The sequence below is a fragment of the Nipponia nippon genome, unplaced genomic scaffold (assembly GCF_047370975.1).
Source record: "Nipponia nippon isolate SJK-2023a ecotype South Korea unplaced genomic scaffold, ASM4737097v1 scaffold_8, whole genome shotgun sequence".
NCBI classification, from domain to species: domain Eukaryota; kingdom Metazoa; phylum Chordata; class Aves; order Pelecaniformes; family Threskiornithidae; genus Nipponia; species Nipponia nippon.
Genome location: NW_028262402.1, coordinates 26,946,706 through 27,235,063, shown reverse-complemented (window position 1 = coordinate 27,235,063; position 288,358 = coordinate 26,946,706). Strand labels below are relative to the sequence as shown.

Here is a 288,358-nt window from a genome sequence, read left to right as displayed (position 1 = left end):
ACAACACATTCACTTTTCATCAAAAAGAGAAAACCACTGAGAACATTTAGAGGTACTTCTAAGCAGATCTTAGTTCCTTCTGTACCTGAGAGGTAAAAAGTCTTGGTCTGATTCTTTGGATCATGTCTATATTTATGTAGAAAGAAGAGGAAACCCTTAGGTAGATTCTGTGGCCTTTTTCCATCAGTAGTTCCTTGGATTTCTATATTCATTTTTGTGGTGCTGCAACATTACCTGTCTTTCCTTCTGCTCCAAGAACAGCTGGTGAAACGAGCATCATGCATTGTTAAATTGCCCAACAGTCTTATCGTGAAACGGGTGGCTTGTACAACAGAAGTTTTTACAGTCAATTCATATTTCAAGGCTTTTTGTGTATGGATCTCATCAGGAAGTGAGCGAGACAATAAGAATTTGGAGTAGTGGTACCAGCATTCCCAGACGCATTTCTTTATTCCATATGGAGAAACAAATGTGTAAAAACTATTTCCAAAATTACAGTACATTTTCCAAGTGATTTTTCTGTTAAATATTTTAACCAAAATTGGACATGTGTGGCTAGCTACAGAAACAAGGCCTTTTTTTCCCCCTTAACCACACTTCTGTTGCTTCATAGAGAAACTTGTGCAAAACTTCTGTACCAGATTGTTGTCCCTAAGACTGCAAAAGTACATTGCAGGGTTTAAAAGAACATCATTACCAGCTAGATCCTGAGACCCTGCCACCAAAGCAATTCTTGGTGAGTGGTGTAAATTTCTATAACTCCACTGAAGTAGCTCTGACAGCTAACAGTGGCTGTCTGCTGTAACTGATTCAAGAGGATTACTCCTGCTGCCACTGACTTAGAAGAGCTGTAGTCTTCTAGTATTCAAATCTGTGAACTTATGCTTACTTAAAGTAGTGCATACTCAGAAATGAATTCTGCTACACAGAAATGCAAGGTCAAGTACAAGACATCAAATCCAAAATTTTCCAATTATTTTACTTGCTTTCTGATTTAGATCTCTCACCTGCCAAAACCAGAATCTGAGAATGGATATTTAGGTGCCCAATTACAAAAAACAAGTTCTGTGTTAGAGAGGAGATGTATTTAAATCCCACCCAAGAAATCCCAATGGAGTGTCTTTTATAGATTGACTCATGATTTTTGTGGTAAATTGGCCAAGTTAGCTAAGAGTAATCATCCTAATTTTCTCTGTTTGAAAGCATAAAGTAAAAACTGAATTGATATTCACAGGATTTTGGTATTTTCTCTTGATCCTTCAGTCTTGCATTTATGAAAACATAGAAGCAACATATTTTGCATATTCCCAGACCTTTGTGGAAATAAGTGAAGTAAAAAAATTATGCTGTTCAGCAGATGAAAACTGCTCATGTAATTTTGCAACTGCTAGCCTTTTCTTACAAATGCAAAGTGATGGGCACAAGGGGACATCTGCTGCCAGCAAGACGCAATGCACTGAAGCCACTCGATGCTACAGTTCATGCAATAGTATTGTAGGAAAGTGAAAGTAACAGAGGTCATTATGTTTACATTACACATTTATGCCAGACTCCAGGAAAGATCTGAGGATTTTTGTGTGTGTGTGCTTGTTTGTGTGTGTGTGTTAGGAAAAGGCAGCAAGAAGGCAAGATGGAGTAGCTGGAAAACCAGATCTTGATTCATTAACCTCAGAGCTGGAAGAAGGGCTTGCTTACCCAGATACTTCAGCAACTGTTTGAAGAGATGGTTATGTTCTTTGACATAGCTGTTGCAGTCCCTAAAAATGCTTTCATTCAGCCAAGCAAGGTGCTCGCCTAACCCTGGAAGGCTTCTACATGGAACAGTTGTGCACTGCAAGTGAATGGTGGGACCAGGAACTTACCAGTTTGGGTCTGACCTGGTGGTGGTCCCATCACAACTAAATTATTTTTAAAGTATATGTGACTTGCATAGGGTTCGTTAGCAGTCTTGAGCCAGTCCCTAGCAAATATATCAATGGGTAAAAGGCAACAGTAATACTGAGAAACTTTTCTTAAATCTATTCAGTGTGGAAAGGGCGTTGTCAGAGTGATTGCAAGAGGGATTTTAGATCGGGGCACACTGATATTTCACTGGAAAAAAGATGTACTATTTATTCCTGGCACCTCATCTATTAGTAGTTCTGTAACTTTCAGATGACACAGTTATGCTAGTTTTCCATTTGGAAAATCTGTACCACGGTATCTATGATGAGACAGCTGCTGAAACTTCTTCCACACATATATTTCTCTTTTTTTATGGTGTTTACTCTTCCGGGGGCTTAAGAAAGTGCATTTCCTATCAGTAAGAGTATTCTTATTAATAAAGGCATTTAACTTACAAGTCAAGAGACAAACAAGTTGTTACTGTAAAGACAAAACTAAGATGTTAAAAAGAATTGTGTTGCTTACATCTGCCATAGGATTTTTTCAAGTATTTTTTGACTTCTCAGTGTACCACATTGTCGGTGTATTCACTATGACAATTGTAACAGCATTTCACGTGCTTTACTGGTGAAAATATCGTGGCAGTCAGGAACTGTTTAAGCTTAGCTAGCTAAAGCAATTTCAGAGAAGGTGAAACAAAATAATCACAGGGATCAAAAAAAATGTGAAAATTATACCAGTGCTCTGAACTAGATGGACTGGCTCTGTTTTTAAAAAACAAACAAACAAACAAACAAACAAAAAGCACAAAACAGTGTAAGAGAAGGTTCAGGACACCACACACCCCCTCTTGGCTAGATATTGATCTTGTTATATGGCAGCTGTGATTAAGTGTATTTATTTCCTGTGTAAGTAAGATGATTCATTACTGACAGAAAGAATCATAGAATCGTTTAGGTTGGAAGACCTTTAAGATCATCAAGTCCAACTGTTAAGAATAACCATTAAGAAGCTGCGTACACCACAAAATCAGGCTACCATAAACACTATACATAGATCTTAACCTGAATACTGCTCAGAAATTGAACATGTCACTGCTTGGTGCCTTGCACCAAATACCTGTAATACTGAGGTAATTGTGTGTCTCTGGATTTCCACGTGAAACTCACGGAATTGAGGTTTGATTTCTGACACTCCTATGGGTGGGGATAAGACCATCTCCCACTCACAAGGTAATACTGAAGTTGCGCTTAGGAGGCTCTTGAGGTGTGCTCTGCCACCCACAAAGGGAACATTGCTGACGCGGCGGTGTTTGTCAGGCTAAGTCTGAATGAATTTCCCTTTTTTTGGGCCAAAGCTCTGATAAGTTCATTTTCCACATGTGCTACAAAAAACTCCCAACAACAAAAGCAAATCCTCTTGAAAACAGAACTCTTTACGGCACGTTTCCTCCCTGGGGGAAAGATGAGAGTACAAACAACATATGGCAGATGTTAGCCATGCTGTTTTAAGCCCTATCAGGAGCTCCGACACCATGGGGATAGGTGCTGAGTGAGAATACACAAGCAATAGAAAGGTGGTCTTCTCCACGTGATTTCTGAGCAGGGTTGCAAGGTGCCGAAATGGGAAGACACACCAACGTTGCAGAAAGCTTTTATGCGGGGATTGTAGGGAAATAGGCTGTTGAAGGGGGAGCTTAACATATGAAGAATAATTCATTCATTACCTGTTTTTTATTATTCAAGTCATAGCAGTTGGCCCACAAACACTTATTGGCTGTTCAATACATTTAAATTTAATATAAACTAAAGGTTTTTCTTGGTTTTCATTGCTGGGTTGTTTGGGGTTTTTTTGGGGGTGGGTTGTTGGGAGGTTTTTTTCAGGGGCAGAAGAGTTGGGATATTTTTCCTTTTAGCACTATTGATCCACATTCTAGTCAAGGAAATAGTAAAAATTTTATTTGCATGAGGAAAAGTGGGGGAAAAAATCGCAGTTGCCAAATTTCAGTTTTGGTAATGAATGGGGACCAGAATGAAAACCAAACTATTATCTAATTCCAGGCCCAGTTTTCAGGGTTAGAAAGTCAAGACAGTTTTCCATTCTTATGAAACATGCTTTATATTTTCTTATAAGACAGTAAACATGAATGTCCTAAAGCAATGAATGCCCCAAAACCATAATCTTTTATCCTTGATCAAATTGCCAATTATATTATACTGTCAAGAGCATTTTTTTCAATAATAGTTCAAAAATTAAAAAGAACTAATTGAGGGAGGAAGATCAAGCCAGAAGGGATTAAATGCTGACACCATTTCACTGGAAAAATATCATTCCTGTATCTGACATATTGCCCTACATTCTTCCTGTGCTAGTAATTAATTCCTGACTGTCCTGCTGTGAGGCATGTTATCTTAAGCACAAAGCGCCTTCCCTCCCTTCTTCAGTATTCGGTGTTTCTGCTTTTTGATGACCACCCCTCACCCTCCCAGGTTTAATACAAATGTCTTGTGACAGCTTGCTCCCCAGATAAAAGCTTAGTTCGCATATATATCTCTCTCTGTCTTCCAGAACACTAATTACGTTTCTCTTTGACTTCCCACAAAACATTAGCCAAGGATGTTTTGAGCAATTTCTGCAGTTAGTCATGCTGTGAGCAACACCACTTTGCTTCCATTTTCTCAAGTCTTTTAGAAGTGGCGCAAGTATGTCTGACCCAATGCTTCCTAAAAGCTTCAGGTTATATCAGTACTAATCTCATAATTATTGGAAACTACAGCTGTGAAGCAGTGACTTAAAAATGTGTTAACTTTGGACAGGTTTAACTAGAGACAGTTTTTTATGGTTATACAAATCTTTTATGGTTATGCATGTGCTTTTAAACAACATCGTGCAAAAGGAACAATGTAAAGTAGTAATATCCCATTATCAGCGGGTGTGAGTAGAAGTGGCAATCCTTGCTTGAAAAAAACATGATGTTGTATAATTTGGAACTGAGCTAGATCGTCACCTTATGAGGGCAAAGTATGAGATTTCCTTGTACACTTACTATGTGTATGTACACAGATCAGCCAGGGAACAGGGGGTTCATCAGCTTCCTTACCATCTTAACCGTTCTGGGTAGTCCAATTGGAAAATTCAGGTAAGTTATCGGAACTGTTTGTTTTGTAGTACTGACTCCATAGGAAATAATCTTGAGTTTTTCTTAAAAACTTGTGTCTCAGATTTTCTTAAAAACTTGTGTCTTGGAATTTAACATCAGTCTTGATGTAAATATTTCTGGATTTAAGTTGAATTAAGTTGAATTGGTGTCATTTGACATTGTAGCAAAATCTTAAGCCAAGCTAGGTTTGAATTTAGTACTGCAGATACTTTTTCATGCTGTAGAATAATAATGTGGGTAGAAACATCAACAGAAGCTTGTAGAATGCCCATCTAAGGTGTGTCTGGGACAGAACAACCAGGTGTCCTGTTCTTACAGAATTGAACAACTTGCTTTCCCAGGCACTTCCCAGGCGCTTTTCCAGGCACTTTTTTCCCGTAACTACTTTTTCTGTACATAAAACAAAATACGTGTGTCTACTTCACACAGAACTTTCATTGACTTTGTACAGCAACCTGGTCATAACAGGAATCTGCAAGTACTGCAAAACGCAAGGAGCAAGGAGATCCGTAGAAACAAAAAACAACCTTGTTGGCCCCTCTGAATTCCGCAGCAGGTCATCCTCTGCACCATGCCAGCAAAGAGCATTTTTGCTAGTTAGGCAGCTGCTGCGCTGTGACAGCTTCTGTTATGCAGAGCAGTCTGTCTGTCTCCCACACTGCTAATTATATTCAGCTGTTGTCACACTGGTCCCATAGATTGCTAGGTGTCTGAGGCAAGGATCAGCTGGTTTTTAGATAGGGCTGTTGCCTAGTTGCAGTATAAGAAGAACCAATGCACAATGAGGAACTATTGTGTGTTACTGCAGTGCAAAAACATAGCAGGGGAAAGTGCTAAAGGATTAGCTATTTACAGGTGTTCTTGACCGGCAGGTGCACAGGTTATGCAGCTGTGCGCATTTGCTTTGAATGAGTTTCTGTCTTGAAAATCCAGAGTTGGGACTTCAACAGATATAAACTTTTCACTGCAGTGCCTAAAAAGAGAGTTTCTGAAAGCTGTTGGTCTGCCTTATCTTCCCAGGTTTCAGGGCTGGCAATTAAGAAAGTCAGTGTACTCTAAGAAGGCTCTGTTTGTCATGAAGTGCAACCTCATTTTGTGTGTTAACCCACTCTTTTTCCACTCTTCTTAACCTGCCTTTTACTGAACATCTGAGAAATCCACCAAATATCATACAAATGTATTGACATAAGAGGAGAACTCCAAATATTTCTTAAGTCACTTCAATCCTCTTAAGTCCTCATAAAACTCAATTTTATCCTGACAATATGTTCTCAAGTATCAGGTATGTTGGAGGCTATAGCAGAACTGGTCATCAGCCTCCTCTCTGTGACCTCAGTTGAAAATGCACACCTAGCTGCTGCTGAACTTCTGCGTATTAAAATGGCTGGGTTTGGGTAGCCTTTACTTCCTGGCCTGGAAACTGGCAGTTCATTCCTCAACCCATGTATGTATTTCAGCCAAGTACTGACACATGGGAGTCATGGCTGATTTGGCTATTCTACTGTAGTGTAATCTACCGGTGTTTATAAGCGAACACCCATTTATATGTGAATTACTAAAATGAAGAATGAAGTAGCTGAAAAGCTAGGAAGGGTTGTGCTACTCGGCCTAATCTAAACACAATAATGATTTCAGGAGCTAATAATAAGTTTTACAAGTCTCCAAAGTGAAATGAGTAGACTCTGTAAATTCAGTTGTGCAATATTTCTTCCCAGTCTTTCTTGAAGTCTCTCTTGAAAACTTGTGCAAGGAAAGATGTAACTGGAAGATGATTAAAATGATCTAATGACATTGCTATCTCCTATTTCTATGGTTACTTCCTAGCTTAAAGGGAAAGAAATGTTACTGACAAGTAATAACGTGCATGTGCATTGAGAGTTGACATTCCAGTCTTACAAGCTTTCAAGCGTGCTGACTTGAACCTGATAAAACCCTGCAGAGTTCACACCAGCAGTAAATTAGCTCTTTTTTGTTAAATTTCTTCTTATGATTACCCAGCCTACCTCAAATATATTTTAAGTCTATATTACAAAAGATTGATCTGGTACTGCCAGTGAATTGAACTAGAATTATCAGATCTACACAGAGTTACATACTTTTATTTTCAGTCACTCAAATTTTTATTTCTTTTTTTTTTTTTTTTCATATTACCCACTCTTGCAAAACAACAATGATTTGACTTCATTACATCAGGATTAACTAAGGATTTTTCTGTAAAATTGGTGTGGTAATTTTTTGCCGCTAGAGAGCAGATTTGCACTATGAAGTGTAGTGTATCCTCACCAGAGATGTCAAAGGGCTGGGAATAGCGTCCTGTAAATAAAACTTTCAAATACAGTCAGCTGGTAATATGCATGTATGACTGTCTTCTTCTCAAGTGGACTTTAGATTCTTCCCTGATCATTAGAAATGGCTTCTCTCAGAAACTGTAATGGTTAAAAATTACCTGTGTTTGAGGACTTAAGTGGAACTCTACAATTCTCTTCATGTTAACCTGAAATTCAGGGAAGAATAGAACATTCATTCATACTGTTTTAAGTGTACTGCTCTGGTAAATGTTGTATGAACTGACGGAAACTGATCAGCTCAAATTAGTTTATGTCTAATTCTTAAATGTTTCACTCCCTTAAATCAACCTTCCGTTACTTGGACATTCCATTAAGCTGTATTTAGAAGCAACCTGTGAACACCTCTTGGCTATTGAGGTATTGCAACTAGAAGGAACAGAGACTTTGCAAAGCCAGAAAAGGGAAGCTCAGAAACCCTGTTAGTTGTCCAAATCACCACAAAACTGTAATATTTGGGTTATAATCCTGACCCCTTTAAAATTAGTAGTTGTGCTAATTCTTTGATAAAATAAGTGTAAGCCCAGATTTTACTGTGGGGCAAATATCCTTACACCTGTTGCATCCCTTAATTGAGGACAGTTCATAGACATCAAAAGTGGTATTAGCTTCAAAGTATTTTTCTTGCTTCAATAGCACAGCATGGGGAAAAAGGTCATAAACTGACATGGTCAATGTAACAACCACGTTTCGTGGGCCAACAGTGATGTATCCCTTTCATTATTCTGTATATGCAGTGCATATTCTTCCCGTGCAGTTTGTTAACTGGGTTAGGAGCACAACTTGTAATATCCTGTGAGCACGCACTGCAGGATTCTTGAAGAACTTCAACAGTGGAGTTTTCTTCTATTCAAGTTTCTTCATTGTGTTTTGTCAACACACACATCCTTCTGATAAAAGGCAGTATTATAGCTCTGGAGATTTGGAAAAAAAATCTGTATCACAGGCAGAGGATGTTTTAAATCTCCCATGATCTCAGTTAGCATTACCTTATAGATGCTACGAAGTACACAGAGGGTCTAGCCCATATTTCAGTTGTGTAGCTGTTTGTGAGGTGTGGCTTGAATAGTGAGAGCCACAAAAATTTCAAGTTAAATTTTAGCAATCTCTGAGTTATGTGACAGATCTCGTCTGTGAGGGGATTGAGAGAAACATTCATTTCACTTAGTCTTGTTAAACTCAGAAAATGGATGAACATATTCTTGTACATTCTCACCCCTTACGCTTTTTCTGTGTTTTGGCTGAAGCTACCATGGGAAACCAAATTAAATTGAGATGCGTAAAACATGACTAGGAAAAAGAATTAAAATGCATCTCCTCGGAAAACTTCAAGCATAAAAGCTTATGTAACTCAGATATTCTAACACGCTGCTGCACTGCATCCATGTTCCCAACCATACTCTCACTATTCTTGCCTTTGGGATATCCACTTGCTACTGGAGAACAAGATGACTGGGAACAAAAGGCGTATCTCTCTGCTGCTCAGCAAGATACAGATTGTTGGCTGCTGTATAATAAATAGCAATTATATCAATGCTGTTTAAATATAATGGTTTACATGATATCCTAATAGCATTTTAAGCAGGGTTGAAGGTTACCATGAGTAATAGAGCAGACTGGTGAGACCCAGTTCTCTTCAGCAGTTCAGAAAGGAGGCAAGAATCATCGGATGTGGCTTAGTCTTGTCATATGAGGTGCAATGAAATGATGTCTCATTTGCTTTCTTCCTAAACCATCAAACAATATGTCCACTTCGTCATTCCATGTGGTTTGTTTCCCTAGCTGTCCTTTGTAAAACACCTTAGAGGTTTAAATAGACTAGCTGATGTCACTGTCCTTATCTAGTGATTTCTCCACCTATGACTGGGATCTGATTATTCTATAACTAGCACTGGCCTCTCACAACAGTAACCCTTGCTGATGTCAGCTAGGGTTCACTGAGGGGAGAACTGGCCTCCTCAACAGCTGCTGGCAGAATTCGTGGAGCAGCTAAGGTGGTAGCTGCTCTTATTCCTGTAAGGCAACTGAATCATTATAAACATTAAGGAAGGAGAGAAGCTTCAGGAAAGTTTATGCCCATTATGTCTAACTTAACCATATTAGGACTCTCAGCTGGATGTGGATGGCATAGTTTAAGTATTATCACTTTGGTTACTTGCCATGCATACAGCCCTTACTACAAGGATGGCAGAAGGGACCAGTAGTTTGCATTAATCTTCTACCAAAGCTGATCAGGCTGGTCCTAAGTGTAGCCAACTCATCAGAAACCAACTGTTGCCCTAAAATACTTACAACAGTAGAAAGTGTGTTTGGTGTAAGTCAAAATGGTTCTTCAACAAATTAACATTTGTTTGTGCACCAATAAAATCAGATCTATGGTGCTGAGTAGGTAACATATTACTGGGCTTAATTATCTTTACAGTATGTGCAACTACCATTTCTTCCCCACTTTAACATTAATCACAAGAAAGTGGGACCAAGAGGGACAGTGTTCTCTGATCAGAGGCTTTATAATTTTAATTCTGTTTATGGCCATCAACACAGTGGGAAATTCTGATTTCTCATACTACAACAGAAAAAAGGAAGCACAACACAACTTCCTCCTGTCTAACACTATCCAGCTGAGTTTTCCAATGTTTGCTACTTTGCAGAAGCTAATATGCGAAGCCTTATGATTTATTTACTTCTGGTGACATAATACAGCAATTTTTTAAGGCTTCTAAAAGTCAGAATACATCTTCTACTGTTTGATAGAGCAATGTCAGCCTAGATTAATTGACTATTTAGATATTCATGTTTACAGCTTAGACAACGGTAGGTTGTTACGCAGAGTGATGCCGAGTACTGAAATGCAGTGGTTCGTGGGAAGTGAACCAGCATGGGCAGTAAGTTTTGAAGCAAGCTGGAGTTCTTGCTGCTCTTCCTTCTACTCCGTTTGCCACTTCTGTCTGTCATCCTTAGTGCAGTTTTTGTCCTGAGATGAGCTGAGAATGGAAATGCTGAGCACAGACACCCACAGATTTTGAAAAAATAGACCTGTAACTAGTCAGAAGCTTCTGCTCATTTCAGGAAAGTGTGATTTCTTCCTGTAGTGTCAACTGTTGCTATTCCAGAGTGATCTTTGGGATTCAGGAAAAAAATAGTAGAGGCTATTTTAAACTTTTGAATGTTAATCAAGAGCTATCATCCAGTGACATAGTTCCAGCTGAGAACAGTCTTGAAAGATTTCTGATTCTTTCTAATATCCCTGCTTTTGCTATGTGCAAGAAATTTCTAGGAATAAGTCATCGCATTGACTTTGTGCTTCTGCCTTAGGATGTATGGTTACACAATGTGAAACAGTATGTTATGAACCTCCTGATAACAGCAATTAAAAATTATAACCCTGGCTTTCTTCATGGAGTAGTCGTCTTCAAGAGTATCTTCAAACAGTAACTAATATTAATATAATCAAACAAGACATCTTGAGGTATTCCTACTGCTAAAATGCCAAACTGCAAAGATACACTAGCATGCAATATATTAATTTATAATCTATTGGAATATGTTAACTAGGGAAAATGTGTTGGAGGTGTTAAAATTTAATCAGTTGATATGATTTATGCAGATTCTTTGGGTTGGTGGTCATCTGTGTTTATTTCTTAAACCAGGAAGGACTCCAGTAGCAACTTAAGTAAGGATCCTACCCTTTTTTGCTGGCCTTCCTCTGAAGGCCTTCAGTCCTCAAGCATAGTGAATATTCGTATGCATATAGATATACTGCAATACTTTGTTATAGTACTGATGACTTTTTTTTTTTTAACCTTATGTGGATGTTAGCTAGAAGAAGGTCTGTCGTGCATGTAATACTGCTTTTAATTGCTGTGCAGCAATTAATGCATTAGCCTGGAACTCAGGAGACTGAGGTTTGGTTCTCAGCACAGCTGCATACTTGTAAGTGTCTCCATCTCATTTCCGTCTCAGAGAAGTGCAGATAATTTTAATTCTCTGGGGAAATACATCATATGACTTTGAGGAACTCACATGCTAAAGAAGCAGCAAAGATATTTAACATTGACTACACAATTTAAATATCTGCACAGAAGAGCTAGCAGAGGAAAGATCATTATTGTCTCTTTACCTCATAGATGGTTAAGCACATTGAAATAAGCCTTCTATATTAAGTTTGAGAAGAAAGATCCCCACAGATGATATATTTTCTGCAAACTTTCTTAGTATTCATAGCATACAAGAAGAAAATTGTAGTTTTGTGTATCTGACATGCCAGTATATTTTTACAGTGTTTTTCAAAGATTTACAGCAGGCTTTCTAGGCAATATTTCTAAAATATTTCCATCCCAGGACAATTTCAAATAAACTTAAAAGAGTAGTGTTATCTGCCATTACCAGGAGTCGTTTTCCTAGCATACTTTCATTCACTTCACCATTTACTTGTTTATGTGAGCATAAAATGATATACACTTTTTGCTGAGAGTAGAATCTAAGGTTTTATTTTGTTCTGTACCTTATTCTTAAACAATTGCATAGTATCAAAGTTATTTGGTACTTTGTTTAGAGCATTCTCAGATGTCATGGTCTTTTTCCTTTGAAGCTAATGGAAGAGTTATTTTTAAACCAGTAAGATATTTAAAAAGCACTGTGAACTTCCTTTCAAACAATTCCAGTTTGTCTATGTAACCTCTCTGTTCTTTTTATCACTTGTTAAACACACATGATTTACAGTATTTAGCATTGTGTAATGGTGCTTTTGAAGAAATGCATTAGATTTTTAGAAGTGTAGTAAAAGAGTGATTGCATGAAATAAAAAGCCTTCTGCCTACTGGGGTTCACTCATAACTTCAGAAGTTGAAAGATTTTTTTTTCTTCTTCTTCTAGACACCTCTTTTATCTCCACATGTTGCAGGGCCAATTCTGCTTTGTCTTGCCTGGGTCACTTGTTCCAGAAGAAACCTTGGAGGAAAGGCAAGTCCCTACACAGATAGTTCTGGAAAAGTCACTATAAACTTGTGCTTAGGCCCCTAAATAAAGGTTAAAAAAAAAAAAAGAAAAGCCCTTATGGGTGTTAATGTCCTTTACTAATGAAATGGTTTACACTTAAGCAGTGTTAATGATCCACAATCATAATTAATTTACATAAACCTGGGAAAAAGGAGGGAAATCCTTATTCTCTTAGCATTGAGATCACTTGAATCAGAGATCTGAAAAGTTTTCGGTTTTTGGCGAATCCATGGTTATATGCTTTAGCCCCTTATTGCATTTAAAATAAGACTTAAACATAATTAGCACTAAAATTCAGAGCTACATCCATCTGAATGCTGTGTAAGTGAAAATGTGACCTCACTTGGATGCTTTCACGATTAAGCACTTTAAGACTAGAGTGAGCATGCATTCAAGAAACACACCAGTCCCAATGGTTCAGGTGGTGTGTTGAACTGAACTGGGAAGCCTGGCGTGGTATACCTGCTCTGACTTTATTTAATATGTGTAGCATTGGGGGATTATGGCAAACTGCAGGGTCAGCACAGCTAAAAGCAGGGGTGGCTTCTACCTCGGTGATAGTGGGGTCCACCCCCCCCCCAGAACTTTGTAACTGTAAAAAAAAAAAATCTTCCTAGTCTTATTTACTTCCTGTGCTAAGCACAGAGAGCAAATGCCTGAAGCCCAGCACAGCAACACACCCCGAAGTATACACTAAACCAGGATGTACACTGCCGCCATCAGTGGGGAGGAGGATTCTGCCAACTCAAAAGCAGTGAAGCTGCTATAGCTTGCTGGTGCTGCTTGCCCCAACTAGAATGGGGTGTTGGTGAAAGCTGTCATCAAGAAGTAAGACATTTAGGACCAGATCCATCTCTGTAGTTACTGAAAGATCAAAATAACCAGTACAAGCTGAATGCAGAGCATTCTTCTTCTACCTTCTCTGGTGTTGCCACTAAACAAGGGGAAAAATTGTTTTCTTGCCAAAAGAAAACATAAGAAGTATCATGAATGTTATCTAATACTTGTTGTGAGAAGTCCTGAATTATGGTTCCTGTTTCCAAGTTCTGGTTTTGGTTTCTTGTTGTTTTTTCTTTTGTTTTTAGAAATGTCTGGTCCAAAATCAGGTTTTAGTGCTGAATTGGGCTATGAAGGACAGAGTGAGCTTTAAGACATGCTATGCCATGATGTGTGTAAGAGAAACTAAGAACTGATTAGAGTTTTGGTTGTCATCCTGCTTTTTAGTAGCTTGTCAGCTATTACAGAAAAAAAACAATAGGATCATCCTTGTGTCCTCTAGCCTATTCCTTTGAGAAACTATCAAAAGTATGGTTTTACTGCATTGTTACCCTGGAGGTCCCCCTCCTTTCTTGGGTGCCAAATACACGTGTTTTGTTTGGCAGCCTTCCATCCTATGCTTTTGAAAGGATACTTGGCTGAAATTGAATCTTGAAATATCTCAGCAGTATTTAATTAGCTGTTGTCCCTCTGAGATTAAGATTAAAAACCGTGTAACTGTCTGTTATCTATCTCAGTTTTCACAAGCAATTGCTGCACAGAGCTGACAAAATACTCCATCAGAATACTGCGAATTTTGGTAGAAATCTGCGAGAAGCTCATCATTGCTAGTTTGTCTGCAGAGGCAGTAACTAGTAAAACAAACATAACCATCTCACTCTTGAACATCCTGTGTTCAGCTTGTACTGATGAGTCAAGCTCTTTTCCTACACAGAATGAGGTCAGGATTATTAGCTAAACCACACATGTCCTTTCCCACCAGGCAATGCATAGTATTGTAAGTACTGTTAAACACACAATCCACAGCCTAAAATACTGCAAAGAACAAAGCTGTCTGTCTGTCCTTTAGCCAAACCATATGAAATGCTGGGTTAAATGCTACATCAAGTTATTCCCAAATTGTGTCACTATTATGTTATAGCCTTGTCTCAGTAAAGATGACTCAGCATTTTAAATGGTGTAATAATTCCCTAAATTGCAGCTTAGCTATAGAAAGTGACATAGATTGCCCAGAAATTACAGTGGGAGGCAGGAGGAAAGAGGAGCGATACAAGTACTCATCTTCCTCAGGTTTCTCCCTGTTTTTTTGTTTGGTTGGCTTTGCCAGTCTCCCAAGATGTTTCTGTCAAGAAAAACACTAGGAATTTTAGTTACCGGTGTGCAAACCTGACTCCGGTGACTTCAGGCTTCATCTTCTCAAAAACTCTGAGGCCAACAGCCAGCTGCTGATCTTGGTAACAAGTCTGCAAACCCAGAAGGTTTCTGTCAGCCTCAAGGGAGCCATTCCAGATAAACCATGTTTTAATAGGTGGGAATCTGGCCGGCTTACTGTTTCTTTTTACTGTAGTATTTGTGGGAAGTGGAAACAGAAAGTGAGAGAATTCTTGTCCAAGCAGAATAGTTCCCTCGGTCACCTGGTACAAATATATAAAGGAAGTAAGTAGCAGGACCCATTTTTTGCCTCAGTTACAGCACCTCAATGATGCTGACTGATGCAGGAGAAGGACAGAATTCATCACAGAATATATTAATGACTGTCTTCTAAATAGGCATTTTACTTAAGGACTTTATTGGGTCAGATGAAAATGCTTGATCCTTAAATTTATGTATTGCTTCCTTTCCCGGCAAAAAAATCTCAACACACATGTTCACATAGGCTTTCTAGGCATTTGGCTGTCTCAAGAACTTGTAGCAATGTTAACAATAAGATTGTGTGTCTTCTTTTTTAAAAACAGTATGTTAAACTGTCTAGTAAATTCAGTGCAGAAGCTGATGCATAGAAGATTTATGGTTTGTGTTTATGCAGGCTATCAGATTACATATCTACAGAGGTCTTTTCTGAATCTGAATCAGTCATCGTTACAAAGTTAGCTAATTCTCTGTTCAAGAGCAATGGAGAACTTCTCACTAAATATACTGATCTGGCAGCATGTTAGTTACGTACATTAGGCAGGCAGTGGTTTAAAAGTGCTTTTTGTCCAGGTCCATTGATGTAACTTGCATAGAACTGCAGCTGTTGCTGGAATACGGTATAAGAAACTGCAGGTGCTCAACTTCAGTGAGTCACAGTATAATTTTGCATACAAATGACAAATACGATGTTTTCAATGTGATTCCAGTATTGAGGTACAAACTTACAATTATGCAGGTGTTTTATAAAACAAAATAAAACAAAACAAGAAAAACAAAACAAAACAAAACAAAACAAAACAAAACAACAATACCTCCTCCTTCCCTTCCCCCCCCCCCCCCCCCCCCCAATTACTTTGCAATACTACATAGCAACTAAAAACCTTTACTGGAAGTTGAAGGACATTATCCTATCCTTTCTTCCATTCATACATCATTTACTTGCTAGGTTTTGATGATTTTTTCCCACCCCTCTGTTATACATGGAATTGTTGTATTTATAATTAATTTTGATCTTTCAGATTGGTTTGCTCCTTTTTAAAATCTTGATATTCACAGGATTTTAAGAATTTCATGTTCTCATTGTTAGTTTTTCAACTTTCACCAAGAAATAGCACTTAAAGCAACATTCCGTTTTCACACTGCTCTTTCATTTCTTTTGTCTGATTTTCATGTAATAGTATAGAAAGCCTAGCTGACCATCGTCTGACAGCTGCAAATTGTAAAATAAAATCTGTAGAACTTCGATTCAAAACTACTTCTAGTTTATAAGAACCATGTGTGTCCTGTGGTTCCCCAAAATCCTAGATGCTAAACTCTTTCCACTGGTGAAGATGTAGTCCAGTGATATAAAAGGCTTTTGTTTTCCTCTTTAATAATATGCTAAGAAATAGCTTAAGAAAGCAATTTCTGTAGTGATGTCTCATATTCAGTCTTTAACACCAACAAAGAAAGTGTGTGTTGTGTGCCTCTACTCCCCTGTATTTATGGTTCTTCACATTTTTAAGTATACATTTCAGGACAGAACTATAGTAGGCAAGAAACAATGCATAAACATTGTAGAAAGTCAAGTCTTTGAACCTATCTCTATAATATGGTGTGAAAGTGTTCCAGTCATTTTGCAAGATTCATATGGAATATTTTCTTCTCTATGTTAATAGCTTGAATAGTGAAAGGGGAGAGTCTGTCTTCTAACCATATTTTAAGTTGGTTTTTTTTTTTCCCCCCAGTAAAATTGTTAATCAGCTATTTACTTTCAATAGAACATAATATTTTCATACTGGGTCACTACTTTCACAGTAGAGTAGTATCAGTTTGGGTTGTCCTACCTGAAATTTTGGAATGGTTATTTCAGAAACTAGTTGCATTTCCTGCAAATCATCTCAAGTAATCTCTAAAATCACCAGTTAATTTAAATAATCTTAGACAACAGGCTACATGGATTCCCAATGCCCTTCATTAGTCTTCTCAGGATGACTCTACAAAAGATGTGACTAGAGTTACCCTGCAGTTTCTCTTACACAAAACTTTTAATTAACCAAGGAGCTTTGCATATGCTAGAACTATGAGAATGGAATTAATTTCTTTGTTATATAGCTATGCTAATTGAAAGCTCTGTTTAAATGAATTTTAGCACTTATTTTGATTGTCACACAAAAATATGTGCAGTCTTGAAAGTTGCAATCATGAACCTGACTAGAAGTAAACTTTTCTTCATGTACAATTTAGTGCTCCTGACTTGGAATCATGCATCATGCCTACTTACTGTTTCTAGAAAAAGATTTTTTTTTCAAGTAAATAATTAATTAATGTCAAATAAATAAATAAATAAACAAGCAAACCTACATTTAAAAAATGTAAATAGTAAAAATAATGATTAATATTAAGGTGGGAAGAGAAATAATGAAAACCCCCCAAAACTAGTGTCCCAGAAGGTCCTAGTACAGGTAGGAATTATAAAGGTAAGATCTTACAGCAACTTGTGGTAACCGTTTAGCTATTTAGATGCTCATCTAAACTCAGTTCTACTAGACTTGCTCATCTCCAACCAATATTAAATTCCATCTCTGCAATGCATCTCTTAGAAGTTCAGACTGGACATTAGGAAAAGGTTCTTCACTGAGAGGGTGAAGTGGTCATGTCACTAAGCCTGTCAGAGTTCAAGGAGCATCTGGACAACGTTCTTAGTCATATGGTTGAGTTTCAGGTAGTCCTGTGAGGAGCAGGGAGTTGGACTCTTATGTGTCCCTTCCAACTTGAGATAGTCTATGATTCTATAAGTAACATTGGTCCAAGGTAAAGATGCTGTGTTTATCAAGTAACTTGAATAAAAAATAGTCTTTAACCTACTTATAAACTATGAGGTCTTTTAGATGGGATATGAACTCACTGTTCAGCTATGAACTTTTTTTTTTTTTTTTCTTTCTGCAATTTAGGGCAGGAAAATACTTAACTGCACACCGAATTCTAAGCATACACCCATTTCTGCATCTCTCAATACCTTGCAAAATCAGTCCCTGGTGAAATGAATCTTATGCCACCTTATGGCATAAAATCTGTCAATCTCCCAAGAAATAGTTGCTTCTGACCTGACCCTGTCTAGAGGTAAGCTTTATAGGGCAAAGCAAAATCCACTCTTCAACTGAGTACTGCTAGCTGAGGGGAAAACATACAAACTCTTACTTAGCATATTAATTTTTTCCATATTAAATATTCTTCCTTAAGTATGTAAATTGTAGTTGATGGTGATAAAATTTCAAATGTTTTATAAAGGCCAACTGGCATTTTTTACTTGAAATGACAAGGATTACCAGAGAGACTTTTAAAAGCAAACATTGCAAAAAATCCTTGAATTAGAAAAGCTTTCCAACTTTTGTGATTACTAATCTTTGCTGTGATTATGTATTTAGCTTTCTACCAAAAGAAAACACCATTCTTTTAAACAGTTATTGGTTAAGAGAATACTTTGTATGCTCAGTGTTCTGTAGAGACAGAAACTGTGGCTCGGATATAAATCTCCTGTTACTTTAGAGAAGTTGAGAGTTTATTTTGCTTTGTATATGTGCCAGTGAGATGGAAGTTTTACCGCAGTTTCATCATTAATTTTTTAAGCTATGTACACCCAAATGTGGTTACCTATTTTTCAACAGCTACTACTGAGATGCTCTGCTTCCTATTAATGTTAACTCCCAGGTGTTCTGAAGGGTAGGACTGACTCGTAACCCCCCAGGATCACAGTGGCTTTGTCTTGAAGCTGCATTTTACACTAAATTTGCTGTACTTGGAGCATTGAGGCAATCCCGATCAGCATACCATTCCCTTCAAAGGGCACTATGCCACACATGAGCTTGGGAGTCCTGCAAGTTTTCGCCCTCAGCACTTCAGTCTTCACTATTTTGGAGCAGGTTTAAGTGGGTTGATTTTACTTAGACTTACTTAGAGTTTCTTTTTACCTCACTTTATTTTTTCTATAAGTGTCTATTGGCTTCCCAAGAATAAATCAGGGCAATTGCTACTGTCTTGTCTAGCTCTGTAGCACAGAACATGGAGAAAAAGGGCAATTTTAATTGCTGCTTTCATACCCTGCTTCCTTGTTCATAGCATGCAGTGTTTCTCCCTACTAGTCACATAGTCCAGGAACAGGTCTGTTAAAATCTGCAAATGTCCTTTCTCAATGAAAACTAAGGGAATAGCACCTGTTGAGATACAATTGTGCATTCCTTATCTTCAGATACTTCTTAATACAAGCTATATATTTTTATGCAGTTGTGTACTTGTCTCCTTCACCTTTCCTTTTCTTGACACTAAGCCTCTGCAAACGGGTATTGCCTGGTTTGGAAACCACTTTAATACTTTTGATTCAAAAGGCAGATGATTTCTTTAGTGGTTTCACACTGAGCTTAGCACAGGAGGAAGCTTAAGGAATAGAAAATGAAAAGAGTAAATAGGAAGCCCTTGGACCAAAACCACTTTAAAGTTACTAAATAGAGAAACTAGTAGGTAAGAAATGCCTCTTTTCCTGAATCCATTTGTGGCAAGAGAATCCCTGGCTGGAATGTGGGTCTCTTCTGCCTGTGCCCTAAGCCATTCTCATTGCTGCTTAGAAAATGACTTTGTTTCTCTTAAGAAGTATCAGCCTAAGGGCCTCAAAGAGTGTTTGTGCAGCACTACTGATTTTCTACATACTGCTGCATGTGATGGGGAGTATCAACCTTATGCTGAACCTGATGCATGCCCTACAGGCAGGAACATTCTGTATTTCAGGTGCACACAAAAAAAACCCCCACAAAACTCAAACCCTAGCCCCCTCACTTCTCTCTCAAGAAATTCAGTTTCCATCAAATACCAGGCAATCCTGATGTGTTAGCATCTGTTTATACACACTGTTCTGTCTGTAAAGCACTTCTACTGGCACGTACGATCTGGTGATTTACATTGATGTGTCTCACTTTTTAATAAATATAATAAAGTTCCTGTCTGATGCCAGAAAATTGGACTGCCATCTATTTTTCAGTCAATGAATCAGAAAAAGAAAATATTAAAACATAATGCTGAATTTGTGTAGTCCTGGCCAAGTGTTCTTATTTTAGATGTAGTTCTCAGGATCACAGAAGGTGGTGTTCTATTACAGGAGAAAATCAGTTAACATTGTATGGGAAAAAAATCTCTTTGCAACTTCTTCAGTCTGATCAGGAGAAAAAAGATTCTTTACAAGGAGTGATTTGTTACTACAAACTCTCATAAGCAATAGTTTAGAAATTAGGCAGTCTCACATGAATGATGAAACAGTAGAGGTGGTTGCTTTGTATGTACATTTTGAAGGGGGAAAAAATAGGTTTTCCGTAAATAAAAAACTGTGCACCTTGTACCTATATTGACATTTAAGCAACATGGGTGGGAATCAGACCAGGGATTTTGTTTCTCACACTGTATATGGTATCCAATGACAAAAATGTATACCATTTCCATCCTTGGCAAAGCACATCCACTTAGTGTGACAGAGCACAGAGCTTCGGATTCCTCTTGAATGAGCTTAGGTCTTACAACCAGAAATTAATTGCCTACTGCTGGAATATGGATTACTTTCAATAAACACTTCACCACAATTTGAAAGAAATTCTGCTGAACTATAGTAAGCCTTTGTCTGCAGAAAGTGAGTTTTTGGGAAATGGAATATATTTTTCAGACTGTCTAAGTGCAGAATTGTGAATCAGGAAAGAAATCCCCAGCTGTCAAAAGGCTGGGCTCTTGAGTCTGATATATGAATACTCTGTTCAAGTGGCTACTGTAACAGACAAATTGGTAGAAGTCAGACCAAGCAAGTGGTCTGTGAACTATCTGTCCCAAAAGATGTAATAAAGGAAAGAGAAGAAACACTGGAAAAGAGATGCAAAAGAGAAGACCTGTAGCATCTTGCCTGCAGTGGTGAGAATACTAGTACTGACTTGAAAATATTCCTGAACAACTTGGTTTAAATTTGAGACTGCTTGCTAGGAAAGACCATACCACCCAAGAAAATAGACTTCCAGCATGTACAAATACATTTTCTTATGGTTCACCCACTCCTATTTAAGTGAAGTATACTTAATTAATTTAACTCAAGCAAATGTACACATACTCAATTAGTCTGCTCAAACATCAGTTGCAGCTATAGCATAGTTAAACCTCCTAGTCAACTGTCTTTGACATCTACCCTCTGTTCCAGAGTAGGGTGTTAGTCCAACTTGTGAATCAGTAGGGGTACTGATGGCTGAATGGGATTTAATTTTAAAATAGGTGTTGGATATTTTTAAACACCAAAAACCATTGCAAAATATCTAAACAGTGCTGGCGCTGCATTCTTAACCCAAAGGAAGCCAAAGTTACCTTCTTTGGAACTGCTTCCGAAACACGAAGAGCAGATGAATTTAACTTTGTTTTGGGGGTGAGGGGAAGGCAAAGGAGGAGACCTTTTATAGGCATACATCCTTCACACAGGCCCAATTCTACAGCCTTGCTCTTCCCACATAGACTCCTTGTGGGGAGAAAAGCAGCATGTGACCAGCCAAAGTCCTGGACAGATGAAGAGTGGTCTGGTTTAGTCTCCTTTTGGGCTGCCACAGGGCAACAGATAGAGGGAACCGCTCTAGCCATTAGCATCGTGAGAGAAAAAACACATAGCTTTCAGTTTCCTCATAATGAAAAATCTCAGATGTGCTTTCCTTGTCTTGTTGATTTGGTCTCAAGAGTAATATATCTCTGCTTACTTAGGCTCTGAGTTGTGTTACACAGTAAACTATGGACTGTGCCAAGTGAATTCTATCATAAAGGAAAGTAAACACTTGTCATTAAAAAAGCAGAGCATTATTTTAACATACACTTACCTTCTCAGAAGATTCTCAAGTCTTAAATTGCAGTTATTTAGAAATATGCTGCTGTCTAACATGACTGTCAGAAAAGTTGGAAAGCCAGTTCTAGAGCTAGGTTTTGTCTCAGTCATTAGCTAAGCAATAAAAAAGCCAAGAGTACTTCATGGTAGTTATTTCAAGAAATTCATTTCTGAAACGAGAGGCGTAAGATTAATACCATGAACCACCTGAGAAGAGCAAGATGCTGTGAGAGATTAGCTGCCTGGAGTGTTTTGCTGCTCCGTTTGGACAAATGAGGTTTTACTAGAAAGTTAACTTCTACTCTTACTGACTGCAATAGATGTGAAGTTTACTTGGACCTTGCTCTGCATTACTGATACTTGTCTTTGAAGCCCAGAAGGCAGGAGAAGGATTAATTAAGCTGTTTCTGCTTCCATTCCTCATACAGAAGATTTTCATCCAAGTCTCTGTTTTTTTGTGTGTGAGAGATATGGTTGAATTTGTTTTCAAGTCTTTTCCATCCTAAATGGTCATACCAGCTTTCTTTTCGCAGGTGCATCTTACCCTGTAGTAACATGCAGCATCCTCAGTTTTCCGGCAGTTAACTGTTCTTGTTGTCTTTGCTTATCCACAATGACAGTTTTACTGCCACTTACTATTATCTGTTGCTGCCTGAATTCTTGCTGTGTGGTACACTACTTCTATGCATTTGTGACTTCCTAATGGAAGTGCTGTAAAAGTCACCAGCAGCTGGACTGAAGCAGTAACAATAGACTGCCAGGAGAGAAACTGGCAGGTGACTGTACATATGGAAAGCAACTCCAGAATACCTAATGGGCATAAAGTTCCTATTTGAAGGGGTTTGTTGGTTGGTTTGTTTGCAGTTTTTTTCTTAACTTCTGTCATGAATAGTTAATGTTGGAGAAAATACATTTGTTTCATCGAGATCATTCACTGTTAATGGTTACATTTTCTCTAGTCTGTTGGCTTTCAACAGAGCCCTGTCTTACCCTTTCTGTCTAATCTCTGGCAACAGAGGTCCTGAATGAGGCAGAATGTGAGTACAAGCAGCACAATGAGGCTGTAATGTTTCCTAAAGATTTGGCTAAGCCTTTATGGCACCTAAAGAGCCGTAGTTGTCTCTTTGGTTCAGCCAAGTCACCTAGCCAGACATCCCATGAGAGTGTTAACTTCTTTCCAGTAGGTTGCCTGTGCTAAACTTTGCTTATGGATACCAGTTGACTGGGTAGTCAATTGACTACATCACTTGCACAGCCATTTCTATTTGTATCCAGATTTCTGAAACCATTTAACAACTACATATCAAATGCACCTGAATTTTTCATGTTTAGTAATACGCACATGCATCAACATGACTCATGTTGTTCATTGCCTTTAGAAAAAGTGGCAGTTGTCAGCCAAATGGAAAAAGTCAACTAGTCAAACTTTTAGAGGTAGCTTTATTCTACTAAAATGCCAGCTTATATCTAAGTTTTAAAAAAGTGTTTCTATTTAGGAGCTACTTTCTCCAAGCACATAGTTTGTGTTAGGTTAGGGAGTTCACCCTGGCTGCCAAGTTTAATAAAAGTCAGTGTAATATTTTTTAACCAGTGGAGCTGAAAACCCCAAATTATAATGTCAGTTGGAAACCCTTATTGCAAAAAAGCCTTACTTGCCATGGGGTTTAGATAAGCATGAGGGAGCTGAAAATCAACAGTATCCTTGAATTTATATCAGAGTTGTAAAGTAGTTCTGGTTTTTTTTTTTTCAAATTACTACTGAAAATGCCTAAACTTTAAAAGCTTCAGCTGGCTTAGATTTTGAGCCTCAGCCAATTGTACTTTTTAAGTCTTGCTTTATTACTAGTGAACTTTCATTGAAGCTAGTAGTTGGCTGTTTACCAGTGGGCTCAGTAATGAAAGTTGGCTTGCATTTCCCTATAGAGCTCAGACTTCCTTTCTCAGCTGAGTCTTTTCTAAGCTCTGCGTGAGGAAATTCTGTCAATCTCTCATTGACAATGATGTCCAGCATTTGAATTTTTCAGTCCAAACCTGTAGAAGTTTCAATATACCTTATTTTCTAAAGAAAAAAAAGTAGAAAGTAACTTCTCTGCGTTACTTAATAGAACTTTTTAAATTCAAAGGTTATTTTAACACTGAAATGCACCTTTCCCTAGCATCCTGTTCAATTCATTCAGCTTGAGAAATTCAATGTTTCCCCAGAGAAACATTTTTTTCTAGATTATTTTTGTTAGGTAAACTACCATTATTAGAATATAACTAATGCATTTAACTCCATCATCATTTGGCAGAGGTGAGAAAATAAGTACAAATTTGCCTTGATTTCCCACCCGCCCTACACACCACCACCACAGGCATTTTGTGGTATCCTGTAATTTAAAAAAAAAAAGTCCCAATTTTTGTGCTCAATTACTGGCCTTTATGCCTGCTTGTTCTTACAAATTGAAGACTTGAGTCTGTATACTTAATGGTATTTCAGAAGCCAAAGAACTGGCACAGTTTTGGTAGCTTGGTTTGGTTAGAAAGCTAGAGTGCAGCCAATTTAAAATTAATCTAAGTTTTCATCCTTAGATGAGGCTAAACATCTCTCCAAATAGAAAGCAAAGCTTCCTTTCCACTGTCTGAGGAGAGAATAGAGTGGGACTACTGCTTGTCTTACAAATTTTAAAAATCTAGCTTTAGAAGGTCTAAAAACCACACCATGTAGTGTTTCTCTAAATGAAGAGATCTGCCCAAAACAGTAAAATGGGGTTGTTACTAAGTGTCACGCTAAACTGGGATTCTAATATATAAATCCTAGTCTATAACATTTCTTCATGTGTAATGTCTTCAGCTTTGCCTTTTCTGTATTGGTTTAATTAAAAGTACTTTGAAATAGTTTCAGAAGGATAAATCCTGCATAGAAAACAACTTTTTAAAAATAATATTGAAAAGTATAGAATAACGTTAGTTTGCCAGATTGCTTGGCTTGGTATTTTTTTCAGAAAGTTGTCCTGTGTATTTCCAATTGTATATACAACTTATCTATTTATATTATATCATTATTATTGTTAGTCATATTAGTATTATTTACTATTGGTTTAAATCTAAAAAAATATATACAAAATTTGGGGGAGACAAAAATCTAAGTTGAAGGTGCTTTCATGGAGATAAGTTTGACCTGAGGTATTTTTGTTTGGAGGAAACTACTCTTCTTTTATATGTCTGAAAAAATTTGGTGTGCTAGTTCAAGCCCATGCATTTTTAGGAATGAAACAGAATGATGTTTTAAGTAAGTGCACTCAAATTTGTCCTTCTTTCTGAATAATTTATATTCAGAAAATATAAATATATTTATATATTTATATATTATATTTGAGTAACTAAAGAAAATCCAAGCCATTTATCTTCCCACCTATTTGTACCCGAAGAGAATTTTGAGTGTGATCTTTTCTTGGCAGTGTATTTGGAGGAGACCAGAGAGGGAAAGGAAGGGTACTGAGGGGTGTCTGTAGATATCGATAGTAAGATGTCTCCCAGTACCTTTGCCCTTAAATGCAAACACAATGCCGGAGTCTGTGTGGAAGCAAAACCAGAGGGGTAACCCTTATAACCCTTTTCTTCCACTCCTCCCAGCATTGTACCATTCAATTCAGTATTGCTTGCGCCAGCCAGAATGCCTCTCTCTCCCCCCTCTCTCTCCCTCTCCCTCCTTCCGTCTCTCACACACACACACAGATGGACTTTACAGCCTGCCCAGGACACTTTGGACTCAAATTGCTTTGTCTGGGGCTGTGCCTGCCAAAGTAAATAAAAAAGGGAGGCAGTGGGAGGGGTGCCCTTCAGGTATTCTCTTTTTATAATCAGCTGGGGTATGGCTTGACCTTAGCTCAGCTGTGTAGCAGCATAGTAAGGAGTGGTGGTCTGTAAGGAAAGATGATGCCTAACTGTTTAGACTTGATTTTAATGACAGTTAAGGGGCTGTGAATTTTTTGAGGCTATAGATTCTGGAGCTTTGTAGAGCAAAATTCTAGCTGCCTGTAGTGCTATACTGCTTAGTAGGCAGCCATACCTTGGGGATGGTAGGCAGTGTTAGTTCGGGGATAAGTGCCACATATTGCTTAAAAGTTAATGGAGTTCTGTTACAATTCATCTAACGTGGCTGTAGACTTGCTGAGGAAAGAAAGGCCAGTAGTGTCTATTTCTGTCTCCCATGACAGTGGGTACTCTACATCACTACAAATGGTTTCTATGAATGTCATAGGTGCAACATTGTTCACTGCTCTTCAGTTAACTCATAAGTCATGTTGCTGTTTCTCATCCCTGGATGGAGAAAACGCTTATAGCAAGACCATTTAATAGCATGAAATCAATATTATAAAGTTATATTATTTGAAATTGTCTCCCAGATTTTGTCCTCTAAACTTGATAATTTGTACCTTCGGTGTCACCCAGCAATGCAGAAAATGTGGATGTGGCTGAGACAAAACTTAATTAAGCATCTCAGATAGGCTCAGGTTTATTCTGCCTTATAGATCCACGTGTAGGAAGAACGATTTTCTCCTTTCCGAGTGGCAGAGTGCCTTCTAGAACATGAGGCAACAATAAAATGGCACTGTAGCCAAAACACTGGTGTGTTATCAACACCTTTCTAGCTACAAATACAAAGCACAACATTATCAGGGCTGCTATGGGGAAAGTTAACTCCATCCCTGCCAGACCCAACACACCGGCTGTGCATGATACAGTAGTGAGTCAGTGGTGGGAGTTTTGTTTGAACTAGTTTTGTTTCAGTTTTCTGCCTCCTAGTTTTGTGAAAGATGAATTCTCCCAGTCAGTTCAGACAGATTAGATTAGTCCCAGACAATCCAAGATTAACCAAAGCCGATAAAAATTCATACACCATTAAAGGAGGGATAGGGGAGGTGGTATGGGAGCTAATGGGACGTATTAGCTGAAAATAATGTTTTCTACATGCATTACTTGGAGTAGTATAATTCTGCACAAGCTGCAATATAGGGAAGAATGAGTAGATCCACATCCTGGAGTCAAACGTACCACACTGTAACTGAGTGAGCTCTGTTAGTTGTCTGAGAGTAACTGCAAAAGCATATGAAAAATATAGCAGTAAATAACTAAAGAAATGTTATGTAATGTGATGATTTCTGAACCAAACTGGTATCTAGTTGTACGAACATAATACTGTCCATGTGCATGAATACTGAAATAATCTCCAAGCAGTGCAAATGCAGTCTGCATTCAGCAGAGCAGGACCACAGTGTGCACTGCTATCTAGAGCTGTGGAGGAACCTTCCAGCTGGTGGGAGTGCAGAGTCAAGCTAAAAACGCTGACCTCTTTGGAATAAGAGTAATGTCGGTGATCTGCCTGTTTTTCTATAGAAAATGCAAGAGTGGGGGGAAAAAGAGAGTATCTGAAAGAGACAGCAAAGTACGGGGAAGCAAAATATTATCTAACATGAAAAACATTTGTAGTGCACCTAATTTAATATTTAACAAACCAGCTTCCCTACTTGTGTCCAGAGCATAGCTATTTTGGTCTCTCATGGAGACACAAAGGGTTTTTGCAGTTTTTCTCACTGGAACTGTCAAACTGGGCTTAATAAACTCTGTTAGCTACTGCTTCCCTCACATAGAGTTACATGTTCTAACATGTGACCCTCTACGATCATGTTAAGCCAAAAAAGTTTGGAAAACTACTGGGCTGAATTCACTAACTACCCTGTTCTCCAACAGAGCAAGAAAATGCATATCACAAAGATGAACACTATGCCTTTTTACTCTGCTCTCTTTAGCTTCAGTGAGCAGAACAGGACCTAGCCTGTTAATTTTTTTTTTTAAGATCAATCAGTCTTTTGGTGTGTAATGTTACCTTCTTGTACCAGTAGTGAATTGCTTTAATGGGAATGAAAGCCCGAGCTGCTGATGCCAGTTCTGCTGGCATGAATGTGAATGAATAAAGGTCCTTCAGAGCAAGTGCTTACCCATGGGAGATCGGGAAATAGGGAGGACTGGATGCTATGGTCATGACAGCAAGGGTTTAGTGTTGTGCTGGGCAGCAGCTAATGCTACACCAGTATGAAAACATAAAGCTAAAATTTCCAAAGAGATAGCAGCATTGAGATGTATCTTTCAGCACCTCCTCTGCTACGTCTGCTCTCAAGCCCTTAAACAGCCAGGTACATCTTGGAAGACTAAAGTGACCAACGCCATCTAAACTGTCATCAGAGACAAGACTGTAATACCCGATCAGTCTGATTATTTGCAGTTCTCTGCACATCCATAAGGGAAGTTGTACCATCTTCCTACAATTATAAACTTAAAAACAGTGTTCCCTACAAAACTATCGCAGATTGCGGTGGTTTATTTCTGGTGAGCAATGTTGCCATTATCCCAGCAGAGGGAAATCTGGAGACATTGTCAAAGCAGATTTAGTTTTACAGAAGTAAAACCAGCTTCTTGTCATAAATATACTGGAATTAGTTAATGAAGGCCTTTCTTTTTAATTGTATGACTGCAGACAATGATTAACCGATGTTAGTGCTTAGTATGCATTGGGAGATGTTTGGTTTTAAGCTGTACTCCCAAGAATAAGATCTGGGGCATTAAATACATTAGTGGTATCACTTTTTTTCCTATAAAAATTAAGTTAGTTTTTGTAAGTTATTTAAACTTTTAAGTTCTGGATAGAAGCAAGATATATTATTTGGGATTTTTTTCTTCTTTAGATATTTTATGTGTGCCAGAAGTAGTTAACAGATCTTCACAAAAACGCAAAGAAGGTATGCTTTAATATATTAAAAGCTAAAAAGGCATACATGCTACATAATGAAAATTCTTCTGGTGCCTAGCAGAAAGTTCTCTCCTTTACAGTAACAAGTGGAACAGTGCCAGGAAAACGACGATAGCATAGACATAGCTATACTGACAAAACTATACATGGTAATGGTAATGTAAAAGCTCTTTTTTTTTTCATTGCTTATCTCCTGCAGAAAAAAGAGAGACCAATGTAATAGTATGTCCACAAGGGGATTCTGCTGACCTACCTATGTTGGCCAGTGACAAAAACTTCAGATGCCTGACCAGTGTTTAAGTGACAGAAGTCTGTAATGTAAAACTAATTGGAGATTCCTGTTTAGCCATGAGAGTGAGGAAGAATAATTATTTTATTATTATTATTGAATGTATAGGAACTGGAACAGAAATCACCACTACTGCATGACTTAAGATTAATTTGGTTTCATGTTCTAAAGGGATGAAAAAGTCTGGTAAAAGCTACCCAGCACCAAGCTGGAATTATTCTAAAGTGATAGGAAGTAAAACATTTGCAGAAACAAACAACCACAGACTCCTACCCAATTTACTGAGCACGTCTCCTTGGCTTTCTGCACAAGCCCTTGCCACAGAATTGAACTCCAGAATTTGAAATTTCATTTTAATACTGCTGTTTCTGAAAAGGAAAAATAAATATGTGAGAAATTGAACCAGATGTATACTGCTACTTGAAGCCCAAGAGTGCTGACTCATCATCACAAGGAACTTCAGCTCCAGTGGTTGATTTCTTTTCCTCCCTCCAGCCTTTGCCATAGGCTATTGTCCCCAACACTGCAGGAGCAGCCAGCAAGAACATGTATCTGCTCCTTATACTCCTCAGTTCATAATGTAAGCTCAAGTCATCAGCAATTTATACATGTCAGGCTAGAAGCAATGGTAGGACTGTAAAGAATGTGCCATCCTCACTATACAACCTGTGGGTCCATGTTTATCTGACCCCAGAGCAAAGCTGCTGCTTTTTATTTGCTTATTTAATACTTATTTTTAACCTTAGTCAGTTCCTTGTTTGGTTAACTTGTGGCTTTAGAAGCAGTCTCACAAACTTCACAACTACCAAAACTAGGGGAGAACATGGCAGGGAGAAGAGGACAGAGGACAGGGAGGCAGGAACTGCTTGCCTGGGGTTTGCCAGGAAACCTATCGCCATAGCCAGCAGCAGGGCAGGGGACAGTGTTGATTGTGGGGGACAGGAGCCGCTCCTGCGACTGCAGCTGAGCCTACTGCAAGTATAGTTAAACGATGTCTGTCTAGTCAGCGTGTGAGCTCCATCATTTGTCTCAAGGATGAACTAACTCAGCCGTCCATAGCAATTTATGTCTCTAGTCAGCTGTTCTGCAGAATACCCTGTTAATCTTCCTAGCCCCATTCACAAGTGCTTTCTTAGGTGTTAAACTGCTTCCATTTATATTGAACTCAGAAGCTGGGTGTTTTTGAGCACCATCATCTGTGTTAAAGTCCCTGTCATCAGTACATAAACCTGCACTGACCTAAAAATATAAATGAAGAAAGACCACTGAAACAAAAGCCATCACTGTATGCTTCATTTTAAAAAATAAGCAACTCCATTTTTAAAAGTGTCTGAATTTTTATCCCATAACGCTGGGGTGATTTTTAATCTTCTTAAGCAATTTGGCTTTATTCCTGAGACCTTGAGCCCTGGTTAATGCAGCAAAATTTTGTTACAGAGTTCCCTGCCAACCCAGATTCCTCTATCCTGTGTAGCTGGGAAATTTGTCTGTCATGTAAATGCTGAGGTGCTCTTACATAGAGATGCCCTTTTCCTCGGGCCTGTTATCTGGCCTCCATAGCAGGGCATACTACATTGTGCTTATATAAACACAAACAGCTCCTGGCTTTGCATATATGTCAGGTAGATGTATTGCCCTTTTTAATTGCTGCTCCAGACTGTATAGGTGATGAAGATGCCAAGTTCTATGCAGCTACTCATGAGAAAACATCCTGTTTCTGCATCACCTGGGAAGATCTAACTATTAAATTATCCAAAAATGGGCTACAGGTGAATCAGGGGATGAGGAGGACTTTAGACCTGCCAAGAAAACCATTACCAGGCTAAGTGAGTATAGTGTCAATTCCTTTTGCTGGTGTCTGAATCTTTTGGGTAGAATAGTGCTTACTCCACAATTGTTGGCAGGAAACAAGCTATCTTGCTGTGTGGCAGTACCACAGAAATTGTCCAGAATGTGCACTTTAAGATAAAGAAACTAGATAACAAGCTTTCCTAACTCACAGTGCTGCCCAGAGGTTTGATTTATCTGCACAAGGAATGAGTGCAGTGTTAGCACTAACACTTGTATGTGGTTCCACAAGACAACTCTTTGCTGTCCTGGACAAAGCCTTTATCTGATCAGCAATTCAATCCTATCTGTAAGTACTAGGTCAGCAGGTTAATTGGAAATTTGTGACTGGTTTGACGATGGAGGAAAGCTAGAGTGATGTCTCACAGGTTTGTATTTGTAAGACAGAAGTATGTTGAGGTCAGTAAGTCAAAGGGCTCAGAGAAGCATCCCCAAATTGTTTCAATTCCTGTGTCAGCAGAGCACTGTTGCTATTTAGTATTTTGAGATTTACTGCCAACAGGAAACTTCTAAAGCAAAGACCCCTGGGGCTTGTGATTTTGTAATTCTGAACAGCATAACAATACTTTTTGTAGTTTTTATCACTCTTCTGCCTGCAGCCAGAAAACTGCAGTTCTGGGACGTTTGCTTCCTCAGAATGATTTAGGACAGGGCATTTGAGTTACAGAGATGCTCAGAAGGCATGAAGAGAGTGATCTATATCAAAAGAGAGAACCAAAAGGAAAGGGGTTTGCTCAGGCAGACATCTCATTCTGTTGCTTTCCTCCTGCTGTTGCTACTGTTATCCCATGCAAACCAACAGGTTCCTTCTGCACAGGGATTTGCTGATCCCGTAGCTGCCGCAGCACATAATTCTTTGTTTCTGGCACATCTTCTCCAGCTGTTCCTTGGCAAGAGCCTTCCTCTGGCACTGCTGGTGGTTCAGTCTTTAGTGGAATGATTGAAACATGTATGCTCTTGGAAAGGCATACGTAACGATGGTCCAGGCAGTCCTTCAGTGGTAGGTTTAGGCAAAAAAAGGACAGTGTGTGACTAATACCTGGACCACATCTTGTGCTTTTGCTATACCACAGCACACAGTAATGCTTCCAAATTTTTGTCTCTCTTCCATTAAAGAAAAATACCTTAATTGCTTTTACATGATTCTAGGATGTTCTTTTTCAAAACTTTAAAATATACTTTAAGCCTTTTTCTTTAAATTTATCTTTCTCATTCTGTATGGGTTATTAACTTTGGTTGTCTTTAACACCATGAGGCAGATACCATAAATTGTTTGGGGACTAAAATAATTCATGTTGAGATGCAAAGTTCTCCTCTCTGCTGCCAAGCTTCCTGCCTCATGCTACGCCAAGTTTTTTAATCAAGAAGTGCGAAGAAGGAAAAAACTCATGTGGTGCATGCAAAGACAATCTGATGCTTTAATTCAGATGCTTTTTAAATCTGCATTTACACTTGCTTTAAAGCCTTACCCAGTTTTCTGTCTGTAGCACTTCTGTGCTTCAGAGCAGTAACCACATGGGCAAATGTTGCCAGTGCATGTTCCATGCTGTGACATACCTTACTTTTCAACCACTGAACGTGGAAGAAGATGTAATTCTTGCTACCTGCTGAGCTTGCTCTGTAGCTTTCAGCTGGTTTGGAGTAAATCTGTTTCCCGTCCCCTCCTTGGTGTTTCATTAAATCAGCAGTTTCTTCTAATTCTTAGATGTTGTGTCATATTTGGTTAGTAAAAGGGAAAACAGATTTAATTCTGTTGAATGAGATTTTCTCTGATAAGTTCTGTATACAGAAAAAAAAAGAATCTGCTGCCTTCACTGTCAGAAACCTCTGTTGAGGGCTACTCAAAAAATTTACTGTCAAAAATCATCTCTCAGTTCTTGGAAGACAGTATATGCTGGGTGACAAGAGTGAATTGCTGTTGAGGTAAAACATATTTAATATCCCCATTTTTATCTTTCATGCTGAAAATAAATGCTCAATTTTTAACAGTGCTGCTGGGAATTCACAATAAGAAAAGACATTTTGGGGGGAAAACATCACCATTTCTTCACCTGTTGTACATGATTTGAACCCAGAATGTTGATATCTTCATCCATCAAGATAAATAACTCCATTCTTGCTTGGATTCTGTGACCCACATCCTTTTTATTATTCTGCTGCCACATAGGAACCAGACTCCCAGACAGCTGATTCCTCAGGAATTCTGTCTTCACCAAATGCCACAGGGTCGTTTCTTGCCAATAATGCAGTAAATCTAGTAACTTAATGTATCTCAAGACTTACAGCAGATTTCTTGATGTTGGTAAAATGCAAATTTTTCAATAGTTTCTGATAAAATAGTTTCTCTAATAAAATTAGAGAAAGAGTTTTTTTTTTTTAAAGCTTGTTTTTCTCTTTAGAGATTTGAAAGAAAACTGGCATAGTGAATATGCAACACTTTGTGAAATACAATGCTTTGGAATTGTATGTGATGGCCCTCATGACCTCTTCTTCCCTGCTAGTTGCTAAAAATTTCCCTGACAAATTTGAAATGTGTACACTTCCATGTGCATTTGTGTATAGTCAGGCATATATTTGAACATACGAAGAAGCTTGTGTTTCAGCAACCTACTCCATGTACTTTCATCAAGCATTTTTTACATGCATGGAAACTATCTCTTTGCATGCATGTCAGTAATTAAATTTATTGTTTACAGTAGCTTGTTTTGCTGACTGAGAAATTCAGCATTAGACAGGCTTGCTCCAGCCAGTGACAAACTTGCCAGTCAACAGGACAGCTGACTTAAGGGGCAAAATAAATAAATCCTTTATTAAGTGAATGTTTTTCTGCCTTTCTGTACATATTCTCCATTATTTGAGTAAAATCTACATATGACTGTTTGTTGAGCCTTTCTTCAGCCTTAGGAGTTGACTCAAGAAATGCCACAGTTTTACCCTCATCTAGTCTTCTTATAGCAGAAACTCCTTACTAGTACCATTTCTGCATGGATGGCCCTATCTGAGCTAGGCAAAAATCACTTGTCCTTTTAGCAAAGGGGTGTCGGAAGGACAGAATTGCTTTTGGTGCCTCTGACCAAGAGGAAGGTGATGCACTGGAACTCTTGATGTACTAAGGGGACAGGGAAGAGGAAGATAAAGTAGATTTGGTTTGTTTGTTATGAAGGTATCCTTAACACCCTTGTGTAGCAACATAAGGAAAGAAAACATAAGGAAATTGTGTGTGAAATGAATGCATGAAGCATCTTTTCTACTCCAGGTCTACCAGATATGAGCAGATGTACACTTCTGAAGAAGGAAGGCTGTTTTAATATAAGAAAGCACCTTGGAATGGGGATTCTTTCATCTATTTCCTACTTTTTTAGTAGCTTTCTTCTAAGAAATATTTTTTCATTGGAAAAGTTCCCCAAGAGCTATTTCTAGGAGGAATGACAGAGAAACCATTGTGGTTTTCCTTTAAACTAGCTTTTTAATTACATCAGATGCCACCTACAGTGTACTAAGTCCTCTGGCTTGTATTTATTTCATTACAGTGAGTTCGTTTATGCAAAAAAAAAAAGAACTAGATTAATGCCAATTTAAAGCTTGGACTGGCAGACCTCTCACCTAGAGAAAAACCCATGGTGATGTAAAACTTATTTATCCAGCAGTTGTTGTTCAGTGAGGGCGTTACTTATATTCTGTGGTAGAACAGAAAGGGAGGATAAAGCCTGTACATGTGACATGTTTTAAGGACTGATGAAATGAAATAAAAAACTATTTCTGCAGAAATACTTCTCAGTTTGGCCTGTTGCCTCCTTCACAGAAGATTCTGCCGCAACCTGAAGGCACTCAAGTTTTTTTGGGGAAAAAGGGGAGTTTTTTGTATTTTTGGTCTGACACCTGAAACTAATATTTTACCTCTTGCTTTGTTGGTTCAGGTTTCCCTGGAGATCTTACAGTGACTACTCTGACTATGCAGAGCCTATTGTCTGAATGGGGTCCTCAGTCTCAGCTGGAGCCTTTAGGTGTAATTGTAATTAAAAAAAATAGTCCAGGGTACTACATGAATGATTTTGTAGATGTCCTAAAGCCCTTGTTCTCCCTTGAGAGTAATTTTTAAGTATATTAATTATTTAACAGGCATGACATTGCAGATGGAGTCTGAAGATTGCTGCTAATATCTTCTCTGTCACATGCATCGTCTGTCCTTGAGGGAGTGCATGCACTACACATGCTTGTAAGTCAGGATTGCAGCCTACTCTTCTGGCAGCATTTGAAAGTTTAGTTGGCTTGAGCAGTTAAGGAAGATTTATACACGAGCAGAGACTTCAGCAGCATACCAACTCCATTATTAGCTTATGATATTAAGCTCCTGTATTTTGGGCTTGCTTTTAAATGGAAAGGAAGAGTGGAAAACCACAGAAAAGGTTAGAATGACCTGACCTGGCTTGGAGTTGTGCTCAGCTGGCCAGATACAACCTCTGTTCCTCTCTTAGTCTTTGCCCATCCCTTCTTCCTCCACAGTCCCCAAAACTGTCAACAAGAAACAGCCTCCAAGTTTCACTTCAAAATAACTGTCCGTTCTCAATCTGCTCTCATTTTAGAGCCAACATCATAGTGTTCATGCTTGCACGTGGCAGTGATTTTCTTAATTCAGCAAGACTGATAATGAGCTTTATAGACATTTGTTAGCACAAGTATTGGAAAGTGTAAGTAAAAAAAAAAAAAACAAAAAACCAACCAGGGAAAGCAAAAAGGAAACCAAACCAGAACTACACTTCTCTCATTCTTCAGAGGCACGTGTTAAAGACTATTAAAGACTTTTCTGTCAGCCTATTCTTGCCACTCTGTCTAAAAACATCACAAAAGGTGTGCAACACTTTCGGAAACATCTATAATTAGGATCCACTGCTATACGGTAGCACGGGCAGCTAACCACTTCAGAACGTATGCGGATCACACACATCTGTTTCTTACTGCATTTACTGCTGTGAGTCATGGAAAAGAAAGACATCAGTGCTCCAGCACGTTGTCCAAAACTTCAGCAACCAAATTCCTCTTGGTAGTAATTGTTTGCTTGCATATGCATATTGAATATAGGCAGATTCATTTTAGTCTGATAGAGTGGTTTAATATCTCATGAAAGACAGAAAGCCCAAATAGAGGAATACCGAATACAGGCATGTGGAACCTGAAATGTCTCATCAGCTACTGGCTGATGAGTGTACTGTTTTCACCAGACTGCTCAATCCTGGCTCACATTGGCAAAACTATTTGTATATGAACAGTTCATCCATATATGAACTACAGAAAAGGAATATGAGAAGCCTGACTATCCCTGATGGCAAGAGGAACAAAGAAATGTTGGAATATTGCCCTTGGTTATTACCTTTTGACTGAGTCCACATATACATGTTTGTGTTGTGAACACTGGGAGTTTTTGGTGTTAGCTGCAGGCCACATTCAGTCCCTTTTTTCTCTTAGCTGTCATCAGGCTCCACACAGCCCTCAGCCTCACAGCTGAGTTCACAGCTGCCCTCTGAGCTCGCTGCATTGTGCCTCATTTATTTGTTCTTATGAGATATGCTGATAGAGTGCTGTTTCCTCATCCCTAGTAAAACTCTTACCTAAAGAATCAAAACCACAAAAAGAAAATAAAGGAAAAGAATTGACTGTATACTTAGCACTTTGTTTTGCAACAGGCACATTCCCATAACTACTGCCTGCAGAAGAGGTCTGCAGTGTTTGAGGAAAACACTGTGTTCTGCACAAATGCTTGAAGTTCAAGTACAAAAGTAGTATCTACAATGCTATTGTCAGTCTCTGTTCTCTGCCATGGACTTGGGAGCTCTTAACACTAAAACTTCATCTTCCTTGCATCTTTCCTCAAGTGTCTAACCACTTCTCAAGCACTGAAGAAAAACTCATAGATTTAGTATGCTTGATCAAGGCACCTATAAATTTCCACCCCTGATATACACCATTTCCTGAGACCTCCCAGCCTGAAGAAGCTCCCCTGCAGCAGATGGGAGCCAAGAGAAGCTTACCCAAATGAGGTAATGAGCTGCGGAAATAACTCTAACATCAGAGGTCAGGGCATATTTCACCAGAGATCAAAGTGTACCAGTAGCTAAAATATTTCTCTTCCATACCTCTGCAGAGCAGCTTTTGCCAAGTACTTCATTGCTATAATGAAAAACCTGCATTATACAAGCAAAAGTCATGGGACATCTCTTCTAGAGAATCTAATTATCGAACCCTAGAGGATATAGTTGCTGGTAGCTATGGTGTGAATCTGTGTATATAGGGGTAATCACACTTGCGGGACAGCTTACCAGTAATTGTAGTTCCAGATGTGTTGTCCATATGCTCATTCATTATTCCTCCCCCTGCTTTTTTTTTGCTGTGTCAAAGGTTGAGAAAATAGAGTATGTGCTTTGCGCTACCCTTTTGTGACCATGCACAGAGGAACAGGAAAGAGGGACACACACCACAGGGTGCTGCAACAACACAAGGCTAAAATAGCACCAAGGAGAGGGAAAGGAAAATCATTGTGAGCAGCACATGGAGAAAAAATAAGGGGTCTATCAGAGCAGGGAGGCAAAGCATAAAGAAGGCAAGGCAGCAGCAGCAGCAGACTAGCCAGAGCTTTGGCCACGGGGTCAGACATGCGGGGCAGCAGCATCACACAGGGACTTGAAGGGGAATGAGGGGGGACTGGGAGAGAGGCTCCTTCGGACACCCCTGACCCAAGCTGAGAGCTGCCATTCAGACCTCAGCAGAGCTTTAAAAATGCTCCTGTTCTAGTGCCTTCATTCAAGCCTCTTCAGTCACCTTTTGTGCAATGCAGCTCAAGAGGAAGATTGGACTGGTTTTACCAGTGTAGGAGGAGTGTGGGAGCAAGTAGGAGGTTGAGGGAGAAATCAGTTGCCACACAGATACCTTGAAGTTTGCCTTGCTACAGACTGGCATAAGAAAACAAGTTTTATAGGTAGATTAAGTGCATGTGTGACATTTTTCACGCCCTATATCTGCAGCGTACATTGCTGTGCTGCTTATTTTACAGTGTGGTATCTTTATTTTCTCTTTACTGCAGGGAGCAGAGGGCTCATTTGTGTGATAAATGTGCCTGGCACCTTCTAATGGTCTAAGGTGTGCAGGTGCATGTTTAACAGGGAGTGGAAGATTGGGTGGTGCATAGATGGATGGAGCAATTGCACCCAGCGATGGCGCTGCCACCATTTTCAGTGTGCAGGCAACGGCAAAGGCAGCAGAGCTGCACGAGGCACAGGGCAGCTATTCCCTTTGTAGCTGACCAGAGTATCCTAAATGTAAATGGCTTCATCAAGAATCGCAACACTGATTGCCCTGTAAATTGGGCAGGCAGCTTTCACATCTGCTCTCAAAATAATTGATGTGTCCGCAGAGCTGCTTTCTCATCCTAGGTGACAATTTGGAAAATTTTTGCTGTTGTGCAAAGTGTACTTTGCCAGGGCTGTGGGGTGGGGAAGTTTCTTTTCACAGTGTTGGTAGGGAACTATTACATGTGGTGCTAGAAACCAGCTTGTCCTCCTGGAGGAGCACTGCAAGGCAAAGGAAGTGCAGGGGCCCAGAGTGGGAAAGGCTCATTCGCTCTGCCATCCCCAAGCGGAAAGGGACTGGAGCCTTCCCAAGGGAAACGGCAGTGTTGGAGCAGCACAAGGCCCTTGGGGCTACTATGGATGTGATGTGCCCCGCATGGTGCCCACTCCTCAAGCTTTGGGCTGTTCATGCCATTCTGGTCCTACACTGCAGCTTCGGGGCAAGAAAGTTGGAGAGGGATGTGAGAACAAAGCACTGCAGGAAGACCTGAGCTAAGGCTGGAAGCTAGGCGTGCTGTCTGACTACTTAGTATCATCTCATGATAACCTCTCTCACAAGCAGCTTAGAGACAATGAAAGTTTTGAAAACCAATACCAGGCTGGAGCATGACCTAAGAACCAGGCATGCTTATGCATGTACTCTTTTGTCCTGCGTACGCTCTTCTTGAACAACATATTTCAAAAACAGTGTATTTCCTGTCTAGGTCAGAAGTGCCTTTTCTTCCACCTAGCCAGAATAAAGGTGGTTGCATACAACAGTTCTTTGAATTTATTTATAGGGAAGTGGCAGAGATGGAAGGTGTCCAAAACAAACAATGGTTTTCAACAGTGCTTGCCAGGTCAGCTGCTTGCCAGGTCTAAGAGGAGGCAAGAGAAGGAGATCCAGAAGTTAGCCAGACTTGTTGATAAAAGGATAGCATCATCGTCCAAGTTATGCGTTTTCTTCTCCTTCCCCCATATTTTTGTGCTAACTAGTGCTTATTTCTGAGTCCCAAACACAGCAGAAAACATGCAGCTTTTTTCCTGGTTATGTATTTGTTAGAACTTGTTACTGTCTTGCTCTGGGGGAGGGATAAAAAAAGCACAGTCTCTAGTTACTTCTTTGGTTTAGTCTTCAGAGATTTGGGACAGTCTTAAGGGACATGCAGAAAAGCCTTTGTGTTTCTGAGGTGGTAATTAACTTAGGGCAGTAAAGTGCTTCTTCTCAGTGTGTCTGGTGGGAAATGGGTAGGTCATGGGCTCTGGCTGGAACTGATGCTAAAATGCCCAGGAGCAAGGCTCACAGCTAGAAGTGAGGAGACAGTGCAACAGGAGGTGGGATTGCCAGCACAAAACCATGGGCACCACCAGTTTTTCAGTTTCAGCTGAAGCAAAAGAGTACAGCAGACAGTCATATGGCACATATGGCATTGTGTCAAACAGCAGTTCTGTTTTAACCTTTAGAGGGGATGTTGTTTTCTGCTGCCTTTTTTGCCTCTCCTGTGAGCTGAGGGCTCCAAGAGTGCCATCACAGAGCTAGTCATAGTGGGTTGCTAAAATCTGACTGCTGTGCTGAAAGGCGCAACACAGGGGAAGAGGGGCTCACAGCACAGATGGGAGCACAGGAGGAGCCCTGGGTTCACTCAGCTCAACCGAGCCAACCATTTTAAGCTGATGTGTAGCAGAGAGAAGTTTAATGAGTCTTTGGGATCTAGTGGATAAGAAATGTTATGCTGGGTTTTTTTCTTCCTGATATTTCAGGACTTTAGGCCTTTTACAGACTGACAGCCAAATGCTCAGTGAGAAATGGGGTTGCCCTAAGTTTGACATCTGAAATAACCCTCACTGAAGCTCCAGAGTGTTCTGCAATGGCAAGACAGCAAAGTCAAGGGGGAAAAAATCATACAGAATTTTATTATTTTTGTCTAGATTCATGCGTTTCTATTTTTCTCTTATGTGGAACAAGAAACCTATACACCACATCAGAGTGCTTCTCACTAGTTCGTGTTGCCTTAATCCAGAGACACATGTAGAGGACCAAGGGCAGTGGCACACCGCAGAGACTTACATGGCGACTCCCACCGCTGCTTGGAGTATGTGGGGAGACCTCCGAACCCTGGTACGCTGCTTTGCTAGGTGAAGTCACCAGTATACGCTCAGAGGGAGGTGAACTGTTAGCCAGTAGGAATGGGGGTAGCAGCCATCTCACAGCACCTGCTCTGCACAGTGCCTCGAACAAAATAAGGCTTAGCATTCACTAGTCCACCTTGTGTGAAAGAGGATGTCTGCCCAACACATTTTTCAAAAAAAATGAGGCATAAGGGAGAGATTAATTCTAGGGATGTACTGGTCTATTGGGTTTACGTGGCAAGGTTTTAGTAGCGAGGGGACTGCACGGGTGGCTTCTGTGAGAAGATGCCAGAAGCTACCCCCATGTCAGACAGAGCCAGCCCCAGCTGGCTCTGAGATGGACCCACATCTGGCCAAAGCTGAGCCCATCAGCAACAGTGGTAGCACCTCTGTGAAAACATATTTAAGAAAGGGTAAAAAAAACCCACTGTGCAACAGCAGCTGGAAAGAGAAGAATATATGAGAGGAAATACTCTGCAGACACCAAGGTCAGTGAGGAAGGAGGGGGTGGAGGTGCTCCAGGCACCGGAGCAGAGATTCCCCTGCAGCCCATGGTGAAGACCATGCTGAGGCAGGCTGTCCCCCTGCAGCCCATGGTGGACCTCACGCCAGGGCAGGTAGATGCGCCCGAAGGAGGCTGTGATCCCGTGGGGAGCCCGTGCTGGAGCAGGTTTGCTGGCAGGACCTGTGGCCCCATGGGGGACCCACGCTGGAGCAGTCTGTTCCTGAAGGACTGCACCCCATGGAAGGGACCCACACTGGAGCAGTTCATGAAGAACTGCAGCCCGTGGGAAGGACTCACGATGGAGAAGTTGGTGGAGGACTATCTCCCGTGGGAGGGACCCCACGCTGGAGCAGGAGAAGAGCATGAGGAGGAAGGATAGGCAGAGACAACATGTGATGAACTGACCGCAACCCCAATTCCCCATCCGCCTGGGGGACGAGGCAGAGAAATTGGGAGTGAAGCTGAGCCTGGAAAAAAGGGAGGGGTGGGGGAAAGGTGTTTTTATATTTGTTCTTATTTCTTATTATCCTACTCTGTTTAATTGGCAATAAATTAAATTAATTTCCCCAAGTCGAGTCTGTTTTGCCCATGACAGTAATTGCTGAGTAATCTCCCTGTCCTTATTTCAACCCATGAGCTTTTTATAGTATTTTCTCCCCCTGTCCTGTTGGGAGGGTGAGCAATAGGGCAGCTTGGTGGGCACCTGGCAGCCAGCCAAGGTTAACCCACTGTGACTGGCAAACTGACACAAAAGTCAAGTGCAGCGGGAACGGAGCCGGACTAGAAAGCTGGTTTTCAGCGTAATGAATTCTCAGACTACATGGCAAGACACGAAGCAAGATGATGAGGAAATCTGAGTTGCACAAAGGCTCCTGCAATGAACTGAATCTTTCAGTTCATCAGCAGGCATTGCTGTGTCATTCAAGTTAGTCATTTCTGCATCAAACCCAGCCCTTTGCCCCTTCTGAAGGAGGCTGCTGCAGAGTTCAGAGCCAGTTACCAGTTTTCCATGAGCTACAACAAGCTCACATCACTTAGCCGACCATCTTCCTTGAGGTCTGGTGCTGATGGTAATCTGCCAGCTGAGGCTTTCCACACTGCCATGTTTTCATCAGCCCAGAAGGACTAGGTGTCTGCCCCAAAAGTGTTCCTTCCTTCAGGGACCAGCCATGGGACCACTCCAAAGACTTTTCCCGTTTTCCTCTATCTAGGCAGGTTTACCTGACAAAAGAAAGTTAGTGAAGCCTGGAAGAGCAGAAGCTCTGGATTTTCCTTTTCTCACTCCCAAGAACTGCTGCCAAAGCCTGCTTGTATTTTTGGGCTTTTATACTGAGCCCTGTGCTCAGCCTTGGAGTAGCTGGGCAGCCACATGGTGGGTCTGGCTTTTAAGAGAGCCACTGATCCTGCAGCACACACCATTTTATGCACTTTCACCTCCAGGCAGGCTGGGATTTTTCTATTGCTTCCCATAATCCATGAATGCAAACATCAAACCCACTTGCTGATTAAAGAACCGCAAACAATCAAAATCAATATTCACTTTGCATTTAATCACAAGAGCAAAATGGCAAGACCTGAAGCATTTAGCTCTAATGAAGACATGGTGCTATATCCACAACAGCATTCCTCCATTAATCACCCTGTCTGAAAGGAAAAGAGGTGGTATGTTTTTGACACCTCTGTTCTCAGAGATAAGGGCTCAAGATGGTATTACATCAGAGTAACAGTGTTGTATCAGTGGGGCTGACTAAGGGGGCATCTTAGTGTTGTAAACAACCTCTCTGATGATCACATGAAGGCACGCTCACAGGCAAAGAGATATTTGTTGAAACCATGCAAGGTTGCACAGAGACCTCTGCCTCTTGCAAAGAGCTGGTATACCAGCTCAGTGTGTGTGAGCAAAATGCCAGATGAGCAGTCTCGTGGACAGCGCTCTCAGTTACAGCAGGCATATGACTGCAGCAGCTCCCCTTCTGCTCTCCTCCCCACTTTCCTTGGAGGTGCTGCTTATAGGAACCAGAGGAAAAAGAACTGCCCCATCTATCTGTGCAAGTCCCTTAGTCTTTCCTCTTGTGGTTTGGTGTTTCTTCCATCATGCCGAGTTGTTGGTAACAAGACCGCCTCTCTCCAGCAGCTTGGCAGAGGACAGATCTTGTTCTTATGTCCCATCAAATGAACATTTGTGATAGAAGTAACTAAAAGCTGTATCGGAAGCTGCATTAGAAGTGAAAGGTTCTGTTTCTGTTCACCCAGGTGACCCTAAGTGCTCTTACTGACATAAATTAGCAAAGTAAAAGTAATCTGCAGTGCCCTCTGATGAGACAAAGTCGTCCTATCCTGGCTTAGTTTCTGCAGTTCTTGTTCAAATAAATTAATTCATTAAAAAACCCAAAGCTTTTTGACAAGAGTGCTATGACCCTTTTTACTTTTCTCAGAAGATCTATTTTTTCTCACCTTGTGGTAATCGGTTGAAGCAGTAGAGAACTCTCTTGTTAGCCTGCTGCTTCTGAAGCGGTCTTATCTTTCTGTGTACAGAACACAGGCAAGGGACAGGGCAATTAGTTTATGAAAAAAACTATTAGCTGATTTATATAATTATTAATTAAAAATAAGTTAGTTTTTCAAAGTGTCTATTATACCCCGTGTGCTTGTGCACCTCACTAGAAAGCTCTGAAGTGACCTTTCAATAAGTATTACTGACTGAAGTGAGGATGAGGCCTGGGATGCCAGTCATTTGGTGCAATGCTACAAAAGCAAAATGTGGCACTGCTCTTATCCTTTAGAGGATGTTAGCCCGAAACCAAATATCAGAACACTGCTAATGCTACTTCAGGAGCATTCTAGGAGATGTTGGGGGGGGGGGAGGGGGCAATTTTCCTATGTTTTTTATTTCAAGCCTCACTTAAATTCATTAGCTCCTGCTGCATATTCCTGATAATCCATGTAAATGTGACTATGATGCCATTTGTGATGAGAGGATTAAGACTGGCCTCAGATGGGAAGCAAGCAACATCAGTAGCACATAGAGTCTTAAGAAATAGTTCTTAGAACCTCAAAACCTTAAGCAGTACACAGTGATGGAATAAAATTGCAGATGATGTGGTGCACCAGAAATTTGCACAAAAGGTTGTGCAGAGGAAAAAGCAAAGCAATGAAATCCTGAACCATGCAAGTGTATTCTTAGTTTTGTGAAATCCTGTAAACTCTTTGCGACCCTCTGATTCTGGATCTTCTTGGCCTGATTAGAAAAGGCCATTCTCGTTCACATTTGTGGTCAGAGGATTGGACTGTAGGGTTCTCTATTGGGAAATAGTCCAGTGTGCTGTGAACTTGGCTTTACCTTGGGAGAATGAGCTATCTAAAGCAGTTGCCCATCCAGCGAGGCCAGTGCCCACTTTCCAATTATCCAGATATTTTTTGCAACTTCTTAAACATCTTGCAATGTGAACATCAAGATTGCTAATATTGGTGGGGGGTTTATGGGCCCTATGGCATGGTTTGTTGGACAGACTGTGGAAATTTCTTACTTATAGAGAAGCTGAAATTTAGAAGGTATGTCAGTCCCATGGAAGATTTTCCTTCATGGGTGTGAAAACTATCATGGGTGGGAAAGCTATCCAAATGAGCAGCTGCACATATTTGATCACAGTTTTCCAAGCAGTGACAGCGCTCATTATTGTATTGATAATAACCAGTTCCAGTCGCCCTTCCATTCGCTGACTGGGCTGGCATAACCCTGCTAAACGGGAGCAGGAGGAGAAAGACCTCACTTCTCTTTGCACAGAGTTAGCTACGTGCCTTTACTTAGAAAATCTGATTCGAGAAGGGTTTTCTTAACTCAGCGCAATACTATGCAGATTTGCACGTAGGAAGGTAGCAGTGCTGCCCAGGAATGTGACGCAAACGACTCGTTTAGTTTGGGGTGAGGCCGCGGCTCTCCCATCTGCCCCTGGAGCAGGGCAGCTGCTGCGGTTGCGTGTGTTTGAGCGAGTCTCGCTGTGGCAGACCCCGCTGGCCCACACAGAAGCTGAGCTGGGGGCACCGTGCTTGCGACAGGCTTTACCCGCCAGTGGCTGCAACGCCTGCAAGCACTGACAAAAATAGTTGCAAGTCCTTCGCGCCAAATGGCTTTGGCACTTCAGGTTGGGACAAAATGTCTGTCCTATCAGCACTGCGCTGGCCTCCGCGTTGCTGCCGCGAGGATATCTGAAGTGCTGCTGTGCAGGAAGCAGGTGGATGTCTCGCACAGCGGCTGCGAGGTGCCTCGTGCCCCAGAAAACATTAGGCACTCATTTTGAGAGAAGAAATCATTACATCTCATTATAGCATGTACATTGGGGACAATATGGGCCACTGCATCTATGTAGGTCAGAACAGTTTAATTTTGCTCTAAGTGTTTGGGTATGCAAGTGTGTTTTAAGAGCTGAAAATCCTATTTAAAATCATTTTAGTAAGCAGTCATCTTGATGTAACTTTGCCGTTATAAATTTATAAAGCTATTGCATTAGCCACAGTGTTTCCTTCTGTCATATATTTCCAGTGCTCTGGTTGTGATTCAGAGAATGAGTGAGGAAGCTCTTAACCAAAGCACGGCATGGCAATTTAATTCCCATCCAAGGACTGGGCTGGGTGCATTTTGGCAGTCTCTGAGGAAAACAGCATCTGTGTAATTGTGGATAGATGTAAACAGATAGCAGTGGGTGGTTCTAGTCAATAAAAAGAAATACTGGGACTTGGACCTGTAGCAGCAATATCATCCTGATGTTGTCCAGCTCCAGCAAATGGGTTTGGAAACAGACTTCTGAATTTTTTTTAAGAGATGTGGAGCTGCATGGGCATCCATCGCACCATCGTATGTATGTTCACATTAAGAAAAATAGTTTGCATTTAATACAGACTTTGAAAATTGTCAAAGGAGTCTCATTTCCCAGCTCTGTTCACCATGCAGCCCTGTTCCCCTGGGCTGCTCCTACCCTGCCTGTTATGACGGGGGATCCTGCTTATGCCAGTTGGAAACCAAATGTCTGCTGCAACTTACAGAAAGAGTAATTGGCTTGGAACATACTACCTAAAACAGTGAAAAAAGAACAAGCCTTGCTGCACTGGGCTCTGGTTTTGTGGCTGTTCCCAATAGCTCCTTCTTGAAAAGAGCACCATGGGGAATTGGCCTGTGTACAGTGCTTGGACATCTATCAAAGTTTACCTTCCTCCCCCACTTACCCTCCTTTCTTTTCACTCACCCACTGTTAATATCTTCCCTCCCAACAGTCCTCCATCCTTCCAAACCCAGAGTGTTGCTCACTGAAATGTGATTGTTGATTCCTTATTTCCACCTTCTGAAATGTTTTTCTCCTTTATGGATGTGAATTGAAACGCTGCACAACGTCCCCACATCCATGCACTATCTCTGCTGCTTAATGCATAGACCATGCACATGAGATGATTGTTACTGCTCCAGTAGGTGAAATCATGACAAGTGGAAAAAGCTGTGGAGTGCCAAAATGTACATTAGCATTTACCACCTGAAAAGTGTAACTCTTCTCCAAGGATTATGATCCTTTGCATGCTTTATTGCTACTGTAAAGATCATTTTCTAAGGAAAACTGTTTCAGAATAGCCATTCCCCTAGTGTTGCCACATTTCAGGAAATCTGAGGGCTTCAAAATCAATTCCAAGTAATATTCATCTTCGTCCTAGAAGCGATGTTTTAAGAAGTGGCCTAGCATAACAGCTTACCACACACATTTGGTGAGGGATTGTCATGAGTGACAGCAGGTGGAAAAGATAAACGCCAGCTCCTGTGTGGTGCATGAGGGCTCCTCACACCGTTGCTATATCAACAGGAGTCATTCATTGGAGCTTCCCACCAGGAAATGCACAAATGCAAAATATGTTTATATTACCTAGCAGATCTTTTAAATCAATTATAACCTACAAAGGCTGATGTAATGGCGAAAGATTTAAAAAACAAGCCAACAGCCCCTTTGTGGCCCTGAAGGAATAGAATGGGTGAAACAAAGCACGTTCCTGGGAAACAAATGCCTGTGAGCCTGACATGCAGAGCACTGGTAGAAGACCAGCACTCCCTGAACGCTGACACCAATGTATGACGCTTTCTTACTGCTTACCATTTTGAGGAAAAATGACATGTATCCATAGTGGGTGGCTCACTGTTTCATGCTGAAACATCTCCTACCCTCAGTCACTGTTGGAGTGATAAAGCTTATCATTACCCTTGCATATACCAACCCCTCTTAAACTGTTGGAAAATCAGAGTAAGCCAATTTCAGTGTTACCTCGCAGGTCTGCAGCCGCGCTCTGGGTGCATGTCATGGCATACCAGGAGTGTCTTCTACTACAAGCCAAGTCCAAAAGTGAAGCATCCACTTCACTTTAAAGAACTGATAAACCAAATGTAACACTCCACTTTTATTTTCTGCTAAAAGGCTCTGTTAGTATCTTACCTCTAAAAACAGATCATCAAATTTTAGGAAAAAAGAATAAATTTGGCTGTAGACAATCCATGCCATGAAAAATTTCCACAAATGCTTAAATAGCTGTCTTATAACAAATGAATGCGCCTTTTGCATGATAGCTCAATCATTCATAAATGTGGTTATACCATTCTGCATCATATTTAAGTAAACAAGCTTGGTATTCAGCAAATTATTGCCAACTGCACCAGCACTCTGTGTTTTCTGGGCTTAGTAGGAAACCTGCTTGAAGTCTGAACTCATCGTTTCTATTAGCTTGTGTAAAGACAGAAAGTCACGTCCTGTGTAGTGGTGATAGATGGAATTAGCACTGATGGCAGAAATGAATCATATTGCCTGAGGCTGGCTGACTCTTGGTGATGATGTAGTTGACCATTTGGCAATGTGTTCAACATGCTCTGCACCCCCAAACCAAACAGAATAACCTTGGCAAAGCTGGTCAGCCCAACACATGGAAACAGAGCTCCCAAAAAAGTGGAAGTAGCTTTTCAGTAGACGTATTCACAGCCCCAGCTGTGGCTAAGCTTTGTCACTAGGCTGAATGTTGTGTGGTTTGTTTTTTTTTTTAATTCAGAAGGCTTCATGCTTTTCTAGAGACAGGTTAAGCTATCAGTGCTCGCCATAACAGATTATTTCTGATCCCATGCCACTCACTCCCATGCTTACCCTGATAAGCATTAAGAAACTGATCCAGCACGGATTGTGAGAGTAAGTAGATGGGACCAGTCCCAATCAGTTCTACTGGTATGCCTTTCAAGCACTTCTATTAATCATTGGCAGAGCCAGGACATAATTTTCAATAAGCTTTAATGTCACAGTCACTGTATATAGATCTACAGTTAGGACTACATCATTATTATTTGGGATGCTAAATACAATTAAATATGTCAGTTTATTTATTGAGTAGTGCATGTTTTTAAATGATTTATAGCTAATTTAATAATTTTAAGTTATGAGGTGCACATGTATGAACACTTTGCTTCATACCATGAATATAATGAAAGTAAAAGGGTTTTCTTCTGAAATACTAAAGAGCACATGCAACTCTTCTCCACTACATAAACTTTTAAAATATGCTCACCCAAATACCGTTTTTAGTATCTGCCAATATTGCATAAGGTAGGACATCTATCAAGAGTGAGAAGGATGTTTTACTGTGTTTTGTCTGGTCACATGTTTTGTTGACTTTCAAGGAATCTAGCCAGAGCTACACATTCACAGTAACGATTCAATAAATATGGCTTGCACTTAGAGGGCGTTATTTGCTCAAGTTTACAATAACTTCCACTTATGGTGGCTTATGTCTATGCTCAGAGATCACTCCTAATCACCTAACAGAAAACATCGAAACAACCATCTAAAATTTACTTATTGCTACTTTGATGCACAGAGTTTTGCCAGAAGGAAATGGTTAAATTTCCATTATGTCTCATTCTGGGGAATCTTGCTCAGTGCTTGGTAATTCCCTCACTCAGTATCTTTTAGCTTTCCAGTGGCACATGTCGCATGTGCCATCAGTCTCGGGCAGGTGAGCTTTTTCAGAAATAAGGTAGTGCTATGCTGACTATCATTTTTACATCTTGTTACCGTTAGTAGAATAGTTTTATAGGAAAGTTGTAGCCTGTGGCTGCAATCAGAAGTTTTTATAAACTTGATACAAAAGGAGCCTCAAACTCTCACCCCAAATAATGAGCCTATAACGTCTTTTACTCTGAAAGTGTTTTGTGTCCTGATGTAGCTCTTTGTGCTCATGGAATTGCATTATACCACTAAATCTTCAATTTAGTCCAGATTTCATCATTCTATCATGTTAACTGTTTTTAAGGAATAAGAAAATGTTGAAGAGTAAATAGTGCATAATATAATAATATCCATAATTGTGCATAGTCTTCTGTGATGAGCTGTCATCATAAAAAAAGGGATATGGAATAAGGAATGGGAATTTTACTGTTGAAATTCAAATAAATGCAATCTTCCCAAGCTGCAAAATCCAGGATCACAATCAGTGTGAAATCCTCACCAAAAGCATTTGATCTGTGGGAACGTGTACTACCCAGGCCTCATCCATTAAACTGTTTTCACAAATATAAAAACCTAATAAACTTTCTTCGGTAAACCCTACACTGCTTCCTACTAGTTTCAGAAGGAGACATAGTACTTTTTTATTTTTTTAAGCCATATGAAGAGAGAAAGTATAGTCAATTCATGAAATCTTTTGAGTGGCATGCATAGAGATCTTCATAGAAGATGGAGATCAGGAAATACAATAAAAGTGCTGAAGAGCTATAGAATCCTTCTGAAGCTCAAAAATCACTTTCCATTCTCTAGAAAGGGGCCCTATTCATATGCATACACACAAAATAGGAATAGCTTTAAAAATTAGACTTTGAAAATCAATATTGTATTTAACTGACTCTTCCCACCCCACCCCCCCAAAAAAAGGAGACAAGGAATACTGAAATTAGAATAATTATGTTGTGATGAAACATGTATTGAACTTGGTAAGAATCTACCATTATGTAGACAGGGCAAGATTTCCTAACAACTTCCTTTTCTGGATCTAAAGGGCGGGGTTTTTTGGTATATCAAGTCATGGCAAAGTACAGAGTGCTACTTGGGACCAAGACTATGCGCACTTCTCACTTAAAAATTTAAAAAGGCACAAAAGGGATGAATTGACTCAAACAACTGCTTTAGACAGCTAAACAGAGTAAAGACTAAGTGTAAACAGGCTGGCTCCTTCTTTAAGTGGTCAAAACCCTTTATTTTTATAGATGGTTATATTAAAAGATCTGCTCAAGACACACCTTTGTAGACAGTACTAAGCTTCTAGAACCTCAACAATTAAATAAAAGAACCCTCTAGTTGACTGATGTCTCATGGCTTTATCTTGATCTTTCTCTCCCTTTACAACTATTTTTATGCCTCAACTGGCAATTTCAAGAACTCGCCATGAGCTAAAGAATTCATTATCAGTCTTTAAAACAATTTAGCATGAAGTTTAAAGTAGTAAATTTGTGCCTAAGGAATTAATTTTGAGAGTGTCAAATATAAAAATTAATTGAGCCAAATACAGAGTAGACAATATTGTGCCTTGCAGTTACATTTAATGCAGATGTGTATATTACGATGAATAGTGGTACAAGTAAGTCTTCTACTGATCACCACAGTAATCTGCATCACAATCAAGAAAGTAACACACATACCAGGTGCAGTCAAAAGGAAAGAAATCCTGTATATGAAGGCTTCCAATGTATTTTTTAAAAAACCTTCCACTGAAGATCCGTTGCAGAAGCCCCTGGTAGACATGCTAGATCAATGCAACAACAAAACTGCCAATAAAATTATGGTTTAATCCACTTGGCAACAAAAGGGTCAAGTGGCATGAAAAAAACTTCAATCCTGCAAATTACTTATTGACACTAATGGGTTACTCCTCAGAGAATTTTCACCACAAATTTGTGCATAGGCTGCAAGTGTTTTTCTAATGCAAATGTAACTTATGAAAAAGAAAAAGGGTAGGCCACCAACTCAAAGAAAACATTTATTGAATCAAAGTCAATACTTTCCTTTTAATATCTACAAGCCAACACTGAACTGACTTTATTCAAGAATGAACACAATGTACAAAAAAAGTATGTCTGTTATAAAAATATGTCAAATTTTTTTTCCTGGCTATTGAGCTGAAAACATTTTGACAAGTGCAAGATAGGTTTGGCAAGCAAATTTAAACCACTATTACCAATGACAAAGTTCAAATAATTTCGTAATCATAGTATATTTAAGACTCATTGATAAAGTGGCACTGGAAATGGTGACTCCTAAAATAAAATATATCACTGCACTGCCATGTGCTTATGCACCCAGACAGTTGAATATCTTGATCTTCTGTCATCACGAATCAGTACCTTTATCAGTGAAGACTACCCAACCTAATTTGAACTATTCAACCAGGTAACTGACACCTACCACTGGAATACAACTTAGGGAAGGCAAACTACCTCCATGGCCCTGTATTTTGTGTGTTGTTTGCAAACTGAGAGAGAAGAATAGGTAGGTTCATACATGTTTCAATCAACCTGACAGCTGTTGCAATGTGAAATCAGGGAAAGGATGGAAAAAGAATGAAGAATCATTTATGACGGCAATCTATATTTATGAACATATGCATGTTTATGTATAAAAATGGATCTGACTAGGCTCAGTTATGTCTTATTTGTCTGGATGTTTTTTTTTTTTTTTTCACATGAGAATTTAACTCAACCAGGACTCAGATCATTCACTTCTCTCAAACCACCACCAAGGAGGAAAAAAAGGGACCATTTACAGAGATAATCTGAAAACAGTGCAATATTAAAATACAATTTCACAACGTGTGAAAGAAACATGCTTTGGAACCTGAGCAAAAGGCGTTTTACTGACTTAGTAAAAAGTCACCCTGTATGTTGTTTTCATTGGCATCTGTTCTGCCAGATTAGTATGTTGCTCTTAGCAACTTCCATGGCCCCTAAATATTTAGTACACAGAAACTGCCAGCTACTTAGAGAGGTCTACTAAACTTTTCAGCTAATCTTGCAGGCAGTCTGACATGCTGCTACTGGAATTGACCATACAGCCTAAAATTAAGAAAAACTGTAAAGAAGCAGCCAAACATGATGCTTTTCTTTTTTAAATAGACTAAAGCGCTTCCACAACACTTAGATACGGTACTACACTGGTTTACAGTCTCAAGGTCAGCTCTTTCAAAATAAATATACCCAACATTTACAACAAATGCCTCATGAATGCAAGCTCTCTCTTTATTATTTCAAGACCAGCTGGATAAAAACTAAAATAAAGACATAACTCTGAAGCAGCTAAGTTACAAATCCTTTTTCAGAAACAGGCATGACTTAGTGCCACAGCAAAATCTTTCACCGGTCTGCAGTAAGCATTTTTTTTTTTTTCTTCTAGCACCAAGCAGGCCACCATACAAAGCAACCTCACAAAGCATGCGGTCATCTACTCTGCTGATTCTGTAGGAAATAATCATTTGTGCTTGCAGGTCCTAGACCTTTCAAAAATGGATATGAACAATAGATGATTGAAGACATTAATGGAAACTCACTCATTTCTAAATTACTTGAGCGGAGAAAAAATTTAAAGACTGAAAAGCAACAGAATGTTGCACATTAGTATTTGTGAGGGATGAGGGAAGCTAAGGTTGGTGCTTTAATTTGCCTTAAAACAAACAAAAAGCTAAACCCAATCCTAAACAGCTCTATGTCCATGATGCTGGTAGAGGCCAATGTGTGCATGCCACTGAAAGGCACAGTTGGACCAATCTGATAAATGGCATCATCAGAGCAGAACAGCAACTTTTCACTGAAGTAATCACAAAGGGTGAACAATGAGCCATCACTTCTCTCGTCATGAGCACAGCAAGCAGTCACCAAGGCAAAAGAGGGGACACAGGAAAGAAGATACAGGAACTCACATAAATCTGGAAGACAGAAAACACATATTAAACTGAGTTTTGAACATTCTGAATGCCCATTTTCCTATTGTAACATTGCTATTCATTGATTTAACACCATACACATTATGCTTAAATGGATGGAACTGTTGCAAAAATGGTACCCTAATCATATCACAAAATTCTTCTGAAATTTGGTATACAACTAATTTCACTTGCAAAGATTTGCCTTCAATATCATCTTAGGTATAAAACAGGCTTATGAACAGACTGATGCAGTCAGGACAATCTCCTGTTCATTGTGTAAAAAAAATGAACGTGCTTACAGAATATTTAATTTTTTACTCACAAATGCGTTTTAAAATTGGGCATCATAAAGACATAGCTATTTGTAGGGAGCTACTTATGAATTAGTATGGTTGTTCTTCCTACTACTGTAATAGTGCCTGAAAAGAAGAGTGCAATACTTACTGGAAAAGTATCCCCAAGGTTATCCTGCCTTTGTATCTACAAGCTGCATCTGAACATTTGCAGACATGCCACCTCCATAGCCTCCCTTGGACTGCATTTGGTTCTGAATTGAGCTGACCTGGAGCCAGAAGGGAAAGGTGGGGTAGAGAAAACAAGAAAGGCAGTTAGTGAGCTATAGCGTCTTCTTGCTTCCAATTTTATTTCTAGGTTAGGTTTGGTTTTCAAGTGCTCCTTTACCATTAAAGCTACATCGCTTTTGCATGAGGACATGTGCAGCGTAGGCTTGTTGGAATTTTCACTTCTGCAGGCAGCTCAGCAGGAGAGATCTATGAATTGGTGCTGAGGCAGAAGTTTTTCCTCTCTCCCAAAGAAAACTGGCTGATTCAGGCTTTCACTGACCCGCTTGATTACTCAAAAAAAAAATCAAATCTCTTACTGGTATCCAAGTCCACTCCATCTGACAAGCTATAATTTAACTTGTTATATGGAAAATATTCTTTGCCAAGTATGATAAACCAGAGAAGCTGACACCATTATGTTAAAAATATAATAGACAACTTACAAAATATCTGGATAGTATCTGCACTGTATGGCTAACTTCAGATAATTAAAAAAGGACTTTCTAAACCAAAAAGGAGCTTTTGGTTTGTGGAAGGTTTTTTATTTATCTATTTACGTAACAGCATACACTGCTTTCCTTAATTGCTACTATTCCTTTAAATGGCAGGGTATTTATTGTTTAAATCATACTCAATCTATCAACTTCCCTGGAAATAGCTTATTTGAAGGTATTTTTAGCCCGATGTAAATAAATACAAAAAGAACCCCCCCCACACACAAAGACATGCACATCCCTCTATGGCTTTGATTGCCTTTATCAACAAAAAGGAAGGGAATCCATAGTTCTTTCCTGCATGTGTTACATAAGTCAAAACAATAATCTCCAAGTGCCTGTGGGAAGACAACTCCAACCTTAAAGGTTTGGCCTTTTTCTCTCCGCACCCCAGAGTGTGCATAACAAGTACACAATGAGCACAAAATAACATACTCATTCAGGCTACAGCTTCTGAAATTGAACTTGCAGCAAAGCCTATGCCTGCAGGGCACCACTTGCAATTATTACATGTATGCTCCTTCATAGAGACCCCCAAGCATCACTAGAAAGCTGTATCAGAACAGCACTGGAGAAAGATTTCCAAGTAGTTTGCACGATATTCTCCCTGTCTGCAAACACAAAAGAATTATATTCTTTTCCACAGCAAAGCAAAACACGTGCGCACACACACAAAATGAACCATCACAACTCCTTCTTATACACAGTTTCTCAAACCAATGTGGAAAAAAAGAGCCTGTTTTAGGATCTCTGTCTTCAACAGCATAGCATTTTGCAGTGCTGTGCAAAAGATCCGAATTTTATGTCTTTAAGCAGCGCAATGTAAAACCATTTTCTACCTTGGCACTTCGCTCAAGTAAGTGATACAGCTGCAGCAAAGCAATGTTATATTCACATTTTTCTTCAGGGAGAAGTGTTCAGAGCCAATACCCTAGTGGGTCTGACATCAGAGACTACAAACTCTGTAAGGAAGTGTGGAGAAGTGCAACCACATTCATGGGGTGGTGTTTAAGAACTTTCACATTTCACCAAGCTGGTTATCATCTTCACCAAGCATCTTCTGTTGCTCATTGGAACAAAAAGAGTTTGGATTTAATTTTTTTTTCCTCATAAAATACTTAATCTCCATGTAAATGTATTCACAAGAATGACTTGAGGATGGCATTAATTTTATTTGAATGAACCCTGCCTCTAGTGAAAAAGAGCTAAAAAAACATCTCCAGGCCATGCCGCCTTCCAGCCTGACAACTTGCCTACGTGACTTTAAAATTTTGGAGAACAGCAAATCAACACAAATTGCAAGGCTAAAGTATAAATTTTTACGAGTACTTCTTCTCAAGGTTAGAATAATTTCTCTGGTACTTGAGTCACACATACAGATGTTTGTGTTAGTGGGTAATGAAGTATCAGTCTAAAATGCAGAGGCTGTTACACCTAAAGCAAAGAGAATGCAGCAAATTAAACTTGACTGCATTAACAGTTCAGTGGCTATTTTGTATGTGAAAACTTATATAGGACACATACAATGTTATAAATACTGAGCAAAAAGCAGGTCTAACAATTGTATGCTTGTAAGGTGGTATTCCTTCTGAAGCATCCTCCTCTTGAGGCAGCCTGAGCTACAAGAACAAGCACCATGAAATGTAATTTTTTTTTTTTTTTCTTTCCCAAATATGCCATTGCCTTCCTTTGACGATACATAACAGCAAGGTTTTTCTCTCTTATGTTTAACTTAGCTAGAATAAGTATTTAAAGATTTTGGAAGGGGAAGAGAATTGCACCAATTAAAGATCATACAATCTGTTGTGCTGCTTATCTACCTCTTTAATTTCCTTCTTTCCTTTTCTTTCTCTCCCTTTTAGAATCAGGAAATAGCACAGATGGTCCTTGAGAAAGAAAACAAGGGAAAAATAAGAAAAGGATGGAATACATGAAGTCAAAGACTGAGGAATATGAAGCAGAATAAGAAAGTGAGAGGTTTCACCATGGAACATGAAGGTAAAATAAGAAAGAAAGTGATGGGAATGTGAAAGAAACAGTGCACAGAGGGGTCCTACTGTTTAAGCGTACCTTTGACAAAGGAGCAAGGCGCTCTACAGAGAAGGCAAACAAAAAAGCAGTCTTTCAGTAGTCAGAAAACTACTGTACTCAGAGTCATAAGGATATGTAATGAAGAACAATGCTGATGAAAAAAGGCACAGAGCAGATAGCGGATGAAGAACCAAATTTGTATGGGAAAAGCTAATGAAATTGCAGGAGGTATTCCTAAGGTATTCAGAAGAGAGAAAGCAAAAGGAGGTTCATGAAGGAGTATAATGTCCATACTATAAAGGAAATTAAGCAGCAGAAAAACATATGAAGGGTAACACCGTAATCTTGGAATTTACACTGCGAAGAATGAACAAGGAGACTGGATGCAATATTACCACAGTAAGTCACCACAGAAGAGGCACGAAAATAAGCAGTGTGAAAAAGCAGAAATTTGTGTTTCTGGACAGAGGGGGGGAGAAGGGGGGAAGGATCCCCCCCGCCCCAATCCTTTCTACCTGGGATCAGAAAAATCAGTCTGGGCACTGATGCAGCACATGATCCAAATGAAAAAAAGTGAGAGAAAGAGATAGCCAGTTATGAGCATTCAAAATGAAACAGTCGATGTAGAGAAACAATAATGATTACCCACTATCTTGAGATTAATTGGATATTATGCAAGGCAAAGGCGAGGGCAAGCAGGGAGAAAGTCTGAGGTGAAAGAGCAAAGCTTCAGGCAATCACCAGAAACCTCACATGAGGCTGCTCAGCTGTGAGAAAAAGGAAGGTTCTCACAGGAGGGACAACAAACATTTAAAAAGCAAAAAGCCATCCTTTAAGAAAAAAAAAAAGAAAACTGCTCACTTTATCACTTTATTATTTCAATTTATAATGGCTTTAAAATATTAATGCAATATATTGCATTAAATAAGTAATTAGCTTTAACTGAATTTTATCAAGTTGAAGCTGTGTTTGTCCATTTAACTTGCTTACAGATGTTTTAGTACAAGTCTATTCCAATCCACTATGTTGTTTCTGGGAAAATGTAGTATATTTGTCATGTCAGATTTTCTAGTTTTGCCCTTCCCCAATACGTACTGAGTTACAAAAGTTTTCATCTGATCTCACTAAGCTGTAAACTAGTTGAAGCTATAAATGACCTCACTTGCCTACTTTAAAACCATCTCTCTCCTTTACAGCTCCGCTCTCTATTCTGATACCTCTGACAGAACTTTCTTCTCCTATGTCAAGAAGTATTTTTCACCATTTTCATCTCAAAACATCTTTTTTTTTTTTTCCTTTAAAGAGGATTATTAAGGTCAAGAAGTATTTTTCATCATTGTCTACATATAACCCTTTTCTAGATTGCATATTACTGACCTTAAAAACAGACTGACATTTCACATAAATATGAAGCTGTACAAAAGAAATTTATCCTCATAAGCTGACTTTCAGTACCTATCTTAGCCTCTGCTTTTCACTTTCAGAGAGATAAAAATATTTATTGCTCCTATAATTTACAGGGAGCCACAAATCCTTGCCTGTGACACTGCTGCTTTCTCTGAAAATAATTCACACTGCAAACAGGGCTACAGAGTATAGAAAAACCTCAACAAGGACACCCAAAAATATTTGTCTGCACCATAAACCAAGGTAAATTAGGGTTTTACATGAACTATATTTCAAATAGTTTAAAGCATTTAAAGTGAAAAATCTAGTCAATTATAAGACACTTAAAAAAGTTTTCTCTAAAATACGTGAGTATATTTTCAAATACACTTCTATTTCAGTTCATACATGCCATCAGAACAATTTTTTAAAAAGTATTCTACACATAACCTGTACAATTTATACAGCATCTACTACATATTGTCAATAAATGTAAGAATTGTAAAAATTATATTCCATGATCTTGAATGCAAGTGTTTAGGACTTTGAATTAAGATGCTAGCATGTTGTTCTTCTGTTTTATAGAGATTCTTTCTTATAGTTGAAAGACTCCTTGCTTCAGCCACAGTATACATATACAGCATTCCTGTATTCTGTCTAAGATGAAATATTCTTCATCCACTCATGCTTACCGAATTCATTCCACTGAATAGGTCTCCTGATCCTACATGAGCTGTGTGAACAAAGTTTGTTGGCTCGCCAATCATGCTTCGGTCAATCCGCCGTCGTCTTTTCTGAAAGGAAGGTAAAGAAACCATCTAACTGAGAGTCACTGGAAAGGCAAAAACAATGTGCGTCATAAATGTAAAAGTTAACTGTCCATAGGATATTTCATACACTGTAAGTTATTTTCATAAAGTCAAAAAGCAGAGTCCAAATTCCTAGGTTAGCCAAGACATTGGTAATACTGTCCTTTGTTTTCACTTGGAGAATCTATAGCAGATCAGCACTGGTACCACTCCTAACATTTAGGCCAACAAAACATTTGTAAATAACCTTACTACATTCCACGGTTTATTAAGCAATATTTGCAATGGTTCATACAGTTACTTCTGCCTATATTTGTATTTAAATGATGACATGACAGATCAAATTTGAGGTTTAGTAATTTGAAACAAGAATTAAGGATCAAAGAGCATTAGTAGTCTATGAAACTGCTAACTTACAGAATTTCTCATTTGCATGCCATGGGAACTTATGTCACTATTTGTAATATACTTCATGTCCATGTTCAGAACAATGCCTTGAGTTTGATCAGGGTTAGTCACAGACATATCTTTACTGAACCCCATATCCTCAGATAACTTCCAGTCTGTGTGGTTGTAGAGTGTGCACTGGAGGGGTGCAGTGTAATAGTAAGGCAGGATGCCAGATTAGGGACTCAGATTCCTGTGCCGTCAGACAGAAAGCAAGAATTGCCTAACCTCTGCCTCCCCTTTCTCAGAGTCACAGCTTTATTTCTTATTAATGTAATAACAGGCAAATGAAAAATTGGAGGCAGTAAGAACTTCCTCTAATTCAAGCTGCTTTAGTTGCCTGCCTCTAGCTAAGCTAAAGAAATAAAACAAGAAAACCTTATCCTCATTTCTTAGGGCAGAGTGAGGGAGCTTACACAGAGCAAACCATGCAGTGTGCAGTCACCATATGCCCATATCCTGTATTTGGAGGAGAAAAAAAAAAAAAAAAGCCATGAAGCACAGTATGAATATCTCAATTTAAGGTATGTCATACAAAATACAGTGTAATAGCTAAGAAACTACATGAGCTCAATTAAAAGCTTCTCATCATCTTAAAGTCCACTCAGTCTCATTTTTAAAGGGATCTCCGTTTCTAATCTGCAATGAGATTGTAAGACCACTCAGACTCGAGACACGAAGGTACATGCCTCACAAGCGGCCTAGCTGCTATTGAAACACAGCTACAGATTAAATCATTATGAATCAGAGCCCACAACTATGAGAATACATCATGGGGTTTAGCCAGCAAGTACAAAACACATTTAATCCTTTCCTGTACCTTTCCCCTATTGCTAAAACCACATTTCAGTAGGTTTCAGTACCGTACTGCATCATATTAATAGCTGGGGTGAGGAGAAACACATAAAACACTCCTATAGAAATAACAAAACAAAACAACCCAAACTATGCCAAAACTATTCGCAAATTCTCTAGTCCCAACAAATTTGACAAGATCAAGCAAATAAAATAATCATAGCTATAAAAACATGTTCATGTAGTTTGAGGGCTGTCACACAGAAAATGTTTGTGGAAATTAACCAAGATGTCTCAATTCCAGGAACACATTAGTAGAGTTCATAGAGCCATAAGAAGCCACAACAGAACCTATTACCATGTCCCACCAATGCATTAATATTCCAATCTGGAAGTCAAGTTCACTTACACATACAGCAAACAATTTCTTAAATTATGCATGGCATCAGCTAGTAAAGCATACGTGACTAACTTGGGGGGAGAGACCCCACACCAGGTTTATGCTTCCACTGGATGAGAACTGCTTAACTGACCTGTTCAGGACAAGGAGCATCTCCACCAGGTGTGATGATTATTTTAAAGGCACATTCCTGTATTTACACAATATAGTACTGTAATATGCTGTGACTCTGACACAGAAAGAAGCTCTAGAGAGCTCTATGAAACACACTGCTCCAATTAAAACACTTAAAAATTGTTCCAGGTCTGCAGTAGTTGTCCCTCTCCTCCTTTTAAAAAAAAATAACAGCCAGAGTCAAATTAATTTATATGCCTAAACAATACACCCATGATTTCTTAAGTTTTGAAATCCAGGGTTTTGATGCAGAGAAAATGTAGACAATCTCAAAGCTTTTGGAATTTTTTGTGTATTTGTTTTGCAAATAACCAAGTCCTTTCTTTGGGCAACTCAACTTACTTTCCTCCTTCACTTATTGCTAAGATCACTGGCATGCCACTAACCGAATTAGAGCGCTGGATCTTGTGAACAACTGTAAATGATTCTCTGCCAATCATCAGCTAGTCAACCAGTAACCACCAGGTAAAGTGAATCAGCCATCAAACCCTATTTCTTATCTTAAGCCAGCTTCTTATCAGAGGTCATCAGCCAGTTACACCCCGGCATGTGCCTACTGATGTGATCTCCTTGAAGCAATCAAACAGTATTTAAATGCTCTGCTATATTAAGTCCACAAAGTAGTTCACTCTGAAAGCAAATCAAATGGTTTTTTGCTGCAGAAGCACTCAGTTTACATTTACATTACTGTTTTAGCTTGGATCACAAGCATGCTTTTGAAGCAACTTTGCCAGTCCCCATTTACCATGTTTCAATTTTAATTCCAGAGTAATCTTGGAGTGTACAAATGAAACTTCTTTTGGGTGAAGCTGAACTGGAAGACTAGCTGACGCACTCTCATTGCTAATGGACACTGAGGCCAACGATGAGGTGAGCCAGTCTGCAGCAGACCACAAAAGACATCTAATGCGCACCATGGTTCCCCAACACCAACTGTTCTGCTCTATTACATAGCTGCGCCTACTAGGATGTGCCATTTCTGTAGACACCGCCTCAGCCAGAACCGAAATGACCAATTAGCATGGGTGAAGGGACATGGGGAGCACCGTAAAAAGTCACCTCTTTTCAAGGAACGTAACACAGGAGACAGGAGTACAGAAGCATGCCTGGAAAGGTTACAAAGCTTTTACAGAGGACACCGTAAACGTCAGCTTTGTCAGGATTTTATTGTGAAGTTGTATTTTCTGAGGCCCTGTGCCTGCAAGAATACATGCAATACCATTTTTCTATAAACAATAAGAATTAACACACAGATTGAGTCTTCAGTAAATTTGGTATATTTAATTTGAAAGAAGCTAAGCAGCAGCACATTCATCTTTTACTTAAGAAGAGATGAATTGTACAATTATGCTCCTTTCCCTCTGTGTATCACTTGTGCCTTTCCATGCTTGCTCCTAGTGCAAGTCATGTGCCTGAGCTGACAGAGCCCAGTGAAAATTAATTCCCAGGAGTCTTCACCCATGCCCCAAACTCTGCTTGATAACATACCATAAATAATTAGCCTTAGAATATATATGCACCACTAACCATTGTAGTAGTGAGATCTGACTACAAAGGTGATCTAGAAAACAACCGCATGTTTATGATGCTAGCGCAAAGGACTTCAACATACACATGCCTGAATATTTGTATCATCTAAAGGTTTGTTTTAAAGATGTATCGGTCAGGTATGTCCCAACTCTGGCAGCCTAACTGCAATGAGACCCTATGTCCTGTATCTGTGCTTCTTGTGGATGTTTTCTTAGCAGGGGGGAAGCAGAAGAAAGCTCCTATTATGATGAGCTAACTTGTGTGTTATCTTTCTTGTTAGTTTGGGTCAAATTACTGAAACATTTGGTATCAACAGGCAAAAAAAGTTTAAAATCTGAATTGTAGTATTTGACCTTCTTTTCCCCCCCTTGCCTTGTCTTGAGGCACTTCCCCCTTTACTAAGGGGGGGAGGGATGGCAAGGAGCATGACAGAGGTGAGATGAGAGAAAAAAGACCTGTAAAAGTTCCTGGAAGTAGAATATGAAATGTCATCATTTAATGGCTTTACTCATTTTGTTCCCTAGACAAAAATCTGCAGAATTTGGATTGCCAAGCACACGCCAGGTAATCTTTACACCACAAAAAGAATAAATAATCTTTGAACAGAAGTAGCAGAGATGCAGGTTTGTATGTTAAATGTTTGAGAGGAATGGAAGCAGTCTGAAGACCCATCTCAGAAGCTTTGCTTTAAACATATACTAGATGCAAGGAAACTGGATCACATTTCAGTTACCATAGTAATGAAGGAAAGAATTGCTGTCTCTTCTGTTCTTAATCTGCAAGTGATGCTTTGCACCCACACAGGGTAGCATATCTTTCAAAGTACAAGATCAGAATTCAGAAAGTCACCAACAGTTGCATCATACAGAAACTATTTTAACCCTGCAAGTTTCTTGAAACTTTTGATAGTTTTAAACTTGTTTAAAAAAATTAAACTAATTATACCACGTATTCAACCTTCCCTTCAGCAAAGCCACAAGCATTTTACTGAAACTGTTTTCACAGTTCAAAAAACCTACTTATTGCAAGAAATTAAAAACTGTAATTTCTTTCTTTAAACAAATAATTGCCACTGATGGATCCAGAAGCATGTAAAATTTCCTTTTTATTCCCCTCTATTTTTGACTTGCAGGGAAGAAGTGATCTTTTTTGACTATTTCCAGATTTTATCCAGAGGTTGGGCTGCACTTCTCTAGCTCAAGCCACTTCATAGTGACGGCAATACTTCTGAATTAGACAAGTTCTCTGGCTGTATATATACATATAAAAAAGGAAAAAGTTTTGGAAATTTTTCTCCTTTGCACAGTTATGCATCCCTCTCTGCCCTTCATGACAGGCCTTCATCAAAAAAAGAAAAAAGACAAGACATGCAGAATAACATCAAGGTCTCAAATATATCAGAAAATATTTGAGCGGTGTCACTTAGATCCTAGCAGGCCGATAATTATTTTTCTGGAAGCAGCTAAAAGCAGAAGTCACAAGTGAAGTCAAACAGAATATCATACAAAGGTATCCCAAAGTCAAGTACCAACCTACATATGCTGGGGTTCAAAAGCAAAGAAATCTCTTCTGTTTAGCTGGCAAAAAAGCATGTTCTGCTAAATCTACACCAGATTTTTGGAGACAGCTGCTAGATAGATATCCCAAATTCAAGTCTGAGTAAAACATAGGTGACACACAGCACTTCAAAGGACGCTGCAACACAAAAGCCTGTGTGGATTTGACCTGCAGAAGGCTCCATCTCAGCCCCAGTCAGCCCTCAAATGGAAGTGGCATTGTGGGTGCAGATGAGGAACGTGCTTCCTAAGCATAAAGCGGTGGAAACTGAAGAAATTCAGAGTGGATGATAAGTTATTGCCATATTGTGAACATGTAGAGTTTCTGGAAACAATGCTTCTTTATTAAAATTCCCGCATACGGCACTTTTCTCTTATCACCTAGTATTTAATTTACCTCTGCTTTACACACAAGAAAAACTGCCAACTCTTTTCCCCACACAGCAATGCTCTTCACCCAGCTGTATGTTCTCCTGGCTTTTTGTATCTTAGGATCTCAGTCAAGTAAACTGTAAGAAACCAGGCAACAGAATACCCACTGCCCTCAATGCGAGCCTACTATAGGGAACAAACTGAGCACGTCTACACTAGCAACAAATTAGTGGCAGTGGCAGGCTGGAACTTTGCACCTCACCTTAAGAATAACAAATTTTAGTATTTAAGTCACAAATAGTAATACTTTGTTTTGATCATTCTTCTCTAAAACTAACATAGATACAGTTGCTTTTCTATTGAGGAGAACATTTTATTATTACTTATGCATATCATCAAGCTACCACAAGGCAAGGATAACACTTTCCTACTGCAAACTTTGTAACATTTACCAAAACGTTGTAAGTGCCGTTTTTCATGACTGTGCTTCCATATATATATATAGTTTTGTCTTATTTTATATGCAGTAAAAATATATTACACAAAATATAGTTATGTATCACATAACAATATATATTAATCTCATATATTGCATTTCAAGGCATTTTTCTGTCACTTCATATTTATCTGTGTTCCAAAAAACGTAGGGCACAGTAAACTAAATCAGAAAGGAAAGAGCATGCTGATCTGATCTATCCAGTCTAATCTTGTGCAATATGTTTCCAACCAGATCCAAATCAATATGAAGTGATCCATATATAAAATGGCATGTGATGCACCATCCTTTTTGACACAGTTTTGTCTTTCATTCTCACTAGCTGTAGAAGAGCAACTTTGGTTCAAATTTGCCATCATTTCTCCTTATTCCACAAGACTCTCTCTTATTTTTCATGACATGTTATTTTGGCTTCTCTGTTATTTCAATACAAAATTTGTAAGCTTGCCACAAAGACTCACATGCAGAAAATCTAAGAAGTGACATTTATTGAGGCATAATCCCTGTGCTTTATAATTTCCCTTTCTGAATAAAATTATGAGAAACATCTATTGTATTTTAACTTCAAAACTGCCTTGATACATAATCAGGAAAAAAACAAAACAAAACATCATGCTTTGGCACCTCATCTGATGCAGAGTAAAAGCATCAACTTCCCGAGATTCGTTTTCCAGTCTTGTATTGGTCTCTCCTCTAATTTCAGACTATTTTTTAAAAAAATTAGTTCTTCAAAAGGAACGTACATTGTGTAAACCAAGGTATTCGTAATAGTCCACATTAGAGTGGGCTATCACAGCAGCATTTGAGGCTTCAGTGGGCCCCATTCACCTGCCAGGATTGCCTTTGAGTCAGCAATTCTTACTGCTGGCTTGCAGGCTCAATAACCTAGCTAAGATAAAAAGTAGTTTTTCCCTTTTCTTAAATGATTACTGTCATAAAACAAGCTTATCTCTCTTGGCAAGAAGATAACTGAAGAACATTTAATTCCTCTCTGAAGCCTGGTTCAAGACTTAATAAATTTACTTGCTAGCTCCCTACTGGGAAACTCTCCCTCGTGAACAGAGAAGTAAAAGATCCATCTGGACGCTATAAAGAGTTGCTTTGCAAAATGAATTTCTGTGGTCAGAGAATGACCACTTACATTTATGACCTCCAAGAATTTTGCTCTTTTCAAAGCAGAAAGATGACTGTGAATTCATAAACACTAGAAAGTTACACAGCTTTTAAACTGTCTCCACAACATGAGGGTCAGTTTTTCAGACTGCTCGGTCACTGCTAGCTCAGTCATTACAATGGCATCAAATACAGTAAGAAGCAATTCACTCTCTACGATAGCTCTTTGCAAGCTTGACTTTTAAATAACAGCAGGGTAACTTGAACATAATGAAGTATAATAACTTTTAACCACATCATCTAATCCTTTGCCACACTAATACATCTAGAGTTAATATATCCTTCCATACAAAAACAATCCAAATCCCAGACTCTCCTGAAATAAAATAAATCCCAGTAGAGCCACCACAACCGCTGTTCTTATGGTAGGTAGGACAAACGCAAACAAGGAATACACTCCTGGTTCTCCTCTGTACTTGCCTAGTGCATTTGTTGTCAGATTAGGAGCTAGTCTGCTCATATATCCAATACTGTATGGATGCACTGACAAGACAATGATAGGTAAGTATGTGATTTGCCTTTTTTTTTTTTTTTTTTTTCTAAATAGGAACTATCAGATTTATATGGAGGCTCACAGCTACTGTATTTGACCTTCTTTCACAAATAATCCTCAAACAGCAACCCTTTTTTGGAGAACTTCTGTTACCATGAATTCTAGTGTTAATTTCAAGCTAACCCAATGCAAAAAGCAAGCTCTTTTAATCTGTTAATTTACTCTCTGGGATCTTTGCCACCAATCAAGATAGGTGTTTCATAACTTTTCCCTGAGGACAAAGTGATCTATTAAACTTTTCAATGATATAGCTCTCTGTTGAAATAGAGCTGTTTGCTAGCTTTGTATTCAAGAACTCAGCTGAAACTTCAAAAGCAGTTCAGGCCAAAGATAAAACTAAGATAGAAATCTAAGGAAAGGATTTAATCAAAGACAAGATAGTCAACCATTTCAAGATGGGGGATTTGGATGGTTACATGAGAAACTGAAGGTGAAAAAACTCCCTTCATTTTACTTTCTTTCTTTGATCTCTCCTACTTTTTACATGTGCTCTGAAAAGAGCACCAGCAGCAAAGGAGTCCCTGTGCTGTGCCCACCCAGCTGATCCTCCACATGCTAACACAGAGGAAGAGCTAGGTACTTGCTCAGAATAGGAAGTATCAGATCACTCTGTAGAGGTAGCTTTCCGTCCTCCCACGTACATGCTGTTCTGCTCCCAAAATAGTCTGATGTGCACAGGATGACTGACTGTCTCTCAAGACAAGCTGTGCTCTGAGTGACATGTCTGGGTTGCCAATATTGACCCATCAAAATTACCTAAAAAGGTCTTACAGAGTCTCTTTCATCAAACCCTACATCAAGGGGCTGCAGGGGCAAGGATGTCCCTTGTATTTGTTTTTGCACATGGTGTGTTTAACATGCATTTCTCCACACATTCCTCCCTCATTAGGAACCTAGAGATTCATATTAAAAACGACAAAAAGCATGTACATGTATAAAGCTGGAATGCTAATGCAATCCCATCTCCAGCAACTCGATCATTATGTAGCAAATAGTACTGTGAAACCAATGGCTGGATGTACAGGATCATCATATAGCCACTATAACATTTTTGAAGAAGAAAAGGCTGCACAGCTCCTAAACATTTCTATGAATATTGCAGTACTTTCCATTTTCTTCAGCTTTTTAAACCCATGATCTTACACTGCCAATTCCAACACTTATACTATCTGCAAGTACTATATGAAAGTTGATGAAATTAAAGAGATACCATCCACAGTAATGTTAAAATTTCAGTCAGGCACTAGCATATGTTTAAAGTTTTAACATCTAATTTAATTTTTGAACCATAAAGTGACACTATACTGAACTGCAGGAGACCATATACTCTCTGAAGAAGCAAGGATGAAGAACTAAATCTTTAAGTTTCAAATGCCTTATGTCAAGACGTCTACCATACAGAAGAAATATAGAGAAGCAGAACTAAGATAATATGCACGGTAAATTAAAATGCTAGCCACTCCCTCCAAACCACCATATTTCAGTGACCGATTTATTCTAAAGCAGTAACGTGGTATTCAAGCCCAGTGTGACGATGCTCTGACCGGTGCTGTGATCTTCATCAACTGTGAAACACCAATGCTGCTACCATTACTAACACATTTTTCTCAGCCCCTTACGTGGGCAATTTCTAGCAGATTGCTTAAAGAATCTTGATTGCTTATGGATTTTACAAACTATGGCTTCATCAGAACAGAAGCAGGAGGAAACCAGCAAAGGTTTTCATGCCAGCTCCTAAGCAACAGAGATAAGTAGCTGGCCTCCAGCACACTCTGCTTTCATCAAGTTTTCCAAAAATCCAGGATGCTACCTGACTTCTCTAGCTAAAGAAGTTAGGAAATTGAGACAAAGGATTGAAAAGACTTAAGTTTTTAAATAGTGTAAGCTGTTATAATTAGCATCTAATAAATTGCTTATCAAATGTACACTGGATTTAGCCTTTAAGCAAAAATCACTTGACTGACTTTACTGACTGACTCAAGTGGCAAAAAAAGAATGAGCAAATCTGATCACTTTCTGAACTCCCGAGCAAAGGAATTAGCAGTTCCATTCGTATTTAGAAAAGACAAAAGGGAAAATAAGAGACTCTAAAATGGCAGAGAAGCTGACTTTATCAAATCTTCCAGCCTGACTTTAAGTACAACTTCACATCAAATTGATCTATTTTGTAAATGAATACCTCAAACTGGACTGCATATTGTTATCTCAAACAGCTCCCTTGCTTTTAGCAAATTCAGCACCTTTTTGAATCTTTTGAAGTGTATGCTTTTTGATCTGTTTACACAATATTCCATTATATTATGATGGTGTTAGTCATCACATGACAAAACTGGCAATTGTAGCCTATGTTTTCTAAATAAACAGGAAATTTTGCCAGATGAGGTCAAATGACTCTGAAAGACAATAGGTCTTTTAAGAAATGTGTTTAGCTCACACATTAAAGGGAACTTGTTTCATTCCAGATGCTTAAACCAACTAAGTCACATAGTAAATCAGAATCCATTCCTTAGTATAGCTAGTAAGTACTGTCCTTTTCAAAATACACATTAGCACAATTTTAAGACGACATTTACAACTTGTAACTTGGCTGTCACATTATACCACAAACTAACTTCTCTTTCCAATAAGTTCATTTTCATTACTTTTGGTGATTAATGCCTCTTTAACATAATTTAAAAAACAAAACAGTCATCTAAGATAATAATACTATTTTTTTACTATAGCAACTATACTTTAATGTCTTTAGACAGACTATGCAGTAACAGCTAAATCCTCAATGACAAGGACAGCAGGGCGTGATGAAAGGAACAAGTCTGTGGTACTGGCTTGTGGTATCTCAGCAAAAATCAGAACTTGGCATTTAACATATATTCTTTTCTTACAGTTGCCAAGCTGTGTAACTTCCAACATTTTAGGTACTGCTTGGATCAAGTGCTTCTTACTAGCTGCACAGATGGAAACAAAGTTTATCACTGCACCTTTTGGAGTGAATCCAGAGCTGTGACACAGGTAAGGGACAAAAAACTCTGCGGCACATGGTATAGAAGAAGAGACTGAAAGAGTGGGTGTGTTCACCCTTAAGAAAAGAAGAGACATCTGCTTGTGGTCTTAATGGTCTTCCACTACCTAGCAGGAGGATACAGAAGACAGACAGACTTGGAGGTGCACAGTGGTAGTATGAGAAGCCAGAACCTTAGGTTGCAACATAGAAAATACTGATTAAATAAAAGAAAAAAAAAGAAGTAATTGTTATGTAGGCGGTCAAACAGTGGACCAAGAATGAATCTGAACGTCCATCCTTGGAGGTCCCCAGAACACAACTGGACATGGCCTGGCGAAAGCCTGTCTTGTTGGTTCTGCTTTGAGTAGGCTCATTGCAATAGATGGCATCCAGAGGCCTCCTGTCACCTAGATTATTTTCCAAGTCTCTAACTTCAGCTGATGATGAAGAGGAAGAACATAGAGCAGACTGGAATTGACTTTGCTGTAACACAGATGCAGTATATTCTCCCCAGTGATCAAAATCATAATGTTAAAAGACACACATTAAACAAATAATGTAAAGATACACCACAATACAAACTTTCTGGAAATTTCTAATAGCTGCTTAAAAAAAAGCAAATCCCAAAGTCCTGGTAACAACATGCTGCAACCTGCATCATGGTGAGCTCTCTTTCCTTTCACTCGCTGACCTTTTCCAGCAAGAACACAGGAAATATTTGAAAGGTCCTCTGGCATGACGAGAGCTGTAGTTCTCTAGGGGACCTGTGTCAGGATTACAACATGAAGCCCCTCCTGCTCAGCCAAATGAATGTCACCCTCCCCAGCTACAACACAAACAAAAGCTTCGGGTGTCCTTAAGTACACTACGTATTGAAATTCTTTTGTTAAGAAATTATATTTCATGCTCTCAAATCCTGTAGTAAGACTTCCTAGAGCCAGCTGGCTAACATAAACACGTTTGTTATGTCCTGCATATGCATCTATATGGAAACATACATGTTGCATAAGATACATGACATACAAGCCTTCTGTAGTTCTGTGTACACTCTGTATAATCTTGTAAACCAGAATGATATGGACATACCAAACTCCATTACAGAAAAGTATAAGAACAAAAAGTAAACTGAAATATTACCTCTGAAGAGGTAATAGTCGCTGCCAGATACAGGATCCTCAGTCACACCTACCATACAAAACCAATCACTTAAGTCTAACACTTTTTCTGGACCAGCTAGTTAAAACATCTACTGCTCTGAAGATAATAGTTCTAAACACATTGTCATATGTGCTCGCAAGCAGCAGTTTTGGTACTGCACACTGTGATTCACCTTCGAGTGACAACAAATCAGGGCACACATGGTACTTTCAGAAAACCTACACCATTCCCTTACTGGGAGAAGATGGATCTTCAGGACTTATGGCGCTCATTTTTTTTTAGCAGTAGGATTCATGGGTGGAAGCTCTAGTACTTGTGCCATAGGCAAAAACAAAGCCACAGTATTTAATAGTAATATCCTCAAGAGTCAACAAACATGGACACAGTTAATTAATCAGTTTTTAAATACCCCTGTGAATGTCATCTTAGAAGCTTGACATTAGCTTGCTCAAATAGCAGCAGCAGCTTCTTTGTTTATATACATATGCAATGAAATACCTAAATACTCACCTGGTTTTCTAGTGGTGTACTGAACTACATTCTTCTCAGTGAAGTTTTATCAAAAATGAATTTGCTCTGAATGAAGATACTTTTTTTTTTTGTACAAATCCTTTTTTAAGGGAAGTAATCCCATTACAGTTTTGTGTGTGTCTGGTCCATGAGACATACTCATGACTGCTGACTTTTCTGGCCATCTTCCCATTGGCATTTCCTTGCTAAGTTATTTGTCACTTGTGTGAACTCATCATTATCTCTGTGTTCTCCTTGCTGCTCCACAGGCATCCTGACCAGTTACCTCATCAGCACATGAGTGCTGTTACACAGCCTCGGGTACCCTGTTTTGCAGTGAGGAGAAGCATTCATAAACATGGAATCACAAATTTGCTTCAGTGGCCATCCCACTTCTTACTCCTGTGAGGACTTCCGCAAAGCTCCCAAATTTGACTGTCAGCATTGGAAATCTGTTCATCCAGTTCATTTTAGGTAAGTCACTGGAACAAGTACATCCCAAAATATGTTATGAAGTAGTCTGTCTTTGCTTGCTCTTGAAACATCAAAGCAAAAAGGAGTTACAACCTACACAAGGGAAGCAGGAACAGCCTCCCATTTTCTTCCCATACTATGAAAAACAGTCATGCATTTGAAAGATGATCCCACTAGTGGACATGGAAATGATGGCATTATACACAAAATAAAAAAAAAAAGACAATATAACAAGCATCCAAGACAATTTAGCAACAGATGGCCCAGTAGATATTTTAGGGATGCTTAGATGCCAAGCCCACATGTAGCACGGCTAGAAGCATCTCTAGAAGAATACTCTACCAGGAACTCTTAAGAAATGTTCAAATCAACAGTTGCACTCAGACTTAAAATAGCTTTCTGCTCAGCTTTTGACATATTCAAAATAGTATCTGACACAGAACAGCAACACAAAAGCCTGTGCCCAAAGTGTGGCAAATACCCCCAAAAGATGTAAGGGAAATTGTTCAGGAGCTAATTAACAAGTCCCAACAGAAGCACAGGGGCAAAGCAAGAGCAACATGGTGTGCCACTGCAAATCCGTAGGCTCAAAAGACAGACAATGAAGAAAAAAGGCCATTGTGAGGGAAAATTTCTAGTCAGGCATTGTTTTCCTACCTATTTCAGTTCAACAAGGAACATAAAAAAGGAAGTCCTTTCAAGGAGTGTTCTGCTTTTCCCTGGCAAAACAAAGGAATCCTTGCTGCCTTGTCCAACCTCCTAGCAAAAGGAAAACATCAGTTCCAAGCATGTACAGGCACTTTTGCATAGTCTAGTTGAGGCATGCCACAATTCCACAGGTCTTGAGCATAAACAACCAGTTAACTACTTAAATTTCATCCAGTCAGAAAGTGCACCATATTCCTAATTTATTTGTCATATTCTACTCTTCTAAATACAGCCTCGTTGAAAAGAAGTATTCATGAGCAGTAGCAATAGCTCCTTACTCTTCCATTAGCTGCACTAAGACGACACGCAAATTTTGTTGATGACAGTCTCAGGTACATTCATTATTCAGAATTTACTGCCAGACGCACGAGCAGGATCAACAACACACCACACGATCATTTTTAGAGGCAGCGTTGGCTGCCCATAATGTTCAGAAAAATATTTCTACTTACTAATCCATTTCTGTGGCAAGCCTATCCCTCCTTGTCTTGCAGGTCTTCTGCACTAAGTTATCTATGATGAATTTATTACTGTGAGAGCAGAATTTCTATTATTGTGTTTCCTACTTGCATACTTTTTGACACCATTCCTTCAGTCTAGTACTGGCAATTCGGAAGTTGGATCCACTGTAGAAACCCAGAAAATATAGTGGCCTTCTTAGTGTGTCAGATCTACTGGCCTTGCCAGAATAAGCCTGTATTTAGGAGCTTCTTAAGATATGAAGAATAGGAAAGCATGGTTCTGTAACAGTCAGCAAAACAGGAGAAGCTTTGGCATTGCAACACTGAGCACCATGGAGATCTCGGTCTCCTCCAGGTTCTCAAATTATTGGCAACTTCAGGGCAACGGCTTCCAGTTCCACAAGTGTAGTCAGCTTCTATCAAAAACAAGATATAGCCAGCATCAAATGCTGGCTACACATTTACAGTCACTGGCAGTTAAAAAAAAAGTCAGAATGAAGAGGAGAAAAAGTAATAAACATACAGAACAAAACCATATTTTCTAATGAGCTGCAGGCTGGGAATTTCTAAACTGGGTGCATAACAACAAGTGTAGATTATTTATAGTAAATATTTTTCCTTTTACGCTTCAGCAAATATGATACCTAAAACAACAGGTACACAACTCCATCTTCCTAACAACTAGAGCTATGAACACAGAATCGAATAGTAATTGCTGGTAGGAAAATATCTATTGTTCCTAAATTAAAGAAAAAAACCCAACAACTAAGCTAAAACACTACCACCACCACTCTATGTTTCATAGCCCAAGTGTCAAGTACCCTTTACCAACACACAGGTCTCCAGTGGACTCTGGCAGCTATGCTGATAAAACAAGTTGGTTTTGAGCAGCTGGCTCACCAGCGTGACAACTGCCAAATTCCGATTGTATCAGATTATTTTGTATCAGAGTTCCCTATGCCACAGTGTCATCAGGCTACACCACCAGAGACATGCTTCCATGATAAAGGCATAGAATTTGCAAGCAGTTAATTTTCTTCCTAGATTTCCTTCGCGGTTTCTATGCCTCAACCTCGCTTCGCCATTTCACTGAGTTTCCCTGAAGTTCTGTGAAGATCCCTGGACACAGGTATTAGAGTAGCCACTTATAACTGCTGTCCTGAAAAAACACTGCCACTTATGTGCTTCTCAATAGCTTCACAGTTTTACACTAAGGAGAGCTGCATACTACATCAGAATAATTTTGGACAAGAAGAGATGCATCGATGTGAAAGGTTTCACTTTTAATAGGCAAAATCTGATTTGTCTACCATGGAACTGGTAGAACACCAGTTGCCACTTTATAGTTACCCTAAAGAGAGCTTCTCAGAGCCTCTTTAACCTTTCACTTCAGATGTCTGGAAATAGCGCATTAGAGTTATTACTGAAAATCAGAAAGCTGTGGTGGTCCTGCTATCCCTCTGGTGTTTGCTCCACATCCCTTCCTTCACTGCTTGCTGGAAAGAACACATGCAAAAGCACAGCCAGCCAAAGAAATTTCATCCTTTCAGGTGACTGGCATTTACAGCCCACTGCATACTCACTTCTCAGGTGCCCTCCCTGCCTCTGCTCCTTGCTGTTCTCTATTACTGTAACTTTAACCTCTGACTGGGTCCCCTAAAGGTATCGGTCAACTTTGTCATTTGACTGCCACCCAGGCAGGAATTTTACCCAAACACTGCTCTTTTTTCTTACTGGAAAGAACAACTGATTTACAAGTTACCTCAATAAAGGATCCCAAAGGCTGCATAGCTACAAGACAAATAGAGCAGTATTAAGAAATCCTGCCACTTTAAGCTTCTGGCTATTCCCTCACCTTTCTTTGTCTTAAATCGCCTCTAGCAGCCATGTTGAAGTCCCTTCTGAAGAAAGGAAATTGCTACAGCTCTTCAGAAGCTTAAAAAGCTTTTCTTCATAGAAACAACATATACTTGGTTTATGCTCCAGCTGCTTTTATGCAAAGCCAAACACTACAGCTTCAGAAATTACCCTAGTTCTCTCTATAACCTAATGCAAGACAATTTTAAACATGATTTCTTAAGCTTTAAAGTGTTAATTTTTACATACGATACTGAAAATGCAAATACATTTTAAGTACACTTTATGAATCTAATATTCTTTAAAACTCAAGGGCAAACAAATTTCTCCACTAAGAACAGAACAAAGGGGTTTTGTTTTCCAGCTGCAAAGCTAAAAAAAGTCAGAAAGCAGAAAGATGCACACATTAACCAAGACACTCAACATTCCCTCTTTGGGATCACCAAGGAAAAAAAACTGAGAAGCCCAAAACTTTCTGCCCTTCTCAATTGTTTCCCTGCAGACTTCATTTTCAGACCTCTCTTCTGTGTTCCGAGATTGTATAGTTACAGTTCATTTTTGTTTAAGAAACTAAAAAAAGTAAACTTGCATAAAACACAATCTAAAACTTAGGTGTGGCTGTTCATCTGGGGAACAGTAACAGCATGAACCATACCACAGTCAGTGCATCCTGCAGCATTTCTTGTCTTGTGCATTGCAAACATAAGTGTCTGCTATGCTTGGTCATAAAAAATACATTCTCAGTGATATTCGCCCCTGCAATGCCTGCAGAGCCAACATTGCTAAGAGCCTAAGTTGAATTCTATTCCTTCCTGGGCATGACCAAATTATTTACTAAATTCCAGTGAGCTGAAGCAAAGGGATTACTTGCAGAAAATTTACTGTACAAGTGTGGGAAAAAGATTCAGCTTGACTCTCTGAACCCAGAGTGAGTTTGTAGACCTGGCAACTGCAAGTTTTACTTATTTTCAAAGGTGGTTCCTTTTAAGAGTCAATCACTTGATGTACATTTTAGTGACCAACAAACAACTATATGGTAAAACAGGTTTGAGTTGTATTTCAGAGCATGCTTCAAAGAGAAAGTTCTGTCTTTTTAGATTAAAAAAAATACAAGGACATCAAAACCAAATAAAATCCTCCCATTCCCTTTACCATTTTTCTTTCCCTTTCACTGGGTAATAACGCGAGCTGACTAATTCTGGAACACCGAATTACATAAACTGTTATGTAACGTGAGGTACCATAGAGTACCTGATCACTTTTCCTATTATATAAAGTAGAGAGAGATCAGACTGATGTAAGCTCCTGTCTTCACTCTGACTACACAGAAATTTGTATTTACACTTGTGTCAAGAGAGAGTGAGCAAGAGACAAAGATATTGCAGAATGTCATTTTGGTGACATGAAGCATGCTACCAGCAGCGTACGAGGGACTAATTTTACTGTCTTCAAAGGATGATCAAGATGCCCTCACATTTGCAAAATGTTACGGCAGATGCTACAAAGCAGTTATTTCACGCGAGTATTGCGCACTTCAGAAACTCCTCTTGTATTATAATTCTTTAGGTATGGAAAAACTGTTTACAATGAACAGCAATTAAGCAGTTAAGTCTAAAAAAAGTAATATATATGTAATCTAGAATTAACATAATCCATTTTAAAATCTAGCTAGAATAAATTTTTGCCTTAACATTTAAGCTGTGCTGCCTTCAAAAAAAGTCATGATGCTTATACACACCCCCCATAAAAACCTACTACTAAACATCCAGGAGTTTTGTATTTTTTTGTTATTTGGTAGTGCCTTTCCTCAGACGATCTCAGCACAGTTAGTGGGATCCCAGGCAAGCACTCTGGAAAAATACTCTGGCAGTTGGTCTTTGCTGTAATTAGATTATTTCCTACACTAACACACACACAAAATACAAAACACCAAAATCCAACCCACCATCCAAAACATACTTCACAAGTTGGAGAAACCAGGAACTACAGTTTATATACCTTTGCTATGTAGAAAAACATGAAGTTTTGCAGCCTGCAGAAAACCCCATAACCTTCAGTTCTTTAGCCGCTAAATCAGCTAACACACATATCTACACATATCAGCCAGTTTCTTGCTAGATTTTAATCTAGGTGTGTATGTATTAAAATGTGTAAATTTCCTCTTGATTATCTGCTCTGTGTAGGAACGTTACTCTCCTTTTATAATGGAAATGTTGGCATTTCATTCCTGACTTAAAAAGAGCAGCTGAATCTCACTGACCTGACATATGTGCGTACGTTTTATTTCTTTAGGGGTAGAGCCATACAAGGAGTCCTTGATTACATCCTTTCTAGTCTTCCAGCAGTCAGTTTAATCCACGCTGCTTTCACCATGGCCACTTTAATCACCTCTTCTCCCTCATACTCACTACTGGCAGCAGCCTGGTATTGGTTGCATAGCGTTAAGAGATTTGCGCTGTACAAGTGCAGAGAAGCTTACAGAGAAGCTAATATCCACATGGCATAATGGGCTTAGAAATCTTTGACAGGTTTTAAAATAGTTTTTAAAAGCAGTAATTAAGTAGCCCCAGTTCTTCTCTCTCACACGTAAGTCCTGTTTCTTTATTCTCTGAAATACATACATTGCAGTTATTTTCTTTCCTCCCCCAAATCTTCCTTTCTTTCCATTACAAATTGAAGAGTCATTTCATTTTCAAAGCTTAATTCTGATGTTAAAAAAAGAAAATACGCATTTGATATTTTTCCATGGAGAATAAAAGACCCTGTAGGCTCTTTTGCCTGCTGTTCTGTAGATCAGCAAGCCTATTCTTGTGTTGGCATTTCTTCTTCCCTTTACAAGTTCAGCAATGCCAAGCTGCTACCACAAACACAAGCAATCCGGCATGTTACATACACACACACGTGTGTGTGTGTGTACGCGTGTGTGTTTGCATAACCTAGCAGATTTTTTTGAAATATGTGCCTAGCAGGATTTACTGCCCTATTTTAACAGTAATCTACTACTTAACCATCATCCTAGAGCCTAGGAATTAAATGCTTTTTAACTAACTGGAGTATGGCAAGCTGTATTTAAAGTAATATTTGTTCCAAACAGAGTTAAATAACGTGTTGTCCTGTATTAATTTTACTGAAGTCTTTCAAGAAATCTACGTGAAGCGGATTTGGCTTGGAAGCCCCCTATGTTTAGAGGAACTCTGTGAGTCATAAGATTAATTTCATTTTATAAGTAATACACTCCCTTGACACACAACTTTAGTTCCCAGCTGAACATAGCCAAGTGTGCTTTCTTTATGTAATTTAATTCCTGATAGCATCGGTTTTTCAGTTCACAAAACTGATAAAGCACTTCAAAAGGCAAGTTTTATGCAAATATACATAATGAGGTAAAGATTGATAACTACAGTTTATGCAACTGTCTTTTTGAAAAACCTGATGTGACATCACCTCTAAAATTCTATGATTCTGGTGTAATCTCCAATTAACATCTATTCATCAATCTTGTTGATGTCTTTTCCTCCATTTTATTTGAATCCAACTCATTTTTCTCTACCTACCACATCATCCTGTATGCCCCAAACAATTCTTCTGTTCTTTCCTCATTTAAGGTCAGAGGCTCTGAAGCCACCGATGGACAATCATACAGCTCCTCAAGTAACCTGCCTGACATCTTCCAGCTGTAAAACAAGGAAACCAATGCTGACCTCTCAAATGAGTCAGGCCTGAGCTGCAAGAAAACTGAACTCAACATCAGTGGCATAATTTGGTAGTTTCAGTGGAGGCAAGACTTTAACCTGTGCTTAAAGTAGTTTGAGGCCAGAATAAGAGACTGCCACAAATTTCCAGAGCTTTCACCTGCGCTCAGCTGTCACCACAGTCACTGCCCATCAGAAGTGTTTTTGGTTTTTAAGTAAGTAGAAGAATTAAAGAGGTCACAGTTTCTTTTAACAAGTGAAGCTACAAAGCTGTGTGCTGCACCACATCCCCCGAGAGATGGACGTAAAACAGAGGGAAGGCAGCGTCCGATAAGCAACCGTATCTCCTGCTGTGCACTGTGATGAGACGAGCTCTGCACCTCCACTCCAGAGGAGGAGCGCTCCAGCTGGCCAATACCACCATGCTAGGGCAGCAGAGCATGAAGTGCCACGCTATGCCAGCAGAGAAGTGCTGGTCTGGGCAAACTTAGAAGACAAATGACAATTTGGTCCCAATTTATTTCTCAATCTCCAGAGATAAGGCAGCCACATACCAACTTGAAACCATCTTGTGCAGGTTAGAAACACCTAAACTGTAATGCAGGCCTGCCAAAGATAAAGCAAAATTAAAATATGCTGATTTGAGTGTCCCAGTACCAGAATATACGAACTATGAACTAAGTAGTCCTTTATGATAAACCATCAAGCAGAACACAAAAGGTAGTTACATTCACACTGAAAAACAGTCATACCACAAGCAACAGAAACAAACAACTGTGAAGACCCTGTGCCTGCTGAAGACAGCATATTACAAACCCACACTATTTTCTGAGACTGAATGAACTGAATTTACAATTACAAGAAGAGACATAATGTAGCTTAAAACTATTTAAAAAAATTCCATGCGAGCCTCTCCCTTTTGATACCAGGTCACTCTCAGAGCACGACATGTCAACAAATCACTCAAGTGTCACACATTTATTTGAGGGAGAAAACACAAAGAGAGATGGTATCTTTCCTCAGATAGAGTAAACTACAGATCTCTTGAGGTTACACCCAAGTAGCTAAAAAAACCCTCTAAAATTATTTGAAAAACAAAAATAAAACCAATGGGTTCAGAGATGCATTACTTCCCTGAATCTGCATCACAGTGCGGTTCACAGCTTCAGCTTTTCTGCCCAGCCTCCACTCCTTCTCACTCCGTGGCAAGGTATTAACCCAGAATTACAGCAGTCAGCATTTTAGAGTGATCAGCTAAGCCACTCTGAAGATGAAAGTGAGAAAATCATTGCAAGTGATTGCATGTTAAAGTCTATGGCTTAATGGGCACCTTATAATTTCAGAACCTCTGAGAATACATGAAGAATAGCTATAATGGGAACTTTGATATCATGCATGTCTCACGCATAAGTAAGAGTCATGACAGAAACTGCAGAACTAAAAGTTTGAGGAACAGTCTGAAAAAGGAAAACTTTCATCATTGTGAACTGTTAATGCTGGAAATTAAAAATGTAAGTGCAGGCAGAGATCTTTAAAATAGCCATTTAAAAATGCATATTTTGCGAGTTGCTTATTGGTCTTAAGAATTATCTCCAACAGAATATCTCAGACCCATTACAGAAAAGTTACAATAAAAATACAGTAAGCTAGCAGCAGAGGAAGCTTCTACTCTCAATACTCCCTTTCATATCAAAAACAGTTAAAGGTAAAAGGCTGAACACTTAGCTTCAGGGCAACGACTGACTCTATTCACTAACACAAAGCGTACTTCCATACGGAGTCAGTGAAAGTCCACAGCTCTCAGACTATGTCCAAGTTACCTCTGCCTTTAGCTGTTGGCAAGTAGAAACACCCCTAAACTTACATGCTTGCCCATCTACCCTGTTCCGACATGAAAAGCAGAACAGGGGAAAAACAGTTGAACTGCCGAGCATTAAAATTAAGGCACACAAAAAATATCAGGGCTTTGCAGCTTCAACTTCCATTAAAAAAAAAAACAAAACTACAAAAATTGCATTGGATTTGTTAATTTCAGAAATGCTTCAGCACAGTCTCCAAGGGTGGCTGCAAAACTATCAACTTTTGCAAGGCAGTATCAAGTATTTCTTGTCGCAGCTCCTTTTGTCGTGACTTATACTGGGTTTTGCTCTTGAAGAGGTCTTCTCATTGAAAAATTTGGAGATTTAAAAGAAACAAGTGATTCAAGGTCTCTAACGCTGGTGTCCAGATCAAAGATTACAATCTCCTTCCTCCCAGTGTTTAAGCAGAAAGCCTGAGCTCCACAGAGCCTGTAGATATTAAAAGCATATTACGTCCTTCTTCAAATATGTTGATAATGGCAAGACACATTCTCATCAAGAGAAAGCTGGCATAATTCTTGTTTCCACCCTCCCAAAGAGCTATTTTCCATCCCATCAACTAGTATTAAATTAAATAAATAGCATCAATACAGCTAACTAAGAGCTCCTAAAAAATTTCACAGCCATGATAAAGGATCACAGAATATTCAGTTCATTTTCATTCGGGTATGTATACATAAACACAAAATACTGCCTTTTTTGTTTTCTTTGTCAACTTCTTAATACTTGAACATCACAACAGACATTTTAAGACATGTAGGGGATAATTTAAAGGAAAAAAAATCTAAAGCAGCTCTATCAGGCTGAAAGCAGCACAAACAGATCAGGTTTGAGAAATAAAAGCCAAGCATTTTGCTGCTTATTTAACTCTGCCCCCTTTGATAAGGTGTTCCCTCAGGCTACTTGTACAACAGCACTGAACAGGAAAAAGAAGGAATTTGAAACATCTGAACTGGCAGCTCAATATGTAACTCAGTATGACAACTCTGAAATCTGAGGGCTCTCTAGAGTTGTCACCTTTTACATTCGAGTCTTTCATAGGCTTACTGAACGTGGTAGGCCGATCAAATCTAACGAATAAGAGAGCCTGAGCTTTAGTCATTTCGAGCCAGAAGCTGTGCTTGCACAGCACTGCCAAACTGAATGGGGAGCCTGGCCCAGTACTTCTTCAGTAGCAAACACCTGATTTACTGTGCATGCCTGCTGAGGGTGATTTATTCTGCATGTTACGCATACTGAACGCTTCGTTATCTTTATTGTGTTCAAGTTTTTAAGAGTTGCATTGATAGATGTATCCTTAGCTGTATCTATGACTCCTTCTCTAGAAAAAAAGCTAGAACTGACAATATCCATCAGTGGTTAATTTCCTTAAGTAACCAGAGTCAAGATCATTTGTGTCTTCTGTAGCATTCAGCATTCAGTTCAGTTGATAAATACAGCAGTATGTGCAGGGTTTTTTCTGCCTGTGTTTTAAGATGGGCCTCCCCACTCTACATAGAGATCTGTCAATCCTCTTTCATACATCAAAAAAGACACGAAGGAAACTTCACTTTCTAAACCACTTTAAACATTTATGCCATTTATGGCATAGTGTGCAGCAAAACTGTAATGGCCATTTGACAAAATACAAAATGGAAATCATCTAAATGAGAGACAAGCAACAAACCAGAAACTAATTAACTAGAGAAGGAAGCTCAGAGGAAGGAGGAGAAAAGTACACTTTATTCTTTTATAGCAGAGCAGTAATTTTACTGCAAGGTCAAAGGAAACTGAAGAGCTCAGCTGTACTAGGCGGTGGCCCAAACCAGGTGGGAGTGCACCAGATCATGAGCAAAGGCTTCTCAGACCAAAAATTAACTTTGAAAGTTAAAAATGGACAGAGCATTAAAAAAAAAAAGTGGAGGAAAATAACAGATTCCTGGTGTAGGTGATGAGCTCAGCCTAAGAAAGAAGCAATGGACATGTTCTCTGAAAACCTGCAAGATAAAAGGCTCTCTAAACTTCTGCTACCATGCAATGCATCTGGTAGCAGGGATTTGGCAGAGTTTACTGAAATGTAGCAGTGGATGGGACAATAGCACATAGGAAGCATGCGAAGAAAGACTTGTCTTCTCCCTGGGAAGTGCAAGATCAGCTTACAGAACCTATAAAGGGTATCAGTGGGAGCTGTAAGAAACCTGGTGCAGTCACAGAAAGCGCTACTCTTCTCAAAATAAAAAAAAGTTTGGATCAGATCATAAAAGACTGAATTCAGGCTATTTAAACAAACAAGAAAACCTGAATATAGTTATTAAGAGAAATTAGTTATTAAGAGACAGAGTTATTAAGAGATCAATATCACCTCCTTGGTATCATGAAAACAGCATACATGAAAGCAACTAGTTGCCTGAAGTCTTCATTGTGGTAAAATATATTACCAATCCAAACCTGACAAGAGAAAACTAGAAGCTGATAGAAGAACACCCTTCCCTTGGCTTTTATTTGCATTCTACTGTGGTAAAGACCTCAGGCTATTAAGAAGCAAGACCTAAGCCACCATCAGGAACATGCTTCCTTCAACTGTATCACTACTTAGTTTTGTTTCTTTGCATACTCAATTTCTTCATTTATCACCCTATTTCAGAGAAGCATAGAGACCTGTGTTCAAACACGTCCCTTCCATGATCTTACTATGAGTACTGTAGTCTTGGAAACACCAAGTGAAATATTTAGCAACCAAAGAAATATTAGAAGAGAGAGTAGAACACTGCTTTCCAAGACACCTATGTTTTATTTCACAGCAACACGGTGCATCCGTTTAGCACTGACAAAAGACAAAAAGCTGTGCTGTGATACATTTCAATAAAAGATGATGGTAATATTTGAATACTGTCTTTTAATTAAGGAACCTCTTAAAGTGCACTAATATATAACTGCAACATTGTTACTGTTCTGCTCTGGGGTATGCTACTAGGGAAGCAGTGGCAGTGGCAGTGAAATTAGGTAAAGTAATGTGTTCTTATTGCCATAAAGTTTGCAAATCTTATCTAAAAAGACATGGTTCAAAACCATGAAAACGCACTGGGAAGCACCAGTATGCAAGTCTGGAAGGCATACAGAGTATTGGCAATAACCTAGAAAATGCCTTCGTGTACAGCCTGAGTAATAGTCTTCCATAAAATTGACTGAAAGGACTCAGTGCACGTACGCGTTTTTCATTTTAAGTGCACTATAGCTGCAAAGAATAGAGATGCCGTACTGAAGATTCCTAATATAATATGCTAGAATTTTGCCAGAAGAAAGCAACAGAGAGTTCCTGCATCCTGGATTTCAAGAGAGGAGGAAAACTCCTTAGCTTAATGGAAGCTATAAATATCACAGAAACATGCAACTACTAAAAGTGCCATTTTTTTTTTTCCTCTAGTGAAGAGGCTTAAAATTTATGTTGCTACCCATGACATCACAGGTGTCCCAGGTATCAGCACCTGACAAAGATAATTAGTGGTGGTTAGTGTTGCTAGAAGCCCACATTAGTCCTTCCACAGAAGAAGCGTGCTGAACATGTAATGGCTGAACATGAAAATGATGGCTGGGATGCTGTTAGTCAGGCCATGAAGTTGAGATGCAGGAGACAAAATGAAAGAAGGCACATGAAAGAGATGAAACCAGGCAGATGAGGCATTTCTCCTGAGAAACGACTACACTGACAGATTGAATGCACGGTAGGGGACAGACACGTAGCTTTTACGCAAGTTTGCGTGATTCACCTATCTTTTGATACAACAAGGCAATAAGTACCAGTTTTTGGGGACTAAAAACTATCATGTTTTTCAGCATGTAAGTCTCCCAAACATGCAATCACACAACACCTGCAGAAACACGGAAAAACTGCTTCCTTACCAATTGTCTGTTTTATCAACGTGCTCACACTGAAGGTACATGCTTTGCTACATGTCAGAGAGGAAAAACATTCATGTACTTACTGAGATGTATATGTACCTGATTAAATACTCCACTTACTGCAACAGTGCATGGCAGAACAACAGCTATACAACACAACACAGCAAAGTGAGTTGAGTTACTGCAGGGGAAGGACAACTAAGCGCCTATTGTCAAGCATGACAAAGAGGGCCCACAACTCTTTTTTTCTGAGATGCATCCTGAAGAATTTTGGCACTTCATAGCAAGCAAGGCTCCTACAACATTTGAAAGGCAGATTTCAGGAACTAGGTCAATGCTCAGCAATGGGCTATTTCTATCTTAAACATAAGGATGGTTTTAATTTTCTAAGCAAATGCACACCACCAGATCAGCAGAAACATACAAAAATGGGTTGTTTCCCTTTTTTCCACTTCTGAAAGTACATTCTCCACCCTTTCCATGAGTCACAACCCACAGATCACTACATGCTGTATTAACATACCGTTTATTTTTTGGGCAATAAATTAACTGTATCTTAAAGTTTGAGTCAAGATTTTATAAGGACTGAGCCTTGGGATTCTTGTAAACAAACAGAATATCCAATTTTCTATCTCAAAGATTTGTAACAGTCATACCTTATTTTTAATTGAAATATATGTTCCAGAAACTAGGCAAATAACTTTGGCTATATATGGATGCAGCTTGCATTTTAAAGGACTGCATGGTATTAAAGCAACAGGAGAGGACTGCAGCTTCCCACGTTGGTAACTCAGAGTTTGTCTCCCACAACTCTACTTGACTAAGAGTGAGATAAGGTTACATTCATTTGTTAGAAATATTAATGGTCACACTTTAACATTGGCATTGCCACCCAGGGATCAGTCTGGCATTCAGGCTTTGTGCAATGACAATACCTAAGATTAGATGTTTGGGGGTTTTTTTAATCCTTTGGCTTCCCTAAAGCCAAATATTATCATCTGAGCATATTAATGTGAGTTTACTCTATTCACTCTGGGATTCTCTTGGTCTCACTGTAATTCCAGCATATCCTTTAGTAGTAAATGGGCTCTCTTCCATGTATTTGCAAATGACTGTCTTTTCTATACATTCATTTAGCTTGATCTGGATGCCACACGATACAATGATTTTTCTCACACTGCTAACCATATCTGTGGTTAATTCCACCTTCACGCAGGCAGACTTTCTCCCAACAGCACTGGACTCAGGAACACACTCTAAAGGTAGTTAGAGTATGTGAAACCCAAGAATATTTCTGTACTTTGTCTTCCTTACATATGCTTTGAAATGTTCTTTTATCCAACTGTTCATCTAAAAATTAACAAAACAATTAAGGCTGAAATCCTCAATTAAATTAAGGTGGAGGAGGACTGGATTTCACTCTGGACTTTTTAACAGAATCATTTCCTTCCTTCATCATTGTCCAGTCACACCTGAAGGCAGGCCTTAAGCCATACAGAAGTCAGGACATTCACGGATCTCCACTCAAAAATGACTTATTTTAGAATAATAGTTCAGGTCCTCCTCACCCTTCCTTTCCCCACCTCTTCAATTTAAATAAAGGCTCTTTCCAAAGACTTTGGATAGATTTGATCTTAAGGACAAGAAAATATGTGTGACAACAGCTTAGAACAGACTTTTTTTTTCTCTGCACTAAGCCAGGATGTTAGCTAATTGCTTAATTCTCACTGAGCTTGGCCAAACAGCACTAATTTAAAAAGCCATAAGAAAACCAGAAAATGTGAATGATGTAGTTAATTATACAAAAACAAAGCAGTGCCAATATTCATACTTACAGGCTGAGGCTGTTCTGCAATACAGCAGTTGAAACACAACCAAAACTCACTCATTGTTTACAGTCTGAAGTGGGAACACAGACGAAAAACAGGACAACCTCTGTAAATCTGCTTCCAGGTAGCAAGTTCTTTAAATAGATTTATTTATAATGGTTCCAATGTGAAAATCTTTCCTCTGTTGAGCTCTTCTCCAAAGACAAGTCAGTCCCAGGGCAAACAACTTGAAGGCAAAAAGTTATTTTAGAGTCTTCTTTCAGAAGGTTGGTCCCAGCACCACAGAAATGTTACGTATGCTTCTTTGGTCCCTAGCGTTATGTGAACCTGAAAACAGAAGTACATTACATCAAAAAGAAATAATATACAGAATCTCATGCTCCCACGCAGCCACCCACACCAGTGATTTCTTGGGAATATCTTGAACCACAGACTGAAGTGACACTGGCAAACAAGTCATGTGCTTATTTCTACAGTGACTACCAAAAATGGCATATGCCAGCAATCTGTATAAGGCTAACATTCCAGCTTTGGTTAGATGAAGTGATATCAAGAACTGGTGTCCAGTCTTTTGGCAGCCATTTCTGTTTGATCTGTTTCTAACTTTCAAATGTCATTTTAAAAAGTGAGAATTGCCCATACACCCCTTTAAACTTCTTAGGGAATTGTGCCTATTGACATTTCATATTTCTCAGCGGAAAAGTTACCCAGTCCATTCACAGTGCAAAGTTTAAATAGTATTTAACCCCAACCCTGTCGCACAGCTGTCAAGCAAAGGCATGCTTTTCTAGGTGCTGAGGAAACAAATACATTTCTGTATATGGAAAATTTGCAAAATGGCTGGACTTCGTCAACTCAAGGTATTTTCCTTCCACTCTCTCTACCCTCTTGCTTCACATACAGTTGGCTTCAAAACAGGACATTACTTGTAGAGTTTGAAACTGTTTCCTAACACCTCTAAAATTCCTCATGTGGAACAACTAAGACTCCAGATTCCAACCATTCCTTTACTAAAATAATGTTTATTGGTTAATCTCCAACCCGGTTTACTTCAGTAAGAGTGCAATAAAAATTCCTGTGAGCTTTCACTCTGGTCATTTATCTTGCCATCTATAATAAACTTTACTTGCAGAGAAAGTGAGATGAGTATTCAGAAGTTTTTACATGCATACTGCTTAATAATTCTATATACGACTGCATCTTCATTCACAGAAATGTGTGCATAACTACACATCATTATTTGTATGCAATTCCTCACAGTACGAAGTGGTTTGGAGACTCCATGGCATACATGGACTACACACATACATACATGTACATACACGCACATTCTGTGGCAAAGCAGCCCCACTTAGCTACTGCTTTCATCAGTTCTCTACATGCCAAGCACATAAGCAATGAGATTGCTCATTTACTACATACATGCCAAGGTACTGTACTCTGCAGCCGCCACTAGCCAGGTACTTTCCAGGACTGTTGGCTACAACGCACACATACAGAAATACAGTAGCACCTTTCCCATACCAAGCCCAAAGCCTCTGGGAAGCTTTCCCACTTCTTACCTTTTAAGAGACTAACAGAGACTCTTCAAGAAATAAATGCATGCTGCAGTAACACCATCTAAATAGCAAGACCCCAGCAAAAGTACTTGTCTCTCCTAGCTTTGAAAAAGCTACTGGTAGCATTTAAATGAAGTTTATATGCCTGTTTGTGGCATTTCTTGCCGAAAGATCAAAAGAGGAAGGGGGGGAAAGGGGGAAATGCTTTGCTAGCTTTTCCTATCAACAACACCATATAGAGCAAAGCAATTTTATTAAGCAGAACACCTTGAGGGTAAGAAAAAATGTAAACAAAAACCAAAAACCAAGAAATCCTTCTATAGAACCTTTCTTTTCTCAGGCATTTCAAAAAAGGTCTTAGTACAGTGCTAGTATTACATATTTTCACTGCTTAAGAAGATTTTTTTCCTACCTCAAAGATGATCATCTAAATCCCATGTATGTGTCAAGAAGCTGCAAGAAAACATGGGAATTATCAACCAACAGTGTGAAATCCAAGAATAAAAATAAGCTTTAAAAGTCTCTAAGGAAGTTTTCACTTCATAATTCGGTAGCTTCACATAATTTTCTCAATTCTTCTCGTTACTGAAATTTCGATCAACTTTAAATAGTAAGAGTGGGACTAACATAGAAAAGCTTGATAAGAAAATACTGTTCTCTGCAGTCTCAGAATTTGCATGCTACACAATTCTTTTCTAAACTTGATTTGATATGTAACAAAACTGGAACTCAAACATGGTTAACTCCTGTTAAGCATGTAACAATTGACAATTTTAGTCCAGTAACTGTACAGCTTATCTCTCCTTAAAACTTGGTGTTTCTACTTTTGAGAAGATAGGCTCCAAGTTGTTCTGAAATGCAGCAATGCTCTCCCAATGCTAGCTGCTCAGATTATGAGAAATTGAGAAAGAAAGTAGTCGAAGTTAGAAGCATTTAAGTCTAATATATTGTAAGCTGCCAGAGCTATAACAGATATATTGCAGCGGGCTTCTCCTGCTGTGCAGGTGACCCAATATTCTGATTTGCAGCTCCTGAAATTCTGACACTCATGTTATTGCTTCCTCACAATCTCTTTTTGATGAAGATCAGATTTAACATATCAAATTCCTGTTCACACAGAAGGTTAGCTTCTATCCTGCTGTTACACCCATGTACAGAAGACGTACGTGGAAAGGGCAGGGAAATTCCTCTGTTGATCCGTCTCCTCATTTGCTCACTACAGCTGGCACGCTCCTCCAGCTCACTGCAGCGTCAAGCGCCATGTTGAGCCAAAGCCCTGGGAACAAACCTGACGGGCTTGTGCGTGCTCCTGAGAGCCTGGAAGGCTCTTCCTGGCAACAAAATACTCAAGGGTGCAGAAAACTTTCTCCACCCAGCCACCCTCAGCATGCAGGACTTGTGCCCTCCAGGACAGAGTTCTCTTTGAAACTGGCTCCCCCCTTAAATCCAAAGCTGCTGAATGACAAAGCTGAGCTAGAGATCATGAATAATAGTCTCAGATAACATGTTCACTCTTAAAAATGTATTTTATCTTCCATAGGCTGTATAGGGTCACATTTGCCTTTAATTTCATGGTTCTGCAACCAGTACCACACAGTTTTTAAATCTGTTGTCTTTTAATTAAAAAAAAGAAACAAAACAAAACAAAAAACCACCAGTGGTGGGAGGACATATCTGTAAGTCTGGACAAAACTGACAGTAACTGCACCTCTTAAAAGACAAACAAAAACTTAGTAGTATTCGTTAAAGCACTGGAATTTTATACACCCTCACTCTGCTAAACAAATTAATTTTACAGTGGCCAAGTTAATGTAAAAGACCAGGTATAAATCTGCTGCATTGTCGTGGTTTAACCCCAGCCAGCAACTAAGCACCCCACAGCCACTCGCTCACTCCCCCCGCAGTGGGGTGGCGGAGAGCATTGGAAGGGTGAAAGTCAGAAAACGCCCGGGTTGAGATAGGAACAGTTTAATAATTGCAGTAAAATGAAATAGAATGGTAGTAGTAGTAATAGTAATAATAATAATATAATACAATAATAATATACAAAGCAAGTGATACACGACACAATTGCTCACCACCCACTGACTGATGCCCAGCCCGTTCCTGAGCAGCGATCACTTCCCCCCCAGCCAACTCGCCTCCAGCTTATGTACTGAGCATGACATCATATGGTATGGAATAGCCCTTTGGCCAGCCTGGGTCAGCTGTCCTGGCCGTTCCCCCTCCCAGCTTCTTGTGCACCTGGCAGAGCATGGGAAGCTGAAAAGTCCTTGACTGGTGTAAGCAGTACTTAGCAAGAACCAAAACATCAGTGTGTTATCAACATTATTCTCATCCCAAATCCAAAACACAGCACTATACCAGCTACTAAGAAGAAAATTAACTCTATCCCAGCTGAAACCAGGACAGTATCCACCCCTTATTCCATACCATATACGTCATGCCCAGGTCTTACACTTTCAAATACATTCCAATTAATCACTACCACTTTTCCAGTCTTTTGATATATTTTTATATATATATATATACACACACACACATACACACACACACATATAGATATAATTTCCCTAGTCTATAGGCTATCCCTCTAAAATGTTTGTTGAGTTCATTTAGTCTGTGACTTTGGGCTTCATCTGTCATAACAGTCTTTCAGGGCAGGAGACATGGTGTGTGGTGTTGGATTGTTGCATGCTGAAGCCAGTTCTGGTTCCATCACCACTGCACTTTGTTCAGTTTCCTCAAAGTTTGTTCTTCATTAATTTGGGTGATTCTTACTGTATACTGTTGATAGGCACATAGTGATCATTGAAGCGATAACATCCAGTATTATATAGCAACTAACATTATACAATTCAGTTCATTGGCTATTTTCACCCAAAATCAAATCTCCTTGAGGTACACATCGGACTTCCCCATCCTCCCGCATCACCCACCAAGCGCATCCAGGTCCTTGAGCAAAAGCAATCCCACAAATGGGTTTACCTCTGCCTGAAGCAGGAGTTACCCAGACTGTCTTCCCCGTCATATTTTTTAGGTGCACTACAGGGACTTTAGCCCCCTCTACAGTCCACGTAAAAGTCTTGACTGGGCAGGGCCAGCTCGATTGGCAGATCCCCTGGTGTTGACTCACCAAGTGGCCTTTGCTAAATGTGTATCCCAATGTTTAAATGTCCCACCACCCATTGCTTTTAGTGTAGTCTTTAACAGTCCATTGTATCGTTCGATTTTCCCGGAGGCTGGTGCACGATAGTGGATGTGATACACCCACTCGATGCCATGCTCTTTGGCCCAGGTGTCCATGAGGTTGTTTTGGAAATAAGTTCCGTTATCCAACTCAATTCTTTCTGGGGTGCCATGTCGCCACAGGACTTGCTTTTCAAGACCCAGGATAGTGTTCCGGGCAGTGGCATGGGGCACGGGATATGTTTCCAGCCACCTGGTGGTTGCTTCCACTGTTGTAAGCACATGGCGCTTGCCTTGGTGGGTTTGTGGAAGTGTGATATAATCAATCTGCCAGGCCTCCCTGTATTTATATTTCAGCCATTGTCCTCCATACCAGAGAGGCTTGAACCACTTGGCTTGCTTGATTGCAGCACATGTTTCACATTCATGGATAACCTGTGCAATAGTGTCCATGGTCAGGTCCACCCCTCGATCGCGAGCCCATCTACGTGTTGCGTCTCTTCCTTGGTGGCCTGAGGTGTCATGGGCCCACCGAGCTAGAAATAGTTCACCCTTATGTTGCCAGTCCAGGTCCACTTGAGCCACTTCAATCTTAGCAGCCTGATCCACCTGCTGATTGTTTTGATGTTCTTCAGTGGCCCAACCCTTGGTACGTGAGCATCTACGTGATGTACTTTTACAACCAGGTTCTCTATCCGGGCAGCAATATCTTGCCACAATGCGGCAACCCAGATGGGTTTGCCTCTGCGCTGCCAGTTGCTCTGTTTCTATTGCTGTAACCAGCCCCACAGGGCATTTGCCACCATCCATGAGTCAGTATAGAGATAGAGCATTGGCCGCTTTTCTCGTTTAGCAATATCTAAAGCCAGCTGGATAGCCTTCACCTCTGCAAACTGACTTGATTCACCTTCTCCTTCAGCAGTTTCTGCAACTTGTTGTACAGGACTCCATACAGCAGCTTTCCACCTCCGATGTTTCCCCACAAGACGACAGGACCCGTCAGTGAACAGGGCATATTGCTTCTCATTTTCTGATAGTTTATTATATGGTGGGGCCTCCTCAGCACGCGTCACCTCCTCCTCTGGTGATATTCCGAAATCTTTGCTTTCTGGCCAGTCCATGATCACTTCCAAGATTCCTGGGCGACTGGGGTTTCCTATTCGGGCCCGTTGTGTGATCAGTGCGACCCACTTACTCCATGTAGCATCAGTTGCATGATGTGTACAGGGGACCCTCCCTTTGAACATCCAGCCCAACACTGGCAGTCGGGGTGCCAAGAGGAGCTGTGCTTCAGTACCAACCACTTCCGAAGCGGCTCGAACCCCTTCATATGCTGCTCATATCTCTTTTTCAGTTGGAGTATAGCCAGCCTCGGATCCTCTGTATCCCCGACTCCAAAACCCTAGAGGTCAACCTCAAATCTCCCCTGGTGCTTTTTGCCAGAGGCTCCAGGTAGGGCCATTCTCCCTGGCTGCAGCGTAGAGCACATTTTTTACATCTTGTCCTGCCCAGACTGGCCCAAGGGCTACTGCATGGACTATCTCCTGTTTAATTTGTTCAAAGGCCTGTTGTTGCTCAGGGCCCCATTTAAAATCATTCTTCTTCTGGGTCACTTGATAGAGAGGGCTTACGATCAGACTGTGATTTGGAATATGCATCCTCCAAAAACCCACAACGTCCAAGAAAGCCTGTGTTTCCTTTTTGCTGGTTGGTGGAGACATGGCTGTGATTTTGTTGATCACATCCACTGGGATCTGATGATGTCCATCTTGCCATTTTATTCCTAAAAACTGGATCTCCTGTGCAGGTCCCTTGACCTTACTTTGTTTTATGGCAAAGCCGGCCTCCAGAAGGATTTGGACTATTTGCTTCCCTTTCTCAAAAACTTCTGCTGCTGTGTTGCCCCACAGGATGATGTCATCAATGTATTGCAGGTGTTCCGGAGCCCCACCCTGTTCCAATGTAGCCTGGATCAGTCCATGGCAAATGGTGGGGCTGTGTTTCCACCCCTGGGGCAGTCAATTCCAGGTGTACTGGACCCCCCTCCAAGTGAAAGCAAACTGTGGCCTGCACTCTGCCACCAAAGGAATTGAGAAAAACGCATTAGTGATGTCAATTGTGGCATACCACTTGGCTGCCTTTGACTCCAGTTCGTATTGAAGTTCTAGCATGCCTGGCACGGCAGCGCTCAGTGGCGACGTGACTTCATTCAGGCCCCGATAGTCTACTCTTAGTCTCCACTCTCCATTAGACTTCCGCGCTGGCCATATGGGACTGTTAAAAGGTGAGCGAGTCTTGCTGATCACTCCTTGGCTCTCCAGTTGACGAATCAGCTTATGGATGGGAATCAGGGAGTCTCTGTTGGTGCGATATTGCCGCCGGTGCACTGTTGTGGTAGCGATTGGCACCTGTTGTTCTTTGACCCTCAGCAACCCCACAACAGAGGGGTCCTTCAAGAGACCAGGCAGGGTAGACAGCTGTTTAATTTCCTCCGTCTCCAAGGCAGCTATACCAAAAGCCCACCAGTACTCTTCTGGGTCCTTGAAATACCCTCTTCTGAGGTAGTCTATGCCAAGGATGCATGGAGCCTCTGGGCCAGTCACAATGGGATGCTTCTGCCACTCCTTCCCAGTTAAGCTTACTTCAGCCTCCAATACAGTCAGCTGTTGGGATCCCCCTGTCACTCCAGAAATACAGATGGGTTCTGCCCCTTCATAGCTTGATGGCATTAGGGTACACTGTGCACCGGTGTGTACTAAAGCCTTATACTCCTGTAGGTCTGATGTGCCAGGCCATCGAATCCACACAGTCCAGTACACCCGGTTGTTCCTTTCCTCCACCTGGCTGGAGGCAGGGCCCCTCTAGTCCTGGTCATAGCATTCGTTACTCACTTCTTGTAAATGTGAATCAAAAACCCCTTTATTGAGATCGGAAGCAAAATCAGCCCTTTTACCCTGTCTAGGGAACTGCTCACTGGAAACTGGAGCAGCAGTTTTCCTGGAAGAACCACCTTTTGTAATTGTTTTTCCTTGCAACTCACGTACTCGTGCCTCTAGGGTCGAGGTAGATTTTCCATCCCACTTCCTCATGTCCTCTCCATGGTCACGCAGATAAAACCACAGTGTGGCCCGTGGTGTGTATTCACTGTATCTTCTCTCTTGAAGAGAGGGATGCTTACTCCTGATGGCTGAGATACTGGTCTGTACAGGTGAGGAGTAGGACATGTCGTCTTTGAATCGCTGGAACTCCCGGGATAATTTCTCAGCTAGCACGTCAGGCAGTTTCTCCACAGCCGTGACGCAGGCCCGTAGGGAGGAAGAGAGACTTTCTTCGTATTGCCGGAGTTGGCCAGCCAATTCATCCACCGTTGGTCCCTCTTCATCTTTCCAGGTCATTGTTGCCAAAGAGTTTGCATATGATGATGGTGCGCTCCGCACAAACTTCTGCCACATGGGTTGTGTGCACTGGACTTCATCTGGATCTTTGGATAACTGCTCATTGTTCAAGTCATTATGCATCACCTCCAGCATGGTTAATTCCCTCAGGTACTGGATACCTCTCTCCATGGTGGTCCACTTGCCTGGCTGACATAAAAAAATATCTTCCTTGAAAGGATACCTTTCCTTCACAGCTGCCAGAAGTTGCCTCCGGAGGCTGAGGACTTTCGCCCCTTTTCCAATCGCTTTGTCAATGCCCCTTTCCCTAGAAATGGATCCCAGCTGCTTGGCTTCCCTACCCTCTAATTCCATGCTACTAGCCCCGTTATCCCAGCATTGGAGCAGCCAAGTGATGATGTGCTCACCTGGATGACGACTAAAATCTTTTCGCGTATCTCGCAGCTCATTCAGGGACAGAGATCGGGTTGTTACCATCTCATTTGTGGGTTCTGCCTCTTCCTCCTCCTGTTCTTGTGATGGCCCTGGTTCATCATCAGCCCTTACTAAACGAGTTGATTTTCTTGTGTATTTTTTCTTCTATATAGGGGCAACTGATACTGGCACGGGTTGGTTCTCTGGTGTAGCCACAGCACCTGTTACAGGGGCTGGCATATCAGCAGCGCTCGTCACAGGGGCTGGCGTAGCCACAGTGTCTGTTGGCGGGGCTGGCATAGCTGCAGCGCCAGTCGTTTTGTTGTCAGATCCAGAGACCTTCTCTTCCCCTTGAGGGTTCTGAATAGTGTTTAATACAGCTCGGTAGGCATGGGCCAGGCCCCAGCACATTGCAGTGATTTGCATCTCCCTAAAATTGTCAGGATGACAGCATACTTTTTCCAAATGTTCTACTGATTTTTCAGGATTCTGCACTTGTTCAGGGGTGGAATTCCAAAACACTGGAGGGCCCACCGTCCTAGGCATTTGCCCATACTCTCCCACACACCCTGCCACTCATAACTATCCAGCCTTGGGGCAGATCTCTGGATGATATTCTTAAAATGCTTATTAACTCTAGACAAAACCGAAACAATATACCCAAGAAATACCAATAGATGTATCTTAACTACCCAAGGATGCTCAAGATACAAAAAAGTTGTTGTAATGAAGGAGGAAACATCATAGAAGAAGGCAGTGAAGGTGCCATTCTGTATTTCCTCCATAAAAAGCCTCTCAGAGGAAGAGGTATAATTGCTAATTGTCTCCATGAGGTGGTACCCGAAGTATAGTAATGGCTTCAGTACAGAACCCAAATACCAGATACCGCTCAAGGTCAGTGTTTTAATAACAAATCTCCCAGGCAAAACATCACTAATCACAGCAGAGCACAGAAAACTGCAACACCCAACACCAATCTTTAACATGTACTGCAAATACAAGAGCATGGTGCAGATCAGGTAGACTTAATACCGAGAGCAAATGAAATCAATATTATGACCAGCAACTGTTAACAGATACAAATTCCTTAATACACTCTGATTAATCTGTTATTATCTCAAACCCTTCATGCCCCACGTTGGGTGCCATAAAGGACTGTCGTGGTTTAATCCCAGCCAGCAACTAAGCACCACACAGCCACTCGCTCACTCCCCCCGCAGTGGGGTGGCGGAGAGCATTAGAAGGGTGAAAGTCAGAAAACTCCCGGGTTGAGATAGGAACAGTTTAATAATTGAAGTAAAATGAAATAGAATGGTAGTAGTAGTAATAGTAATAATAATAATGTAATACAATAATAATATACAAAGCAAGTGATACACGACACAATTGCTCACCACCCACTGACTGATGCCCAGCCCGTTCCTGAGCAGCGATCACTTCCCCCCCAGCCAACTCGCCTCCAGCTTATGTACTGAGCATGACATCATATGGTATGGAATAGCCCTTTGGCCAGCCTGGGTCAGCTGTCCTGGCCGTTCCCCCTCCCAGCTTCTTGTGCACCTGGCAGAGCATGGGAAGCTGAAAAGTCCTTGACTGGTGTAAGCAGTACTTAGCAAGAACCAAAACATCAGTGTGTTATCAACATTATTCTCATCCCAAATCCAAAACACAGCACTATACCAGCTACTAAGAAGAAAATTAACTCTATCCCAGCTGAAACCAGGACATGCATCAAAACAGAAAGAAAAAGCAATTAAACTGAAGGCAAAAAGGCATATTGGCATTGCGATGTCAACACCAACACATAAGACTTCTCTTATGCTGCTAGTTGCTTGTTTAAAGAACAAGAAAAATTTTGCTGTTCTTTTCCAAATTATTGGTTATAAAGAAAGTAAGAACAAAAAAAGCACCACACTGAGCTACAGCTACCAGTCAGGTAACTATGTAGTATCAGCTCACTAGCAGCCTCGTGAGAAAGTGTTGCTGCAAAGCCTGGACTGCACCCCAAACCTCGCTGCAATTAATGAGATCCCAAAACATGTGCAATGCTTCACAGCTAGTTCTCTGCTTCATTGTAGGGTCAAGCTTTTAACATGGCGCTGTTCGCAGGTGGTGCAGCATTTGTCCGTGTAGACTTGCCAGCTGAAGAGGACAACAGATGCTGAAGAACACAGTTTGAGAAAACAGCTCCGTCCCTCTTTGGTTTTGCTCTTACACAGTCTATAGTGCTCAGAGTGGCAGAACACCGTACAGCTCATGTTGAAAACACAAGGCACTTATTCTGCCTGAACCATAAGGTTAATCAGCGATGAATGGTGAAACACCTATTTGCTTTTTCCCATTCAAACTTTCCGAACTCTGAATGCAACTTACTTTAGAGTGTACAATTCACATTGCAAGAACCCACAGGACTATCACGCTGAACAACTCTGTCACACTTTAAGGCTTTTATATCTTATGTATGACTTGAATTTCATCCTATTTAGAAAAATTTTAAGTAGTATGAAGAAATGAAGATATTAAAAAGGATACATTGTTTACAATTCAAAGTGAAAACCAATAAGGTAATTTTCATTACTCCAAAGTTTATTCCACAGTAGCTGATCTAATGCAAAAACCAAAACTACTGCGTATTGTTAAGTACCAGTCATAAATGCAGTAAATGGGGGTGGAGCACATTCTCTTACAGTATCAGCAATTTTTCTTATTAAAGCAGTATTAACTTTTCTGTAGGAAATTAACACAGCAGGAAAGGAGGAAGGGTGAAGAAAAAGACATTAATCTCCCCTCCAAGCTCTTCACGTTTTCTGGCAAAAAGCAGGCTAGAGAGTATTTACCTTAGCTGATCCAAACAGGAATATGCTGCATGCTGTGGAGGGTCAGTTAGAATAAAGCTACTTATTAATTATATAGCTTAAGAACAGCCCACTGATTTTAAAAACCATCTATGAAGTTCCTTTTAAGGTGAACCCTCTATATCCTTTGACTGCATACTGTTCACTATGGCTTCAAACAGGAAGTGCGGTAACAACGCTCTTTGACAATTACTTGAAACAAATAAAACCACAGGAAGAGAAAGAAAATGACTGCAGGTGTTAACATCTGAATTTAACTAGATTTTCTCCAAAACTCACACTACTATTTAAGGAGAGGGGTGGGGAAAAAGTAACAAAAAAAAAAAGTGAAACATGCACAGTCATGACTAAGTATGCCATGTCATGGTATGTCATGACATGACATAATGTACCATGACATGCACATGTATGCACATAGTCGTGACCAGGACTACTACTAGTTTTTTAGTCTCAAGTACTTTATGAGAAAGAAATTCACAGTTATTCTTGATATGGAAGTATCATTCCATAAAAACACTTTTTTTTTTTTTCCTTAAAGGCTCTGAACAGCTATCATTTGTTTCAATCCTGCGAGCTGTAAGTAGAAAATTATCATTTCAGAGAAGACTTCTTTCATATTTTTCACTTAAGTCTCTATTGTAGCCATACTATTTCCTCTTGCTGTTTAGCAGATACAGTGAAGTGGCAGCAAGAAATGGGGGGGAGGGGATTAAGGTGTGTGCAAACCACCAGAGAAGTTGCACTGGTGCACACTTCCACACACTTATAGCTGTAGCAATTGGAGGATGCTCTCCAGCTCTCAAAGAAAGTGAGAGGTGTTTACTCCATTGCCAGCCTCATTTTTTGACATAAAACAATCTGTACAAGAAACAATAGAGGTTTTAAACAAACACTACCTATAGGGAAAGTTGCCTGCATACATGAATTTTGTATCAGAAACTTTATCTCACCAGGGCAGTGCACTTGCAGGAGGACTCTTCCTCCCTTGCCCCCCCAGGAGAGCAGGCACTTCCGGGGACTTTGGCACTGCTTTTAATGCACCAATTATCTTTTGCACTTTCAGATCCTGAGAAACCTGAGCTGCAAGTAACCCTTGCCAGACAAAGGACAACATTCACCACCGACACAGGCTGAATGAGGCTGAAATCTCTTTTTCACTTCCTCATAACTTTCCCATATCTATTCTGCCCATCCCCCACCCTCCCAAGTGCTTTCGGGTTTAGTTTCAAGACATTGAAGAAGCTTCTTCAAAGTTTGAGTTAGACTTTCTTGTGTATTTTCAAACCCTGAATGCACAGGTCCTGACTCTGTAAAAAGGTGTTTTATTCATGTCTTTATGATACAGTTTTGAACATTATGACTAAAGCTATTTATAAGATTTTATTATAGAGTTTTATTTTGGGATTATTGGTCATTTGGAGCCAGTTCTCCTGCCCCCCCCCCCCCCCCTTTATACTGAAATGGTTTTCATTAGTGTATTTCCTTAAGCAACTTAGGAATAGGTTGTACTTAAATCAAGCTCAACACAAATTAATAGCCATGAACGACTCTGTATTACGAGTCGCTTTGCTTCTGAATTGAAAGTTTCAAAGACTATTGAAAATGGTGGAATAGGAGGAAGGTACTCTTATGGCTTACTTAAAAGAGAAAGAGGGGTTGTTTTTTTTTAATTCTTCTTGTTGTTAATAGAATGGAGTCTAGCTTTAGAACAATTCCATCTTTCACAGGAACCAAAACACCTCCAATTCTTGTTTGTGTTTGCAATTTGTAGGAACCCACCACAAGTTTCCCTGCAACCAGCGTACCCATTTGAGATCATACATGGGAAGGCAGCAAAAGGTACAGGAAGGGAACCACAGCAAGTCCACAAGGAGAAATATTAGGCTTTTCACATGAGGCCACTGAGGGTGTGAGGGGGAGCTGCAAAGCAGGTGAAAGCAGGAAAGCAGGCCATTCATTCAAGGAAAGAACAGCTCATGGAGTGTGACAGTAACCACACTGTTTGCAAGTGTCAGCTGGGAGCTTAGAGCAGAGAGCCTTTAAACATTTTTAAAACATCTCCAGAGTGTGAAGCTCAAACATTTGTTTTATCACTGACAAATGTCTTGCTCTTTTTTTTTTTTTTTTTTTACACCCCCTCATCTGCAATTGCCTGAGTTTTACTCTCTAGCCATTCTGTTAAATTTAATTATTTCAACTAAGTGGCCTGACCCTTGAAAGGTCCTTACTACTTTGTACACAAAACCAACAAATGAAACAGGCAGTATTACACTGGTCCCATTAAAATTCCCTATATCCAGTTTGAAACATAAAAGCATAGTTTTTCAGGACCAAACCAAGTTCAACAGGCAAAGCTGTGTCAGTGACTGAGCAATGCAAGTAACCTTTTCCCCAGCTCTGACATTTCAGACCTTCCTGTGTCTTCACTTAATAATTGCTTTCAATATACATGGGTTCAATGCAGCTTTCTGAAACAGCTGACACATAGCTCATACTACTTCCCACACATACATGCAGACAGGAACCTACTTCTCTGAAAATCACAGCACAGAACATCTAATAGTTCTGCACTATCAAAATATAGAAAGACTAACAGAAAACTAATGCTCTAAATTTGTTTACTAAACAATAGGAAGACAAACCAAAGACAAATATGTTTTGTCCTACCTAAGGCATAGTCTAGTTATAATATATTTTGCCCTACGTACAAAAATAGTCAGTTTAGAACAAATGAGAAGCCTTCGAGAATCCACTCCTATGGTTTAAGAAATCTGATTTCATATTGCCTGCCCATTCACATTAAAAAAATACATAAATCCTTATATAAATAGTCAAAGTTCTGATTGGTCAGTAACATTATCTTCTCAAGTGGCAAGCCCTATTGACAGTAACACAGAAGAACACTTTTCTCAGCTGGCCTCCTTGTTAATTCTAACAGGTAATACCAGTCAGAGAGAAAAAAAAATAAATAAGGCAGACTAGTGGTCTAAGGCAGGCTCTGAACAGGGTACTACTTCCATAAAGAATGGAAAAAAAAAAAACCAAAACCACAAAACCAAAAAACCCAAAACCTCCCTGAAGAGCCCCCTGTTATTACTTCTAAAGTAATCATGGGAAATGCTCAACATTGGCATCAAGGGAGTCCATCATTTTAACAACAGTATAGCATTAAAAGGAATGGAATAGTCTATGGGGAAAAAAATACCCTTGACAAACGATGTGGCAGACCATACGAGGTATTCAAGGGACCCTTACCTGTTTTTTAGTATGACAATAGGTGAAAAGCATTATTCACAGCATCTATAATATTCCTTTTTCCACAGAAAACTAATACACCAAAGCATTTTCAAGGAAGGTTTATGACAGAGGAAAGGAGTAAGTAGGAACAGGGGAGAAAAGGCCATTAAAACTGTCAGGAGTTCACAGAGGCACACTCTCACCAGTACAGTAAGTGTTTCCTGTCAAAAAAATCAACACGGCACACCACTACTGCAGATTTTAACTTACTACTGTAAGATAGACAGCCTTGCAGCAGAAGTCTGCCATTGTATCTAAAGATGTTTTAATGTACTTCAGTATATGATTGCTGCAACTTCCTCACATCCCACTCAAATGCAGAACAATTATGAGACCAACTACAGTAAGCAAAGCAGCATCACGTTTTGTGGCACTGGATAAATTTACTCAGCCACCCAGTAGCACTAGCTAGGGTGCACATTTGCCTGTTTGAAAAGCCAGATGAATCACCTCTGTTCAAGCCTTCCTTGGCACGGGGTGATGAGATGTTTCAAAGAGGAAGAGTGCAATCAGCTCAAGCAGCGTGCTTCTGCTTTAGCTTTCAGTTCCGTACCTTGCAAGCAACAAAACAGCAACAGCTTTCTGTTCAAAGTGCAGCAGAACAGCATATTTTTCATCTGCTAGCATTTCAGGCCCTACCATTTCTTTATATGTATTCTCTAGCCCTTTTATCATTTCTCTATTATTAGCTGCTTTAGATGACTTGAACTCTGTGTGTGCACCTGCATGTATGCGCATGAGAGATTGCTTAAAGAAACTTAAAAATTAAGACAAATCACATTTTCAAAGATACTTGGATCACTCTAGAATAGAAGTGGAATTTAGGACATTTGCAGTATGTACCTACAGAAGTTACAGGCAGAGACCTACTAGTTCACGTAGCCCATCTTCTCAGGTGTACCCGTTCCCAGGTAGCAGTGCAGTCTATTGTACTTTGAGCACTCCCATTAATTCTTCTGAAGGACCACTCTGCAGCTTAATATAGACCACATCTGCTGGCTTCAACTTCTACCACCTTTAGTGATTGTTCATTTAAACAGTACTCAGACAACAACTACACATACCCAAGTCTAAATTAGGCTATGACTGGTCTAGAGTGGTGTCAATTTTTCCTGACTAGACGCTTCAAAGCAGTATATTAAAATATTTGGTTTATTTGATAGGAAGTCCATCTTCAGACAGAAAATGGTGGAGAAGTACAAGCAATACCGCTCAAGTTAGGCAGGAAAGGCAGGGTGTTACTGGGCATATGGCAGAGCCAGGAAGCAGTTTTAGAACCAGTGAGAGGTGGGAAGTGCTAAATGAGCCTGCTAAGATTTCACTCTCAAGATAACCATGGGGAGCTGCACCAGCAGGCTGACAAAGCAAGTCTCAAAAAGAACGCTCGAGCCAGAAATATGCTATGTGTACTTTCAGACCAGAGCACAGGGAGGGGAGAAATCAGATAAATTGCCTGGCATTTTTCTCTTCTCACATCAAAAGCCAGAGATGTGCTAGCACAGTATTGTGTAACAGGCAGCACAAAGTGACACCCAGACAGGAGCATCAGGTTTCATCTTTATCTAGCAGCACACAGCAAGAGATGGTTCTCTTCCTCTGTCTCCAGACATTCCTTAAGTCATTTCAGGGAAAGGAAAATCTAAACCTAACTGTAGCAAAGAAGTTGGGTTCATGTATCATAATTTAAATATGCCATAATGCCAAAGTGTCCTAATTCTATCATCCTTAAACAATTGCAAAGAAAACAATGAATTGAAATACAACTACTAAGTAAGAAGTACACACAGAGAGATTCTAGACTTCCACAGCACAGATAACACCTCTTGTCCACTTCTACACACAAGAAGCCTACCAAATACCACAACTGCATGTGCATGCACACGTCCGTATGAAGCCACACACACAACCTGTAATACAGTAACTGCAGCAATCACAAAGTATTTCATTCCTATGCCTAAGGCTATCACGCTATATGCAGCAAGTATGAAAATAACTCAGCCAAGGTGGCCAAGAAGGCCAATAGCATCCTGGCTTGTATCAGAAACAGTGTGGCCAGCAGGACCAGGGAAGTGATTGTCCTCCTGTACTCGGCACTGGTGAGGCCGCACCTCGAGTACTGTGTTCTGTTTTGGGCCCCTCACTACAAGAACATTGAGGTGCTGGAGCGTGTCCAGAGAAGGGCAACGAAGTTGGTGAAGGGTCTAGAGCACAAGTCTTATGAGGTGCAGCTGAGGGAACTGGGGTTGTTTAGCCTGGGGAAGAGGAGGCTGAGGGGAGACATTATTGCTCTCTGCAACTACTCAAAAGGAGGTTGTAGCAAGGTGGGGGTCAGTCCCTTCTCCCAAGTAACAAGTGATAGGACAAGAGGAAATGGCCTCAAGTTGCACCAGTGGAGGTTTAGATTGGATATCAGGAAAAATTTCTTCCCCAAAAGGGTAGTCAGGCACTGGACCAGGCTGCCTAGCTTGTTTGAGTCCCCATCCCTGGAGGTATTTAAAGGACATGCAGATGTGGTGCTTAGGGACATGGTTTAGTGGTGGACTTGGCAGTGTTAGGTTAACAGTTGGACTTGATGATCTTATATGTCTTTTCCAACCTAAAAGATTTATGATTCTTTGATAACCAGAAAGCTAACAAGCTTTTACCTCTACAAACCTCAGACAGCTACTCTGTATTGAGGAGAAAAACTGCACACTGAAAAAAGTTTCTAGGGCCAGCTGGTCAAGAAAAATTTCATATATTAGAGTTGCAGTCAGTATGAAATGACATTTTGCAGGTCAACAGCTTTTTTTTTTTTTCTGAAAGGAACACTTATTTTTCGAAACACAATAAGGTTTAGGGAAGGGAGAAAAAAATGGAAAAAAACTCTTCAGAATATTTTTTTACCCCTACAGCTGTTCACACTAAGCCATTACATATGCACACATAGACATAGCTCATTAGTAGCAATAACACCAGTACCTATACAGGGTTGTTTCATAGTGGAAATCACGTAATTCAGTATCCTATTTTGGGACCACCTTCAGACTGCAGCTTCATTCAGATGCTGCATGCTAATTAAGAGGAATTATTGCTCTTTCCTTCTCCCTCCCCCAGGTTGAGAGTCACTGCAAATGATCCTTAATATTCAGTTGAATTTGAGTATTTACTCTTTGGAAGAACTACTTCACCACAGAGTCAAGTAGTCTATGCCTATGTCCTTTGCAAAACACTGATAAAATGTTTATCTTGACAATCAAAGGCAAGAGTATGAAAAATGTAACTGCAAACAAAATCTTGAAAATAGTCACTCATTTTCATTTTGTGATAGATATTAGTTTTTTGGTTGGAAGTGCAGATCAAGTTTTTTGTTTGGCAAGTCTGTGACAGATGCACCCACTCTGAGTGAACAGTGCTTTGGTTCAGGCACCACCGACATGGAGGTCTGACTGAACTCAGCCCCGCTGTGTAAACCATGAGAACTGTGCTAGGCCGTATCCTCACGGGGACTAAGGAATCTAGGCCATGTCTTATCAGGAGCTAAAGTACCAGCCTGAGCTGGGACTAGACAAAACTAAAACTGCTACAGCTGCACGCCTACACATACACCAAAGCAGGGTTTGACAAGTCGATCACTTTATGCTATAAATATCTGTAGTCCCCCCCCCCGAGCCCACTGAACTCTCCTGTATGGCAGCAGGCTGCACGGCAGTGATCTCCCCCTTGAGCAGAGACACCTCTCAAGGTTACTTCTCAAGGCTGAGAGACCCCTTACCCAGCATCTGCTAAACGATATTTTACATTAGGCCTAAAAGTATCATAGAATCATAGAGTATCCTGAGTTGGAAGAGACCCATAAGGATCATCGAGTCCAACTCCCTGCTCCTCGCAGGACTACCTAAAACAAAACCATATGACTAAGACCATCATCCAGATGCTCCTTGAACTCTGACAGGCTTGGTGCCGTGACCACTTCCCTGGGGAGCCTGTTCCAGTGACCCACCACCCTCTCAGTGAAGAACCTTTTGAACCAGATGTCCAATCTGAACTTCTCCTGATACAGCTTCATTCCATTTCCTTCACTGGTGTCCTATCACTGGTCACCAGAGAGCGGAGATCAGTGGCTCCCCCTCCGCTGCCCCCCTTGAGGAAGTTGTAGACTGCCATGAGGTCATCCCTCAGCCCCCTCCTCTCCAAGATGAACAAACCAAGTGACCTCAGCTGCTCCTCATTAATCTTGCCTTTGAGACCTTTCACCATCTTGGTTGCCCTCTTCCAGACACACTCTAATAGTCTGATGTCCTTCTTGTATTGAGGCACCCACAACTGCACACAGCGCTCAAGGTGTGGCCACACCGGTGCAGCGTAGAGTGGGACAATCACCTCCCTCAGCTGGCTGGCTATGCTGTGCTTGATGCACCCCAGGACACAGTTGGCCCTGTTAGCTGCCAGGGCACACTGTTGACTCACATTCAACTAGCCATCAACCCAAACCCCCAGATCTCTTTCTGTGGGGCTGCTCTCCAGTCTCTTGTCCCCCAATGTGCATGTATAACCAGGATTACCTCATCCCAGGTGGAGAATCCGGCACTTGCTGTTGTTAAACTTCATACGGTTGGTGACTGCCAAACTCTCTAGTCTATCCTGATCACTCTGTAAGGCCTCTGTACCCTCGAGGGAGTTCACAGCTCCTCCTAATTTAGTATCACTGGCAAACTTAATGTACATTTGACTCCTGTGTCCAGATAATTTACAAAAACTTTGAAGAGCACTGGCCCTAAAATTGAGCCCTGGGGAACCCCACTGGTGACTGGCTGCCAGCCTGATGTAACCCCACTTACTAAAACTCTTTGAGCCTGACCCATAAGCCAATTTTTCACCCAACGTATTATGGACTTGCCTAGCTGTGTGCTGGACATTTTGTCCAGAAGGATACTGTGAGAGGCAGTATCAAAAGCTTTGCTAAAATGCAAAAAACCCACATCTGCCAGCTTCCCATGGTCAGCTAGATGGGTGACCTTGTCATAAAAGGAAATTAAGTTCATTAAGCAGGACTTTCCCCTCATGAACCTGTGCTGGCTATGACCAATGACTGCATTGTCTCTCAAGTGTTTTTCAGTAACTCCCAGAATAACCTTCTCCATAATTTTACCAGGCACTGAAGTGAGACGGACAGGCCTGTAATTACCAGGGTCTTCCTTCTTACCCTTCTTGAAAATTGGGTTAAATCACTGCTTAATTACCATTCAATTATTGCTTAACTGATTACCATTTAATTTTCAATCATCAATTTTCATTTGATCATCGTTTAATCATTAATAAAATCCTTTCAGTTAATCCCATAACGATGACTTCTCTTAATAATTCACCTGCAGCACATCTTTTTATGCATTAGCAACATGAACAACTTTACCAAATAAAGTTTAATTATACGTTAAAGTTTAAGAAATTGGGTAGAGAGACATGCAATTTTAAAACTGAAAGACACTATGCCATAACATACATGGAAAAATAGCCAAGCATACATACAGTCAGCTTAAAATAAAAATACATGGTGCACAAGACAAATCTCCAACACTGAAATGACATTCAATGGAGACACCAGAATTACTGACCCAGTTAAGAAACAAAGTGCTGTACAAAAAAGGGAGTTTCAAAATGTTCCAGAAACATTTTAACAAAGTACGTATTCTCAGCAGAACAGTTACTGCTGTTCTGAAATCTGAGCGCACAGGAAGCTAAATTGTCTCCTCAGAAATGACCTGCCTATCTTGCCAAGAAACACTGAACTGTGTTCCCTATGCACCCACAATAAGTTCCAAGGCCACTACTGCTAAAAATGCCCATTTGGAAAATGCTCTGCAGGTCATACCTCAGTGGTGGTTAAGTCACCTGGAGTTTTACTGCCAGTGTAAAACCACCATAAATCTCAAATAGTTTGGCTTTCCTATGAAATGCCCATGTATACAGCAGCATATGGCTTACCTACATTGATAGGTATCTGTGAGTGGAAAAACCTAGAATAAAGGTGTGTCAAGGCTAAGAGTTATTTTTCTAATGAGTTTTAAAATAAGCTGCTCATACCTGTAAATGCTAAACAGGTTCATTGCAGCGCCCCAAACTGAAAGCTGCTGACAAAACCATAACCAAGTGGCAATGCTTGTCTGCTAAATATGAAATAAACTTTATGTATTTTGATTCTTAGTCAGTGGCTCACTATAAGGAAGTAGATAGGCAATGTGAAGAGTGTACTCCCACACCACAGGATGACACTATTTGAACTCCCCATTGAACTTCTAGTTCTTATTCAAAATTGTATTCTCACACAATAGACAGAAAATACCTGCATAGCATGTAGTTAGAAATTTTACTTTCATACATCCTCTTAAAAAACAAGCATATCACAGATAGGATATGATTTTCTGGATGCAAATTCAGTCTGCCAACAATTTAAAGAACTTTCATTAATACATTGCAGAGATTATTCTATGTCACAAACTATCCAATCTTATCCAAGAGCCTACTAACAGAATGTGTTTAAAAATGCATCACAACATAAACAACTGCTCTTGTGAATTCTGAGTTTTGAGGTTTTTTTAAAGAAAGGAAAAAAACCCTCAATTTCTAAAAACATGAAAAAACCACTCCTGTGGAATGAATTGTGATAAAGACAGCCATTTCTCTGTTCTAAAGACCTTTCTGTTCTTTATGATGCAAAGGAAGTATTTTCTATGTATTACACTAATACGCAAGAAAGGACTGAGACAGTACACCTGGCCACTTCTGCTTTGTTCCTCAGGACACAGCCAGCCAAACTTTTAAGAATACATATGGATTCAGCAGATGGTCTCTTGCCCGCCCTCAAGATATCCACTTTCTCAGTTGTGTCTATTTCACCATTAGTTTGAGAGTTTTCTGTGAAATAGAAGTGTTTGGTTTAAGACTTGGGCTATGTGACAGCAGGGGACAATAACCAGATGAGCAGGTGAATTGGCAAGATCTGGAGCAGCTTCTTGGCCAAGGGCACAGGCGGGAGGGTGGCAGCAGCCACCGGGCATCCAGCTTGCTGCAGGCAGACCAGCCTTCCCGAGGGAGCAAGCCCTGGGTCAGGGACCCCCACTCAGCTTCCCAGCCCCCAGGTATGGCCTCACTTGTGTTAGGCACATCTGCAAGTACCCTCCAGTGCAGATAGCTGACAAATTTTTAAAAAGCTAGAGGAGATAACAGATGGAGACTTAGATTACTAAGGTGTCCTTTTTCTCCTCAGTTAAAAAAAAAAAAAACAAAAAACCACAACAAACTAACAAACTCATTCACCTGCACCACATTTACTCATTTATTCTGACTGAAAAAGTGCTTCAGCCAGTTGGCTTTGACCTACTCATGGCTTGGCTGTTAATTCTCTTCTTTAAAAACGCTGCTTTTTATTTGTTCTTAAGCATATTTTGCACCCTTCCTCATCTTTTCCCAATACATTCTAGACTAAGCTCATGTCACACAATAAAAATTACATTCACTAGAGGCACAACTACCATGTGACATTTGCAAAGCCAGAGTCATGCCAGCTATTCAATACGACCTAGTTGAAAATTAATCAGAACAGTATTTTTAACTCCTAAAAGCACAAGCATAGGAAAAAAAGAAAAAAAAAAAGTACACCAAAAGACATTAAGAATCATACGAAAGGGGACTAACTTTCAGGTTCTGATCTCAATCCAACTAGTGGATTGGAAAGAGAAGGTACATGCTGCCACTGACATTTCCTCCCAAAAATCTCAGTGCTGCAGCTTTAATACACTGTAAATGATTTTGCTTTACACTTGAGAATGCTGCAGCATGAAAAATAAGCCATTCTAAAGCAAAGAGCTCACACAGTTGTTAAATCTGCTATATTTCTATCCAGAGCAATAAAGAAGATGTAAATAGCATGACAGTTTTTGCTCAATTTAGCTTCTCAGTCACTGGTTTAATTGTTAACCTTCTTGTTGGTAGAAAATGTGTTTTTTTTTTTTTGCACACTAAAACTCAACTCACAGGAAAGCTATCTGCTTCTCAATTTAATGCAGTTTGAAAAACAGTACTTTCCATCACACTACCAGGTGTTCAGAAACAGACCCTGTGAACGCACAGTCAACCGCAGTGCTTGTGCTATCTGGGGTCTAAACTAGGCTCTGATTTCATTAAACAAAAAATTAACAAGCTGTCCAGCTCTTCTTATCAGGCTTGGTTCCCACAACAGACTGGGGAGCTCTATTCTGGATTAGCAAGTAGCTACCACAACAGCACAAGACCTTCCTGAAAAATCCTAACCCCCCCAAACAAATCTCCAAAACAACCACACCACAATCCTCCCCATCCCCAGATGAGGGTATTTCGTTCTTTAGCTCAAAGCCAGACAGCATTTGCTGCTTACTTCCTATTAGCTTTCAGTTACAGTTATGTTGCTACACTATGGCTTATTCCTTTGAAAGTCTCTTATCTATGAATTACATTAAGAACAAACTACCTTATTAACAAAGAAATCAGAAAACCTGTTCTGGAAAGAAAAAAAAAAAAGCAACAAAGAACACACTACATATGAAATTAGATTTGCCATTTGTCACATACACTAGGTCTACAGAAGAGGTCGGTGCTCAGTTGTCCGAGATGTGTTTTAATGCATAATCATTGCACTGCACTTAATCCACTTCCCATGTGGCCACCTCAGGAGGTGCCCGGAGTGGCTGTACGTCAGGCAGCTGACTTTCACAAGCAGAGTAGTGACACCCATGCCAGACAAGATTTTTGAGCAGAGTACAGAAAGTCAGTCTGGACTAGCAGCTTCCACATATACCCATGACCCAGACTCACCTAACCTCAGAGCATGGCCCCTCGCCAAATGTGGCCCCCTGCCTCTCATGTGCTCTGTACCTCACCCCCTGCATGGGCATCTGTGTGGAAAAGGGGACTGATTTGTTCACGGTTGATAGCTGGGCATCAAGACCTTGCTCTAACTTTGTTTTTAAGATACAGCCTACAATGGAGTGTATTGCTATCTTGCATGAAGGTATCAAAGCTGCATCATGAAAAAACTAAAATAACTATTTCTGGGTTACTGTAACAGCAATAACAAAAATTAGCTGGACTTAAAGAATCTGTTTTTTCTCCTTATTCTAGGAACTTCATGCATGAAATGCATTTATGGGTACAGTGCTATTATAAAACATTTACTTATTTGTCAATAACTAGTACATATTACCTCAAGAGAAGCTCAGAGCACACAGCCAACTCAGACACTTTTGTATGACGCTTCTGTTGCAATTGCACAGAAAGATTCTGTTGCCCTGAGAGGAAAGAGAGGTGCCTACACTGAACACAGACATGAATTTCTCATTTAGTTGATGCCAGCTAGAAAACACCCTACCTATTAAGTCAGTATTTTTAATCACCAACAGCAATTAAGACACCAGTGCAGTGTTTTCACCAATGAATGAATAATCAAAGTTAAATTACAAACAATAAACATGAGATCAACTCATCTAGCTTATTTATTAAACGTGGCAGCTTTTTATTTGCATGGTCACACTTTCGGATGATAGATGGAAGCATAAAACACCTTTAATTAGAAAAAAATTATTATGCCCAAAAGCACAAATGGCATTGTTGACATAACTGGGTAATTACACTTTTGAAGATAGGTTTGCAAATCAGCACTTCTGTACTCTGACACCCAGCCTCCAGATCCCCTTCCCACTCTAACACAAAAGTAACAAATTTAACCCAAGTTAAATGAGTATATAGCTTAACAGTAAATCGATAACGGGGGAAAAAGGAAGGCAATTATCAAAAAAACACTTCCCAGTTTTTTTTTCTAAATTGTAGAACTGTCTCAGTAGGCAAGTGGTGGAAGTTCCAGCACGAGTCATTCAGCACTGAACTGGACAGTTAAAAAAACAAAAGAAAGCCCCACACATGAACAGTCACATCTTGGCAAATAAATTAACAGATGAATGAGCCGATCTTTTCCATTCCATATTTCTTAATGATTCTGTGGGAAAGAAATCAAATGTACCAAAATGTCTTTCATGTACCAAAAAAATGAAATTGCTTCAGTAACCATTTAAAGACTGGGCAAAAACTTTGAGAACCAGTATCAAGCAGGTAAAAGAACTACAACTTTTTTTCCTGAACTTAATATATTCCCAGCATTCTAACCCAGGCACAACTCTTCATCTTGGGCCACAGTGACTTCATTGATATAATTTGTGAAGTCAATTTTGTGACATGATTGTCATGGCAAAGGCTGGTAATTACTGTAAAAAAAAATGCGTACATATAAAGATGTTTGAGTATAATCCATTATCGTGAATCGTATTGCTAACTATGTAACAGGAATTAGTTTAATTGCTAAAAAAAGAAGACACAATTAGGATGCTTATGGCAGGCAGATGCTTTGCCATGAGCGCTCTCACTTGGAGGAAGTCTCCTAACCTCTCTGCTTTACGTATGTGAGAAACAGATGTGTAACGATACTATTTTATAACTCAATAGCCAAGGACATTCTTACTCAACTTAGTTCTAAGCACATGCATTTCCACCGATTTATGGATTTCAGTGTATGTCTTCTTGCAGAGCTAGGACATTGGAACTGCTCTGTGATGCAAAAGACAGAGGGCAACCCTTCACCCCGCAGAACTGGCCAACAAATGTTTATCAGTTTTTAGAATTCTGTATGTTAATCTTTTACATTTTCATGAGCAGGCATTGAAAAGAACAAGATAAAATTATGGTATCATATAAAGCAACAGGTATGTTTCTCAGCAGAACTTTTTTCTGAACTCTGCTCACAGAACTCTGAAGTTGCCATGAACGGTCTGCCTTGCAAAAAAACACTGAATATACACTGCTGATTAATCTGTGATGAATTTTACAAAACCTCTACACATCTGTCTTGATATCTGCTTTCACTGCATTCTAGCAATATAAATATAAAGTCACGTATTCAGAACGTTTCATTATGAAATCACAACATTCTTTTTAAAGGGAATCCCTTCACTTATTCGATTTTGCTGCTCAGAACGAACGTAAGTGGTCTTCTGCAGGTCTGGCAGTAATACAACATGTTGGTTCTCAACTAACATCACCACTTCAAGAAAAGACTAGTTTTAATGCTTCTCTGGTGGGAAAGGGTGAGTGTAGTAAGCTATGTTATGAATATATTGCAGTGGCTGCAGTATCCACAGATACTACTTCTCTATTAGACATTAGTATCCACGTGGGGAGTTAGAGTATGATACCTATTAAGTTTTATGTACTCTTAGTAGTTTCATTTCCCCTATGTCAACCTTGTCTTCTGTATTTATAAAATCTCTGCAGTAGACTCAGCAGCTCTTTGACAAACCATCATTGTACAACTTTCTTAAAAATCCCTTATGAGTACAGAAAGTCTTTTCTTTAGGTAACATATTAATGTATCACACACAAAGTTGTTACACTTATCAATGTTTACTTGCCAGGTACATGCCAAGCAAAGATCACCCCAAAAATATGAAAGAGAAGATTTGCCTTCTTTGCTACAATTAGGCAACAACACAGGGCCATAACTGTGCCAGACAGCACTGCACTTCTTAATGTTTACTAACACACAGTTTGCATAAATCACTAGAATTTTATATTTTATTTTGAATGGATTTTTGTATGACATAACAGGATTTTAAAATGCCTAATTTTTTTCTCAAGACACAGACTTTATGCTTAAAGCTTGAGACTACAAATAAGAGACAAAAGCCTCGCAGATGAGACAAGTCATACAAGAAAAATAAGCTAAAGAAACAAAATATGGTTTGGAAAGAAAGCTGACTTACTCATCTTGACCTACAGAAGTTACCTGGAGAATGACCAACATCCTGTTTACTGATGCATGTATTTTCTAGTACATCACCATGTCAAAAAACTGCATTTCTTCACATGATTGTTCTTTGCATGATTGTTCTTTGCTAAGCACTATTAAGTTGAAAGCAGATTCTTATTTTTAATCAGTCAAAACAACAAATAAATATATTAGTTAAGTCACTGGTTGATTTGTGGCCACTAGTACACTTCTACTGCTTTGTATTTAGCCAAATTTTCAGTCTTTGTTTGTTTGGTTTTTTTTTTTGTAACCTAAGGGGGGGGGGGAAAAAAACCCTGAAGTTTGAAAGTTTGTTGTGTAAACAAATGCCAGCTAAACCAAAGAAAGCCTGCTTTAGAACTTCTAGATACAAGCAGAAATGGTGATAAATGGACTGGTGGTTCTTCTGGCCTGAAGAGGCCTCTACAACGTTGTTATCCAATATTCTACTCCAAGAGACATTAATGCCATAATTCAATGAAAACTAAGGTATTTAACCTCTAGTCTGTTTTGTGATCTTTTTTTAAAACAGGTATTCAAATGTCACTTGAAGAAAACAAATTACAGGGAATCCATTAGTACCCTCAGAAAGTTATGCTGATGATTAAGCAAGCTAAGTCTTAGAAGTACGCCCCTTCGTTTCTGTGTAATTCAGAGTTATACAAAAACCTTATCATGCCTCCCCCTTAACTTTTTTCTTCCTTTCTCAAACAACATTTTATCAACCTCCTCACTTTCCATAAGGCACAAAACAGGAAGCAGTACAAGCAAGCATCTGGAAGGTGTGCATGTGGGGGGAGATCACAAATTACTTGCCTTTTACTATTATTTTCATTATCTACGACATTCCAAGTAAAGACATACAATATATTGTTTTCTTTTAAAATAATCAAGGTTTTGTAGAAATTTTCCCTACTTCACTATCTACCTTGACATTTTTGCCATGCATGTATTCCATTAAAAAAAAAATAAAAAAAATAGTTTATTAGTCTTGTCTATGTATCTAGCTTCCATAGGACAATCTACCTGGTACAGCTCAAATCTTAAAGGAATAAAGATACTGGCATGATGGAAGAATTGGAAATTTAGGAAAAGTGAACTCCAAACTAGTAAACATCTTCCTCCTTAACCCTTCCCTCAAGGTACTTGCACTATTATGCTGCTATTAAGGCTGCAACTGCTATTAGCTAGTTTTATGCACCTTTCATCTTTCTGACAGTACTTCAAACAAACAAAGCAATCACCCTCAAGGTGCATCAGCCTGCCAGATATTCAGCCCCTAGTGTTTCTCCTCTTTGTGCTGCCTCTGTTCTCCCTGCAGTACTGCACTGCGAAGCAACCATGTCGAATCCTGGGGGCAGTGGGGATAGGAGCCAAACGTTAGAAAACAAAATAGAAAGAACAAGCCAAGTGACCCTTTTATGCCGAGTCCACCCTTTCCATACAGTGAAGGTGAAAAACAGCCCTTCAAAGTGATTTGAACTAGGTGCTTCTTGCTACTGAGTCCTTTTACACTTACGTTCCCAGAAGTTCTGTTGCAAGAAGAGGCCCGTGCTTCCTGCTCCTGCGCTGTGTTGTCCAGGTCTCCACACCAGCCCAACACAGTCTTCAGACATTGCCCCTACCTACTTCTTGCTTTCTCATCCCTTCCTCAAGAATATCTGTACTTCTCTCCTCCATGCACACATGGTGAGGAAAAAAGATTCACTAAATATTGCATTTTGTAATAGCCAAAATAGCATCTACTTACAGTAGATGTTAGCAGCATGAAATAAAATCTTAACGCTGTAAGACAGAACAGCAATGAATTTACATTCTTCTTCCCATTGTGGGCATTTCAATTCCACTGTCATGTTACCCAACAGTATTTGCTTATCCACACTGAAGGAACACTTTCCAATACCAAGGTCTAGCTCTGGAGAATTTGTTTGGGAGGGAGGAAAGAGAAAGGGAAGAAATGACACTATTTACAAGAAAACACATTTGAAAACAATATCAGCAATTGTGGTATGGATGAGAGGCATACTGTCTCCAAGCAATCTCTCTTACATTATTTCAGTTAGTTACCTGCTTGCAAACAGCTAAGGAAGGGAAACAAAACACACACACAAACTGCCCTGGTCTTTCCAACCTTCTGACCTAAACAAAACCCCTAATGGAAGCCTGAAAAATAAACAGTGTTTTGCCCAGGGTATTTCTCATGCCAAAACAATCGCTAGACATACAGTACTTCTGCTGATAAACTTGAAAGGTCCTGAATAACAAATACGAAGTATAATACTTGTGCTTCCTTGCTATGAAAAGAATGCTGCTGCTGCACAGAGTAAGAATCTCTATAAATATAAGCATGAAGATTGAAGTGTTTCTCACATCAATTCAAAACCATTTGCCCACTTGAAACAGGGAAACACAAGTTCCTTTACTCAAGATCAACTACGGAAGTTTTCCAGACAGCCAACGCAACAGGCAATCTTTTTGTAACACACATAACAAAGCCATAAGGAAAATGGCAGCAGCAACCATTGCAGCTCTTTCATATCAGGAAGGACTGTCAGGTTCCTCCAAGACCTCTTTTGTGAACTATGCTGATGAAGACTGCAGAACAAGCCACAGACAGTGAAGTGAATTACAAGGCTTAGCTCATGATGGATTTAACATCAGATGCTTCCAAGTTTAAGCTTGAAAAAAAATGCTTTGCCAACACCACCTACTCTGTTGTCCACCATCTGTTGTCTTATTCTACTCTTTTGACAGGTAAACTTACTTAAATCAGAGTTATTTCTCCTGGCGAATATCTAGTTCCCTAGACCACAAGGCAAATATATATTAGCTATTCAGAAGGATCATTCTGGCTCTGAGTGTCGTTATGGAGAAACATGACAGACCATTAAAATTTCCTAACACACAAATCCACTACCTTTTCTGGTACTGCCAGGGTCAGGAAAGCCTATGGATACTAGTACATGCTTCCCTTTAAATGAAGCTAGACTTGTGTTCTAAACACAGTGGAACTTTGTCCTATGCCGGAATCACAGCAATTTGGAGATACAAAGCACTAAGTAGCACAACAGCTTCATTTTCTCTCAAGAACTGCTGTGGCAAGTGACCAAGAAACAGGAATTAAACAAACGAGTCTTGGAAAGATAATAATAGCCCAAACTAGCGCACTGCCTTTTACAGAAGAGGTAAAATGGCAGATTTTTTGATGGACTTTTTTTTTAGTCCTATGGAGACTTTTGCCCCTTTCCCCAGTTACCTTGAACTTGTAAGAAGTTTTGCAGCCACTTTTGAAGAAGAGATTGTAATAGCTTTGGAGTATATGCAATTGCTAAATATCTTCATACTGACCTTTACAAACTTTGTGGTGAGCATTCTTTCTGCACACTACAGAACTGCTGGCAAACTCCATTATCACCAAACATTTAAGCTGTAAAATTCAGTAGAATCCTCTCTGTTCAAGGGAAAAAAAAGAAAGGTTTTTTCTGCCTTCATATTTCTCTTAGTTCTGTTTGGTTTTGTTTGGGTTTTTTTTTTTGGTAAATTATTTAAATAACATTGTATTTCATTTCTATAGTCCTTTCCAGTGAAAGGTCTGGAGATGAGTCACTAGGGTTTTGCTGGAGGGTACAATCAAGTCTGCGTGTAGAACTGACTTAAGTAAATCAACTCAAATGAAAAGCAAGCAGCAATTACTTTGACTAAATTGTCAAGCAGCTGGGAGGTGACAATTCAGTTTACCATACCACGTTTCCCTATTTTGAATGAGATCCTATCTCCTCCAGTGCCACACAACTGTTTGGTTTTTCTTTTCTGTGTGAGGGTGGGGGACATTTTCCTTGAATCTGCTGACAAAGATATCCTGTGTGTATTTAGAAACAAAAAAACTAAAGCCACACACCAATTCCTTTGCCTGGGATAACAATTTTCATCTAAAAGTTAAGATTAAGGTGTAAGAAGTATGCATTTAGATAACAGTTAGAGCCGTTCTTTAACATGTTTTTCCATTATGGTTGCTCTTCCTCAAATAAAAGAAAGGGCTGTTAAAGGGGGTGTCAAACTCTTTAAATTTGTAACTTTACTTTCACTAGCAACTTCTGCAAAGAGCACAAGACACAGTAGCTAAATCTAGCATTTAAGTGCAGCCTTAAATCCTATCCCAGCCCAAAACATTCCCCTCATTTTTCCTACCCCCTACAAAAATACAGAGAATTCTATAATTTGAGACTCAAGGTGTCTCCAAATATTTTACAGGTGCCAGACCTTTCCCTTTGCACTTCACAGCAAGTCAACAAATATACCTAGTGAGGGAACACATTCTTCCTAGCTTTCATCTTTAGTCCTCTTTCATTGCTCAGGCTGAATATAGAACAAGCGGGAAAGAGGCAAAAGAAAAAAAGGAAAGCCAAGAAATGAGTAACTCATCTCATCTACAATAAAGCTCCGGTAAATCTTGCTTGAACAGGTTAAGATGATGATCTTCTAGCTTTCCACTGAGCTCCTGTGCAGGACATTATTGCCTGTGTAGCAGAGTCAGCGGAAGGGAACTTACTGCTGACTTGCGGTTGCCCCAGGTCTGCGCGTTGGCCTGATCAGAGAACATCCAGAAGTCATCACATCTGCTGCTGTGTTTGCTCTGGGTTCTGACTTACCATCACCTTGTAGCACAGGTGTTCGAGACTGCACATAGGAGGTACGACAGTGGAAGAAAGAAAAAATCTGTGCCTATCTTGCCAAAAAAATGGCTACTGCATTTGTCAAAATACTGGAAAACAGAACTTTCCACGTCACCATTCTTTGTTACAGTAACTAGATGAGCATGATGCAGTAACAGCACCTTCACTGGCAAGTTGCACTTGCTTCCTAAGTGGATTTGGTTTCCCCTTTTTCTCCCCAAGAAGAAGGGGCGATGGCTCACATGTGAGGTTCAGCATGAAGGCCAGATATGGCTGCAACCCTTTCACGCAGGATAATCAGTCACTTCCCCAAAGCCCTCTTTGTCTGCCGCTCGGCCACAGATCATTTGGTTTAAGGTATTCATTATTCAGTCTCTCCCTCAAACAAACGCCCCCTCACTCCCAGACGTGCAGCCAGAACTGTGGCTGGTGAATCACTATCCACAGCTGGGTAATTAATGAAGCCTATTGTATTCACATCAGTAGCGTTATCCCAATTCATTCACGGGACTTCCCATGCAAATAGACTGGATTGCCACATCTTACAAATGAAACGTTTAACATTAATTTCTCTAGAAAACATCTGTCACAACAAGCATAACCACTTTAGAAGTACCAATGCAAATCTTGCTAATAGTCCCGTGAATACATATACACACATATACACACACACTTTTTTTTACAATAAATTAGGTTCTCAAACCACTGCTTCTTAAGGATTTTGCACACCTATACTACAAAAATCAGCTTGAACTGAATTCCTTTACGCTCTTTAACTGGTGACAATGAATTGTGCGCTATATCAAACAGCACTGCGAATTCTCCAGGAAACACACTATCAGGCTAAGACTCTAGAATCACCAAAAAAAAAAACCACACAACAAACAAAACCCAAAAATCCCAAGGATTTTTACTACTTGTTATGAGAACAAACTTACAGTGTTATGTTCAATACGAGAACCTCCTAAAGCCCAAACCAAGATACAGTTACAAATAACAAAGACACTGGCAAGTCTCAAGTTATCGATTTATCTATGTATTAAAAGGCACATAGATAGATTTCAGTCTAAGGGTTAAAACTAAAAAAAAGAAAAAAAATCCCTAGGAAGAATAACAGGCACACAGGTTCTTCTAAATACTGGGCTACTGGCTTAATTTGCTCATCTTCAAATGCGGCCATCCTCCACTGGGAAGCTGCCCTCATTCTTTTCTCCAGGCCCTTGTTGCTAGGGTTGCAGCTGCAGGGCCCATTCCTGCTGAAGCGCATGTCTTTGGAGGGGGGCACAAAGGGTTTCATTATCTGCTCCTCCAAGCAGGCAGAGCACTGCCAGAATAGAGCATTCCCCCTTCTCCCCCCACCAGAAAGCAGGCAGGCAACCCCCGCCACTCCTCCATCGTGACCATTTACAGATGGAGAGCTGCAGAAGGCATCCCCTGCCCTCGCTGAGCCACCTGCCACCACCACAGTTTGCTCCCCGCCAGGGAAGGGTCTTCAGATGCTGCTCATTTATGATTCAGTCATCTCTACTCACGGCTTGATGGGAAGTTCACACTGCAGTTCGCCTTAAGAACTAGTGAGATGATATTTGTTTTTTTTAAAACCAGTAAGAACAGCCTCCTAATATTTCTAGTCTTCCAGAACGAGTTATGTTTAGAAGTCCAGGCCTTCTCTGGGACATACAGATTGAAGACACAAAACAGAAAAGGACACAACAACCAAATTGGCACACCATGCTGTGGTCTAAAGCACTGCTCATTCACACTGAACTACCTTTCCAGGGCTTAATTTAAATCTTTATTGGCATTAACACCTGGATTCATTCTATGAACACGTTTACACGGTTGTGCCACTTGCAAAGGGGAAAGGGATTTGGGCATGTTTCCATTTGGAAAATTTAGCAAAATAAATAAATAAATTAAAAAAATAAACTCAAAATAATTAAAAACTAGTTGTTTCTTCGACTACTTTTGGTACCGTCTTCCTTCTAAATGCCAGTATATTGTCAGCAATTTCCTATAAAGAAGTTGTTTAGCACTTCCAGTGTCAGAGGAGAGAAAACAGGCAAAAATAATCGGTTTTCACTTTGGACTCCTCTTCCTCAGGGCAAAAAATTCATTGCTGAACAGCAGAAAATGAATAGAGAAGAGAAAGAAATTAACTCTCCATGAGATCTCTGAGTATCAACACATAACAACTCATAAAACATTTTTTGAGGGCATGTGCAAATAAGTAGTCTACAATGGAAACTGAGAAGATTTATTTCACCGGAAGCAACCCAAAGTGATCATTACCTTTACATTAATAAGCATATGCAGAGAGTACACAGGGTGCAAAAGCATTCTCACATAGGTTGTCAGAGTATTACACAGCAAGAGGTAGAAAGGAAATCACAGTTTTTCTAGGCCTTAACTACAGGTCAGACTAGTTTTTCACTTAATGTTATCATCATATCAGCAGTCCTGTACCTGAAAAGCCTGTCTCTTTAGCACCAGTGGAGGAAACACTTGGGATTTGTGCCAGCTCTGAAGAACCCAAGTCTCCGGAGAAGGCGACAGGAATTGCAGCATTTGCTGCCCATAAGATTACCAGAGCATCCTGGCAAGGTTATGCACTTACCGCACTCCTGAAGAGTCAGCGTATGACAACTTCCAGATACGGTCTGAAACTAAAAGGCTGCTACCTGTCCCATGATCTGACACCTGTGATCTAACACTGGAAGGACCATAGACAGAAGTACGGTGTTTTAGCTCTGTGTTGACACAGGACATATGCAAACAGTCTGGTCTGCTTCCTGGTAACCTTGTGAGAAACAGGTTTGATCTTCCCTAATGTGTTTCCTCTTGGTACTTCTGCTGAGGTCTTTGAGCCCCATGTGATTATTTCTGAACAGGCACAAAGGACGGCAGAGATGAGCAAGTCTCATTTCTGCATGGGAATGTCTTTAAAGGTTCACATTTTGAGAAAAGCAACACATTTACAGTTACCTGCCTCAGTTCTGTGTAAAGCATTTAATAACTGGGGGAAGGGAGGGGAACAACACAGGATCTCTTTACTTAAAACTCCCGACTGAAGAATTCAACTGGTATTATTCAAAGACCATGACTCAAATACTTCTAGTGCAACAGAAAGTTAATTGTTCTTCTAATCCAGAATTTGTGATGCCCTAACCTACAATTGTGGACTTTTTTCTATGTGAATATCTCATAAATATTTAAAGTAGGAATACAACAAGATCAAAAAAGGTACATATACCATGCTCACTTGTAATACTATGTATTTTAATACCTGATTCCACCTGCTCTTTTTTCTAGCCTGATCTCATACCTCTCTCTCTGTCCCCTGTTGTATAGCTCTGTAATTGGGATGGTAGAACAACTGGTAGAAAGAACTTCAATTTCTGTGTTAAAGATACACATTTGCTAGAGCCCAAGAAAAAAAAAACCACAAAAAAACAAACAACACATGTATTTCACATTAGGCAGCAAACAAGCCAGAAGCAACTAGAAGAATAAAGAGGGGTAAGAGTCAGAGGAGCGGCAGAATAACACACAGTGGTGCTGAAATAACTGCAATTCTTGAACACGCAACGTAGTGAATAATGCTGATATTTGTCAAAACAGAGTGAATCTGCTTTTTATGTCACTAGTACATCCATTTTTGAACATTTGAAATGAACTAGTACGTGTGTATATTATATTTTTATATAGATAGATAGATAGATAGATATCTCAAGCATTCCAACTGCTTTAGTGAGATGTGCACAAAGCTATCACCCTCAACTTGAGACTGAGACTTCAAAACAAATGCTGATTTAACTTGCTTTATAATACACTGATATCCTAGACAGCTGCAAAATTTAGACAGCACTGGTAACGCCAGTAATAATAGTCAGTGCGTACTGGTCATCAAGTTTCACTCATTAATTCTGTACTGGTACTTTGATGGGAAAAGAGACAAAGTGCTTGGGATTTTTGGAGAAGTTCTCAAAACAGTAGTCTAAAATACTTTCTTCCACTTCTTGATGAATATCCTGTTTTAGTGCATTTTCAATATTACAGTGTCTCAAACAGCAAGTACTTTCTAAAATGTACAAATACTAATAGCAGGACACCAAAATAGCGAAAAGCCTTTCAGAAGCTTTTCTGGGAAGTTACTGTTCTTAATCTGTGAAGTGGCGGACATTTCTTATTTTTGTAACTGCTTGTTATTAATAACTGTGTTATTGACCATGTCATCAGAATATAATCGGTTTCTGCAAAACAAGCTATTATTTCTGGATATATCTGAATGTATCTTCCTTCTAGAGGATTCTCAGCTATCTGAAAAGACCAGTGAAACAAACAAAAAACCACTTCCACACTTGAGTTCACCCTGAACTACCAAATTAGTAATAGCTGCAGCGCTGCTCTACTGTAGAAGCTTCCGGTAAGTAAATGCTACGTGACTTTGTTAAACATACATGGAAATGAAAGTATATCAGTCCCTAGAGACTGGAACAATCACATGCTTTTGCTACAGTTTGTTTTGGGACATATAACAAAGTCAGACTTTTCTGCAACAAAGCTTCACATCTGGGAGTTTGATGCCTATTTACAAGGGGTTACTAGCCACAGCAATGCAATATCTCAGGTTAACATCCAAGAGCCTCCGCTACTACATTAGCAACACATACCAAGCCCCTCACCCTTAAATGGCATTACAGCCAGTTTTTGCAGAGCTAGCAACGTTTTTCCAATGCTTTCAAAAGAGAAGTAGTTACAATTTTCTCCCGTACCACCGCGTGAAGGACTTCATAACGTAACGTTATCCGGCAGCCTTCAAATTCTGCGTCCATCTAACAGCATCACCACAGCAGTAACCACCACTACAGCTACTTTGACATACAAGCAGCTGAAAGGAACAGGAAGAGACGGAAAGGTAACAGGAAAGGTTATAGTGTTACACTGGGGGAAGGGGAGAGGGAGCTGAGAAGCAAGGCAGAGCAGAGCAAAAGAAACTAGACTCATGAAACAGGCCTGAAGTTTACATACCATACAAGAGAACTGGGTGCAAGATTTATTTGTTTTTAAACAAATAAAAAATTGAAAAAAAAAAAGGGGGGGAAGTAAAAGCACTTGTAATGATACCACAACAGATAACCCACCGCACTAAGAAGCTTTGCTGAAATATACCTAAATACCCAGAGGCAAAGACAGTGCAAGAGATATTGAGGAGGTAGATGGAGAGCAGAAGAAAGAGGGTACAGAAACAAAGGCACCATTGTATTTGTAAGAGAGCACTTGTTGACAAAATAATTTTATAGATTAGCTTATCTGAAGGTAAATAATGAAATTTTGACAGTAAAGCATATTTTTCTCCTGTGGCAACTCTGTTAACAGTGAGAAACTTCAGTGATCTTCCATGAGTTTGTTTTCCCTACAACAGATAAATCAAGTAATAACATCTGTGTACAAACTACTCTGGGGATCTGCACTTTAATATCAGCTGGGACTACAGAGATTCATGTCACAGTGTGGCTTTTCATTTTCTTCTAAAGTCACAGTCCATTAAAAGGCAAAAAACATTCAATACAGCAGCACCCCAGTCTCTTGTGGCATCTCAAGTTAGAAGCTTTATGTTAGAAGCATCTCAAAACACAATTGGAAAGTTAGGTAGCTAGATTTTCCGAAGTGCCAAGTGCCCAGCAGTTTCCACTCAAAGCCTGCCAGATTTTTGAGAAGCAGGTGCTACTCAACTACAGATTTGGCCTGCTGTTTTACAAACCAAACAATTCCTCTGGTACCCCTGCCCCCCAGTAATTAATTACAATGCTTCTCCATGCCTCCACTCCCTCTTCTGCATAAGGAAATTAACATCTTTTCATATACGTGTATAGCAAATAACTACCACCCATGCATTCCTCTTTAAGAGAGGGTTTTTCACGTTTCCACCTCACCATAGTGAAAGCATCTTCCTCAACAGTACTGGCACTAACTTGAAAAGACTATTCTTAAAAAGGGGGTTAGGCTGGCATTACCATCCTCATTTTTTAATTCACTCACATTAACTATAAAAGCATATAAAAACCCCAGTGAAGCCACTGCAACTCCCCCAACATTATCTTCCTGCCTCAGTCAATTCAAAAGCAGCATTCCTGTTCTGCCAGTCAATGGGATTTAAGGAAGTTACAGCTTGAGGCCACTCTCCTCGTTCTTGAAACACCTGCACCAACGAGTTAATGAGTTCAGGATGTGCAAATGCAGTTCAGCCTCCGAACATGATTCATACTTAAGGCTGGTTGACCCAACTTGACCGACAGAACAACTGTTGACCAATACTTGGAAGGAAGTCCAACAAACCAGCCTCAAAAGAATGGTCGCTCATGCATAATCCAGCCAGAGAGAGGCATGGATCTATTATGCAACAGGAATAATGGAAATATTGGCCTGCTGACCCTTCCTCCCCAAGTTACTCAGTAACAGGTAACATTCCTGGTAGGACTAATAACTGGGAATCAAGAAAGACTAGAACGATTAAAGACTGATATACATTTCCATATAGAGAAAGAAAGACAAGATGCACTTCTTCTGAATTGCCTCAGTCAAAAGAAGAAATCAGATTCTTGAAAAATGCTGCGGCTAGTAGCTCATGCTTAAGGAGGCAGAAGCAGCAAGAAATTACTTCACTCGAATTTTAAAAACGAAAATGACATTTCAGAATGGTGTCTTGTGACAAGCCTAATATGATTTGAATGAAGCATATTCCAAGAAACTAGATCAGTCTCTCCTAGACACAGGGTAGCATCCAAATGGCTCAACCAAACTGCAACAATTTCGGACATGAGTAAACATGCAGACTAGGTGTCTGTGCAACTACAGAAAGGAAGCAAGAAGCCTGTGAAATCTGCATGTCCAAAACTGAATGTTAGTAAAACTTTCCAGACAGTATTTTGAATCTATGTGCCAAAGTCCTGAATAAGTGCTTACTGGAACACATCCCTCCTTCAAGGGACATAGTTTAAAGTGCTTTTCCTATTAAGGGAGTACCCAGTAAGCTGTACATGTTAAAAAACAAAGCTAGAAAACAATCCATTCTATGTCCTTCAGTGTGCTGTAGCAACTGTTGGTCCAAAAGAAGACAGACATCAGAGTGGAAGAGTATTTTCTGTGGCAAAGATGAACCTGAAAGTTAAATTAGGCCATTAGCAAAAGTCTGTTCATTAGTTCCTCTTTCCTTCTTGATACTAGGTCATTAATATAGGAGAGGACATTATCCTTTTCCTTCTTTTGAAGAAAATGGACAGTTCCCATAGTTAGAAGTTCCACCCGGAATTCAAGAACAAGATTTAGATATGGTAAGGGAAACAGATCTCCTCCACTTCTGTTCACTTTGGCATCCAGCCTGCTGTAAAGATCAGATTCTTAGACTTCATATGAGCTCTTCTCTGCCTCTGAGCTACCCAACTTACTAGGTTTTAAGTATCTCAAAGTATTTCATGCTGCAGAATAGGGTTCCTTAATTATTTGATACCTATAGTGATCTAATTTGACAATATAATACTTGCATATTGTCTGGTAGCTTTTCTGAATGGATAGGCATTGCACACCGGAGGGTAACTACAAATCTGATGTACAGCAGACAAGACAGTAAGCACTAAACAATTTGTGACAAGGACCATTAACACTCAGCCTGGGCTCTCCCAGGAAACAGGACACCAGCATTCAAGCAGTCCGAGGACATTTGTCCTTGGCATTCTCACTGCAGACAGCACTTTGTCCTCAGTGTTACACACCATGTGGGCTTGGGGCATTTTCTGTGGAGACATGATTATTCATGGTGGTAAAAGCCAGAATTACACTGTCAGGGCTTCTTAGGCTTTGTGCCTTAATTACAAAATGGCAGATGTTTTTCCTGCATAAAATCACATATAAAAACAAAAATACGATTGCAAAGTACAGTGTGTGTAAGAGGGCAGGAAGCACGTACAGGTTTATCAGGATGCCATATTTCACACTGTATATAAGCTTAGCCAATTTAAGGAAAAGACTACATCATACGACTGTACTTCCAGAAAGAGAAAAAAAATAAAATCTTATAGAACAGAACTTCCCAATCTGTTAGAGTTACTTTAAATATCATTATAAAGTACATTCTATAGCTAGTTAGAAGTCTAAATACAAAACCTCAAAAACGAAAGATCTCTCAGGGTGTATATTCACTACTTCAAACTACAGTAACTGAACATCATGTAAATGTGCTTCCTAGCATCACTTCTTTGGGGGCCTTGTCCTTTCCTTTCCTTTTCCATTACACTGCAGGATGGCTTACCCACAAAGGGGGACAAGCCAGTTTAAATGTGTAATTTAGACATCAACCAATATTACTGACACACCTTCCTACCCTACTTTTTGTTTACTATTCTCTTCATACACACAGGTGTAATGAAAGTTGGCTCCCATAACAGCAGTTTTCTTATTGACCATCTTTGATTCCTAGCTTTCTTCTGTTTCATGGTTTCCATCGGGCCACAGCTTCAGTGACTTTGTTCCTCATGTTCCACTTTACTGTGAACAGTGACAGCAAAAGTGGCACTGTGGACTTCTGCATTAATATCATTCAATTGGATCACCTGTGTTCTACTTCAAAAGGCAAACAAAATGTTTCAGGGAAAAAAAAACAGAACTGTTTTTGAAGACCTATGTAGTAAGCCAAATCAGTCACACAATCCAGCTGCACCTCAGTGATTTGACCCGAGTTTAACAACGAAGGAAGTGGAGGACAGTGAGATACAAACACAGTTGGTGCAAGAGACAGCAGTAATGAGAGTATTTATACAAACAGGTATCTGAGATGGAGTAACAAAAGAGCACAGTTTTGCACCTGTGTTACTTCAGAGTTATTCTACAGGATTAATGCAATGATCAGAATTTGGGAGTTGCAGGTAGAAGTTAAGCTAAACTGAAAAACAAGTCCTTCATTAAACAAAACGTTAAAAATCCAGCATCTTATGCGAATTTTTTTCCTTTGCCCTTAAAGTGAACAGCACATATAAATTTCAATTAAATAAGTGAACTAAAGCTTCTCTTTTTGCCATTGCTCCAACTTAATGAATCAATTATTAAATTGAAAATTAGTCATACAGAACTTATGAAAGTGCGGTGGATGGAGTCTAAACAGTTACTTAGACAGGTAACTAAAATCCATTAAAATCTTACTCAGAAAAGACGGCTCACAAACGAAATTTGAAAACCATATACTACAAAAGAAAGGTAATAGAAAAGCCATATTTCAGATTTTGAAGCTATGCAGGCTTTTCTGTTTTTCACGAACACAACACGTGAATAGTCTGCCAACATTTTAGGCTAGGACTTCTGGCTGCAAGAGTATACTGCAGAAGTGTTGCAGAAGCTTTTAGTACTAGACGTGAATGGAGTAAGGGTTTCTTTGACAAACTCAAGTCGTTTACTGGTATAAAAGCATTTATCTGAAATTCACTACCATTTTGACACTACCTTCAGAAGGGAGAAAAAGATATTTTCCCCACCTTTTCCCCACACCAGTATGCTAGACCTTCAGTGAATTAAGTGATAAGTAGAAATACTGTAACGGAGAAGTTAAGGAAAACACATTTTTATCTTTTTTTCAGATTGTTCTGGGTTTGCTCTAAGCAGTTGGAAAGTTTCAGTGTCTCATGAGACCAGATGAGGAATATAATAACTAGGATGAAGAGCCACAAGCCTTAATGCCTTCTCCTTCACATGACTGGAAGTAGATCTACCCACCACGTGGTCAAAGTCATGCAACAAGAACATTGGCTATGTGAATGAAGATGCATATCCAACCACACAATTGCAGAGGGACAGGGGAGGGAAAAGTTGAAGGGTTCTAGGTAAAAAGGCAGCAGGGAATGGCCCTTGTGCATTGTCCTGCATCACTGTCTAACAGACTGTCAGTTTGAACCTTGAAACACTAAAGATAAATGAAGAAAAATATTAGGACCTCAAGTGTGGTTTTTTTAGGCTGGAATAGACAAACCTTGAGATGTTTATGGAGATTTTATGCTCATCAATTTCATAGCTGCCAGCGAGGCAAGTCAGGAAGGCTGTACTTCCTGACCTGTGATTGAAGCTTCCTGCAGACACTCCTGGGGCATGTACAGAAAGGGCAGCGAACAGGTTGGGAACACCCATTGCACTTCACTTGTTTCTGGCCCAAGAATGGAATACATGTATTTTCACACTGTGGAGTTCTCTTTGCTCCCTGCCTCCCCCTGCTCCCAAGCGGATCACCACTGACTGATGCCAGTGCTCCAGGAGACGTCCTGTCTCTTCCCCACTTGATCTTCCTGCATCAGCTCTCACCCAGGCCTGTGCCCTGCTCCTGCTGCCTGCAGTACAGCCCTTATTCTCCTCCAGGAGTAAATACTCCTCCTCTTTTCCTCTCACTCTTCTTGTTCAAACAGACATCACCATCTTCTACCTGCCCTTATCACCCCTGCATCTGCCTGCCTTCTCCCCCTTCCATCCACCTTCACTGGGTGGTTTTTTTTTGGTTTTGGGGTTTTATGGCGTTGATTTTTTTTTTTATTTTAAAATTACTTGATTGGGCTACCGTTTCCTTCTCTCTCCCCGCTCCTGACAAAGTCTCAAGGACAGAGATTCCCCATCCCCACACCCCATTCTCATTCTGCAATGAAACGATTTTTCACAGGGTGGGTATATGAATGTCTGGGGACGCTCCTGAGGTGTAGCGGCAAGAAGCAGGCCAGAGGAGGAACCGCAGGGCCAGCAGGGGAGGCTACAGCTCCTGCTCCCACTTTGGGATGCCACTTACACTTCCAGTTTCACATGCTAGTAATAAAACCACCTCCTTGTCACACACTTCTCCAGGGTAAATTCATGTGCAAACTCTTCCTTCCCCAGGCTCTCTGGCAGAAAGATTTTACAAGTAATAGTGAAATTAGAGCTGAAAAAAACAGGTGTGTTCATAGAAAGGAAGTGCACCACATGAAGGATAAGCCCAAACACGTCTGGTATCATCAGTCATACTGAAAACACTTCAGACTTGTCAAAGGAACATGAGGGAAGGGAGAGAGAAAAAAGGAAACAGAAAATGCAGTGTTAGCCATTTCCCAGTATTTAAATGAAATTCAGCATACTTTAAGTATTTTTAGGATAAAGCATTGAGTTTGCCTGCTACTTGAATTACATACTTCATGAATGGTGCTCAGAAGCACAAAGAATGTAGTAAGTATCTTTCTAATTTACCTTATAGTACCTGAGAGATGAAATACTGTTTTGCAGGCTTTGCTTTCAATGCAGAGAACTGTGCAATGTGTTCCACAAGTTACATCTCTTTCTGAGGAAGCAACATGTGTAAGAGATTTTTATGCACATTTCCTAAATTACTGTCACCTAACAGAACCCTTCTCCAAAGTTCATTTGGATTTTTAGACAGTAAAACATGAAACAGTAAAGGAAAACATTACAGTAGAATCTACAAGCTTCTAAAATTAAAGCTGCTGTACAGAACTGAGCTCATAAGAAACCAGCAGTAGTTTCAGCGTTTAACTGTTCCGTCAGTACTCATGTAATCCACAGAAATTAGCCCCACATAAATGTGCTGCAATCATATCACTTACTAAAGTCAAATAGGAATAGATCTGCCCCAGAATTTTGCCAGAGGCTAATTCTGCTGATTAAAACCACTGGCCATCATCTACATCATTTACCACCACACCAAAGCACGTGTACTAGATGGGAATTAGCAAGTAGTCAAGCTGGATGGGTCCTTCCAAGCTGAGCAAACCGGGATAAGCAGTAGCATACGATATTAAATTGCAAGTTAAATTATTAAAGCCATGAAAGGTATCACACGAAGAACACCAAAGGAGTTTTGTCATGTTATTGAAGAATCAGGTATTGAAGATCTATTTAGAAGCCTTACTTTGAACAAAGGAATAGGAATGTGAAATTGACATAAAGTAATTAGCAAATCCATTGAGAATATACTTTGGTAAGAAAATTAGGGAAGGAAATCTAGATGAAGTATATGTGGCTGCACATACCATGAATACCAGAGTCTGTTGGGGCAACAAGACAATTTAATGCTGTCAAAAATAATTTGTTAAATTAATTGAGGGTCACAAAGTATCTGGACCTCCTGCCAAAGTTAGTCTGAATCAGATATGAATATTAATCAATCTGTTTTTATTATGAGCACAAAGGACACATGTATATCATAATTCTGCTGGACTTCTTATCAGGGGTTCATCGCCAGGGAGGCACTTGAAATGCCGCTTAGAATTCGTGAGAAGAGCCATGAAACCAGATCCAATCTACTTAAGGTTAAAATCTCTGTCATGTTTTGATGGCTTCAGTACCACAATGAATATTTATAGATCTGTCAGACGTTCCCCTCAACATTTAAAGCAAAAAGTGAACTGACAGTATTGCCTACCTGAATTTCACAACTTCAGTTACTCTTGTCCTTTCTTGAAGCAGCAAGTTATTCACTGAAGAGATCCCCAATTCTAGACAGCAAGGAAGGAGGGAAAAAAATGGCATAAGTAACTATCTATTACAGTTTCTAATACAAATTATTTATAGTGGAGAGCAATGTAACTCCATGTTAGCAGGAAGAAAAGAAATGGCCACCAAGAGGGAGAGTCAGGAGTTTCTCCAACTCTGCTCCTTTGCGGAATGGCTGAGCTACTGCCATTTGTGAATGAATTCAAGGATTAGAGGCTACCTTGTTCACTGCAGTGTTGGAACAACCTTACTCACTTGTGCACTCTCAGGTGCTCTTTCGTCTTACCCTAATATGTTTACACACTGTTTAAAAAAAAAAAAAGATTTATATATATACACACACACAAATTATATATATGTATGACAGTTGAAGTACATAAGGAGCATGGGTTCAGAAGCAGTAACTACTTAGTTTTGGCTGCTCCCATTGCTAGAGTCAAACCTTAATATTACAGGGGCTGGTGGAAAGGCCTTAAACCAGATATATATTCCAACATTTTTGTGTGCAAGATTAGTTAGATAACCCTTCTTACTGATCAGCCACTGGCAGTATCAGGTAGTTCACAAAATAACTGGTTTGTACTAAGTGCCAGCTAAGTCTCATGACATGTGTGAGGTTTAGCAAACAAGTTTGTTATTGAATTACTGTCCATGACATCTGCTACCAAGTTCAGCAGTTCTCAGTAAAAGGAAGGATGGATTACAAGTACTGCAGGCAGTAACAGAAAGGAAACACATTCGTAAGAGCTGGCTCTGAGCAACAAGAAGAATCATTGCTCTAGAATCTGCCACTGAAGTAGCAGCGGATTATTTACTGGTGTTAAACCTGGGTTCAGAAAAAAGCCCCCAACAAATCAGAACACCCCTGTATTCAGATAGCATCCACCTGTAATGACAAACTGTTTTGACAGCATTCATAATCAGAAATGGGCTTCAAAACAGACAGAAGCTGTGAGGAAAGCTGAAAACACCAAACAATCCAGTTCACACTTCAAAGGTTCATGTAAAATAAGGTAAAAGTAGTAGTAAATTAGATTTTATGCATCTCCTATGTTAGGCAGATTTTATTTAGGAAAAACCCCAAAACCTGTCTTCTACAGTAGAGCTCCCTGGTGTTTTATCTTTCACACTACATGGCAAGATGTTTGCTTGCCAACTTTCACTGGGGGATTGTTTGTCATATTCCAGCCCTTCCTTGCTCACAAACTAGGGAACCAAGTCTTCTGTTTTTTCTCAGACTGACATAAGCCAGATTTAAAAAGCAAAATTAAGGTTTTTTTGTCTTTACCCCTGTAGTTTTCAGAAAAGACTGTCAGAAAATTTATGGAGTAGAAACAAAGAGCTCAGGCAGATGAGAGGAGGTAAAATAGACTACAAATGAAGAAAAATGGGAAATCAAGAGAAGAACGCTGGGGAGGAAAAGAGGGAAGGGGGAAACTTGTCTGGACAGCGTTACGTGTCAGAGACAGAAAGCTTTGATCACCTTGTTTGTTAGTATAGAAATCTGGGTGGTCAAAAAAGAAAGACTTCACAATAGAGGATTACTAAGAGGAACAGTATTAGGAATTGGCTGTAACTGCCTTCGTGAAAATAACATTTGATGATTGCACAGCCCTGACAGTGACACAAGGAGACTCTGTGGAAAGAATGAGATTTGAGTCTGCTTCCTTTGGCTAAGGAGTCAGACAACAGCTTTTTATTCTTTGTTTATCTTTAGTTACCTCAGAATAATGCAGAGGAGACAAAAGTAAACTTTGACAGAACAATAAGCTTGACAAGACTATATAAAAGGTGTAGAGTTACCGGACGACGGGCTACAGAACTACAGTCCCAAAGATGGGACATCTATTTGGAGCAAAGCAGGAGGCTATCAACATAGTGGCAGAGGCACACAGCGAAAACACTGCCAATATCCTAATGCTTGGGCTCCACATGAACTATATTCAGAATACCTGTAAGTAGAGTTCTGATGATTTTTCTTTCCCCTGGTAAAATAACCGTATCACAATAAGCTGTTCCTCAGACAAAACAGCTGAGCAACCAGCTTATAACACATGACACTGCGCTGGTTGCCTAACAAGTTCAATAAGAAAACAAAATCCTTAAAGATAGCAAGGCAGACATGCATTTTTAGAGTAGACGCCAGTTTTGAAACTGCATTGTCACTGAAAGTTAGCTACCTTCTAGTTAAAGACTCTGTGGACAATATCTGATATATAGATAGGAGAACCAACTAATTTAACTGTAGTTAAACATGGACCTCCTCACTCAAATGCAATGCAACTGAAATCAAAGTGGAGAAAGATTCGTATTAGTAAATTTTACTGAGACAAAACTGAGACAATTCCGCATTATGAGATGTTAGCACAGAGTACACATTAATAGCACACATAACATCCTAAAAACATGTAAAGACAACAATTCTGTATAAGCCGTTTCAATACGTAACAATATTAATACAAATGAAGTAATGGTATATAGAAGAATATCTATACAACTTCTAAGCCAAACATCTTCCTCCACCCCTCTCCTTAAAGAAAAACAGACTAAGTAGAAAATAAATGAATTACACTTTCCTGAACTATAGCATTAGAAATCTAGGGCCATGCTGTAAGAGCAGCAGGGCAGACCAGTGAAAGCCATCCTTGTACAATAACATTTTAAAGTCAGTCACAAATGAGATCTGGACCAGTAGTTGCAAGCCATCGTGTCACAGTTATTTGGAGTCCCAGATGAATGAAGCCTGCAGACTAAACCCACGTCCTAATGGACGATTTAATTCACAAAACCACTTCTATAAATGGTAGACTTCTGGCTTGAAAGGCTATTAAATGAACTGGCATAGAGTACCAGCCAGCAGAGTGGAAAGAACGGTTGTTTGCAGGTACTGCCAAGGCACACTACTAATCAAGCTGTAACCACTTTCTGTGAAGTCTGGACAGCCTATTGCGGACTTGCCCACATCACTCATTCATTAAGAATGTCAGTTATAAATAGCAATTGTCTAAGTGTTAGCATTTGCATGAGAATTTGAAGCTTTATTCTCGTCTGAAGCCTTGTTTTCAGAGCTAACAATTTCAGTATACTTCCTGTATTTCTAAATAATAATAAAATTATTGATTTAACCAGTTATAAGAAATTGCTAAAGTTGCAACATTAGCAGATGATTTCATCATTATCCTGACAATATCTGCTCAGATGATTTCTTATTTAGTCCATCACAGCTTAAAAGTCATATTAGCCTTTTTGAGAAGTTCAGTATAAAACCTGTGTATGAAAACAAAGATGACAAAGTACAAATCAATATGATAAATGACATACAGATTACCTTAGAAAGGTGAAACATATCTATTAATATAGTGCTTCTACTGAAGAGATATACACTCTTTTAGAGAACCTAAACCTCAAAGAAGTCTATTTTGATGGGGCAGCTACAAAAGTGTCATAAGCATTAACAGACTTCAGAAAATTACTGTTGTTATTACTAAATGTATCAAATCCAAAGAGAAAAATCATTAGTGCAGTCCCATACCATTTTCTAAGTTGTTTTCTGATTACACAGAACAGGTTGAAATTTGATAAAGAACTTCAAGACACTATATATGTAAAGTGTAAGCTTTAAAAATACATTTGTGTCTTAAGGAAAAGTATTTTCTAAGCTAAAGAGGCCATGAGTTTACGATAGATGAAGAGTTAAATAACCTGCAATCATTCAGTTCTTTCCACTAAAAAAAAAATTCCAGACATTGAACTGCAGCAGTTTAACCAGTTTATGCATAAAATAATAATCTAAACTTTATATTGGATTTTGTTATCTTCATTAGAACATCTGACTTTTCCATCCTTTTGCAAGCTATTAAAAACAGGAATGGAAAAAATACCGAGGATTAGTTTTGCACCTGCTAAATAACTTTCATCTCTCTATAGGCATATACAGTATATACATACAGATTTACAATCATCGTTCCATTCCAGTCAATGGCAAAGTCACAAACATACAGAAAATTACAGATAGACAGTTGAGCATATTTTATCATTTCATTATGAAGCTCATAACGGGTACACCAATTCATTTAACAGAGCCATAATGAACGTGAATGAAGTTAAATGTCAGTAAGTTCAGAGCTGTGCATATTTGGAAGCAAAAGAGCCATAAGGTACGTAACATTACATTTAAGTTGAGGCACAAAGAATCATGAAAGCACATTTTAGTTTCTCCCAGTCCTATCAGAGGGATATAAGTTTCAAAATTAGAGTCCTTTAGAGGACAATGTATAGACAGCGTTTACATTTAGATATGTTTGAAGGAGGAAGACCTCTCTATTCACCAACTTAGCCTAGAAGAGGACTTGGGACAGCAGCGTACTTGAACTTCTCTGAATACCTTTTCCTCACCTCAAACATTGGTTTTGAGAGATCCTTAGAAGACAGCAACATTAAGACAGTTCAATATTTTATAATGTTTACATTTACCTCCCTTGGCCTCCAGAAATCTCCCCAAGGAAAAAAAAAAAACCAACCAAATAATCGACTTGGAAACTACTAGGAGTCAGACACATAGGAGGCTGACCTCCAGGTCATGTTTATCTGTGCTAGGATCATGTTTTCCTATTTCTTCTCTATTCTAATGAAATTCTTTGGCTCATCAGTGACACAGGTGTGTCTACTTGGATGATGAATGGACAACACTGTATGAACACACTAAGGAGAAGACTGAAAGACACCTGGGGTCAGACGCTGGGAGTGCAGAAATTTAGCTAGGCAAGGCATGAAATCTTATATTTCATTCCAATTAGACACATTGGGTTTTTAGTATGGAGAAACTCAGTATTTATTCCAATGTTTGAGAGGCTAGGCCTTTCATAAAGAGAAGGAAAAAATGTCTGTGCACTAATACTTCTTTCTCAGATTATTTTACTACCATACAACCTAAATTTAACAGTGATCTCTTTCACTGTATGTAAAGCTTTTCCTTTTTCATAAGGAAACGGCTGAATGAGGCTAATACCATCAGGGGTTTTGGTGGAAGGAAGGTGCATTTAATAGTATGCTTTTCAGAAGCTGGTACTATGTTTTCATACCTGCCACCTTAGACTTTGAGAACCTGACATGAATAACTTAACTGATTCATCAGATAAAGGATGTAATTTACTTAAATTCTTGCTTCAAAATCTACTATGAATAATCCCTTAGCTGTCTGCTTTAAATCACACAGGTGACAGTCAACCTGTGTGCTACTACGCATCCTGTAGTAACAGAAGCAGACAGGTGGAGGTAATCAACAGAACAAAAACCCACCCAAAACTACAATAGATCATTGTTTGAAGTCCTATGGACCTTAAAGTTTTGTCTTTGAAAGAACTAGAGAGAGAGATACCCTGTCAGTGGACATTAAACATCTCCTTCTTCAACAAGCAAAGAAAGGACCTAGCAAGTCACCAGCTATACAAAGAGCTCTGCCTACAGAGTGGAGTTCAGCCTTCACAAAAACAGCCTTTAAAAACTGCAACTTGTTTTCCTAAGGCAAAGACTTTCAAAGTCATCACTTCCCACACTTACTCTCTCAAAATACCATAGTAATAAGCATGATTACTAGGACAGACTGCATATAACAAGTGAATAGCATTGTAAAAACAAAATACACCAAGCGATGTGAATGCACACATGGATGGCTCAGACCTACAGCTGACTGTGTAAGTTCAGGACAGTCTGACTGAGTGTTCGTGTCACGCCAGGCTAATTACTCCGCTCTTCAGGTGGGACAGTCAGCTCTTGTGAGCCTCCCCTGAACTCTGATGCAGAGAGAACATTTCAACTCCGCATCCCTCTTGGCATATAAACCCTTGCTATAGGGTTTATCTATGCAATGAAACAGTGAAGCAGCCCATTCTCTCAGGCCATCTAACACAAAAGCCATTATAACTTGGCCTGCATTTTGAACCAGTACCAATGCCTCTGTAATTCTCAATAGCATTGGGCCAGTATTTTTAAATGAGTAAGTTACTGCAACTCATTAAAATTTGAGACAATCAATATAGTAACGTGGAAAATAAATCACCCTTCCTCCAAGTCTCCCATTTTTTTTTTCAGTTTATTTAGACTATAGCAGTAAAGAGCCAAGAAATGTCCTGTCCCCTACATAAACCAATAGACAGTCTTCCTATAAACTTACAAATTCCTATGAATTTATCTGTCATCAGCACTGATTGAATAAGGGTAATTATTAAGCACCAGCTTCAGCACTCTAAAACTCTTTTTTTTTTTTTTTTTACTTTAAACCCGCATTGACTACACTTTAGAACTAATTCCGTGTCTAAGGCAACAACTGCATGTACAGAAGCATCCAGACAGGCTTACCCAAAAACAAGAATCTTAAACATTCACAATGACTTGGCAGAAATCACCAGGACATGAGCTATTATCAGTAGTAACTGTCCTTGGTATGTAGCTCCTGTTGTAAACCACTGACTTTTAAGTCTATCCATAAGTTCTTAGAGAGGCAACAAAAAAGTTCTGAAGTTTCTTCACTAGATTACAAGATTCTTATATGCCATTTCCTGAACAGAAAGAAGACTCAGCGGTTACCCACATATATGATTATTTCAATGGATTAGTTTCAGAATCACAAAAAAAAAACTGATTAAAAATCAGACTATATGCAGTACTAGCTGCATCATATTACTTTGTTTTTAATTAAGCAAAGAACATATCTACATCAAAGAACAAGCAGTGCTAGTGGCACTGAGCACATGCAATATTAACAGATTCTGTTAATGCAGATTCTGACTTCAGCCTTCCTCCCACACACACACACACATTACCATGGTGATTTGCAAAATTTGCTGCCTGGGATTTTGGAACAGTACAGTATTTGAAATGCCCTCAGCATCTTTGAATAGATGCAAACACAAATTAAGTTACATTTAAAGAGACAATAAGCCACAAATAGTTTGATAAAACTGTCTTTACAGAAGAACACTGACAAAAATATCTTAATATGACCTCAACCAATAGAAACAAAGCAACAAAGCTTTCACATTATGCTTTCTGTCCCTGAAAGAAAGGGAACTAAGTTTAAGGATTCGAGAAAAGAAATAGCATACATTCAGCATAAAAAGCATTATCTAGAATCACCCATTATTTCTGTCAACATTTGAGTAGCTATCTGCGGAAGTATCACTTTCAGAGCAACATATTTTCTTTAAAGGAATTCTTAATTTATATACCATTCCACTAAACTCCACACTTGTTTGGACTGTAACAGGTCTATGCCTGTTGTGAGTTTCCCACAAGTGGGATCACTCTTGACACAGTTTCCTTTTGTTTATTATAATTTTCAACAGAAATAAAAAAATCATCTTAACAAATGAGGATTATCTTACTGTGAATACATACATATCCTGACAACACAGAGGGCACAGGACTGGAAGCAAAGGCGACTATTCTTGGTTCTTTGTGCCCCAAAACAAACAAGAGGTTAAACAAATAAATCCACGACAACCTCGGTATCTCTATTATCCTGCATATACAGTGATAACGTCTCATACTTTAGTTTGTAAGTACCTTGGGATACAACTAACACAATTATGATTCTAATGAAGAAATAGAAGGGACGAGACTTCACCATAACTGCTACCTGCAGGTGATGATGAATATTACCCTTGCAAATGCATTCTTGCAGAGATCCAGTTGACTTTCTTCAGAGTCAGAATTGTAATGGATTTAGGATCTCAATGAAACGTTCACCACTAACTTTATCATAGCCAGGGTTTAACTTGAAACACTTTAAAAGTGAAAGGTGTCCCTCACCACTCCTACTGCCTTCCCAGGAAAGGCCTGCACTAAGTGGAAGCACCACTTAACAACCATGCATGGGTGAAGAAGAGGCACCAGTGCAGGGATTTACAGGCTCTTCTTTAGAGCCCTCTCAGGAAGCCTGGCAACAGTGGACCGTGGGGGATGGTCCATGTGGAAAAACTGCATTAGAGTCAATCGTATGTTTCACAATAGAGTGGCTGTATTGACATACTGCCCCTTCAAACTCACCTATATACACAGTCTTAAATCCAGCTAACGTTTTTCAAGAGCATCACAAGGCTTTACCCGTTACAGGACAGCTTTGCAGAAAACAAGTTACAATTATGTCAAACAACAGAGCTGGACACACCTAGATTTATCTTTCAGAATAAGTCACTATTTCAACATTGAAATAAAAAGACTTGATTAAGCAGCAAACCCTGACTGTACCAGTGACATGATCAGTAACATACTCCCACTGTGAGCAGATCACCTAAACATTTGTGCAAGATGAATTTTTGATAGGACCAAAAAAAAGGAAAAGAAAGGAATACACCAGAGCTACTGACTTAGCCTTCCGTTAGCTCCACAAATTATTCCCCCCATATGCTTGATGACAATAAAAAAAAAAAAAATCTGATGAGCAAGGAGTGCATGAAATACCAAAACTAAAGCAATTATTTGAAGACCACTCCCTGCTCCCCCCTCCCTTCCCTTAAAAATTAGAGGTTATTTAAAACAGGTATTTCTAAACTTTTCTTTCAGTCCACTGTAGGTTGACTTCTTGGATACATCACCACCAACCAAAAACCTAGTAAACTCCTACCTCTAAAATACTTACATATACTTTTGGCTGGAGAAAACAGTTTCTATCTTATCTCGATATCTGTTTATACAGTTCAGGTGAACAGGACTACTCTTAACTTCAAACTACTTTCTTACGTCAATTTTAATTTCTTTTGTATTACCTCAAGGCAGAACAAACCTTATAAAACTCAGCTTATTAGAAAAGGACTTCAGTATGGAAAATCGGGGCAAGATACCATTCACTTGAAGGCTTAAGAGGGGAAATAGGTAGTTGAGCTCAAATGAAAAATTGTTCTCAGGGAGCTTTAAAGGAGTAGGTGGAATTCCTTTAGCAACTGGTGTTTGATGAGAATAGCTGCATCACGCGGAGCCAATTAAAAGAGATGTTATCGGTCAGCACAAGAGTCACTGAACATGAGCCATAAGATAAAAGCAACCACTAAATGTAACAAAGCTTTCTGCATGTAATATTTCAATAGTTACTAGTATGACTGTTTGATGAGGAAGCCAGCTGCAATTTAGGAAAGTTCTGGTTTCGCAGAAGATTTAAACAGTCGGTCTCCAAATTCAGTGGGGGAGTCCAAGAAAGATTACAAAAGATCCCCTTCCAAAAAGGAAGTGGGGGAAAAGTATATCAAGCCCATACAAAGATAAGCCTGTACTTTAGGACAGGAAAGGCACTAAATTTAAGACAGAAATCACCAACTTCATTCAAAAGACAGACACACTTTTTTTTTTTTTTTTCAATGAGGACAATTGGCATTTTGACCGAGTGACAACACACTTTCTATTCTGTGGAAAGAAAGTTTTCCTAAGAAAACATTTCTGAACTCTGTGTAATAACTGATAAAGTTCAAGGCATGTACAGTCAGAAAAAAAATGTTGAGTTGTACAGTAATTTGTAAAAAAGCACAAGACACCAAAATACCCAGCAAACAATGATGCAGTCTGTAATCAGTTATTTGGTTCATGCATTGTTTTGCCCTTGTACTGTGATTTATATACTGATAAAACACATAGCTCTCTGCTTTAGCCTAAATGGTTAGATACCTACAATATTTTATCCCTGCTTGTCTAAAGTGCAACTGTAAGTACTGTAACTGTTTTGCTGTGAAAAATTATTGAATCGGAGTGGTCATCACCATGTGTAATCTTCTCCCAGCATTTGGAGACCCTTGTTTAGATGAAAGTTTCTCCTTTACTCTGCTAAAGATTAATTGCAGTTTCTGCTCCAGCACCTTTCCTCCAATGCAGGAGCAATGGAGGCAATGGCTGATACAATGCAAACAAACCTCATCAAAGGCCATAACACTTCTGCTACAATTTACGTACGGTGGGGAGAGGATTCAAACTCTGCCTGGTGAAGGACTGAGCTGACAGTTTTCTAATAACCACAGTATCAGATCAAGTGCTCAGGTAACTGCAGCCCAATGGACCTTTGACATTACTAGATGTTGGCCTATACCGTGATCCATACTTTCAACACCATCCAAATAAGCAAGCCATCCACTGAACACAACCCACAAAGATCAATTTCAGTTGTTTGTTAAATATACCTCAACCATAACTTGGAAGCAAGCTGAACAGCAGTTCCTAGCTCTTTGGGCAGCGCAACTGTCAGCAGCTTGCTTTCTCCCAGGTGCCGCTCCGATGCACTACTGCGCATGCAGAGAGAAGATATCAGTTCTCCCTCTGACATCTCATGACAAATAGTACCAACCTGATTGGACAGAGAGCTAGCTAAATCAGAGGAGGAAGTTAATATAGTATAGTCATGTTTCCAGGAAGCATGCAAAACCTGCTGATGATGGCACTGACACCTTATGTCTTCCTCCTTGCACCTCCCTCCTAAGCCCTTCTGTTAATGTGACACTGACAAAGAAGGTGGAAGAGTGCTCTGAAGTAGGTCTGCGCTCCCTTAACTGTGCCTTCGTGACGGGCAAGAGAGCTCCTCTTCCTCTTGGAGTCGAGGAGAAGTGATCAAGAGACACTCCTGTTCCTCTTGGGACAATAATTACCCTCGGACCAGTAGCTTCATCTCACACATCCACTTCTAACCACACACAAAACACTGAACCAGAAAGAGACCAAAGGGGTCCTTAGGCAGAGTTGCCCAGCTATGTAACAGGCGCCGAGAACAGACTCTCTGGTGGGACAGTCACCAGCCTGACTTTCCTACATTCTCTTTGTTAATAGCAGCCAGCTTTCTCACTGCTAAAATTTCTTCTTCAATCTGCTCTTTACGTGAAGCCCACGCTTCAACATCTTCAGTGCAGCTGTTTACTTTCATTTCAGGTTGCTTGTTCCTTGAGCTTGTCATTATTTCTTGACATCACCAGTAGTCATGCCATAAACAAGAGACACTAATCATGCAAGACAGACACGCTTCATCAAAATATCCCGAAACCTTTAAGTGACTGTGTCTACTCAAAAGTCTCTCTTCAGATTTACTGACGTTTTTTAAACAAAAACGAATCCAACTCACCCATCTCAGGATCAGCACTCTTCAGAGAAGAATTCCTCCTTTCCCTCCCCCCTTTATTTTCCTCCCAGGTTGGCTACAGGAAGGAACATCATGTCCCTGCTTTTCTAATGCATCTCTATCTAGCCTATTCAAAAAATTTGTTCTTGAGAAAAAAAAAAAAAAATCATATAGTTGTGCAGTCATCATCATGTACACTTAGCTTCAGTACTTTTAATGCAACAGTAATACAGCAGCTATAATATTAAAATAACTCCTTCGTGTTAACCCTGCTGAGTATACTTTAAGAGCTGATAAAATTGCATTACAAGACAGGCATACATGTACCAGCTACATCTGTGGAGTAAACAGCAGCCAATTCCTTTCAATCCTTCAGCAAATATAAGAAAGCATTTCTCTGACTTTTAAGGTATCAAAACAGTGACCAACACCTTCACAACACCCTCAGTTCTTTTAAAATTCAGTTATTTACTTTACAGGCCAATATTAAGATTAGGAGACACAAGAAGAGTAATATTAAACAGGCAGGGTACTTACTAGCAAACACGTTTTAATGAACACGATACATCAAGGTACAACAAGGGCCTACGAAGGGCCACACTAGTCTTCACTCATTTTCTCTATCTGAGCACACAGAGAGGCGTACAGCGAGAAAGAGATACCCATTGGTAAGGCGGTGACCAAAGATAACTGGGTCATTCAGACACATGTTTATGTAAGGCGTCAGTCTTTAATATTAGCTAGAGCCCTATCTAGTAAAAACATGTGTTGCAGTAATGAATTTGATGATAAATTGCTATGCAGTTCCTGGACTCATGTTGTCAAGTGTAATCAAGAGTTGCAACCAAGTTACTCAAAGCTAATTTGAATAGTCAAAGTATCACTCAAAAGTAAGTGAAAGTTAGTCACATTTTAATTCTATACAAGTACTCAGCGACACTGACCAGAACGCAGTGGGTTTCTGCACATCGAGCTAACATGAATCACGACAGAGTCTCCACAACAGACAGGCAAGAGATTTTATTTAGCAATATGGTATGCTAGGCTTACATATAATTTGCCACTCCACAACAAGCTAAGTTCACCAAAAATGAAACAAACAAAAAACAGACCTGCAAGAGAGGTACTTCCAGGAAGTACTTTAACTTTTTTTTTTGTTTTACGTTATTGAGTGATTTAATTCCACATTATGCTTCATGCCGAAAGGCTGGTCTATAAATCACATTAAACAAAGCAGATGTCTCAACACTATTCTTAATAGTTTGAAAAAAATGCTTGAACTCCAAGAAACTGCCACCTCAGTCACACACCACAGAATGAAATGTTTTCCTTGTAACTCATATGTCAATACTTTAAAGAAAAAGTATTTTTCTAATAGCATATTGTAATGCTAGCAAGAAATCCTAACTGAAGAGACAAAAAAAGAAACCCCTTCACACCCCACCTTTGAGGGTCAAAAGGTCTGGCACAAGTATCTCAAGGATTTGTGCAAGTTTGCTCTAAAAGGCTTGCTCAAGTTACCAGGTGTCACACGGACTCCTCCCCAGTGGACAATGAATTATAGCAGCAACTGCTGCTGAACATTAATTTTACCACCAACAACCATTGCTCCTTCTAGGAATGTAAGAGAGTGTCTGTTACACTTCTTGTTGGGGAAAAAACATGAAATGAGACATTTAACACTTCTTGTTTACTGTAATGCCTCCATAGGACATGATCATATTTCTTGACGTTACTTTAGGGTTAATGTTTTATCACTGCAATGAAAGCTCTGGTACCTAAGTAAAAAAAAAGTCACAGTGAAATATTTAGAAAGCCACTTGGAACACATACTTGATTTCTCTTCTCCCCTTCCTGCTTCTAAATCAACTCAACTTATTTTTTGGACAGCAGAAACTATTATGAGATGTTCAAAACATTTCTAACTGTCTTTTCCCTATCGTGACAAGCCACCATGTCCACAAGGCTTCCCACAGACCACCACACAGCAAGCCACCACAGAACTTCTGACACCCTTGTAAGGTTAGAATTACTAGCAAGCTTCAAAACAATATATTTTGTCTGGTTACATGACAGCATAAGTAAACGGTCAATTATTTTTCATTGAAACAGCCTTAAAATCAAAGATAATGTATGACACAGCTGTAACATTTCTGGACAAGCTAAACCTAACAACAGTTTCAGAGTTCTTCATTCCTCCGGTGTACAAATACATTATAATGTTTTATAGACTGTACACGGTAATTTCTGATCTATACAACTTTGGTCTAATTATACAGAAACTTCACGAGGAAGTTTCTTGAACACAGAATAACTCTCTGCTGTGGAAAGGATACCAGCCTTTCCTCAAAGCAGAAAGCATATAGAGAGTATTACCCATAAAATAATTTCAGATATCTGGACAGCTACATACAGATTCTAGTTTCTCACCCAAGCTAATGGGAGAAATTAAAGAAAGCAGTGATGCAACTATTGACACACAATTAAATTTATGTACATACTAAAATTCATACATTGAATTCTCTCATTGCTTATTTGAGCTGCTACTTAGTTCATTAGTGGTTGCAATCATTTGCTTGACCACTTTCTAAAATTTCATCTACAATAATCCCTTTCACCTTCAAAAAAATTATTACAATAGAAATTTAGTATTTTATTACATGTTTCAAAACTCCATCTATATTTCAACAATGTAAAAAACAATTTGCAAAAACATCTCTGTACCTTCACTGAGCTATTATTATTCAGATCACCTAAGCAAATTAATTGACTAAACATTTCTTGTAAGTGAAGAAGCACCACCATCTAATCTCAATTACTTCAGTTAAACATAAGGAAACATACTAGTATTCCACTTATAGGTGTTTCCTATACATTGATTTAAGCTTAAAATGTGACTGTCAGCCCTTCAGGATTAGGTAAGACCCATCACCAAAAAAATACCTATAAAAAGAGCTTAAGGCAACCCCTCCCCCCAGGCTTTACAGATTTTCTCTACTTTTCTATTTTTTAACCTGTTACCACAGTCCAGGAGGGATCTATTTGCAATGGGCGTGGGAAAAGTCTGCTTAAGGTTTCATTTAAATTACTTCTGAAGTTTTTGTCTCACAAATGTGAAATAACTACTCCATCCATCCACCCAAGTTCAAAAACAAAATCAGAAGACTTACAGTTTAATGCATATCCAACTTCAGAGTTAAAAGTTGCAGGACCTTACGTTCTCCTGGCCTATGAAAGCAAAATTTATAATTTTGTTAAGAGCACAAGGCTACACACACTGAATAACTGCCTGAAAACCAAGGGCTTAACCCAGAAGAGAGGCGCCACATTTCAGACCGCCGCGTTAAATACGGCTTCACCTCTTGGGATGCAGAACAAAGTCGCAGCGGTTACCCCCCCCCCCCCCGGCCGCTGTGCGGGGCTCCCCACGCCGGCCAGGGACACGGGTGGCCGCGGCCCGGGGGGAGGGAGGCACCGGCATCCCCGGCACGCCACCACGCCCGGTGCCCGCCACAGGCCGGGCCCAGGCCCGCTGCTCCCGCCGCCCGCCCACCTGCTGGCAGCAGCACCTGCCCTCCGCCGCACGCTGCCCCAAGGAGGGGGGGACGGACAAAAAAACCCCGAAAACCAAAAAAACCCCTATTCATCTTTTTTTTATCGCCCACCAGAAAAATCTGTTGCCTGCTCCTTTTTGTCCCAGTGTCAGGCGGGATCACCGCTCAGCATCACTGGCCGCGACGGCGGCACTGCCCAGCCCTGCTGCCCGCTCCCGCGGCGGCGGGGCCGGAGGCTCCCCCCACAACACCCCGCCCGGCCCGGCCCGGCCCAGCCCCGGTCCCCGCCGCCCCCGGCACCTCGCTCGCCACTGCCCGGCCGCGGGGCTGGCGCTGCGGGAAACACCGCCGGTCTCGGGCGGCGGCGGCGGCGGAGCGGCAGCCCCCGACTCCCCCCGCCCCCGCCGGCAGCAGCCCGAGCCTCTGCGCCCCCGCGGGGAAGGGAGCGGCCGCGGCGCAGCCCGGCCCGCCGGCAGGTACCTGCCCCGCGGGCGTGCCGGGGCAGAGGGGCGGCGAGAGCGGGGATCCCCGCACCCTGCCCCCGCCACTCACCGCTGCCCACGGCGGCGCCCGCTCCTTTGTCTGCCCGCCGCGCCCCGGCACCTCCGTCCCCCGCTGCCGGGCGCTCCGCGCCCCCTCCCCGCCGCACTGGGGGCGGAGGAGGACGCAGACGAGATCGGCGGAGGAGGCCGCTACCGCCCGGCGGTCACATGCAGCGGGCGGGCGCGGCCCGGCGCAGGCCCCCTCCCGCGCTCCCGGCCGGCGGGGTGCGAGGCGAGGTAGGGGGGTGAAGATGGCGACCTCGGCGGCGCGGGGAGGGGGATCCCCAGGCCGGCCCGCTCCTCTCCGCGCTGCCGGCTGGGCTGGGCGCGCCGGGGAGGGGAGGGGACAAAGGAGGCCGGGCGGCGGAGAGGCCGGCTGCCGCTGCCCGTCAGCCCCGCCGCTCTACCGACCGCTCCTCCTCCGCCGCCGCGCTTTCAAACCGCCGCCAGCGGCCGGCGCCGCAGCGCCCTCTGTCCGCTGCCGCCGCGCCCGTGAGGGAGCCGCCGCGCCCGGGCGGGCGGAGCGGAGCGGAGCGGGGCAGGCCGCGGAGCCGCCGCGGGCCTCGCTGCGCACCCCAGTGGGACATCGGGCCCCGGCTCTCCCTGGCCGGAGCGAAACCTGTCCGGGGTCATCGCACCTCCGCGGGTGGCTGTTCCTGCCGTGGCTGCAGGAGGGGATAGCGCGCCCCGGGGCAGTCAGCGTAAATGGCTGACTGCTGGTTAGCCGGCTGTCTTAAATTTTGTGGTGGCATCTCCCCCCGGTGACGCCTTGGTGCTCTCCTGCTGCCGTCCTCCCCCACCTCACCTGTGCGCCGCTTGTCCTGGCTTTGCACATCATCCGTGGCTCCGCCGCGTGGGTTAAAATGGAAAATGTGGCAGTGCCAGCGAGTTGCCCGTGAGCTGAATTTGGACGGTATCACAGGGGAAGAGAGCAGAGAGACCAGTTGTAGAGCGGAAAATTTCCTGGTCTGTACCTGAATCTGCAAACTCTTATAAAACAGTCTGAAAAGGATATCAAGCATATAAAAAAATCGTTCAAAAACTTTCGATCTCTGTTTTTCGTCTGTATGAATCCCTGACATTTACACTTACTAACAATATAGTATACTTCTTGTCGTTAATAAGACCTGCATCAACTGACAACGTCATTGGTTTTTATTATTTTTCCAGACTTTTTTTTTTTTTTTTTTTAATGATTTTGGACACTTTTGTGCCCACTGAGGTACCAGATGTGGCTATGTCTAACTTGCCTTCAGAAAGACACCGCATGAGGGGTGTCTGCGTCAGGCATGCCCAGCCACTGCCCTCCCCTGGCACGGACAGGGGCACGGAAAACCAGCCCCAGCCCAGCGCCCTGCCGATGGTGTTTCAGCTGCGTGTGTTTAGATGATGAACGCCCTTATCTGATGCCTGCAAAGAACAGCTGCGATGGTTGCTTCCATTCTGCTTAGGCTTCTCATTACTACTGTTAATGGACTTCACAAGAATCCTGTGATGTAGAGAAAGTAGTGTTATCCCCACTTTCAAGATGAGAAATTGCAGCATACAGAGGCAGTATAGCTTGCCTCAGGTCATGCATATACTATGTGGTAAAACCAGGAACTTAATCCCGAGTTTGGGTGCAGATCCAGTCAGTCTCACCACAAGTTCATTTTCTTTCTCAAGCTCTGCGTCTCAGGACTCGGCTCCTGAAAAATTTTTGGGAGAAGGAGCAAAGCAATATTGAAGAGAACACACTAACAGAAATTCTGTTGAGCTTATGCAAAAAAAAAGTGTAGTTAAATGGAGGTGTTGCAAGGAGGCCTATTTACACAGAAAACTTGTGCAGAAACATTATCCTGGTTTGGTAAGTGTACAAACCAAGAAGGGGAACACCATGCAACATGTCGCTTCAATATTGTGCATTTAAGACAGGTGATGTGAGTAAGATCTCCCGGCTTTTATTGGCCAAATTTCATGCAGGAGCAGGTGAATCACAGGAACATCACAGGAATCTTGGGCCAAAGCTGCTAACACATTAACGATTCCCATGAAAGGCTGTCCACATTAGGAGTACCACTGTATTCTCAAGAGTTGTGGCATTTTCATCAGACCCTGTGGTAACACACAGTTTGAACTGTTCCCCACAGCAATTCCTCTCCAGGAACAAAGGTGTGTGAAGTGCATGCATCCACAGTCCTCTGTGTTAGGTCGTTCTGGTACATCCTTGGAGTTTCAGGCATCTCCCCTACCACGGGTCTCAACAGATACTAGAGTGCCCAAAGGCACGTTGTGTAGCCCAGAAGCATAAACCTGTAGGAAGCCAACCTCTCCAAGCCAGGTCCAGCGGGAGAGTCAGGAGATGTGTCGATGTTGTGAAAGCACGTGCCAAATACTTGTCAGAAGACAGTCATGTGCCAGGCTGCTTCTGGCAGCAATGGTACGTATTCAGCTGCCACAGTTACTAACAAAGTACCAGTCGTGTTGTGTGTGAGAACAAACTCTGTATAGAGACAGCCATGCTTGCAAATAAACTCAATTCAGCCTTCAATAGATTGAACTGAGTTGGACAAATGTGCTCTGACCAACAGTTTGTACTCTGCTTTATTGCAGTTAGTTCCTCGAAAGCACAGTCACGCTGTCTTTACCACTTTCCAAGTATCTCTCTTGTGTCCCTCTGACTAAATACTGACCATTCTCCTGATTTCTTTCCCCAGTCCAGTCTTGTCCATATTACTGACTACTTTTACTAATTACTTCTTCCATATCCAAAGTTAGGCAAGAACTTTATCTTTCAAAAACCTTTTCCTCTCTTGCTGTCCTCAGGGCCTTATGCCGAAGCATGAAAAAATGGTCAGGCAGAAAAAACTCAATATTTATACAGACCTTTGATGATAAATGACATTCTTCTCACTCTCTGGGCCAGAGTGCTTGCCAGTTAGCATACCAAACACAACAAATAGAAATCTATCATTGCTGCCTTTGATGACGTCTGTGAAAAAAAGATTGCTTTTTAAAAGGGAAAAATTACTTCATAATTCCAAATTTAACAATGCGTTGTTCCCTTTTTTAAATGAACAATAAAATGAACATGTTAGCTGTGACTAAATAGTAGCATGTGGGTATAACACTCATAAACACCATGGGATTCCTCTGTTTCTAGTGTAGCCATGTGCACGTCAGTGAAGGCGTGGACCAGCAATTACAAGTGGTTAAGGTAGCTGTTCACTGAGCTGCAGTTAGCTGACCATACCTGCATTCCTTACCTGTGGCAACTGTGTACCTTCATGACGGCAGCTTAGGCAAATAGGTTTTGTTTTGCAGTTGCCACAGGCAAGGAGCCAGGAGTACGGTCCGTTAATGTGGCTCAGCTAACAAGAGGCGACGTGTTACGCTCTGCTCGTTCAGTTGGTTGCAAGGGTCTGTTCATGGCCAGTGCTGAAGGTGAGTCCAGTCATAACCACGAGCTTTAAGGGGAGCTCGGCCCAACGAGGAGGGGGGGAGGGGGGGAAGAAAGGCTAGCTTCTTACTTGTCGTCTTCTCTGCTAAAAGGGCAAGCTACTGGGGATATTCACCTTCCAGTGTTTTCTCTAAATGGTTCTTCCTTGTGAACGAGTCCGGGTAAGGGAAAAACTTGCTTTTTCCAGAAGAGGCAGAAGTTTCACCTGGAAGTCCCAGCGAACTCTCTGAATCTGCACGTGTTTGGATACAAGCCCATCTCCACGGCCTGATAACTGTCCATGTGGAACCCGATGCACCATGCCTGCTCCCTTATGGCTTTAGAGGTAGCATATGTCTTTTTCTGAATTAGATCCAGAGACGTGAAACACAAGCTGAGGTGCTCTTTCACCAAGTAGCGTGAGGCAGATTTACCACTCACCAAGAAAGTGCGGGGAGAATGGAAAAGAATGTGTGTCCTCTTGACTCAGTCACTTCTCACTCAACATGTAAAGACCTGAACTTGGCAAAGTAGCTCAGAGATTTCCTGCATAATGAAAAGAAGATCTTTGAACAAAAGAAGCTCACCAAGTGAAAATCCAGAGGGATTTTCTCAGATAATAGTACTGTTTCTATCAGAAAGGAACTTTACTAAATAGCTGCAGTGATATAGTTGCTGCAGTGATACAGTTTCTTCATCTTGAGCCTGCACTGAAATCTCTGTATGATACCTTCATTCGTTGTCCTTTTTTCTGACAGAAATACAACCCGAAAACAATAGTGCTTTTTACACTTGCAAGAACCAGGGCTCATCATTAGGTTTCTAACGTGTTTTCTGTAACTTGCCTTAGTTTTCATTCTGTGCATGTACATGGCTTTGGAAAGTCGTAATTATTTAACATGCATCTCTGTTTCCTCTCTCACCCTCTGGCTGTTTGGTCTGTTTAGGTTGCATATTTCTGTTATGTTTGTGCTATGTTTGCACATTGCCCGGTATTAAGCAACTCCCAATTTGTTTGGCTTCTCTACTTGCTATTGTGATACAAATAATAAATAATTCTACACTTTTAGAATTCATTATTATTTCAGAAGCTCTAGGGATTAACTTTGCTTTCCTGTTTATGAAAATATAGTTTTATTGGTTTTACAAGAGATCGCAGACATTCCATTACGCACTGTAAAAAGCAGGCTTTGCGTTTTACAGGTGTTGCAACGTGCTACTGTGAAACTGGGTAGAATGGTCCTGGAATGGGAGGAAACCCCCTGGAATCCTCTGTGATGTCTAGTTTTTCTCACCATTGCTGTTAGTATTCCTAGGTGCCTTGCTAATGGCACAGAGAGTTTTACAGACTTATCTCATTAGTGCTGCTGGCTAGGTTCAAGTATTTTCCTAGGAAGCTTTTACTCATCTGGGAAGAAGTCCTCTGTAGTCAACAGGAGCTGTGGGTAAGTGACTTATTAGGTCTCCGAAACATTTACGATCATCCTTCCTAGCATCCAGCCAGCACTTTGAAAGCTGACATTGCTCCCTTGTTTTTGTTAATTTTCTTCTTCTTTTTCTTTTTGATTTTTTAATTGCCACTTCCATTGAAGTTTTGTACTCACTGTTTTTTGAATGTGACAATACCAGCCCTGTTCTAAACTGCTAAACAAGGTGGACTCACATTCTCACTGCTATTAACCTGCCTGTCCCTGCAGCAGAACCAGCTCAATTTAACTGAGGAATGGTGACAAGATGGCAATTCTTCATCTGGTAACAATACAAATCCTCATTGCTTTTTCTTACTTTAAGCTGGTCAAACCAATTTCATGCCTCCCTCCCCCCCCCCCCCCCCAAGAGAAAAAAAAAAAGGAACATGAAAAGGAAACCAGCATTCCTAATACTTGCAGAATAATTCTATTTCTGACTTAAAAAAAAATACAATAGGATGCTGTATCCAGTATCAGGGGTATTTTGTGCTTCTAAGGAGAATTCTGTCCTCTCCGTGAAACATTCTCTTGGTTTCTAAACACAGAGAAGTACCCCAATCTGATGCTGACCTTAGAACTTGAATGACTTGGTGGAAGACATGCCACTGTCTTCAGTGAGACCAGTTTTTTACCTTGTATGCTCAGCTTCCTAACACAGTGGTTTGCTTTGTGTGTGTGGGTCTTTTTTCTTTATACCAGGAGCTCTCATATTCAGTTCCACCTTACAAATTTCAGTGTATCTTTTCCACTGCTCCCCGCCCCCCCCCCCCACCCCGCCCCGGCCACACTGTACAGTGTTTACTGTAGCTAGTTTAATATCATTATTTAATTTTAAGCAAGTGAACAGAATCTTACTCAGCTGATGGACAGGTAGTACTAAAAGCCCGTTTGCAGCAGTATTTGGCCATGCCATCAGCCACTCCATTACGATGCCTTCCTTGTTTATGTAACTTGGCAGTAAGTTGCATCCACTCATATATTGTTGGTATTTTTGATCTCTTGCCAACCTGCTAGATTAATTTGGAATTGCTTTCAGTCCTAGGCCACCAAAGAGACGCTTGTTTTGAACAGGACATTCATATTCATGAGAAAAAAACAACCGCCCTCAGCATCTGAACGGTGACTGTATGCCCTGAAGCATATGGTCTTTGAACTTGCAACTGGGATTTCAGACAGTATTATCATTAAGTACCGGTGTTTATTTTGTGTCCATAGTACCGGTCAAAAGAGGTGGGGCTCACAACAGAACTAGATGATGTGCTAGGAAAAACAAAACGTGCCGAGCTTTTCCTAGAACAGGAATCCCACTGACTGCTAGCAGAGTTGGGAGAATTTCAGAAAACTCTCAGGTCAAGGCAGAGGCAGGATATATATGAAGTTGCCTCAAAAATGAAACTCCAATGCTAGCCACACCACAGAAAACGTGTGTGTGAGGTTACACATTTTTTTTTATCACCACGCCGTCAGCCTCACTGATTCATTCTTGGGGAAGGTGCAGTTTTGCACGTCCAGCTGCAGCGCCAGACAGAAAGAGTTTGCCACAACAGGGCATGGGTGTCTGCACAGGGCTGGGCCCAAACACCTGCCTTTTGTTATCCCTGAATGGAACAAGCCCACTGATGTAGCAAATAATGTTGGCAGTGGGGTACAAGTTACGTGGATGTTACCCATAGTATTTGGTGTGAGAACGTTTTCCTGAATTGTATATGGATGCTAACATCCATTTTGAATGCTAGTCTCAGATTTGGAAAGGGAAGTGAAATCTCGATCTGTGCCAAAACTACAAAAGAAAAAGGACAAAAGTATGCATATAGGTTGAAATATGACTAAGATGCACTAACAGTAAGAGAATAGTATGAAGGTCCATGAATACTGGAACCCATAAATTCTAGTTTCTTAGGGTTTCTATCCTGTGACTGATTCCCTGGTGTCTCGTAAAAAGTCAAATGACCGAAGTTTTTCTTGCAGTGGAGACATTCTCAAGGTCTCTACTGTGTGATTTCTCCACAGTCTAATAAAGGGAAATTACATTCTGTAGTTTTCCATCTCCTGGGCAGGGTTTCTCTATCTCTTGGGCTACCTCTTTTAAACGAAACTTGTAGGGACTTACAAATCTGGGACTTTACCTTTTTATGAGAAACACACAGACATACACAGCGTGCAAAACTTGAACTAAGGTAAGAAAAATCTTATGCAGATACAAAAAAAGAGAAACTCTAGCACAAAACTGAAAAAGAGAGCGAAAAATAACAGGAAAATAGCTTTAGAGAAATCTCAGAATTTCACATTTATGTATTTGGGAGAACTGGCCTTGAAAATGGGACTATCCAATTACCCAATTGACATGATGAAAATCATAGCTGCCATAGGCAGCCAGAATACATTTTTTTCCAGCTTTATGCCTTTAGCAATATATGGTGGCAGTAAGTTCTGCCAGCTAATCACACTGTAAATCCAAATATTCTCTGAAACGCTATTTCCCCTCTGTCTTGAGTGACTGCCTTTTCTCCCCTATGCCACGAAATTGAGAAAGCAGCATTTAATCAACCATTTTCTTTCCCTTTACTAGTCTATATTTAATCTTAATTTATTTCAGTTTCTCATGAAACCATGTGAAACATGGGAAGCTTTCCTCAGATGTAACTATTGAGCTCTCTGTAGCAAGATTGCTGTCTAACATATCAGAGCTTTGGGATATCTAACCTGAATTAAATACAATCCTGCTATATCCAAAGACAAAAATAAATATACATATATTTCTACAATAAGGGGATTTAATGCCTTGGAAATCATGCTGAAAAAAAAAAAAATAGTTCACCTGTATGAATTAATTGGTAAGTTGCAAACCAAAAGATGATCAAGTATGGCTTTCTGAGAAGTATCAGAAGTGGGTTTCAGAGGTTTGAGCCCTCAGTCAAAGCAGCTTGCTGCTGTGCATTCAGGGTTTTACCTGGCAGCCAGCAGCAGGAGCAGTGCCGTAGGTTGGTACTGGTGTAATGAGGGTGAGATGGCCAAAGCTTCCTTCCCACTGCAGTGGCATTTGTATCAGGCCTCTGCCCAGCGAGGACCTTAGATGGTCTTTATTATGATAACCAACACTTTGAATGGCACTGAACGTAGTTTTAATTAAGGTTTATTGCTCTATGTTGTATTTCACGTATTCCTGGCACGTCCTTTTTCGTGGGACAGCCATGGTAGCACAGCAGGAGGCAATTGCAGTGCAGAGAAGCATCTTCCCTTGCCATCATTCAGAGAAACCTTGGGCCCTTCAGAATTCACCACTTTCACCCAAGTCTTACCTCCACATGTTATGGAACTGTTTAAAGGAAATATTTGAGGTGAAAGTAATAGAACAACCACACTAATTCATACAAGTAAGTTTCTGTGAAAAATTGCAGGAATGCACACCTGATTTTCCCCTGTAAATAGAAGCATTCAGCTGCTGCTAATTGGCATACTCATGTCCTGCAATTTTAGTAGAGTTTGGTGGATTCTGAGTAATTACAAAGAAAAAGCAGGCACTGCATGATAAAACTGGGTGGACAAACTTGAAAACAATCTAGGCTTTAAATGGATGCTAAATGTAATTCAGGTTCCAAATTAGGAGCCAGATCTTGGAGATGCTCCAGATATTGAACTCCCACTGAAATTTGCAGCAACTTCAGCAACATCTCTTATTAAAAAGCAATCGGATTTTTCTTGTACCTGAGCAGATGTCAGCTATTCATTCCAGAACAGTTCATTCTGTAAGTAAAGCACACTAGTGTAAGTACTATTCATAGCCAAAGCAAGTATGCTATGCGACCAGGTTCAGTAGTTTGACAGGCTACCCCTTGCTAAATAATATAACTGTTACTTTTCTAACATTCCAAAAATCGTCCAAGCAAAATGTTGATGAATTGTTTTCCACTTTGAAAATCCCTGAAAAAGAGACTGATTACAGCGTGCATAAATAAATAATAATAAAAAAAAGTTACAGTGAAAACGTGGAGGATAGCAGCAGGAAACAACTATATAAAATGTCGCACCCATTTATATATTTAGGGAAACATTCCAAGGATTTCTATGCTGAGTACCTCACTGAAACACTAAAGGGTCTTTTCCTCAAACAACCCACAGCTGAGCTGTACGTGGCAATGATACCTAAACAGGACTGTGCCCTGGAGGATATAAGGATGTATAATTTTGGAAAGTCAGTATGTACTTTGGTGCTTTGTGTCCACCACGTGATCGCTTCCCTTTTGGTGTCTGTATTTTTAGCCCTGTTGGCCCAAATACACATTTGGAAGCAGGTTAACCATCACTTGTTTCCCTAAGACCATACGCAGCCTACCTGTGTGGCAAAACCAGAACCAGCTGAGACATCCTGGTTGTTAACACACTGCACTGCCCTAGCCAGGGAGGAAGGAATTCAAAACAGGGAGTAACATCAGTGTGTCACACAGGCCATTGTTACGGGCTTTATTTCAGTAGCTTTATTGGGTAGAAGAGGGCCTGTAGGACACCAAAAGCAAGTGACTTGCTTTGGTGTGTGGAGGACTGGGAACGACATTTTGCTTCGTGACTCCCCCAAATGTTTACAGTTTTGTCACCATCGTGTTATACATAGTAGTTCTATTTTAAGGCCCTGTTGCTAAGGCACTTCAGGCACTGATAGCCAGATCTGGGCTTATACCAAAATCTTGCTGGAAAATAGCTAGCACAATTTACCCACGCAATGTGGGATCATGTTTAAAAAGCATTTAAATCCACGCAAGCACTAAGCTTTTGTTTAAAGGTATTTTTTAACCTACATGTTGCCAGTGCTAGGGCAACTTCAGTAATGTTGAGAACAAGTGGGAACAACAGCAAAGACGTGCAGCTGGCAACCAATGCTGTGCAAACCAGTTCCACACAGCCATCAGAGCTTTCCCTGTAATGTTGCACCAGCAGATTCCCACCACTCAGGAATGGCTGGAAATTTTTGATAAAAAACTTTTGGTAGCTTCTAGCAAAGTTTACAGACTGGTATTTTAAGACACTTTATCTATAAGATATTTGTAGCGGCAAACTGGGTTTAATATGTAGGCATATGTCAACAGGGGTTTAAACAAAACAATGTACTAACTCATTGGGTCATAGGGCAGATTTGGAGTGGCCTTCCAGGTTTTTTTCCCAACCCATTCTAGATTTGGGAAAAAATGAGATTTCCTGGAAAGTAAAACTCTTTACCTGTCTCCCATGCCACTTCCTCAAGAATGCAGAGGTACTTATGATGACATTATGTGACAAAAAAAAAATAAAAATACAAGGATGTATCCTAGAGGCCTATTTCTGTTCCCAGTGAAATCAGTTTAAAAATTCCCACTGACTTCAATGGAAGCTGGATTAAGCTTCGTTCATTTTAGAGGAACTTTAGTAGGAGAATAAATGTCTGCCTGGGGCAAAAGGAGAATGAGGGAGTTTCAAAGTATCAAATTAGAGACATGGGGCTCATGTTCCATTTATTATGCCCAGACAATCTAGTGTGGGAACGGAACAATTAAATATGCTCTGGTCTTCCTTTACAAATTTCCCACTACTACTTCTCTCAAATGAGACTTAAAAAGAACACACACATGCAAAAAAAACCCCAAACCCTCCTCCTGAAGCTATAAAATTCCTCCCTCCCTCCCCAAAACTCCCTCTGTATCAAACAGTTCTTCCACACACACAAATTTATAACCCAGGAACAGGCCAGATTCTGTTTCAGAAAGTGTCTCAGCTTTGCTGAGAATTTCATATTTACCTGCCACCATCAATTACATGCATTTCACCATATTATTAATTGGGTCATGATTCTCTTTCCGGTGTCTCAATCTAGGAGTACGCACTTATGCCAGGATAGAGTTGGGATACAGCCAGGGATATGGGAACACACCGTACCTGCCTCTTGTTCCTGGCTGTACCTTGCTTGTTATACAGAGCTAACCAGGATTAGCAGCCTGTTGGGGACTTGCAAAGTGCTCCAGCAGGTCCTATATTCAGCATCTTGGTGGACCAGAACAAGGGACGTGCCACGGAGCACACTTACCCCACAGTGAAGACACAGCCTATTTGTCCCACACGAATGTCAGAAAATCTCACAACTGTCAAATTTCAGTTCAAATTTTATAACTACTGATATGTATGTGCCTGAATAAGACATCAGTTTCTCTGGCTTTTCTGTCCACTTGGAGTTCACCCACATATATGACCGCTGCATATACAATTTTTACAAGCACAACAAACTGAATCTACAGAAACGGGAAATGGCTATGTATTCATTCATTTCCCAAGGTGGTCAACTGCTTTGAAAGCAGGGAGCAGGAGCAGGGTGAAAATGTAATGGAAGCTCAGGATATTAAATATGATTACTGTTAGTTTTGTTGTTTACAGTTTGCCTTGGGCCAGCATCCAAAAGCTCCACTATGTCATATTCAAAACCAAAACAAGAAATTTCTCACATATATAGAAATAGATTCTGCCTTGAGGGGCTCACAGTCAAGATGAAGAACAAGGTGGAGCAAGTAAAAGTAAGAAACGGTCATGAAGGAGGAGGTAAGGATGGTTAAATGACCAGTTGGGTGGCCTTGGTACCACTCTGACACTTCCAGGCTACCCACTGAAAGGCAAATCCTTCTCCCCAGGTTTTTATCAAAATGTTATATATGTTAATATCTGTTTCAACCCAATTTGACACTGAAAAAAATGCCTTTGCTGGTGCTTAGTTCATGCAGAACTATAATCCAAAGGAAAAAAAAAGAAATAAAATTTGGCCACAAGCATATTTTCCAGCAGGTTCTTCTTTCCAATTGTCTCTTTTGCTTATAATCATTTTCCTTTAAAGTACTGAGGGTTCAGGAATTTCCAATTAGTTCACACCTGCATTTGTCTTCTAAAACCTCCAAAATGTGTGTAGTGTAGACACTGGGTCCTCTGCACTGACTGCTTTGCTCTACTGCACTGCTGCCGCTGCACCATGCTACTTGCTCATGTAGAAACTGTCTTTCTGAACTATTTCAGGCTTAGAGTAAGCACATCATGCAGCAGACTGTAGCAATCCATGGACAAAACTTGGCCGGAGTGTGTTAGGCTTTCTGTCTCTTCTAAGCAGCCCTGACATACTGTGTACCCTATTATAATGCCCATGTATGGATTTACATATGTAACTTTCTCATCAAAGTTTGAAACTGACTTCTAATCTGGCTCAGAACTCAGGACCATTGGCTTCCCAACCTATACTCAGGACATCTTACAATCCCACCCTGCACATAGGGTATTTATTTATTTTCTATTTTACTCATTTGAAAAAGATAACTGCTGCATCCTCATTTGGCAATACAGAAAAGAAAACTGCATTCATATATACTTGTTTAAGTTTCAGATAAACCTGTTGTGACACAGAGACCTCAAAATGTAGAAGTGCCCTAGAAATTAACTTAGGCCATCTGTATTCACTGGTGTACAACAAAAATTGAACAGCTGGGCATAGAACATTTCACTTCCATATTGTTCAAAAATTAGACTGTTGGACCTTGGCCATTCGAGGACTGTTTGACTGTTGTATTCTCTCCAGAGAATTAATAAATATTTACATCAAATACACGTGCATGCATGCACGGTTGACACAGAGAGCGAACCAGTTCCATGAGGCTCCAACAACTGTAAACTCCTGTGAGGGCATAAAAAATGGACAAGTGCTTTACAAACAGAGTCACTGGTGCGTACTATCAAGAGCAGATGTGCAAATAACAGTGCATAAACTAATCATAAAAATAACTTTTGAAAACTGTCTATAACAGGGCAAGTGGTTCATTAAAAACATCCCCATTGTTTTTGCTTATTCCCTTTTCTATCAGTGGTTCTGCTGTAATTCATTTTGTATTCTTGAGTCATTGCCAGTGGTGCTATCTGGAGAGAAACAACTGAAGCAACTTTAGAGATTGCTGTCTTTATATGGCCACAAGATGCTAGTACTGCAAGGGTGCTAATTCTGCAAGCTGATTTTCTCTCATTTCATGCTTCTATTACCCCAGCTAACTATTGCAGAAAATGTTGTGCATAGCTCTAGAATTTCTCCTCAGGCTGGCAGCAAGGTGCTGCAGAAAGCTGTGTTCTTAGCTGCTGCTTCTCTTACATATCTTTCCTCATTTTCTCTTCACTCTGCTGTCAATGAAGTGGGTTTGAAATCACAAACAGTTATAGACCTCCTGCAGCAATGCAGAAGTGAAAGGAAGAGAGCTACTGACAGGGATAAGTGAAAGTACCTGTGGAAGAAGGGGACCCTTCTTCAGCATCCTCTTCCAGCAAGAAAATAATCTCCTTGGCTTGTGCTTTTGACTGGGCTAGACTGAATGAACGTCCGTTCTTTGACAATGCAAGGGTCCCTTTTTTGCCACAAAAGGAATAAGAAACACACTCCCTAACACGCTTGAAATACATGTTGTGGTGGACAGACAAAATGCACTCCAAGTGTTCCCCTGTGATTCAGGCCTGCAAATAAACTCAGGAAGACAGTATAGCAGGTTGCTTATGTTTGGATCTCAGGACGCTTCTGCAGGATTTAGCTTTCCTTTTTCATTTTTCCCTGAAAATATCATTGCAATGACTCTAATACATTATTGAGGCCTTAGCCCTTCACACACCCATGTGAAACTTCACACAGATAAGTTGCCTCATTCATTTAGCATGTTTGAAAATGCAAAGCTACTCTTATCTGACACTGCCTGTCACAGTGCTCTACCTTGTGCTGCTTGCCCTCACCAAGTGCCTGTTCTGCAGGGCGTGCAGGTAGCCCAGCAGTTAAACCCTGCCTACATGACTTGGCAGTCAGCCTCCAGAGCTGCAGTTTCATCAGACACGTGACCTGCGGATATCTCTAGAATGGCAATCTGCCTCACAATTAAAAAATACAGATTCTTCTTCTCTATCGCCTTGTATGGGAACAGTTCGATTGCCTTCAGTGAGACTGTTCACAAAGTTGCATGTAGATTGAAGTCCTGCTGTGCATGGAGAAGAAAATATGAAATGCTGATACTGCTCTACGTTGCTTCACTTCTCTGCCTGATAGAAGAATTCAGATGTAGAGTTTAGGTTTTTATTGTTAAAAGCTTCAGTGTGAGAAGAAAGTTAAGTGTGGAGAGAAGTAGCATTCATTCAATTCAGAGTTAAACTGGTGAACATGAGAGGAGGCTCAGCGCATTGCATGTGTTTTAGGTCTTAAAATGTCTTGTTACTAGCCAGAAACTTTTATTATGCAAAGAAATACTTTTCCTGCTTCATGTAATCTGACGTAGTTTATTAAAAGTCTAAGTTTAACAAAACTATTTTTATTTTCAGGAAGTCATAGTTTATATGGTTTAAAACATGAATGCATGGAAGACAGCCCCGGGGAAACTAAGCCCATATCTGGAAATGCAGCAGAGGATCCCTTGTGTCACTTTCCAGTTTAACAAAGTTTGTTTGCAGAAGTCAGAACTCCCAACAGTCATGCTCCCACGTTACTGAACATTGTACTCCTCTCAGCAGTAAATGTCTTCCTCTATTTTATTAGTGATTTTAGACTTATTCTCATAACTGACCATTTCTTATAGTTCTCCTTTCCTGTAACTGGAATTAAGTATCTTTATTATACAAAAAAGCAGATGTGAATAATGAGATGCCTTCCAAAGAAAGTGTCACTTAGATCAAGGTCATGAGACTCAGTCGTCTTGAACTACACTCTCAGCTCTGCCACCTCCTTCCTCTAAGACCTTTGATAAACCTCTCAACCTCTCTGCATCCCTTTCTACGCCTGTAACATGAGAATGGCAATACTTTCCAAGGTCAGTGATGAACATTTTACAAAGTACTTTTGCAACTCATGAGGACAGGATGTCTTGCAAGAGCCAGGTGTTACTGCCCAGGCCTCGATGAACTCCGCACAGTAGAATCACAGAATCATAGAATCATTAAGGTTGGAAAGGACCTCCGAGATCATTGAGTCCAACCATTAACCTAACTGCCTGGTCCATGTCTAAACCATGTCCCTGTTGTATGAAGGATGGACACAGCCCTGGTCTGACCTGAGGAATTATGCAGCTGGCTGGCCATGACTGCATTGCATGTTGTTTCTAGTGGAGGCCTACAGTCACTTTACTGCAGAACTTGCTTCGTAGGTTTGTAGATCTGAAAGTTATTTAAAAGATAATTTTGTTAGCAGATGTCATATACTAACCTGGCAGAGAATAGTTTAAAACCCCAAAGTAAAAATATAAGCAATTTTTTTTTTTCAGGGATTTCATCTATTAAAATTGTCCTAGGCTCATTTTTTGGTGCATCTTGAAAATGAACATCATTTTTAGGATATATGTATTTTGACTCTGGATTTGAAGATTTTCTGGACTTGAGAAACACATGGAGGGTTTGGGGAAAGTTTAGGATTAACAGTGGAAACTGATGCTGAGAAGAGGCACTTGTCACTCTGCCAATCTCCCCTGTCCCTCTGGCTTCCTTGACACATTCTTCTTTTCTTTCCCTTTCCCTCCCCAATCTCTTTCCCAAGAGCCATCCAACCGACGTTTCAGTTCCTGTGCTTCTGCTAAAGCACTGCCAGTCTTCCTGACACTAGCAGAGAATGGGTTTCAGTTGTTTATGTGTTGTATTATACCACTGTGCTGTAACACTAAGGGGGTAACAGCTGGTTGAATAAAGTATCCTTTATTTTAAATTTCACCAATTTTTTAAAATAAAAGATCAATGTTGATTTAGATCAGGGCTATTTTATGAGAAGGTGTCAGGAAAGGCAGATAGTTCCTTAGAGGTCCAGTGAAGGACAGAAAGCCACCTACCTGAAAAGAACAGACTAACCTTGGTACTTGTTTGTTCCCATTTCTCACTTATGTAGTCCCGTCCTGAGAGCTTACTAATGATGGCCTTTATGATCCCCACTCCGTAGCACAAAGCTCATCCCAAGTGCTGAAGAGAAAGCCGAGGGTACAAACACCATTCCACTACTAAGTTAGACATCAAAAATGCAGGGGATACAACATTCAGTAGTGCAATGGCTTTGTCCTTCTGTGGAGATGCCCCTAGCCTTTTCTCAAGTGACAACAGCTGGAACATTTCCATCATACAATATAGGTCTTATTTAGTTACCTTACAGTAGGGAAGGGAGGTAAGTAAGGAAAAGGAAAAGAAAAAAATCATATATCAGTCACCAGAATCATCTATTTCATTTTTATCATCTATTTAAATTTTGTCTTATTGGTATTTATTACCACCAAGTTCTATATATGGAGGCTGCTGTTAGTTCCTTTAATGGGCTTATTTCACTCCTCTGCCCACATACGTCCTTCACATCAAGCATGCCTTCCTGGCAATATTGATTATGAATCAGTTTACTTTTGACAACTATTCCGAGTACGGCTTTCAGAAGGCCATGAAATCCCTTCTTTCCCAAGGTATTTTAGGCACAAAGAAAAGCTAATAATATAAAACAATGTTTTCTACAAGCTCGGCTATAGTGAACAAAAAGAAACTGCTTCATACTATAACCAAAGCAGAAAGAGAGTTATTTTTGTCCGATGGTGTTCACTTCACCACAGGGGAAGCAAATAAATCTTTATGTGATAGATGTCCATAATAACTCTCTGGGACCAGGCAGGCAGAGGTCACAGGGCAAGACACCAGCCCCACAAAAATAGGTGCTAAGATAATTTTAAATGGAGGTGTAGGCTGTGAGGCTGCTGGGAGGGGGTAGATCTAATGTTTGTTTATTTTCCCTTATTTATTTTCCCTCAATAATGAAGATTTAACTCTGTCTGTAGCTGTACCAGTTTAGCTAAAATTTCCATAAAGACTACTAGTACCTTCAGAGGACTTGAAGCCAGCCTGCAAATGTCCCCAGCTGTAGCTGAAAGAAAAAAACAAGGATTCAATTAATAAGAGTCACATCCAATTCACTTAGGAAATGCAGAGGCATACATTGTACCTGTGGCTTCTTAAGACTTCTGCATCCCAAAAGAGAGATTCTTCTTGAGAAATGTCAGGAGCTGTTTTTGCCAGGAGCTCGGTTATCCCCCCACGAGACAGGAGCAGCACTGAGCTGAACCAAGAGGGGATCCTAAGCGAGGGTATGGTTTCAGTGTCACCCTGAGCGGATCTTAGGCCATGTTGCTGTTAACAGGGCCAGTCCTGCTCCTCCCGTGACATCCAGCTTCGCAAGCTTGCCATGCATTTGCACTGGCTGTAGTGATCCCTCAGCTGTAAGACATGTCAGCCCTCTGATCTTACTGAAGGCCAATATTTCTTTCTTGAAGGCATAGTTTTCAACCAGGTCAACAAGCTGATCTGACTTGCCAAACTATTCCTAGTTTCGAGAGGGAAGAGGTAGCAAGAACACGTACCTGGAAGCAAGGCATAACCACCCTTTTCAGTGGCAACTCCCATCTCGGAGCAGCTTAACCCAACAATATTATGCTGAAAAAGCAACTTGAACACATGCTTTGCTCTGCTAAAGCCACCTCGTTTTACGTCTTCAGTGTTCCCTTGTGTAACTCCCATTAGCATTATGCTTGTCAAAATGTATTTTTGTCAAACACAGCCTGATAGTGCCAGCATCTGGTTAAGCCAACTTCAAACACAACCATTACACTTAGATGAGAAACCTGCATGTGGCAGCAGGAAGCCCGTGGGTCTGTCCTCATGCCCCAGCGAGAGCACTACCCCTACACAGCTGAGGTAAGGGCTAGCTTGTGCTGTGGAGCAAGAAGCCCATGGAGACACGGTTCAGACCATGAGTTGTGCTCCACACTCACCAGTGCACCTACACAGTGTCAGAGCTTCAAGAGCTATTATTTTGTGATCAGCTCCTCTAAGTCTCACCTGATGGCTCAAGACATTCAAGAATTACCTATATATGAATATGCAAGCACACACACAGCATGTACCATAATCTAGGCATTGTATTAACAACATAACCATAACTTCCAGAGCTGCTTCTAGGACAAGCTAAATGCAAACATGCTGTGCTTTTTCCTTATGTTTATGTTGTAGAAGTGTACAACATCAAACAGCAAACCTGACAACTATTAAAGTGATTTATAAACTTCCAGCATGAAATTTTTCATATGATCATTGCTATCCTGTTGTGGGCACCAGAAAATTCTCCCCAACTTTATTCTGGATAGTGCATGTCTGCCAAATGGTTATTGCTCAGAAAGTGTTTTCCATGTGAAATATTTATTTTGTAGCACAGTGAGGATGTATGTAATTCACCAGAGAATTGTAGTGCTGCACCATATCTCACTGAATCAACTTTAATGAGTCATTTCAAACAAAAATTCCTGCTGTGAGAAGCAGAAAAATTAGAACAGTATTGGTTCCCCACAGATGTATTCTTCAGCTCCCAGATTTCCTATTCCAGATATAAAGCCCTAAAAATACTACTGCTTCACTGTAAAAAAAACTTTGAAAGTAACCTTATCAAGCCTAATATATGACAAGATGACAATACTGCTGTTATCAAGACTTCTAATGTACATGATGTGTTTGTGAGTGCATATACACACATGCAAATCACATATATAGGTACCAGTCTCCTCATATAAGGGAGGAGGGTACTAAAACTGGGGATTACAGGAGGAATAAGGCCAGGTACAGTTCTTTGTACAGAAATGGACAAAAATAACAGGGGCATGACCTCAAGCACTGAAGCCTAATGAGAAGTATGAGCAGGACACTTCTCCCCCAACGGTACTGTTACATCCATCTCAGATACACACTGTGAAAAAGGACTTGACGTCCACAACATTACCGCAAGTCCCAGACCCTTGTCTTTCCTCCAGGCCTTTCATCTAGGTCTTAGATCTGCTGACGTGTCAGGGGAAGGCCAAGTAAAGAGGCAAAGGCAGGCATTTTCTTCTCACCAAACTAGCGGAAAAACCCACATCATTTCATGCAGCCTCCTCTTTGTGGGCAAATTCATTGAAAGATGAGAGATGAGAACTGCCTCTGCCGATACGTCTCCACATCAGCTGTGCAGAGCAGGCCATACAGGTGCATGAGCAGGTCCTGGAGTGCGTACTGAAAAACAGGGGTTTTGAACAGGTAGCCTAACCCATGTCTCCCTGAGGGCCAAGCTCTTGATTCCTCTAATAAAGAGGAGATACTTCCTCCTAAGGAAGGTCTGTAATGACACCATAACCATTTTCTTTCTCCTAGTCTGCTTTCACAGGTCTGCTTGTGACCAACTGTAAGCAGGTGCTATTCTGCTTCTTTGGCTACTCATTTTGTATATTCTGTTTCAGTTTAAGAAGTGTCCTCTTGTGTATTATGGTTTTGTGCTGATCGTTCATATGCACTTCTTCCATGGACCTACTCCCACCCCATCCCACTCCTTTGCCCTGACATTGTGCAGGGTATTCTGGCCAACAACAGTGCAATCTCTTGTTATTCTGTACAGCCACTCATTAAGTGCACACTCATCGTGCTGCTGCTTGTGTGCTGTGGATGCAAATGCACTCCCGTCACTGCTAACTTTTATAGTGGTCTCATTCCTGCAGCTAAATGCAGAAGACAAAAGAGAGACGTAGTCACTCTGAAATGCATGCAGCTGTGGTGTCACCCGGACAGCACAACCTGACTGTGGCTCTCTGTCTAGCAATCCTGCTTCCTCTGCCTTTGGGAACTATAACCTGCTCTAGTCCTTTCTGCTGATAGAGTCTATTTTTTACCCTCAGCTGCCATTCATGCATGCGCCATTAATGCGCTGTGGATACACAGCCAACATTCATCCCCCTACTTAGCCAGACATCTGGCAGCTCAGTGGCATCTGACCTCTCCTTCATTCTGGACCAGGCAGCGTGGGCAGGTTTCATTACACTCCCCGCTGCCCCCATGCTGCCACACAGATGGACCCTCCAGACCCTGATGCGGATACCTTGCTCCTGCCTCAGCTCCAGACGTGTTCTTCAGACAGTATATGCAAAAGAATCAACAGCTAATTTCAAGAAGGGAGGAAGGGAGGGGAGTTATTACTATGAAAACAATTTTGTGCTTGCAGGGAAAATACTTTGGATATAAGAACTTCAAAGTAGGGCAAGAGTGATAAGAAACAGATCTCAATCAGAGATTAATTTCCTGCTTTCTATTCAAAACAGTCCTATGTCACAACCAGTGCAGTATTTCTATCCTAGCATGGCCAGAGAGATTTTATCCTAAACACTTACCCATTGCTATAAGCAGAATACGAAGAAATAACAACACACACAATAATTTTTCTGTAAAAGATTTTAAGACCTGCTCTCTCTCTGCTGTTCTGGTAACCAAGCTGTGAGTATAAATTCCCACAATCTACTACCATGATCGCTGAAACTTCTTTCCCTTTGGCTCCCCACTGCCACTTAATCTAAAAAGGAAATCTTAAAACTGTTCTCCTTAGCTATAAACCTGACCTTGTCGACTCTCTTCATTACATTTAGCTCAAGGCTGGTGTTTGGACCTCCCAGTCAAATGTGAGCCAGCTCCCCTCCAGGAATTCAGCCTCTGCTGCACCTCACCCTCCATGCTGCTGGGCTGTGACCCTCACGTCATGGTTGTGTCTTCCCGCAGCTGCCCTCGGTCTCTTTCTGACCATCTCTGGGTTTTTTCTTTGTGAAAATCTCTCCTTAGTTCCTGTTTCTGTTTCATACCTCAGCCTCTGTTTGTGCGTCTCTGTTAACAAAATACACATACATGTCCTAAAATAAAACTTCTCTGGTGTTAGGCTGAGAAGCTAGGTCAAGTTTTTGTTGTACCCAGCTCCATGTCTCCCTTTGTTGCATTATGTTTTAAACTAATTTATAATCTCTTCTTTGCGTTTTAAGGCCTCCTCCCCGTGGCATTTGCTTTTACTACTGTTACAAATGATAAATAATTGTAATCATTATTAATTTATACAGCAGCTTTTGGCTTTGCAAAGTTTGGTCTGAACCACTAAAGTAATCTTTTTGGAGACTGCGAAGAAGCAGTCAAATATCACTGAGTAATGAAATGCAACAGACTAACATGTTTTGAGATCTTACACAGTTTCTTGTTACTTTCTTTGTCCATTTAATAACTGTAGATCTACCCTCAACACTTGGCCTACCAAACTGAGACTAGGATAAAAATCCTCCTTTGAAGTACCCAATTTAACTAGTTTTGCAACTGTGACATGCATAAAGACTAACAGCCACACACTTTCTTTTGCTTAATTTATTGGTATTGACATTCAAAGTACAATACAGTCAACCCCTTTGGCAGTTTGCCTCCAGCACAAAAATCCTGAAAATAAAAAAAAAAAAAAAAAAAAAAAGCGAGCCATGTTCCCTTCCCTAAAATAGGTTCTAGCCTGGAGTGCTGTTCCTATCAGGAAGGAATAACAAAGAAATCTTCAGGGAAATGACTGCACCTAGTCCTCAGCCTGTATGCTGGCTTCAAAATGCAAACATAATAATCTGCATAGTAATACAGCATTTGCAACTTAAAACCAATACGTGCCAACACCTAATGCGACAGCAGGGACAAATCTGGGCTTCCTGAATTGCATGTGGCTTGCAAACAGCCCAGCTATGGGCAGTACCTGCTGCTGATATATTGTGCAATGTGAGGGAGCTGCATGGGCCCAGAGGCTGTTGGATCATGCCAAGCTCCTTGGCGAAAGGAGAAAAGAAACAAGGAAGAGTTTCTGTGGTCAGTGTCATCATGCAATCCTCTTTTCCTAACTGATCCTCAGGTTGCTGCACTCACCTGGCTTAACTGACAAAGAAAATCCAAGCAGGAAGCTCTTACGCCACTGAAGGGAATTGCAAAACCACTGTGGACTTCCAGGGGTTGGAGGGAGCCGTGGAGAAGCCTTTTGATCTTTTCAGAAATCCTCTGCAATTTTGCCTTGCCCAGCTCTTCATCTTGGGGCGATGTCTGTCTCCCACGAACCCCCTGTCATCTCCCATGCCTTCCCCAGTACCTCTCTCCTCTGCTCATGCGCAGACACTGAGAACTCCCATGCAGAGGGCTGGTCATTGCTAACCACCCCTGCTTAACAGGGCTAGGGACCAGCCCGCAGCCCCCTTGCCTCTACTGTGCTCTCATGACCAAGGTGCTAGATGATGTTGCAGGATCTAGTCCTGCCTGTTTGATTATGGGAGCAGCTATCAAGGCAGCAGCAATATTTGGGATATTGGAACTGTGACTAGTGTGGGGGCTGAGGATGACTGCGTAAGGAGGTTAGGGCACTGAAAAATGCAGCACTGCCAATTCCTGCACAACACACTCCTAAATGCCAGTAATAGCAGCTGTGGGCTGAGTGCGGGCACAACTAGCCCTCCCCGCTCCCATGCCATGCACTTCTCCGAGCAGTGCCCCAGGGACTGCCCTGCTCCCAGGACCCTTCCTCACCCAGTTTCATCCATGGGACAGGAGATCGGGCTCCTTAAGGTCTGCTGGAAATTGGCCAGAATACTGTCTGCCATTTGGAGCTCTGAGAAAGTAATTCTAAAATATGGAATCAGGTATTTAATTAGAATGCCAAGGATCAATTCTCCATTCACATCTCCAGTTTTCCTGTCTTTTCTGCAAGGACACATTATTACATACAGTAAGTGAGCCTAGAGCACAGATGAAAGCCATAAAACACCTGTGTGTTGGTGTTTGTGTTTGATGTGTTTGTGTTCCTCTAAGGTTATCTGAGGATGTTCAGGTACACGGATGGAAAACTAGAATACTTTATTATGTCAAATATACTGTTCAAAAAATCGAACACATTGTTCATATTATTCCTTAAGTCAGGTAGAATCTGTTAAAACATTAATGTACCATATGTAAAGGCATAAAGATGAGCATTACAAACCAAGGAAGTTAAAACACTTGACGCAGCGTGTAACTTGGCTTTTTGAAGCAGCATGTTCACAGTTCCACAGCTGTGCAAGCATTCAGTAGTGTGAGCCTTTGTTGAGTTTCCTTGACAATTTTGTCGCTCCCTACCAAAATGCCATGTGCAAGTGCAGGTTAGACGGTTTGAAGAAGGCTTTGTGGGTGTTCTCCGCAGCTTGTTCTGTGACTGTATCTTTTTCGATGGTTACCATCCTATACACACACGTAAACACACGTACACACACACACATAGTTAACTGTACTAGATACACTTCTTAGATAACAGCCACGTTGTCAGTAGAGATGGAACATGCAAGATATGAGCCACAAAGCTACTTTCTTTGAAAAGAAATCAATCACCATGGTGAAGATCTATATGGATGTTCTCCAGGGTAAAAATTTAAAATGGCTCCAGAAATTAAATGAGTGGTTACACATTCTTTCTATTGATTTCTGTATTGGTTTTAGGCTACTACTTACTGAAAGGCACCCAATGCGAACAAGAGCTTGGCACACTTTGAAGGTTATGCCACATCCTGCTTGCTTTACGCACAGAGGCGAATTCAATGAGATTGCTTCTGTGCACAAGGCAGGAAATATTTGCTCCCAAGTTCCTTATTTCCTTGGCAAACTCGTTATAAAACATGCTGCCAGTTCTGCAAGCATTTAAGTACTGAATTTAATTGGGCTGTTTATATAAGCAGGAATACATATTTGCTCAAATGCTGACCAGATCAAATTCTATGCCATAGCTGGAATTTTCATATAAAGTTATGCTTTAAGGAGGTAAGACACTCCTTGCTGAGAGGTAAGACACTCCTTACTGAAAGTCCTCTCCCATTGCTGCAGCAGTAATGGTGTGGGTGAGAGCTACACACCCAGGGGTTTTAAAACTGTATTTCCATACAGCACCTTTCTACTTCCCTGTTGTGAGACTGATGGTTAAAGATAAGCCAACAAGAAGCGCTGGCCTTTCTGGTTTTAATGGACTCAGGATATCCACAATTATTTACATGTTGCATATTCAGCTATCTGGCATAGAACAGGCTGCTGTTAACTCTTCTTGCAGGTCAGCAGGGGCAGAAAAAACCATCAACCTCTCAAAAACAATCATCTGAGATATTTGGCACATGCTTAGCATCAGTCCCTGTATATTGACAAAAAAGGAGCATTATGGTTCCAGACAGCAAGAGAATGACAAAAGTCTTGAGGGAAGAAGACCAAGACAGACGGTGGCCAACAGAATGAAAAGATAGAGAAAAAAGACATTCTTCTGTACCTAGTCTAAGAATGCTCTGATTATTGTACTCAAGTCAGAGTTTGCTGTGGGCCAACACTACATAGGTAAGCAGAACCAGAACTTCAGACTTATCAGAAACGCTCTCACAACCCTGGAACAGCTGTTAAATAAACCCAAAACATGCAGAGTGCTTCCACTGATTCAAGTAGGATTGAGTTTGCTCACATTTAACTTAGTGGAAATATCAGCAGAGTCACAGCAAATGATTTCTAGCTGATTTTTTTCAGGGGTAGAATATTCAGAATCCATCTGCTGGGTAAGGATTAAATAACCCATGCTAATACAGTGTTAACAGTTAGTACTTGACAACATCTGTGAAATTGGCTCTGCACAGAGTTCCTGAAGGGCACGGGTAGGCGAAGTCAAATGCGCAATGTTCATATATAAACTATTGAGACAATAGAAGACCAGCAGCTCACATAATTTTCATCTTAAGTCACCTGGCAAGAAGACTTCCTGCTGTAAAGACCATGAGCTACAGAGGGTTATTACAGACGGGTGTACTCCCAGCGAACCCAGTGCAGCACAACGTCTTTTTTTGTACTTTCTCTGTCCTTGTCTCCTAATTTTCTGGTAAGCAATGGTGGAGGCGTAAGAATCTCCTTCCCTTTGAGCTTCTGCTGCCTTCGGTGTGGTTGAGCACATTGCTTCTAAATTACTTTAACATACATATAATATAGCTGGTACAACTCATTATTCTCCCAGCACCCAGCTGAGTCCTCATTCCTACTCATTCTAATGTGTCTGCTGCATATGCTTTAGTATTGTGGGAGGCGAGACTTCAAACATCCTAACAAAAAGGGTGTCCGCTTTCTGGAGGCAATACTTCACTAAGAGAAGGTACTGAGCAGAGTCTAACTGACATCAGTGAGAACCGTACTTCATGCTTTTCTTGATATTCAGCCTATATTCTCCTTATTTCCTCTTAGCCCCAGTTATAGGCTGTCAAACCATCCCAGCCTCACCTTACCTTCTGAGGGCGTACATTTGAAGGGCAGTCAAATTGTGAAAGTATGCTATTTTACACCAGTCAGAACTATAGCTTATTCCTCTTCATTTCCTTATGTATATGGATACTTCCTTGGAGAGTACTGTTTAGCTAATCTTAGTTTACTCCCAACTTCACATTGGAATGGATGTAAAACATTCTTTCTTGATCTGTTTTAATAAATATTATGGTAGCTTTTTGCACCTCTGTTTAGTAACCCGTAGCGATTTCCAAATATGAAACAGTCCTCTAAATAATTCGTGAAATAACAAAATTCTTAATATGTCTTTTCTTCTTGCTAAAATTTACAGAGTCCCATTACTTCCACAGAGGTTGTTTTTTTAGGATTCAATAGGATTTTAGTTTCAAAACCATGCCAGATGTTACAGGCAGTTCAGTTCAGATGCTTTTGTGCTTTTTTGCTTCTTTATAATTTCAGCTTTCCCTATTTATTTTCTTTCTTTGACATGGAGTAGAGGAAATGACACTTGAGAAATCCCTTAGAGATCACCTGACTTACCTTCTGTGGTTTGAGTTACTGTATATTTGAATAAATTACTTAGGTAACTACTTCATCTGCTAGAAAATTAAGTTTTAAATAAATGGAACTGTACAAGAACAAGGTGATGAAATCTGCAGCAAGCTTTACTGGATGTCTTGATCACAGAAACAATGTTGTGTACTTTGTTGCCTGGGTTTGGGGGGTTTTTTTGCACTCTTTTCTCTTGCGTATTTGGGGTCTTCTGCTCTGAAATGATGATGGAATGCATCTGCCAGAATTTGCATGCTTTTTCTCCATTTTAAGTATTTGTAGTTTCAGACATTGATTGAAACGTGGTTAAAAAATAGTGAAAGAAATCTCAACGTGCATCTTAAAGCAGAATTTCAAACTATGAAATCTGTTGTAGGGGAACGGGAAGTAGGTCAAACAGCATGCTGTGAAGTGTGATTCATCATTTGATGTAACTGGTGCATCATAATATATGTTTCCCACCTGACAAAGGCAGGTAATGCACCTTTACCTGTCCCAGGTCTTTTGTCCTTGGAGTCACAAATCCCCTAAATTTTTTCTTTCACACCGTAGCTAAAGCAAAGCAGTACTGAGGAGCATACCTGCCACAGTTCTGCCTGCCTGAAGCCTTTCTCCATGGCTTCTTCTCTAAACACACATTAGAAGCATTGCAAAGTCAACCTCACAATTTCTAGAGTCCTCCTTTTCTCTTTTTTCTGTTCTCTTTTCTTTTTCTTTTTTCTCTTTCTTTTCTTTTCTCTTTTTTCTTTTTTCTTTTATTTTCCTTTGTTTTCTTTTTTCTTTTCTTTTCTCTCTTTTCTTTTTCTCTTTTCTTTTCTTTTCTTTTCTTTTCTTTTCTTTTCTTTTCTTTTCTTTTATTCTTTTCTTTTTCTTTTTTTCCTTTTCCTTTTCTTTTCTCTTTTCTATTCTCTTTTCTCTTTTCTTTTCTCTTTTCTTTTCTTGTCTTTTTTCTTTTCTTTTCTTAAAAGTATTTGCTTTGTTTGTCTGACATTAAGTTGCCATGTTTCATTTTCTCATACCTAACATGCTTACAATCTGTTTAATTCCATATTTTGATGAAATTGTGAGAAGCTGTGAGCTTACTACATAAAGTGTGCATATCTACAATGTTACCAGAAAGTACTATGGGTACATTTGACGTTCTTACATGATCCTTGTCATTATAACATTTAAAAGTTTTACAGTTGCCTTATAGGGGAAATTCTCTTCCTTCATTCTCCATAAGGAATAAAAATACAGGCAGAAGTCTCCGCAAGTCATTGCAGCTGAGTATTTATTTATCTAAGTCCCACTGAATGCAACTGAAATAAAGTGAAAACTTAGGCAGAATTGTACAGAAAAATGGCTGCAAAACACATAATTGACCCTAAGTCTTTCTGTTCAAAGAAGTTACTTTCTGCACATGCTCAGTCCTAGTTATGACTGCAATGAAGCATAATCAAGTCCAAATTAAATAAATTCTTTGCCTTTATTATTTCTCTGTCCAATCCTCTGTTCCTCTTCAGTCCACATATAATCAGTCCTCCTTTCACCTCCAGTCTGCGCTGCAGACTATAATTAAACAAAGAAAATCTGACATTTATTTATAGTGGAAAAGTGTTTAAAGAACCATTTAGTACATTGACATTTTTGTTTCACTAGTGCAAAAGTTGTCCTTAATATTCCCTTATTCCATTTGCTCTTCCTTCTATGAATTTTAATGCTCTCATCCTCGTTCATACACTCATTCATTTCACATTTCATTTATTGGTTTGACAGGAGCCAACCTCACCTCAGCTACTATTGGACAACACTGCAGGGTCCAGTGAGACCACTTGTCTGCTTCTATTTCCACAAAACATATTCAGAGGAAATTTACTGAGGAAACCACATGCATAATTAAATACTAGTGACCAAAAAAATCTGGCATGTTCTTGACATTAAAAGGAAATTCCTTCAGGGACTATTTCCAGCTAGGTAAGAATTCCTTCTTTGCACTTTCTCAGTACTATGTTGTTATACAGGAGCTCTCTTCCTTGCCGATCCAGTATAACATGGTGGCCAAACTGCTACAGAAAGTTTGCTATATATGTAGCCTTTGAAGTCACATCCAAAGGAATTACAGCCTGAAAGCCATACTCTGTGTTGTGACATAACTAGACACAGCTAAGCGTGAAAAGTGCATGTTTGTTCCTTCTCCGTCAGAGTTTGTGACGAGTCTCCAAAAATCCTCCAAGAAACTGACTTCAGGCTGTACCTCTGTAAGTGTCAGGAGGAAATCTGAAGCTGAGGACAGCAGCCCTTCCAAACAAAAAATGTATGAATGGGCTGATAAAGAACAACACAGAAACATCAGTGTTGGCTCAGTTGCAGGTGGACAGCAACGGACCAAAGATTATTATCTTAAATAGACACTTAAAAAGGGAAGGAAACACTGTGATGACCTTTTCATTTTTTCCTTTACAAACTGACTGGAAAAAGTGCAGAGTATTGTATGGGTCACTGCCTGCTTGTTTTCACTACCATGGTTTTGCTGCACAGAGAGCAGAATGACAAAATTCCCATGCTCAGCTACGGAGATGTCTTTCAGCTGGAAAGGGCAGTTCGGGGGCAGATGAAACAACCTTCGCACGTAGACACTGACCTCAGAGAACAGAGCTGCTACTACTGCAGCAGCAGGTGAAACAGCAGAACTGTTGCCATTTTTATGGCCTGTCCTGGTTTCAACTGGGATGGAGTTAATTTTCTTCCTAGTAGCTGGTATAGTGCTGTGTTTTGGATTTAGGATGAGAATAATGTTGATAGCACACTGATGTTTTGGTTCTTGCTAAGTACTGCTTACACTGGTCAAGGACATTTCAGCTTCCCATGCTCTGCCAGGTGCACAAGAAGCTGGGAGGGGGCACAGCCAGGGAGGCTGACCCACACTAGCCAAAGGGCTATTCCATACCGTATGACAGTATCATGCTCAGTATATCAACTGGGGGAGTTGGCCGGCGGGCAGTGATCGCTGCTTGGGGACATGCTGGGCATCAGTCAGCAGGTGGTGAACAACTGTACAGTGTATCACTTGCTTTGTATATTATTATTGTATTATTATTATTGTTGTTATTACTACTACTACTATTTTATTTTATTTTACTTCAATTATTAAACTGTTCTTATCTCAACCCATGAGTTTTCTCCCTTTTACCCTTCCGATTCTCTCCGCCATCCCACCGGGGAGGGGGAGTGAGTGAGCGGCTGCGTGGTGCTTAGTTGCTGGCTGGGGTTAAACCATGACGTGGCCTAATGCAGAGAATGCCATCCTCCCTCCCAGCTTCTACAGACCGTAGTTTCACCAGCTGTTTACCTAATCCTGACTAATCCTGGACTCAAACCATAGCCTTTCAGGTAGATGAGATGGAAAGCTGAAGCATACACTGTGAGAAAAAGAAAAGCATAATTTGAAAAGTAGATGCTTTTACTCCTCCGTCTGATGCAAACCAGATTACTGAAGTGCTAACTAAATGGAAATATTTAGTTATGAACAGAGCAAATTACTTAAACTTATTGCTCTTTATCACAGTATAAAGATGTGCCCTTCCTCTCTTTTCCTTTCCCCAGAGAAGAGGCACAAAAAAAAGTCTCGGGAAAGCTAAACTTTAAAAAAAAAATGAATAAAGCTATAATAAAAGCTTCACTAGGGAAGTCTTTCAACAGAATTAGAGAGATCTGGATATCTACACCACAGATTTACTCCATACAAGCAACACATACTTTACACTCAAAGATGACTGTATTTCTACTAGAGTTAGCAAAACGTCAAACCTTTGTAGCTCTAAAATACCAGTCTTAATACTGAATTCATGCAATTACTGCTTTGTGTTAAGTAATTAATTTCACGTAAAGCTAAAGATCGAAGATTTGACAGCCCACCAAACTCCAGAGTTTAGGATTAAGTTGTTGTAAGTAGTTTGGAAAGAGTTATCTAAGGCAGGGAAGTACTAGGACTCAGCTCTTCCTGTAAGTTGGTCAGCCTTTATTTTTAGTTTTCAATTGTCAAATTTTTTTTCCCTTTTGTAAAGGAAGTGTAAAGAACTGCCAGTACTTTATTACTTTATTTACAGGTCCAGTATGATACAAACAGGACTGATGATGCTATGTAGCATTCAGACTAGTTCAGCTCCTTCAGCTGGCAAGACCTCTAAGAAAAAGAATAAATGCTAATGCTAGATTTAGTCACTGAAGTTGGCACAGGTTTGTTGATCTCCTATTACCTGAAAAACTGCCCAAGAACTCAGCACCTTGGGTAAAGTACAAGCCACTTTTCCAGATTAAACTTTTAATGCTATTTCCAGATCAGCTCTTTATGGGGTCACTTTGTGGTGTACAACAGCACTCCCTGTAAAAATAGCAACTAAATGCTTCCTTTACTGAAGTGCACAGGAGCAGAGAAGGGGATTAATTTGGCCCTGCTAAATTAGAAAAGCCACCTGTAGTTTCATCTGAAGACCATAAAGACTTCAACACAAATCCTACCCATGCAAACAAAATCAATTCATAGATTAAATCTGTCACCTGTGTTTTATGGACGTCAGGCTATATGGTGGATCCCTATCCTGAGCTACTGCTTGCAGAAAAAAACCTGAAGAAACCTTGTATTTTGAAACTCTTAAATAAAGGCAAGGGAAAGGTGGCGAGGACAAAACCAAAACTTAATATTTAAACAGGAAATATTCCTTGGCTGTATTTAATGCTTTCATTAAAGCTACAGCATACACAAAGTCAACACTTCATGAAGAAGAACACCAGGGCAGAAGGCTCTAACAGGCACATCTCTGGTAGATGATGTCAAAAGCTGAAGCATTCAGAATTTTCTTAGGTGTAATCATTGAGGCGACATCTGTTCTACCAAACTCTGTGTAAGCATGGCACTACCTCGAGCAGACCTGAAACTCGCCTTTAAAATACCAGGTCCTGCTAAGCAGCACTGCTAGTATATCTGCACAGGTCACGAAGGCACCTCCAGACAGCAACAGCCTGTGGTTAGGCCACACGGACCTCTTGGCTGTAGCAGCTGAACTGTAGCAGATCTGAACAAGCAGTGGGCCCTTTTCAACAGAATTTCCTGCCTGCCTGCAAAAGATCTCTACAGACTTTTCATATATGACATAGTTAAACTACAGTTTAAAGAACTATTACCTTTAAGGCTTATCTTTTAAGATTGATGATGCATACTCTGGAAGAAAGGCACATACGTCTGCTGTAAAATTCTGTGGTTTCAGTAAACCTGAAGAAGTTTAATGTGATTGAATCGTGTTATCGTGAGCCTATTAAATTACAGTTTCTGTTGTAAAGAATCAACTTTTTCCCCTCCCAAGTCATTAAGTGAAAGCCCATCATGTTTTAAACAGTTTCAGCTAACACTTCAAACTTTGCAGAGGGAATGCAACAATACTTCTGTCTTAACATTACTTATTATTGATATTAATTAAGGAAAATAAAGATACATATGAACACAAAGCCAGCAGCATCAAGAACAGATTCACACCCAGAGTGAAATGAAAACGGAAACAGAAGCTGGGAAGATGACTGGGTACTGGAACATGAACCAACAGGTAAGCATGGAGTAAGGGGAAGAGGAACAGCCACTACCACCAACTAGCACAGAAAAGCCTTTAATTACCAGCTGCTCATTAAGCAGGTTTGTGAGAGTCTTTCAAGGTTGGAAAGTTAAATTTTCAGAAAGCAAACACCTGCTGGGCCCAAACAGTGACCAACTCTGAGATACTTTTAGGCCCAATTCCTTATTTGGATTGCTGTTTGTCCTGGTCTGGATATCCCCTGTATTGCTATTCAAGATCACATTGAAACAAGAGCAACAAATAGGACTGTCAGTCTCTCACATTTGTAGTCTTTTGCCTATGAACTTGATTTTCCTTATCTCAGCACTGCAAAATTCAGTTTGTGTTTGCTGCCCAGGAATGCACAAGGACAGCAGGAACATGGAATGTTAATGCACAGACCATAAACATACTGCACAGGACTGTAAGGAGAATTGTTCTGAAGGCCATTAAATTCTACCAGCTTTTTCTTATCATGTCCTTTATTTTCAGCATTTGTGTATGTTATTCAGGTGATTCATTCTGTATTTTTATTGCAAGTATTCAAGATGTAGGTAAGATGAGGCACGCAAATGCCTGTTGAATCCCAGGCCTGATCCTGTAAGCTGACATTTCTGCACTGTCTTTCTATCAATGTGTTAATTCTTGCCGAAAATAAAAAAACACATGACAGCAGAACAATAGCGAAGCAATAGTCACATGAGAAGTTTCTCCACTTGCAGTTTCCTCAAACATCATACAAAAGACCGCCATCTGCTGTTGACATCGCTAAGTCTCTGAGTACATATTTTGCATGGCAACAGGCAATACTATTTTACATCGTTACCAAAAGAGTGAAGACCTACCAGGTCTCATTTCTATGAAATCAGTCTGAAGGATAAAATCACGAATAAAATCACTCCCATAGCCTAAAGTAGTGGGTCTACGAGAGATTAATTCCCCCAATTCCAGCGTGTCATGGAATGTATACCTTAATGGTTGTGTAATTTGTCATTCTTGCCAGACCCCTGTTTAACTGTTTCTGCTTAAAAATCAGTCACTTCACTTCAGCTAATCTTCTGTTTTGTTTTCTCTTTACAGCTGCAACTACCCTCTATTTTCTCTCCCTTGCATACCCCTCTCATGCTCCTTACGGAAAAAAAGTCAACATAGGCAGGCTGTAGAGGGATGGGAAACCAGACACAGAATATGCCTTGTCCTTACGGAAGTAAACAGCACAAGAGGCCTAGAACAGCACATCCCCTACAGACCAAGATAATTTGTTTTGTAGCGGAGCCACTAGACTCCAACAAGTATCAAGAACTGCACTCATTTCATTCTGTCTCCCATCATGTGCCTGCTGCCTTCTAGCTACAACGCAGGGAGTATCAGTGCAATTGAAAGAGGGTTACTGACAACATATTCGCTGCTGGCTGCCCTGCCCGTGGCAGCCAGAGGCAACAGTTTTAAAGAAAGGAGTACTTATCGCACTGGTGTGCTGCGTGAGGAAAAGAGACTGGATGCAGGCACTAGTTATCTGTCTTAGTCAGTGAAGTCATGTCAGAACCCACACAGATATAGAATATTGACATCTTGGAGGCTTATTAAAAATAAACAGGATCACTGGGACCTGAAATAGAGCTGAGAGGTACTACTGGGCTATCTCACTCCTGTGTGAGGTATTTAGATCCTAGTATGGTGCCTGTTACCGATTTCACACAGAGAAGATTCTATATAACACTGTAGTTGTATTTAATCTATCCAATTAAAATGGAAGTGAACAGATCATTGTGATGAATACCACAAGAAGCAAATAAGTCTCCTTTAAAAAAATGGCAGTGATAAGGGCTTAGTAAATAAACTTACCATAAATTCACTCTAGGCAAGTCAGATTACTTGTGACTAAGCAACAAACCTCTTTTCTTTGCAAATTGCTTCAGTAAGTCACTCTGTAATCACAAGATAAAATGAAAACCTTAAATTCATAAATCATATGATCTAAACCAACATGGTTAGGTCAGGTTGTGGCTGGGTTCTCTTGTTCCGCTGTCATCTAAGAACTCAAACGCCACCATTCCTGCTCATTCAAATGTGTGTGGCAGAAGAAAAAACACTACCCACACTCTCCCATCTGTAAAACCTGAATAATTTATTCAGATCAACCTTAAGAACTCTCTCAAACTTGACAATATATTAGTGTACAATTAATGACCTCAGAAATCATGCTTTTGGTGCAGAGCATAAATTTAATGGTAAGTACCACAAGATGGTTTTTCACTACTTCAAAGCAGCATATGATTGACGATAAACTTATAAATAAATATTATCAGGATTAAGTACTGCATTTAATTTGTATTTAGTTTTGAAAAACTCCGGATTGCTAGGAAACAATCTCTGTCTGACAACTGTCATAATTAAAAACATTCCTGGCTGAAGTAACACAATGCAGCAGTGTATTTTTAAAAGAACTGTGCGTCTTGAGTTTCTGTGAAAGTATTAGTATCTTCCACACAAGAAGTGCAAGATGATATCACAGCACACAAGAAAATCAGTGGTTTCAGTCTCAGTTTTTCTGGTAACAATATTTAACTGTTTTTAAAATTTAGCTTTAAAACAGGTATCCACTATTGGTTTTCAGAGATGTCATTACAGGATATTAACCTTCTGGGGAGAAGGGCATATTTTCCTCAGGATTCATGCTTTGTTGTTGGTTTATCAAAGTAAGGAGTGTTATCTTGTAGCAGATCTTTCCTGGGTATGAGCACTGCAATAGAAAAAAGCCTATAAGAATATAATCTTATGGAAAATAACATTTAAAATTCTAAAGTTGTTTTTATATTTACAAACAAAAAATCAGGTTACTACACAAAATCAGGTTACTAAAATGAGAATCTGAACTTCTGGTAAGTGTACAAGCAGCATCATGGTATCAAATCAAGACAAAACTATACTAGAATTTTTACCTTCTGCTGGTCAGAATATTGCCTTCCCCTTTTTCCTTTTAAAAGCACTGAAAATATTTTAATAGCGTGAAGAATCCATAAAAAATGGTGAAGTGTTGCAGTAACTTTTAGCAAGAGAAAGAACAGCAATTTTATCATGCCTGAGTCAGATTATGTTTACTTCAACAGGTCCAAAAATGAATACTAAATTTGACTTAGCCCTCTCCCTCAACATCCTGGAATCTGATCTGTAACATTCATCTTGTCACAGGAGACCAACAGGAAAAGAAAGCATCAAATGAAAGTTACGGCCACTGTATCATCACAGAAATGCACTGTGTTAGGGTTTGTCTAATTATACACCATTTTAACCTCTTCCCAACTCTTAAGTTCTTGCCATCTAGCTCTTCAGAAATCAGTTTGTCCTTTCTTCATGAAGGGAAGGAGCTGTGTCATGTCAGATTTGCTCCATCAGCAAAAACTAAAGCACAAACACCTGAAATCATAATGCTGTATTTTGACTAGGTCAGACAGTTGCGAAAGGTACAGTAAACTTGTAAAACTGTGTGTGTTTGTGTGCGTGTGTGTGTAGTGAGTCCCATTCTGTCCAAAGTCTGCCGATATCCCATATCTTATAAGAAAGAAAACTGATTTTACTGAAGGTATGTTCCTTTTGCATCCGTGTACTGATACTGACGCATTTAGTAACTTTCTAAGAGCTTTAAGTAAAATTTCAATTGCATTTCTCTTAGATAAAATATATGTAAGTTTATGACAAAACATGTTGATCTACACACCTAGAATAGGCACATGAAACAGAAATAAAGAAAAACAGAATTGGATACAGAGTATTGAAAAACAGAAGTCCAAATAAATAAAGATGGAAAGATTAATTTTTACCCTTTCTTTTCAAAGCTAAGTTTAGCACGTACACTGCCAACACACCAAATCAAAATCATCAGAACATACGGCATGTGTGGTATAGTACTAAAATGTAAGTTCTACTTTTATCAGCTTAATCTGAAATTAAAGTGAAATGAATAGAACCGAGACAGTTGTATACTGCTGAGTAGCGTAACTCAGACCAAACCATTTAAAAAAAAAAATCAGAAAAATTGTCTAATATGACTAACAAGCTCCTAATTAAAATTGTCTTCTCTTTAGTAAGAAAACCTCAGCCTAATTTTTTTTTCTTTTTTTAAAGATTTACCAGTGAATCCCAACATGAATATCTACCACTGCGTCTCAAATTCTTTTTAAAGAATAACATTGCCCTGTGCACTGTTTCTATGACAACACAGAATAATTTCATTTGATTAGGGAACATGTTTCCCTTGCCAATATTTGTTCTCACTAAGACAAGTCTTTGGCTTTTTCTTTTCAGTTATTAAATAGCTATTTTAGAGATGCAGGATTGAAAAAAAAGAAAAAGAAAAACACCAGGTGTAGCTAAAATCTATATTGTCAGCTATAATACAAAAAGTTAGAGTCAAAAGATTCTGACAGTAACTCACTTAACGAAACCAGCTGCAGCAATAGGTTTCTGAAACATTTTACCTAGTTTCTTTCCCCCCCCGCCCCGCCCTTCTTTCATACAACATAGCAACTGATCACTTCAATCTTTTTTTGGGCAAGAGGGGCAATGGCTTGCAATGAAGCAAGGACAAAATACTAATTTAAATACAGCCGAAATGTAAGTATTTTACAACATTTTCTTTTTTTTCCAAATAGGCCAATATACTTTCTATTACAGCAAAGTAAACCTTCACCTACAGAGTTTCCAAAACGAACATGTAGCACCTAAGATGAAGCACTATGAAAAGTAAACTTTTCAACTGACGTTGCTTATTTTTATTTGCCAACAAACAGCAACTCAAGCAGCCACCTTAGGGTTGCACTTCCACTTTTTTTTTTGGTTAATAAATCTGTCCCAAGCCTCTCATTTAATACAAGATGATATCATAAAAGCAACAAGGGAGCTAACTGTAATTCTGTTGGCACTATAAAAGTTATCACAGAGCATAAAGATTAAGGATCAAAAAGGTTGACTTTGTTCTGTTAAAACTTCCTTAATCAAAGCTGTACTGGAATTGAATACCCGTTCAGTGTGCTACCTAAGCAGACTCATATACCTACACAGGCATTTCCTACAACAAACTTCCCACCAGAACCTGGCTCCTAGGTGCCAAAAAGCAAAGGAAATTGAGAAGATCCACTTGATATTTTCATTATATACATGCACAAGATGTTTGGAGGGGACACAGCCAGGACAGCTGACCCCAACTGACTAAAGGGATATTCCATACCATTTGACATTGTGCAAAGTACTGAATTCCTTGTTTTGCTTTGCTTGCATACGCAGCTTTTGCTTTACCTATTAAACTGCCTGTATCTCAACCCACGAGTTTTCTCACTTTAACCCTCCTGATTCTCTCCCCCATCCCAATGCGGGGGAGTGAGCAAGCAGCTGTGTGGGGCTCAGTTGCCAGCTGGGGTTAAACCACACCACCACCTAGCCATAGATTCAACTGGAAGTTGAAGTCCTACTTCCAACTTTTTTCCTCTTTTTAATTACATGCAACTTTTCTTTACAAACAAGAAAGGATGGAAACAGTAGGGCAAGATATTTAATAAAATGGAGCAGCAGTGGAAACCACACCCATTTACAGGTATCATTTCACACAGTGCACTGTCCATGCTATTCAGCACAAACTACTATCAAAATATGGTGACAATTACCTCAACTCCCTAAAAATTCTCTGTTTCTGGTTTCACAAATCTTCTAATGACATACTCTGTGCCACCAGTGATATAAATAATATAATAAGAGCTATACCAGAATTGCCCAGTTCAGAGTGCTGTCTGACTAATTACAGCTGGATTCTTAAGAAAGATGCAAACACACTAAAAGCCCACTCAAAGAATGGCACTTAGGAATAATGTTCTGTTACTGACCAATTTACCACGGTATGAAGATCTGTATATTTCTTCTGCAAGATTTGCTTTTACTCTTTCACTACAGTATCAAGCTAGGCATCAAGTTTGATCTTCTGCTTTTTTGTATTTTGAGTAATATCTTGCTCTTGGCCGAAAGATTTTTCATTGCCATAACCTTTAAGAATTATTTATTGTGTAAAATAAAAATGCATTTTTTTTGTACTAGCTTTGAATGTAAATTCCAACTTCACTGAATGCTCTTTATATTTTAATTATATCAGAACAAGAAAGAATATCTATCCATTCTATACATTTTTTCATACTGTTCATTCTTATTCTGTGAACTTCTATCATGATGCTCTGGATTTCTTTTCTAAGCATTCCTGATCTTTTAATTGGCAATTCACTACATTATCAAGACTAAATACTTCTCACTTCAATATATATTCCAAACACACACAAAATAGACAGCTCTCAAACTGTGACAGCTGTTTCAAGATTACTGTTTTGTTCTTACTGCAGTAAGAACAATTACAGAGCGAGAAGCAAAGCTTAGACCTATCCAAAACAGATACAGAGGAAAAAAAATGGGCAAGAGACTGCATAATGACATCCTTTGCATTCATAAGCAGGTCAAATGCACCCTGTGTACAGATGCACTCCAGATTTTTTGCTGCAGGACAAAGTTTTCCTGGCCAGTACTAGACTCTGGAATACCTCCTTTCACACAAACCTCATGGCCACCATTTCTCTAAGAAGTCTGTAAGGCAGGGGCAATTCTATCACTTTTTGTTTATAGAGATTTTAAAGGAGACAGCATTAAAGCACTGCTACAGTCAAAACAGACAATCACCACTATTCTCCCCTTGTCTGCTGAGTCAAGTCATTTCATTGTAAAAGGGTATCAGATTGGTCAGAGATCTCCCCTTTGTAAACCCATGCTGACTACTCCTAGTTCCCATTCTCTGCTTAGAACATTTGGAAACAGCTTCCAGGATTGGCTCAACCACCTTCCCAGGGATCAAGGTGAGGCGGACCAGTTTCCCAGATCCCCCCTCTTGCCCTTCTTAAAAAGAGGAGTGACACTTGCTTTCTTCCAGTCCTCAGGCAACTCCCCTAATCACCATGACCTTTCAAAGATGATTGAGAGTGGCCTCACAATGACATCAGCCAGCTCCCTCACCACTCATGGGTGCATCACATCAGGTGCCATGGATTTGCGTACGCCCCATCTGTTCAAATGTTCCCTAGCCTTTTCCTCCTCTACCAAAATTACGTCATCCTTGCTCCAGACATTCCCAATGGTCTGAGGCCTGTGATTCCTGAAGGCAAACCTTAGCAGTAAAGACTGAGGTGAAGAAGGTACTGAGCACCTCAGTCTCTTCCGTGTCCTTTGTTACCAAGTCCCCTGCCCTATTCAGCTGTGGGCCCACATATTCCCTCCTCTTCCTTCTGCTGCTGATACACCTGCAGAAGCTGTTCTTGCTGTCCTTCACATTCCTTGCCAAGATCAACTCCAGGTGGGCTCTAGCTATCCTAACCCCATCCCTACACACTCAGACAGTATTAGAATATAAATTAGTATTTGAACATGAATTCATGTGGCTTTTGCAAGGCATATTCTGCTTTACAGCCCCTACTGGAGTTCTCCGAACAGCTCTTGGGGGGCTGCCACAACATGCTTGGATTCCCAAAAGTCCCTCAGCCAATGCTTTTAAGAAAACAGCAGCCTTATTATGACAGAAGGTCTTGCATGGATAAGTCACTGGCTAAACTGTAAGAAGCAAACAATAAATGAACAGATCTCCCAGTGGAGGGATGTCAAAAGTGGAGTTCTACAGGTATTTTTGTTGACATCTGTGCTGTTCAACATATTTGTAAGAATGGGTTTTAATGATACTATCCTGAATACGTTATTTAAGAAAATGGCTTACTGTGAAGAATTGCAGGACAAGCTTAAGACTTAGCTCAATAACCAGTAAAATGACAGAAAAAATTACCTGTAGAGACATGCAATGAACACAGGTCAAAAAAACCCCTAACTTCATAAGGGAAGTGATAGGTTGAAAACTGACTATGACCATTCAGATGAGTTTAATGAATACAAGATAATTTTGTAAAAATAAATAAATATATGTATGCAAGCAGCCAAAAAAGAAATTTAGAATTAGGAATGACTAGGAAACCAATTGAGAATGAAAGAGAAAACATCATTGTGCCATTATGTGTATAAATACCTGGTTTGCCCATAGCTTGATGACTGTGCTCAGCTGTGACTGAGAGACAGTGCTCTTAATCATCTTGAGAGATATAGTAGAATTGAAAAGGGAGCAGCAAATAGCAACAGAATGATCACGGGCGTTCACCTGCTGTTTCACAGAGAAGCTGTTCCATGAGGGGGGGGGAAATAAAAGGGAGGCAATAAGGTGCTTAAAAACTCATGAACAGCTTGGTGAAAATGGACAGTAATTGAAGAGTAGGACCAGATTCAAAACTAGAAGTGATTTTTCTTAAAAAACAGAGTAAATTCTTTGTCAAAGGTTCTTGGATGCAAGAAATTTGCATAGGTTGATAGGAACAAGTTCATGAGAGAGAAACCCACTGAGTATTAACTAAAACAGAAACCATCCCTGGCTCAGGAAGTGCTGCCAGGTGTAAACAGCTGGAAGATGTGAAAGTTCGCTTGCCCTATTCCTGCTCTGCTCTTGTCATCTGCCTTGGACCACTGTGGAAGACTCGACACTGGTCTAGACGTATGTTTGGCCTCGATCATAATGGCTGTTCTAAAGTTAAATGCTTTACCAAATCTAAAACTGAAAGTAGCTACAAAGCTTTACAGACGCCACTAAACAGAAGCGAAAGGAAACAATGTACACAGCTGAAGATTTCTCCTATCCTCTACCACACAGTTGTATGTGGAACCTACTACTTCTCTTGTGTCTGACCGTAAGATAAATCAACTTCTAAACCAGGAACCAAAATTTCAGAATTGGATAGGCTTTGCATCAAGGCCATCATTGTGTCACAAATCTTCCAAGGCATAATCTGAAACTTAAATTGTCAGAACAAGGTTTTGGAAAAGAACGCTCAATCCTCAAAAGCCATTCTATGGACAGCGTACATACTGCATTTGCTAATTCTCCTCAGGCAGCTTCTACCTATTTGGTAGAGCAAGCACCTACAGATACTGTGGCTACTACATTTAGACATACACTGACTGACTAGCCAGTACATGCATACTGACTTGCTACCTCATTGCTGTCACTCTAATAGTTAAGGTACCAAGTTATAACTTCTCTCAATGAGGGCATTATATGCAGTCACTGCCTCTTTTCTACCAGCCTCCGTATTTCAAAATATTTCTGTAGAAACTTTGTACCTTTGAAACCTCCACCTGTCCTAGGCAGTGACATTAGTCAACAGGCTTAAATTAAGGGTTTGGGCAGAGAAATGACAGATAGACAGACTTCTGCCCTCTCTATCCTTTTACTTAGTTTTCAAGTTTTATATTTATTTACAGAACTACAACATTTTTAAACATCTTTTTAGCATGCAGCTTTACTCACGTATTTTGTCGGAATCTGTGTGAACTGCCTGAATAACAGAAGTTCTGAGAATCACTTCAACATCTGAAGCTATTTTCAGAAGCTAGTAAAAGGGAAAAAAAAAAAAAAAACAACAAACACAGAGTAATTTAAATTATATGTAATTATTCCTGAAGGTATTTTCCATACTAGACAGCTATTAAAATAATAAAGCCAGTCAGTTCCATTATTCAGTTAGTTATGCACTATCTATACATAGGTTTTACTCGGGGGATCTTGGAATAACTTACAGGTTGATATATAAGCTACCTTGACATACAGCACGAGAGGAAGGAAACTTCTGCTCAGTAACATACAGCAGTATAAAATCCAAATACCTAATTAAAACTGCAAATGAATAAGGTAGAATGCAATTACTGAAACAGGTAACTAGTTTCCAATGATCAAAGACATTGGTGAATGCCTCAGTAACATTTGACTACCCCTAGTGAAAGGGCAATCTGGTTCTTTTAACATTTCTGCTCTTGCATTAAGGAGACAAAAATAAGGACAAAACACTGAGGTTTCACAGAAAAGCAGTACAGGAACAAGGCACCACCTAAAGATTATCAGAAGCATTAATATTTGGCAAAACACCTAGAATTTCTTCCCTTATTAAGAGGATAAGCAGAAGCACCCTTGCTAGTTTTGCTGGGTGATTAAGAGAAGCCTAATACTTGTTTGCGTGATACCTGTGTCAGAAATAAATGAAATTGCACAAGTGAGACACTTTGGGGGACATGCTTACACTAGGAAGTAGTGTGTACCAACAGAAGTGGATCTTTGCAAGAGTTAGAGCTCAAGACTTGACATCTACCCTGAATTTCTCCTCCTCCCTTTCCCTTTTAAAGGTTTGGACTAGGTATCCTCCAGTTCCTCCTGCTGAATGCCCATTAGCAGCTAGGCCGCATGCTCATGAAGCACACCTTCCACTTCAGATTCATCTTAAAGGAATTCTGCCATTTGCTCTGAGACTGCTTCATGAAAACGAGCCAAATCACAGGAAGTGGAGATAACCCAGGTAACTTCAGAAGTTCACTCCTGATCTGAACTAAAACGCTGCAATAGATTCAGCTGCAGCATCTCACATTCTAATACTACAGATATTTACTCCTCCCTCCTTGGTCACTACACAGCTAAGTATTTGATGTCATATTAGAAGACATTGCAGCTTTCTATGCTTGCAAAGTAATGTACATATGGTTGGTCAATATTCTTTTTTTTTAGCTCATATCCAAAGCAGAACACCAACACCCCTGTGTTTATGCAAGCAAGTGCTCATATTCTCACAAGTCCTGTACACCATTTGATTCAGTTTCTCTCCATCCAAGTCTATTCAGTATATATATATGTATATATAATAAATATGACAGCTTCTACGATGTTCTAGGATTCTCCAGTTGTGATGAAAGTCTAAAACTTCTCCCACTGACACATTTAATCAAGGTACCAGTTAACCCATAATAAAAAGTTACATATGTGCATTTTGTAGGTTGCCATTCCTAACAAATACAGATTTAAAAATTACAGCAAGTATTTTTCCTGTACATCTATAACAAAAAGAACATAGAATTCAACAGATCAGACACCGGGAACACAAACACAGAAGTATTACTATAGGGGCCTCATAACAAGCAGAAATGCTAGAAAGTCCTAACTAAATGCTCAGAACTATTTATGTTACTGTGCAGTGGCTGGTATGATGTAAAGGTTTAGATTTACTTCTGCAAAGGACAGATGGAGGCACTTTCTTCCAACTAGTGTCCAACAACAATGTAAATACATTCTCTTAAAAGGTTTAATGACAAGGGCTAAATTATTCACTCTGTATGGATGTTAAGAACTAAAAGTATCTAAAATACAGAAGTTTCATTTCAGGACTAAGTTTTAGCAAAATGACTCAGTAAAAAGTGTTAAGAGAACAACTGAGCAAAGGTAACTTACATAGTGAGTTAACAGAATGTTCTACTCATTCTAATGTACCATGAAGAAAGAAGAAGCAAAAAAACCCAGCAGTACAATTAATACCTCTATATTACAACAGCCGCCATAATTTGGCTGTTTTTTGCCTCCCACAAAAGATGCTGCCTCACTTGTGATCAGGAATCAAAATAACTTCTCATGTCTGCCAGTAACTGAGCAGATTATTTAGTTTCTCTGTATCTTTCTGTGCTTGCCTGTACAACAAAGACCAGGTAAACTTAAGTGACCACAGCTCAAATAGATATTATGAGCAAAGTATACAAAATATTTACATGAAAATAGCAACATAAAACATTTTTTTACATAATTTTATTATAAGGTTCAAACTATGCATATTTAACTACCAGAAGACACTTTCTCCTTATGTATTTTTGTATGTGCAAAATTCTATAACATACTATTAATACCAGTGGAAGCATCAATACATTTATAAACAAAGATCCATGTAAAAGCCCTTTCAAACTCATCTGGCTCTCACAATGTCTCAATAAATAATTACATTGCTTCAGAGATCCTTTAAGTAAAAAGCTCCTATGTAAGTATTCTTACGCAAAGTGGAAAAAAACAATCAAAAGAAGAAGTACCTCATTTATCTTCTGTTCAGATGTCTCATCTTGGTTATTTCTGAATTCTTCATTTATCTTTTGTCTTGCAGCTAAATAAAGTAAATAAAAAAACTAAAGCGTGAACAATAAATTCTACCTTGTGTTTGTCACTGCCTCAAAGCTCAGAATCCTAAGGGCTTTATAGCACCTTCCTGGTGCACTCTGCCTGAAGTATTTTAATATAAGATTTCCATGGAATTCAGGTGATGTCATATTTTAAGTTGACTGGCATAGTGAATAAAATATGACTGCCTATCTAGCATTCTGAGCTTTAAAAATAACTAACATACAGAAGCCACTACTAAAAGTTGGTTTACTAAAAAAGCAGTATTTATCCCCTGAGGAGCAACTGTACATGAAGAGAATCAACTCAGATGCTTAGTACAATTAAACATGCTTTGGCTGGACTGAAGGGATGAAGTTAAAAAAAAAAAAAAAACCAGGAAAAACACCAAGGTTCCAGAAAGAGATATTTTTCTTAAAAAATATGTCTTGAGTGCTTGAGTCTAACAACCAGTTTTTTGTTTCAAATTAAAGGATGTGTGGTTATGGACACAAGTTTTCCCAATGATTACTTATAAAATGTGGAAGGGAATAATTTAAAGGAAGATTATGTTAAGAATTCTCTTTCTGTGTATACGGAGAAGAAAGTTCAACAGAAAGATACGTAAGCATCGACCACACAAAAAAAGTATCTCACCTTCAAGGGCTCTGGTATCATTTTTAAAAACTTCTTGCCGGGTTCTGTGTAATAATTTAAAAAGCTTCAGAACCTGTTAATACAACATCAATAGAATTAGCTTGTTTGCTAGCAGGATTCTTAGTTAAAATGAATATGCTGCAATTCAGAGTGTTCTAGCTGATCTTTCATGTTCTTTCCATTTAGTACAGAATTTGGTATGGAATCAGTATCTAAGACATTTTACCTCAATTCCTGATCAAATAATTTGCAACCAAAGCAGATGTGAGGAAATGAAAACCCTAGGCAGTTCTAGATGTTTCAAATTAATCAAAGATGCTAGACTGTACCAGCACTACATTCCTAAATAGTCATTTGGCATGACAGGAATATAATCCTGAAAATACATCAAACGCAAACATATTTATTTTGCCAGTATCAAATAAACCCAACAGAATCTGAATAACTCTAAAAGTCAAGTCACTGGAAGCAACTATCAAGGGTACATCACTGGGTATTCTCCAATTATGAAAAAAAGATAGAAATATAAATGGCTAAAGTATTCTCACACTTACAAGCCAATGTGAGAAAAGTGATTTCAAAAGGATCTCGAAGTGTACATTAACTAATTCAACAATTATTTTTCATGTCTCTCTATAATACCAGGGCATAACCTTCTACAGGTGATGTGGCAAAACCAACACAAAGCAAAGTCCTTCCCTAAATACAACTGCCAGATCTGCAAATAAAAACTTCAGTAAAAGCAAACACTCAAAAAATTAGGATTTACAATGTAGAGACAACACACATCAGTATGTACGTAAACCAAAACTCCTGAGAATCACAGCTCACAGACACGTGGTTTTGGCTGTTTATTCACACAGACTGTAATGAATTACAGAAATCCTCAAGTCCTTATCAGACTTTTTTGGTGTTTGTCAGATTGACAGGAATCTCTAACAAGCACAAAAAAAAAAACCAAACCCAAAAACTCTTGATAACAGGATACCTTTTGAAGTTATTTCTAGTACTTCCTAATGTGTTTTGGCATCTCTAGAAGGCCCAATTCCAGGTACTTCAATCTTAACTTTTTTTTCTCACAATTAATATTCCAAAAATTTCTTAGAAGGACGCAGAGGAAACACAGAGCTGTAACTGAGAGATGACTGTTCGTCTTTATCAGCATGCTCCATATCTGTGAGTTGGAGATGCAAACAAGACTGTCCCCTGAAAGTAAAAGGCCAATAAAAACATCCTGGCAGGGCCCTGAAAAAAGTGTTGCCTCTGCTTTAAATCTGCCAACAACAGAGAGGGAAACAGCAAGCTTCTCTGAAAGTTACTACTTCCAACAGATGTCACCACATTTTTAGATTTTCAAGCTAAGTTCTCACCCTCCACTCAGCTGGTCATTTGGCTACACCTTGAGATAATTCATTCAGAAGTGTACACACACAAAAAGACAGTTTTTAAGGAAGAAGACATAAAACAGTAAGAACAGAGAACTTTCCAGTTCAGTACTGCTTCCTTAACATAACACTACCACAACTTTAGTGCTATTAAGGGACAACTTACAAATAGGAACAAATTCAAATCTTGCTTCACCACATGGATTAGACCATTAGTCGTAATTTCTACTGTAATTTATGACTTAATATCCTGTTGAGTATATGCTACTGCATTACAGATCTTTCTGGAAGCACGACAAACTAGTGCATTCTCAACTGCATAAGAGCCTCATGAATGTTTAAGTAAAAAACTTTTGTCACAAGAATTAGTATGTGACTTGATAATTAGTTAAATCAATCTGAGCAGAGCCGTATAAAAGAGAACATGGACTCTGCTAACTCCTTTTCAGCGTCTGTGTCCTTAATAATTAGCAACTGAACAGAACCATGTTGCCTTTAATTGCAGTGTTTGCTAAATGGCTGAATCTGTGGAAAGTAAACCGACAGAATTAAAAGCCAGCAAATAAATTTCTTGTTCCGTAGATATATCTTAAGAGATTTTACTAAATTATTTGGACAGAACACCCTTAAATATTTCTACCCCACAATATTTTTGCCATCTTTGCAAAGAGTAAAGTTAATATTACACATGGTTTTGAGTCAAAGACATGTATGGTGAAACCTGAAGAAGTGTTTTATGGTTATTCTGAACTCTTTGATCAACAATTTTCAGGCATCTTCCTCTGCTATTTGCCTATTTCTGGGAAGTTCTTCACCACACCAACCACAGAGTAGTTCTATTAGATGACTTTGAAGCCAGATATATTAATGCAGACTCCTTTGAGCTCTACAGTCACCTAAGGAAACACAGAACTCCCCTAATACCTCAGTGTATTACTGCCCCAATAGTAGGCTTCAGAACACTTCTGAAACGGGAGCTCAACTCCCCCCAGAAGTACTCTGTAAAGGATGAAAGGTTTAAACAATTCTTGTCTTTGCTTTTCTTCATCTTCCCATCACAATTCATTCTCTTGATGTATTTGAACCTTGATTGTCATCCCTCGTTTCCTTTTTCCACAACGGCCTTTGCTTGCAAAACCCTACTGTCTGTTACCTAGCTTTGTGTCCTTCTTTGCCCCGAGAGCCTCTGCCCGTTGATGCTATAAATGCTAGGAACGGCTAAGAAAAAAGTTCCTACCCTCCAGTGACACACAAGGAGCACCCCACCCCCCCCCCCCCAAGGACATAACTTGCGCTTAGTGACTGTTTGCAGCCCGAGGTCGCTCATTCCAGGGGGCACACAGCACGCTTCCTCGGCGCTGCCTGCCCCGGCACCAACTCCAAGCACGCCGAGCACCAAGCAGGGCCGGCGGGACAGACCCCCCGAGGCGGCCGGCGCACGGCGGCAATGGCCCGCCGGCCGCGGCCCTCCCCCCGCCGCCGGGCACCCCGGAGCACGAGTGACCCCGAGCCTCCCGCCGGGCGCAGGCCACACGGGGACGGGCAGGGTCGACCCCGCGGCCGCTGAGAGGCGGCGACGGAGGGAGGGGGAGCGCCGGCAGCCTCCTCCGCCGCCGCCTCACACGGGGCCGACCCTGCCCGGGCCCCCCCCCGCCCCTTCCCCACCGGCCCCGGCTCCAATTCACTCCAGGCCATCCCCGAGTACCGGGGAGGCCCCAGTGCCCCGGCCGCCAGCCTCAGGAGGAGCGGCCAGGCCGGGCCAGGCCAGGCCAGGCCCTCACCGACAGAGGCCAAGCACCTCCCGGGAGCAGCGGCCGCAGCCGCAGCCGCCGCCCTCTCCCGCCGCGCATGCGCGCGGCACTCACCTGCGCGCGGCTCGCCATGGCGACCGCCGTCCTTTTCCGGTCCCAGGGCAGCGGCGGAAGTGACGATCGAACACGGTCCGCGCCCTCCCCCCGCCGGCGTGCTGCCGGGTGCCCCCGCCAATGCCGCCCCGCCGAGCGCGGCTCGCCGTCGCCCTTGTTCCGGGCCGCCGTCGCCCAGCGATGCCTGCCGCGCAGCCAACCTCGGGGAAAAACAGAGGCGATTCGTTAGGTGACCTGAAGAGGAATTACAGCTTTTGACCAAAAAATCACCGCTAGCAGGTGTACCGACGATTAAGAAAGCAAATACCTATCTGTCTCAAGCTATTACAAATTACTATCAGCAACCAATAACAGCCGCTATCAATTGTATAGCAACAAGCAACATGGCAGCAGCAACCCATGACAGCAACAACCAAGCAGGTATTTATTATTGCAGCTTGCTACAAACTTACCATTAGAGAAGCAACTTATCAACCATACAACGGCAGATATCTTAGGGTAGATTACTTGTGTGGATCTGTAATAGCAGTATCAAGTGACTTAGATTTCAGAAGGGGCCAAGCCATCCTCCGGAGAGGAGGAGGCGTCGATGGCGGAGGTGGGAGGACAGGCCGAGCCGACCCCAGCAGCGGTCCCAGCGGGGGACCAGGACGTAGCAGAGCCCCACGTCAAAGGCGATCCCACTGCACCGAGTCTGGAGTCAGCCAGGCGTCCCCGGTGGGAGCCTGAGATCTGACAGAAAGTTTCTGCAGAGAATCCAGCCTGTTCAGGAAAGAACAAGTACACGCAGCATGGGAGGTTCTCAGAGAGAGAGGCTCCGTTTTGGAAAAAAATTAAGTCATTTTTAGATCATAGAGACATAAGAGGGCATAGGACACCACCCCTGTGAGCAGCCAATGGGTGCTGTTAATTTCTGTTTTCCACCTGGAACAGCCAATAGATGATGTTTCCTCTTCTTCCAGATCAATTTTTATTTTGCCAGACTGTTTTCCTGCTCTTGCAGTTAGAACAGCTGGTCACCAACTCTTACCTTCTCCGGCTGTTTTCCCCTTTCCCAGACTATTTTTCACCTTTTCAGATAAAAAGTTGCCATTATAGTTCCTTGTTTCTGCACTTATTGATGGTATCTCAGGATGCGTCTGGTTTCTCGATACCCAGCTGTACTTGGAAGAGGCCAGCTGCCCTTCTCAAGGATGCTTCTGGTTCCCAGGCGCACAGCTCCCAGGGTGGCACGCATTTTCTCTGCCAGTGTTTTTCAACAGACATCTTCTTTTGATCGGTCATTTTCCCTTTCTAGCCACATCACCTTTTTGGCTGCTCACATCAAGCTCCCCACAGCCCTGCTTTGCCTTGCCCATGGCCTGATTGAGCAGCCCAGCCTTGGCCCAGCCATCCAGGGCTGTGTCTGGTACTTTAAAACTCAATTGCCATTCTCTACTAAACCAAACAAACAAGCTTATACTTCAATAACACATCATCCAGCATTAGCTAAAGGCAGCATAATGATTTTAAATGTAATTAGCTTTACTGCTTTGCTAGACCTCTAGCTTCAATATATAGTCTATTTAATTGTTTAATTGCAATTACATTCAAAGCTAATCGAAGTGTGGGAACACAAAACTATTACTAAATATTTTTAATATTTCAAATTTCCTAAATGCACTTATTTTGGACTACGATGCCCATAAAGAAACTCAGTCCATTAGCAGGAGAAATGATCTTCATTCATAGATCTATTTGCAGGAATAATTATTGCAGCTGTGAATGAATGAATGAATGAAATACTTTGAAAAGGCCTTGTTATATTCAAAATGATACAAAATTTGCCATTTACATGGTGAGACAAAAGTATATGTTGAAGTCAACTACCTTAAAAAAACGCCTTTGCCTGTCCAGAGAAGCTTCTTAAATTGTCACTTTATGTCTTCTTTAACGTAGAAATATGCTTTCTAGACTGACTCCACAGCAGCCCATGGAACTACTTAAAGTACACTAACATGTACAAATGGATCCTGAATAAGTATTTGTATGTTAAACTGTTCATGAGTCTGTCTACCTAGTAATATCAACTCTTCTATTCTTTCACAAAATATGTTTAATTCCTGAGAAAATAGGGGAATAAAATTATTCATATCTTTGCTTAATAACCATGGTTAGACAGCAATAGAAAGCAAAGAAATTTGCCCCTGAAGCACCAATTCCATCCTTGCTTTAGCCATCATACTCCAATACTATCCGCAGGACATACACATGTCGAAATACTTTAATTCAGTACCATCAAGTGAGGAACAGAATATTATCCCAGTGTTTAATGTGCTTCATCAGAGCTCTGTTTAGGCTATCTCAAAATATATAATTTCAGAGTTATTACCAGACGTGTATGACAAATTCTGCTCTTTTTGTAACAAGTTCAGGTAATGGGATGTGGAACCATTTTAGGTTTAAACCAGGTAGCAGTATTTATTCCCTGCCTCCCTCCAGAGTTATCTTTCCTGCGAGACTTTTGTCACCAGACAAATATATATAAAGGTCTATATTAAAATCTTCCTAGACAAAACTTGAGGGAAATCCGATTCAATCTATTTTAACTGTGAAGTTTAGAAAATGAAGCTTTGTTGTTACTCTTTTAGTTTTTAGCAGGCGTGGTAGTGTCTGCTTTTTCATTTCTCCTATTTCATGACTGGTGTCATATATATTAAAAAAGCATTCACGACTAGATGCGTAGCTGTGTAACACTGCGTTGCCCTCAGTGAATTACTGCCTGGTCATATTGATTGGTCCACTTCAGAGTTAGGAAGTGGCTTATGCGTCGAAGGGCTGACACATTAAACTGCCTGTCATTTCCCCTCTACAAGAGCCATCCCTCTGCCAGGCAGCACCCAACACCTCAAACTGAACCCTGTGTATTTGATGACTTTACCCTCCAAGCTTTGGGGGCGGTGATGATGTGTATAAAAGCCGCCATACCTGGCTCAGCCCAAGTCCTATCCTGACGGGCCCCTGCAGCCCCGAAAGGCCTTGAGACTCTGGTGCTGCCTGTTCGCCCTGTGCCAGGGGCCACACCGCTTTCATCTTGGAAAGCTCTGCCAAGGCAGCAGGGCCTCCAGAGCGGGGCTCACAGCAGCCTGTGTTTCTCTCGCAAACTTGTATGGAAAAGCAAAGGGCAGCCCTGCCAGAAGCAGTCATTTGGTTGCGGGGCGCAGTCCCAAGAAGTCACGGAGATACCTGGGTGGGATTTGATGCGGCAATAAACACTACTTCTGCCTGCAACAGCCTCTCCTGCGACTCCACTGCCTCACCGTCCACACAGCGTTGATCCCTCCGCGGAGCGCCCACCCGCCTCCCCCCCCCCCCCCCCCCCCAAGTTGGATCCGTCCGCGCCTCCCTGAGCCCCATCACTCCGGCTCAGCGAGGGCGGGCCAGGACAGCGGGCGGGGACAAGCGAAAAAGACAGGCGAAACTACCAATCGGGAGGTGCACCCGGCAGGCCGTGATCTGTTGACCCAATGAGCGCCGCGGGGGGCGCGGCTGCGGGAGGAAGAGCGGGGCGACGGGCGGCGGTCGCGGCGCGCGGACGGTCGCCATGGCTGATGAGATCAGCAAGGCGCAGGCCGCCCGCCCCGGCGGCGACACCATCTTCGGGAAGATCATCCGCAAGGAGATCCCCGCCAATATCATCTATGAGGACGAGCAGGTGCGGGCGGTGCGCGGCCGCTCGCGCTCGCAGCCGCTCGGGCCTGGGGGGTGCCGCTGAGGTGCTCGGGAGGGCGGCGCGGCGCGGCGCGGCGGGGCGGGCGGGACGGACGGACGGACGGGGCCTCTCCGTGCCCTCTTGCAGCCTCCCTAAAGCGTCGGGCTCCTTCGGTGGGCGGCCCGGCCCGGCCCGGGGGATGCCTGGGCGGGCGCAGGGCTGCAGGTGCTGCCCGGCCCGCCTCGGCCCGGTCGCGCTGTATCACCGGCCTGTGTCCGGAGGAGGGCCTCTGGCGCTAAGGCAGCCGCTGGCGTTGGCCGTATCGCAGCCCTGCGGCATTGCAGGCCGCGGAGGCTTTGCTGCCAAGGAACGGGTGTTGTCACACCTGTTGTAGCAGGTTAGTCGTGAAACCTAAGATTAACCACTCGCAGGCAATCTCCTCGTGGATTCCGGGCATGTGTATCTAAACCGTGCACCATAACTAGCTGGTTTTGCACGTCAGAAACGCAGGTCTTGATGTGCCTCTCAATAGCGTTATGGAGATTATACAGCTGTGCCTGCCAGGCTTTGGTTATGAACCTTGAGAGGGATTATTAAAGTAAGGAATTATAACGAATTACAACTTTTTCTGCTCTTCACAAAAGTCTGGAACTGGTCATCCTGCAGGCTGCAAAAATCGGTTTCTGTGGTGAGGTGAGATTGGTAGCATTCAGTGATGCTGGTGCACTGCAGCATGCTATGAGCCAGGTGAAATAGTTAGCTTACAAAAACGTACAGCGCTTATCTCCAAGACGTAAACTAGACTAGTATCCAGTATAAGCCCTTTTTTTTTTTCTAATTGAAATACTGAACATTAACAGGGGTTTTTCCTTTTGAAATAAGGGATTAGCTGCAATGTAGAATACAGACTCATTAAAGATGCTGTTTGTCTGATTTGTGTGCTTAAAAATTATGCATAGCTTGGAACAATGTTTTCTTAATAGATAGAGAAGTGTTGCAGCTGCCATCCACTCTCAGGAGTATTGGAAATTTTTTACTGCTTTCCGAAAATCATGCTTATGTTACTGCTCTGTGTTTATGCAAGGGTGTGCATCCTTTCTCTACCCAGGTCAAAGCTGCATGGGGTTTTTCCTTGGCTGTAGTGGCTACTGCAGTGTAACCCGAGCACTGCGCTTGATTGAGAATCAGACCATTGACTTTGATAAGTGACTTGAGAGCATATAACCTACTCTGACTGTCATTAGTGCAGAATATTTTCTGGAAGAGTAGTTACCTGCATTATCTCAGTTGATTTTTACCTTAAACTACACAGAAATGTAGAGCTGCTTTTAGAGTTTAGTTGACTATAGTGGATGATCTTTAATTCATTTTGTTGACTCTATGAAGGTCTTTTTAGAGGTGACTGGAAATGTTACAAGGAGAAACATAAGGAAGGCTTTTAATGATTAATTGACATGCAGAGGAAAGGAGATATTAAAAAGAGCAAAGTCTCTGTGGAATTAAGCCTTATCACTGTTGTTTTAGTTGAATCTAAACTTGCTGAAATTAAGGTTGGTTTACCGTGCACTCATGGGCCTTCTGTGATTGTGCTTTTGTTCAATACTACCTCTGCCCTCTGTCCCATTATTTGCTACCGGTCTTCTGCTCATTAAATTCTTTGATTCAGTTTGGCCACTTGCATTCTGCCTCTGTGGACCCTGTAGAAAAACTGCTTATGAAATTATCAATTCAAAGTAAGATTTATTTAATTAGGTGCAAATTAGTTTTATTCACCCATTCTTTGCTTACCACCCTTCTCTGTTTGGGAGAAACAAGCAGTTCATCAGAGATTAAAATTGGACATTATCTTCTTAAAGATAGTTTAAAATAGGACAGATTGGAGGTGTACAAGATAAGGCATTGATAATGTAATTAAAGTTCAGGCTTTTTACAACCTTTACTCTTGGTAAAGGCCACAGTTCCTCTCAGTAGAATTGAAAAGCAGTATAGTCTCATAGAAAGCTCACTTTATTGATTCACAAGTAACTGAAAGCATCTAAGAAATACATACTTTGAAGCATGGAAAGTATGTATTTATAAGTATGCACTCTTTGTGGCGTAACTCAACTAGTAACAGTTTTGCTGTTAAATGTGATGGGTAAGTCAGAGATGCCCTTTGGTTAGCAATGGCAGAGTGCATGCTCAGCACAGGCATCTGCAGATTGTGGTGGTTGCAGTAGCAAGTCCTGGTTCTGTGGTTGGCCATTCACAAAAAGAGGCATAGCTTCCTTTTCTTTCTTTGCTTTCTCTTCTATTTCTCTTACCTATTGGAAGTTCCTAATTTGAGACTTACTTGATGTAGTTAGGTGCTGCGTGCAGTTTCTGATTGATAGTAATTTTGGTACTTGCATAAAATTAGTTGGCAATCAACTACTTACTAGAGATAGTTGTTCATATTTCAAAAGTGATGCCTCTCCCTCAATTTGAGAATGTCTGAATGTCTGAAGTAGAGCCAGCCTTAATACATTATTTTGAAATAATCTTTTTCTGAAATACTTGGTGCTATTGAGAACAGAAGTGTAATATGGCCTCAGTCACATAATTTCAGGTTCTCTGAAATTGCCTTGTTATTTTTGACCAAGGCAATATTCAGACGTAACTGGAAGATGATTTGCAACTGTTTGCTATTTGTTTTTTTTATTGACACCGTGTTTAATAAAGTGAAATAAGGATAGATATACTTTTTATAGGCATGCATGCCATCAGGTTTGTTAGTTGTTATGCATATGTGGAAATAATAAATCATGAACCTAATTGCATATTAACTTCCTGAGAAGACTATAGCTTTTAAATAATACTTTACACAGAATAATGATTATTTTTTTTCATACCATCAGGTCTTGGTAAGTAGGTGTTTTGTGTTTAGGAATTAGAGGACATTGAATATCACTCCAGAAAAATCAAAATTTCTGCTTATGTTTGGAATATCTGATAATCTGCTTAAGTATGTGTTAAGTGGGGCATATTGATTTACTTAAACTCTTGCCTTTCTCCGAAGCAAATTATATTTTAACTGTTTGCTCTTCCTCCAGTGCCTTGCGTTCCATGATATTTCACCCCAAGCTCCAACACATTTCCTAGTGATTCCTAAGAAGCCAATTGTCAGGTTATCTGAAGCGGAAGATTCTGATGAATCTGTAAGTACTCTAGAAGCTTTCTGTACACCAAACTGTACCTCTAATTCCTTCATAATTTACTAGACTCTCCCCCTTTTCCTCTTGACATTTCAAAGAGGCAAAGTAGTTTTCCGATACTATAATCCTTTTCCTCTAGCTAAGAATGGGAGTGGAGTTAAGGTTTTCCAGTAAAAGTAGTGATACAAAGCAAAATGTATCTCTGGGTATGTATTTGCAGTGCAAAATGCATTGTTATTTTGGAGTATAGTCTTGATATCTGTTTTCATGGTTTGCAGGCAGTAGTACTTACTCTAATGTGGGCTTGGGGTTTTTGGCAGGTCAGAGATGAAGAAAGGGAAAGTTACCTGAGAGGTGCTGAATATTTCATTTGTAACTATAAACATCAAGTTCAAAGATTTTGTAAACCTTTAGATGATAAGATGAAGATTATTTTCCACCAGAATTGTGTATGTTGCCTGAAGAAGTAATGGGGGCTTTAACTATGAGATAAATTTAGCTTCTGTGACACTTCTGTAGTCTGTTACTGTCTAGCTTGAAAAAAATCTATAGCTCTTTTTTCCCCCTATATTATGCATAGTCAGTCTTTATATCTTTTCTTGGAAAGTGTCAGTTGCAGGCAGACAACAATTTGAACAGCAGTGGCTGAATTTCTAAGAATTAGCTTACTGGCTTATCTGATTGCTTCTCTGCTCTCATTCCTTCCCTTCCTACCCTCTCCCCTTTTTGTGTGTTTTCTGTTTGTTTTGTTTTTCTTGTGTTTTTTTTTTTTTTTCCTTCCAGCTTCTTGGGCATTTAATGATTGTTGGCAAGAAGTGTGCTGCTAACCTGGGCCTGACCAATGGATTCCGGATGGTTGTGAATGAAGGGCCTGAGGGTGGGCAGTCTGTCTATCACGTACATCTCCATGTTCTGGGTGGTCGTCAGTTGGGCTGGCCTCCTGGCTAAGATTTTTACACCACAAGAGTTAACTGCATGCATACAAATTACCACCAAATAGATATAATATGTTGCCCATCAATCTAGCCACTGTTAATGTATTTTCTTTTTTAATGTGTGTCTACAAAGGGTAATAAATGCTCTGAACAACATTCGCACAATAAAGATTTAGCATGTGGGAATCATCTCTGTCTGGTGTGCCTTACTGATGGAAACAATTCTGCAAGTTAAAATGGAATTTAAGCGTGTAGCATGTTTCAGTCTGCTGTTAACAATCTTCTGTAGATAGTGATTTGCTGAGGCATTTGAAACCTGAAGGTGCAACTGCTTAGCAGTCTTTCATGTCTTTTGGGAAGAAAACTTACAAGGTTTTTGAATGTAGCATATAAATATTCATAAAGCCAGTGTAGGCCGCTGCTAAAACTTTTTTTTTTTTAAAAGTGTTTTGTGTGAAATTCCAAACATGCCGTGCAAGGGTTGTGTTAGTACAGTGCAGTGTGTTGGAAACATACAGCTCCTGGTGGAGCCCTCTGTGAATGGCTGCTTTGTAAGGGCCTATCTTTCTGATGAGAAGGGATAAAACAATAGTCTTAATGGCAGCTGCGATAGTTCCATAGCACACTGATATTTACTTCTACATTGTGATTGTGATGGAGTTGAGGACTTGAAATGAAAACGTTGAACTGTGTCTGTAGGGCCTTGTAAAATGCTCAAGGCATTTCATCTTGGCAAATAAGCAGCATGAGGTAGTATGTATACGTTTTAGATTCCAGATTTTGTTGGGTGGACTTTGCCCTTCAGTGAATAGTAGTTTCTCTGTGTTGCTGCCTACAGTTGTTTACGCAACACTGTCATCGAATCTCCAAGACAATGAATCTTCCTGAAGTTAGAGTTACAGATGTGTCTGCTAGTGTAAATATAAAGCAACTGTTCTCTCTGTTAAAATTGAGAAGTCCCAGCTAACCAGTTTTTATGATGGAAGATACTTGGAAACCTTTAGGCAGATGCCTTAAGAAAAACTGGGTTATTTGTGAGCACCACTTCTCCAGAGTACAATGTTAACACGAAAGGTGTTAAAGAAATGTTGGAGTGTAGAAGGTGGACAGGTAAAGGCTGTGAGTTGTGATTTCTATTCAGATAAAAACTTTTAAGTTTGGTAAAGGCATTTGAATTCATTCAACTTGCAAGTATCCTGTAAGTACTTCTGAAGGTTCTGAACCTTCAGAGTTTTTACCCTAAGACATGACCTCAACTGGAAAAATCATCTAGCGCTTCTGAAGGTGGCTGGTCTATAGTTGAGTTAGGAATAAAAAGGTGGTGCTGTAGTGGTAGCCTGATAGCTGTTCTGGATGTCCTGCATGCAAGTGAAGAAGAAAACCACCCAACCCCCAGAGGTGCAGCATCCCTGAGCAGACAGCTGAATGTGTATCACAAGAATAAGGTATCACTAGCAGTGGGGTTACAGTAAAGGTTTATGGCTGGGAAACTTGCTATTGGAACAAGTTCGTAAAAGTCACTTAAGGATACTGAGATTAACCATCAGCACCCAAATGTGAGAAAGGGCATGTGATGTGTGTACTACTTTCTGTTCTCCTATGTGTATGCTTTATACCAACATTTGTGAATTAAAGCATGACTGTGAAGTTAATTGCATCACTGCTGGACCCTGTATGAAAGTAACCCAGTAAAGCTTTTGTTGCTTTACTTGGAATGTGGCTTGCAGATACACATCTTTTAGGAAGGTAGGAAGACTTCTAAGTGAGGGCAGAACCATGGAGTTGTTGCAAGGGTAGCCACGAGGTGAGCTTGCTAACCAGTTTACTTGTGCTTCAGTTTCAGGTGAGTGTGTTCTGCAGTACCTCGAAAACAAAAGATTGATGCTCAAATGATTAGAAGAGTAGTACTGAGCTTAAGACACCTGTTGGACAGTGATGAACCCAATGTGGGATAAATGTAGTTGAAGGAAAACTTTCTTTTCCCTAATTTGTGGCTGTTAAGAGGTCACTGAACCTGCAGGAAATGGGAGAACTGGGCATTAGTCACCCTCTTCTAGCTCTTAAAAGCACTTATCAGTTTGTTGCTAAAAGACAGACATCAGCCTCCCTGCCATCAATTTTCTTCTGCTTGAGTTTCAGTCTGTTACTTCTGTGGCTAGGTAATCAGCTCTGGTACAGCCACTCTATCCTATAGTTTCTAAGGCCAGTTACGAAGTGAGATAAGTTAACTGCATTGCAAACTTTGTATTAAAAAAACCAGGGAGACAGACATGGGAAAGCAGGGTTATCCTACATAGCCCTTCAGCTCTACATTAGTGACGGATCTGAGACACCCACTGGAAGATGTCTTGGTCTCTTCTATTTCTCCAAATGTAGTTAGATGACAAAAGCCTGTAAGCAACTGAAAAATTTCGCCTTTATTTAATCTTCATGGGCAGAAGATAGAAATGGTTTACCTGAAGTAGACAGAAGCTGATGCATGGTCTGAAATTGAATTGATGTAGTGTTTGTGTCCACTTAACTGAATGATTGAGCTAGGCAACATCTACTGTTATGTCTCTGTAAACTCCCTGAGGTATCTGGAAGGTGTTCCTGGTTTTCAGAGCTACAGATGGAACGGGGAGTGTGTCAGGAAGCAATAGGGGGAATTTTGAGAAGCTAGATATGGCTTATAAATTCATTAAGACTGGATTATTACTCTAAGTTTTAGTGGTCTCTGGTGGAATTCGTCTCATCTTGCAGATAATACCACTGCTACTGCTTCAAATCAGAGGCAACAAATGGATATTAAGCAATAATCCACTGAAAAAGAGCTTGGCATGGAGAATTACTGGTAGAGAAAGCTTATGGATTGTGCATTTATTCGTTCCATTTTTAAGGACTTAAAAAACAGTAATCAAGAGGTATGTATACTTCAGTATTCTAGTTTGGATCAAAACTGTTCTTTCAAAGTGAATTTGGCTGTGTTTTAATTTGTGTTTTTGGAGTGGTCTTGGGCTGTGTGGATTGGATTCTTCTTGAATGAACTGGAAGATACATGCCAGGACAGCCCAAATATACTCCAGCCACAAATAGGCATTTGGTCTGTGTATCCAAACTAGAACTTGACAAAAGAACAAAAACCAAAATGCTGAAATTTATGTAGGATGGATGTTAGATTCTCACATTAGCTTTACAGATTGACTCTTACTGATCTGTACTGCTTGCTAATGTAGTATTTCTAGTAAAGATGGCATCCATGGGGATGGCGATAAAGGTATGCAAAAGAGGCAGAGCTTTTGCAAGAAGTCTATGTGGAGAGTGGCTCCTACCAAAAATATATTCTTCAGTAACAAATATAAAATATGTCGCAACAAAAGCACTTTCTGTAAATCTCCATGATGGTTATTTATTACTTGGTGTATGGAAACAAACATTCAATTAAATGAACGGAGTAATGTTAATCTGATTTGTCCCCCTAATTCCACAACTTTTAGAGTTAACAGAAGAACCTACTGAACGGCCAAGTTATTTCCAGGTTTAGATACGGGTCTTAAAAAGGACACTTAAACCATCAGGTACACTGTAATTGAGATAAAGTTCCTCTTTCAGATCAATAGAAATGAGAAGTAGCTACATCAGATTCTGCGTTCCCTCAGTATCATATTATTTTAAATTTCAACTCTCCTGGAGATTTAGAGCTGCTGCAAGTTCCTTAAGAATTGAACTAGGCAAAAAGGCTAATACCTTCAGAAATGAAGGAACAGGAATGTGTTTGAAAGAGCCATGGAAGACTTTGAAGGGTCCACGCTAGCTCCAGGTTGCTGTGGAGCTTCAAGAGAGTTCCTTTTTCTTTAAAGCCAGTGACCGTACTTAAACTGTTCCAGTTCTGGGACTTAAAATTACACAAAGACGCAAGTAACTCTCTGAGTGTCCGAGAGAGCGAGCTAAACTATGTATGTGACATTTATGTCAGTTTTTAAAATGTCAGGCACTGAGTTTGAACTAACGCCTGCCAGGTATGCAATTTTGCATTCTTTTAGGTATTGAGCTGTCCAGTCTTGTTCAGCCAAGCTAACCACAGGTACCCACACAGTTCTTGAAAATCCCATGACAGTAACTGTTGCAGATTTGGCCAGGCCATCCTGACTTAGGCTACAGTTGTCTTATTTTCTCCTTTTTCTTTGTTATTTTCTCTTGTGTTGGAACTAATTTCTGTGGACCAGATTGAATTTCTCTCAAGAGCACTGTGTTAATCTTTTATCTCATTATGGATGTATTTGCTATGGATTTAAATAGAGTTCTCTCTTCATTCTGTCTGTTTCTTCCTCAGTATTGGGGGAAAAAACAGCCATGGCAACAACTTCCTTTAAATAGATAGGGAATGTCTGTAATAAACTTGACAGAGTGTAATCTTGTTTTATTGTTATTTCCAGTTATGAATTTCTGTCCTTTTGACAAACCGTAATAGTGTACTCTAGCCAATTTGTAGCTGAGCTTGAAGAAATGGGAGAAAAATCAAAGCCTAGGCTAATACTGTTGGGCAGAGCTGTCTGCCAGGGTTGGACACCAGGTATATGCCCTATACCGGTCATGAAGGAGTTGAAGAGGAGATGTGGGCTTTATTTGACTGTAATGTGCTTACACCCAACACTTGGGCTAGTTAGAGGGCTGCCAGGTGGAAAAAACCTTAGATATAAGTCTAAAATGCAGAGTCTTCTGTGTAGAAGTTGAAGGGGGTTGGTGGTTTAAGAAGAGGTCACTGCTTTAGTGACTGGGGTAGGAACATGACTGCTTGGAGATATGAAACTTGGGGAAATATCTGGGGATCCAGCCCCTTTGAGGGGGAAGCTTCAAGAGAGCAAATGTGTTGTTTTTTTTTTCTGAGAAAAAGAAGGATCTTGAGAGAAAAAGCATCTAGAGGTTCCGGAAGAAAGAGACTACCTCTTCTCAACTCATGGTAAAAGTAAAAAGAACTGGCAATCGGTCATGCAAAGGGTAAAAAATGTTAAGTATTAGCCTGTTGTCTGTGTTCTCTGTGTTGGAAACCCAGCAATGCCTATAAAGATGTTACTGAGTAGATGTGAGCTTGGTTAACTTGGTCTTGCTAAACTTGGTCAAAACACAGCCTCACAGGAGACAGTGCCCTGAGGATGTGAAGGGGAAAGGGACAATAAGTGAGGCTGGAGCTGTAGTTCCTGGCCCCTTTGTCAGGAGGGATTTGTACTGTTGATTTGGCTGAAGGTCAAGTTCCAATCAGTCTTTTATAACTGAGATCTCATTAGCAGAGAAGACTCCACAGCTGAGAATAACTATACTCCAAAACAATCAAGTATTTTTATTTTGTTGCAGTGGTAGCTGTGCTTCTGTCAGATTTTGTAAATGTAAAAATTCTGTTACTATGAAGAGGATAGCAAATTATTTAGAAACTTGGTAAGTATGTTAGTTGAAAGATGGAAACTAGATGTGGAAAAGCCCCACCCTGCTATCTCATAGTGAGGAGGAGGGAGAGTGTTCTGCCTCGCCTGTGCCTTACATTTTGTTTAAAGCTCTCAGGCATCTTGGAGTTGTATCCTCTTGCAAAACACGAACGGTTCTGTCAGTTCATTTGTCAAATGTACATCTGTGCTGCAGGTACTTCTTTTTTCTTCTCCAAGAGTAGTCAGTCTCTAAATGCTGTTTTACATAAGCAAGGAGGCATGCTCAGTGTTTGAGACCACGGCAGCTGGCACTTACTGAAGCAGCTGGTTGGAGCCACAGTGTTTTAGTGTCTTAGAAGGTCATTTACCCTTGAAGAGTTGAGATAATGCTATTTATCCCTATGCTTCTGTTTTATTGTTATAGTAAGATCTAGACTACAGTGTGGGTGCAATAACAATTCCAGAAGCTTCATTTCAGGAAGGAGATGTCTGTGGTGAAAGGGAGAGGTGAGGGAGAAAAAAACCACAGTAAACTGAATGTGGTGATTGAATGGGGTGATGCTGCAGTGAAAATCCGTGCCTGTTTGTGTTGTGTTAGGGCAGGAAGGGGGATTATTCTCATGAAAGGCCCCTTCTGCTTTCTTACGTGGCACTGGGAACTTGTGTATTCCTAGCGTTGTTCTCTCTGCGTCCTTTGCTCAGTGCACATGTGTAGAAATATGGAGGTGAAGTTGTGTAGCTCCAGAGTGGTCGCTCCTCTCTGATTCATCTCCATGCTAGGGGTCTGTCTCTGTCAAATAACCCAGTGCAAGCCAAGGGAGGTTCAGCGCCTTCATTTGCATCAGAGGGGAGGTGCCAGTAAGCTGTGGTGACAAACTTAACATCACAGTACTTGCATAGGTCATCCTTTCTGTAGTCCGTTGATTGGAATGCATTCAATGATTAGGTTGCAAATGACACTGCTTCTTATTGACAGAGTTCGTTCTTTTTTCTTTAAAATAGTTTCTGCAAAAGGATTTAACTTGATTTAATTTTTAGTCCCAAAACTTTACCCCATAAATTGTGTCTGGATCTCAATTTAGTGAGTTAACACTTGGTTTTACACTTGATGGAATTAATCAGCTCCTCACCGCCTGTTTTGTAGTTAGAAGAACCTCATTTAATTCTTAATATTGTGGCTTTTTTATCATTTAACAGCTCAGCAGTGTCCACAAAATTGCTTCTGCTTTTATTCACAGTAGAGCAAATGACATGCGTTTGCTTTTCCAGCTGTGACATAGAAACATTCAAGTTTTAAATCAAAAGATGTGAAGTAGGTGGGAGGCATGGTACAGTTTGCTTTTTGCTCTGAGGCACCTGTCTGGATTGCATGTCAGTCTCCCTGGAGACTGGTTATCATTAAGTCATAAGCTAGCCTAGGGCCTCTGTTATTTCTATGCAAACAGATGCATCATGACTGTAGTCCAGTGGTTAGGATGCTTATTTTTATCCTGTGAAGCTTAGCTTAGAGAATTGTGGAAAACACTTGTCATCCTGGTCCCAGAAGAGCTGTTGAACACCAGCATGAGGGTCAGGCTGATGTGGCCATTTCACAGAGGAAGCTGGGAACGAGCAACAGCATATCTGTGTCATCTTTGGTATCATTATCTTCAGAGTTGAATGAGAGGCCATGTGTGTTACAGAAACCATCTGCATAATTAGAAGCATGTGCTATTGCAGAGAAATAAAAAATTATGAAACTGAGACCTTTACACAGGTACATTTACCTTTGTAAGAGGTTTTGGTTTAGACTGTACTTATGATTAGTAGTAGCACTTCTTCATCAGTATATTAAGAAAGTGATTTCCTGAGTTCATCCCATGTATTACTGCAGGAAAAGAGGAAGTGAGTAGCAGAACAATGACCCTTGTCTTGAGAAGAATGGACTTCAGCTTCTTGAGTGAGCTTGTAGATGAGATCCCCTGGGAGGCAGCTGTGGAGCGTAAAGAGGCCCAAGACAGCTTTTTGGTTGTCAAGAATAGCCTCCTTCAGGCATAGGAACCACATGTTTTGAAGTTCACCGGCTGAGGGGGTGTGGCAGGAGGTCCATGTGGCTGAATAGGGAGCTTTGACTGAACTCAAGTGCAGAAGGCGCTTGTACATAGGTGGAAGTGAGGATGGGCTACATGAAAAAAGTAAACGTTACTCAGATGGACTAAAACAGCCAAGCTCAGCTGGAACTGAAATTTGTGGTGGATGAGAAAGGCAACAAGAAGGGCTGTAACAGCTGCCTAAGCAGCAAGAGTGGACTAAGGAACATGTAGACCTGCTGAAGAATGGGGTGGTGGGCCTAGTGACAAAGGAAGTAGAAAAGGCTGCTTCAACAGCTTTTTTGCTCTCTCTTTACTGGTGAGGTATGCTGTCAGGTCTCCTAGATCTGTGTGCCTAGAGGTCAAGTTTGGGCCATGGTAAAGGAAGATTAAGTTAAGGACGACTTAAGCAACCTAGACATACACAGAAGTTCATGGGACTGAGTGGGATGCATCCAATGCTGCTGAGGGAACTAGTCAATGTCATTGCGAAGCTGCTCTGTGATATTCAAAAAGGCATGATGATTTGGTGAAGGATGTTATGACTGGAAGAAGGCAAGCATCACAGCTGTCTCCAGAAAGATAAGGTGGATTTGGGGAACTTAAGCCAGGCAGCCTAATTGAAGTCCCCAGGAAGAGCCAGTCTTCTGGAAGCCATTTCCAGGTGCATCAGGAGAAGGTGATCGGGAGTAGAAAGCACAGATTTACCTGGGCAAATTGTGCCTGACCAACCTGATTGCCTAGTACAATGTTGTGATTAGCAGTGGGGAAAGCAAAACTTTTGACACAGCGTGTTTGTATCTGAAGTGGAGAAACATGCACTGGATTGGCAGATTACCAGGCAAGTGGAAAACTGGCTGGACCAGTGGGCTGAAAGAGTAGGAGTTCAGATAGTGGCTGGTTAGGCATGGCATTCCTCAGGGGTTTATGTTAGGGATGCTAACATTTAATGTCTTCATCAGTCACCTAGAAAATGGGATGGAGTACGCCCTTTGGAAGTTCACAGATGACACCAGATTGGGGAGGGGAATCACTGATAAGCTGGAAGTCAGGGCTGGTATTCAGAGGTGCTTCAACAGGTTGGAGAAGCAGACTGATGGGGACTGTTGTGGTTTAACCCCAGCTGGCAACTAAGCACCACACAGCCACTCACTCACTCCCCCTATCCCAATGGGATGGGGGAGAGAATTGGAAGGGTGAAAGTCAGAAAACTCATGGGTTGATATAGGAACAGTTTAATAATTGAAGTAAAATGAAACAGAATAGTAGTAGTAATAATGATAATAAAATAATAAAATAAGAATATACAAAACAAGTGATACATGATGCAGTTGCTCACCACCCACTGAACGATGCCCAGCCCGTTCCTGAGCAGCGATCGCTGCCCCCTGGCCAACTACCCCCGGTTTATATACTGAGCATGATGTCATATGGTATGGCATAGCCCTTTGGCCAGTCTGGGTCAGCGGTTCTGGCTGTGCCCCCTCCCAGCTTCTTCTGCACTGGGCAGACCATGGGAAGCTAAAAGGTCCTTGACTGGTGTAAGCACTACTTAGCAACAACTAAAACATCAGTGTGTTATCAACATTATTCTCATCCTAAATCCAAAACACAGCACTATACCAGCTACTAGGAAAAAAAAAAAATCAACTCTATCCCAGCTGAAACCAGGACAGGGACGTTTTGAAGTTCAGCAGAGTCAGGTGCAGAGTCCTACACTTGAAAGGGACCAGCCTCATGCAACAGGTACACTGGGTATTGACTTGTTAGAAAGCTGCCTTGCAAAGAAGGATCTGGGAATTTTGGTGGACAAGAGGTTGAACACAAATCAGCAGCATGCTCTTGCAGCAGTAAAGGCTAGGATTAGCAGGAGCTTAATTGATGCCACCCTTGGCAGGATTAGCATCAGCTTAATTGAGGGAATTCATTAATGCCATCAATTCAGCACTTGGGAGATGGTGTCTGGAGTGCTGTGTGCAGTTTTGGGCTCACGAGTACAGGTAAGATGCAGACGTACTGGAGGGAGGCTAGTAGCGGTCAACTGAGATGGAGGCTGGAGCCCATGATATACAAAGAGAGTCTGAGAAACTGGGTTGTTTTGACTAGAAGAAGGAATGGCTTGGAGTTTTCTGTTTCTGTTCCATCTGAGTTGGATAGTTTCTGTTTTCAACTACCTAATAGGTGGTTGTAGAGAAGACAGGCTCCTGGAGGTGCAGAGAGAAAGCATGAGAAGCAATGGGCTGATGTTGCAGCAGGAGAAATTCTGAATAGATACTAAGAAAAAATTTACAGTGAGGAAGGTCGAATGCTGGAGCAGGTTGTTCAGAGAGGCTGTGGCATCTTCATTCTTGGACATTCTCAAAGCTTGATTAGAGAAGGCCCTGAGCACTGTAGATCTGACTTCAAAGCTGGCTCTCATCTGAGCAGGAAAGTGGACTAGACAATCTCGAAAGGTCCCTTCCGCCATTGTTCTGTGGTTCCATTAACAGCAGGATAAATGTCTTCAAAGAAGATTCAAAATAAAGTGATGGAAACAACAAGAAAGCCACAAGGCAAAAAAGTGAAAAGCCAAAATTGTGGAACTGAAATAAAAAGCATGTGAGAGAGAAGAGTCAGTTGTATTTGAAATCCTGTAATTTTGGTAAAGTATGAATTTGTATTTATAAGACTTTATATGTTTGTATAAAATTTATGACATTGCTTACTCCTTTTGTTTTGAGAGTGGGAGAAATGCCATATTAAGCTGCTCATTGTTAGCCACAGTTAATTAGAAATCAGTGGCTGGAAACTATTAATCAGAATGTGGAACACTTTTCTTTTGAACACCAAAGGAAAAGAAATGGAACAAAAGAGAATCAGAGCTGTTATGAACAGACTGAATTTTCTGTCTTGAAAAATGAATGATTGTTTCTTGCTTTACAGGGCATAAATGGTAAAAGAAGTGTCAATAATGTCCCCTGCCCCCTTTACATCCCCTGATGGACTGCAGCTGTTTGGCGATGTCAGTCAGCCACTGTTAATTCCCGTGTGAACTCAGACAATAGTGCAATTTTCAACCTTGTTACCTGGAAATGAGCTTGATCTCATTTTCTTGGCTGATAGACCTTGATATGTGAAACTATGCTGACACTGGTAATGTTGATGGGCTCAGATAATTAGTGATGATGACTTGAAAAAACAAAGGCCAAACCTAAAATGGTGCAACTTGTAGTCTACCTAAAATTTTCATTTTGTAAAAAGATTGAGTTGTGTGAGCTGGTGTCCATCTCAGATGCTTGCTTCATTTAAAATGTATGCATAAAATGTACATGTGGTACTTGGTTTAAAAAGTAAAGCAGAATGTAACATATATGAGTTCTTGTTTGCTTTAACACAGTAGTGTCTGGAATTTCCACTGCTGCACAGCAATTCCAGCTGACTGCTGTTTGGATAGCAAGAGGCCAGTTCTGTGCTGCCTGCCAGATTGCCCACAGTGAAGAGAACCTCAACGTTTCTGCTGCCAAGTCGGGTCAAAATTTCTGGCTGACGAGAAGCAGATCTTGAAAGAAAACCTTCTGGTCAGATTTACGTGTTTGAGTTTTAAGATGTTCTGCCTGGTGTTCTTGGGGTTTTTTTTCAGCCTCTGTTGTTTTATATAGCTGTATAGATTTTAATATTATGACTTACCAAAATGGTAAATTTTTAATTGGAAAAAATGATGAGTGAATGGCTACATGTGGTTAAAAGGGTAGATTCTTATATAGTTTTGTTTCACCTTTATAATAAAATTCTATAAAATATGCATGATGAAGTGTCAGTACCTATACTTAATTTGCCTGTTAAAAGATACAAACCAGATTAATTTGATGTTGTATTAATGATAAGCTGCCTGGGAGTGGTTACAGCCAAACAAAAAGCTGTTCTATTAGTATGGTAGTCTGAAACTCCAATCCCCAAAGTTCAGGTTGAATCTTAGTCCTCTTGTATCTTCTTGTATCTAGAATATTTAGAAAAGCTAGCTCCTGTTTTGCTTATGTTTAGGAAAAAAATGGAAACAAGGGTGTACACATGAAGTAAATATACTTGCTAATATTGTAAACTGTGCTGCAAAGATTTACAAGCTTAATTTGGTTACTTGGTATTGTGATGTAACCAAACAGGAAAAATTACTATTTCCCCTGTCACTTGGATTTTTCTGTCTTTTGACCTTCTAATTCAGGAGGCCATGTAGTTTGTCTGGATTAAGGAACTGAAAAATGACAGTATTTGGTGGGCACAGGTGTTTAAAACTTTCTTCACTGCCCTGAAGAAACTGACCTGTGGCAGTTCCCTGACTAATCTAGAAGCTTGTGGCCAGCCATTAAAATTCATCTTTTCTTGCCCCAAACAAAATAAGTTATTTCTGGCTAGCACTACATTTTTCTGACTCATTGTGATCAGTCTGAACTTTCTTGCATTTCCCATTTTGAAAAACACCGGGGTAGATTTAAAAACAAAATAACTTTTAATCAGTCTTTCACAAGGAAATATTTTATTAGTTGTTTATCTTCAGCTGCTAAAACTTATGACGTGAACTGCATCTGATGTGTTTCAAAGGTAATGTGACAAAATGAGGTAAAAAATTTTATAAAAAAATAATACATTGTAAATGGAACAATGTGTAACTGAACAAAATAGAATAAGAAAGACTAAGACAATCAAGAATCTAATCATGTAGTGTAATGAAAAGGAAGAAGGTGAATTTCAAGAAAGATAACAGGATGATGGGAAATTGAGATTGAGAGATAGGAGATTAAACAAATATGTCTTACTGAACTTGACTTCCAGTCCAGATGTTAGAGTGTTACAGTAAGTATAATTTTTATGTATATTTTATTGAAGTATTTTTCAAATGCTCTTAACAAATTTTTGCCCTTGAAACTTACACTGGTTTGAGTGGGAACCACATTCAGCCCTCCCTGAGGACTTCTGAAAATTCCTTATATCCTGTCTGGCCACACCACGGCATATTAAAATATAAAATTCTTGTGGTAGTGAAAAACATGTCAGTACCCAGTGAAGGACGTCCTGATTCTAGCGTGTGTTCTATAACTGAAATAATGTGTACTTTGATAACTGGGTAAAATGAAAAAGGCCACACCCAAGTATCCACAGTGAACTGTCCTTGTTTCTCTGTTATAAATCAGCATGCTGTCTTTTCAAAGATATAATCATCCCTTAAAACGGCAGATAAAATTTCTGAGCCAATTTTCCTAAATGTACTTCTTAGGCCAGGCCACTTGAGGGCAGCGTAAGACTATTGTTAAATTCAACCTCTGGCGTTTCAAGAAGGACCTTGAGCGTCTTGGCTTTTCACTTCTTTGTAACAAAATGTGAATGCTCATATCAAAAGTTGTAAAAATAAGTGATTTAACTTTTTAAATGGCGTCTTCTATGATGCACAAAATTTCTTGTTTGCAGAACAGCATGTATCTGTTCAGCATGGTTGATAAGGATAGATAGCGTTTTTCAGAGTTTTAGCTTTTAATTAGCTTGATACAATCTTAAGAGCTGCTGTGTGATAGTTCAGAAAAAAATCTTGCTGGTGTCCTTGTGCATCATGTGTTGATTGTCCTTGAGAATTTGTCACATACACTTGTGTTTATATGAAGTTGATATCTTCTGGAGTGTCCTTTCCAAGAATTATCAATGTGCATGCTACCAAAATTACATTTAGTTTCATGTTTTGGAGGTGGAATGCGTAAAAACTTATCTTCACATCTAATAAATTGTCACTGCAGGCAAATAAAACATAGGTGGCTACATAGCACTTTCCTATAGCAATCCTGCCATTGCAGTCTCATTATTCAGACAAGTACTGGATTATTGCAGTGTATCATTACATGTTCTGTATTCAGAACATTCAGGGGGAAAGGAGTCATAAAAAAAATCTGTGATTAATAACTAGAAGTAGAGTAACAACCACTTAACTGTAGTTTTCTTCGTAACTGTAATTGTATATCAATGTAATCTTTCTTTCAGAAATGCTTTGGATTTATGTACGATATTATTAAAAACGCTACTGAATAATGCTGTCAGTTGCTTAACATTGCTCAATTTTTTTCAGATTACTCTTTAGATGGAGGATTGCATTTCAGTCAGGAGGAGCATTAAAATACAAAATGAGGGACTGAATGCCCCATGTCAAGGGTATTTTGAATCTCACTGGCTCTTTTAATTCCCCCGCCACACACACACTGTAAGTGGGCTTCTCATATCTGATTCACTAGCTCCATCCATATGTTTTGATGTGAACTGCTGGTGGTGCTCTGGATTCCTCGGAACCTCACTGAAGCAGGAACCAATCCTGTGTATTTCACGGGCAAACACTGCAACTAACCAAGGGAAGAAATCATTTGACTTACAATATCTGCTAAGCAGTGATGATTGTAGCCCAAGACCTTTGCATACAGGGATCAAACAACAAGAAAGCAAGCTTTAGAAAGCTGCAGTGTGAAAGCAGTTTTGATTTTGAGAGAGAATGAGAAAGTGAAAACAAATAAATGTGTAGCCTAAAGCAGGATTAGGAATATGAATCCAGAACCAGATGAGAGTCAGGTTTGACTGGAATTCCTGTTATTTTGCCATATTACTAGGGTTTAGTAACTTTCAAATAAGCAGACAACTTTATCCTTTAAGAAGTCTCATTGTCTTGGGGGACTACGGCTTAGAGTAAAAAGGACCATATTCTGGCTCTTTGCTTCTAAAGTTACACTATAACTGACTAACTTTCTAAGATCTAAATGATAAAAAAAATTGTTCCCTGAACTCTGCTGGGCCTTAACTTCTGTGAATGGGAGAAACGTCTGCCTGAATACTGTCAGATCCTATCTGACCCAGCAGGGTAGGAGCTTTATTGTGACTATTAGTGGTGATCACTTGCTACCTACCTACCTGTCACTGGACAGTGAAGTTTTGGAGCTGGCAGTCTGATCTTCTCAGTAAGTTTCATGTTTGCATTGAGATTTGCAAGTATGGGGCAGCTTGCAAGATGAGGTCCTCGAGTTGTATATTCTTCTAAGCAGAGGAGCCTGTTTGTTTACCAGATCATTAAGTATATGTGGTGCTGAATAAATTATTCCAGATTAAGGGGAAAAAAAAATGCAAAACTGCTCTCTTTAGGTTAGCTGTAGACCTGTGTTTTGAGTAGAAAGCACAGTAGTTTGTTATAATTCTGAAGTTGAAAGCTGTAGCAGCAAGTAATGAAAACTAATGAAAGATTTGTATTTCAGGCTGCACTGCTTCATCATCTGTAAATATCCTTCTCAGTCTATAAGAAGAACACACTCTGTTTTCTTTGTGCTTTTTCCTCGTTGCTGCATATGTGTGCATGTCTGTACACTGCTGTTGTTAAAACAGCAAAAACAACAACATAAGACTTATTAAGGGAATCATAAACTGGATGAGGCTTTTAACACAATGTGTATCTTATTTCTGGCTTTAGGATGCTAATGATTTGAAAAGGTAAAAATGAAGTAGAGAAGGATATGTTTTCTGAATCTTAATACCCAATTCAAAATACCTCAGGAATACTCCTTTCAAGAGGTAAATTGTTTTAAAGAATCTTCATACTCAATTCAAAATACCTCATGAGCACTTCTGTCAAGATGTACATTGTTTTAAGGCTTTTGTTATTAAAAAAAAGAAAAAATGTAGTGAAACCTGATAGGTACAGTTTGGCTCTATAAAATCAGGAATGACTTCTCCTGTGGTTTCCCCTCCTTCATTGTGGCGATCTGTTGACTCCTTGCAACTTTTTCAGAGACCTGATTTGCAGAGGTCTTCAGGGCTTGCTGTTTGCTGTATACGTGTGTCCTGCACTCAACAAAGCTCCTAACAGTTTGAAAGAAAATGCATTGCTTTAAATACCCTAATGCACTGGACAAGAATGTCACAAAGTGATAGGTGACAAGCAAGGAAGACTTGGGAAATAGGTGAAACTGAAAGGCATTTAATTTTGAGGTGTAACAGCAGCTCAGGAAAAATATTTTCTGGTTAGTTTTTGTAATCCTTCTAAACCATTAAAAGTTGCTACTGGTAAAGCTCATGTCTGAGTGTACTTGTATTTCCTACTTGTACATGATTGGTGCAGTAGAAACTGAAAGTGAAATCTTAATTATATTTAGGCCTCAAAGTAAGATCTTACAATTTTAATTTTAGCCAGCTGCTTCAAAAATAGCCTATGTCTCTTTACAAAGTAGTGTAGTTAATAAGATGAGTTGTAGGGAGATTTTAGTATTTAATTAAAGCAGCTGATACGGGGAAGAAACAGACCAGCTTTTGTTCTCAGAAACTCTCTTCATGTTTGGTGTAAAAGGTGTAGAAGTGTTTGTGAAAGTGTGTTCTACTGTATGATTACTTGCATTAACAACCTAACCCAGATGACAGAAAGCCCAACCAGAGGAGGTGCATTACTGGACCTGTTGCTCACCAACACAGAGGATCTTATTGCAGGGGTCTAGGCTGGTGGTAGCCTGAGTTGCAGTGATCATGCCCTGGTGGAATTCATGATCTCGAGCCAGGGGAAAAGTATAGTCAAGAACCTAAACCTTAGAAAAGTGGACTTTCAGTTGTTTAAGGAACTAGTGGCTGCGACACCCTGAGAAACTGCCCTCAGCGATAAAGAAGCAGAATAGAGCTGGCACTTATTTAAAGATGTTTTTCTTAGAGCACAAGAACTCTCGATTCCTACGTGTAAGAAATCGGTCAAGGAAGGCAGGAGACCATCATGGCTGACTAAGGACGTCCTGGTCAAACTGAAACACAAGGGAAATGCATAGGCAGTGGAAGCAGGGACACACATCCTAGGAATAATGCAGGGATACTGCTGGGAGTGTAGGGATGGGATCAGGAAAGCTAAGGCACAGCTGGAGCTAGATTTGGCAAGGAATGTGAAGAATAATAAGGGCTTCTACTGGTACTTTAGTCAGAAAAGAAAGACAAAAGAAATTGTAAGCTACACCTCCCACCCCCCAATAAATGAGACAGGAGATCTCATGACAACTGACATGGAGGAGGCTGAGGTGTTTAACAACTTCTTTGCCTGAGTTTTCACTGGCAATTACTCTTCCCACAGCTCTGAAGTCCCTGCATGTCAAGGCAGTGACTAGGGCAATGAAGTCCCACCGACTGTGGGAGAAGATCAGGCTCAAGACCATCTGAGGAAACTGAACATATATGAGTCCGTAGGACCCAATGAGATGCATCCCAGGATCCTGAGGGAACTGGAAGATGTAGTCGCTAATTCAGTGGCTCAATGTCCAAATGGAAGCAAGTAACGAGTGATGTCCCTCAGGGGTCCATATTGGGACCAGTAGTGTTCAGTATCTTTATTAATAATATAGACAGTGGGATTGAGTGCACCCTCAGCAAGTTTGCAGATGACGCCAAGCTGAGTGGTGCAGTTGATATCCTAGAGGGAAGGGATGCCGTCCAGAAGGACCTTGATAGGCTGGAGAAGTGGGCCAGTGTGAACCTCATGAAGTTCAACAAGACCAGGTGCAAGGTCCTGCACCTGGGTCGGGGCAATCACCTGTATCAGTGCCGGTTGAGTGGTGAATGGGTTGAGAGCAGCCCTGCAGAGAAAGACTTGGGGATGTTGGTAGATGAAAAATTAGATACGAGCTAGCAATGTGCACTTGCAGCCCAGAAGGTTAATCATATCCTGGGCTGCATCAAAAGTGTGGCCAGCAGGTTGAGGGAGGCGATTGTCCCCCTCTACTCTGCTCTCGTGAGACCCCACCTGCAGTACTGCATCCAGATCTGGGGTCCCCAGTACAAGAAGCACATGGACCTGTTGGAGCGAGTCCAGAGGAGGGCCGTGAAAATGATCAGAGGGATGGAACACCTCTGCTATGAGGACAGGCTGGGAGAGTTGGGGTTGTTCAGCCTGGAGAAGAGAAGGCTCTGGGGAGACCTTACTGCAGCCTTTCAATATATAAAGGGAGCAACTTACCAGAAAGACAAGAGAAAGACTTTCTGAAACTGAAAGAGGGTACATTTTGATTGGATATAAGGAAGACTTTTTTTTTTTTTTTACAATGAAAGTGGTGAGACACTGGAACAGGTTACTCAAAAGAAGTGGATGTCCCATCCCTAGAAGTGTTCAAGGTCAGGTTGGATGGGGCTTTGAGCAACCGGATCTAGTGAAAGATGTCCCTGCCAAGGGAAGGGGGGTTGGACTAGATGATCTTTTAAGGTTCCTTCTAACACAACCCATTCTGCGATGCTGTGTTATTTGCTGTGAGCAACTCCAGTTTCCTACCTGTACTTTGTGATTGGCCAGCTGAAAAGGTACAGTATTGCACTTGCTTTTTCTGGTTGGAATATGCAAGCTGGTGACTGGGCTTCAGTACATAAATGCAGTTTTTTCAGAGATTAAGAAGCTTCTTGATTTTGTCTTACCCATACACCAAAGATCTGCCTTCTATAAGCATTTTTGGGAGTGGAGTTTAATCCTTGAATTAATATATGTGAAAAGTAAACATGACAGAATACAACATGAGTCAGTATTAGGAAAAATGTTAACAGAGCCATATTCCCACCATTTTGCTCAGTACATCTGGTCTGTGATTGCCTTAGCTGGAACAGTGTAAACTCTGAGGTTTTCTCGGCTTTGTAATAGCACTAGCAGGAAGTGAATGTATTTAAGTACTGTCTGCGACTATGACTAAAGAACATGTTTTGTAATAAATTGTTTGATGAACCACAAATATAAAATGGTTGTATTTTCTTCTTTAGATTTCTACTTTAGATTGATTAAATGCAAGCTGCCTAACAAAAAAACCCACTGGTTTAACTTTGACACTTTTGACCATTATGATAGGGAAAATTAGTGTTCAGCTGCAGCTGAGTTTATTTTCATGTTTTCACAGAGAAGATATATGGATGAGAGATGGAAAGCGGAAAATGAACTTGGGAACAGTCACTTTTCATTTACCTAGAACCTCTAAATACATTATGAAGGCACTGGACCCCTAGGGAAATATGATGCAGTCTTGAGATGGCTGGCAATCCACGAAAGAGGAGAGTTGCGAGAGGTGGTACCTCTGTATGCTGACCTGAAGAAGAATTGATCAAAATTCTGGCTTCTCTTTCATGAACAATTCAGTCAGGAAGCCACAGCTCTATTTCACATCTTTCTGGTATGTGTGAGTTTCCACATTGTTGCTCATTTCTGTCTCATTTTTGAAAAGCACTGACTTTGCCTATGTAACAGCGGTTTCAAGTGTTCATATCTAAATACTTAAAGATACTGGGCTTCCTTTTCTTCCCCCAGTGATGTGGACCTGAGCCAGACTGCTGCCACTGCTTGCGGTTCTTTTAGGTATGCTCTGAATCAAACAGAAACCTGGACTGTACCAAGCCTTACTCTCTTATAGAAAATGGGTTTTGGAGTAGCCCAGCTAACTAAAATTATTTTATAGTGGAGCTATTTTTGGTGAGCTCTTATCACTGACTGACATATTCAGCAATCAGTTTTTCACTAGGCAGCCTTTGGACGGTCTTTGCATTCAGTTTGTCTTTTAAAATAGAAAATACTTTTTCTTATCCTCACGAGGTAATTTTGATACTAAGGTATTAGCTGATCCGTAAGTTTTGTATTCGGGTAGAGTAGAGTGCCTCTGTGGCAGAACAGGATTCATTCCTCCTTCGTATCCTGTTGCCAGCTTTCATGAGGCTACATTTGTAGGAGTGTCAAAAAAAACGTGCACTTACAGGTAAGAAAGAAGTGATTTGAGCTTACAAGAGTTCTTTTTAAGATATTCAGAACTCAGCTCTGCTAATAAACGAAAATAACTAGCACCCTATTAACACTAGATCCTGGCAGGGAAATGAGCAGAGCACTCCTTGAGATCAGATATGAGACAGACAATTACCTTAATAAGAGCTTTGTCTTGCTTCTAAGTGGAAGTTGGAGCACTTGCAATAAAGAGGCTGTTAACAGGGTTAACAGGTTTTCGCATATTACAGCTATTGCTGCTTTTTCCAGAAAACAGCAGATAGCTATTGTAAATAGGACTCTTACACACACATGAAAGCTATGGATTGTTTTCTATTTATTTTTATGCTGCTTTTAATCTGAGCGTTGTTTTATCCATATCCACCAAAGTATCAGATACTATTATGAAGCTGGGCCTGTGATTTAATACTAGGTGCTTAAATTCTGTTTATGTAATCAATCAGAATTAGTTTGGGGTATTTCGAAGATACTGACCAGAATGCTGAGCCTACTGAAAGATTTTGGTTAGCTTATATTTAACGAGGTATATTAGTGTAGGCTTCCCTATGCTGCTTCCCAACATACCTGATCATTAGAGTGAATAGTTAACGAATGCTTCAGTTCTTGACCTGTCTGCCACCACTGACAATGTAGTGTCAGTGATAAAGTTTGCCAGTCTGATATAGGTGAATTATTCTTGGCCATCTGTTCAGGGATGTAGTTGCTAAAAAAGTATGGAAAGAAAGAGTAAATTCCTCTGGGCTTGAATGTGCTGATTGGAAGGCTCAGGGCAGCATGAAGGAGCCTGTGTCAAGACTGTCAAGTGTCGTTGTAAGGCAGTTTATGGGGGGACCCCATCTATTAATATTTGGGGTGAGCCAGAGGTGGGGTTGGGAGTTGGGAATGTATGTCAAAAGCAGGCTCCACTCTGATCTGACAACCTGCAGTTAGAGCAGCATGGGGGTGCTGCTGTAATTTTTGAGAAGAACAAGGACTAATTTACGAGAAGTCCTTGTTAGTCCCTAGAGAATAGCAGAGAATCAGAAGGTTGCAAAATGCTCTCAAGTCATTTTAACGTCCTTTCCCAGGGTATTTGTTGCTTTTGGGCAGCTCATTCTGCATGATGCCTAATAAAGGAGCTATGCTGCGTCTTGCTCAGTTTCTAAGGCCACCCTGTATCTGCCTGTGTTATCGCCACTTGTTTTGACAAGAACTTTCTGAAAGCAAGTTTCTGTAAAGGAAGCCCAGTGGTAGTGAGGAAAGAGACTGTGACTGAGACTTTCCCACTAAGACTAATGGCAACTACGTTTTTTAATCTGGGAAAGAATTTATCCCCTTGTTTTGCTGGCAGAAATGAAGGAATTTTGTAATTTAGGGAAATATTCTTTCTTACAATCTGTATGACAGACAGATGCTTTCCTACAGACACAAGTGAAAGCGCTAGGCAAGGGTGATGAATAAAACATTGAAGCTAAGATTTACTGTATGGTTCTGATATGAAAATTTGCTTGTAGTATTTCCTGAAAATTAATTAATACACAGGAAGCACAGCTGATTCCTGATTGCTCATACAGAGTGCAATCGTCAAGGTGGAAATAAGCAAAATAATTATACAAGCTTCAGTGTTACGGAAATGAGACTAACATTTGTTTATCAGTATTTTAGCTATACTCCTACCATCCTGTGACTGAAATTCACTGTTAAACAAAAGCTGGTCTCATCCCTCTAACATGGTATTTGACTGGGGTGTGCTGTGAGCCTCAAATAGTTCCTAACATATGGGCTTCATGGACCACAGTGTCTGTATTGAACCCACTGTAATGAACTGCCTTGTTTTTGTGATTCAGTGCTGCGAACAATATATATCAGACTTCTCCAAATATTTTTTGGTATTGTTTCCTTCTGTTGGTTAAGCTGTTGAAGCAGTCCACCTGGCTTGCAATGTAAGAAAGAATTGTGTTTATTGTGCAAAATATGATTGATGCGCCAGCTATTGTTTTGTTAGCTCTGAACTATTGCGCCTTAGTAAGGCTGAGTATCGTTATCTCAACACCAGAAACAGAGACAGCCTCCACTGACAGAAGATAATTTCAGCTCCCATCCTAGCTTTCCTCTAAGGAAAATTTTGCATCCTTTCTAGACAAGTGATAACCTTAAGCTGAGTTCTGTAATTAGTTTGTACCTTTAAACTGAGTATTTGTAAAATGGGAACAAGTGGTTAGGATAGGTACAATTTAATTGGGTTTATAAGCATCTTGCCAAGGGGCTAAATGTTATCATGATTCACCTATCAGAACTGTCAGATCTTCCTTTCAGTGCATTATTCTTATTATAAATATTAATTTAACTTTATTATATTTTTCACACCTCTATTTTACTTCTGTGAAGACAGTCTTTTTGCTCTCCATTAGGAGACCAAATCCAAAAGTAATTTCTTTTTTTGGCCACTGTTCTTGTTATTTTTTGACACCATGTAGTGATCCAACATACGGTGGCACTTATTTTAAATAGTTTGAAATCCTTTTAACATGGAAGACCCTAAAATGGGCATAAATAATAGAATATCTTACTAAGATTTGAATGTGTCTCCTCTACTTATGCATAAACTGAGTTCTAAATGTGTGTTTAGAATTTTTTTAAAAAATTAAATTCTTTTTATGTAAATGGTTCCACTTTTTTCAGATTTAGGAAAATTTGGTGTTTCCTGAAAAGTTGCGTGATATCCAATTAAGTAACACAAAATTTAAAACAGAGTCTTTTAAGCAAGAGAATTATGCATAAGAAAGTAAGGGATGTTGGATAATTGTGTTGAGGGGTGATTCTTCTTAACATTAACCCAGTTCTACTCAAATTCATGAGATTTTGAGGTGCATCTTTAATATCCAGCAGCTTTTTCACACATGCAGAAATGAATACTCACTCAGAACACAATCACATTAGGAATCACTGTATGTGTTACTCTTCCACATCTATGCAATGAGCCTACCTCTGCTCTGTGATCCTGCAGTCAAATATAGGGGTGTGACTTGTTTTTGAGAAACATCAGTCAGAAAAGTGAGGAATTCAGGCAAGGAGTGATGTTCATGCTTATGCTGACATAGTGTTGTGACACAGAAAATGGCATGGTAAGGCTGGCTTTCTGCAAAAGGAGTGGTAGAATACTAGGGCTTTCTGTGCTTTGTTTTCATTACTGGAGGCCAAAAAAGCTTTCGCTCTAACCTTACTCAGGATACCATTCATCCCTTCAAAGAGAATGAAACTGCAGCTTGTGTTTTAAATGTTCCTGTAGACAAATATTCTTTAAGAGGGAGCTAAAGTTGTCCAGTCAGATCTTCTAAGAAAGTTGAAGAAAGATGTTGGGCATCTTCATGTGATTCGGGAAACTCAATGGAACACACTTCAGAATTCAGTTTGTAATACTGCAGTTGTTGGAAGCATTCTATTTGCTTCCTAATTTTCAATCTTACAATCATATATGCTTCTTTAGGTATTTTCCAAGGCAGCAGTGCTTGTGTTCCATTAACACTTATTTCTTTGTGGATCTGTCTTGTCCATAGTCCACTGACATTTTCAATGTGTAACTTAGTGTCTGGAGTAGCACTGATGTATGCATTAGTCTTTTAAGCAAGAGAATCATGCAGAAGAAAGTAAGGGATTTTCGGGTTTTGGGGTGGTTTTTTTTTTGTAAAAAAAGGTGTAATGAGGAAGTGTCTAGGCATGGGGATGTCCATTCTCACTTTAGCTCAGATTTTCTATGTTACTTGGGGAAAATCACAGGACCTCTAGAGGTGCAGCTGTGGAATTTGTTGGCCAAAACCAGCAGTTCATGTGCCCCACGCCAGTCACCTTCTCAGTTGTGCTAATACAGCTGAGAGTACAAGTCCAGAGCAGTTTAAGCCTGTCCGTGTCTGGGCTGTCATGTTTCTCACCTGCCCCTCTGTGCTTTTTAGCCCCTCTTCTTGTGCATGATGAACTGAGAGGTGACTAGGCTAAAAAATTGTACTACTGCCACCACTAAAATACATACATTTTTCCCAGGTTTTCTTCCTGCACTGGCTTACCACACAGAGCCAGTGCAGAAGAGGAAGTCAGAAGATGGGCCAGGAGGGGAGTGCAGGACCATTGCTTCCAGGATTTAAAATGCCTGAGGCTGCCATGGTGCCATACTCCTACCTTTGTCTGAAGAGTAGGCAATCAACAAAACATGTCATACAAGCCTGTGTAATTTCCTCTTCCTGTAAAAACTGGAAATACTGGAGTATGATACGAGCATAAGACCCACTAAATGACATGTTATCGGTAAAGCAAAGTGCAGATGACAAATGGTAGCCTCTCATTTTTCTTCTGTTCTCTAGTTGTTCATGAACAGATTTTACTGTTTTGAATCCATAATGTTTTCATAATGCCAGATGCACTGTGGATAGTGGTGCTATTCATAAACCGCAGATTCCTCACAGACTCTTTTTTCATTTTGTATACTTATTGTCAGTTTGTTTGTCATTGAATGAGTTCTCTTTTGGGTGATGGCAGCAGGGGAGGGGAAAAAATGACATCAAGGTCCTGGTTCCTTGTTTTTTTTTCTCAAGAAAGTGAAAACTTTGATCTGAAAAGAGCCAGGACAGAGGCACTGTTTTCTGATGGGACAGGGCACGTGGCTGGGTAAACTAGAATTAACCCAATACTCTCCTTTTGTTTTCTATGTGATTTTGAGTCATTTGCACCATCCTTTTTGTAGACCACGTTGAGGTTCTTATCTCCGTGTTAGCAGGGGCTGTCTCTCTTCAGCAGTGTAATGGTATCGATCCGTACACGTTGCCATAATTAATACCTGATTATTTCCTGGAAACTCAGCCACTGTCTGGCTAGATGACTACTGGTAAAGTAGTGCTAGTGTTCGGGTTAGATTGAAGCCTTAATCCCTTGCAAAATATTTTTATGCAAGACCAGTCATAGGGAGTGCATCTGTGTAGTTCTCTAGCTTATTTCATTTACTTTTTCAGTTAAATTACTTTGATTATCTAACTTTTTCTCAAACCCCATCTGCTCTTACTTCCCTTATTTAAGATGAAAGTTCTTTAATTGATCTTTCTGAGATCTGGAAAAACTTGTGAACTCTGCTTTCTGTTGAGGACAACTGCAGTGAGGTTTCAGCTGGCTGTGCCTTGTGGCATCAGTGTGCAGGTACTGATCCAACTAAGTGTGTACTTACTTCCTAAGTCGAGGGTAGCCTTTAGGTGAACTGCACTTAAAATGAAACACATGCCTTACTGGATTGAAATTTTAAATGTCAGAGTGATTTTACCTCAGAAACCCTTATGCTTAAAAAAGAAAAAGATAATTTTATCTTCCAAAGAAGATCTCTACGAACTTCTGCGTAGATCTGTAGTGCTAACACTATGCAGATATCTTTGGTTAGCTCAGTCCTTGCAAACATTTTTTTGCTAGCAATTTGGCAATATGTAAGAATGTGTTGCTTGGCCTTTTTTCCTTCTTTGCCTTGGGGAGCAATAATGTAATATACTGTACATCTTGAGGTTACGTCTTGCCTGTCAGAATTTGTTCTAGATCACTAGTTTGCCTGATTATGATGGGGTCAAATCCCAAATAAGTGAAAAGTGTCTCAGCTGCCAGCTGCAGTAATAAAGTTTGAGTTCAATAGGAAAGAAAGGTGTTAAATCAAGCTTCATTCTTATTATTTTTATAGCTCATCGGGGCTAATCTCTGAATGAAGACAAACCTTTTTTAAAGTGTATTACATAAAAGAATAATTCTAATTTTCATTTGACACATGGAGCAACTTTAAAATTAGGTCTTGTACCCTCAACTGTTTGAAACAATGAGGGTGTTTCTCATAGCTGTCCCTATCAGTCAACTGCAGAGGGAAATACAGAAACCAAAATTTTTAGGGGCTGGGAAGGAGGGAAATGAAGTTAAAAGATTTGTTAAAGCATAGTGCTGGAGACATACTTGTGTTTGCTGTAGTTCCTCACTGAAGGCGAGAGTTGCTGGGTATGTGTAAGGAAGGCCTGATTCTTCTTTCTGGCTTCTGGACAGAGTGCAGAGATAATGTGATCGGCACAATATCTCCACACCTGTGGAAAAATTTTACCTTCAGAGAAGTGTTTTTGCATGGACAAGGTTAAAGCAAAGGTTGAAGAGAGTGAGTGATTCTCTGATTTCTGATTGAGAATTAATGTCTGCCCCCTTGAAGTGACATCATCATGTTTTCTTTCAAATATGTTAATAAAGGCACACAAGAAACAGGTCATCTAGGATTTTGTTTCCAGAACTGATAATGAACACATCTTACATGCATTTGTGAAGTGAAGGAAATACAGTATTTGTGTTACATGTAGGTGGAGCAATACAGCTTGTGTTGAAGCTAATAGTGCTTTCATGTGCACCATAGCTGCATTTGTGGACAAATGGTCACCTGCAAATTTTAATTATAATTTTTCTCTTCCTAGTGATATACTATATTGTTACTATTCTTGACATCCAACTATAAAAATAGGGCTGTAAAAGTCACAGTAATTTGCACAGCTCTGCAAGGTGTCCGTAGTACTGCATAATATCCATTATAATTTATCTAGGAAGATATAAATTCAACCCAATGCTCTGCAGCTTCTTTTGGGACCAGATCAATAGGAGACAGGGAATATATTAGAGGTTTGCCTCTCCCACAGAGGGAATTGGACTGGGAGAGAACTGCAGTGGATCTGCCTGCTTTCTGTTGAAGGCAGTTCTGGCTCACTAATGAATCATCCAATTACTGACTCCTGTGTGTTGACAGAAATGCAAAATGAGGGAGAATAAGATGCATGTTACCTCTCCTCTCTGCCCTCATGGAATAGGCAAGACTTTTTGTGGGCAGAGACAAAGGGTGTTGCTTTTACAGGGGGTAGATGATCTGGGCTTTGTTTCTCTGGACATGTCTGTATGGTGATGCTGGCTTGCAACTTAGGGCAGCGTGCCCTCCTCATCCACACTGCTGATGTGCTGGCATACATACTGACTGCTCTGCAGCCAGCGAGTCACATTGGAGTGCACTTCAAGTAAGAAATGAAGTTCAAGTCTTTTGTCCTGGTCTTAGGCTTGTTATCCAGAAATTTTGGGTAGTAAAACAAGTACATGGGATTATTACAACCCTGTCATTACCAGGTTCTGATGTTAATTGCCATGATGGCACTTACAAACCCATTTAAGCTGCTGCTCAATGTTATGACACTCAATAGTTCAATGCCCTTAGCTAGCTAATAAGACTTAACTTCTGCAGGTGTTGCAACAAATAAGTGTGAATTCTAGATGCCCAGAAAAAAACAATTAATAGTCTTGCAGGGGACTGAATCCTGTAGGGAGTCTAGCAGGCATTAAACAGAAAAGAACAGTGACAAAAAAAATTAACTGTTCTGATCCGTGTGTGTTGTGCCTGTTTTTCTGAAAGGATGCTTCACAAGTACAGATTTGTATATGCACACAACTCATTATTCTTATGAAAAGATGTGAATAAAACCAACTTGACCTCAGTGCTCTGAAGCCCCTGACTTAAATATGAACCAGACTGTGTGTGCCTTGGTTTATTTTCAAATAGACAATTTGTGATCTCATCGACAGTTTGCTGCTGCTCACTCCTATATATATTTTCTTTGAATATTTCAGCAGCTCTTCAGAGCGTCTTCTATCCAACAGTCTTGCCCAACTTTTTTGGAAACTGCATTAATTAACCTTTCTTAAACAAGCTGTCTAAGTATCCTCAATGAGTCTAAGAACCCAGTGTGTAAGGTCATCATTCTTCCATCTTCCTTGAGATTTTTCTTTTCTATTGTCATTTCTTCACCCAAGAAGACTGTAAAACTTTTCAAGATACATTTATAGTTTCAATTATTCGAATAGGCTGTTAATCAGCTGCCTATGTACTCTGTTGCTGAAAGTGACCCATGCTTATGAAAAAGTTAAGAAAGGTAGGGAGGAGTGTGGTAATACTTCCTCAATTTGCTTTTCCAGCAGTCCAAGGCTGAAAGACTTTCTAGTCTAGAAGTAGTATGGTTTGGGGCTATTTAACTCTGTTTAAACATTTTATTTTTTTACCAATGGACTTGTCCAATTTCTTTTTGGATTTTAATACACATTTGTTATCCACAACATTTTGCAGCAGTGAATTCCTCAGTTTACTGTAAGTCTGTTAGGTAGGTGGTAAAATACCTCCAATAAACAATTTAAAAAAACCTTTTAAAACCTGACACTTTGTAGTTTAATTTGATGCCTTTAGGGTTCTGTATTATGTGGAATAGGGAATATTCATCTTTTTATGGTGACTCATTCTTTTACCGGCGTCTCTCTTATCCCCACCAGCTTTTTACTTTCTTCTTGTACAGAAGCAAGTCTGTGCCTTTGTTCATCATTGATGACTTTTTTTTAAGTTGTTCAAATGTTCCCTCTCGTCTGAACTGCACACGGGATTCATGATATGGAGTCATGGTGAAATTATACGTAGACATAGTGGTTTTTGTGGTGTTCCCAACTAGAAATTAGAGAAGTAATATTCTATTTTTTATTTTTTTAATACTACTGAACAATAAACTGACATCTCCAATACAGAGAGAGAGAATATAAGTTCAGGAAAAAAACGCATTACTTACTTACTTAGAAAACAGTAGGACAGGAGAGGTGGGGAGATAAATGCCTTGCTTAATATAAGTGTAGTTAAGAAGATCTACAATATCTCTGAATAGACATTAAATTCTGTAAGCCAAAATGTTTTAATTCAAATTTATAGGCTAGATTTGCAAGTGGAATTTAGGCATCGTAATATCCAGCTCATAGATGGCTGCTGCCCAGTCTCTTTTATGTTCATTTTATGTCATACATAGGGAGCATTCATAGCCTGAAAAAAGAGCTTTATGGAAATCAATATATTGATTCAATCTGCTGCTAAAATCTGTTGGAAGGAGGTGCCAGGAAAGGACTGAGACTCTAATCCTGTTTGGAAATAAATGTTAAAGGTCTAACCATAGACTAGATAGAGGTAGTGTCTTCTGTTTGGGATTCACGGCTGCAAATCCATGTGTCTGTGACACGCTGGATGGTCTCTTTTCTTTCAAGAAGAGAGAGAATGTTCTTGGTGTGTAACCATGGATTACCCAGGGCAGTGAAGGAAATCACGAGCAATTTAAAATGTGTGTATTGCAGATGTCAGAAGTGAAATGAGACAAAAGCTCTAGCTGGGGGATTCAGTTAAACAGGGGATGAGAAAGCAGCTGAATATGGGCTTTGTGAATACCAGTGCTGCTGATCTAGTAGATTTGAGGTAGACATCTGTATCCTGCTGCCCTTGTAGTTTGAGCCTAAAGATCTAGCAAAAGGACCTCTGGTTCTGATTGGTACTTCTTGATACTACCAGAATATGAATAATAAATCTCAGTAAGCATACACTACAAGTATCAGCCCTTTTCAAACACTCCTAATCTTTCTTCCTCCCTGGAGGAGGGAGGCAATAAACTTGTATCTTTGTATCTTGACTTTGAGAGAGGTTAAGAAACAAATAAAAGGCTATAAATTAGCATGGCACCACTTTCACATAGACTTTTACATTCAAGAATTACAAAAGACTGAAGCAACAATTAAGTAAGGCTTTGCAAGCATTCAAATGCAGCAGTCAAACTTCGGAAGCAGCTTTAGGAAAGGTCCTGAAGGCTATTACGTTTGTGTCAGATTAGCTTTTCCTCCCCTAAATGAAGGAAGTTAAGTACTCAATTAAAAGATTTTGTAAAATTCCCAGATCTTCATGTCCCTGGGGACATTACCACTACTATCGACGCTATATCGCAAAGTTGTTCTTTTGAGTTTGGCCTTTATATGCCTTGTCCATTCATTTCACTGCTTGTGATGAGTCACAGTTTTTCCATTGACTCATTTGCTTTTAGACATTCCAACTGTGAATTTATAAAGTTGCAATCTGCAGCTGAAAGATAACCATAACTGGTTAGAAAATGTAAAATGTGCCTTAGAGGCACAAAATCCTGGGGTCACTGTAATGCATCATTTTTAGGCAGAAGCTAGGCCAGTTTACATGCAGCCACGGCAGGTTTTAGCACATTCCAGTGCTGCAAACTACTGCTGCAGAAGCCAAAAATTGCCAGTGGACCAGGGCCTTCTTGCTGCAAATCCTTATCCCTAGAAACTTTTACCACAGAAAGAAAGGATAGTGTGCACACAAGCTGCTAAATTGTGCTTTCCTCCTGCAGGGGTGGTGGTCCAGTCCTGTGTTTGCTGCTGAGATTGGCTTTAGGTCAGCTCCATGTGTTGGAGATTTTTTCTGTTGTGCAGGTTGTGTGGAAACAGAAGAAGCAATAAGATAAGTTGCTGCTTTTTCTAATTTCATTTTTTATAGTCTGTGTGAATGCATTTATTTAGCAGGATCCAACACCTGTAATACCAAAAGTAGATGCTATAATCCTGTGTTCAGTTTTGTTTTGTTAAATGTTAGGTCTTTGGAGTGGAGCCTGTGTTCTCCTGTGTTTTATAAATCCCCATATGTATTCACAGTGATGTAGAAATTCTTATTCTTAATGGAAGAGGAAAGTGTAGAGAAGGGCCATGAGAAGATCTGTGCACCTGGAAGCACTAAATCTAGTGCAAAGATTCCTGAAAGTTCCCAAGTGCATTAACATTGCTAATGCCTAGAGTTAATGTTCTTACACAACAGGGGTTTCAGCTGATATTTTCCAGTGTTCACATTCCAAAATGAGTCGTCTTTGGGGTTTAAAGACAATTTTTTTGTTTTCAAGCAGGGATCTAAATATCTTGAAAACAATTTTACAGACAGAAATAAATCTATTTATAGATGGCTATGGATCAGCTTCATTTTCTCTGTTTTATATATTTCTTACTTTTTGCAACTGCAAAGATGTTGGCCTGCTACAAAGGGACTTGCTTTTTAATGATCTTAAAACATATTCTAATTGTAAACAAGCAGCTGTATACTTTAAAACTCTGTAATTACCTAAAGCTTTACTGTGCTTAACAGGTGCCTGTTTGTCTAGTCCAAGGAAGGCTGCCCTTCCCCTCTCCTTGTCTTCCAAGAAAAGGTGTTTCTACTGGAGAAAATAGTCACATCATGTGCTACTGGAGCTAGACATAAAGTATGAGAGACCCATGAATTGTGGAGTCTGCTTTACTGTTGAGTTGATTACATCTTCCTGTAGATTAGAAGTCCTTCAAAGAGCTTTAGGAAATGCTGTGAAATCTGGTCTTCCAAAGATGGCTTTCTCTCTACCAGAAAAATAATTCTCTTTTGCTTGGGTATGTGGAAGGAGTAAGTTGCCAGCATGCTTGTGCCTTAGACACATGTGTCTGTGTCTGGAATTGACTGTAAACATCTGGGGACTAGAGCCATTTCAAAATAGTAAAGAACAATACTCTTTTAGGTGTACTGAGGGATCTCTATAAAATAGACCAGTTGTCTTTTCCGAGGAATGTAGGTGTGCCACAAAAGTACGTGTAGTAGGTAATAAAATGCTCTGTTGGAAGGTTCTACGTTTTGACACCACTCTGTAGACATAATGTCATATAAGGCAAGACATTTATTTAGGCTGTCTTTGAGCTCATTGGTACTGGTTAGTTTGGTTTTTTTTTCCGTAGCCAAAGATGAAATATCTTCTAATATATTTTCCAGTTGCATTTAGTCTCTAAACACCGTCTCTCCTCTGGTCCACATGTACTGAATTTTAAGGCTTACAATTTGCAAAGCAGGAAATTCTCTCTACTGAAAGAATCCCTTATGTAATGATGAATACAGTGTTGCTAGCCTATAATTATATATGCATCCAGCAGCTTTGATGGCAAAACTTTCATTGACTTTAATGTGAGCTAAGTCCATTTGTGATAACTTCAATAGTGGAGTGTTTTTATGTTGAGTTGGGAGAGCCTTGATTTTTGTTGTTCAGAAATGATGGATGAAACCAGAATCCAGTTGTTGATGGTGAATACCAACTGAGATAATGAAACAAAATGTCTTTAAAAATAACATTAAACATAACATGAAATTTTTTAAAACTGTCTATGAGGCCTAGGATGAGGCTGCAAGTTGAGAGGTCCCTGTGGATCAGTACATGAATCTCAGGCATTGAAGTGTAAATATAAAAATAGTTGGTAGTTCTTTTTCTTAGTAACAGACAGAAGTTTATATGCATGCTGTGTTACAGCAACAACTTTCCCACTGATTTTATTTATGCTTACAATTTCTCCTGCTTCTGTGGAGCTCAGCAACATATTTGATCAGCATCAGAACTTCTGCAGATCCTGTGGGTGTTCTCATTTGGGGTTTTGGTCAAAACTCACCTGTCTTCTCAAGTTATTAATACATTATAGAGCTGCTTGGATTCTTGTTCATTAAGGGATTGCTTTGTTTTCTAGGCACTATCAGATATAGGAGACTTGGAAATGGTAAAATATTGCAGCAGGAAGAGCTCCAAATCAGAAGTGACTTCTTGTGTGGGGATCACAGGCAGCACTTCCTTATGTCAGAAAGAGTTCAGCATGTTCTCTGCCTCCTGTTGCTGTGAGAAAGGGATAGCCTTTCTTTTGCTTATGCATTTTCAACCTCCATAGCTGTCTAGAAACCAGACGGACTCCAGGAAGAAAGCCTTTTCTCCCTTATTGCTCCTTGAGCATCAGATGCTGCCTCATCACAGTCTTGCTGCAAGTGCTGTTACTACAGTTCTATGGCTCTTTAAATGTTGTGTAGTGATCAGGACAGACAGCACCTACTCCAGTAAGTGATCCTGTAGCTTTAGCTGAGTGCTGCCTTCATCTGGTGTTTTGCTGTAGTTCATAATAAGATCTCCTAAAGGGGACCAGGAGAACATTACATTTTGCATGTATGCTGGACATGTTACCTGCAGTGTATCTGAGAATCATTTGATTTCCATAAGTAAGTGTTGCAAGTGATGGCAGATAGTGGTTTCAAGGTAGAAAAAGCACTACATATGAGCAGGAAAATGAGACATACGCGGATGTGGAAGTACTTCTCGCTGGGACAAGAGAGAAGCACTGAGAAAGGAACACATCATTCATTGGCATACATGAGAAGTGGTGAGAGGGACTTTTGATGGCAATGCCAATGCATCTTGCAAGTAGTTTTTCAGTCTATAGGATTGTTTTAGAGACTTTTCATAAAGGGTTGGTTGCTGAGAGTTTTGCTGAGGACAGCGCAAACTCTTGCACAGTCACCAGTTCCTGAAGTACTGGGTCGATGATAAGACAGTGGGAAGTAAGAGGGAGGGGGGGACAATACTTGTCTGCAGAGCAGGCACTACTTGATGGGGCTTTCCAAGCAAGACTTGGAACAGGGAGTGACTAGAGGCAGCAGAGCCTGCTGCGCAGAAACAATGACAGTCTGAACTTCTCAGAAGACATCCACTTGGGTTGGGGGACAGCCAGCAAGTTATAGGGAACTGATGTATTGGGAAAGCCGTTTGAACTTCTGTTGCTGTGTGGTGTAATGAAAGTCTAGCTACTCAAGGTGAGGACTGAAACAAGTAGTGGGAGAGCATGCAGAATCATAGAATCATAGAACAGAATCATTTAGGTTGGAAAAGACCTTTAAGATCATTGAGTCCAACTGTTAACCTAACACTGCCAAGTCCACCACTAAACCATGTCCCTGTGTGCCACATCTACCCGTCTTTTAAATACCTCCAGGGATGGGGACTCAACCACTTTCCTGGGCAGCCTGTTCCAGTGCTTGACAACCCTTTCAGTGAAGAAATTTTTCCTAATATCCAGTCGAAACCTCCCCTAGTGCAACTTGAGGCCATTTCCCCTTGTCCTATCGCTTGTTACCTGGAAGAAAAGACTGACCTCCACCTTGCTGCAACCTCCTTCAGGTAGTTGTAGTGAGTGATAAGGTCTCCCCTCAGCCTCCTTTTCTCCAGGCTATACAAGCCCAGTTCCCTCAGCTGCTCCTCATAAGACTTGTGCTCTAGACCCTTCACCAGCTTCGTTGCCCTTTTTTGGACACACTCCAGCACCCCAATGTCTTTCTTGTAGTGAGGGGCCCAAAACTGAACACAGTATCTGAGGTGCGGCCTCACCAGTGCCGAGTACAGGGGGATGATCACTTCCCTAGTCCTGCTGGCCACACTATTTCTGATACAAGCTAGGATGCTGTTGGCCTTGTTGGCTACCTGAGCATACTGCCGGCTCATATTCAGCTGGCTGTTGACCAATTACCCCAGCTCCTTTTCCGACGGGCAGCTCTCCAGCCACTCTTCCCCAAGCCTGTAGCATCGCATGGGTTTGTTCCGACTCAAGTGCAGGACCTAGCAGTTAGGCTTGTTGGACCTCATACAGTTGGCCTCGGCCCATCGATCCAGCCTGTCCAGATCCCTCTGTAGAGCTTTCCTGCCCACAACACTCCCGCCCAACTCAGTGTCATCTGTGAAAGCAGATGTTAAGCATATCATTGATCCATGCTTGGATCTCAGGTTTACAAGAGACAAACGCTTGTGTCCTCCACACTCTGCTCTGTCCTTGCTGCATGGATTTATGAGACACTGTCAATAAGCTTCTGAACTGCTGCAGTGTATACAGCATGATGTTTGTTTCAGGGTAAACTTCACAGATTTTTGCTTGCCTTTGAACAGTAGGCTACAAACTGTGTGTTTAGGGGCTGATTGGTGAGCAGTGTCATTGGGACAGAGAGGAAAACATCCTAATCAGCTTTCACAGGTTTAAGCAATATCTCTGCTGTTAGTCAGAAATGTCACCCTGTGAACACCAACTGAAACTGCATTTATTGCCTTTGTACATAATAGCGTCCCCCATTCCTTCTGCTGGACGAGATGATATGTAGACTTGCAAATCTGTGCCTTCGTGTGGCTTGGGTTTCTTGATGTCTGAATTTTCAGAGGCTGGTAGTGTGGCTAGGAGTGCCCAGAAAGAAACTATGGGCTGGATATTGGAAGTGAGGAGGCTGAGGTGCTTCTTCCCTCGCAGTTTATCATGTGAGAGGGACATGTTTCTGTGGGGTAAAATGCTTCCCAGAGGAGGATTTCACTTCCTATCCCCAGGCTGTCTGTCACCACCTCTCCTGGGCTGGTAATCGGCACTACGTTTTCACTAGGACTTTCTGTGGTATTCAGGCTTTAGGAACTGGAAAGACCCATGACACTGCAGGGGAGTGAGAGATGAGGGTTTGAAAGAGAGTAAGTGGTAAGTCTGTCTTTGTATAAATAAGTGAAGGACACCATTCCCAGAGCTGGAAGAACAGATGAGTGGGAAATGAGTGTGCCAGAAAAAAGATGATTGGCTTATTCAGGAAGGTGAGAAGCCATACCAGCATGGCCAGAATAATCATCCAGGAAAAAAATCCCAACTCAGATGCCCTCTATTTTAGGGTGTCTTCTACCACGGTGATTACGACATGAAATAATTTCTCCATGCCAATATGCGCATGAAAACTTGTTCTCTCAAATGCATAGAGAACTGCGGCATGCCTGTATTGAGACAAAGGGAAGGACAAACAATGAAAAGACTGGGCAGCCATCCCAAAAGGGTGAAGGATTGAACTTAGGAGTTTTCTGGCAGGTTTCTTTACCTCACTGTGTCAGACCAGTTGTAGAGAAATTTCTGGTTTGTCCTTAAAGACTATAACTCAATGCAGTCTTGAACAGACAAGTCTATGGATGGGCCTGCTCTGCCAGCCCTGAGTATTTAGGATCTAATGTGATAGAACCAGGAGCTGTAAATGGGCTCAACAACAGAAAAAACTTGTGTGAATGACAGACTACTGGGACTCAGTGGTATTTTATCAGTGATACAGTGCTCATGCTTGTAAACATTTTTCAGCTGACTTTGTATTAAAGAGAAAAATTATAATAGTGACTGTAAACTATGATTTGTCTGGTAACTAAAGATGTACTTTTGCCTTAATGTTAGCGGTTTTTTATTGCTGTATTATCTTGGCAGATAGAAAACAAATCTTGCTGAAGTTTGCTACAGATGTCTGGCAAACTTTGGCTGTCTTTAGGCTAATATTTTAATGCCACTTTAATGCTGAGATCTCTGGATCAATGCAGTATCGGGCAGTAAAACTACAGACAATACAGATACTTCAAGGGGTATTTAATCTTTGGCTATATCTAACTATTAATTTTAGTAATTTCTTTAAGGTCTGCCACAAGAGGCACAGACCTGGGCTTTGCCTTCAGGTGTTTGTTTCTAGAAGGATAAAGGTCAGATGAAAGTATGCCAAGAGATACAAAAGGTAATGATAACTTAAGGCATTTTAAATAGTTTTTAGAATGAGTACGACATTGTTATTTTGTTATTTGAAATACCCTAAATTTTCCTTTGCACTAAACAAGTAATATTTCATAGATGTAAATTCAATCCATGAAATACAGGTTTCTAATGTCATCTTCATTATGAAATATGACTTTCTCTTGTTGCTGATCATGATAGTTTTCTATATATGTTGGAAAAACAAGTGCATGCATGCTGGTTTTGTTAAGATACCATTTTCTAGAACAAAATTTAGTAGGATAATCGGGTGGATAGCATTGATTGATCACACAAGCAAATATCAAACCACAGCTACTTTTTATATAGATATGTCATTGCAGGAGAAGTAGCTGTAGGGCAAATTTGCAAGCGTTAAATAAATTTGTGAAATTCCCAATATCTTTAAAAGCATATGGAAGTGAAAAAGAATAGATTTCCTCATTGTTTTATGTCACAGTCTGAACAGGTATCAAGCCCAAAGTGAAATTTCACCCACAGACAGTTAAATATGATTTATTATATTTGTCACAAAGTCTTTATATGAGACAGAAGAATTCACAGGGTTGTGAGTTAGTTTACCATGCAACTTCTTGGTTCATTGGCCTATTATTAAAGTTGGTATATCTCTTTTGTAAATTTAGCCTCTTTCCACATTATATTGGAATGTGCTTAAGACAAGAATCATATTCATGTAGAAATTATGAAAACTTTTGGGAAGGAAGAAATGTGGCACTTCCTTTGGCTTGTATTTATCTTGTTTAATTTTAGTTATCTCTTCATATGGATGTCAAGGTACTTCTAAGTAAACTTTGATAACTCTGTGGATCATATTATTTTATGCATCATCATCTCTTTTTTTTAACAGTCCCACAACAGCCCTGTGCAACTGTGACAACTATTCAGAGAGAACAATGTTAGACTAGTACTTAGTATATTCTTGGCATGCTTAAGTCATGTATTAATTTAGTCTTTTCTGAAAATTATAAGTCTTACTGTCTACTTCTTTTCCATCAAGTGCCTCCACCCATTTGTTTTGGGTTTTACATCTATTAACAAGGAAAAGAGCTAGAATCATGTGATCAGCCAACTCCTTATAGATTAGTAATAAATGTTTGGCCAACACTTAGTGGTCTACGGAGGAGGACTGACTTGCCTCAAAATATTTTTCTCCAAAACAAAAAAAAATTCCAAAGATCCCTAAACTAAAATGTCTCTGAAAAGGAGAAGAGATTGCAGTTTATGGAAATTACTCTTACTTGCCTTTTTTTCTGTAGCCTTCATAATAAAGCCTGTTAAAAATGGGCCATTGGCCGCTACTTGTTGTTTAAAAATGCTACATTCCAAATCAAAATTAGAGTTATATTTGGTGAGATAGAAGAAGAAGCTTCACAGCTTCTCTTGGCAGAAGACCTGTAATAAGATGTGAAAACTACATTAACTTATCTAGTGTTTAGTTAGTAGGAAAACAGATGTGCAGGTCATTTCTTTCTGAACAGAGATGATTACCCATTTATTTACAGGAGATCAGTTAAAAAGTCTATTAAAAAATAGGATAAATTTATTATTTTAAGGATTTAAGGATAAATGCATTAAGAAAAGCAAGTGCAAAAGTGTGTGAATGGCTGAAGTTCCAGAATGTGAAAGGTGATTTCTGGAAAAAGTCTACAATCCTTGGAGTCCTGGTCATTGAGCCTACTTCCCAGGGGAATGAAAAACAGAGTAATTGCTGTACTCTGAAAATCCAAAACCCATCTGACCTTGTATCATGCCCTATAGGAATCAAACTGAAATGTGTTTTTTTCAAATAGCAAGAGATGCCACATTATATGCTGTCAGAACATAGCATGAATAACTGATAATGAGGAGTCTACTCTCCGTGATGCAACCATCATTGGTAAATGATGATTTGAACTGATTTGTCAATGGAGTTATGAAAAAGCCAACATTTCTGATATTGAAAATTGTTTCTATTTTTGTTTTCTTTTAAGTAAAGGCATGGTTCACTGGTCCATGCTTTAAAAGCTGACATTCTTGTCTGTGTATTGCCAGTCTTGGGTCAGTAAAATGGCAGGTTTTTCTAGTCCATAATTGGGTATCTTGGGAAAGGTACTGCAAAATAGAGAGACCTGTGGCCTCTGTCATGCTGTGGAAGTGCTCGTTGCTGCCAAAAGACAGCTAAGAAGAAGAATACAAACTAAAAATAATGGAAATTAAATTACACTGTAAACATTCTGAAAAATTGTGAAAAAGCTCTTAATGGAAAGAGAACAAATGAAAGAGATTAATAGAAAGCAGATAAACGTGGTATCTGTGTTGTCTTAGTCAACTCTGAGGGTTTTGTTCTGCTGTGGGTCTAATAAGAAACAGAAGACAGCCTTGTAGAGACATTTTGTGCTAGGTGGCATAAAAATATCAGGTTCAATGCAAAATTAGTGTATATTCAGCTCTCCAGCACAGCCAAAAATTGGTTAGTTGACCTCCCTTTGAATTAAAGTGGAAAGGTTCCCTTGCATCATTGACACTATTGACAGCTCTTCTCCCTTGGCTGATAAGTTATCTGGTTGAGCACTTTCTTCCAATGCATATGTATGTGTAATCCAGTTTTTGAACAGCACTAAATGTTTTCCTTTTCTAAACCTTTAGTTATAAATGAAAACTTTTTTTTTTTTTTTTAAGTATGCCTTAGTTTTACTGGGAACATTAAAAAAACATGGTTCCTGAGCCCTGTAAAATAATTCAGCCCTTTAAGCTGTATGAAAATATCAGCCATAAAGCGTAATTTTGACAAACACAACTGTTCCACAAAGCAATCATAAAATTAAAAATTAAAATTATTCAGAAGAATACTCATCTCTGAATGGAGCAGAAGGAGACAAGTCTATTCTTATCCCTCAGACAGCCTCATATTGATGTGGAGAATACATCTTTATGATTATTCCCTATTTGTAATATAAAGATGATTATGAATCACAGTGGTTTCTTCATCATGCTGTGACAATAGAAACACTGTATGGTGTGTCTTACCTTCACAGTCCAATTGATGATGTTTTTGGAACTTACTACTTACTGATGATTACTGCACTGACTCAGAAAAAATACGGGCTAAATTCTACCCATCAGGTTCTCCACTGCAAACACAAAGATCCATCTGTAAATGCATGAGTAAGCTTTTGCCATTTTACCTTCTTAGAAGGTTAAATTCATCCTGTTTCTTGATGATCCTATTTTGTACATTATGACAAAATTTTGGAAAATAAGAACATAAATGTGTCATCCTAGTCAGCTCATGCATTCTTGAGGAGAAGAATATTTTTATTTGTAACAATAGTTTCACCTATTTATATTGGGTAGAAAAAGGAAACCTGTCTTTGTCCTTGTATTAATTTTTTTGTTTGTTTTTGGGAGACAATAATTTCAAGTGTTTTGACATGTTATTGTCAAATAAAGAAACCTCATCAACCCATCCTTCAGCTGTATGCCCAAGAATAGACTTCCTGCAGTGAAAGACATTGTGAGAGTCCCCATACGTATGGGAATTCCCGGTCAGAACAAACCATCACGTCCAACTTGCATGTTACAATCACTCTAACACTGTCATTTGAAAACCCCACAGGAATATTATTGTCTCTTCTATTTTTTCAGTTTGCATAGTTTCGTCTTAACAAAGCTGACCAAAACAACCAGAGACTTACTTTTTGAATAACTGTATATTTGGTAGGGTAATGAAATGGGAAAGATTATGTGCCTTATGTAGTTATACAGCAATGATGTACCAAAACACTATATTGGGTTTCTTTATCTTTTCTCATCAAACTGTATAAAAATTGAATGACATGGCAAATAGAATCATACTTTCATGTAATCCTGAAATCAAAAAAAACAAAGAAAGAGTTTTGCAGCGTTGTCTGACATCTCACGTTTTCTGTAACTTGACTCTTGAGGCACTCCGTTGACTGGCTCATCAAAGAGATTTTCTTCCATCTGTATGCTTCCTTTGTAACTACTCATTCACCAGAGAATATTAATGCAAAATGCAGCTAACATTCAATATATAATCATAGGGAAAACCAAGGCTACATTGATTTTGTATATTGCAAAAGCTGAGAGTCTGTGACTTGAGAACAAACAAAATATTTGTCAGTCAGGCAACAAACTTTCCTGTCCCAGTTTTCTCACACCAAAGTGCCAACCCAATATTCCCAACAGCCTCCACACCCTCTTATGATGCCCACTATCTTACCAAACTAAATTAGGACCTGTCTGTTTCCATTCTCCTCCTTCACGCCCTACGTTCATTCCGTTGCAAAGCATCCCTGTGCTTACTGATCACATCTATCCCAGTGCTGGGAAGCACAGAGTCTGATATCCATTCCTGTAAGTGTGGTCATATCAGAGAAAGGGTGAATCAACCTCTGTACCAAACATGACAAAAGCCCACTCCCAGTACCTGTGAGCATGCACTTAACAGGAGCTGGAAGGCAGTTGTAAATATCCCTCCCGCTGTCTTTCAGGTGAGATGTATGACTTTGAAGTTAGGGACCCTCCTGAGCTGGAGATAAACTTACAGCATAACAACTTCCTCACTGTCTCTCATCTGGACTCCTTTTCCTTTCCTTTAAATTTTCTGCTAAGAGTGCTTTCATGCGGGTTATCTTCACACATTTCCAAAGCAGATGTTAAAGGGCATTAACAGTGTGAACAGGGAAATGCAGCTGAGAGTAAGTAGGGGTCTGAGTGTCTGAAATAGCACTGGCTCAAGAAAGAGAGGAAGTTCTGACTGCAGATGGTAACAGTGCATTTTTCAAGGCAGTAATATTCCCTCTGTGACTGGAAATTCAGTGACCTCCTGGAAATACCACTCAAGACTTTCTTCAAAATGACTGTAAAATGCTGGTTTTTTGCAAGATTTATCATGAAAAACATCTTTGGGGCTCTCTTGGTGGCCACTTGACAGGTGACAGAGCTGCTGCTGGCATTTTTGAACTGATGCTTCTTGAACTTATGCTGGTAATGATACAGCAGTGAGCTGTGATCATGATGATACATAAGTAAGAATAAATTGCCTTTCTGGTTTTGCAGTGAAGTAGCTGATCAGGCCAGCATGTGTTGTTTTCTAGTGATTTAGAAAGCAGAGATGTCTCAGAGATCTCTCTTCAATGCAAGACCCTGAAAGAATAAAAGGAAATGTACTTTGCTGCTGAAAATAGCTGCAAATCAGCTTCTGCTTCCTGTAAACTCAGCATAACTGGTATTTTTTTGCTAAAAGGGGATGTTAGGAAGTCCAGAAAGTGTCAGATTTTCAAGTCAGTATTGAAAAAGTTGCAGGCAACTACAGGAAGGAAAGGCTGCAATGGATGAAGAAAGAAACTTGCCCTCTGAGAGAGGGCAAATAAAGTCAGCAGCTGATGTAGCAGAGGTCCCAAACAGCAGAGGGAGGGAGGATGAGCTCCTGTACATGGCAGTTGTGAGAGTACTCTTGCAAAAGGGGTGCTGGCTTTTTTGGATGGTGGATGAAGCAACATCAACATTCAAGAAGATCCTGCACAGCATGGAGTTAAACTTTCAGAAACAGAGCTCTGCCTTTTGAATTGCTACAAAACTGAAATGGGATCATATTTCTGCAGCATCTTTACGAAGCTAAAATTTCTTCTTCCCACTACTGTTACTAGACTAAAACTTCCGTGCTGCCCAGAGTTTCCTGTTTTCGATGAATGGGACTCCAGCATGTTTCCCTATTAATCAAAAGGGGGATATCAGCATTGCTAACTCCAGTGGGACATTTTCTGGTGGGCTGTGGAGGACTGATTTGATCACTCTCATTTTTTCACTTTCTGGCTACCAAATGCCAGAAGGAGTTAATGGTACTTAAATACTCTCCTAACACCACTTTCCTACTTACAAGGCCTGCAATTGCTTGGATGGCGTTTGTGTGCAGGGGTCGTCCAGCTCTGAAAAGGAAGGGAAGCAGTCACTGGGGAATCTCTCCATTAAGAACTGCTTCTCTTCACTAATGCAAAGAAGCTTAAACAAGTGAATGGATTTCCCCCCCGATAGGCCATGAACTGAATTACTTCAGACAAATTTGGCCAGGAAAATGGACACTGACAGCTGATGGCTTATTTATTTATTTATTTATTTATTTATTTATAAAGCCTAGCTTTGCTGTTCTTATATGGAGAAAACCAGAATCGAGTAGGCTTTCCAGGTGCTGTGGTAGATCTTAATTCAGTCCAATACCTGGTGTTAGGGTGGTTTTAAAATCACAGTTACACTTTTTTTCTCTTCCTAGATTGCTAATACTGAAGCTACAGAGAGCATCCTGATTTCAGTCCTTCCCCTTGCATGCAGTAGTCAATACTGGTAAACTGCAGCTGTAATCTGTATGATCTATATAGAAAACTATAAAAAGGTGACAGTTACAAAATGCAATTTTACAGAACCTCTAAACAAATAGTGACTTAAAAACTCAGATACCATAATGGAAAGCCTGCCTTCTATCCCAGAAGAGCAGAATCTCTGATGCACCTCCAAAAATTTAATGAATACAATTGGAAAGACTAATTGCTTAAAATATTCACAGACTATTATTAGGTAGTTAGACTGTTCTGATGTTATTATTTATCACAAGACTAAGTGCAATTCAAACAATGTAAAAGAAATCCAGCAAAGAATGAACACTTGTTTATTCCTTGATGTGCTGCCACATGAACAGGCATGCAATTTACAAATAACCCTCGAGATGGCTCTTGGAGAAGGCTGGAGCAATTTGCCGTTGAGAGACTGTTAAGTACTGCCTGATAATGATGAGATCAACTCAGATCTACTAACCTAAGCGGTGCTGAGGTATAGAAATAGCTGCATGGCAGAGCTTGCAAACTTGCATAGCTTAGTGCTGTAAAAGGAGATTAAGGCAATGAGTTTGGATCAGTACTTAACCAATGCTGCAGATAGGGTGATGCCATTGGTCTGATCCAATGAAGAAAACAGCCCGTTTACCCCTACTGGGTAAATTTTTGACCTCAGTGGAGTTCACAGACTTTCATGTGGCCAGAACGTCCCCTTATTTTTTGCAAAACCTGTATTAATCTCAACACAATTGTAAAACAGCAAGTCATTTGGTCTTACTTGTTTGGAGAATTGTACTCTTCCATCTTGATTTTTGCCAGCTTTTGGTGGTATTCATTTCTGTGTTTGCCCTGAAATGTTTTGGGGATATGTGATTTTTTTCCTTGGGCAGAGTTTGTGTTAATCTTTTGAAGTGTTTTGGAACTGAAAAACGTATTACAGGAGCATAAAATAATAATGTAATGATAACAGCAGGTTGGAGAAGAATTTAATAGGGTAGGAGGTAGCAGCTTTTCCTTTGTTATGCCAGAAGTGTTGCAGTAGGAACTTCCTCTGTAGAAAGAATGCTCAAGTAATGAAAGCCCTAACAGAAATGTCTGCCCATGTGCATTCCTGCTGGCGTAATTCCTCTGATGGCTACTGTGTGCAAATTTTGCACAGCCTGTAACTATCTATACAGCTGGAGTAGCCTTGTGCTGGTCTGAATCTTGATCTTAGGCAGAATGTTACTTTCAGTTTTAGGAGTAAGGTGATCATGAGCCTTGACAAGGTATTTTTTCTGCTATAGGATTGTATTACACTAACAAAACAAACTGCTGCTCTAAGAAGTAAGTTTTGTTTGGTAAAGAGAAAATATCTTTTATGGCTTTACAAAGATATTGTAAATCTATATACATTTTAAGCATATGTGTTGTGAGCAAAGAGGTATTTAAAAGGTATTTATTTGGGAGTGTGAAGGTGTTGGCACTTTTTAACTGACCCCTGCTGTTTTAATTTTTCTCTAAATCTGACAGATACCTGCTGAGGCACTGCTGCATGAAATTTCAAACCAATTTCAGTTTAGGTTTCATCTGACAAATAGTCACATTAATATCTTAAATGCCTGAATATCTTCATGGAATTTGATGGGGCTGTAGGCATTGCTCACATGAGTAACTGTACTTACTCAGTTTTCTGTGCCGGACACTTACTTGCTGAATATGGATAGTATTAATACCTGCGCAAAAGGGCAGCTGCTTAGAAAAAATACAAAGGCCTTGAATGGCAGAGGAAGGGTGGGAAGGCCATTGCCTTCTTTTGTCCTTCTCTCCTCCACAAGCAGCACTCAGGGTGCTCAATGTGCCCTCGCTCACTTGATGGGCTGCAGCCACCTGGTTGTTCTGTTCTCTCTTCCACCCCACTTTGACCTTGCTAGGTTGACTACGGGCTTCTCAGCAATGTAAAAGTGAATCTGGACAAACCAAGAATGAAGACCAAACAAAAACAAAAGCTGTCTCAAAACAAGTGTCACCTGGGACAAATGGCCAGCTGGGAGCTCATAAACTGGGCTTCCTGCTTCTGATGCCACTAAGGAGGATGTGAAAGGCAGCTCTTGCTTCCGAGAGAGACTATGATCTCATCCACCTTGATCATCCTCATGAATGTAGAGGCATCAGCAGCAGCTATAACCAAGCCCTCTGTATTTAGCTGTGCAGGTAGGAGGCAGAGAATGAGGTTAAGTGCAGCATATGTTGGCTAATTGTGCTGGATAAGACAAAAATCTAGCCGGCTGAAGTGGGGAAAGAGGTAATTCTTACAGAGGTGCATTGAAGCAGTCTGTAACAGTTTTATTTGCCTGTGCCTAAGGGTATTTTGCAGCTCTGCTGCAACATAGCAAATATAGAAACAGGCTCTTTCAAATGGTTGGCATCCTCTTTTACAAATTCCTGAAGTGTGCCTGCACTTAGTAATGGCTAAGATAATAATTTTTTTGTGACTCCAGTGTCAAGGAGCCCATTTAGGACTTTTTAAAGTTAATGTAGCATTGATGATGTTCTGCATATTAAATAATAATGCAGGTATGTTAGTTGGATGGTACGTTACGCCAGAAGCTCCGAATGCTACGGCTGTGCAGCAGCAGCAGCAGTCTTTATGTAGGCAGAGTTGGCGGAGAACTGCATCAAAGCACATTTTCATGTGGGCATGTAAATTCCTTGTTTTGAGCATATGTTGAAGTATCATAAATGCTAAGGGGCAGAGTTCAGTAATCTAGCTTACAGAAGGTGGATTCAGCTGGTGGATAATGAGCAAGGACTCAGTCTCAAAAACATCCTCCCATCCAGCCAATAAAGGCAGTCTATGATGTTCTTTGTCATTCACAGACTGGGTGTGTTAGGGTGTTAGGAAAAGATACAATTGCTGTGTTCATATGAATACTTCCTCATATCTCTCTAAATCACATTGAAAAATGAACATTTGATAGAGAACAACAGTAGACGTCGCCAGGGCCATCCTTGCAATAAGAAGCTGTCAAGGATTTCTAACTCACAACATTGCCTGCTGTATGTGCATGGTCAAACTAGGAAATCCAGATTACCTTCAAAATAATTTTCCTGAGTGAAAAAATCAGTATTCAGTTCCTGAGGGATTAAACATGATGATGTAAATGTTTGAGACCCACAGTTGCATTAAGGTCACATTATATTACTTCAACTCTAAAGTGAGTATAACTGTAGTTGATTTACTATATTTAAGTGCATAAGGAGAACAAAAAGCCCATGTCTGTCATTTTAGGTTTAGTCTTTTTTTCCATTTTGCTATTATGTATGCATTTCATCCCATCTCAAGTCCTGCTAATTTTCAGCATTTTTAGCTATAACCAGTTCTATTCTAACTGGAGTGTTTTCTGGCTATCTGGTATTACTTAGTATATTTTCTGATCTGTCAGCCAGCTGGCTGACATCCTCTGATGTTTCCTAAATAATGTGCTTGAAGCAGCTTTGTGCACATGGAGGCCTTTTTCAGAACGCTTTTAGGGTGTCGATATGTACATGCTGATGATGCTCTAATGTCTTTATACATATTTGTATGTGTGTATTTGGCTCTTGGCACTATCCAGAGTCATAGCAATTTGAACCATTGTTAGAGTTTCAGATAAACTCCTTTGGTTGCACTATGTAAAGGCATGCAGCCAGGAGTTGGTTAGCTACAGGCACCAGATCCCCCTGCCCTCCTCTGACCACCTCCAGAAAAGAGGCGGATGAATGACGCACGAGTCAGCTCTGGAAGTGCCGCACTCATAACGCAGCATGTTACAGGATACTGGCTTTGATCTCGGTTGCTACGAGTCTGCTGAGCACTGGACTGCGTAGCTCAGAGGCTGATGTGTGAGCTGTTCCGCCACCACTGCACTGTGTCAGCGGCCTCAAGAGTGGGGCAATGCCGGCAGGTAGGGATGCCAGCTGCTGCCACTAACCCCGTTTACCCACCAAACATGCATCCAGCACTCTCACATCGTGTCCTTCACGTTCAGCTTGTTCATGTGAACCTCCATCCTGCACAAATTTCCCAGCTGGATAGCTACAATGGATAGAGAACACTGCTATCTTGTTTTCTCTTTTTGCTCTTAATAGCATGTACTATCAGCATCTTTGGGAATATGGAATACAGACATCAACATTTTCTAGGGATGTTTGTCATACCTTGCCCTGGGCTTCTTCCAGTGATTCTTACCTACTTTAAGATGCTGAGGCACTGATTACACACTTGCAGCATGATTGCTTTAGGTCCTAACATCCTTCTGAAGTGATGTGAAAGAAATGAGAAGTACCTTATCTGCTTGCTGAATAGATATTTTACTATAAAAGGTGAAAAAAAGACTTTCTTTCTAGCTCAAATTCTGCTGTCCAGTGAAAAGATCAATTCATTGTATTAACAGCAACATTTTCCAGCTGAAATCTCCCCATATTGTTATAGGAAGCAGACCAAGGAAATGATGCTGGGTCCAGGAGAAGTGTTGAGAATATAATTTGAAAAGGTTACAGAAGCTTTAACCAGGATGCTCCAATACTTAATGCTTACCCTTTGTGAAGTCCTCTTCATTTAATGAACAGGATATTATCCCTGTAGAAGTATTGAAACAGCAAAATGCATGGAGCTGAGCCACTAATGCTTTCAGTCATTGTGATTTAAGGGGTTACATAGACCCTTGAGAGCTCTCAGGCCAGAGGCAATCTCTGTTCCAATTTATATTTCCTTGCATCTGATGGTGATATCATGTATACTACAGGAAATGGCAACAAAATAATTTGATGTATAGCATAACCGGTCTGTTTTTACATTTTCTTGCCTTTCAGGCAGGACATGTCGTACCTTAAATGCACTAATTTTTAGTTAATACATCTTGCAAAATTTCAGTATTTTTTTCCGGATTACATCTTAGGTAAGTGATAGATAAGAATGTAAATACAACTTGGTTTTATAAAGAAAGAAAGAAAATTAGTGTTATGATTTATAAATAAAACTATTCTTAATCTGAGTTTTTACATTACGAAAGATGAAAAAATATAAATAGGAATGTTTTCAGAATTCGCAAGCAGGGCTAATGTGGCCATATATCCTGGATATTTCACCATCTTTGGGACCTGTATGGCAATTTCTGTCATGCAGGTCAATTAGCAGCAGCCTCCAAAGGAGTAAAAGAGAACAGAAAAACAACCAGCCATTCCCTTCTCCAACACTGCTGTAGACAGGAGTCATGTGTATGTGTCCATCTATCTGCAAAGTGAATATCTAGGGTAACAGAGTCCTTCAGGACTGCAGATAAAAACTGTGATAGCACTTTGGGATGTGCAGTTGTTATCTCTAAGCCTAGGGGAGCTCCTAGACACCTATGGGGAGATAGGTAGGGGTAAGTCTCTGGTATGGCTCAGGTATTGCATGAACAGATATTCTGAATTCTGTTTATTATTTGATGTATTATGAATATGGTATAAGAAGACTTCTGTGTACTGTAATTGTTGGTGTGAGATAGACTTAGGAAAGAAATGAATGTGAGAGGAGGTTAAATCATTCCTTGCTTACGTACAGACAGGAGAAATGGGAAGGGGTTTGTGTTCGCACTGTAGCCCGAATGTCAGGTGTGGGAGGTAGGTTTCACAGAGCATTCGCCTGGTGTATTAAGTGGAGCTTTGCAGTTCATACCAAAAAAGGAATTATGACTTCATAATGGGATACAGAAATGTGTTAGAGCTACTGTAGAGGTGGATATTGCTTTTGGTACTTGAGCTGAGTTTGTGTAAAGATCTCTTTTATTGTGAATAGCTGTGCTGTTCTGGGATGCTGGTTGTATCTTGAATACCTTGTTTTTCCAAGATATCTTTCTTGTATCTGCTCTGTCTCAATCAGCTTTCTCCAATAAGAAATAGTGTGTATTTTCAAATTCATCTTAACAACTGAAAAGTTTCATCCTTTGCTGTTTTCCAAACCAGCTAGAGTGCTGATGTTTCAGATAGAGTCAACTACTAAACCAGCTTCATTTTTGTTTTATAAAATGTAGATTGTTCCAGAAAAATACTTTAAGTGTGATTTCTAAATATAATAGTTTATTCTGTAACAAAACACATGTTACAACTGCAGAGAGCTACCAAAGTCAAGTTTGTTATAAGAAGCCTCCTACCGACTTAGGCACTACCCTGTGAATGTTTACACATTGAGTAATTTCATGCACATGTAAAATAGGATTGCTTCTGTGTGTAAAGTTAAATCAGTGAAGAACCCCTTAAGCTATGATGGCCCTCAAGAAAATTATACCTACAGCATAACTTGAAATAAGTATCACTTGTAATTCATGAAAGGTCACTCATAAATATGCTCTCATTCAGAAACAGAAAAACAGAGAAAAAATAAAGGAAGATCTGGCTGTCGCCTGCTTGAAAAACCTGCTTCCTTTGAGGTTTTTTTGCTTGTCTCATATCTGTGTGAACTGCCTTTTACTCCTGAAGTCTGCATGACAGTAGAAACATATCTGCATCTTACCTAGCACTGACAAGAAATGGTTTTCTGAGCTTTTTAGTATTTCATCTCAGCTGGAGGACCCAGAGCTCTCATTTCGTGCTTTCAGAACAATTCAGAGATACAGAAGTGCATCCTCTCTCTGCTGTGCTGTGCACCAGTCCTTACCAAATGCACTTTTCAATTTAGTCCTTCCATATTTTTTAGCCCTATACTGAATTATGCATAAAACTAACAGGAAAGTCTCAAGTAGAATCATATTATTAATAAGTAAAAGCTGACCATAATCTTGGACTTGCAGAAATTTGGAAAAACAATACACCTGGATTTGTGTAAGTCTTGGGACTAAGTGTTGTCTTCTGTATCTTTGCATATTCCTGTAAGGAAATCTTGCTTTTGAAAGGGAAAGGGCTTAGCTTTTAGAGAAAAGTGTGTGTAAAAAGTACTGCATGGATCAGGCAGCCTTTTGGATCCATTTTCGTATGTATTGTGAATGATAAAAGTGACTTTGTAATGGTCAAAGAAGCAGAAAATCAGGATCCTTTATGCAGTTTAAAAGAACATATTTATTCACATGTGAAAATAACTTTGAAGTGTTGAACTGGATAAAAATACTCTATATTTTAATCTTTGTTTACCATGTCACTTTAAAGCTGGGCTTAGAGAAGGGTGGAGAAGTTCTGGTCTAGCAGAACCTTTCCTGCTCCTGGGCCTCCAGCCTGACACTTTTTTTTTTTGTGAGGGATGATCAGACTGGTAATGTAGGGTCTATCCTGCCACTTTCTTTCTCCTCAGCTCCCAACCCCTTTTCCTGTCACCTGCTTTGGGAGTTCTGTGAGTCCTATCCTGCACAGATGTAAGAAGCATAGAATAGAAATGCAGAGTCATCGAGGTTGGAAGGCACCTCTGGAGATCAACTACTACAACCCGCCAGCACAAGGAAAGGGTCAACTGAGGCAGGTTGCCCAGGCCATGTCCAGTTGAGTTTTGAATATCTCCAAGGATGGAGACTCCACACCGTCTCTGGGCAACCTATGCCAATGTTTGATCACCTTTACCGTAAAAAAAGTTTTTTTCTTACATTTATATGGAATTTCCTGTATTTCAGATTGTTGTCATTGCCTCTTGTCCTGTCACTGGGCACTGCTGAGAAGAGTTTGGCTTTAGCATCCTTACACCCTCCTGTCAAGTATTTTTACAAATGTACGAGATCCTCCTGAGCTTTCTCTTCTCCATGCTAAACAAGACCCAGCTCCCTCAGCCTCACCCTCTATGAAAGATGCTTCAATCCCCTCAACGCTTTTGTGGCCCTACACTGGACTCGCTCCAGTATTTCCATGTCTCTCTTGTACTGGGGAGCCCAGAACTGGACCCAGAACTACAAATGTATCTCACCAGTTCTGAGAAGAGAAGAGGGGTCACTTGCTTGACCTGGTGGCAAAGCTTTTCCTAGTGCAGCCCAGGAAGCTGCTGCCCTTCTTTGCCATAAGGGTGCATTGCTGACTCATGTTCAACTCATTCACTAGGACCCCAAGATCCTTCTCTGCAGAGCTGCTCTCCAGCTGGCCAGCCCCCAGTGTATGCTGGTGACTGCAGTTATTCCTGCTGAGGGGCAGGACTTTCAATTTCCCTTTGTTGAACTTCATGAGGTTTCTGTTTGCCCATTTCTCCAGCTTGTAAAGTCCCTCTCAATGGCAGCACACATCTGGTATATTAACTATTCCTCCCAGTTTTGTATCACCTGCAAACTTGCTGAGAGTGCACTCAGTCCCATCATTAATGATAAGTTTAAATAGTGTTGATCCCAGTATCAACACCAGGGGTACGCTACTGATGGCTGGCCTTCAGCTGGACTTTGTGACACTGATCACAGCCCTTTGAGCCTGGCAGTTCTGCCAGTTTTCGGTACACCTCACTGTCTACTTATCTAGTCTGTACTTTGTCAGTTTGTCTAGGAGGGTGTGATGGGAGACAGTGTGGACAGTCCTGCTAAACTTAAGATAAAACAACCTCTCCTGCTCTCCTGTCATGCACCAGGCCACTCATCTCATCCTAGAATGCTATCAGGTTGTTCAGGAATGATTTTGCCTTTATAAATCCATGCTGACTACTCCCAATAACCTTCCTGTCCTTCATATGTTTGGATCGTTTTGTCCATCACCTTCCCAGGAGCAAAGGTAAGCCTGATCAAGATGTAGTTCTCCAGATCATCCTCTTCCTCTTCTTGTAGATAGGGGTGACATTAACTTTCTGTCAGTCCTTAGGAACACCCTTTGCTGCCCTAGTTGCTGTGATCTTTCAAAGATGATTGAACAAGTCTCACAATGGCATTGGCCAGTTCCCTCAGCACCCATTGGTGCATCCTATCAGGTCCTGTGGACTTGTGTATGTACAGGTTATTGAAATGTTCCCTAGCCTGGTCCTCCTTGACAAGGGGTAAGTTTTCTTGCTCTGTGCTTTCCCACTGGTCTCCTCACAACCTGCAGTCTGCCTCGTAGCCACAAGGTAGCAAAACAGCTCAGCCACTTTGAGACCAGCCCAAGGAGAATTCTGGGTGGGGTACTTGGTTGGCCATGGTATGAGTGCTTTCTGCATATCTGACCATGAAACAGGGACACCTATATTGCTTTTCCATAGCTGTTGACAATGTGGTTGGCATAGCTGTGGGTGGGTGTGCACCCAGCACATAATCAGGACTGCTAGTATTTTGGTTATGTCATTGCTCATGCGATTTGGTGGAGATATTAGGGTATGTGACTATTCTTCCTGCCATCTTAAACAGTAATGTCTGCACTGGGAGAAAGGATGCCACCTCTTGATGTGGACAACAAAAGGAGTCTGGTCAATACATTGTTTCCAGTAATAGAGTTTGTGTGCTTTTTAAGTCCTCCACTATGAGTGAAATGCAACAGTACTGGGTTTGTCTCTGCTGCAGAAAATACATTTTTGTGTTGTTGCTGTTTGTAAGTGGGCAAAAGATACTTAGAAAAACAGCGGGAAAAAAATCTTAGAAGTATGTTTAGGAAATTTATGCATTAGGAAAAAGCGTTTTGTAGGACCTCAATTTTGAGCAAAATTGTTCCTAGAAGCATCCCTTTCATATGACTTCTGTGTTGTCTGTTTCTCTGGACCAAATTAGTGTTTTCATCACAGGTGAGAAATCTGGCACAGAGCTGGCCACCTGGAGATTACAAGGACTGCGTTGGCAAAGGGACCATCCGAATACTGACATTCCACCATACTCAAATCAGTGGTAAGAAACTTCAGTGGCATGCACTCAGAAATACATGCTAAGGACATGAATCCTTCAGGAGAAGGGGGAGGGCTCATAGTTTATAGAAGAAATCTGGTAAAAATACGTGACCATTGACTAACACATGGAACACAATGCGTTTTAATACTGTACACATGTGAATGAATGAATGAAATGGAATCCAGGACAGTGCACAGAGGTTGTACACTGGAGAGCTGTCAGTTCATGTGCTTCTAAAAGCACTGTAAGAAGCTGACAAAATAAGTGAGTTCTTCGCAGAATACTCTGTATTGGTCTGCGTGGCAAGGTTTTGGGGGGGGGGGGGGGAGTAGCTTCTTTGAGAAGCTACTAGAAGCTTCCCCTATGTCCAATAGAGCCAATGCCACCCAGCTTCAAGACGGACCTGCTGCTGGCCAAGGCTGAGCCCATCAGTGATGGTGGCAGTGTCTCTGGTATAACATATTTAAGGAGAGGGAAAAAAAAAAAAACCCTGCACAATTACACCCAGAGAGAGGAGTGAGAATATACGAGAAAGAGCAACTCTGCAGACATCAAGGTCGGGGAGGAGGTGTTCTGGGTGCCGGAGCAGAGATTCCCCTGCAGCCCGTGGTGAAGACCATGGTGAGGCAGGCTCTCCCCTGCAGCCCATGGAGGTTAACGGTGGAGCAGATATCCACCTGCAGCCCATGGAGGTCCATGGTGGAGCAGATATCCACCTGCAGCCCGTGGAGGACCCCACACTGGATCAGGTGGATGCCCAAAGGAGCCTGTGACCCCGTGGGGATCCCATGCTGGAGCAGGCTCCTGGCAGGACCTGTGGCCCTGTGGAGAGAGGAGCCCATGCTAGAGCAGGTTTTCTGGCAGGACTTGTGATCCCGTGGGGGACCCATGCTGGAGCAGTCTGTTCCTGAAGGACTGCACCCTGTGGAAGGGACCCATGCTGGAGCAGTTTATGAAGAACTGTAGCATGTGGAAAGGACTCATGTTGGAGAAGTTCATGGAGGACTGTATCCTGTGGGAGGGACCCCCTGCTGGAGCAGGGGAAGAGAGTGAGGAGTCCTCCCCCTGAGGAGGAAGGAGCGGCAGAGACAATGTGTGATGAACTGGCCGCAAGCCCCGTTCCCTGTCCCCCTGCACCACTCAGGAGGGGACGTAGAGAAAATCGGGAGTGAACTTAAGCTTGAGAAGAAGGGAGGGGTGGGGGGAAGGTGTTTTAAGATTTAGTTTTTATTTCTCATTACCCTACTCTGATTTGATTGGCTATAAATTAAACTAATTTCCCCAAGTCGAGTCTGTTTTGCCTGTGACAGTAATTGGTGAGTGATCTCTCCCTGTCCTTATCTTGACCCACAAATCTTTTGCTATATTTTGTGTCCCCTGTCCAGCTGAGGAGGGGAGTGATAGAGTAGCTCTGGTGAGCACCTGGTATCCAGCCAGGGTCAACCCACCACAATGTCATATACTGCAGACAGAGTCTGCTGCTATGGTAGCGCAGACTGAAAGGGGCTGCTTCCTGGATGAAGTGTGGTTTGTTGGTTTAGAGCTGAACACACTTGATCCATTCAAGAATTCAGTGTGTTCTTCTGTTCAGCCCCCGTACCTCTGTGTTTTAGAGGTTTCCACCTCTAGTTAGGCTGATGTGGGTTCTCATCCCATTGAGGTTAATGGGATCGCCTGTGCGTACAGTAGGAGACGGAAACTTTGAAATACAGAGCACTGTGAACGAATGAGCACAATCAAAATTTGTCACCAAAATTCATCATGGCTGCTAAGGCATAGTAAATGCTATGTCTCTTAAGCTTCTGCAGTAAATTTAGCCATTTAATTTACTCCCAGAAACATGGGGCTACTTAATAGCAGAGTTCTCCTTCCCTTCCTCTCTGTGAATGCCTCTTTATATTATGTATAAAACTTTAAAAGAAGTTTTACTGTATTCCTGCTGCTAAAGATTGTGAAATGCTCAGGTCTGAAATCTTTTAACTGAGAGAGGACTTGGTCATTAAAACGTTTACTGAAAACAAGTGCTACCTGGCACTTACTAGAATCAAATACTCTGCAGGACATGGACAATTATTTCCTGTATCAGCATCCTGCTAATTTCAGTGACTGTTTGGGGTGTAAGTGTTTTTGAGGATTTGGTACTGAGTGGTACTGAGTTTCCAGAGGGTGTTTATGTGAAAACTGTGGTATTTTTGCAGTTTTGATCATGACTGGTCCATACTACATGTGCTATGACAGACAATATGATGATAAAGAAGTTAATTAATTTTCACAGATTTATGAAGGTTCACTTTATACTTCTCTGCATTAATGACTTGTCTGCAGTAAGAATATTCCTAAGATAGTCTTTCCTATGAAATTTCCTTAGTTGTCCTGTCTTGGGGCATCATGGTTGCCTTTAGGACTCCTTTTTCCTCTACAATGTGTGCTGGTGGCAGTCAGCACAGAGCATGGAACAAACCTAGACCTGTGTTCACAGTGTAAAACTACTTTAAAAATAGTCCAATTATACACTGCGGTTTTTGAAGTACGCATCACAGAGCCAGTCCCTTTCAGCCCTTAGCAGATACCAGTGTTTCTAGCCCGTAGCACTTGCAGTAGCTGCAGACTGTCTGGACTATATGGGAATGCACTCCCAGAGCTCTCAGCCTCTGGATTTCACTCCTGTTTGCTCCCAAATATGGTTACATTTGTTTGTGCTGTGTCAGACTTACAGGCACGCACACAAATGCTTGTGGTTTTGTTGGGTTTCCTCTTTCCTATAAGTCAAGATGAGGACTTCAGTGCCTCTAAAAACTTACGTAACATAGGTGGAAAATAGACATAGCCTTGTATTTGACTGGCCTGGTTTATGCCAGGAGCTATCCTTAGCTGTCATGGTGTCAGCCAATGAACTGTTTTGGCTCCAGCACTGACCTGAACAGAAGAATCAAAACCTTTGTTTGCACTGGTGGAAGGCAGTTCGTTACTTTGGTTATTAATACTGAACAGATGCCATGCACTGTGTGGGAATGACTATGAAAGTCAGGCAGAACACCTTTTAGTATCTGATACAAATTAAGATTATGAGCTTCAGTCCTGCATCTACCTGACCAAATGTGAGTACAGAACGCAGGAGAACCAGTTGAAGTGTTTGTTTCACAGAGCCTGATTTTCTTTCAGGTATCAGCTTCCTTTCAGGCATGAAATTAGGCATTAGGTAATGTACAGTGAGAGCTGCCCTAATTCTGTGTTTCCTTAGCAATGGGAGGCCATTACTTTATAAATCTCTTTTCTTTTTTTTTTTTTTTTTAATCTCTTGAGTTTTATTTCCATACTATCCTTTTCCCCTTTCTCATACTTATCTTTACAGCTTCCTGATTTTCTTTCACAGACTCTTACTGGTGCTGCTATAATTTAGGCATCTTGTAGTATTCCAACAGATGCTATTCTTGAGATATCCAGACTTATCTACCCAGAGCTGGAGTTTAGCCTCTTGGGATCATAATTTTACTTGTTGTATTTGAATTACAGAAAGTGTTTGAAAACTCTGATTGAATTATGACCCTATTGTCCAAAGCAGCCTGTGTTCTTATCCTAAAGGACAGATCAAAAAGGCAGAGGTTGATCTTGTTCATTTATAATTTTCTTTGTATAATGTGGTATGCTACATACAGGCAGGCAGGAAAGATATTTGAGAATACTGAATTATTAGAAAAATAACAAGTTCCTGTTTCCTTCATATTTCTTGTATTTTGTTTAAACTTCTGTCTCTTGTAGGCTGGTAGATAATTGCATTGTCTTGAGACTGTTGACACTGACCATTCGTATATGTATTGCAATAAACAAGAACAGATTCATGGATATTTTGGCTTCTGCATGTGCTGAGATTCTTATTAATTCCATTACTTGAAATAATTTGTCCTGAAGGTGTTTCTTTAGCCACTAAAAACTGTATCAAGATAGTAATCCTGTTAAGGGAACTAGTGTTCAGTAGCATGCAACAATGTCAAATGAAGAAGTACAGCTCCTGTATCTTTCTTGTTTTCAGAAATCTTTTTTTATTTTGGGTTCTAAGTGGTTTTGATAGGTCATTAGACAATGCATGACCTTATCCATCTGAGGTCTGCAAATACAGCTCAGAAGGATGATACAGAACATATAGCATGATAGATAGTGTGGAGGAAGTAGTCTTTTCTACTCATCTTTGTGCCGTGTATTAGTTTTATTTTTTTCTCTCCAATAATATGAGAAATAGAACCTGAAAGTCATTATACAGTCTTCTCACCAATTTGTATCACCATTTCTGGTAAAATTTTATAGCAATTGTACATTTCTTCCAGTCAATGTACTGTATAACTGATGCTATTTTTAATAATCCTAGAATTTACCTCTGACTTTTTTCCTTATTTGAAACTTTTCATATGGTTAATTACTTTTGCTTTTTTGCCAGAACAAAATACAGAATCACAGAATCACAGTGTGGTTGAGGTTGGAAGGGACCTCTGGAGGTCATCTGGTCCAACGCCCTTCTCCAGCAGGGAAACCTAGAACATGCTGCCCAAGACCATGTCCAAATGGCTTTTGAAGAACTCCAAGGAGGGAGACTCCACGACCGCTCTGGGCAACCTGTTCCCATGCTGACTCCCCCTCACAGTAAAAAAGTGTTTCCTGATGTTCAGGAGGAATCTCCCGTGTTTCAGTTTGTGCCCATTGCCTCTGGTCCTGTCACTGCGCTCCACTGTGAAGAGTCTGGCTCAGTCTTCTTAAACACCCTCCCTCCAGGTGTATGTACAATATGGTGAGATTCCCCCCCGAGCCTTCTCTTCTCCAGCCTGAACAGTCCCAGCTCTCTCAGCCTTTCCTCATAGGAGAGATGCTCCATCCCCTTCATCATCTTAGTGGCCCTTTGCTGGACTCTCTCCAGTAGCTCCATCTCTCTCTTGTACTGGGCAGTCCAGAACTGGGCACAGTACTCCAAGTGTGGCCTCACCAGTGCTGAATAGAGGGGAAGGATCACCTCCCTTGACCTGCTGGCAACACTCCTCCTCATGCAGCCCAAGGATACCATTAGCTTTCTTTGCCCCAAGGGCACAGTGCTGGCCTATGTTCAACATGGTGTCCACCAGGACCCTCAATAATGTAATGTTACAAATAGTGTTATTTCCTTTAGGCTCCTATCAGATATACAGGTGCATGGAAAGAAATAATTCACATATAAAATTTCCTACGGTGTCACAGTCTGTGGTGTTTGTAAGCATATGTAGCAGCCACGTTGACCAGCTGAGGCACTGAACGGTTGACATTCTTTGTACTTGAAATCACCCAGTCTTCCACTGGAGTGTACTGGCCTCTTGACAGTGAGCTGAGGATTTACCACTGCAGCAATGAAAGTGGCTATGGAAATACTGAGAACACCCACTCTCTGTTCTGACCAGAGATGAGCCTCAGCTCTGCGGAAAGTTAGATTCAAACCCAAATCCGATTCAAATTCCTGTCTTTCAGCTCTAGGGTGTGTCATATGGATGAATACTGAAACAAACTGTATCATGGCTTTCTGGTCAGCCGCTGAAATCTACAGACTACCTGGCGCTTTCCTATATACATTGCATATCCTGTAAGAGAAGCGGTGGATTTCTTATGGCAGTTCTACGCTAATGTGAAGTAATAGCGGGAGCATTTTCCATTTCTGTGACTCTAAAAGCAGATACTTTGGCTCCTACAGCGGTACTTTGAAGAAGAGGGCTTTGCATGTCCTCTGGAAAGCCTGCAGGTTGTTCCATATTGTATTTCTGATTTCTGGCAGAACAAAATCGTCTTTTCAAAAGTTGTAGTTCTAGATCTGCAGAGCAATGTCATAACAGAAATCAACATTTTTGCATATTGAAGATCCATTGCTTCTTCAGGACTGCATCATGCATCTTCTTGGCAACCACAAGTGACAGGGGTTTTTGAAATTTTCTCCTGCTATGCAAGAAATGTGAAATATTTCTTTCACATTTGATTTTAAAAAAATGACAACTGTGTGAGGTTTCTTAGAGCTTTGAAAAGCTGAATCTAGAATATGAGGAGAATCACACATGTATGATAATCCATTTCTGTTGTCTATGTAAGGATTTTACCACCAAATCACATTTATAACCAAAAAAAGAGAAGACACTGGAATATTTTTTAAACGTGCATATATTTTTTATATACAGCTCCACAGACTTGAAATTTTAAAATTCCACCAGCTGAATAACACTATGTTCCTATGAAGGGTTACAACCCACATGCATGCCTGCAGGACATCTGAAGTTTTCTATGTCAAGGACTACATTCATATATTAAGTCTTTAAATATATATGTACATACATACATAAGTCTATAAATATATATATGTACATACACGCATACATATATACACATATTTATACGTTGCATTGTCATTTATTCTTCTTGGGCTAAACTGCATCTACAACTTTGAAGACAGCAAGCGATAAAGCTGCAGAGAACAAGTTACGCCTACATCGATGTCCTGTTTACCACAGATGCACTACAGAAGGCACAAGAGAACGTTCCTTCCCACACCTCCTGAGAAAGCATCCATTTGCTAAAGCATCTCTAAACAAAGCTCCCAAATTCATGGACTTATTAGAACTCCCTCTGCTTGATACTGCTTCCATTTCTATGTGGGAGCTGGGGTCCTTGTTGCTGTCGGGTTTTTTTTAGAATAAGCATGCTGAGTGGATCACAGTGCTGCTTGTAAAAGAAGCCTGGCTGAATACTGGCTTTTATCTTTGATCTCAGATGAAGGCTTTCCAAGTATGGCTCAGCAGGTAGCTGACTGCCCCTCCTGCTCACTTTAAATTTTAAAAATGTCTTATCTCCCACAATGATTTCTTTGTCTTTCCTTTTCAACAAAATCTCTTTACTGAATCCACAAGAGAAGAAAAGCTTGGATGGAGCTGGAAAATGAGGACATCTTTCCCCCGGGGTAATGTACATTTTCACCTTTGTGAGAAGCTGCTCCATCCATTCCAGCACAACATTTTGTAATAAAAACATCCGATGCACCAAGTGAGGCCTCTTTTTTTCTGCAGCAGCAAACTCCTTTGTTGAGTATAAAGGTATAAAGATCTCGAGTGCACAAAAACATCACAAAGTGCAGCACAGCACTGTTTGGATGTAGTGCCTTATTCCTGAAAGCATATAATGTCTTGGATGTAAAACCTTGCTCCTATTCAGCTGCATTAGCGTGGCACCGTGCCCAAGTTAATAGGTCTTGAAGCTTGAGGAAAAAACTAAGCTACAGCAGCCCTCCTGTATTGGCTTCTGAAACCAGCGTGGTTTTCACTCACTCTGTCTCCTATGCTTCGCTCCACAGTGTGATGCAGACATGACTTACATGATTCTCTTGGTTTTGGAGGCTTCTAGCTAGAACTGTTCTTCTACTTATTGAGGAGAAATCAGTAAATTGACATCATAAAAGTGCAGAAACCCTGGCTGTTTTTTTTTTAATTTCTGCCTGTCTCTTATGCTATTGCAGTAAGATCATAAAATGTTGCAGTCTTCTTTAACTCTGCCTTTGTGGTGCCTTGAACACTGAAGTACTCCAGAGCACATCAGATTCACACTGGATTTCCCAGCTGAGGTCTTAGTCTCAAATAAGGCAAAATTCTGTATGTTTTCAAGTTTATTAGAAACCCGAAACCAGATGATAGCTTTGAAGGATGAAACCTCATGAACTAGTCTCAAAAAACAGAGAATCTTCCTGAGTTCATGATAGAACAGTTTTAACTGGACTGCTAGAATATTACAATGTGCAGCATCAATGTTTTCTGATATGCAAACAGTAAATATGTCTAATATTTTTGTTCTAGCACCTTGTGTCCATCAGGAGATTTAATGGTGTATGTCAAATGCTAAGAAGACTACAGCAATTCTGTAAGACATATATAAGCATCAGTATTCCTGCATGAAGAATGGAAAAGCTCAGAGCAAAGGAGCTCAGTGTGGTGCTCAGGATTGTACTTACACTTATGGAGCCAAGGAACAGAACAACTCCTGCACCTAGCAGAAAGTCCTCCCATGTCTGCCTGCTTCAAGTGGATTATGTTACTTTCTCTTCAGAAAAATCATTGGTAGAAAATGTATTACTGCATATATACTGCTAAGGTCTTATTAAAGCCAATGATATTAGGACATTTGTAATTAAATAAATGTAGTTTTTTCTTTGAAGAACTCTCTCTATCCTGTTGCAATCCTGTGGATTGCAAGCGTCTCCAAATCGCAAATGATTGTGTGTGCCTTTTACTTTGTAATACGGGTATCTATCAGTTTCTTTGCCCATGAGAGCTGAAACTTGAAATCAGATCAAAGTTGTTATTTGGGCAAGATTTCCTTAATATGCACTTTGCTTGCTTTGCTGATAAGCAAGCAGATGTACTGCAGACAGCACCGTAGGATGAGGGTATGAGTCTTGTATAATACACTTGTTTTCTTTCTCCCCGTTTTGCTTTTTCTTTTCTCCTCCACCAAGCGTGCTCCCAGGCACTCTTGGAAAGCTGCCAGTCCAGAAATATAAACACTTCTGAAATTCTTCCCAGCCTTAGATTTCTGATATCCTTTTTATGGGGTAGTCAAATTAGAAAAGATCCCCGAAGTAATTTCTGTGGAGGATGTTGCTGGAGAAGGGAGAGCAGGGTCACACAGAAGATCCCCAGAGACACAAACGTCCCAGTATAAAAAAGCTAAATCTATTCATACTTTGTGTGACTACTTTGGGTAATATAAACTGCACAAGAGAGAGAGAAAAATGGTAATCGTTCTTCTAGTACATATTTACTCCCTCCTTACTATCCCCCTTCTGGGCTTTGATGGGCTTTTACATAATACTTCTCATCTTTTCAATGTTGAACTACTAGTAAAAACCATCTACTTAAACACATGTAATTCAAATTACATGAAAATGAAGGATCTGTATGGTCTGTTGGGTGTTGGGGTTGTTAATGGGCTGCAATGCTTAAGGGATGCTAAAAGTTTTGCAATTTGCAGCATTACCATCTACATTGATGCTGGTAAGCTAGGTTGCTCCCAAAAGACCAGCTCAGTAGAAAATCACCTTGTTTGTATACATACCCTGAAGGTGACTCCAGACACACCCTATGGCACAATGCACAGTAATAGATAAACAGATAACTTTAGGCCCCCCCTGGGGCCTTGGCAAAGCATGTCTAATACTTGTTCTACCCCTAATTGTCTGGTTTTGGCCCATCTGTGTGGGGCAGGCTGACTTATGCCACTATTCTACCAGCACTTTGTAGCAAAAGAGAGAGGAGATCTGGGAGCCTACCCTGCCTCTGCCGTGGAAGAAGTGCTTGTTTGGGGGTCAGCTGAACTCAGCAGCCCCTGGGAAGATGGCCTAGGTCACTGCACTGGAAGTGTAAGGATAAAGCCCTTCAGGGATTGATGGTGCGGCAATTCAGATTGCTCCCAAGAGCACCTCGTCAAGAGGAAAACACATGTAAAAGTGATACACACCTTACCTGTGCTGGGAAAAAACCTCTACTATTAGTTTGCAGGACAAAAATAAAATTTATTTTCCCATTTGCAGGGGTGGTGAGAAAAGAAGAGGATACCTTAGAGTCCTGTCATCATGTAGAAGTCACAACGAGCAGAAAAGACTGTCTCCTGCTTTAGCATGTAATCCACAGTTTGGCCTCTAAAACAATAGTCTGAGAGTGACACACAGCAACCCCAATGGGCATAGCAGTGCTTTTAACATCATGAGTCTGTCCTCAGCTTACATTTGCACATAGCTGAAGTCATGTGGGATCTGGCTTTTGAAATGTTTCAATATAGGTCTCGGGTGGTCTTTCCTAAGACATAGGCCTGTGCTGAATACAAGGAGCCATCACCACGTTCTCTCAGCACATCCTGATCCAGGAGAGAACATTATCCAAATTATTCTTAGGGTAAAGAGAACTTTTGGCTCCTTCCTACAGACATATTTGTTGTAGCAGTCTCTCTTGACTGCTATGTGAGCACTTTGGAAATGTCCCTGGACAAGGATGGGTGACTCTTGCTTCAGCAGCAAGTTGGATTAGGCAAGGACTCAGCTGGCCCTGTTCCTGACATACAGCGGTGATTGTGAAATGGATAGAGAGAGATTCTTCATGCAAGGGCAGAGCCAAGCCTGCGCCTCCCTTCCTCCCCCTCTGCCTTCTTTCATCCAGAAGATACCATGCAAGCCAGTCCCTGGCCCTGAGAAGCCATCTCACATAAGAGTGGCTGCCTGGCTGCCCAATCAGTACTGGGTAGTGGACTTCGGATGATGGAGATGGGCGGATGCCAGGTGAGGCTGGGAGAAGAGCGTGTCATAGATGTGTTTGACTTCATGCGTTTGACCATCAAGTGGATAGGGTGGTCTGAGGCACAGAGAAGGTAAGACCATGACAACCCATGGACCTATTACCCTTACTTTCGAACACCGAAAGAAGGATTTTGTGACAATGGGACAGCAGGGATGGCTCTGAAATGTGTTTATGTGTGCTCACAGATGCACTGTCTGCTTCAGTTGTGAAACAGTCCTGCGTGGGATCTGTGGGGCAACATGCCATCTGGTGCCGCTGATGCTCTCTGTCAAAGGATGTAGCTTGGTAAAGATGGATTGCACCTGCCAAGGATTTTCCAGGTTATCTATTTGTTCACACTTCCCAAGGACATGACCTGAAGAGTCAGTGTTGTCTATAAGGACCTTAATAATTCTCATGGCAGCCTGACTGGGGCACTCTTCCCCTGGCACACCTAGAGAGTTCTAGTGCCATGACAATGTGAATGAGGATTTAGCCTTGAGAGGACCAAATGACTGCTGAGAGTGCAGTGACTGCACAGCATACACACAGCCATACAGATCCTAGTGCTAGATAAGGATCATTTGAGCTCTGGCAGCTCCATCTAACATTTGGAAAACTATCTTGAGCTCACCGTGTGGTGGAGAAGAGGGAGCGGGTGAGTTTGGGTTCATCTCGGCAGTTCCTGCAGTGCAGTTGTCTTAAAAGTGTTTCTCCTGCTGGTAAAAATGTAGCACGACTGGAAATGGGGTAAGATTCTGGCTCTAAATGTAGAAGTGTGTATTAACAATGCATTTTGGAGGTAAACTGTCTTTATAGCCTAAAACTACTAGTTCACCAGAAAACATCTCACCTCCAGCTGGCAGTGAGCACCCTGTTACTTCAGAAGGGTGGTTGCCTGGTTTGGTTCTGCCCCCTCGCTTGGTGAACTGGTGACCCCATCGCCTTGTCTCATGCCACAGTCCGACAAGTAAACAGCGGTACCACTCAGCTCTCAGCTCTTCACAGGGCAGCTGCAGGCAGAGAGAGGATAAGGCAACATGCCTGCAATCTTCCCCTCGGCCCCCGACTTACAGTTGGTTTGAGATGCATTTGTATCTTGGTAATTGGGAAATCTAATTAGATATCCTGGAGTCCTAATTAAGTGACTTTTATGGGTATAAGAGATCTTGAGAATAATCATCTGTGAAGACTTGGGACCCATGTTCCGTTTGCATGTGCAGTTTCTATGGCTGTGGAAGTACATGCTGTAATTCCCTGTAGGAATTTATAGTGTTTGCCCAAATGGAAGAAACTACAAATACTTCCTAGCATTCAGTTTTTAAGTCTCTGATTGTAGAATTAGGGAGAAAGCTGACATAAAATACTATACTTGACTAGAAATGCAAGAACAGAAATCACATTCTGTTCACTTAAACTGTGTCTTTTTTGGCAACTTGTGTATGAATTGATGGAAAGTTAAAATTTTGCAGCTATTTTAACACCTGGTTAACCACCACAGAAAGCATTGGTAATGACTGAGTACGTACCATAGCATGGAATATATGCTAATACTGTTCTGATTAAGCAGCATTCACTGCAATTGCCTCTCATTAGGTAAATAATTTCTGAGGGAGGTATACTAATTAAGTGTTTTTCCTCATTACGTATTTCATGATCAAAAGGAGTTTACTATATTTACAGCAGTGCAGCTAAAGCTATTCAGAACTAACCATGCCAATATTTACAGAACACAGAGAGAAATTGCTCATGCTTCTGTCTTCTTCGTTGCTAATTGTGGAGGGTATGTTTAGTTTCCTTAGAGGTGCTTTCACTCCTGTAATGAATAAAATGATCCCTAAGTTGGTAAAGCGTTTTGAAATCCTCTAGATCATAAATGATTGTATAACTTTAAAATGCCATTTTTATTCAATTCTCTGAGCTATCTGCTGCTGTCTAGCAGCTGATTTGCTTATTTATAATAATAATAATAATAAACTGTCTGGTTTAGCATTGTATTGGCATGTAAAGCTCTTTAATGCAAGACTATTGCAATCAACTGGAACACTTAGGCTTAGAAAACATTTTTGTTATATCTTATGGCAGCTTATTGCCTGCCAGCATTGTCAGCTTTTTATTGCGTCTTGAACAGAGACCTTTTTTTTAATTTCTTGTTTGTATTTTCAGAGGCGCATAAAGTATTAATAGTCCGTATGTAGCTCAGAGAACTTTTTAAAATGTTAGCTTTTATACACAGCTCTACTTCCAGCACATCAGGTTTCCATACCACATGGATGAACGTATCAAGAGGAAAATGTTTCTGTGGTTATCATTTGTGCCTGGGTAAATACCATACCAAGTTAAATAACTCTGCCAAGAGCTGTAGAAGTGGTAGAAAAGTAACGACTAAAGACAAAGGCTCTTGACCTCAGCAGGTGACAGGCAAGATCGTGATAGTTCGTGTGTTTGGGATCAGAAGACAAAGTCCAGTTCCCTTTCATCACAGCTGTTTGTCAGACTCTTGCTGCAGCGTTTTTGCACCCATGCAATTTTTTTATGGATCTCATGCTGTTTTGGCAGCTTAATTCAATTTAAATGCCTTCTTGTTCCTGATTTGTCCTTTTGCATTTCAGAAGGATTTGATTTAAAAAGAAATGGTAGTTTTGCAGAACTGTGAACAAATTTAATGCCTTTTCTTTCTTACTTGTTCTCCATCCCGTAGGCACCTCATTTTGCTTGTGGTCATTTCCTTGAAATTCCCGTACCCTGGGAAACAAGCAGAAGCTCAGAGGCCAGAAAGCTTGTTCTGCTTTTGTTCCTCTCTTGAAAACATAAAGCTATTGCTATCCAGCCTGCTCTTCTCCTTGCAGCCATTCCTTTCCTCTTAACAGACAAGCAATTCTATTATTCTCTTTTTCTCCTTAACTCCAGCCCCATTGGCAGAACAATCTGGCTAAGTGCTTGTGTAACTAACATTTCTGTGTACTCTTGCAGGATATCTGAGCTGTTTCTCAAGCCAGTGAAGCTGAGAGTATGTAAGGTTTCTGAGAAGGCACATGTAATTTTGCAAGGGCTGTCCTTTTAGGGGTATTCCTCTGTGGCTGCCAAAGTCTTCACAGATGTTCTGATCTCTGGGTGGAAAGCAGGAGGTCCGAGCAGACACTTGGGAGTCCTGGGCTCCTTCTTGAAGGTGCCTCTGAAAGCTTCATTATCTGTGTACAAACACAAATACAGGACATGAAATGTAATCGTCCTACGGTTTGGTGTTTCTCAGTCTGAAAGTTGTGAATTCCTGGAGGAGGCTGTAAAACATTGAAAAATTTCCTGGTCTAAAGAAATCTCATTTCTTCCCCCCCCCCCCCCCCGCCCCCGCCTTTGTACACAGCTCCTTTCCCTTCAAGTCCCAGAATTCTCAGTCAGACTTTTAAAACATGCAAGCAGGAGATGGCATGGGCTTTATCACGCGCAGGTTATCTGGAGAGCCGGAGGGATAATGACTCCCAGTCGTGCTGTCCAGAGCAGAGGACATGGTCAGGGTCAAGCACCTCCTGCGTGCCAGTGCACCCAGATTTGGTGTTCCGTCACTGTTATAATTAATCTGTTTTTCCCCCACTCTTTTATGACAAGTGAGTGGTGAAAAAGTTTCATTTCAAATAAGGGGTTTGTCTTATCTGAGCAGAAAATGACCTGAAGGTCAGATCTGCCTATAGGCAGATAATAAGTATTAATTACTGTGACTAAATGACATAAAGAGAACCAAGGATTAGTTATATCACAAATGAGCAAATTGACCTCGGGGTAGCTTTGTACATTTTTTTTCTTTTCATACCATTCTCAATAACTGAAAAAAAAAAAGCATTTTGAATGAGTCTTAATGTGATCTCAACAAGTCTCAAGTTTCTTTTTTTTTTTTTTTCTTTTTCCTCTCTAAATGTTGCCTCTCTAAAAGCTTTGGAATGGGAAAGGCTGGATTATATCTCAGTATAGTCTCTGTGCACGTAAGAGAAAAAAGGAACAGCAAAACCAAAATCAATCAGTGTGTGTAGGGTAGGTAGAGAAGGGATTGTGTGAGCTTATTTGGTACCTCATTAACTTTCTAATGCATCTGTATATTTTCCTGCTAAAAATCCTATTCCAATTTTGTGTGGCTATGGGAAATGGCATTCTTAATACTTTCAGATACACTGATGGATCAGTTTGTAAAAGTAAGTATTGTTTAAACATAAACTAACTAACTAATTAAATACTAGGGCCAGCCAAACTGTTGAAAGTGCTGTAAGGTAATTTCCCTCCTTGTTTTTGTTTGGATGGCAGGTGTTTAATGTGCAGTCATAAGTTTTTATTTCTCCTCATTTTCATTGTATTGCCTTTTTAATTTGTTTGCCTACACGACCAAATTAGTATTTAGGTGTTCGTTAGTTATACAGGACAATGAGCTGATTCATTTAATTGAGTTTAAAAATTAGATTTGCAAATATTCTTCATTCTCTTCAATTCTTCACCATTTGGAATTACATTTACAGTTCTGAATAAGCGAATTAAGTATAAATACAGCACACAGGTGCTTTATTGTGTCAGGGAGAGTGATCTTATAGGAACTGTGCGAAAAAGATACATGAAAAAGGCCTAAGCATGTCACTTTAGCTATCAGAGATCTGACAAATATATCCAGAAATTTCTATATTCAGGTTGACAGCATGAACTTCAATGTGTTTTGCTTTATGTGGTGGCCACAAACTACCCAGGAATATAACTCTTAGGTTGAGATTTGAAATGTGGCTGCAAATTAGGTATTAAGTTAACCAGTGACTATGCTGATGTGGTGATTTATTGTCACCATGCAATAGCAGTTATGGTCACAGTCCACAGAAGCTGTGTTGGCTATTTCATTGCTTGGGTGGCTTTTCTCATGTTCATCAGGAGTTTTTCAGGCCCTTTGGGCAATAAAGTCAGTCAAACCAAGGGACTTGTAGATGGCAGCTCCCCAAAGAGTCTGGTCTTGGGATTTTTCTAGCACTTGGGATTTTTCTGATGTTTGCAGTTAAACTACTGTAATCTTCATTTTATTCAGTCATCAGCATACAGATCCCTGATAGTAGGAACCCTTACTGTTGATCCACTGTTGCCTCGAAAGATCAGTGTGCCACAGATTTCAGCTAATTCCAGCTCTAGTTAGGCTATTCGTATACCCCACCTTTTTACAAAGTTTCCTACGGGTAATCTATATCCCCTCACTGAGGAATGTACCCCTTTTCACTTATGGTCTGGTACTGTCCAGAGGTTTCAGTCAGGATTGAGGTCACCGGTGAAAGATGCTCAATGGTGTGAGAGCTTCTGTTGAGCTGCTATTCAGGGTGCCAGATATTCTGGGTTTGATTTCTTAGAATTGACTCACTCAGCGCCGTGTGCTTTTGCAGTGTCGAAAACTAGGGTTATTTTTTTCCTGTGAGGTACTTTGTTCAACTTTTTAGCAGTGATACCCCAGTAACACCCCCACAAATGCACCATATAGGTGGTCATTCTCCATGGGAACTGGGCTCCGTGCTTCTTCAGGCTAGTTGGCAGGGAAAGGTTAAAGAATGAAGAGCCCTGAGAGTGAAGCTGGGCAAAACAAATGAGGTAATAGAACAACCATGTACATGAGCTAATTTTTTCAGCTAAGCTGCACACTGAACATCTAAATTCTTGTCATTATTGTCACAAGTCTATCTTCTTCTTGGCATCAAATTATAGTGCTTAAGGTTCTTGCCGTGGCATTCTCAAGCTACGTAAGATCAAAGCGAAGCCTGTTTTGAAACATTCCTCAAGAACTTCAGAGTGTTTCCTAGGTCAATGGTCTCAGGCAATTTTACAGCTAAGGTCATACAGGATCAAATGTATAGGTGAACTGATACAGAATCACATGCCATAAGGTCTACTTCTGCATCTTCTCAGCCTTGAGTGAGTTTATTAACCTTTGTTAGACTGTTCCTCCAGTTGTATAGCGGAGATAGCAGTATTCTGTCTTGTAATGAAGAGGTTTACAAATGATAAATATTTGGAAAATGCTCTTTTGGGTGCAAAAGTTGTGGATTTCTTTCCTGCTGTATTGTAATTATTTTTCCCTTTGTTACTCTTCCAACTTCCAGAGAGTATTTTTTTTCTTTTTGGTGTATCAGAAAGTTTTTATTGACCTACTTAGTGAAGTGACAAAGTCTGACTTTGTGCTAGCTGCAAGGTGTTGCTTTTACTACCAGCTTCCTCCTCTTACTTTATAATTTTGGTTAGTTCCAACCTGAAGAATTTAGAAGTATTACCTCCTTGAATTAATATTTTCATTCTTCATAACCAGTTAATATGGACTGATGAGCTGTAGAGGAAATTGTTGTTGTTCTAAATCTCTGACACAGACTACCAGCAGATAAGGATTTTTTAATCAGAATATGGTCTGATGTGCTGCTCTAATCACTTACAAAGGGCCACTTTTTTAAAAAACATAATCAATTAAGATACAGTCTTTCCTCTCCCAGGCTTACATTTAACAGTATAAATTAATAACCCTTAGGTCATTAATTTTTTTTTTCATTTTTTGCTTTTTCTTTTCACATTAGTAACACACAGCCCAAGTGATATATGTAAGACACATATGCTGTTCCTTGTCTTAGCTAACAATAGTGCTATAAGATTGCATTTTAAAACATAAATATTCTAAATTGGGAACTTCGAAGTTAAGCCCCCTTCATAATTTTAGTTTAGTAAAAAGAGTCAAGTCTCTGTGTAGTCATTTGTACACTTTATTTCTACTTCTGCCTAAGCCTGGAGAGCCCTGTTTTTCCAATTACGACACTCAAGCTAATATCTTACAAGGACTGCATGTCTGTAAGGTTTCACTATTCAGGAGAGTGTGCATTTTTTAGATTTATGAGGCTCCAGCCAGCGTCAGGGTCCCCCTGTGACAGAAAACACGTAGTGGGAATCTTGGGTTTAAGGAATTTGCACTGAACAAACAAGGCAGAGTGTGGCTCAGACCAGGCAGCATACCAAGGTGAGGGGCAGCTCAGGGGCTTGCTGGAGCTCACATGGGAATTGAGCCGACCTGGGCTGAACAGAGCTCAGATTTTCTCAGTGCTAAACCAGAAGTTTAACTGCAAAACTTCAAAGTACCGTTGTAAAATTTTGATTCTGCTGAAGCTAAACCCAAATCCCGATGTTGATTAGGCCTTAAACCTAGGCCTGAATACCAGCCAAGATATAATCCAATGGAACATCTGAGACCCGCTTCCTCTTTTTTATATCCCTTAAAATATCTTTGTGGTGGCTCAGATTGTCTAGTGAGGCTAATGAAAACACAACGTTGCAGATTCTTGAGACTTTCTGGTATGTCTTCTCATTTGATCTTTAGTCCTCTGTTCTTTCTGCTGGTTGTAATGCAGAAATCTTGATGCTTGCAAGAGAAGTATTAATTTTCCTGCAATTAGAACAGAAAATTCAGATTTCATTTTGCTGTAAAACAAGGCCAAAGATAGAAACGCAGAGAGAGCTCCATGAGCAATTTAAAAGTGAGCTGAGGACAGCTAGGTTGTTAGATGAAACAGTCCAAAGGAACGTGCAGCCAACTATCTCTGTGATGCGGATGCAGCTGCTGAGAAAAGCTACAACCGAAGCACGATTCACTAGTGAGTTTTAATACTAGGGTTGTCTTGTTCAACAAGCAAAATGTATACTAAATGGAGAACTTAATGATCTAGAGAAAGCTGCTACTTAATATTCAGTCATTGGCTCACAGTTTGAATTCAAAGATATCATCCTGATATATTTACTTCTGTCAAGTAGCTTTTGATGTTCATTTTTAAGGTGGGGTAAGTGCATCTTTGATAAAAGCAGTATTGAGCAACAATATGTATTTTCTTAAAATTTATAAATATTTTAAGTTTATCTTATCTTCTGCATATCCTATACAGTTATACAGCATGCTTTTCTGGAGCAAAACAAAATTTTGGAAAAAAAAAAAGAAGAAGAAGATTCATACCATCTTGCAGGGGACCTGAACCATTTGTTGTTAGACAGATCTTCAGCATACACAGAGGTAATGGAAATAGCCCATGAACTGTAAAACCATTGGTCTCCTAGCTTAAAACCCTCTATTCACAAGTGTGTCATCCTCCTTTAGAATGAAAATATCCATTAAGGCTACTTTACAGATCTCAAAACACTTGCAGTTATGCAGCAGGATTGAGATGAAATCTGAAGAAGTGCAAATCTCTGTGCAACACATAGCATTTCTCCATGCTGGCCTCCTGTGCAGTGTTTGGCTGCTGAAGGCTGAAATATCTCAGATCGTGGATGTCTCCATCACCCAGTGGAAGGTTCTCAATAGCTCCAGCTAGCTCTTGCTTCCCTCTCTGTATTTTGTTCAGTCACAACCATTCCAGCTGTGTTTTCAGAGTGGTAGGTACACCGCATGGCAATGAACTTTCAAGCAGAAAGGTCACTTAGTTGTTTTCTCAGGGAGCTGCAAACATTTCCTCAACTGTTTAGACAAGCAAGGAAAATTCTTTTCCTCTTCCATGCTGTCAGAGTGGCACAGTATGGGGAGCAAGCTTTATGAAAACTCAGAGTATTTTGCAGAGGAATGCTGTGAGGAGATTCTGTCATACAAATACTAAAATAAAAGCTTTTTCCAAGGTCTGACTCCGAATTCTGTACAGTCCAGAGCAAAATTCTGTTCCCTGTTTTCCTTTCTTCACATGCACTTTTTGGACTATTTGTATACAGCAATTAATAATAATTTGGATAAAACAAAACCCATGTAACTTCTGGATGGTCAAAAGACCTATTGTATCATCAAAATACGTAATAAGAATGGAGAGGGACTGATATCTTTAGGATCTAAGGAGTATTTATTCAGCTGGAAACCTCCTGACCTGTTAACAAATGACTCCTGGTTGTATTAGGTGTATTAATAATAACTCAGAAAAATTGAAGGTGCCTAGAGTGGGTGAGGCTAACCCCTGTTCTTACTAATACATATTCACAGAAGCTGTAATTTAGCCACAGAAATAGAAAAAAAAGGTACATGAAGGAATTCAAGAAATGAGGTATGAGTAATTATTCACAAAGCACCTATGGTTTGTTTGTTTTTACACCAGGTAGAATGAAAAACATGCTATGAATGGAATGAGGGAGTACTCAGAAGGGAACCCTTACTTCCTCCAGCCTTGCAGATCCACAAAAGCACTTACGAATTTTTCAGTCTCATTGACCCAGCTCTAGGGATCTAGATGTAATTTCTTCCTCCGCCTGGATGTAAAGATGGCAAAAGTGAGCACTGAAAATAAATAACATTGCAAAAAGACATGAAACTATTTTTTACAAGTACAGAGAATATATCATTGTGATCTTTTCTTTTTTTAGTATCATTTTCTTTATCCATATTAATCTCTAAGCAGAATTTTTTCCATGCCAATTGCAAATCCTTTGGGTTGGTACAGTCTTCCTGAGTCAGTGGCTGTAGCAGGAAGCTAGCTAGTGCTTCTTATTTTATCAGTTCTGACCTTATTTGGCTGCTTGAGAGTAAGACAGTTTAGGGATGGCCGAAATGCCATATCTGCCCTAAGGCTGCAGCTGGAGAATGATGATCTAATTTCTAATGATTCTACTTAGAACAGTCAAAATCGCTATTCAAAGAACAGCAAACATGGTTCTTTATGCCTTGAAGCGAACAGGCCAGATTAAAGTGGGAATCCCCAAGGGGAAGTTATGCAATGAGTACTCTAATCTGTTCGGTTTCTTAGCCACAGAAACTACAGAATGACTGGATTGTGATCCACTTCAGAATTAAGAAAGCACAAGAGTGTACAAACAAAAATAAGGCCATCAACAATTGCATGTTGTTCTGTGTTACAGGCTATGTTTTGTTCAGACAATTCATGTGATTGCTAGTGGCACCAGAGGTTAAGCTTTAACAGGGTATTCCTTGTCTTACACAAGTTTGTGCAAGCTCCTAGTTTCAGTGGGAGGTTTACTCAGAGTCTATCAGACACTTAAGCAGCTGCTCTATATTTCCCAATGACTGCTTGCAGTATTCCTCCCTAACCAGGGATGAATCACAACCAAAAGTTGCTGTTGATTACCATCTTTTATTTTTCTTTTTTTTTTCCTTCTTTTTTTTTCTTCTTTTTTACTTTTTTCCTAATTTTCCAAAAGTAGCAAGTTATAAATAAAATACAAGTATCATATATACTGACTGTTATTAGAAAGTGCATTCAGTTATGACTGATCTGTACTTGTTCCTCGATGACTATGACAGTAAACATAGATTATCACAACAGATACCTGCAAAATAAGTATTGATCCATGACCATCTTCTGAAAAATAGTAATAACTGTGTTTGCCTGTATAGAGAATTATCAATATTTAATCCAGAAGATATAGCCCTGTAAGCTCTTGCTAACAGTAATCAATAACTCTTTATTTCTGCATGTCATGCAGATTAGCAGTGTTGACATTTTCCTGTTGTTTTTGATTTAAGGGATAGTCAGAGCTATTCATTTTTGGAATCCACTGGAGGTCACTGCCTATATAGTTTCACAGCAATCTCAAGATACCTTAATAATTAATTATTTATTGGTATTACATGAGTGCATGGCTGAAATCAAAGCTCAACTAAACTGTCATTATACATACACATAGAAAAAGTATTACAAAGGATTTGTATAATCTGAATAAATGAGAGACAAGAAGAGAAACAGTGTAGTGAAGTGTATTGACTGGGATGGTCGGGTTGTTGGCAGAATCAGGAAGAGAGCTCTGATCTCCTCAGTTCTTGTCAGAGTGACTTACTTCATATGTTATAAATGATTTATTGGATGATTGAGATTTCATTATTTTCCATCCAGCATGTCCCTGTTAAAGAACAAGTAAAAGATTTGCGTTTGGTGGCTCACTGTCATGAAAATTTTGCAAGTCAGTAATGCCTTCGCTATTTCTTGAACTTTGTCATGACATGACAGTGGATATGAAGGACACGGCTGCAAATTTTCTTGATACAGGAGTAAATAATAATCTGTCTCAAGAAGAAGTTATGCATTAAAAATATAAAAAATTTGGTTTTCCCATACAAAGGGTTTTTTTTGGGGTGGGGAGGGGAGTGGATTGGGAATTAAATTGTCATAAAAGACTTATTGAGGCATGAACTTTTGAGGAGGCTGATATCTCAAAGTAAGAGGACATGCTTTATATGTTCACATATCAAACAACCCTTGAGAAATGTAAATGTTTATAAATCTCATTACAGACTGATAACATAGCATGCAATTTTTAATAGCCTTATGGGCAAAGGGGATAAATGTAGATCTCTTAAACATGTACTTATTAGCTCATGTTCCTGTTTTCTTCAGAAATACATATTACATTTTTTTAATTACATTTTTAAATTAAATTTCTTAATGTAATTGACCTAAGGGCCTAATAACTAACTAAATACTTGCAAATAAATGAAATCAAATACAGGCACAGAATTGCAGTGAAGGCAATTTGTGGAGCTGTGTAGCACAGAAGATCATAGTGACAGAAAAGAAGTCTGTAAAGGACTAGAAATGTTCATCTACTCCAGGCAGGTATTTGTCTAATTTGTTCTTATAAAAAGCTTTAGTTTTTTATTTAGAAGTCCTGTCTCCTTTTGATATCTGCCATAGTATTTCCCTATCTTTAGCACTAGAAAGTTTTTTCATGGTCTAGGTTCAGCTTCTCTTGCTGCACGACAAGACTGTTTTTTTATTGCAGCCATGATAGACAAGAGTGTATATTATTTCTTTCTTTCCCATTTGAAGCAGCCTCTTACATATTTAACGACTGTCATCATTTTCCTTCAAGCCTTTTCCCTCTCCACCCCTCTGCAACCCTGGCTCATGTAGTCTTTTCATCTTTAGACTAAACAAACCCAATTATTTCAGTCTTTCTTCATAGCTTGTGCTTTGCAGAGTCTCATCATTCCTGTTTCTCTACTCTGGACTGTTTCCAATTTGATACACGTGATTTTTGAAAGTGTGGTGCCTAAAACTGGGCATTATACTTCACCTACTTCAACTCCGGTCTTATTAGTGCTGAGTAGAATGGAAAAATTCTTGTTTCTGATAATGGTTTTGCCATTTATGTGTTTGTCTAACATTTGACTTTTTTTTCTAATAGTTTGCCACTGCTCATTCATCTGCAATTTGTAGTCTGCTCTAGTCCCCAGGATCTTTTTTGAAGACCTATTACCTTGTCAGTCCTTTGCCATCTGGTATTTCCTGTTTGTGAAACTAGTTATTCCCCCCAAAGTACAGAGCTGCACACCCGTCTAACTGAATTGCATCTTCTTTTTCTTTTTTTCCAGACCATGTTTTCAGTCTACCAAGGTCACCATGAATTCTAATTTTGTCTTCCATCAGACTTGTAGAAATCCTATTTTAGCATCATCTTAGAAACTAGCATGCTTTCAAAGACTCATCAGGCTGCTAATGCCTGGTGGTGTGGTGTCTGCTTGGTCTGGAGGAATAGTTAGGACTGCAGCATCTGGACTTTTATGATTCATTAATAGCTAGGGGAATAAGTTTCCAATGCTATACTGAATAAATCTGTTTGTTAGTTACTGAAGGTATTTTTTTCTTAAACATGCTGTCTGGAATCTGTGTAGTTTTCACTTTTGGCTGTTTCATTTTAAGACCAAGTGTCATGGATTTATAATCTCCAACTGGAAATTTCACAAAAAAAGCTTACACCTTGGGATAGAGTAGAAGCTGCCTGGCTGCCTGGCAAAGCAGAGCCACATCTGCAGTGAATTGTAATAATATACTAACTGCTTAGTGCTGCCACTGAAAATTCAGCATTCTGATCTTGCTCTCCACTGACAAACTCTATAAATCTTGAGATTCTTTTGTTTTTTTTCTAATTGTTTGACTTATGGAGTTAACCAACCTGGAAGAGAGAAACCTAGAAAAGTGAGACCAACGACATATTTGATTCCAGTATTATTATTTCAGTATTTGAGATTTATTGGTCGGCTAAGAATTAGTCACCGAAGGAATTTGTGAATCATTCTGAATAATGAATAAATTTGTGCTCTGATTGCAAACAAATTGTGAAAAGGAACAAAGGGAGAAATTAATTTAAAAAATGTTAATTCACTCAACTCCAGTAGGACTTTTAGCCATCTTTTAAACCTTTATAGACCAGGGAACAGAAACAAATATGAGGGCTTAATGTAGAGTCCAGAGAAAGTCAAAGGTAGAGTCAGGACTGGACTCTTTAGCTTCTGTCTTTTGGTTTGATGGCGACTGGTTTTGTTTCCACATTAGTTCATGTCTTTAGAGTCCTTGAGGATAGGGGTATGGATGGAGGGCCTTGGAGAGCCGTGCAAATCTCAATTTGCTTGCCAATGAAGGAGAAAAGGAAAACAGCAACAAGAAGTGCAGTGATGACAGGTCGAGGCTTAGAGCGCAATACTTGCAATTGCTTTGCAATTTGCCCTGGTGGTGTGATTACCCATAATTATAATCCTGTTGCACTGACTGCTAACTCCAGAGCACTGAGTGTGCACAATACAGCATAGATGGGGCATCACAGAGTGAATATTAAACGTGGAACATAAAGCACTAAGCACCTTGTAAGCAAATCAGAAGGGCAGGCCGATAACATTATGAGCTAGGGTTTTTATTTTGGACCACTGTCTTAACAATTAAATGATGATTCGTTATGTAGATCTACCAGTAGAAAATGCCAAAATTGTGTAAGAATAAAGATTATCCACAACCCAAATATTGGGTGCAAACACAGAAAATCAAATAAAAAGAGTAAGCTTTAGAAGAATGAAAGACAAACTTGAAGAAAAGGACTAGGAAAGCTGAACACTAATATTCTTATCAGCTGTAGGTCTGATTTCATCAGTTCTCTCAAAAGCATAAATCAGCAGAAGCAAACCTGCAGTACAAGGGACTGAAAAAGGTCCACAATAAAATTTGCAAATTAAAATAAAAATCAAAGCTGTAGGGTTATGAACGATAGTAGAAAATGGACCCCAAAACACAGTCTGCCAAACCACGAGACTTTTCAAGTAAGAGGACCAGAGTAATAAGCAGTTATCACACGTTACTGGGAGATAACACTGCAGAATTGCTAATACTCTAGCATAGGATGGTTGTGGCGGCAATTTTTTGATTAACCTTATTTTACAACAGCAATATTAGGAAATTCTGTAAATAGTGGTTTACTTGTGTATGCTCACTTCTTGCTTTTACCTTCTTCCCATTGGTTCTGTCAGAAATGGTATTTGCAGGAAAGATACTCCAGGTTTGGAAGAAAGGGTATTTTTGATTTTACAGAAGTAGTTCAGTGTTGCTAGTGAACTGATCAGAGCTCTCTACATCTTCTGTGTGCTTATGGTTGCACTTCTACGCCTACTTGTGACTTAGAGGTTGACTGCAATGTGAAAGTATATTCTGTTGTTCAGCTGTATTTTAACTTAAAATATTACGGGTATTGTCAAAGTGCTGTGACTAGGCTAGTCGCCATGGAAAACTCCATATGATAGTATTTGCTTTTCGTTATTAGTGACAATGTCTTTCAGATTACTTTTTCAGTTACAGCTCTCATCACTATGACTCACCGAGAATCCTGCTTTGCCAGACTGGAGTGCTAGGCAGTTCGGGCAAAAACATTCCCAGCTACTTCCTGGAGGCTGAGCCTGTGGTTTAGCATTTGTTTTGTCTAAATACAGAAAGACCACAGGTCATAGACAATGTAAATCTCTCCATCCCAAAGTACTGGAGAGATTTACTGCTGTATGAATGTCAGCTACACGGCATGTACTGGGGCAATGTGACACCTCCCACAAATGCTGACAGTACGAGCAAGCTTTACGGGGTTGAAACACACATGGACTATAGAGACATTTGGGATTCTGATCACAACACACAAAAGCCTGGCAGCCAGGTGCATTCAGAGGGATTTGGGCTACAGAGCCTTCTGCCTCCTGCCTTCTCTTGCCCCCAGGCAACTCTGATTCTGCCTTCATCCTGCAGCACTAAATGGTGGTCATCAAGGACTGGCGGGTCTCTTGGGGGAGTATGTATGGGCTTCTCTGGTTTAAGCAGTTGTCTCTCTTACTCTACACTCTTATACATCAGCAGAGATTCACCCTTGGAGCTGCATTTCAGTAGTTCTAGGTTTTGAAACAGGTTCCTGGGGTGTACACAGGGTGCCTCGAAGCCACATTCATGTTTGTCAATACAGCAAAGTGAAGAATGGTCAGGGATTCTGAGTGACTTTTTCTCCTGCCACGCAGAGGTTCCCACTGGACAGTAGCTGTTTTCAGGCCTCTGACCCAGCCTTGCAATGACAAGTAGATGTGGGCAGAAATATTTTTTTCCTTAGAAAATAGAAGCTGTAAAATCAGCACTAAAAATAAGCAATTCAGACAAATCCAGACTTTTTTTTCACTGAGCAAAGTCTCCTACCGTGGTGGACTGTGAAGGCTGGAGTACACCCAGGACTGATTTTAATGACCTAGTCTGAACAAACACTGAGTTTCATAAGCTGTTTTCATTCTAATTGGTGAGATACCAGTTTCAAGTTCAAATGCTTCAACCTCTAAATCTTTATACTTCTTTATTCTTAAAGCTGGTTTTCTGTAACAGGGGAGGACTGAACACTAACTGGTTCTGGGTGGAGGTACTCACACATGAAGTTTGGTTCTGCCATCATTAGCCCCAGCAACAACCTGTCCTGGACTGCTAAATTTGTGAGGCACAAAGAAACCTGTGCACCTACAGTGGCTTACTTGCTTAGGTTCTCAGTAAGTCCACCTTTCTCTGCAGTTTCTGGCCAGATTTCCCATGCAAGGGTATGCTTCCAAAGGATTCGCATGAAAGCCAGTGGCTTTCTGAACCTGGTTTTCCAACACAGAGCTTCCCATATTCCTGAAGCAGCAGTTGCTACCTATGGTGCAGCACCACCTTCTCCTCTTCCTACACCTGTGAAAAGCATCTTTTCACTACTGTTTCATTTGTGGTTTGTTTTTTTCTTTTTTTTTTTTTTTTTTTCCCCCTAGTTATTAATTCTCATCTTTGCTTGCTTGAGTTGCTTTCATTCCATTTCAGTGAAAAAAGACATATTCTTTGGGAGTTCATCAGACAGTTCAGAAACTTGAACCTCTACCTCTCAGAGTCCCACCTGACATACCATACAATAGAGAATCTCCCACAGCAGTAAAAGACTCTGAGCCTCCCCTGCAGTAGTCTGAGATATTTTTCATGCATTTGAAAATGACTAGAGGAAAATTCAGGATTTTTTGATCAAAATTGTCATACCTTATTTCCCCTTACCCTGGATTTTTGCTGTCACAAGGCTAAAAAATAAATTGGTGGCATAGCTTAGGTAGGTTTGAGCAATGGCAGGGAAATAATCAGAGCACTTCACTGCAGCACCAAGCATGATGAGAATATTGACTGAAGGTGGGTGTAACTATATTCAAAATTTGGCATGAAAGCACCAGTCTAAGTCCTGTGCTTGTGCTCTCTGTTCTGTACCTTAACGTGTCTTGACCAAATTCCAGCCTATGATTAGATTTGCTATCTGGGATTTTGTATTATCACAGATGAAATGCCAAGCAAGAGCTTTGCTGTCAGTAGCTGTTAGTTATCCCTCCCGAGCCAACAGGAGCTGCTGGAGTTTTGCTAACCTTGCCACTGCTGCAACTTGCTTTTCATACATCTGTATGTCTTGCAGCATGCCTGCATCTCCTTAACAGTCTAAAAATAAGGCATTGTCAGTAAGAAAGGTGGAGAGGGGTGGTTGAGGGTTGAGAAGATTTTACTGCATCTGCAGCTTGCAGATTGATACATCTGAGGATTCTTTTTTTATTTAAAAAATAGTAAGTCAGAAGCCTATACCACTGCTTGTCTATCACTGACTTAATTGTGAATATTTTATCTTGAACTAATTTCAATGGCTTTTAGAAGACTAACATAATATATTGTGACCAAAAGGAATGAGTTCAACAAACATAATCAATTGAAATCAAATGGAAAAGGGAGTCCAATAAATAGAGGCTGCTTTCAGCAGAAGAAAAGGCTGCTTCCTTGACCTCTCTGATCCAAAGTTTTCAGCCCAGAGGCTATGTCTGCCCTCTGTAGTGATGCTCATCTGCTGCATTGGACTATTATTCTTACCTTTTACTGTTTGGATATGTTCTTTATTCTCATCAGGTCTTCACATTTTATTGGATACATTTATATATTCATTGGAAATAGCACAACTATAAAGGAGTTGACAGAACAGATTTACAAGGTTATATTTAGTTCCTGAGAAACATTCCTGAGACTTTCTCTGAAGTCATTGATCCCCAAATCACCTCAACATACATTTCATACTGCTCTCCATCATATAGTCCACACCGGTGTACCATTCTATTTGTGTATGCTTAATAACAGGGAGTTGAGAAGATGTAATTTTGGTTCTCTTCTTTCATCTCTGAATTACTGCTTTTCTTTATTTTTTATACATAAGCTCACATAATCTTCATTCCCCATGCTTTTTCTCAGTGTTCTCATTTTATATGAAAACACCTTTTAAAATGCAGCTGTATGTGAGTACCACTTTGACATTAGACTATTTCTTTTTTTAGTGTGTTGTTGTTATTACCTGCTTCCTACTGTCTCTTTTTTACTAACAGCCGCCTCCTAAAATAACAATATCCTTTATTCAGCTATTTGTGCATGATCTGTATGATAGCTGGTTTTCAATTTCTGTAATTATAATATGCCTGACTGGTGCCTTCCTAATCTTCACAGCATTATTTTTCAAGAAAATACTTTCCTATTATGTGTAAAATGTTTGAAGATTTCCTTCTGAGCACATTTCATTTGTAAGTGTGTTTTCTGTTTAGTATGATATTATCTTCAGGAGCTGTGTCTACGTTCCCTTTCCTACCATCAACAACATAGATTGAATATGTGCTTCTTTGTGTCTTACATTATCCCTAAAAACTATTGAAAAAGTGGAATTTTTTTGTTGAAGCATTTTAAAGTATCTGAAGCATCATAGATGACAGAGAAGATGGTGTAGGCAATCTCATTCCCTTGGTAATTCAGTGTTGATCTCCAATGCCTTTTAATCCATTTATCTGCAAAAGATGATGCCACCAACATGCTTAAGAAAGAATGGCATACAGCTGGCTAGACAGCAGGGTTAAATGTGGGTTTTGATACATAAAGGTAATTTATTTCTCAAAGTGAAATAAATATAGATTTGCCATAATTTTGCAGAAACCATAAATTTGAAGTTTTCAGCTAGGAACTGAGCTTCAATTTTGATTATGTCAGTAAAACCTAAAAGGTTGACATAGGTGCCTAAAAGCAGTGTTTAGGATCTGGACTTTTTGATTTCTTGAGATATACCCTTGCTTTTTCATGGATCAGTTTCAACTTTTGCTTCCACCAATACCTATTCTCCATAAGTCACTCAATGCTTCCCTCTGTGTGTCCAGAAAGGATCCTGAAGACCTGTTATACACTTTTCCTTGAGATATTTCTGGCACTTGATTGGCAGTGGCTTTAGAATTGTTTGACAGCTATGCTGGAAACACACTAGACAGTGCTAAATCTCTCTACGTTTAACACTGAAGGAGAAGTGTACCATGCTTGCTGGGAGAACACTGAGTTAACTTGATGATGACCTAAGGCAGACTAGAACATTCACACTGAATTTTGTGTCGTTTTCGAGATGCAGTATGGAGCAGAGAACCTGAGTGGTCACTCTTTCTCTTTCCCCCACTTTGTTACACGAGGCTTATGTATTTACTACCCCAAATGATGCCTTAGCCACAGCTTTTCACTTCAAGATCATAGGTTTCTGGTGCCTACCCCCAAATGTCAAGACTCTGCTGTTGGGTTATTTTTCCATAAAATTCATTTAAACAGAAGTAATTGTCTTGCTTTCTAGTCATACCGTTCACCCCTCTCTATTTATTTGCATTAATATTTTATCCATCCTCATTTTTATAAAGTTTCAGATCTGTATAGTTAGTTCAGTTATCAGCAGTATCTATTATTTCATCACCTCAACTAGGACTATATGGTGTAATCTAAAATGTTGGAACTTATCCCAAGTACCACATTGCATCCTTGGGCTCATTCACAAAAATGAATTGAAATCAAATTTAGTTATGGTCCTGATTCCTTTCACTGAATCATAGAATATCCCAGATTGGAATGGACCTCAAAAGATTACCTGATCCAACCTTTTGTGGGAAAGGGACCCTAGATGAGATTACACAGCACCCTGTCTGATTGCATCTTGAAAACCTCCAGTGATGGGGACTCCACCATGTCCCTGGGGAGGTTGTTCACTGGAGTGAATGATTGTTCTCACTGCAAAAAAATTCTTTCTTATGTTGAGATGAAACCGCTCCTGGTGCCACTTGCACCCGCTGTCCCTTCACTTTTCCATGTGGCTCCTTGTGAAGAGGGAGCTTCTGTGCTCTTTGTGGATGCCCTTTAAGTACTGGAAAACTGTGATGAGGTCCTCCCTTCAGTCTCCTCTCCTCCAGGGAGAAGAGACCTAACTCTTTTCGTCTTTCCTTGTAGGGCAGGTTCTCCAGCCCTTTGGTCATCTTTGTGGCCCTCCTTTGGACCCTCGTCAGTCTGTCCACATCTTTCTTGAATTGTGGGAACCAGAACTGGTCACAATACTCCAGGTGCAGTCTGACAAACGCTGAGTGGATTGGGATGATCACATCTCTGTCTCTGCTAGTAATGCCCCTGTGGATGTAGCCCAGGATCCCATTTGCCTTTGTTGATGCAGCGGCACTCTGCTGACTCATGTTCAGTTTGTTGTCCACCAGGACCCCCAGGGCCCTGAGGGGTGGCTGCTGTGGCTCCCCAGCCACACAGATCCTAGCCTGTACTGGGTTCTTTGGTTATCCTCACCCAGGTGCAGGACTTCGCACATGTCTTTCTTTGTTAAACTTCATACTGTTCCTGCTGGCCCACTCTTCCAGCTTGTCCAGGTCTCTCTGTAAGATGGCTGTCCCTTCTGATGTGTCCACCTCACCACCCAGTCTGGTGTCATCAGCAAACTTGGAGAGAGTGCTTTCAATCCCATCATCCAAGTCATTCATGAAGATGCTGAACAACATAGGGTCTGGTATTAATCGCTGGGGGACCCCACTTGTGACAGGCTGCCAGCCTGAGAAAAAACCTGTATTATTTCTCAACATATACTTCTGAAAAGTCAATGCCTAGCATTTTGGGTTTTTGTTGCCCCCTAGAGTATTTAATGTGTAGTCAGTAAGTAAAATAGAATGTAGTTTATGCTAGGTGAGTTTAGCTGGTGGAAAGCAAGATAAGGAAGGACAGATCTGTTCCTAAGATCTCTCAGCAATATGAAGGTAGGAATAGCTAGGAGGACTAAAACTCAGTGTTATTTTCTTCCAGTTATTGGTTGGAGAGAGGTCTCGCTGTTAGGTAATCTCTCAAAAGGGCTGGAGCTGGGAAATTGACCAATTGACTGTGTGGTTTTGTTAAATCATGTTGGGACTTAGGGTGATATAAGACATCCTTTATTTGATTTTCTGGGAAAAGAAGTGAGAGGATGATTTATATTTCAGTTCTGAATTATTAAGTAATTTATTTTACTGTAGTGTCAGGAGTTCTCAGCTGAGATCACATCCTGTCTGGCAGGACCAAATAAAAATACATTGTCATAACTGCAGTGCCAATGGTGTTACAGACTAAATAGCATGGTGATGTCAAATGACTTGCCTAAGGATAGAGAACAGGTCAACGGCAGAGCTGTGCGCCGAACTCCAGTCTCGGTTTTTAGCTACTGGCCGACACTGTCTATTGAAAACGGCTGATACCAGAAAAGGGGAGCTGCAGTCCCAGGCCTCAAACGTGCAGTTTCACTGGAGATAATGTTGGGACCTCCCCCAGTTTGTACCCTTCCCTGGAAAATGATGCGTTTTTGTAATCCCCAGCTGCACCTGTTTCCCACAGGCAGCTTTACTTATATGTGCCAGCATATCCATAAATCCCACAGTTATGTTCAGTAAGTTAAACTTTCTCCTTCCAGACCTTTATTCCTACAGCTCTGCTCTTACCCAAGGTTTGGAGAACACTTTCCTGTGCTGGCAGCTGTGGTCTTCTGAATACATGACTTCAGACTGTGTATAAGCCTTATAGCTGTGCTTTTTCTTCTAAAAGTCACTGTTGTTTGTCTAATAAAGTTTATTTCCTGTGGGAGAAATAGAAATGCCATGCTTCTTAGTGGAGATTTTTTTTAAATTTTATTGTGTTTTTGATAAGTAAACACCGCAAACTAAAACTGAGTATAGCAAAGCACAATTTCTGTGCCAGACATTCTTCTGTACAGGTTGACGAAATACATTTCACAGCCATAATCCTCAGTCACCAGGTACACCAATTCCCTGTTCCATTTAAAAATCTTGGCATTACTGTAATAACTGATGAAGCACTTATTTCAGGGATCAACGCTGAGGTCGTAGCTTCCTTGCTGTGTTTAATTAAGAAGATAACTGACCATTTTTCTAACTAAAATAATAAGAAGGGATCTTGTGTGCTGTATTTCAGTTGTCTTTGAAGCTGTTGGCCAAAGCCCCATGAACTTTCAGTAATGATGGCCTCCAATGCTGTTAGGAGCCCTCCCCTTAGAGCATCGGGCAGATGATGATAATCTTCCCCTCCTGTCAGAGCAGTGAAAAAGCAGCAGGTGCCACATTCTGACACTTTTATGACTCATTTCATCTCCGGGCTGACAGAGCTATACAGACTATTAAGCATTCCCTTTATAGGTCTTCCATTGTAATCAGAGTCTATTTTTAGTCTTTTTTTTCAAAAAAGAAAAATTAAGATCATGGAAATATAATGCACTTTTACAATAATTCTCTGTGAAAAGAGTGGAGATTTTGTTCGGTTTCCGTGTTATCTTACTTTGAGGGTGGTGAGGAATAGGTTGCCCAGAGAAGCTGTGGATGCCCCATCCCTGGAAATGTTCAAGGTTAGGCTGGATGGGGCTTTGAGCAACCTGACCTAGTGGAAGGTGTCCCTGCCCATGGCAGCGCGGTTGGAACTAGATGATCTTTAAGGTCCCTTCCATCCCAAACCATTCTATAATTCTATGATTCTATGATTTTTCAGACCAGCCTGAGGACACAAACTCAAGTAATGTGAATTCTTGGGACAAACCCTTCAGTTGAAAGAGAAATGGGGAATCACTCTGCACTCCTTCCCCACCTACACATCCACTGTGCCCAGGAGGGGATAGGATAGGAAGTGGAAGGAGCTGCAAGGCTTTTGAACTATCAGACAGGTGACATTCTCAGCAGTAGCCTGGCACGGTGGCAGTGTGCGTGGGAGAGACAGCAGGGAGCAGGGGAGCGCTGCAGAGGAGCTGCTGCTCTTGCTGTGGAGAGCCCTGCGTAACTCACAAGCAGAATATTGCATATCTGGTTGTGAGCTGGAAGGCAACATTGCCAGTGTTGGCAGTTCACTCAGCAGCATGACTGTCCTGTCACGTGAGGGGAATAATAAACCAGCCTGGAGTCATGGTGTGCAGATCATGTTGCATTACCACTTTTGGAGCTCAGTGTCCTTCAGCACCCTGGACTGTTTGGGGTCTCGTACACGTGAGTCACAATGGTAACTTGACTGCTTTGCTTACGCAAGGTGCTCAGAGCCTGGATGGGATGGCAGACCTAGAGGGAAGCCTCTCTGTTATCCTTGAAGGGGTCGTGAGTTTCTGCAGGGCAAGTGGCAGAGTCTAAGCTAGCATTTTTTTTCACAGAAACATTGCATTTGTGGTCCTAGCTTTGCAGCATGGAGAAACAAAAAGAACTACAGTATGATGAATACAGTGGAAGAGGTGATGTTCTTCAGGGAGCAAAATACGTGGGAAACATCCTGTGGTTTCTAGCAAGGAAGCTGGTCAGTTTTTAATTTTTACAACTCTTTCTTGGTAGAATTGCTTGCCAGTCTGATAAAACAGTATCTAACTGATACATGTCCTGATACACGCCCGATACACACCCCGATACATGCCCCCTCTGCAAGGTACCTGCTGAAGAGAAAATGCACAGTGGTTTTTTTAGGCATTGATTCTCATTCTGGCTGCCTAGTCCTGAACTGAGTTCTGGGTGAATTCCCTAATGGACAAAACATAAATCACCTTAATAACTGAGCAACCCATCATCAACACAAAGGGTGCCTTATCTCCTGCACTTATGGATACAGTGAAGCTGTAGAAAGCTCTGAACAAAGCTGGTGTGGGTGGGAGGAGATGAGGAGGGGAGAAGGTGAGCTTGGAAGCTGTGCTGACAGATCCCTCATCCAGATTTACATTCTGAGGCGTGAGTAAGAGGCCTCAATAATTATTTCAGGGACAAGTTCCCAGAATACCTGATGGTCCTGTGCTGGATTTTGGTGTTTTGATGAAAATACTGACTTGACATGTAATGAAAAAACCCCCCACAATTCTGAAACTATAGAATTCGTTTTTTTGAGTCATCTCCTACAGTACTGCAAAGAACAGTGGACAAAATTATGCCTGCTTAGTTGCACAGATATCAATAGGGTTGCAAGAATTGCTGTTTTAGGAGTTTAAAGCTGGCCTAGGTGTCTCAAATTCTGCTTAAACACTCTTATGTGTTGCATTCCTCTGCTGCCTGTCTCTTCAATATTTACTGCTGAAAAACAGTTAAGTAGCAGAAATGTTCTCACTTATTACTTGGTTATAGTATGCTCATCTTTTATACGAAATGTTTTACAAACATGCTACATACTAGATTACAAATTTTTTTTAATAGAACTTCCTGTATATATTGGTTTCTAGATACAAAACCCCACGAAAACTGTGGACCTCTCTTCTTTGTACTTGAATAATGATTTTTGCTTCTGGACATCTTGAGGTAAGCACCAGCAGTATAAATGCTCAAAGAGTCATACACTTCTCTGTTAACTACCCATCTGGAATGGCTCAGGATTAATTCCACTTTAAAAAAGGCTGGAATAAGGGATACTTAAAAATTTGCTTCCTGCAGTGAAAATTTGATTTGCTAAAATGTGAAAGACTGTACTTTTTAAGAAAAAGCATTTACTTTTGAACAATTTTTAGGCATTTTTAATATTACTTATGTTGTAATAGAAAGGGTTTTTTTTGCATACCATGATCCTGAGTATTGAAGGTACAGTAACAGTTTGGAACTAGATTCCAGCTGTTAAGTATAATACCTGGTTTTATTTGGTACTCCTCTCATATTGGACCAGGAAAATGCTGCCCCTCTTTCCGCAGCCCTCCTACCAATGTCACTTGTGCTGGTGACAAAGGCTTTTAGATCCCTGCTCATCCTATTCCTGATAATCAGCAGTAAGCAGTAAGTGAACCTCAGCTGGATTGGCAGCCCTTTCCATGGTGCAGAGGGAGGGGAGGATCTCACACTGTCCCCACTTAGTTCTCCTTCATTAGGGGTCTGGAAACCGTTGTGGAAACCGTTGTAGAAATCTGCAGCCCTTTCAGCCCTGTAAATGGGAACACAGCAGCAGGCAACTCCTTATTGTACAGATGTGATGCAGAAGCAACGCCTTGGGTGTGTACTTGAGGATTTCACAGAATCATTGAGGTTGGAAGGGACCTCTTGAGATCCTGTAGTCCAATCTTCTTGCTCAATGCAGGGTCAACTACAGCAGGTTGACCAGGACTGTGTCCAGTTGGCTTTTGAACCTATCCAAGGATGGAGACTCCACAGCCTCTCTGGGCAACCTGTGCCACTGCTCAGTCTCCCTCACAGTAAAAAAGTGTTTTCTTGTGTTCAGATTGTTTTTGTGTTTTTTTTTTTTTTTTTCTGTTTGTGCCCATTGCCTCTTGTTTTCTCAGTAGGCACCACCGAGAAGAGTCTGTCTCCTTCATCTTCATTCCCTCCCTCCCATCAGGTATTTATGCACATTGATAAGATCCCCTGGAGGCTTCTCTTCTCCAGGCTGAACAGCCCCAGGTCTCTCAGCCTCTCCTCATACGAGACGTGCTCTGGTCATACAACCATCTGAGTGGCCCTGCGCTGGACTTGCTTCAGTATGTCCATGTCCCTCTTGTACTGAGAAGCCCAGAACTGGACACAGCACTCCAGATGTGGACAACTAGAGGGGAAGGGTCACTCCCTTGACCTGCTGGTGATGCTTTTCCTAATGAAATCTGGAAGGCTCCTGGTCTCTTTTGCCCTGAGAATGGATTAGATTTGTTGTTTCATACTTGAAAAGCAGCATCAGCCTGAGCACAGGAAGACCTGCCCGGTAGTTAGTCCTCTGAGCAGTTGTTGAGAAAGCTGTTCCATGGAGTTGAAAGCATGTTCTGCACCATGAGCTGATTTCCAAATGCAGTAGGGCTTACACTCATTCATCTTGCTGTCAGGACTCTCCACACAGCACAGAAAGCAGCTCAGCAAGCACAATATAAGCCCCAGGTGGCAAAGCCTGAGAAATGAGTTAAATATAACTCTATGAAATAGCTCTAATGACCATGGCAAATAGGACTCTTATGTTAGCCTGAGAGATGATTATGTTTGGGGTTTTTTTTTCCTCCTTTTTTAGTGGCTGTCCATGAAACAAAATATACATTCTTCATTTTTAAATGTAAAGAAAGAGAACCATACACACGAAGCAGATGAGTGCTTTTCCTGGCAGCTAATAAACTCAGAATTCTCCTTCTCTGCAACTCAGCCATGCACACACTTAGAGATGTATTGTCATTACTTATTTGAGCATCTTTCCATCGCTTACAGTAACTATAAAAGTGTGGTTGTATGAATGCCTCTGTTCTCACACACTTCCCTGCCCCCTGGGATCAGAGGTATGTCTTCTAATGAACGTTGCTACTTATTTGGGGAAAGAAGGAAATAGCAGAGTAAAACATACTAACCTTTTCTGATCTTGAAAATTCTGGCACCCTTTTAAGAGGCAACAGATCTTTACATCCTGAAGATGACTATTTGGGACTGTTTGCAACAGAATTAATGGACTTCTGCAATTTCAGGGCACCACTGCTAAGTTCAGCTTTAGAGAAACTTCACTTGCCTGTGTAATACTTTTGCTTCTGTTCATTATTTTCAGGTTAATATCATATACATGGTGTTTCCTCACTGCCACCAAAAGATCCCAGCAAGGTTTTGGAATAAAAGCTAACCTGACACTTTTATAAAATGAATAAACATTTCATTTTTTTAGATAACCTGGAGCTGCAGCTTGTAACTCAAGATATACCTGATCTCTTGTCTGTTTCTAGCTGTGGTCTCCACCAGTAATTATGATACATACAGGATTTTAAAATTTCCCAAATCTTATCTTAAGTTAGATTACTGAGCGACAGGAATGGTGTAGTAGAATTTTTAAGTTGTGCTTTAGCATCAATAATATTTAAGAGAAAAAAGAATAGAAAAAATGAGAAAAAAAATTAAGGGAAAAAAAAAAACAAGTAGGAGAAAAATGTAATAACTGTCATAACAGAGGACCTGACAAAAATTATAAATAATTTTTGCTGGTGAGATTATGGTTGTTTAAGAACTTTATTTGTCCTAATGTGGTTCAGACTTCTTTGAGCAGCTAAAAGCATGACACAGTCATACAGGAATGTGGCTAAATACAGACCCTTTTTTCAAAGGCTTAGTTTGTATTAAAGCATTATAAAAACAATTGAGGTTTTCCATGTGAACTGACTGAGTAGTCTTAAAATGTCATCCTTTAACTCAGTTCTCAGCCCAGAGGGACAGATTTATCATGAGTGACGGATCTGTGCTTGTAAGATATGAAGAGCCCACCATGGGAAAAGCCTTACAGACCACTGGGCAGAGAAAGGGTAAACCAGACAACATCAGGATTTCAAGTCATCTGTCAGCTTACTGATGAGAAGAGCCTTCAGCATATGGGAAATGATTTGATATTAATAACATATAGTTGAAATACAACCTTCAGCAAAGCCTAGTCTGTTCTTAGTTTCAGAGTTTAAGTCAGGAGAACATCGGTTGTCAATAGGCAAATAGTAGCTGGTTTAGACTTTCAAACTAAGAAGAGTTTTCTGCTTAGATTGCCTCTGCTGAATTAAAGGACCTTGGAAGCTCAGTTCTAAGGTAAAGGGTGATTGCTTATTACCTGTATGTTTACATTTGAGTAGTAACCCCAGAGACTCCATGCCATAGTTGTTCTTCCTTGTCTGTGAGCCATATAAACAAGTTCCACATTGCTTCTAACTTCAGTTTTCTTCAGCATCAAGGAAAGACAAACTGATGTAAGCGGGAAAAGAGAATCGGTTACAGATGGCTATGAATGGACCGATTTGGGAGATCACAGCCTGGATCTAAAAGCGATGAAGGGTAAATAGTGTCCCTGCTGCTAAGAACCGTTGTTTGTGGAAGAACCAGAGAAAATATATGATGCCTATTGCATAGAGTACATTGGTTCAAAATACCTTGAATAAATCTAAAATAGCAGAATGAATTACAAGACTGCAGTATTTTTAATTCTGTATTAACAGCCTGAAAGTTGGATTTTCAGTCCTGTAAAACTCTGGTCTGGGAACAGAAGCAGATTGGCATGTGGAGCTGAGGGACAGGGGATACATGCTGGGATATTTGGCAGCTTAAGCCCAGTGATAGCTGGCTGTCCAGAAGAAGGAGATTATAAGTATGTGATATGCAAGATGGAAAGGTAGCCATAAAGAGAGGCATATTGATAGTGCTACCTCCCAATGTCAAATAATGGGGGAAATAGTAATAGTAACGGAGATAGCTTTCGCAGATTTGGCTCTAGGTGTCAAAACAGTCTGAAAACCTCTGTGTGGTGGGGTTGATCCTGGCTGGCAGCTGAGCCCCTACTCAGTT

General features: G+C 40.3%; 4 protein-coding genes across 27 annotated transcripts; 1 reads left to right on the top strand and 3 right to left on the bottom strand.

Annotated features, from left to right (window-relative positions):
• Positions 1 to 52,378: 52,378 nt before the first annotated feature.
• CDC42SE2 (CDC42 small effector 2) lies at positions 52,379 to 144,063 on the bottom strand. 15 transcript variants are annotated; one of them, XM_087741621.1, is made up of 8 exons: positions 143,658 to 144,063; positions 142,722 to 142,779; positions 128,395 to 128,467; positions 114,631 to 114,733; positions 84,732 to 85,052; positions 57,685 to 57,786; positions 52,963 to 53,080; positions 52,379 to 52,518 (listed from the first exon to the last, which is right to left on the bottom strand). In XM_087741621.1, the coding sequence occupies exons 5-7, from the start codon at positions 84,783 to 84,785 to the stop codon at positions 52,982 to 52,984; spliced, it is 255 nt and encodes an 84-aa protein (XP_087597747.1). In that variant the 5' UTR covers positions 84,786 to 85,052; positions 114,631 to 114,733; positions 128,395 to 128,467; positions 142,722 to 142,779; positions 143,658 to 144,063; the 3' UTR covers positions 52,379 to 52,518; positions 52,963 to 52,981. The 15 variants fall into 15 exon arrangements, 13 of the variants coding, with proteins under 13 accessions (XP_087597747.1, XP_087597745.1, XP_087597744.1 ...); XM_087741619.1 differs by lacking the exon at positions 114,631 to 114,733 and adding an exon at positions 86,697 to 86,737; XM_087741618.1 differs by lacking the exon at positions 114,631 to 114,733.
• Positions 91,901 to 93,621, bottom strand: LOC148050541 (uncharacterized). Its single transcript, XM_087742517.1, has 2 exons — positions 93,276 to 93,621; positions 91,901 to 93,057 (listed from the first exon to the last, which is right to left on the bottom strand). Exons 1-2 carry the CDS (start codon positions 93,315 to 93,317, stop codon positions 92,335 to 92,337), a joined length of 765 nt encoding a protein of 254 aa, XP_087598643.1. The 5' UTR covers positions 93,318 to 93,621; the 3' UTR covers positions 91,901 to 92,334.
• A 1,176-nt stretch (positions 144,064 to 145,239) lies between the features above and the next one.
• LYRM7 (LYR motif containing 7) lies at positions 145,240 to 194,059 on the bottom strand. Of its 10 annotated transcripts, none has more exons than XR_015701148.1 (8): positions 190,707 to 190,782; positions 187,541 to 187,613; positions 186,820 to 186,890; positions 177,451 to 177,553; positions 176,656 to 176,738; positions 160,384 to 160,427; positions 159,383 to 159,670; positions 145,240 to 147,611 (listed from the first exon to the last, which is right to left on the bottom strand). XR_015701148.1 is itself a non-coding variant. In XM_087742791.1 (6 exons), exons 1-5 carry the CDS (start codon positions 190,773 to 190,775, stop codon positions 177,477 to 177,479), a joined length of 372 nt encoding a protein of 123 aa, XP_087598917.1. In that variant the 5' UTR covers positions 190,776 to 190,782; the 3' UTR covers positions 170,340 to 176,738; positions 177,451 to 177,476. The 10 variants fall into 10 exon arrangements, 4 of the variants coding, with proteins under 4 accessions (XP_087598917.1, XP_087598919.1, XP_087598916.1 ...); XR_015701144.1 differs by lacking the exon at positions 145,240 to 147,611 and adding an exon at positions 184,235 to 184,316 and having other exon boundaries at positions 159,390 to 159,528; XR_015701146.1 differs by lacking the exons at positions 145,240 to 147,611; positions 159,383 to 159,670; positions 160,384 to 160,427 and adding exons at positions 164,860 to 166,618; positions 184,235 to 184,316.
• Positions 194,060 to 194,296: 237 nt separating this feature from the next.
• HINT1 (histidine triad nucleotide binding protein 1) lies at positions 194,297 to 198,778 on the top strand. Its single transcript, XM_087742789.1, has 3 exons — positions 194,297 to 194,484; positions 197,553 to 197,657; positions 198,438 to 198,778. The coding sequence occupies exons 1-3, from the start codon at positions 194,374 to 194,376 to the stop codon at positions 198,600 to 198,602; spliced, it is 381 nt and encodes a 126-aa protein (XP_087598915.1). The 5' UTR covers positions 194,297 to 194,373; the 3' UTR covers positions 198,603 to 198,778.
• The last annotated feature ends 89,580 nt before the right edge of the window (positions 198,779 to 288,358 follow it).

Bases quoted from the DNA above. Each gene is read 5' to 3' on its own strand.
- LYRM7 (XM_087742791.1), bottom strand. From the start codon at position 190,775: ATGCGCGGCGGGAGAGGGCGGCGGCTGCGGCTGCGGCCGCTGCTCCCG. The intron at 184,317-186,819 runs GTACTTCTTCTT...CCCTTTTACTAG, and splicing joins CTGAACAGAAGATAAATGAG to CTTCTGAAAATAGCTTCAGA. The intron at 177,554-184,234 runs GTGAGTAAAGCT...TTTCTATTGCAG, and splicing joins CACAGATTCCGACAAAATAC to TGCTCATACCCAGGAAAGAT.
- HINT1 (XM_087742789.1), top strand. From the start codon at position 194,374: ATGGCTGATGAGATCAGCAAGGCGCAGGCCGCCCGCCCCGGCGGCGAC. The intron at 194,485-197,552 runs GTGCGGGCGGTG...CTCTTCCTCCAG, and splicing joins TCATCTATGAGGACGAGCAG to TGCCTTGCGTTCCATGATAT. The intron at 197,658-198,437 runs GTAAGTACTCTA...TTTTCCTTCCAG, and splicing joins CGGAAGATTCTGATGAATCT to CTTCTTGGGCATTTAATGAT.
- CDC42SE2 (XM_087741621.1), bottom strand. From the start codon at position 84,785: ATGAGTGAGTTTTGGTTGTGTTTCAACTGCTGTATTGCAGAACAGCCT. The intron at 57,787-84,731 runs GTAAGTATGAAT...CCTTCCTTTCAG, and splicing joins TTGCAGAACAGCCTCAGCCT to AAAAGACGACGGCGGATTGA. The intron at 53,081-57,684 runs GTAAGCATGAGT...TTCTGGCTCCAG, and splicing joins TATTCAGTGGAATGAATTCG to GTCAGCTCAATTCAGAACCA.
- LOC148050541 (XM_087742517.1), bottom strand. From the start codon at position 93,317: ATGAGCTGCGAGATACGCGAAAAGATTTTAGTCGTCATCCAG. The intron at 93,058-93,275 runs GTGAGCACATCA...TTTTTATGTCAG, and splicing joins AGATTTTAGTCGTCATCCAG to CCAGGCAAGTGGACCACCAT.